This window comes from Xiphias gladius, chromosome 18, assembly GCF_016859285.1.
Source record: "Xiphias gladius isolate SHS-SW01 ecotype Sanya breed wild chromosome 18, ASM1685928v1, whole genome shotgun sequence".
NCBI classification, from domain to species: domain Eukaryota; kingdom Metazoa; phylum Chordata; class Actinopteri; order Istiophoriformes; family Xiphiidae; genus Xiphias; species Xiphias gladius.
The window spans coordinates 3,929,352-4,181,791 of record NC_053417.1 but is presented as its reverse complement, the minus strand read 5'-3'; the positions used below and the strand labels follow the sequence as shown (position 1 = coordinate 4,181,791).

The following is a 252,440-nucleotide window of genomic DNA, read 5'->3' as shown; positions in this document are numbered from 1 at the left end:
TCACCCAGATGTCACGACTCCCTCTCTATTCAAATGTTTTATTCATCCGGCTGTTGGTGTTTTCGAGCAGTGAAGCCATCTGCCTTTCAATCTCCTCTATTCGTTTCTCTGCCAACAGGTTATTTTGGTTACAGTTTTGACTTGAGTGTATTCCTGGGAAAAAAAGATGCTTGAAGAAGGTGTCACATAGCTTAATACTTATCCCACAAAAACCGTAAGTGGAGGAATTGAAAAAGAAAAAAACAAGGAGCAGGGAGATGGCACTGGATCAAAGACCAAGAGAGAGAGAGTTACAGAGCACTGACCTTCACTAGTGCCCTAATAATCCGAGAGAAAGCCTTTACGCCAGAGAATTTTATACCTTCAAACAAAAGGCAATTATTCAGGGCTTCCAGTCCCCCTCAGCTGCGGCTCCACAGTCCTATTTTCACCCTGTTGATAGAGCCCACAGTGAAAAAAATCATATAATAAATGAACCAAATTCTTTAAAGGAAAACTCTAAGGGAGTGTGCTAAATCCAAGACTTCTTTGCCTTTTAAGAAAGCTTTTCTTCCCTTAATTAAACAAGAACTCCAAATCCCAGAGTGTCGTTCTATGACTTGATGTCAGGCACGTCTTCTGAACTACGTGCTTAGCAGTTTTTTGGTAGCTTTGGAGAGGATGAGGCTCCCTTGGCAAGGCCCAACCTGTAAGAAAAGACAACACAGGATTAGATATGCCACTGGTGTATAAATTAAGAGCCTGAATGAAAAACTTAGATGCAAGGAAAGAAGAACATCCTGTTTATATGCTCAACAATTATATGTCATACTCTTTTCAGTGGATATATACTGACTAACCAGTAAGCAGGCGTTTAGACCAAAAACAGCACTGCGTTAAAACAATGCAAGGTGGGGGCATGCTGCTTCAGGTACTGCTGAGACAATGAAATACAATCCAGGAGGTCCAGTTTGAGTAACAGATCTGTGAATGTGAAGGCTTACCAGATGCCAAAACACTGCACAGCCGTTTATAATACTCTGAGAGGGGATTTCACTACGGTGGATTGGTATCATGGCAGCAGTTATTTTATCTTTTGTCACGGCATTCAGGAGGTAAACAGTTGAAATACGCCATTCACATAACAAAGTATTCCACCAGGTATGTGTGCTTGCATGCACAGTATGTGATTGGCCAAATCAGCGCTTTGCCGAATGACATCATGTGGCGGCAAAAGGTGAGCCCTCTGAGTTGACACCCCCTGCTGCACTGCCAGACTGGTCTCATTCTAAAAAACATAAATAAATAAATAAGATCAGTTACGGAAATAGAATAAGTACATTACAGTTCAGAAATCCAAAGGTCGGGATGGTAGGAGTGTTTCTATTGGAAAACAGTCATGAAGACCACAATAATAATTCATATGACCTCAAGACATCACAAGCTATGGCAAAATGTGAACCATTTTGTTAAACAGAGGTACAGCCATAATTTGTATTTTTGAGCCAAATTAGTTTATAACCGAGCGTGTGAGGCGGAGACACAGCAGGAGGCAAGCACGCTGTGACCTGAGGATTGACAGGAAAAGGACATTTAGCAGGTGGGATAAGAGAAAGAAAGCAGCACTGAATCTCTCTCTGTTGCTCGGTTTCTCCTCTGCTGTCCTCAACTTCCAGCTTACACTCACACACACTATACAGTGCAATATATTCATAATGAATGATGCCTTCTTCCTAGTCCCAATTAGTGGCCTGAGCCTTGTGGACATGCTAACCATTTACAAGTGAGAGGAAACAGCAGAGAGTGTGTATAGTGTGTGTCCATACCCTGTATGTATGGATGTATTTACATAGATGGGCATTTGAACATCTTTGTGTTTGAGTGCATGTGAGTGTGTCTACAGGAGGGAAATAAAAGACTGAAAAAATGCTCAGAAGCTCCAGATCTTTATACTCACTGACAGGTGTGGGTAGTATTGCCTTAAAATAATATAATATTCCAGGGTATTGTTGCAAGAACTATATTTATAATGATTAAAAAAAAATACTGACAAAAGCATGAGCAGTTTGTTTTGTTGTGGCCTTTTGTTGTTACCAGCTTCTTACACTGCTTAAATATCACTTTGGTTTGTCGTAGACCTGACCTTTAATATCCAAACCCCTTCTGCACCACCACAGTTGCTCCCTTTTTTTGGAACTTACTCCTACTGAGCAGAGACAGCAGCAACACTGCTTGTTTTCATCTAGCTGCTGCTAACTGTAGTCATGATGTTAACATTTCAACATGTCGTTAATATCAGGATTTGACAAATATTTATCACACTGAAAATCATACAACTATTCACACAAAGGATATGATATGGCACAGCCCTAATGCTTTATGACGTGGACGAACTTTGTGTATAACCACTGCATCACTGGATTGCATCACTTTACACTCCAGGTGTTGCATGGGTTCAATTCATCCTATTTTAGAGAACTGAAGCAGAAAAATATCTGCTTCAGTAAATAGGATTTTGCATCACCAGTCTATGAAAAATATATTGTACTGCTACTGTAAGTACACACTAAATTCACAAGTGGTCATAGACGGATAGTCTGGTTTCTCCACAGGGGGAAAACATGTTGGAATTATGAATTATAATGCCTTTATCTTAAGGGCATTATAATTCATTCAAATTTTACACATCAAAATGTGTTTCCAGGTTCTGGGGAGTACTGCTGCATATGTGAAAATAGTTGTATACATAAAGCATTTTTTAACTCCAGAGAGTACTGCTCAAAGTCTGATAAATGTCCTCAAGTGATGTCACTTGAGTCATCGCTGTTAGGGTTGAAGACTACAAGTTTGAAAATGAAAAAAATCTGGGGGCATGGAGTTAGAAAGAAGTGAGTCTACAAGACCCATGTAGCTGCTCCTCATCTCTGATAGAGGCTTGCAGCTCAAGGCAACATTATAGTTTAACACAGCTGAAACTCCGACTGAACGTTCAGCGGTCAAGGTGTATAACGGGTAATCTAGGCGCCAGGTTTTTACAAGAAAGTAGAATGCCTGGAATTTTAAAAAAAAATGATATCTCCGGTTCTGCTGCATAGATTTTCATACTTTTTTAAAAAAAACTGTCCATCATGAGTCTGACCATGTTTAAGGAGTGCTAAATTGGTGGAGTGTTCTTTTAAATATGTTCCTGATTGACTCAAAAAAATAACTATAGTAAAGTTAATGCTAAATGAATACTCTGTTCATTGCTTCATCATGATCATCATCATCGCCATCATTGTGGTAAATTGACCAATGATTTAGAGAAACGTTTGTAGCATCTAATTTCATGTCAAAACTTCATTATTTCACAGAATGGCACTTCTCTGGTGAAATTTTGCTGGCTGTATTAATATTTTTGGTTATTTTGATTTTTTCAGCCCCTGAATACAACTACTGACACTGCTTTTTTTCATGATTTCCATTAACAGGACATGAGAGGCTGCAGTGTAAAGTGTTTGATTGTTGGCTAACATTGTTGTGAATGAGACCACAAATGGAACCCAATAATGTAGCCTTACATACAGTCCAGATCGTAAGTATTTGGCCAGTTACACATCTTTTGTTCTTCAGGCTCTGAGCTTCAGAAAATTCAATTTGAAATATAATAATGGATGCTACATTAATGTGCCAAGTCACAGCTTTAATTCGAGTAGGTTTATGTCAATATAGAAAGAACTGTGAATGAGATATAGTTAGTTAGTTTAACACATAGTGCCCAAACTGCAAGGGTTCAGAAGCAATTGGATACTTGGCTACTACATGTTTCTAGGGCAGCTGTGTGTGGTTTCAACATTAGTTAATGCACAAAAGAACTAACATTAGGCTCAGAATTGACAGAGAGTTGAGAGTTGCCATTTAAATTGAGGTGGAGCTGTCAATATGAGGAGTAAAGAGGTGACCATGCAAGTGAAGAAGATGATAATGAGGTTCAAAAAAATGTATTTACTTTTTTATTTACAGAAGTAAATAAATCCTTATATAACATAAAAAAAATAGTAAAAGTATTTAGAAAAATTAGGGCCCAAACTCAAAGGAAGTCATCTAAGCAATAACTAAACAGACTTCCTCTTCCAAATGATACACAAGGAGGTTATATACACACGTCGACTAGCCCCAGACCAACACAATGGCAAACTTGACCAAAAACAAACAAACAAAAAAAGAAAAAGATTTTCTGCTTTAAATTGATCTTCATTTGAATGATCCAATGTCGAATAATAAAATCCTGACACCAGTCAACTAATATATGCCTTTTACGGTCTATGGCTTTTTCCCACAGATGCTTGAAGATTAAATCCGGTTAGTCTTGCATGGCCAGCCCTCTTGTGCAACAAGATCTAGCCACACGAGAGACAGAAAATGGAGTTGAAATACTGTCGAAATACCACAAATCTTTGAAAAAATTTAATGAAACATCACCGAAATACACAATCTGCAAAACTTCCAATCCAAAAAAAATTCCCTTGGAGAAGGCTCTACATTTAAGTTTCCATCCAATTCTCCGCACACAAAATTAGGTATGTCTTATTTACACGGGCTGCCTGGTGATTCGATTTAAAATCTAAAGTTGTTGTTTACTGTATAATACACTGATGATATGTATACATGGTAAATATATTGGATTTGTTTACCTATTCAAGGTTGTTGACTTGACTTGACACAGAGCGTACCGTCTCTGCACCACACCCTCGGCACTAAAGGAAGCACTTACTGGCACTTGTTGGTCTTGTTAAATTAAAAGTACATTAATGTAACTGCTTTGGGGTTAATTCTTAATGTAAGCATTAATATGTTTAATAATGCACCAGATTAGAGGGTTCCTTGTACAATTTGCAGCGTTAGTTCTCTGAGAATCGCTTTCATATCCAAGCAGAATTAGTATTGTAAAGGAAATATCCCTAACCAAATCGGGTAAAGTTGGAACAAAGTTCTTCTGGACAGATGAAATAAAAATCAACCTCTGTCACAATGATGGAAAAAGGAAAGTGTGGAGAAAAAAAAGCTCATGACCCCAAGCCACCACCTCATCTGTCAACCATGGTGTTGGTTCTGTTATGGCTTGTGCATGTATGGCTTCCAGTGGAACTGGCCCACTGGCATTTATTGATTTCACTTCTGACGGAAGCAACAGGGTGAATGCAGAGGTACAGGGGAGCATTCTGTGAGCTAAGATTCAGTCAAGTCCATCAAAACTCATTGGACTACATTTCATCATTCAGCAGGACAACGACCCTAAACATACAGCCAAAGCGACCACAGAGCTTTTCAGGGTGAAAGGGTGGAATGTCCTCCACAGGCCGAGTCAATCACCCGATCTGAATCCGACTGAGCAGCATTCCACTTGGTGAAAACAAGACTAAAGTCAGAGAGACGCAGCAACAAGCAAGAGCTGGAGGTGGCTGCAGAGAAGCTCTGGGAGAGCATCTGCTGATGTGTGTGGTTCCAAGACTTCAGGAAGTCATTGACTGCAAAGGATTTTCCACAAAGATTAAATATGATGATTTTGTTTGACGTCATGTGCATCTGTCCAATTACTTTTGAGCCCCTAAGCTTTATGTAAACCTACTCAAATTAAAGCTGAGACTCTACACTTTAATGTAGTATCCATTATTTTATTTCATACTGAATGTGCTGAAGCACAGAGCCTGAAGAACAAAAAATGTCCAACTGTCCAAATATGGTTTGGACTGTACTAAGGTAGGGAAGCTGACCATGGAAATGATCAAATCTCATGAATGTGCACCTTAACATGAGCAAGAAATTTCCAACAAGTTTGATAAGGTTTTTCATTTTATTTTGTTTTTTGTTTGCTTCTTCTTTGGTGGTTTTTGTCTTTATTTGACAGTCAGCAGTGGAGAGGCAGACAGTTAAACATGGGGGGAGAAAGAAGGGGGCGTGACATGCAACAAAGGTCCCCAGCCAGAACCAAACCACAAAAATTACAGTTATGTGACATTCGCTGTAACCATTCGGCTACCAGAGCGCTCCAGAGTTTTTGAAGTTAAGGGAGTTTGGTGAATGCCACTTGGAACACTCTTACAAGCAAACCTCTCAGAAAACATTAAGAGGGGTTTAAGATACAAAAATGTTCTTGCATGAGTGACAATGTGAGGAAAACATTTTTATAATTGGTTCTTGAATGTATACATTTGACTCACAACATAAGCTGTTAAGACACACAATGCATTTCCCTCTGTGTCTGTGTGTGTGTGTGTGTGTGTGTGTGTGTGTGTGTGTGTGTGTGTGTGTGTGTGTGTGTGTTTGTGTGTGTGTTTGTGTTTGTGTGTGTGTGTGTGTGTGTGTGTGTGTGTGTGTGTGTGTGTGTGTGTGTGTGTGTGTGTGTCAAATCAAAGACATGAGATTGTGATTGTGGATGACCAACCAGGATAATCCTTTTATGATGAGTCCCCATCTGTGTGGTGCACAAGAACAAACGAAGGCATGATGTGTTCTGATACAGACACAGGGAATACAAGGTAGTTGCACTGCAAATCTCATTGTGACCATATCTGGAAGCATCGTGGGTTCTATCTACATGGCATTACTAGACATTATTTGTTATTTGTGAACAGTCATAACTTGGCTGTGCACAGATAAATGCTTAATATCTAAAAACCAGGGAACCATTTGAGCCTTATGTAACAATTTATTTTCTCAAAATATACCAGGGAGATTTTCGGATAAACTATTGTGCAGTGGCGAGACTAATAGGCAAGCTACATTAAAAATATCATATCTGATTGAGTTTTTAGTTCTTCTTGTATTATTTATCAGTGTTCTATAATTTTGGGAGCTAAGCACAAGCCTATTGTTTTGTTATGATATAATGATTCTGCCTTCTGCCAAAAACATGCTTTTAAAACAGGGTAAAATACACATGGCAATGTGGTAACATTTGATGTGAAATGTGCAGGTTAAGTTTTGCTGCTAAATTTAACACCTGAAAATTATCATAACATAAACTGTGCACCCACATCCTCACACCTACGAGAACAAAGATGACACCAGTCCTTCCTGTAGATCTCTACAACTCCCAATGATTCAAGCAGGCAGATTAGCAGACACGGCAAAGTCAAAATCATGCAGATATATTTTATCTAGTCTACAGTTCATTACTAGAAAATTATCTCTCTCCTCTCACACTCATTCATTCTATCTCTCCTCCCAATGTTTTGCTTGATGATGCCAAAAATAGACAAAAGATATGAATTTGTAAACTGCCTGTGCTGAAAGTACTGCAGGTATTTCATTTTAAGATGTAATTGAGCCAATACTAGTAGGCTAAAGGATACACACCATTCTGCCACTGCTCAGCTGCTAGAGATTATTATACAATCTGGTTATCAGCCGTGAATGGGGCCGTGTTTGAGCGTGCATGGCCAATGTGACTATTACCAAGATTCCATGGGGTGCTCTGTCCCTACTAGCAACACATGCTGAAAGCCTAATGCCATGGGCCTACAATACAGTTATAGCTACTTGCACTGAATTGTGGAGTATATTTATAGCAGTATGTCACCTTAGGGATCCTGCAGTTCTGTTTTACTTGGAGAATAGGTAACTGTTCAAATCTATCTGTGTGGACCAGTTTTACAAAATGACCAACTTAATGCACGATTAACTCTCCCAGGTATAACTTCACTGGCAGTGGTGTAATTTTAGCATAATCTGTGCCATGACACTCTTGTGAAGAAAATGTGTCCCACTTCACCACTGGATATGGATTTATACTAACAACAAAATCTTACTTACAACAGACTTACCTATTATGGACACTTGAGAAAATAGCACATTAACCAAGAAGGCGTATAGAATCAAAAGCACCTGGGGATACAATACTGGGCTGTGGTAGAAAGGTTGATGGATGTATATAGTTACAATCCAAACCCTGTGGGGCCATCATCTGTCCTTGCTAGCAACAAGCAGTGACAGTTAAATATGAGTAAATTAGCCTGAGATACCAAAGAGCCCCTCCATTTGGATGATCAAGCAAATCAGTGTACCACCAATTAAATAAAGTAACCAGGGTATTTTGTTTTGTGCATGAAATGAGGGTCTAAGACAGGCTAATGGATTTTGTGATGCACAAATGATCAGAAAAAGAGATATAGAAAATTGATGATATGATAACAGTATATCAAGTGACCATGTGAAAACAATGTGATAATGTGAAAGGGGTTGCTCGTAGTGATGATTTACAAAGCATTATGACCTATTTTGGTTCACTCTCATAGCATCGTTTTCTCCCACTCCAGAAAACTGTTTTCCGTGAAAAAGCTCTAAGAACCAACTGTACAATGCCTGTGCACTAAACAACAGACAGACACAATTAACAACATGCTGAACTCAGTGGAGTAACTTTCAGCCAAGCCAGATTTTTCCCTCAGGATCTGGTAGAAACAAACAGCAGAGCTAAACAAGAGTGAATACTGGACTTCCATTCACCAGTTAGCCACAAACACGACTCCACATGAATGATAATGTTGCTCCAGAACTGCTGGATGTGTAAATAAATCAGCAAATGTTTGCCAACAGATTCGCCATATCAACTTTATAAGGTAATCACACGTCAATGTTCTATTCACATCTTGTTTACACTGTCCCCGAGAGGCCAAAGAAATCACTTATTGCAGGTTTAAGCATCTGCCAGGGACATTAAAGTAACAAGACTGAGAGTTTCCAGCCATGCTAGTGGCTCTGTGTGCTGAGCTCAGGCACAGCAGTGCTTTGAGCACTGAAGTTGGCCCAAGGGTCTCTACTAAAATATGAAATATAATCATCAGCTGGGAGTCCTCCCATGAGGCCGCAACATCGGTTGCATACTGCCAAAAACCTCCAGGGGATACTTTCAGTGTATGCCTACCAAAGTCATTAAGCTGATGCTGTCGCTGATGGTAAGGACAGCTGCAACTGCTAATTTATGAAGGTATAAATAAGACATATGCTAGCAATTATGCAAAGTTAAAATAACACACAAAGTCTCTGGGTGACTGGCATGTTGGTCAGCTTTACTGTATCAATTACGTGTTAAGACTGGACTCACCAAAATCCTCCATATGTAGAATGCCATAGTCATCCCTAATGTTTTAGCACTCGCTAGGATATGGACAATGTACAGTGGAGAGTGATTACTTACTGTAAAATAACTGCAGGCAAGCTATGAAGCAATTTTGCACAATTTTATCACCAGCTCCCGGTAGCCTGTGAAACCGATAACTTTGCATCAACATAACTCGGTACTCAATAATGCTTTAAAGGTACTTACAAGCTTCTGTTAGAAGGTAATTCATCAAGACAATAACCACAGAAACCCTAACTGACATTGACACTGTAGCAGAGCTTTAGCTTGTATACCTGACTACAGTACAACACTGAACCATTCAAACTGTACAGTAAATCACATCTGATTGCAGTTCAGCCTCTAGAGAGCAATGATGAGTTTATTAAATTGAAGATGTATGGTCAATGAAAAAATCTTTCTGCTGTGACCCAATGTCACATATGCACACCTCCGTCTTATCAATCTCACGGAGGTCTACAGATAGAATATTTAAAAAGTGGGATAATATGATTTCTGTGAATTTTTCCAGACCTCTGTAAGGCCGACAATACCAAGGTCTGGCTGTTAAAGATAAGCTTCAGACATATACCTAAGGTGGAAGCAGCTACATGACAGAAGTATTTTTGACCAGATTCTGCATTTGGCAGAAAATGCCATCACTATTTACTAGGATTAAGTTTCAATGAGTTTTATTGAACCTAATACAGTTTTGAACTCAAATCCGAATGCTTTTGAATTGCTAATTATATCTACTGTATTTCGGTTTCAATAATTTAAAAACCAAAAGTTAAAGCTGCACTAAACAATATTTTTATATTAACAGTGGATCAAATGACTGCATGTAATGTGAAAAGTGGGGTTTGTAATGACAAACCCACAAAGAATTATCACCTGACTTAGAACTTCCCCTCGGCTGTATGGAGTGTTTTAGCTTTTTTTAGGTTTTACAGCCCACAACTTTACTGTTTCATTTGCTCCTCTCATCCTGTTTAACCCTTTAAAAGCAGACAGTGTAACTGGCTGTAAAGAGGAGATTCCAAGCTGGCGTTTCAGTAAAACTGTTCTGGGGCGCGGGAGTATACAGAACGCCTAAGATTATATATAAAGCCAGATATTAACATTTTAAGAAAATCTAGAATATTACACTTCACTTCAATTATCAAAATGTTTCTTCATGATTATGTTTAAGATGTGCACAAAGTTGTTTTTAAAAAAACAATTACATCACACTACATTTGTGTCCTTACTACTGTTGTTGAGGATACAGGGTTTGGGACTTTGCTTCAAGGAAAAAAAGGTCAGCCACGCAATAATGATCTCACAATATAAACTCGGGTCAGTGTGGAAGAGCTCATACAAACGCACCAAAGGTCAGTTACCATCAGATCCCAGTGTTGACAGATTGAAATAATGAATGAAGGTACCCGCTGCGAGCCGCTTGTAAAATCATACGCTGTGCATCAAAAACTGGAGACTGCAGATACAAAGCACATAATCCTGCTGCTGATGGCTACAAGTCTTTAACTGAGAAATGACACTCTTGGTAAAAATCAGACATAGGCCTCTCAGGTTTTTTTTTCTTTTGCAAGTTTAGAGAAATGGCCAAGTTAATGCATAATTGTGAATGTTTGAAGAGAAAACTAAAATCCAAATCGCTATTTGGCTAAATGAATACCTGAGTGTTCTTTTAAAGTACATTTGCTATTAAGAAGGACAGAGAGAAATAAAACCAAGAGTAAACATTTGATGAGGGATCTATCTTGCAATGTGTAATTAATGAAGAACAAACTGGCACTTTTGGCCAATGTAGCCAACTTTAAAATGTTCTCGCTACATTTAGCTATTTTTTAAGACCCCTTTAGGGACAATAAATCTAGCTACTTTTTGGGCAGACTTTCCCTTGAGAAGAGTCGCTAATATATTTCAGTAAATGTGGTCTCATATGACTGTGGCTCCTTAGACTGACTGTGCTTTCTGTGAGTCGGGGGTGGGCCTCAGTGCCTTCAGTCGACCAATCAGCAGCCAGAAAGAAGTGTAAATGAGGTGTAAATGTGACTAAATGACCAATCACTGATTCCCACTGTTTGTATGGGTAAATTAAATCACTTTTGTTTTTGTAAAAGTTAAATTAGAGTTAAAATTAACTTGACTATTTAAGTTTTTTTGTTGTTTGTTTTTTTCTCAAACTACACAGAGACTACTAGTGAGTTCATTGCAATGTTTGGATCCTCTCTAGTCATGACACTTCCACAGTCAATGTTCAATGGTCAACATAAAAACCATTTGAAATTATTGGTAGATTTAGATGCATATTGATGTGGTGATACCATCTACAAAAAATAATAATAGCTAAGGATAAAGCTGTTTTTTTTTTTTTTTTTGGATGGTAGTTATTTTGTGATGCCACTTATAAATTAGTGTGTGACATCATCTAGAGAAATCTAGCAACTAATTGAGCGGACTTTTGCTACAGAATGATATTAGGTGTCCCGCAGCTAGCTTCGGTTGTTACTACAAAAAAATACACAAGGACAGGACAGTGGACTGGATACTAATTTTAAAATCAAATGATAGTTTATGATCTGGTAACAACAGAATGCCCTTAGGTCAAAGCCAGCTCCAGTTGTAACACACTCCCAAAAATATTAAAGCAAAGAGGAAATAATTTAGCTAACTACGAGTTAACTAGCTACACCATGAAGATTCATCAGAAAGTTACATGAATCACGAAAACAATTAAGCCATCAAAATAATCAATACTGTGTGCTCAACAAACTACAACAGATTACACATGTACAGTATAGGTGGATGAGCACCTGAATTGGCAATTAAAAGCACTTTTTAACATAAAAACACTTTCACCAACCAAAACAAACATTATTTAAATATTACAGATCCTCCTACCACATGGGCAGGATATAGCTGAGTGGTAACAAAGTTCGGGGCTCACACATCAAGTCTGCAGGGGCACAGAAAAGTGAATGCTCGCTAATGTCAAGTAACATCCTCAACTCTGCTACTGAAGCATGGCTTTAATAATGATATGCACTTTCCAAACATAAAAATATGAATCTTTGATTTATACACGACTTCAGGTTTAAAATTGAGTATTAAAAAAAGTAATTTAGTATGGTCGTCATTCAATAAAGTCACAGGGGACAAGTTAGCAGCCAAGGAGTAACACCTGTTTGCTGTGTTTTTGGCAGTTAATTTAAATACAAAAAAATAAATTAATTAAATAAAAAAATATTACACAACATGGATTTCATTTACTGAAGCAAAAATATCTGGTTGCTATTCAAACAAAACAGGCATCAGAATGTGTCTGGCTGACAAGGTGGACACACTAAGCACTGATGCAGACATGCCCACCTCGCTATAGGAAAACTCATGCCTTAGTTTGGCGAGCTTTGCAATTCATCCAAAAAGAACAAGAACTTTTTCTGTCCTGATGTCTCTTATAATTAAAACAATCATGACATTAATGTTTTCAAACTCTAGTGATGTCAATATTGTCTTAGATCTGTTAAGGGAAATCTTGGCAGCAAACATTTCTTTTCATTGCATATTGTCATTGTAGGAATGGCTCAGAGACAGAGAAATTTGCGTAGCTAATGTGTAAATATTAAAGAGGGAAATTTCTGACAGAACGCATGATTTGATGTGATCCCACCGCAACAACGCATTTCCCTCAACAGAATCTGTGGCAGTACCAATAAAAATCTGACTGGCTCAGGTGGAAGTGCTCATACTCATGTTGGTGTAAAAATGTGCCTTTACTGTCTGTAGCAAGCATTTAAATAACAAATGAAGGAGGGTGAAGGTGTGGAAGAGGTGATAGGGATGATGAGGAGAACAGGAGATGAGAAAGAGGCCCCAGGGAAAAGAATGACAGCGATTATGCTGGTGGTGAGATAATGACTGATTATGAGTGACTGCTGAAAATCAAAATGCTGGCGACGAATGCTCCCAGTGGTTTGATAGGTTTCTTTACCCTGCTCGTGACGTCAAATTTGATCTCCTCACATTCTAAAAAGAATCAATGTGAATCTTTAATTAATGCCTAGTGAATGATGTGAATTTCCATGACAGAGTAACTTGATTCAGACCGCTGAGCTTGTGAGCTGCTTACAGGCTTCGAGTGAAAATTGCAGCACATACAGTACATGTAGGTCCTTTTGCTGACAGTCAGTACAGAATGTCAGAATTAATTACAAAATATCATTTCAAATATATCAAAGGTTTATCAACTGGTATTTCAGGATGGGAGAGGTGGCCTGTCAGTTTTAATCAATAACAAATACAAAGGAAGAAGGTTTGTTTTTCAAAGATATGCAAATCCCTCTCATAACAACACAGATGACAGCTGCCTCTTTTGTTTGAGATACAGTAAGAGAGCATTGGAGCATGGCACCATATAATGAAATGTATTTACCTCAAGTCAGCAAGGCACCCTGGGGTGCCTTGAGGATGGGCCAAGGATGCCGCAAGATTTATCGTATCATCGTTCATTAATTGTGCTTTTTTTTTAATAGCGTTTCACCACATTGAAAAATTCAGCGGCAGTCAGATTAACAATATTTTATGTTAAGTATTCAAGCATATCAAATTAGAAGACAAAAGCAACAAATATCAAAGTTACCGTGTTAAAAACTCGGTTTAATATGCAGTTATGACGCAGCTACTGATGCAAAAACTCATGGTTGCTCGTTGTCAGGGTAACACAACACTCCTTCCGGCTTGTGAGTTTTTACAGAAGCTCAGTAGTCAGGAAAATAGTGACAAGCAATAGAAAGATTTGACGCAGTTAACAGAACTCGAAGAAAAGCAGATGCATCTCAGCCCTCAACACAGTCTGCGACACGTGAATCTGAGCTGACCAACAGAGCCAAAATCACACTCAACACTTCCTGTCTAAGGATTTAACTGACAGGTTTGGGCTGCTTGTGGAACACAGATATCATCATAGCTTGATAGCATATTCAGTGGGGTATTGCCTGCTCCCAGCATCATATATGTGTGATCTGACTCTCTCATCCCTGGTACGATGTACATGAAAAGGTGGCAAGAAAACACCTGTCAGTGGACTGTGGCCTGCAGAGTTGTCTCCCCTCTCGTAATTGTAAAACCTCTCCGATACAAACGCAACCAATATCACTTTACAGCCACATTATGTTAACTTCCCCGAAGGTGCATGACTCCGTGAAAAAGCCCATTCACAGCCTGTTGCAGGACGTATCGGCCTTCAGCTTCACCACTGATATTTATTTGTGAGTTACATGTTACTTTAGTTCAACTGTGGTGGCAGTGCCATATTTGTTTACACAGAAAGTTCTGATGTTAATTTTTGGATGTCAATAGCCTCCTGTTGTATACAATATTTTATTTCTCACAATCAGAAAGTGAACGACATCTGATGAAAATGAAAACTGTCTTCAACTGGCTGCACTTTTATTAATATAATGACCTCTTTTCCAAGCCCTGATGCCATCCCTTCTTGTTCTAAGTAAAAACTCACACCACCGGCTTAAGACGCTGTTCATGTTCAACATAGCCTACTTTGTACAACATAATTCAAGATGTGGGATTCTCTGATGAACATAAATAATAGAAGAAATCAAGCTGCTTGTATGTGCTTACTTTTGTAAGCCCTAAACCTCAGTGAAAGAAAGTCCACAAGCTGCTTTGGTTTTGTCTTTCATTCCTAGTTAAGATTTGTAGTGCAAAGAAAGCGGGAATATTCATGCATGAGTTAAAGGTATAAGGTTCGGCCTGTAGTGTATGTATAGGGGATAATGCTGTTCAGAATGTAAGCTGTACCAGTTGTTTGAACTATCAAAAGAAAGCAATGAAATCATTGAGTCGTGGTCGGCACCGGTGATGGACTCCCGCGGCTCTTTCATTACTGGTCTTCCTGTGAGCTTGGGGACTGTAGGGCCAAGTGATCGAACCTCCCTCCTTCCGTCTCTTCAGAATCTCCATTCCTCCTCCGCGAGCCTTTGGGCTGTTCACAGTGTTCCACTTCTCCAACTGCCAGCACATTTTGACAAGAAAGAGAACTTGGCAAACACAAAGCAAAACCCCATGAAAAGGCTGTGTAGTCTACACGCATCTTTAGATAGAACAAGAAGCTTAGAGGTTAGGGGAAGCGGTTTAAGCTATTTAAAGGAGTGCTCCTGAACTTTTTTGTTACTGTCATTAATATGCCCAAGCTTTGCAGCTGCACTGGGTAAGAAGTTTCTTAGATGTGGGTCATTGATTAACATTTATCTTATATTGTGTGAAATACAATATCGGCCATGAAAAGTTATTCATAAAAAACACTCACTACCTGGAAACCCTTAAGAAACAGAGTCAGTTGACTCGACAACTGACTCATGCCAGCTGATATCACCTCTAAAGAGGATGTGTGCCAACCTCTTGAAACATCTTGTGTAACAAAAAGGTCAATTATGTTTATGTTTCACTTCCCACAATCCAGGGCTGGAGAGTCTCTCCATGCAGAGCCTGTGAAGTGTATCGAGATAAGCGCATAATCACAGCAGCTACTCTGCTTGCTTCACGCTCCGCTATGAATACTTAAAACCATTTTAATTTCCTGTCAGCTATTTGCTCGTGAACGCTGTTTTCCAATGCACTGAACAAGTTGGAAGCCAATTCTACAACAAAAACCAAAATAGTCAAGACAGCTTTTCACTGTGGCCTAGCTCTTTTCCTCCAGCCCTGCTGCTTGTTGCATCCCTAATTCAGTCTGAAAGTTTGATGCTGCTTGTCAATCACAATTTAAACCTGATGCTCATTGTCCCGGGCGACTCATTTACCCTATAAAGCAGCAGCTTTTCACTTGAATTAGCTAAAAAGACATGTTATTATAATACAATAATATATGCAATAATGTAACAAACTTTTGTAAAGCAACCTGCAACCCCACAAACTGACATAGCTAGCCAATGTTATGCTCCGCGTCTCCAGAAGTAATGCTAACTCTACTAGTATTGGTAGTAAGGTAGTTGGATTGGCATGCTAACGCCTGCAACTTACATTAGAGCAGATAAACATACTGTTAAATAAATTATTTACAATATTTCTCTTTTATTTTTAGTTTTGGAAATACACTCTTACTGTATCACTCTCACTGGGGCCTCGTGGTCGCTGCTTCAACATGCTGAGAAACCTAAAGCTTGGTCTTCTGTGCCTGGTTATGGTTTACAATTTATCATTGGACAACTGCACTTCCGGGAAGGGGTTGAGTGAACAGTCAGTGGGTCACCTCATTGTTTTTGGAAAGAGGGTATTTAAAAATGTCATCTGAAGCTGAAACTGCAACAATTGTGGCAGGTCTCATCTGTGGCAGGTCTCTTTTTCAAGCACGTGATTAAGAGTTGCATGTGATTTTTTTTTTTTTTAAATTGAGTTACAGTTTCCTTTACTCGAAATACCCTAAGGGTTTATTTGTAGGATTGCAGGACTAACCGCAACCCTCAAAATTTAAAGTTGTAAAGGTGATTGCAAAAGCGAGCAAGCAGTTGTAGTATTTTGAAAGGCAATCTGTCATTTGAATAGGATTAATGCACTAATCCATCACTATCAACAAAATTTCACCACTTTCTTCTATTAGGCTGCCAAATTCATGACTGATAAGTGAATGAGAGGAAGTGCCAATGATTTGTAGCTGATCTTAGCTGGCAAGAAAGCCTTGGGCAGGTTTACATGGAAACACACATACAGCTTCATTCACATTTAGAGAGCAAAATATTGGTACGAGCATAACGGTACTAATGTGGTGTTGTATCCACAGTGCTTTTCAGCCCAACATATCCCAGGCAGATCAGGGCCAGTAAATGGTGTGCTTCATTCCAAATTTGGATTCCAGTCTTTTCTATAAAAATCAAACACTCAAAAATTCTGTCATGCTAAAATTTTTCATAAAAGCTGAATAGAACTTTTGACTTTTGATCAAGAGAATATTTGACAAAGTGAGATGATGAGCTGGAAAAAAAACTATCCCTTTGGCTCACACAGATCTTGTGCTGGTTACATAATCTGACCATGTCGAAGCATTATCACAGTGGCTGGCTTTTCAAGTCGGCTGCAGAGGCTCAGTCTGTGTCTATGAAAGTGTGTTTGTGTTTGTGTGTGTGTGTGTGTGTGTGTGTGTGTGTGTGTGTGTGTGTGTGTGTGTGTGTGTGTGTGTGTGTGTGTGTGTGTGTGTGTGTGTGTCTAGGAAAATAGAATGGGTATTGTTCAAGTCAAGTATATTCAGACCCTCAGAGAAAACCTCCTGTGGGATTAGGGAAACAATGTATTTTCTGGGAATTTGGTTACTTGTGTGCATGATACGGTCTGTGAAAGACTAATAACCGTGTCAACGAGCTGCTAAATATTTCCTCATACTAAAGGTACTTTCAGACTGCAATCTTGCCACCACTGCCTCCATTGTTCCCAATGTAATCACAACAGCATACATGCTGCCGAGGTGGGTGGCAGCAGTAACGTGAACGTATGTGGGTAATTGCTGATAATGAAGGAGCTTTTTCCAACTTGCTGCCGCAGCTCACTATTTCGCCATGGCAACCACAGAAACAACACCAATGATGCAGCAGTTAATTTTATAGGGATCTAAATTTCCTGAATCTGATCAATACCCAGATTGTCCCTCTACTCCCGACTTATTTAGGAAGCGTGGCTCACTGATTTTATCTGTAGAGTGACAGAGGACACTGCTTCCTGATATCTATTTTTGCCGTGTGTCTGTGTCGGAGCCAGAGAAGACTGAGAGCGCAGTGAGAACGAGACAGGCAGGCGGACAGACAGAGCACGGGTCCTTTTCACAGCGCAAACACAGCTCCATGTAATGATCTCTCTTTCCATCCAGCTACTCTGCACTGTTACTTTCCCTGTCTGCAGTCTTTTGTCATACATATGCAACGCTTGCAAAAAGCCAACGAGGCCCTGTTCATGCCTGGCATTAACAGGCGACTTGGGTGATCTGATCACCACTGGACAGCTCTAAGTACGGATGTGAATGCACCTGAGACACATTGAGGACACATTTAGATCCGATTACTAGGACCACATTATGAGGTGGTCTGGGCTACATAAGGCCACTTTCTTTTAGCAGTGTGTATGTGAATGAGCCCTGGACCACATTGAAGGACTACCTACTCAACTGACTTCCTATGTGTGTGTCAGTGCACGTACTCATTCGCAAACAAATACAAGTCATACAAATAAATTAAACTGGTTTTGTCTGAAAATTTCTTAAAGCCCATAGAGATATATTAAGAGTGGGTCAAACATCTTGGGCGATTTGGTTTGTCTGAAACACGCCAAGGAATAGACCCGGTCAATATTGTTTTCATTTCCTCTTTTAATTTCTGTAAGACTAGGCATGGGAGTGCATTGCTGCTTCACACCGGTTAAAAACAACAATGCATTTGGTCTTTACAAATGTAATTGATGCATGTGTTTAATTAATATAGAGCGGGGAGGTGAAAAAGATTGTAAGAATGGCATTTTTTAACGATTTAATAAAGTTGTTTATTCAATACAGAACTATTGAATAGTTTAAATAGCATTTATTCAATAGTTCTTTCTTTTAGCTGCCTTTAAGGAACACAATTTCCCATGAGCCATAGACATTTGTAGGCCAAACTTCAAGGCTCAACAGAAAAGACCATGAGCAAGTTGAGGGGGTAAATGAGAGATGGCATTGCGTTACAGTAGCTAGTAGAACAGAGGCTGGGCCAGATGTGACGTCATGACTTCAACTCTCTGTACGTGGCAGAGAAGTCGGCGTTCTCCAGGAGAAATCGACCTGGGGAATCAGTTTTCTCTCATCCCCTGCCCTGATCACGGAAACCAGTTTTCTCATTTGCATGACGGATAAGAAATCAGTTTACTTGAGAAAGCCAACTGTGACCTGATTACTTCAGTGCTTTTAAACACAGTTAGTGACTATACAGATATCAATGGAAATCCATCCCATAGTTGTCTACATGCTTCAGTCTCGTCCAAAGCCACCAACTGACCAGCAGTCCCATCCCTAAACACTGTTTCCTAGTATAACAATTTTGGAGTAACATTCACTTCAAAGTTTGATTATCCAGTCTGGGCTAATAAACAATGTTTATTATTTTAGTTAAAATTTTCAATATTAATAATGTCATATTGCTAACCCTTTCCTTTATTTTAAGCTACAATTTGCTCTATTCGGCTACGTTACAAGGTTACAGTTTGTGCATAGCAGCAACCTGTAGCACAAGGCACAGGTTGCTAAAGAGCCAGGTGAACTCTTTCCCCCCGTTGCCGATCTTTGTGCTAAGTTAGCCAGCTGCTGGCCTCATATGTAATCAATCTTCGGATACAGAATAGAGACTTGTGTGATGCACAATTTTGATTTAGGTGCTCTAACATGAGCTATAGAAACAGCCAGATTTGTGATTTAGGTGAGACAAAGTCAGTTTCCTTTTTTATTGCTTATCAAATGATGATTTAAGGGCTACACCTTTTAGTAAAATGTCTTTTGTTTCTGATGAGTTCTTCAGGTTGGATGATTATAAAAAACTTGAGTTGTGTTTTAGAAAGGGAACCTTAAGTGTTAACCTGGGTGCAGAAGACAAAATTCTTCATTTGAAATGTAATGTTAAATACAAGACATTACACAATTCAGCCACAACATTAAAAACGGTATCCCGTGTTAAAGTTGTGGCTGATTGGTGTCTGTTCTTGACTGACAAAAGTTTCACCACTGCAACAGTATTTTTGGTGTCTGCAATTCACAACATTACTAACTTAATCATGGTTTAGGATTTTTTTTTCTCCCACCATTTCAAGGCAATGTCGGTATGCAGGCATTATCATTAATAAGTGTCTTAGTTTATTGCCTTGTGACAAAACAACAACCCTGAATTGCATCAACTAAATTTTATGTGTCACAAAAATAAGTTCAATTATTATAATTACCCACAAGCCCGAGGCAATGGGCCTTTACTGTGGGATGACAAGCTTGACAGTCATTTTCATTTTCAAGGCTAGTCAGTGGGATTATGAAGACTAATTTTGTCCAGCTGCATTCTAATCAAACCATATGAATCTTCTTTTCATTGTTAAGAAGTAAAGACATAATATCCCTCATGTAAAGCTATGTTTAAACAGGTACTATATTTTGGTGTGTATCGGTCATCCGAGGACTATGTGCTGCCGGGTGCAAGAAGATAAATGCTGAACCTAGTGCAGAGCCAGCAGTCACTGCAGTCCAAGCGTGTACGGCTGAATTCCACATCTTCACTTGGAATCTTAAATCCAAACTATATAGACACGCAAACTGCAATAGAAGCCTCCAGAAAAGTTTGGGATTACATCCTCCGGAGCCATATTGAAAACATTTGTGTTGAGATGTTAATACTCTCTGAAGTGTTAAATTGGATCCCAAGGTTATACGGTGAATCGTCCCTACATATAACACCACCACAAGGGTTTTATAGAGGGCTGCCATTTTTAGGAATGTCATTCCTGCTATTTGCATTGCTCTAAGAGAACACAATCCATTCCAGTGCATTCCAATAGTGCATTAATATATTAATACCGTTATTCTGAGCTGGCTCAGACAGATTGGCAATAACGGCTTTGCTGAAGCAATACTGTGGATGCCAAGTGGCACAGAATTGAGATACCAAAATAGTCGCTGAGGTGCTCCTGCAACAGAGTCATGCAAATAACAGTACAAGGCATAATCAGTTCAATAAGAGTTATACCTTAAATGCCAAACAAACAATGTGAATATCTATAACAAATATATGTATCGAGCTGCCACTACCATGACAGAAAGAGGTACTGTTGAGGTCCAGTACCACTAATGGCTGCTAGCTACATGAATCCAAAAAAAAAATCTCTGCCTCCAATAAAGAATATGTGACAAAACTGGAAGAATATTTATTTCACCACCGCATTTCAGCACTTTTCAGCACAGCGCTTTACACCTGGCCACTTAGCACAATGAAGCAAGACATATCTATACCCAAAATGCTATAAGCCTGCAGACTTAGGCACTAAATAAAGAATACAGTCGCAGCCGGTCAATAGAAGGCGCACGTGAGGTGCCCCACCAGCCACAAAGCTTGACTCAGAGTCAGCAAACTTCTTAAAAATTAATGTTATTAATATTTAAATAAACAACTGAGTTAGTTTTTAGTTTTAAGCAATTTAATGTTAATTAAAATTAAGTTATACAGTATAAAATTAACCACAAAATGAGTTGTTTCTTATTTTCTTTCCTAAAGGGCGTCGCATCAGCCACGCAATACTCGTCATGATCCCACCTCCATCTAATACAAGTCAGTGGGTGTAAAAAAAGCCAATAAAACAATGGGATGAATCCCATGAGTGATTGACTGAGTAGCTCATCAAGACCTCACACAGGGGAGGCCGTCCCTCACGTTATCAATAACTGTAGCTTAGCGTTAGAGAAGACAGGCTTTTAGCCACTCTACTCCATTCTTTTAAGAAATAAAGAATTAAAATATATCTATATCTATGTTATCAATACGAGGGGGTCCCATCGTGCTAGTTTGAGCTCCAACTTTATTCAAATTCTTCTGGTTTACATCTAGCCATAGAACGGTAGCCTCGCTGGACATACTTATTCATGAACACAATGTTAGCCCTTGCTAGCTCAACAGTAAGATGACATGGTGGGCTAAACTAGGCCGATGCCACTTTTTCTATGCACTCTTGCATATTTGAATTGCTGTAACTATCACAGCGGCAGTATATCTGTGAGCATTAAGCAGAAAAAAAAGAATGTAGCTATTAATTCACTTAGCCACCTAGCCAGATAACAGCTAATTAACCATCTGGTCAGTACCATTTGGAAATAAATTAATATCACCAGAATGAAGTGATATCTCCTTTACATGTGATGATAAATAGCTTTATTTCATATATATGTAATTTTTATGTAACTATAAAATTGTAACAGTGGCATGAATGACAGGAAAAAGGTTGTCATCCTTTACCAGCCAATATGAGGCAGGGAACTTCAAACAAAACAGTCTGCCTTTGACAACTTCCTGAGGTACAGTGTTGTATAGTGAAATGTGAATGGGTTCTAGCTCAGTCATCCCATCCTCCATAAAGCCTGACTCACCACTATACAGGGATTCAATATTGTGTTTACAGTCAATACCGTTGACTGGAAACAGGGGGGGGTTGAATTTCAATTGTTATAATATATATAACGATATTATAAGTTTTATAGTCCGGGCAACAATTTTTAAAAAATTATTTAGTGCAACAGTACACAAGCGCTGAGACAGACACAAATGCACCCAGTCACACACATACAAAAGCAGATGGTACAAAGACACATGCACACGTACAACTCAATCATGACCAAAAATCAACAAGAGTGGAGAGGATGAGGATGTTCAAAGCAGGGACAGAGAGAGAAGATAAAGGGAGAGAGGTAAAGGGTTTATAGGCCGAAAGCAAAATGAAAAGGAGTTGCAATTTGCATAAAAAAAGATAAAGCAAGATGAAGAAACCAGGGAATATAAAAGAGTAGAGAGGCTACTAGAAGATGTGACAAGTAAAAGTAAGACAAGTAAAACAGACGAGAAATAGAAGAAAAAGGGATGTTTGTGTGAGAAGAAGAAAGCAGAGGGAGAGGACAGTCACTGTAAATGAGGCATGTAAGAGCAAAGAAAATTGTGTTTGCATGGGAATCATACCAAGGCACATTGTCGGCCAGGCAGAATTAATGAAAGCGTTTCTCTCAGCCGCACATTTCCTATCAGTCCCACTAAGGGGAACAGCGGGCCCAGTCGGCACCGAGGCCCCTGAGGTTAACTGTCCAATCAGTCGCTCCACTGCCCGTCTCCACGGAGACAGCCCCAGTGACATCATCGGGGGTGAGGGCTGGTAGAGTAATACGAACTGATAAGCAATCAGTTCACCAGTGTCGTGACCCCTTTGGTACATACAAGACTGTTAGTATTACATTGCTTGTTTCTCTTCAATCTGGACCCTTTAATCTCCTAGGTGTAATCCTCTTTGTCCAGCCTTCCCTTTCTTTTTCTCCCTCCCCAGACACACTGATGGATAAAAGCTGCTAGAAAAACTGGTAACTTTGTTACTTGTATCTATTATTACGACCACACTGACTGTCGGATGGATTGACTGGATAACATGTGCTGCATCATTTTTACATCTACGTGACAACTGGTGTATAATTTTTGATTTAAAAAAAAAAAAGAACTTTCAACGCTTGAGAAAAGTCAAAATTCTACATCCAAAACGAGCTAAAATGCACAAACTCAACTTTGGGTTCACTGGCTACAAGAAGTTATCATTGTCAATCCCCAGTCCTTGCTGCGCTAAGGTTGGTGCTTTCTTGTAGGGAGGCGGTTGACAAGATAAAACTCTAGCGTACCTCGTTGATGCCAGTGCTAGCTCGGCTACCTCTGGGGGACATTTGACCAGTAATGCTTGGTCAGGTCTTCCCTCAATTGTTAAGAAAGTTACAAATAGGCATCAACATTCGTAACGGCGATGTCAGATTTATTATTTAAGTTAATTCTACACTATTTGGGCTTCATGATTTCTGAAAACTATCTACCGACCACTATTGGATTTTTTAGGTCAATACAGATATTTTTTTTAAAAACCTGAAAATTACATACCAGATTTTAGACTGTATACCTTAATTTTTTATTTTTTTTATTTTTTTTAAAGACTTGTGACTGCAATCAACACTCACCAGGGCTCTATGGTGAACAAACTATGTAAGGGAGACATTTTAGCTAAATAATTTGCAACATATCTGTGGGATTTTTTCCCTGGAAATGTATGTTTCTTTTCAGGCAACATGTTCACTGATATTGATATACAGCATAAGCTTTTCTTTTTTTTTAAACAGTTTTTAACTGAAGAGCCTTATATTTCCCTCAGGAGGTGGTGAAACTCCACAGCAGAGCTAAAAGGAGATTGAATATTGGACTAACATTCGTCATGTGGCCAGAAACAAGTCTCCAAATGAATGTTAATGTTGCTTCGTATTTGCTCATTGTGTTAATGAACAATGCAACAAGTTAGCCATATCAATTTAAAAGCTGATAATACTGTATGTCACTGCTGTGTTTACAACTTGCTACTGTTGCCCCCAACAGGTCAAAAAATATGTTATTGCTGGTATAAATTATTTTTGTTGTAAGCATTTGTAATCAGTCCTGCTAGTGAAGTTTTGCAACCAGGAAATTACACCTGTTACACCAGCTGTTTGATAATCTTTCTAGAAAAACGGTCATTTTTAACAGGACAGTGGGCAGCTATACACACTCATCGACCCTCAGTCCCTGACTGTAAGACCTACGCCCAATGCCATTCTCATTAACCCAGTCTCGTTTCTATGTAAGCCATCAATTTTTCTGTCAGGACGTTGTCTCCACCATTGGTTTCATCCATCACCATCAGCTCTGAAAACAGCCCAGTAGAGATGTCTCTTACTAACCTGCACTAACAGCATATTTTAATTAATGCCCACGGGTACCAGTCTCAGGAGACCCTGCACCATGGCCCATCTCAGTCCAAAGTAGTACCATTGGCACTGGTCTACAACAGTAGAAATAAATAATTTAGTCAAAATGACCATTGAAAAAAGCTTCTCTCATCTCAGAGAGAAAATTGAGGTTTTAGTGAACAAATGCTATAATTAATTCTGAAAAACACCAAATATTTAAACAGAAAATTCCATCCTATACTATGTTACTATTTTAGCATATTGATATCCTACAAAATGAGGAAAATGTTTACAGCTCTGGTGTATTTTTCAGAAATGGCTTCATAATAAGGTCTAAAGAGATTTCTTAATTCATTATGCGTTTTAATTAGTCAGAACAAAGTAACAAAGTTAACTGCTTTTGGCAAATATATTGGGTAATTTGTAACCCACATCATGAATCAACATTCATATATTCAGTACCAAGAGACAAACTCTCTCAGACAAACTCTTTCTCTCTCTTTTTCACACACATCCAAACATACGTCACCACTCAAATTCAAGCAATATCCCATAATCATGTATTTGATTACATTTTTCGTTGAATTTATGGTCAGTATTTTTTCAGCAGTAGTCATTCAAAGTATTTAGTTTCATTACTTACTTCTCCAAATAAACTTTTTCATTGTTAGAGGCGGGGTCTGCCAGACTCCTTCTCTCCTACAGCCACATCAGAGATGTATTACGCTTAATGCTTATGAAAATCCAACATTTTCTTCTGTTGCCAGTTCACACTCAAAGAGTTCAACTGACAAAGTAGCTGTTTAAGGAGTTTGCCCCCAGAATTCTGGGACCTTTTTTATTAAAACTGCACCCGTAGATATCAACAGTATCCACAGTTACAATCAAGTAAGACTGCAGTCTTAAGGATTATAACTTTTACATAGCTGATGTACTACAACCTAGCTGAATACTGGGCTTCAGTGTAAAATAGAAGTATGGTGGCTTTAAGGTTTGCCGCTTTTTATTTGAAATATGGGTGAAACTTAAATATCCAGCATGTAATAATCTGAGCAGATTCAAATTTCTTACTATATATCATTACAGGCTGTGCCTTTTACTCCAGCTAGGGGTGAATGTATCATCTGACCCCCTGCATGCCCTGTTGCTTAATCGGTAAGCTATGGAGTCAAGTAGCAAGCCATGCTTAACGTTTAATGACACCAAATCATCTGGGAAGTAAAGAAGCACTTTGTATTTGACTTCATGGAAAACACTGGTAAACGTGAAACTGTTTACTGGCCTTAAAAAATGCAAGTGCCTCATAATAACGTTAGCTTGTCTCTCAAGTGAAGCAGTAGAGGGACCGCGAATGAACAGAAAAATTCGCCAATGAAGTTTAGGATGAGGCTCCATGGAGTTACCAGTGAATGAATTCGAATGAGTTACGTGTTTCTTTGAACTGATGTCATCTTGAATTTTTTTTTTTTAAGAGACAGCCATAGAGGCTCTTTGTGTTCAAGACCGATGTTTGATTGAGCACCATAAAAAAACGTGCGCATGCTACACCAGCCTGTCACGTACTGAGACCATCTGTTTATTTGGTAATGCCAGCTTTGAGTTTTAATCTAAAGCACGGCTGCGGTCACAGTTCACACACACACACACACACACACACACACACACACACACACACACACACACACACACACACACACACACACACACTCACACACTCACATTCACACACTTACACACACACACGAGACTGGAGTTAATACCAATGCTTGACTGGTTTCATTGGAACAGGAGGGATGCGGAGAAGGTTTGACTTTTTCTTCAGATCCCTAGAGTTGGAGGATACAGTGTCCTCACCCTGCAGCTATGCACCTGATGAATATCTGCAATACAGCATTTCTGTGTAGTGCTAAATAAAAATCTTCACTCGATTCAAGAGGTGTTTGATATTCACATCATTCATAACTCCCCTTTACCACCACTTATCAGCTGCTTCTGCATGAAACTGAAATGATCTCGCACTGATGGGCAGGCTTTTATTATTTATTTTAACAGTCTCACCCTGCAGTAATATTGAGTGATGCACCATCCTGCAGAGAGAAGAGAGAGTGAAGCCCACAGCTGATATTGCATCTGAAGTTTTCTGGGAACAAAGCAGTTTACTGGTCTATTCCATGGAGGCGTTGGACTTGACTTGAGAGACACAAGAACATCACTCTGAAATGAGAAATCAAGAGGGAAATAAAAGAGACAACTACCTCAACTAAGTATCCAAGGGGAATCATAAAAAAAAAAAAAAGAAGAGGTGTGGGGTGGTGTGGTGAGGAAATGGAAGAGGAGATATGTCTCCTCATAGAGAGCAGGCCTGTTGTAAACATAAACAGAGATATATCAGCAGATTTAGGAGATGCCACTGATGGCTGTGTTTCTTCCTCTGAGAAAGGCTGCCTCGATACAAGACTTCAGCCACTCAGAAATGTGTCAACGAGAGATTCAGAATAATAAAGAGGTGGACTGAAACTGGAATGTGGATGACTGAGAGCTAAACAAGACAAGTCCAGATTGCTGCTTCAAAAACATTTCTCTGCTTTATTAGATACGATGCTGTGAATAAAGGCAAGGCAGATGGCAGTGCGCCTGGTATGTACCTTCACACACTGACTCACTAGAACATCCGACCAAATTAATTGTCCCACACCTTTATGATATCACAGGCTGCACTCCACTCTGCTTTTCTGGCACCAAGGGTGCTACACAAAACCAATTCAATGTGAATGCCTGTCAGCTGATGATCAAACAATAGCAGGTAGTGTGCACTGCGGTATACTAAACAAAGGTAAAATGTAATTTGGGGGAAAATATTAAATATAAAACAAAACCTATTTCCTATCCTATAAATCAAACTAGAGGCTTGTGATTGTGGTCTAAATAATGTTAAACAGATACAAGGTTGTTTCAGGTACTATCACAAAGTTGACAGCTCTGCACTTTAGAAGCTTAAGCTAAATTACGTTAGCTTCACAGACTACACTGGACAGACTACTTCACAGCACTGAGACTCAATTCAGAGCTCTGCAGAAATTACGCTAACAATGATATGAAATGCTTAAAAGTTGATCAGAAGATTCCATCAGCTCTGTACACCAGCTTTTTGTCATGTACACTCCTCCAAAAAATCTGCCAAACTACCTGCAGAGCTACCCGTTTGAAATGAATGAGGGCCATTGGCCTGAGATTGACTCTGCAGGTTATTCACGAACAGCAAAAAAAGACAGAGACCCCTTTTATTTTTCAACAAAAATCACAAAAAATGTATTTATTTGGCCAAGTGAAAATGTACAGTCGACAGAGACCATCCTTAACTGAACCAGAGGCAGAGTTTCTGCCAATTAAGAGACTAACTCACAAAAATTAGTTACATTAGTAAATGTGCTGGTGACTGTTGACATTATAGCCAATGAAATCAGCAGTTACCAGCTATAACTGTGAATTGGTACAGCTTGTTCAAACCTTTCTATAAAAAGGTAATAAATTTGCTGCTTTTTTTGAAAATGGCACTCTTCATGATTTCAATTCCAAAGCCCAAATCTTTGATTCAGAGGTACAAGATGTTCCCACATCCCAAGCCACGTGAAATGTCTGTGTTATATCACTTTATTTAGTTTGTCATTCTGCTGGTACGCGTGGCACCTCTTCTTGCCACACTAGCTGTTGATTTATACAGGCATGAGCAATATGTGCCGTTTTGTGTATAGGATTAATGGTTTTTAAACCACACCCGCCTGAAAGGACCAGCGCTGCTCTAATCTGGTTTCTTTTTTTCAAGCACACCAGTTTATTTGGTGATTGCCTCCCTCTGCTATCTGATTTAGATTCCCCTCTCTGCGCCCGTTGCCTCTCATTTTTCTGACATTCATATACCGTAAAGGCACAAAACCAGCAATGAACCATAAAACACAATTTTACTTTATTACAACGTGGTTGTTGTTTTTGTACTTTTTGCCATCATTTCTACCGGGTCCGATAATGACTCAGGCATACTCACCAAAATGATTGCTAAGATCTGGGAACGGGGTGAGAATTCTTCAACACATTCAGATGAGGAAAGAAACCTTTGCGGTCTAATTATCAGACAGGTTATTAACAAGCTAACAGTTTGCCAAGATGATCTAAATCAATTAATTTGGAGGTAAAACTGAGAGGGAGTGCACTTGATATTTTGGTGATAATCCAATTTTGCACAGGAAAACTGTATGTAAAGGTTTATGGCAAGTACAGTGGGTCAAAGTTGAACAGAACGTGAACTGTGATAGATGTTAACAACAACAAACAGATCCTTGTAATAATTTTAATTTCAAAACAATATGCCTCCATATTCCCTTAAAAATTCTGTACATTTGGCCAACTTGAGTGTTTGTTTAGAACCAGTTTGATCGTGTGGCTGCTCATTTTCCTTTGCCCATTAGACCTCTTCTTATAAATGATACTGCATTCAGGGTCTCAGCAAGTAAATGCATGTTTTTGGAGATTTCATCTACACAAACAAAAGTATGTTAATATTCAACTCTTCTCACAAAAAAAGCCTTGTGTGTATCCTTGGGGCCTGACAAGCGTGGTGAATTTTCTCTCCTCATGAAGCCCTTTCAAAGCTTTTTTTTTCTTTTTTGTTTTAACCTGAGTTGTTTACATCCATGTTTGCTAATGCATGACTGCAACCTGTCAATCTGTGGTACGGTGTGAAATCATTGGCACGATGATGACAATCATGACACCTCCATCCTAATGTGCATGCAGAAGACATAAACAAAACTGGACCCTACTCATCAAAACACTGAGTGTTTACATGGTGTATCCAGGTTATGATCGTGTTTTAGAAGTATCCCCTTTTTGAGTGTGCACATTTAAACATCATATCAGAAACTTGTAGAAGCCCTTATCCCTTTTTTGAGAAATCTGAATGTACTAGCTGGAGTACTCCAAATGAAACCGGACCACAGACACAGACACGGCGAAGGCGTCGCACTTTTGGGGTGATGAGGAAACGTAGTGGTGTCTTTCGGTAATGACGGAGTTAAATATACTTGGTAATTCAGATGGGAGAAAGAACCAAAAGTCTGACCTTTTCAAGTCTGTGGCAGACAGGTTAGAGGATGCCGTTTCCCAACATACAGTGGAACGAGTCAGGTCAAGTCTATAGCCATGGTCAAATTCAATTCAGGTTAATGGTTACAGAAGCATCAGATTAATGATTTCAAATTTGGTGGTTTTTGTTTGGAAACATCACAGGTGCCAAACAAAAATAGCATGCGGTAGTCAGTTACCTGGATAATAGTATTTATCATATATATGGGTACAAGCATATCCAGATTTTTCTGTGTTCCATTTAAAAATCATATCCTGAATACAATCAAAACTGGTATAAGCCCCATAACCGGGATACTGAAGTCCACGTACAGTAAACATACTCATTGCTCCGTAGCGCTACTAGTGATCAACAACTCCTCAGAAGACCTTTAAGAGTACCTGGTACCTGATGAGCACAACTGAATAAATAACAACAACTTGACATTTAATTGAATTAATTTAATTTAATTCCTCCACACTAAATGATCAGTAGACCTCCAAGGAGAGTATAGATAAGGTACTATGTTGTATGTATATCTGAGCGTGTGTACAGGATGCCTGCACAGCTTGGCCAACAGCAGTCCTGAGTCATGGTGGAGCAGATTCGTTAAATAGGCTTTCACAGCAAGACAGGACACAGCAGAGGCGGAGCTCAGCATGCTGTGTCCTTTCTTAGTCCGCTACTTCCTTTGGAAATCTCCCTCCCTGTATAGTTATTTTCTCTTATTCATGCTGCTGCTCTGTCCATATCTCTCTATCTGCCACAGCGCATCGTGCTCCTTTTCTCTTTTCCTTTGCAGCATGAGCCACAACGGGGCATCTGGGGACTTGCTGTGCCATTTAGCTAAATCTCCCCCACCCAAACCAACAGTTTCCCAGCAGACGCTGCTTTCTTCCTTGTATAGATGGGATGTAAGGTCGATTTAAGAGAAGAAGCAACAGAAGGAGGAGGGAGGGAGAGTAGACGATGGAGGAGAGATAATAAACACAGAAAAAACCCAGTGAGGATGAGTGATAAGACTAAAAGGAGGAGGGCTGGGAAAAAAAAAAAAACAAGGAATGAGTGGGCTCAAAAGGGATAGATGGGAAAAATGCAAAAATATATTTGCCTGGCACAGTTATGTTGACTAATTTGCACTATGGCAGCAAAAGCACAATGCAATAAAGAAACTGACGCAAAGCGAGAAAAGGATAGCAGTGTTCAGAGAAGAGAGATGGTGAAAAAGAAGAAAAACAAGGACTCATGATGAAAAAGAGAACCAAAGGGGGGATGGAGTTGGTATTACACTCTTCCCTGTAGGCTTGTTATTTTAATATAGATTTACGATTGCATGAACGTCAATGTAAAACATCATTAATCTCTGCTTTGCTTAATTTGATCAAGCAACATGAAGAAAAGGAGAGAAGCATGAGAGTGATAGCTCAGGGCGTGTAAGGAGAGTTACATGATTCTTGTAATTCAAATCATTACCGCAACCCTGTAAACATTTACTGATTAAGTGTGACCTAGTTTTCTTACTTAACCAGGAAGAAATAGAGATTTAATCATCAGCTGGTGTGATTCCAATTGTTATCAAACTAACAATATATTAATTATTGAGTGAATGAGAGAGAGAAGTTTGCCCAGTTTTGGCCCACTCAGAGCACACAGGTTAACATATTTTCAGTCCTTACAGTCTGAAAGAAGCACATTTTGACTGGGCTCGACAGGTGGCAAGATCCGGCTGCATTACATCTTTAAAGTGGTCAGTAAGATCATTGCTCTCAATCTTCTGAGAAGACAGTAACTGTATTCCAAAAGCTCAACTCTTTTAGCGCCCTCTTCATCCTCTCCATGAAGAGTTTGAGCTTCTCCCCTTTGGGTGGAGATTCAGAGCAACAAAGGCTAGGTCTTACATGCCATCAAACTCTTAAATGCTCAGGATGAGTCAGCTTATGATAAGATTATATTGACGGGTGATGATGTCGATCTTCTTTGAACCATGAATGTTAAGGTGGGATGAATGATAGTGGCTAGATGCTCTCCAGGTTTTGTTTTATGCTATCACTGATGAACACTGATTTATATGAGCTTGTGTGAGGTTTCAGCAATAGTTTTACATATTATGTAATATGTTTCATGTATTTGTCATGTTTCATGTTCAAGCCTGTATTTTACATCGCTGTGAAACAAATTATGTGTTTATAACACGTTAATTAATATTAACAGACGATATGATCATGGTATAGACCTTCTTACAGCATGTAAAGAAAGCAATTAAGCACATTTCAAAGTTGAAAGTTAAAGCTAACTGACAAAATACAGCCAAACCATAGTTCTGCACCAAAACCTGGATGTACCAGATCATAAAAAATACTCATGGCATGGGGGATGGAGCAACATCTTAAAGAACTATAAGAAAATGTCACAGGAACTTAGAACAAAATTTGTGCAGTTTCAATCAATGAACAGGGTATACTGGTCCCCGTCAATGTTACACAGGGTGAAATTAAGGGACAGCCCGAGCATTGTCATATGATGTATCTGTTGTGTTATCTTGTCCTGTTTGAAAACACAAAACAATGAAAAATTAAAGCTGCAAGCAGCGCTGATCAAACCCTTGCACAATTGTGCACTTTGGGGTGGCAGGGTCAGAAATCTTGTGTGTTCTTGATAATCCCTGGTACCTCCACAACAGCTTCCTCTTTCATGGCAAAACAAGGCAACGTTCTTCGATGAAGTCACAATTTTCCCCATAAAGCATCATCAAAGTCTTAAGGATTTTCTGAACCATTTTGAGATGGATGTGGTCAACCTGCTAGGAGTATATCAAGGTATAAAACGTCATTTCCTGTTGCCAGTAGGTGGTGCTATGAGTATAACTGAATATTAGCATGTAGATGTCTTCAGGCCAAGACTCAAATCAAATATGTGCCGTTTGGGGCAGATTGTACAATGAATATTTGAGTTACATCAACTTCCTCTTTCATGGTGAAACATCGAGATTTGCCATGACACCACAGACACGCCATTTAATGAAAACTGAAAAGCCATGCAATTGAGCATTGTGAAGGTCTTTAGATTGCACTGACCAAATTTGAAATCGATCTGATCAATTCTGTTTGTTAAAGTACAACGCTTGTAAATGGCAAAAACTGCCCCAAAATTGCACAGTAAATTCAAAATGGGTGATTTCCTGTTGGTTTTAGGGTATGGCTCTAAGGGGAGCCATGCACACATGTACTTCTCCTCCTTTGGCCTTGACATTCTACCCCCCCAGATTTTTTCAAAGAGGTTTTAGGAGTCACTGCCCCACATCTTCTCTCTATTGTAAATGATTCTCTGACCTCTGGACCGTTCCCAGACTATTTCAAACAAGCCTATATTTAGACCCTTTTAAAAAAAAAACCTGTCCTGGATCTAGCACTCCCATATAATTATAGACCAATCTCTAAATTATCATTTGCCTCAAAAATCATTGAAAAAACTGATGCTAAACAAGTACTGGAAGCTAACGACATTCTCAATCCATTTCAATCTGGTTTTCACCAGCTGCATAGTACTGAATCTGCTCTGCTGAAAGTCAGTTTTTAAAGTTTTAAGCATATCTGCAATTTCACCACTTCAATTGGTTCAGAACGCAGCAGCCAGGCTTTTGACAAACACTAAACAAAGATAGTAAATTACCCCCATTTTAGCCCAATTACATTGGCTTCCTGTATGCTTCAGAATTCAGCTTAAGATCCTGATGGTCAGACTAGAACAGGCCAACTGTTGACAATCAAATCATAAGTCAGCCTAACAAGCGTAATGTCCACCCCATATGGTCAGTATCAGCTGCCCAGTCTCACACGTGTGAGTAAGATTTTTTTTTTCTGAAAAATAATTTTCCTTTATAAAGTCCATCTGTTAGATGCTACATTTAGTGGACTTGGATGTCAGTCATTACTGAATGAACTTCTAAACTGTTCCTCTGAGAGAGTGAGAATGCAGTTTGTTCCGACAGTTGCAGAATTGGTTCTGAACACTTGTAGATGGACCTGATGGCTAAAGCGGTTATGATTGTTATAAAGGTTTTATAAGATTATAAAATAATACAACTACAAGTCTATAATACTAGTGGCTCTGATGCTATATTTAGGCACAGCTGTGAATTGGAGCTAAATGCTAACATGCTGTTTTTTATCAGGTATAAGGTTTACCATGTTCCTAGCTTAGTGTGTTAGCATGCTATGTAACGAGACCATCTTTCTGTAAAAAATAATTCCATAGATCATCTGTGCAACAGTTTTTATGAGGTTGTGGTGGATGGATCGGTTGACAAAACTCATGACTTTCACACAGGAGCCCGCTGTTTGTTTCCCATGTAAACTCAATAGTCAGCGTTGTTTATTTTATACATGGCTGTTCCACAACCTTAACTGTGTGTTTATTATTGTAACCATGACGGCAAAGGTCCTTTAACTTAAGAAAGTACTTATTTTAAAACACAAACCACGATCTTTGCCTAATCCTTACCAAGTAGTTTTTGTCCCTAAACCACCAAACCTTGACCATTTTCACAACCTTAACCGTGTGTTTTTTATTGTTACCATGATGACAAAAGTTATGGTACCCCTGCCACTGGTATGCTCCTATGGGTCATATCCAAGGGTTGGGACAAACGGCCTATATGGTTGTCAAGGTTGAAAGATTCTTTGTATGTAACATTTGCTAACGGGCATTAAACAAAGTACAGCTGGGTTGACGGGATGATGATATGAATGCCATAGGTGTAGTGCTGTTAGAGTGCACCGGAACGACGCTCCGCCACTTTTTTTCTCTAAGTGAGAAAATGGAATATTTGCATCTCACATAATCCAGTTGAAAGTCATGCAAATTTTTTATAAAGCGCTTGAAGATACATTCATCACTAAAGTGTCAAGAAACATTACAAAGCCAGCCTCTTAAACCTGGACAGTTTGTGCTGCACCCACAATCCCTGCAGGAAGTGAAAGCTCGCTTAGCCACGTTTTCATGGCCTATTAGATGAGGCACGTAATATTCTCAACACGATTAAACTCTTCATAAAGTCGGTCTAACATTTGGTCGTGTGGTCAGTTATAGTTGACTAATGTAGGTAAACTTGCCACCGCAGGAACAGTGGTTATATAACCTTCAAACTGAGCCACAACTTAACTGTGCTTGTGCACATATGCATGCACATCATAGGTGCTCTCTGGTATTTAAACAAATAGCACTACACCTCTGGTAAATGCCGTTAGTTTTGCAGGTATTTGGTTGTAAATCAAAGAGCTGGGCAAAATTTTCTCCTGGCTCAAGAGGAAAATTACGGGGATCACCACAGTCATTAGGATTTGCCGTTAATGAACCATGACATGAAATTTCATGGTAATCCATCCAGCATTTGTTCGGTCTGGAGGAAAGTGGTGAATAGATCTACAGAGGGACTGACATCGCAATCCCTAAACCCATACCTCTACCGTGGCTAAAACTAAGAAGAGGATGAGGAGCTCCCTTTGAAATGGAGAAGGAACGAAAGTGTACTCATTAGGAAATGTCTTAAATTTTCTGCCTGGCTTTAACGTAGCACATGGCACAGCTGACAATTTTAAGCATTTTAATCTTGGAGTGTTTAGTGCAGCCCAAAACATGGATGTATTGTTTAGAGAAGACGAAAACCTGCTGTGACCACACCATTGCAAAGATGTGACAAAAGGGCACACCAGCTGTTGGACCTCGGCCCTCTTTCCCTGCCTCCCTTTCTTTGTGACCCTCCATATTAGACCTACAGGGTCCTGGTGGTCCTTAGAGGCTGCCAGTCAGCTCCAACATGGCAGAAAAGAACAGGACCTCAGGGGCCAGTATTGAAAGGAGGAGAGGGGCATTATGAGTAAGAGAGCAAAATAAGGAGGGAGAGAAAGGGAGAGGGAGAGAGAGGTGCAGTAAGATCTGGGAAACACAGATCCCACATAAGGGCTAACAAAACTGATGAAACCAGCACTTTGCTTGATGTATACAGAGTGGCTGTGAGGAAGAATGCCATGGAGATTTTCTCCTCACAATTCCTTTCAGACTATCGATTCATCTCAAGTGAATTATGCCATATGCATTACAATCATTACAGCAAGTTCTTCATAGAAAGATGTGACAGGTCAAATGGGCAAAGTCCTTCAGGCTGGGAACTATTTTCACTCATTTTATACACTAAACAATGAGTCCATTAATCAAAGTAATCATTTGCAGCCATAGTTGTGTGTCTAGTGTGCATAAGCCATAAAACACTCTCATGATAAATCCAATCTTTCTCCTTTATGGAAGGTTCAATCGTTTTCACACGACTCTCCAGCAAGAGCTAGTATCAAAGCCAGTGTTTCTGATGGCAGCAATCACATGAAGCAATCAAACAGCAATCAGTTTCCTTGAGCTGATGCATCTCTGAGCCTCTGGCAAACTTGAAATAATACCCACCAGTCCATGTGGCAGCATACATACAACGCAATCACACAGCTGCTAGTTTCCCTCCTATTTGAGTCTGTGTTTCTGGCAAAGACAACAGTGGAAGCAATCATAAAAAGTAATCAAATAACTATGTCTCCACTGAGCTGGATTCTCTCACTACTGGACTAATACTTTAAGCCATTACAGTAATTATTTAATTAAGCCTCCCCCCTTCCTCTAAATTACTCTAAGTACTGATGTGCCTGCAACAAACTGACAAAAAACATGTTTTTCGCTCTTTTCAGCCTGACAGTTATTTTCTGTGAAATATATAAGTCGTCATATGCAGCTTCACAACATATGACGAGCCTAGAACCAAAACTTCATGTTATAATCCCCCTAGTGTTCATTTAACTATGTTTTCTGCATCTTTGGTGCCTAGCGTCACTAGCTTTCGCTACAGTGCAAGCAGGAACTGCTGCCATGGCCACAAACTTGGCCGGCGTGTTCAGTTGAGTGAGAAAGATGGAGAGAAGCCACCATCTCAGCCTAGAGTCTGTGAGTGCAGATTTGTACACACTTGAAAATGAATATGATCAATTCACTTTCTCTTATTACGGATGATTAAGATCAAGCAAATTCCTTCTACTAGTCACAGATGTTCGATGTCACTGTATTTAGCTGTACAAGAGCCAGTATCCATCAAACCTCTATGAATTTCACTTTAGAATGCTCTAAAGAGCCAACATAGGCGCAGAAAAGTATTTGCTAAAAGTGAAGTATAAGATGCATTTATAAAGCATCTAATTCCAGCTTACAGTGAAGTGTAACAGTAACCTTTAAGGAAAACTCTTAAGTAATCATTTAATTAACCACATGTACACTCATCGTGACCAATGATACCATAGGTCAAAATGTGAATGGGATCGTTGCAATATAAGAAGAAAATAAAATTATTACAAATTCCGGCGAGGCTGATCTTCAGTGTAAAGTATTGGAGATGCCTAAAACCAACCTAAGACAGGTTTACAGTAACACCTGAAGACAAAATGCTGCTGCTGAGTGTGAGAAATTTGAAACAGATATATTCAAGTGCTGGAAAAAACAGTTAAAACATCCAGCTTCTGCCACTCAGAGTGATACTGTTATAAAGAAACTGACCAAACAACAGCCAAAGTATCAAAAATCCCACGATTACAAAGTCCCTTTTGTATAATTGTTTAAAAAAAAAAAAAAAAAACATCCAAATCAGTTCAAAAGATCAGATGTAGCTAAAAACATTAACAAACACACATTCTCTTTAAATGTTCCAGTAAGCCATGAAAGTGAGCCATCATGCACCAGACCCAGAACCCTTGAACCACCTGAGACAAATGGGATGCAGCCATCATTAAGGTCATTGATTACACCTGTGCTGTTCCTACGGTTACATGTCAAAATGTGTGCCGTGGAAAAAGCCTCTTCTGCCTTGTCAGCAGTTGTGGAAAACCTACATTTTTTTAAATTACGTTTTTATTTTATACCCGGTTTTGTGTAAAACATGATTAAAATGTTTAATATCATTTAATAAAAGAATGTGAGCTGGTCTGCACAAATCTTAAGCATTTATCAAAGACTAGTTTGTCAAAGTAATTGATCTAAATAGAAAAATAATTTTACAAAACAACTTCTAAGACAAGAGTAGGTCAAAACCTAGTAAATGGGTGGACCGCCATTTATCTGTTTGCTTTCCTCCTACTGTCTGTGCTCACATATACAGTAATTTAATACAGCTGAATTCCCAATAAAGCTGTTCTCACATGTTTTTCTGTTTCTGTTGTCAGACCTCGGAACAAGTATGAATTAGTGACTGAAACACAGCTCATTAATACTAAATGTTAACCATGTCATCTGACATAATCACCATACACATAGGTTAAAGACAATGGTAGTGGTATGATTTTGGCTCTATTTACATGTCAAATGATCTGTTAGAGAGAAAGTGAGAAACCCATTCACCTCTGTGTCAGCTGCCATGTGGTCAATTGAATGAGATGCATAGAGGTGTGCCTGCGGGGGGAAGTGCGACCTCGTGCTCACGGGGCAATACTGGCGACTCTCTTCTGCGGAAAGTAGCTAATGTTTGTCCAGAAAGTCACTAGATTTGTCGCTAGGTCCTTTTTTCAAGAAAAGTTGCTAAAGGGGTGTGAAAAGTCCATAAATCTAGCGACAAAGTCACTAAGTTGACAACACTGCCTGTAAACACTCCCCTAGGGACTTAATAGAAACTGATTGCACCTATTAATTTTGATAGAGCAACGGTCAATGGGGAAACTCCAACTATTCAGCCAACCAACCAATGGCATAACGTCAACTCACTCACGCAGCATGCGGCTGATCAATGGTGTAGCTTCATCACCCAGTCCGTCGGTTAGTCATGGACATTCGCGTTTATAGGGCTATATTGTACTGTATATACGGCATGTTGCAATATCAAGATATATCTTAGCCGGCCCAATCACACAGTTTGCTGCATTGAGCTGGGAATGAGCTATGATCTTAAATATACCCACATGCACAGGTTTCATGCTTCTTATTCTAAACGCACAGCTGCTCCTGCTGCTGCTGCTGGAAACAAAGCATTTGTTTAATCCCCAGAGGACCTACCTTTGTTCCAAATATATCAATAAAACAAGTACAGGCCAACATGTTCCCCAGAACTCTACTGTCTCTGTAATCATGATCCCACCACCCCCGCCTCACTTGTACTGGGTCAATGGGCCTAATGAGGGGTGTCATATCAACAATAAATTGTAATTAAATGATGCAGCAGCTGTCTCACACATAAACAAAACACACACACCTGTTTAGCCACTGTGAGTCCTTAAGAGAATCCTGACTCGACATACTATATGGAGGAGCCTAGAGGAGAAACAGGCTCACACAGTGGGTGAAATCTGCCTCTTCACAGTTGGAGGTAAGAACCATGGAAGTGAGCTGATCACTTTCTCTACTTCCTCACTGATCCTTTTTACTCTCCTCTCTACTTGATCTTAGTCTCAATATGAAAAAATAATTATAATAAAATATAAGGATTAAAGGAATAGTTCAACATTTTATTGATTGATACCACTTGCAAAGACAGCAAGCAGGGGGAAACAGCTCGCCAGGCTCTGTCAAAAGGTAATGAAATCCACCTATCAGGGCCTCTAAAGGTCACTACTAACATTATATCTCATCTCATTAATCGATCAAATGTCGTTTTCAATAATCATTCCTACTCTAATGTGTCCATTGTAACATTTTAATTAAATTAAAAAAACAAAAACAAAAACTGATAAAAACAACACTGTCACATCCAGCCTATTAGAAAACACTGCAATAACTCACTAAGCCAATAGTAGTCATCCAGCAGTGAAAACATGCTAGCAGATTAGCTGGGTAAACAGCTAGCTTGGCTCCATCCAAGCGAAACAAAATCAGCACCTCTAAAGCTCATTAACATGTTATATTTTGTTTGTTTAATCCCTAACAAAAGCAAAATGTAAAAATGACAAGTTGTTATTTTACTAGGGGTAATGTGCTAAACTATTTCTTGGCCCAGCACAGTGGGGAGAATCTTGACAGACTGCCACGACCCGCTAGGCCACGCTCACGTGACTAAGTGGCCCTACAGCTACTGAGCTGATTCTGCGGACATGTTTTCACTGCTGGCTTGGCGAGCTATTTACAGTGTTCTCTAATGTCGTCATTTTATGGGTTGTTACTTTAAAAAAGGTCAAAATGGACAAATTTGGATATGAACTGATTGATGAAGAGGATGTTTGACGGTTTTAACAAATGACATACAGTGTGTTAGGCAGCGAGCGTTAGACAGGCTGGTAGGCAGATTGTTTTTGGGTTTTTTTGTTTTGTTTTTTTTTAAACTTTGGACAGAGCCAGGCTAGCTGCTTCCCCTTCTCTGTGATCCATATGCTAAGCTAACTGGCTACTTGCAGCAGCTTCATATTTACTGTCGGACATGAGAGTGGTATTGAATGTCTCCTCCAGTTCTTGGCGGGAATACACATATTTTGCAAAATGTCAAACTACTTATTTTGAAAAACTAACTCAATTTTCTGCCTGCTTGAGCTGCTTAAGACTCATTTTCTCTACATGCACCATCCTGCTTTTTTTAGTTTCTCCATCTCTCTCTCTCTCTCTTTCCCTCCGACAATTCATCCAGGCCTAAAAGTCCCCAGCGTTAGCAGGCTGATCTGCAAACTGTCCACTGTAAGCATCGCACTTAATCCTCTGATGGAAATACTGGCTCAGTTCCACACTCATCTGTCCGGGTCAATGTGTGTAGCGGGCTGGTGTGTGTGTGTGTGTGTGTGTGTGTGTGTGTGTGGTAGTGGCCATATCTCTCCAACACAAATCACCTTAACCACAGCTAAGACATTTTATACTGCACACTCATTCCCTTCCTCTGTCCTGCAGAGTCCAACACATTCCTTTGAAAGACCCAGCAGCCTTAACGTTACACTCAAGAAAGATAAAATGTAAAACATCACACACAATGAGCTTAACATACTGCAGTGTCACAAGAGTAGGTGTGTGGGAAAGCTTCTCAGCGTGTAGCCGGTGAAAGAATTTACAGTGTTTGGAATATAACAGTTTTCCTCTATTATGACTGGTGTCACTGTATTTTAAATTGTGTTCTGCAACATTTTCCAACATTTCCACAATTCGTTTGTTGTCACACAAGTACTCATTATGCGTAGTTACATCACATTTGATGCAGTTGGCACAGTTCGTTAGGTTCTCCCTTACCGGGCACAAATTGTGGTTTGGGTGAAATGTTGCTAAGCCTGAGGCTACCCACCAAAATGCTGTATAATGTCAGGCAGTCTCTGTGTTCAAGTTTCACTACTGAGAACCCTAGCCCACCACAGTATCAAATGAAATTCAGCTAAACCAAACTGTTTTATTTGACACTTCCACAAATTACTTGTATAAAAATAAATATTATAGTGACACAGTAGCGGAAATAGAAGATGAAGTAGGGGCATGAATGGCATAATTTCATTCTGAAAGAAACGATTACTCTATTTTCCAAATAAAAACAGAGAAGCACATCTTCACCAACAATGGTTGAAAACCTATCAATTATGTTTACAAGGTTGACAGTAGAGTTGTTTATGTATCTACAGTTTAGGAATTTCTTCACCCACGATCACATCTGTGTATCACTTGGGGGTTTGTTGGTCATTATGGTCAGTAGGGTTTCTCAGTGTACGCACACTCTCAAGCACAAGCGGAAACTAAGAAATTAGGTTCTATGTGTAGAAATGAGCGTTCGCATGGACTAAGCAAAACACAGCTGATAAATGAGGACCCGAGTTACCAACAACTGTTCTCAGGTGATGCTGATATCCAGAACAAATTACAGCAAGTTCAACAGGAGGACAATAAGCCCGAGCTCCTAGAACGCAAGCATCACAAGCAACAAACAACAGGTGGTTCAGGGATAAAAGCCACAGTGCTTTCACTAAATCACCACAAAATGACCTGAAAATGAAGCTATGAGAGTTTTTAAGAGGGAAATGGAACAGGAACATTAAATAAGAAGCCAAGAAAAGAAGCTAAACAGGCAAAACAGGCAGAGCGGATGTGGCATGTTGTCATCCGCCATGGGAAACAGCTTCATCAAAAATAAATTTCTTTCTGTTTCTGTCACGTGGAGACCGACTAGCTTCAGGACTGTGTATCCTCTTGTGGGCTCTGACCCTTGGTTTGAACTTTAAAATAAATTTAGCTGTAAAGTGGGCGACTTAATTGTTTATGCAGCGCAAGTCAAATGCATGATTTAAATAAAAACAACAAACAGTAACAAGAAGAAATGTTTTTTTTCCTCCTCCAGACAGAACTGACGCTAATCAAAACCATTCATGGATTAGGCCATCAACTTGCAGTGCTTATATTGTGTGGAAAAAAATCGTCATGCATTTGAATTTATCCATTTATATCTAACAAGTCATTGTGCAATATACAACATCAGTAGCCAATTTCATACATGAATTATTTCATACTCGGACTGCCCCATCACTCCTTCTGCACTGATGGTGGCAGGGGCAGGGCTCGCTCTGTCGGAGCAGACCGCAGCCTTCCTGGCGAGTTCTGATCGAACGTGGCATTTTGCTGGCACAATGAGAGCTGCCACAGCACTATGCTCTCTGCTGGATCCAGCCAGACAGGCCCGGAACCTGCACGTCAGCTGTAATCCTCATTATGGAAATGAACCCACACTAAGTGAGGGGCTAACAGCAAGGATCAGGCGGGAAAAGCAGCGCCAACACAGAGAGAAGGGGAAAGAGAGAGGAGAGCGGCGCTGGAAGGTACAGCACAAGTTGGAATTTTGTTAGAGGAACAAACAGCCTCTTAAGCAGAACAGAGAGCGGGGGGGATGCTGCTCTTAAAAGGAAGTGAGGATGGTGGGAGAGTGTGAGAGCAGCAATCTCATCATTCCCAGGAGGAAGGCGGCTCTATACCTCAAGACACACACTCAACTCTGTAAAAAGAGAGAGGAAACTTGAGGGTGCTGGAAAAAACTGAAGACCCTGACATAATAGACCCTGCTAGAGTATGACGGGCACATCCAGATGTTTGGCAGTGCAGCAGATGGCAACGGCTCGACTAGTAATGACGCATCTCACTAAACAGCTGGATGGACTGGCCCAGCCACCCCTCACCTAAATCCCTGAATCTGCACCACAAGCGGCTCGGTGCTCCATCACATGACGCAACGCAGCGGCGTCGCTTTGCCACCGGGCAGGATTGAGCAAAGTCCACGGTGCAGATATTATTTTGCCCTCCAAACTCCCAAAAGCAGCGTTGACCCATTGAAGTCCGAGTCCTACATACTAATCTGTGATGGGAATAATTTTGGATACGGCGCCCAAACAGATTTCTGCCGGCAACTGCCTGATCCTCGTCCCCCATGTCAATCGCCACAACTGCACCGTTAAACGTGGACTTCTTTAAACTTGCACGCACACAGAGTGTCCTCACCTGTTCACACCCCAGTTGGTGCGCACGGCTCCTCGACGCCCGACAACATCTCGTCCAACAGAGCACATGTGCACAGGAGGTGAGGCGCGACACTGCATCGAGCTTCCACCCTGAAGTCCCTCCAGCGGCGCCGGGGCCAGGATGTAGCCGCTTTCAAAAAGTCCGCAGGCGTGCCCGTGCGTCAGTTGGCCGCAGGAAATAGACGCGGAGAGGCGGAAAGTTTGGTGACAACAGTCCGTGCCCGCCTGCGCGTCGGAGCAGGACAGAGCATGTTATCAGCAGAGGGCAAAGGCGGGAACGTCGCTCTTGCAGTGTACCTGTGACAGTTACCATCGTCCTCCTTCCACTGACTCAACACCCCCCCCCCCCCCTTTCCTGCCTCCTCTTTCCGACCCTCTCCTCCCGTCTCCTCCCCTCACCACTCACCGGCGCGCATTTACGCAATCCCGAAAACACCCACCAACTCCCGCGTTCGCCGTCTCGGCTGCCCCCTCCGCCACCCTGCGGTGACAGCACCCGACTCGTCGCCCCGTCGGCCTGGACCCGCGGTGCTGCTTGCGTGCCGCAGCGGGGCCGCCGGTTCCTGGCTTCCCGCAGCTCGCCGACAGCATCAGGTAACTCGAGGCTCACCTGAAGGCAAGGACGCTGCCTCTCGAAAGCTGCACTGCTGCCCCCATGTGGTCGAGGAAAAACTCTCGACCATCACGACAAACCGCACCGTCAGTTCAAATGGTGTTCCGGGCCAATTTGGTTCAACCTGAAAAACACTGTTTTTCATCCTGTTTTAAAAGGAGTAGAACAGACAACACAGCTCTTTACGCGTGGGACGACAGGAAATAGAAAACTGCAACACCCGGTATGCAGACACGTGGATTAGAAAGGTTTTCTGAGCGGAGTCCGGTTTCAGTGGGTTTACTAAGACACCTTGATATTTCACAGCAGGAAAAACACAGGCGCGTGGCGATTATTCAGCTCGGGGGGGGGTTTCGGTATGGTGGAGGCTGGCTCGGTGGGACGCGTGAAGGCAAGCGAGCCATTAAGCTTGGCAGATGAAACTAGATTTACACTTTTACTCTAACAGTTCCACATTAAGCAGTGCTACACTCCCGCTCCCTATCTCGGCTGGCTCTGCTGCACCAGCACACGGTCAACGGCCAGGAGCGTTGCCACCATCAGTCACAGTCCGCCTGGGACACTCTCCAGACATGCCTTGTCACACATTCTGCCGTAGCGAGGCAGTCAGTTGCACAGACACTTCATGGGGGGGATACGAGGAGCAGTATCCAGGTTGAGACCTCGCTTCAAAACATTTCTGTCACGCCCGGCTTTGTATTTTTAATCCCGTGCCAGGAAGTAAACCGCTCACAAGCATTTCCCTTATCATTTGGTCTTCTACCTCCACTGTTTACTTCCACTGGAACTAACTGTCGGTAGCTGCAGGGCTGCTGATAAATCTGCTCGTGTAGAAGATAAGAACATTTCCTTTGGTATGGCAGAAAGAGAAGTATTACAAAGGATTTTAATTTTCAAAGCGGGATTAATTCATTTAATTTATTACTTACCAGCCTTTGCCTTTAACACTTTGTCCCTTCTGTCGTTAATCCCCAGTGGACCTGACCTCTCTCTGTCTCTCTCTCTCTCACACACACACACACACACACCTATCAATCAATATCCTGTGGATGATCTATAAATGAGCTGTATCTGGAAATCTGCAATAAAGCCATGTGTCGGATCCCTAACTACTTTTCCCTTTAATCTTATTCTGACCTTTTTCCATGGTGTTAGGACAACAAGGGCCGAGACAATTTAGCCTGACTTCCTATATCTCTGATACACTGCAGGCATCTTAAGTTATGTGCTTGGGTTGTCGCTGTGCAAAACACCAAACAGTTTAACAAAAAAAAACTTTAAAAGGTTTATTTAACAGTGAATGGCAGCATTTAACATCAGAAGAATAAATAAATGAAACATTTCAAGCTTTGACGGGATGGGCATTCAAAGGCAGGGCGGCATCAGAATGAATGATAACCGTGTGGTCTGGATGTGACGTCAATGCACATTATTACAGTATTTTAGAACTGCTAAGTTTTCAGGGGAGAGCTTCAGAGTCCAAAAGAGCTAAACTGACTCTCTCAATTATAACCCTTCCCACAAAATGCTGTCCTTACATACACAGTGCAAATCCCTAAGACACAGGCTGTGTCTTTAGAATAAAACCTCCTGATATGAGCTTCGTTGTTTTTAGTTTCACTGCTCCTTACTAAGCACACAGATCGTTGCATCAATGAAGCGTGTGTTTGCTCCTCTCAGAAATACAGTATTACTGTAGCGTACTATATTTTAGATGATCAAACTTCTACAAGTTATCAAAATATCTAAGATTTGGTGTCTTGGATAATACGTTTGGGATGCAGATCAGAAAAAGTTAACTGATTCAGTAAAGGAATCATTTTGCATTGAATGAATGTAGGGTTTACTCTAGTAAAATCTTCAATATCTATATTTACAGTAACAGTATATTAAACTATAAGTTTTCAAAAGTCATGCTTACTATTCCCCATTTCAACTGACCTCTGCAAAACTGCACATTTCCCTCATCAGTATTGTAATCTTGAATGACTCCTGCAGACTCTGTTTTGATGAGAATTGATGGAGTTACTGTTCGACAACATTATTTGATAAATTACCATTCAATGCAACAATTATTACAATTCCGTCATAAACACACACAATGTTGTGATGCTCTGATAAACTCGCTGCACGATGCATTGCCTCATTTGGTACAGATATTTTAATTTTGCATCTTACGTCAGATTTTGAGGAACAATTAGTAGCAGAGCATTTTGCTTTTAGGAGTTTTGTGAACTGGAACTCAGTTGTGAAAACTGAGCCAAAGCAGTAGTAAAACACTGTAATGTTACCACCTCCAGCAAAGCTTTCCATCCCAGCTTTGGCTTTGTATTTTTCACATGCACTTAATCACTTAATCCGACACAGGTATCATCCCTCCGCCGTTTTCAGTGGTCCTCAAAAGCCCGCCTTTGATTATTGTTCTTCAGAATATTGGTAGTTTGCATTCAGCTGTCTCTCTAAAACTGACCTGAGGAAAACAAAGCAATTAAAAATCTCCCTGGAAGCTTAACAGTTAATATCTCCTAAAACCCTAAAAGCAACAATTACCACAACTTCCACACACATTTGGCTTATTAAATGTTTCACACAAGGGTGCTATCAAATAAGAAGAACTGCAGTAAATAATTCAGTGCAAAAACACATCCCAAACTCATCTTCCACCTAATTATGTTTCAGTGCCTTCCAGAAGATATTTCTTTGTACGATCAAACGGCTCTGAAAAATCCTCCGTCGATGTGGATTACTCTTTACTGACTACATCAAGAAATGGTAGGTATGGTTATAAACCTAACATGGTGCGTTTTGTCATTCCTTCTAACAATGCAGTCACACCAGACAGTAGCTCAAGCTCAGAGTTTGAGCCAAATGTCATGAAGAGTCATGTTCGGACTACTAAGCACTCATAATGTGCGTATGAAGTGTCACCCTGAAGTGGCACAGTTATATTCAGCAATCAGATGCTTTTTCTGTCAAGTTTTACCTTCCAGTTCTGAGTGGATGTAACCAGTGCTGACGCTGGCCGAGTTCAAGTCAAACTTCCTAGCAATCTAAGGGAGAGTGTCACGCCCTGAGTATAACAAATGAGGAGCAGAAGCAGAACGCTGGCGGATTCTACTGTCTAGACAACCAATGCAACATTTTTGACCATATCTGACCCCAATCATGCTGTCTGACACAAATTTCACAGAGTTAGGGCAATTATCCTTTGGCGTCTATAGTCAGAGCCAGAGCTGCAAACAAAGAGTCTGGTTTTGCCACAGTACAGTCGCTCTGTGAAGTTCTCTTTTTATAAGCTGACATCGTTTTTGTTGCCGTCCTGGAGTAGATGAAGTATGTGTGGTATTTAAGCCATTTGAGATGAATTCAAATCCCACTTATCTAGCTGCCACCCTTCTAAATCTCACCAAAGTGCATTTAGTTTGTCCTTCTGGAAATTTTTTGGCAGATCTGATCAGAAGATAGTAACAGTGATCCCTCGTTCAAGTAACCTTCCTCCAGATGTAATGTTCTTACATTTCTGTTTCGATGAACTCAAGTCCTTCGATAAATCTTCAACCTTTGTGTAAATAATCCTATTTACAGTCTACCGTGTCATCCGTCTGTGCTGGTATGGTGGTAATAGGGTTTATTGTAGCCAAAATCGGAGTTTGTCACTTAGACAAAGTGCGTTTTAGCCTGCCCCCTGCTGGAGATTCCTCTCATAGTTTTCCAAACAGATGTGGATACGCTGAGTGAAGTAGTTGGGGTCCGAGATGGCCCGGAGGAGGTCGGTCTGGACCAAGGTGATGTCATACAGCTCGGAGGTGCAGGCTATACGAGTCTCATCGCCATCTGGGTCCAAGAAAACCTGAGAAACACACACACACAGACAAACAAACACACGTTCACAACAAGTGACGAGAGAAACCAGAGGAAAGAGGGGGAAAAGTGTCGTTGCTTAGCTTCCTGGAATTTTGTACCGGCTGCAGCCTCACGTCCACATCTATCTGAGGCCACTTTAAAGTCACTGGTTAAACTGTCAGGAAGGGCTGCATTAACACCGTTTTCTGTTCCATTAAAGACACGGGGGGAAAATTCATAATAAACACAGTCGTTTCTGTAGAGACCACGGCATAAACAACTCACTGACAGAGACAGATAAACACACAATAGTCGAGAATGTAAGCAACACTAGAACACTTAGAAGTTTTGTATTACGAAGCTAAAAGTAACATTAAGTGTAATTCTTACTAACAGCAGTAAGTCCTACATGTTGTAAAATAAGAAGTCAGTCATTCATACTTAAAATGTGGCCTATCGAGCAACTATTTTTCTCTTTCATGGAAGACAATTTCTGACAATTCCACAAATACATAAAGTGTGTATTTGCTGCCTCTACTGAGTTAGGAAACCCCCGGACCTCTCGAACATTTAAGGCCGTTTATACATGTCAGTTCTTGTTCATTCCAAATATAAGAGCAGAATTCTCCAAATTTTACTGTTGGCAGGGTTACACATACTGGCCCTGATCTATAGTCAGAAAATAATCCCTAACATTTAAGACTGTATGACTGGACTCTGAAATGAAGTTGGGAACTCCTGAAAAACGTCTGCAAGTTACTGCCACTGACTGTGAGCTACTGGTTGCATGTAGGCCTTCAAGATCATTTAATATGAATACAGCTTCTTCAAACTACTACATTGTTGCACAGAGTAAAACGGACTTGATATAGGCTGTTTCATCTAAATATGTTTGCCCTGCTAGGAGGTGAGAGAAAACGTGGTCAGCTGGTTATGCGAGGAAGAGCCCTGCTGTGTTCAAGATGAAAATAAAAATTCAGATTGCAGAGGATGATGGATACAAAAACATTTGGCTCTTCCTGTTGTTTGCTCAGGTGTTCTTTAAGGACTGTAAAAAACTGCAAAGACAGAGAAGCTCAATGTATAAATAATGCAGCAAAGAGAGAGGGCGGGAGGTGAGGAACGCGTGCATGTACAAAAACCACTTATCACAGACAAACTTGCAATTCCAGCTCATTATACACAGATCTATCACAATGCCAAAATACTGAAATGATCTCTCCGTAACAAGTGGTCCTGACTTGATCTATGGGTGTTTGATGTGCCCGCGCCGCTAAAAAGGATGAATCGCCTGCCAAAATTCTTCTGAGTGGGAAACAGTGAGCTCTCATTGCCGACGAGCATCTAATAAGAGATGCGATTTCTCCAAAAACCGCTGAAAGAACAACTGCTGGCGAGAGAAACAATATCCGCATCAACCAGTCTAACAAATAAGACCGTACACTGTGTCTGCTTGCCAATGCCACTGACTCAGTGGTTATACAGAATAACAAAGTGCTGAGATCTTGTGGTCACGTCATGATAGAAAATGATGCAGCAGGGCTACTGAGGCATGTTTACCCACTTATCTCCTCAACACCTATATCTTAGATCCTGGCTCTAATTCAAAATCTGACTGATCTCCACAGTGGAAATGAAACCGTAACCATTAAGCATTTTTCTGAATTATAAGCCACTTTACAATGTGCCCAGGGCCTGTCAAGGTAGTTACGGTCCTTATAGTTGCCAATAGCAGCTGATGTATCCATGTTGACGTCCTTTTAAAAGAAGAGACGGTACCTTGGGATTAACAATGGTGTCCTCGTCGTTCTGTCGTATGTTGTCATCTATGAAGATGTGCTGAACGTGCTGGTCAAAGGGGTCGACCCACAACGGCTTCCCCCCACGGATGGAGAAGGTATTACTAGCCCACCTGAATGAGAATCAAGGGCAGCGAAAGTTTTGGAAAAGGGTGGATGGAGGGATAGAGGCTACAAAATGTAAATTACTGTTGGCCTGAGGAGTGTTATACATACCAGTCAAAGTGGTCCTGAAAGCCTCCCAAGCCCTGGACTGAGCTCAAGTAATGATACAGGCCTCTCTCTCCGTCCCGTGTCGACACGCGGTCCTCGGCTCGACTCAGGGCAGTTCCCCTCTTGCTACAGCGGATCTTGCCTGGAGTCATATTCACATTTAACTGAGACGAGAGAATGAAGAAGAGTCAGAAGAAGACAGAAAAAGAGAGAATGGCTCTGAGCTCTGTGGTAAGCAAAAAACCAAAAGAAAAAAAAAGCCCCTGGCAGACTTGACCTAAATTATTGTTGATATCAGCATTAAACTTTATCAGGCATAAAACCAAAAAAACTGTGTCAGCTACATAAGAAACAGCCCTGCCATTCTGTAGCTTTATGATAAATAGTGTGGATACTTTACAGATAATAAAGTTTTAAGTTAAATACTTTTTAAAAAACCTCTGGCACACAGCTTTAACTTAATAAGACGCCTACTTCGACTCAATGCACAATTTTAGAACAAGTGGTACAAATACTTCAATCAAGTATTTTAAACTTACAAAAATGTTTTCAGCCACACTAGCAGTGTAAATCGATCAGTCCACGGCTGGATTAGCACCTGGGCCCCTGAAAGCTCCAGGCTTACTCATTGTCATCTGGTTCTTGGTAACTGAATTGAAAAATGATGAATATGCAGCCCTAAATCACAACACTACTGACCTGATAAGTGCCTTAAATTAGGTCCGGCTTTAGTACCTGACCTCGAGGCCCTGTCTTGAAGAGGGACCCTGTGTCAGAATCTAGTTTTAGGATCTTCATTATTTCAATTTTGCACTTGCGTGTTTTATATTCCTAATTTAATGTGTTTAATATACATGCCGAATCAGGTGCCAATTGGTTCCACCAGAGAAAAACTGTATATGTGGGTTAATGGGAGCTCAGCAGCTCATTTCTTCCCAGGAACCCCCCTGGAAAGTTCATCCTGTCCTGGGTCAGTCAGTCATTTTGGTCCAGAATATCTCAACATCTAATGGATGTAATTTGGTACAGACAGTGTCCCCCTCAGGAGAAACTGTTTGGTGATCCCCGTGACTTTTCATCTAGTGTCATCATCAGATCAAAATTTTAATTTGTCCCGTGCTCTGGCTCATGACTTAAAACCTGCTAAACTAACGACACTCCCATCAGCCTCAGTTGTGCTTTGTGTTGGCGTGCGAACACAGTGAAACTAAGGTGGGGAACAAGGTAAACATTACGCCTGCTAAACATCAGCATGTTATCGTTATCCTTGTGAGCATGTTAGCATGCTGACAGTGTTTAGCTGAGAGCATAGCCTCACAGAACTGCTGGTGTTTTTTTTCCTTGAGGTTCACGGCATGTTTTGGGAATCTGTCCAGTAGGTTAAAACTCCCCAGATGATAGTAACATCTAGTTTGTCAAAGTGGACAAATGATACATTGCTCCATACTTAAGTTCTACTACATTACACTATGTTGAGTGCAAGCTAAAGAACGGCTACAGACAGCTCACCTGCTACGAGCCATTTAAACAATATTTCCAAAATGGCAAGAGGTTCATCCCAGCGGTGCACATTCACTGACTCACCCTGGGTCTGTGTTGTCACCGAACCACACACTGGGAATTTTAATTGACTCTGTTTTATAGTAACAGGATTTTTTAATTCAGGTGTCATGCATAGTGCTTTAAAAAGCTTAAACCATCATGTTGTGCATTTGCATAAAATCTAAACTGGCAAACTTTAGTGAAATGTCTCAATTCCGCTGGCGAATTATTATCGGTGGTGTAGTAACTATTGGCAGCACCAGAGAACCTTTACACTGAAGTAACTGTGGCACTAACCCCAAATTACACAGTTATTAGGATATTAGCATGAAGTGTTAGATGGTAAATTCCCCAAAATTTAGTGTACCGCTTTAGTTAAAGAAGCTGCTACCCTGTAGTTGCAGCCAAGAACTCACTGAGGCAGGAAAACAACTCAAGTTCAGAAATTTGAACAATCACATTATGTCTTGTGATCGATTTCCCACCTGCTCTGTATGTCTAAATGCATAGATGAATAGCATTTGACAGGAACCTGAAGATCTCTACTGTGTTTGCCTCCAGACAGCCTGCTGTGCCAGACAGGCTCACCCCCCCCCCCAATCCATCCATGCACTCTCCACTCTTCCCTCAAAATCAATGTGTTCCACTCCAGCGGACTAACAGGTACAAAAATCACAAAGCCCCACTGGGAGGAGAGTTAAGGAGATGCATATGCTCGTGTGTGGATGGGGAGGTCATGCTCTTCAAAAGAACATCTTCAGAGTTACCCACACTTAAGGAACATCAACACACACGCGCGCACACTCAAAAAAGTAAAGTGAACTGAACACAGTTTATAGTAGAATATAATTCTTATTACTGCAGTAATATGCTAAACACAGACAATGTAAGGTCACTTTAAGATAACTGCAGCACAGCTACAATTAAGATAGCAAAATGCTTAAATAGACTAATAATATTTGCGGGTACAAATTATGATCCCTCATTTAGTCAAAAAAAAGTGTTTGAAGCTGCCGTCTCTTCTTCTATTTTATAGTGATGTGAGGCTTGTCTCTAAAATCCAAAGAGACAGGCCCAGGCCAGGCCAAAAACAGGCCAAGTTCTGATGTAAGATGAAGTATCAGCTTGATATGCATGAGGATCTTTTGGAATACGCACTCAGATTGACTAAATATAAGAATTGTGTCATTAACCCACTCCTGGTCCAAGGGATGGAGGTGACAAATTATATCAGCCTCAACCAAGAAGAAATTATGAAAAAAAAGGGTAGCTCAAGCAAGTGTAGGGACCCTTTCAGGATGTATTAACAGAAAGCATTCTGGGTGATGCAGGAAAAAAAAGGATTAGAGAAGAGCCGTAAGTTAAGTTCCTGGTTCCTGGAACCTTATAACTATCAGTTCACCATTCACCTCCATCACACAGGGGTGGTGGCAAAAATTTTTCTTCCAGCTTCTCAGACTCATGTTTTGATTCATTTAATTGGATTCATTGTATTAATACTAGACTTAAGCCTGAGTGGGGACATGTTTCTGAAGAGGGGCCTGTAAAGCCCTCTGAGACAGGGTATGCAAATACTGGGCTACACAAGGAAACTAGACGTGACATTACCCTGTGAATACAACCCTAACTATCAGCACTGCTCGGTTCCGCTAAGGGTAAAATAACTTTTTTGTAATTTGGGCAAACTGACCCTCATGGCTTTGCAATGACTAAATGTGATTTTACTTCACCTTCAGATCAGGCAGATCAGGGAACAGTGGATGAGCCCCTTCATTTAGTGCTCTGTATACAGCTCTTAGCACACGAGGTAGGTCGGTTCCAAACGTACGAAACAGTATGGCAAATTCCCGTCCTTCCTGCACCAGGTCTTTGAGCAGGTAGAAGAAGGAAGGCAGGATCCAGTGGTACAGTCGTCCATCCTCTCCTTTTACAGAGAGCTCTCCGTCTCCCTGCAGGGAACAGAGTCAGCGAGCGGTCGGTAACATATAACTGCATCAAACTGTCAAACTGGTTTGCAGGAGGCGTAACAGACCGGATTGTAGCTGAATCTAACCATGAAAGCAGCGTTTTACCATTTAATCCCTCTACTAGTTGGTTACACACACAAAAAATATTTGATTGTTAAAAGAAGGCAGGGCTAAAAAAGTGTGAAAATCCAGAAAGTAAAACCCCCATTTGGCTGAAGGGGATACCAGGTCTTAGGCTTTATTTTTACTTAGTTGTCACCATTATTTTCAAGGAGACTACCTCATTTCTGGGATCTGTTCTTAGCATTTTAGTTTCAATTTTTCTACAATGTCAGACAGCTATGTTGGCATGTAGTTAGAGCAGCGATTTAGACTGGCTATTTAAAGGCCAAACATAAGGCCCCAGTCAGCCTGACAATGCAATGGTTTTTTTTCAACAGGCAGTTAGTTGTCTGGGAAGCGAGTATCACATTTTGTTTGAATGTAAAAACATAAGCATAATAAGTACTATGGGAAATTTCAAGTCAAGTACAGTTTAAACAGCTGATCACAATGTTTAAATTAATTTGTTATTACAGTCAGATAAGCCAAAAGTTCTAATGTATATAAATAGGTTTCGTTCTTGAGGAATGTCTTCTTCATTTCTGCCAGGTGACACCGTTTAGCCATTATTGTGTTGTGTATTTTGTTTGTATTCTATATCATGTAACCATAGCTTTAAGTCATCATTGGATCAAGATTTATCTGTCAGATCAGCCCTTTGCAGGTGGCCCCATTCTCTCCTGTGGGTTGCTTGCCTTGATGCCCTCGGGCCAGCGGAGCAGATCCAGATGTTCCTTCAGAACCCCGCGGAAACGCTGCCCTGCAGCAGAGGTGAAACCGGGTATCCGCCCAAACTGAGAGTAGTAACTAACAGCGTCCCCGCACGGTGGGAGCAGGGAAGGCGCGTCACTCAGCCATTCCCATTTTCCTGCATACAGGTGAAGAGACTTTGTAAATGGCTTGAAATGCAGACAAACTTAAGTACTGATTACAGAAAGCGCAAAGGGATTTCTTTCATTTATTTCCAGGGTGCTAGTGCAGTATGAAATTAGCCCTATGGAAGTAATAATTATATTATCTATTTTCCTGCCTCATGGTCAACTTCACCACTTATTCAGTATTTATTTTGATATATAATATTGATGATTCAGTGTCTACAGCATGGCCATGCAACCTGTATTGAATATGGACAGACGACTTCAAGCTGGTTATAGTAAAAGCAAGTTTTTGGACAACTTTGATAAAGTATTGTCACTTCAGTTACATAAAGTCGCTGTATCTCCAAAATGTCAACTTTCACATGAGCTGAGAAAAACAACCCCGTTTCCAGCTTTGTGAAAATGCACTTTAGATAAACTGATGTGTTTATTTATTTTAAGGATTAGGAGAAATGACTCAATCCATAAATTAACGCATAATCCTACAGTTTATCTGAAAAAAATGAAAATGACCTACACTGAAGATACAGTACATGGTTTTTATTGGGCAGGGACCATAGGAACTAAATACAGAACTATGTTGGAAGAAGAAACATTTCAGTATCCTCCAACAGGCAGACCAATGGCTCTAGATTACATTCTGCCCAACGCTACTTGACAAGTCGTTAATTTATTGTCCACTCTCTTATAATACGACTTTAGACATATGAACTAGTTATGTTATGAATGGCTTGCTATTTGGTATCTGTGTCAATTCCAGTCACGCGTTTAATTTCAGTAACGTTTCAACTTTTTGGGTCGGTTGCCAGCTTGTCGTTACTTACATGTTCGGGAGAAGTAAAGGAGGGAGGGGCTTTAAATGGACAGATTTTTAAATGGAATTCGTCGTATTCTTTTAACAGCACAGGAACAATAGCTTCGCTGTATCACCTAACTGAGCACACAAGCAAATTCCTAGCATTCTCGTGTGATACCGAATGAGTCCGTTTCCAATTCACCATGTTTGTTCATCTTTCCCCAGGTGACGGTTGTGAGGAAATAGTCCAGAGCCGATACAGTCCCCTGACCCGTCACGGCGTCCGACACCAGTATGGTGTTGTTGAGGTCGACATGCAGGACTAACTTTTTCTTCTGTGAGTGATTTGAGGACCAGCGATCTCGAGGGACCGTCACCGCGGGGTCACCTGCCGCGCACACGGGCTCGGGGACATTTCGGCTCTTTGTCCCGTCGTGTTCTTCAGTTTGGCGGCCGCTGCCTCCGCCAAATTCCGCCATGAGTGGGAGACAAGAGATGAGTTACTGGTATGAAAGTATTTTTAACTGAAGCTTGCTACCTATGGGTCTCCGCTGTCTGACTCATGGTGATTTACCGGTACTTCCTCCTTCGCCAGGCCGTCTTCTTCTTCCTCAGCGCGTTAGTAGTTGTACACTACCAAACAAAGCAAACAACGCCACCCTCAGGTTTAGCGATGTAATGGAGTTACAACTTAACTCGCTTTCTAAATGATATTCAGCTATATTGCAACTCACTAGTTAAGTTTTATAACAAAAAACAGCAGCAAAGACCAAACTTTTTAACATCTTTGACTTTTTGACTGTCTCTTTCAATTTATTCCTACTTCAAGTAAATAACAGTGCATTATCCTACACCTAATATTTATTAGTGTAATGTTATCGTTTCAGTTTCTGGCACTAAAGCCCATTTCGGAGCAAACATTTTGACCCGTCATGGCAGGAAAAGTACAAGTGTTACTAATAGCATTAACAATGGTTCTGTTCTGTTCAAGTGTCCCATGAAGCCGTGGCCGTGTGACAGCGAGTCAGCATGAATAACACCAGGACCCTGAGACTGAAGCGGCTAAATTTACATCTGTTCTTTTCTACTGTGACATGTCAAAATGTGTCCCATGCACAGACTGAATATGAATGTGGACAACATGAGGTGCGATGTCACCCAGTTCTTTGCTTTCGAGCTGCTTGCTCCCATGGCCAGGCCCATCTCCTCTTTTTGTTCTCATAATACGTGTACGAATATGTATTACTTTTGTCTGTACATGCCTGCACTGTCATGAGGCAGGATCAGATCTCTCTGCTTATGAGCCTGCAACTAATAATACATCTGTTTTATTGTGTAATCAGTTGATTATTTTTTCAATTACACGCTGATTCTATAAAATGTAACAGTGAAATACGGCCATCACAGCCCAAGGTGACATCTTCAAATTGATGGTTTTGTCAGACCTTGAGTCCAAATAGACTCAAGTTTACAATAATATAAAATGGAAAAAGCAGCATATCTTCAAAGCCGGTACCAGAGAATGTTTATCTTGATACATGACTTAATAATCAAAATTTCCTGTTGATGGACTGATCTTCAGCCCTAACAGCAGCTTCACACTACTTTTTTCCCCACAATACACAACACTAATGTCAGCAATACTCAAAATTGTTTTTATTTATATTAACCATTCATATGAATCCACAGCAGCATTCTTAATGATCCCCACTTTATATATGCAATCCATTACAAAGGAGGGGAGGGGTGAGACTGGACAACTCACACAAAACAGAAATAATGAAAATCTTGCAAAGGGAGGGGGAGGGTACTTAACAGGGGCTTGAGTCACAGCCTGAATGAACATGCAGTCATGCACATTTCAGTTTATACTGAAGCCTTTGACAATTGCATCCACAGGATCGAATATCCAAACAGTACAAAAAAAAAAAAAAAAAAAAAAACACACCAAAGCAAAAGAAGCCAAATGAAGTTAACAAAGCCCCCAAAAAACCAAAAAAAAAAAACCAAAACAAAACATAGAAACAGCATGGGCCATCTGTATTTAAAAAAAAAAAAAAGTAGCAGGTCAACACACGTCACATTTCTTTCCTTTACATCAGTTGCTACAATTCTACTCCAAGTTACTGAATACCCTGCCACAAACAAATCAAACCAGGCAATACCTCAAAAAAAAAAACCAAAAACGATTTACACACATTACAACAACCTTCACTCGAACTCCCCAAATTTACCCTAATAATTGACCATAGCTATAGCCAGGGATTAAAAGGTCTGGTAAAGGTTAGCAGTGAGGTTTTAGCTTGAAACCAGACCACAAGGTGCGTTGGTGCATGAAAGCCTGGCAGGCACTCCACTGACCCCCGTTAGGTGGTTGAGGATGAACTCCTTCAGCAGCAGCTTCACTAGGAGCGGCTAAGAGGAGCTCTGAGATCATAGAAGTGTGTTAGCTTCTCTGTCAGTGTGTGTGTGTGTGTGTGTGCGCCACTATACGCACTGAATGAATATAATTACATATATAGCTTGTTAAGTCTTTATCAATGGGTAAGTATATTAATGTGAGTACATCAATGATGTGTGTGTCTAGTTAGTACTGAGTACACATCTGTGTGTGCATCTAAAGGTTTTCAAAAGTGAGTGCTGTCATGTCCTCAAGGGCCCCCTCCAGATCTTCTAACACTGCACCGATATTTTAACAACCCCTTCAGATGGCTGTGTAAGAAATGAGCACTGATATGTCTGCAGCTGAGGAGTAGCTTCCACCTGGGGCCTTCCCTGGATCACCAGCTCAGATCTGCACTGTCTCCAGTCCTCATCATGACTAGTCCACCTCCTCCATGTTGCTGTAGGACGGCGCTGTGCACTCTCCGGAGTGGGCGAAGAGGTCAGAGGGCACCTCGGGGGTCAGCGTAGGTGGTTCTTCAGGATCCAGGTCTGTCCCAAATAGTGACTGGCTAGAGGCCTGTAAAATAAACCAGTGTTAACAATAGATCATGCCCGTTTAGTATTCTGGGGAAATTTCCTCTGTTTGGAGAAACTGGTGAGGATGGAACATGACTTAAATAATATACTTGACGACTATAAACAGATGGAGATTTTATTTCCAAAAGGAGTACAACGCTTTATGTATTAGAAAGCAGCATTTAGATGGAGGTATCTAGATACATTATTGCGGGGAAATTAGGTAGGCTAGAATTGTCTTTTAAATACAGTACTTGCAATCATTTTATCATCAATGCAGTGATTCAAAGCACATTATAGACAGACCTTACATTATTTCCTCATAAAATACAAGTCATGATTTTTCTTTCCAATCAACATTTTATACCGGACTACACATATAGATACATAGTTTTGCCCTTCAGTCAGGTCGATTTAAATCCAGTCAACTTCGCAAAAAAATCAGATCAGCAGCATTTAGATGTTGTAAAAACAGCACAGCTTGTCCTGAAACACCCCAAGAAATTTAACTGTCAGGATAGAGTGTTAGTACTGTTTATCTGTTGAACGCTCTTCACTGCCGTTTATATTGGGTACCGGGAGATTTCATACTTTCAAGTTCATCACCACTGTAGTGTAAGTTGAGCACAAGCTGTGCCTTATAAAGAGTTTTAAAACTAGATGGACTTCAGTCTTGCATATGTCTGAGTCAAGTACACACAGTCCCACGACGCTATGCCGAGCATTTAAGGCAAACATAGGTTGCTCTGCACTGCCTTGATACCAGAAGAGAACTGGGATTTCCCTGAGACCCAAATAGTCACTCACAACGAGTGCAGAGTGAAGATATCGCCTATGGACAGTCTGGAGTCTAACGAAGTTTAAAAACGTTAAAAAACACCTCAGATTTTTTAGGATGGTGTATGTAAGAAATAAGGAAAATCTTTTGGGGTTTTCAAATTAAAACAAAACCAGTAAACATCAATCAAAAATAGAGTATTTCAAGAAGACAATATTAACATACTTTGTGAGTTACAGGTGTAACTGTATTTTGTTACAGGTTAACTTCAAATTTATTATTTTAAAGCTCCAAAACTGTCCATAATCGAAACCACCGAAGCTTCCCTCTCAAGACAAACTGTGCTCTGCAAGCCCTTCTTGAAAAATGTTACATTCAGAAGTGGACGGAAACTTCTAGTTTCTTGGCTGTGAACGAACTGCATCATCAGTCAATTTCTCATCTTGTTTTGTAGGCTTTAAAAAAGACACATAGCAAGATGTCATCATTTACTACAACTCATCCTGAGAACTTAAAATCCTCACCTGGCTATGGCTTAAATTAGTTGAATAGAAAGCATCTAACAACAGGTTGTGACAGTCTTTTCAATAAAACCTAAAACACAAATATTATCAGAAGAAGAACAAATTACAGTTAAGTATAGTACATATTGCTGAAAGAAGCCATTAAAACAAAAAAAAAAAACAAAACAAAAAAAACCATTACAGTAACTGGACACAAATAGCAATTTTAAGGCCCAAAACTCAATGTGTGTTCTACGTAAGGACATGGAAAAGGCAACAGCACTTGGTCACACACTAAAAAAGGTACACTTTGCTTCATGATATAACATATTTATAATGAGTCACTGCTGAAGTGCTCCTTCTCAGACTTATTCCATTCATCTAGCTTGCATTTGTTCTGCAGGAAGCTGCAATCTTATCCTCTTAAAAGGCCAGTTTGTACTTCTGCGTGGGATTGATGCAGAGCCTATGCCGTAGTGAGCATTTATACTTGTTTGCTGGTGTCTGTGTTGCTCTGCAATTACACCACCAAAACACTAGTTGGCGATGGGGTTTCTATGCCGCTGTGTTGAGTTTCTTCGTGTGCTTCAATCGATGGTGACTGAAACTGAGCAGACCATGTTGCAACTGGATCTAATAAATGTTGAACAACAGTTACTTTTCTTAAAGAGGAGAAGAGGTTGGAGGAGATGGTGTGTATGGCTGCTGAACTGACTGAGGCAGAAGGAAGCTAAATTTTCTGTGCTTGTCCGGCCACTGAGAGACACGGGGGAGTGGACCAATCACAGTTGTTGCAACTGTTGTCATGCAACAGCGTCGGCTACGGTGTAAGTTGCACAGCTACGCCGTACATACAGCGTCGATTCTAAGCAGACGTATAAACCGGCCTTAAGAGTTTAGTGCAATAAAAACAAAAGAAGGCATTTAATAGTGGCTTCATGTGTTGCTCTAGAGCAAGTTTATTTTTGCACTGGAATCATTCTTTCATATTTCTCAGCTTATAAGCATTTTATACATTACTGTACAACTATATAGCTTCTTTCACTAAAAGAATCTTAACTAACATACTTATGCACTAGCGTTTTTGTGAGCTTTCAACCACGTCTCACAGTCTTCCAGGTCCTTGAGTGAAGATTTTCTTGTCAAGCTACTGTTTCCAAGTCAATAAGGAACACTGCAGCTTAACGGCATAGTTACATATATAGGTTTAGATGATTAAGGCTGTTACAGCTGATCATCTGAGAACTACTGTTAAAAATGTGATTCTAAAAACTGCAACCTTGTTGAAAAGTACACATGCACTGGAAGCAAGAGTCAAAACAATGCACAGAGGCAATGTTGTGAATAGTTCACACTCAATATACCGGTACCATGTGCTGTTATAATCACCCTACTGCAGCTTTAACTAAAAGGTATTATTATGACAGGGCCTCTTCTGCTGTCACATAAACACTCTACATGGGCCCTCGGTGTCTTCTGCTGTGTGAAGTGGTGCCAAAAGTATTAAAGGGTTGAGCCGCCATGTCAAGTGTTGCAGTATTGGATAGAATGGAGAACCATTTTACTTGCTGAAGATCGATGGATGAGTAGCTCAGTTCTTATTCAAGAGGAGGGTGTAAGTATTGACTCGTAATCTTCTTTCTCCCTAGTTTATATCTAACCTCTACTTGTTTGAACAATCTCACATTCATATTTCTGAATGCTCCAGCCAAAGCAATTCACCAACCAGTCACTGCTCAGGTCCAGTTGGTTTTGTAGAGAAGAGGGTAGACCAAATTGACAAACAGAGCCAACACTGCAGTCAGTGTTCCCAGAACAAAATATCGCACACAATCATCGTCGGGATAGTCCGACATCCTCTGCCCACCGTGCCGTCGCACCGACCCCTCAGTTCTGTCTTCGTCTTCCTCATCTCTGTTCCTCTGTGTTTGTCGCCTCCACAGTGCAGAGCGGAACAGTCCACGGGGGCCTTCGTCAAACCCCTCCTCTTCCTCCTCCAGTTCCCGCCAAATTAGAGAGGCCTGCGATTGGCGGAAACCGGTGTCAGCTTCTGGGAAAAGGCGTGGTCTAATACATACTATGATTATAGTAAACATTCAGCTGATCTATCTCACAGTTTCCAATCAAATGTGTTGATTTCAGGAATCTGACATGCGTTGTCTGTTGATAGTTTAGGGACAACATGGACAGTCTGAGAGGCTTGTCTTTCAGAAATCAGATGGACACGTTTGGAGGAAATTCACATTATTTAGAAGTAAAACACAGTCGACCTAATCAAGAGTTGAAGAGAATCTGAACTGTGCTCTCCATGCCCTTCTTTTCAAGTCCAATACACTAAGCAACATGGTATACTTGTTTTTCAACATAGTATACATGTGTATCAGAAGAAAAAGTTAAGGTATGGTTCAGTGCTGAATGGTGACTTAAACACAATCACTACAGCATGGATATAAGTTAATAAGCTTTTAAAGTAACAAAAATGAAGTTGTATGAACAACTTTGTTCATATGTATGAAGAACCATTCATCTCTCTTTTACCCCATAGGATCACACAGTCTCATTTCATCATCAGCATCACAAGGTTGCACTTAACAACCTATGTGATGAAAGCTAACTGTAAAAACACAACGCACCATTACTTTTGTCAGAGAGAGGAGGATCACACACCACTGAAGCTACTGAAAAACTAAATGTCAGAAGATGCTAATGCTGCCTGACAGCTGAGCTTTGTTGAGATTAACAGACCATCTCAGCGGTGGATCTATCCATTATGAACCCACTGGGCTGAGAGGGAGCTCTTGTCAGGACTAATTGAAAAGAGGCACCGGTTCTCAGAGGCATTTAACACACTGGCTTCTCTCTTATGACCTGCCAAATACTACTAATTCCTAAACAGTGGGGGACAGGATTGTCGCTTTGCTCCAGTTCCTGGAAAGGTGGATTTGAATGCGTTGGATTTGTATTCAAATTTATAATTTATATTCTTCATCTTGTTCCAACTCACAATGGCTGGTGAAGTATCTGGAATCATTTCTCAAGGTATCAGGCACATTCTACATTATCTAGAATAAACACTGCCGTCTTTGATATTGGATGAATCTGCCAACAGATTCTCCTGCTTAAGTTGAATTTTCAGTGGTTAGCAACACATTAATTGCATTAACTATTTTCCCAAAACACTTCAGCCCACACTAAATCCTTTCTACAAATTCCATTTAACCGCAGTCTACACAGTACCATTTTACACTAGCATTTTTAAAGAGTTAGTGTTGCTTTCATTAACCTGTTGAATTGGGTTGTGATCACCAGAAATGTTGTGACGAACAAGATGTACAGTAGGGTCCAAAAGTCTCAGACTGTCTGTCTGAGAAAATCACCATACACAAGTTAAAGACAACAGTTCAGCTCTATTTACTTGTAAAATGATCACTCAGAGAGAGAGTTAGATGCTCATTCACGTGTCAGCTGCCATGCGGTCAATTGAATGAGACGCAGAGAGGTGTGCCTGTGGAGGGAAAGCCTCAACTCGGGCTCAAAGAGCAATACTGGCGATTCTCTTGTATGGTAAGCACCTAAGGTTTGTCCAAGAAGTCGCTGATTTGTCGCTAAGTGCTTGTGAAGAAAAGTCACTAAAGGGGTGTGAAAAGTCTGTAAATCTAGCGACTAAGGTGCTAGGTTGGCAGCCTGTAACCCCCGGCCTCATTGTCGTGGTCCAGCCAAAAAGCTAGTGTAAAATATGAGTCAGCCAAGGGAAATTACAAGTTTGGATAAAATTCAAACCTTTGCTGCTGCATTTCAATGTGAAAAGCCCTTTTACAGACACAGGCCCTCAGTCCCTTGTTGTTGTGGCACCCTCACCTGGCTGGCTGTAGCTCCTGCAGCAGTGGGCGTCTCAGCTCCCACAGGCCTGATGAAGCGTGGCGGCCTCTCCACAGGGGAGTTTCGTCGTCGATAGAACAGGACATAGGCGTAGCGCGTCACCACCTGACTCTCCTCCACCATTGTCACGGTGCTGTCATCAAACAGACGCCAGCCTGCAGGAAAGGGAGGATGGGTAGAGGAGGAGGAAGAGAAGAGAGGTTGGTAACAGGATGGCAGAAAATAGCAAGTTAAAAAAAAAAGGGCAACGCGTATGAGAACTACCAACAGATATATAAATAAAGGGATAAACCTCATTGATTGCACACTCACCAACATCACTGCGCTGGCTGTTCTTGTCACTTGGCAGGCGAGCGTAGGCCGTGTAGTGGCCTCCTATCATCCCACCATAGTGATTGATGACCGCATATAAGTCATAGATAGGGGGTTGTTGCATCTCATCCTTCTGGCCAATACAGAACTTACTCAGATCCAGATTCCTTGAAGACAAGATCAAAAAGTTAACACAGTGATCAACGTACTGCATGAGGCTTTAATCACTAACAATATGCTATTTTTGTGAAAAAATACGTGTTTACACTTTGATAAAGAAAATAAGTGGTTTGGTGTAGAAAACCGCCGATGAGTAAGTGGTTGATATGTACAGTGACTTCTTAGTGTGTTTTTACCTGACAGGGAAGTCAACCATGTCATTGATCTTATCCCTCCAGATGAAGCTCCTGAAGGAGAAGCGTTTGAGCTGGATGATCAGAACGTTGGGCAGACGCCACAGCAGCAGTTGCTTGGAGGCCTCACGGTGCTGCTGGCACTTTGGACAGTACCTTAAAAACACAGTGAGTGGATACAGACCATTGTTCTAAATTGTTCTGCAGCCCAGTGAAAAAGAAAGACCAAAAACAATTAGGTAAAAAAAAAAAAAAAAATGTTGAAAGGCACACTGACTTGCAGCAAACAAGGCCAAGACCATCCCTGAATAGGGCATAAACAATCAATATGACTGTACGTCTTTGTTTGGATGCATGGGCAGGCTCTGGGGCCCTCCTGCATTACAAATTGCCATGACCTGCTTCAGCCTTGGACCATAAAGGCTCTAGGGTCTGTGTCTGCGCCAAAACTATTTTCAGTTAATCATTCTGCGCCTCAGTCACGTATTCAAGAGTCTCCTAGACTCTAAGTACCGTTTTTCTGCAATACACTTAAAACCTAGAAAACAAAAATAACTGTTTCAATTTTGACTAATTTGTTATATAGTCTGAAAACTCCTCAATCAATGAGAATATTTATCATCTACAAACTAGAACAACATGATAAAATGTGCAGAATGAGATTTGATTTTGAAATAATATAAACCAAAAGTACACACTCTCAAGTCATGAGTGTAGTGTAACCCTTAGTTTGCTTGTGATTTTCAAGCTTGTGAGTGAGCTTCACACTGGCCACCTGTAAGAGAAAAAAGGCCTTGGGAAGACTCACTAGCTTAATTAAAATTCTTTTAATTGTTTCCGTAATTTTAAAATCAAAATTCTAAATCAAAATGAAAATTATTTGGTATCATTTCTCCAATATAAGAATCTCCTGCCTCTCCCTGTTTTATGTAATTGAAAATAGAATATCTTTAGGCTTTGGACTGTTGCTATTGAACAACATAACCTTGTGTTTTGGCAAATTATAATGGGCATTTGTCACTATGTAGACTGAATGGTTAGATTTTAAAGAAAATAATCTGCAGATTAATTGATAAATATTCTGGGTTGGATCCCTTATATGAACATTCTTTCTATTATTCTCACTTTCCAATCATGAGTAACTGCCATCTATCAAATGTCAACACAGACTCTGTTTTGGGCTCATTTCTTATAGTTGGTTCATATAATTTCTCACATGTGAAGGACTGCACTGAAGTCATTTTGGAGGACATACATTTCTGTATTATTAATAATAACAACAACAACAACAACAATATTATTATTATTATTATTATTATTATTATTATTATTATTATTATTATTATTATTATTATTATTATTATTATTATTATTATTATTATTACTACTACTACAGAGTAGCCAAGTTCAAATGCTGTTGGTAGCTGGTCATTCAAACTTGAAAAAAAATGAAGAAACACTATCATACAACAACCTTGGACAGTGAGAAACAAAAAAGAAACCACAATGATAGAGATGGGACAGAGACAATGTTTTATTATTTTAGTTTATCTAATCACAAAAAACTATTCCTACCATGCCTCCTCTGGTGCCAGCACCTCTGGCTTGGTGAAGAGGTTGAGGCACTGCTCAAGAGTGAAGTGTCCTGCTCTGGCTGTCTCACTCAGCGAGCCGGGGTCCTCCTCATACTCCAGCTCTTTGGAGCTCACCAGGACGTACTCCTTCAGGCGCTCGTTGTTCTTCCACACCAGCTCCAGGGTCACATCTTCAGGAAGGTCCGCAAGCAAGTCCTCTACAGACAGGTGGGTGAGGAAGGAGAAAAATAATGCAGGTGTGTTGGATTTGACTTCTTTCTTTAATGGTATAGTCATTGATTTTAATCCAATACACTTTGTCAAATTCAGTGAATATCTCCTCACGGTCCATTCTGTGTACGTGTGCTGAGGAGAGGAAGAAAAGAAAAAAAAAAAAAAATCGGAGAGTTCCTACACAGCCCTGGTTATGTAGGAAACAAAGTGGCTAAGACTTAGCCACACGATACTATTCCATCCAATCAGCAACATGGGGCGTTCGTGCTTGTGCTTAGGCCAAGGGAAAGAAGAGGGGAAATGGGGAGAAAGGGGGCAGTGGGAGCGAAAGACGGTAAATCTGGCGCATGCTAAAATGCTGAACTCAACATGACAAACACATTGCCAAAAAGGAGAGATGGCTGAGAAACAGCCAAAGTGGAGAAGGTCAAAAGAACAAAACCTGAAAAAGAAATACTATGATCAGGCAAGGGGGAAGAAGCGTGTGGGGCTTTCCAAAGGTGGAGAGACCTCCGAGAGTTGAAAGGCATGAAGACGAATGCAGAGGTTGCTCTGTTTTCTGCTTGACAGGTGTGTAAAACATTAGTTTTGCTATGTTTCACAGAGCCAGTAGGTCAGTATTGTTTTGTCCCATTTGCTAATGTTTGTGAATTTTAATTCCAACTGTTTAGTTAGCAAACACATACTGTTGTCACATTTGTGTGTCCGATAACATTAAATTACTTGCCCATGAACATTCAGCTTACTTTCTAGTTTGCCAGGATATGTTGTTGGTGTGGTGTGAGCTATCGTAGCAGGAGAGTTGTGAGCATCGCTGTCTGCAGCTGGTGTGCTGGCTACAGGAAACCATCTTGTTCTCTCTGCATGTTAGCGTCGCAGCAGCAACTGTACCGACAGTTTGCTAACCCACAACGTAGCTAACGTTAGTTACATTACTTACGGTCTCCTTGTTTGTTCTATATCATGGTATTTGTTCGTACAACGTGTGAAGGGTTTTATAGCCACGAAGACCTAAAAGCACAAGTTTGCTAGCACAATGGGATTATCTGAATCGAAGGATAAATCAAAAATGCTAAGCCAGGTAACGTTACCCTTCTTGTTATCTTAGCTACAAACCTATTCTGTCACTGTAGTTTTGTAAATCTTAAGCTAACTCTCATTGGTTTATATTTTGTTGCGTTTTGGATTTTGTGTTTTTGTGCATGTCGTTAGTTTGATAAGGTTTTATATTATGATGTTTTAAATTATGATGTTTGTTTTGCTTCAGCTATGACAACGAGCATCCACTTCTACGCTGTGTAAGAAACTCTGGGTTCCATTATATTTCTCTTTTGGTCAGCTAGCCCAGTTGTTAGTGTCATTGGAAATGCCTGTACATGAATTTGGGGGAGGGAGCTTCTAAAAGAGCAGTGAAGGGAGGGTCGTATTTGCTTTGCTGTTGATTTCTCCAGAATCGCTCACTCCTTTAATAAACAGTAGACACAGCAAAAAATCTTATATCTTATCCAGAGAGGAGAAATTGAAAAAGTCACAACACCCTGCAATTTAATCCAATAGAAACACCAAAAACTATAGTTTTGAACATTAATATAGTAACAATAACAGTAGCAGAGTAACAGTAAATTATCACCTCTATGACAGTCTCAACAAAAGACTTGAATATTACAGATCAACATGCAATTTTGCTAAATTTGCCAAATATAGAAATAGGATGACAAGGAATCCATTAAATATCAGTGCTGTAGAGAACTCTGGTCATACCTTTCTCATCCAGCCTCTGTTCCTTGTTGTTAGAGTCCAGCAGAGAGATGTAGAACTGACTAGCATGACCTGATGCTGATTCACTTGGATGCTGGTACCCTGTTACTGCAGCTGCATAAAGTGGTAAGAATTAGAAATAAGGTGATGAAAGATGCAACAAATGACAATAACAAAAATACTGAAGCATCCATATGTTGTGTTATCACCTTCTGGCCGCACTGCCTTCTCACAGGACGTCTCTTTTTCAGCATGAGGGTCCAGAGAGGAGCAGGAAGTTGTAGAGACTGGCTCAGAGAATCCTGAATCTGTAGTCCGCGTGGTGGAGAGAGAGGTCTGGGAGGAGGAGAGGGAATCTGACTCCGCAGAGTGGAGGGCTGAGGCCTGAGCATACTCTCCCTGGGTTTCAGGCAGCAGAGACTGGCTCCCCAGATCACCTGCTCCCACAGCACTGCTACCACCCATGGCCTCATCCCCAGACCCAACGCCCTCAGGTGAGCCTGCTGGCATAGCGGGGAGGTCTACCCGGCACTGAGATGTTTCAGGGGATGTCCTGCCTGACTGAAACGGAGGCTGGAACACGTTGACAGAAAACCTGCACAGAGAGAGGGACAACAGCTCAATTCATTTTATAAATAATGCAAGTGATTCCTTGGAGAGATCTCAAACTGACCTAAAGTAATGCATACTTGAAGTCCTTTGAATATATACTAGTAGATATAACAGATGCAAAATGCAATATATTTTCTCTAAATATAGATCGCAAATATAGATTCCCTCTAATATGTGGCTATCAGATGGACATAACCTGTAACCAGTTCTGTCCATGTAGTGATACTGAGATGACAAAGTCAAACAAGGTATTTTGAGCGAAACTGGTTTTGTGCTTTTCCTTTCTTTTAAAACAGAGATGCAAGGACAAACACTCAAGTGTATGCTTTTGCATCATAAGCTGTGTTCAGACATGGCATACATTACGTTGCTGCCTTCATCTATCCGTTCAAGTGTTGGCCTTTTGTCATTCAGACAAAGGAGACTGTTAATTTAATGATCCTTTTGGCTTTAGACATTAAAGGGGATATACAGAAAGCGCCACAATGTTTGCTCGATATTTGCTGACTATTTCATAATGTCAGACAGTGCAAAAACATATAATGAAAACCCATTCAGCTGGGACTAGCACATTCTGTATGCAAAGCATTTTGCTGGATATTGGACCTGTAACCCAGGTTATTTTCTGTAGCTAGAATTTACAGATGTACTCTAAATGTCTCATATGCAGGCTATCGGTAGACTAGATAGGCAGCTGTGCACAGAGAGGCTTCCCCTCCCCACTCAGGTACTGCAGTGCACACAAGTCAGACAGGTCACTCAGACATTAGTTAGTTTGAAAAGAGTAAAATAAGGAGGACTGACCTAAACTGAAACCGAGTGATTTATCTGGGCAGATCTTAATCTACCTGTTTTGTAGGTATCTCTGAGAATGCTCCTTCAGTTGTTTTCAACAACAGTAGCAGACCGATTAAAATACCGTACAATTACAATTATCTTCCGCAGTGTGGACCAACGCCATCTCCCCCTCCATGTTGCAGGAGAACTCGTGAGTAATTGGAGCTGGGTTTGCTCACAAACACAGAGGGGGAGGGGTTGCACAGAGAGTGAGTGAGAGGAGAGATGCAAACACTGGCACAGCTTTACGGAAGAAATGGGTTATGTAGCCCAAAATCAAACTCTATTGATATAAAAGGTAATAGTTAATCCTATGTCTTGTTTGAAAATATGTAAAGTCAATACACAGCCTAGTCCTAAAATGAGTAATAGCAAACATCTTACTAAGCTGTCGTAACACATACATGTCTGTCCATGTGATATATATCTCTGTTTGAAGAATTCCACATTAATATCATGTCTGTATGTCCATTTTACATTTTATATGATGAGGAGCACCAAGGACTGTAAGTTAGACTGTGTACCTGGAGTAACCCTCTAGTAGCTGAGTGAGGCGGGCATAGGAGAGTCGCGTCTCTGGCACGCTGACCAGGAAGGGCAGGCCCACGTTCTCTGTGTTGGGCCGACACAGACCTTTGTGATTGGGCCAGTGGGTCCTTTGACATGCTCTGGGAAGAGGAGAACAAGAGTTAACATGTTCATAGACAAGTTAATGGACTTAATTTAAGAACAAAATGACATATGCCTTGGTGTACATTGGAAAACATTTTGCAAGGCTGAGACTATTTTCGAGGAGAACTCACTGATTGCAGTAACCCACACGATAGCAGCGAGTGCACCGCTTCAGCTTGTCTTCCTCAGACACCGGAGGCTTGAGGCAGGCGGCACACTTTGAGATGGGGATATTAGGGACCTGGAGTTTCTGAGGGGCAAACAGAGGGCAAAGATAGCCTTTTCAATGTCTGCAAGCATTAGTGTATTTTAACCTTCTGTAGAAATCTACAGTCAGGACTTGGTTTTTATTACCTGTTGCACTCTGAGCAATACCACCCTCTCTTTGGCCAGGTCTTTGGAGAGCACCTCAAAGCAGAACAACATGTCAGAGGAGGACACCGTGTCCAGGGAGTGGGGCGGCAGGAACATGCGCTGGAAGCGGTTCTTCCCCACCTGATAGGAGTGAAGCCCAATTTTTAGTCCAATCTTAGAAATTTCTTTCAGACTAGGAAATCCTGAATATTTTGAATATCTAACCTCTGCAAGTCTCAGATTCTCTGGTTTGACCCTCACACTCCTGGAAATGGATTCAAGGACTTCACCAGTGCTGGAGTTCTCCTTGCTCACACTGACCAAAAACTAGAGACAGATACAAAAAAGTAAATTAAAGACCGGATCACATGAAAGATATGTTTACATTTTCTTTAAACAAAGCAACAGTACTGAATTATATTGTTAACTGAAACTGTCAGTAGTGTGATTGTTTAAGCAAAGACTAGAAACCAGTTATTTTATCTTACCTTGATGGGTTTTTTATGGGGTTCCTTAGCAAAGTAGAAAACTGAGAGCACCTTTTGTTTCTGGGGCAATGGGACTGGCAGGTAGAGGAAAGGGTCAAAGGTAATAGACACCTGAAGAAGAGGACAGAGGTAAAAGGTGAAATGAGAGGGTGTAAAGACGTAGGTTAGTCATCAGTGCAACAAGGCAAAAAACTCAAAAGCATTTACTTTAAAGAGCCTTTTGTGGAAACTTAGTGTTTTACCTTGGAGCATGTGGGACAAACGAGCTTGGATTTGAACTGGCCCTGGAAGAGGTCCACTATAAAGGAGTCATTTCTCATCTTGTGCCTCTGCCATGCCTCCTCTGCCACCACCTGCACCAACAGACAAGACACATCATCAGGCCATGCCTTGACGAGAATGTAGGAAGAATGGTAGTTGTTAATTCAGTCAAAATCAGTCCCCAAAAGAAGTTCCTTATCCTGAGAAAACGATTATAAACTAATCTGACAAAAACACAGCACTAATTACAGACCCAACAAGAATGCACTTTTTTGCCAGAGTCATCCAAACCAGATCACCTCTAGATACTGAGAAGAACACCTACCTCATCCAGACGTCCGTCAGAGTCAACTGTCTCTGTATATGGTTTATTCTGGATGCGGTTCAAGTCCTCATGGAGTCCGTCCAGCAAGAAAGCCATGAACTCCTGGGCATCATGCTGGGCGTAACCTGTGAACTGACTGGCTTTACTGGCCACAATTGCCTGCAACATTACAAAACAAAAAACACAAAGTAAATCAAAGGGGAAATGAAAACACTGATCATAATGCCCTCGCTAAGTTCAGCATGAATCAGTTTCCCGTGACAGAAAAGTGGATGTTAAAAATTTGATCCATGCAATCAAAGACAGATGTAACTTTTCCAAGGTAAAACCCTTCTTAGCTGCTATGGAAAAGGAGAAATATTTTTTACATAATTCATATACAGAAAATCTCAGGGTGCTGCTTGCATACCTTGAGTTTTGAGGGTTGGAAGGCGTGGTGTGTTCCTTTCCAAAGGGCCCTGAGCAGGACTGCAAAGCCAATGGCGAGCCTGCCTCCTGTTCCCAGCGGATTATTGCAGTTGATTTCTGCCTCAAATGCTCGGTCTGCAGGGGCACAGCAAATACAGGTATGAGATAGTGGAACCAGACATCAACCACAGAGGTCACTGGGTAATTAGAGATACATGGACAGTGAGACATGGAAAATCATCACAGTAAAACATCAACTGACTTCATCTGGCTATACACCGATCAGCCACAACATTAAAACCAGTGACTGGTTTTAATGTTGTGGCTGGACAACGTATGTGGAATCCAGACAAAAGTCTTTTACCACTATTGAAACTAAGTGACTAAAAATACTTCAGGTACAACTTTAATCTTTTTTCAAACATTTGAAAGTCTTACTGAAATGGTTCATCCCTGAGTTTGCTGGTTATTGTTATAATGAATGTAAAAGAATCAACATATACTATAGCCCTTTATTTTTTATTTGATATATAGTTTTATTAGCTAATGTCTCATCCCCACTATAAAAACTTTCTTTCAACCATATTTGGCTAAATACATCAAGTCCAAGAATCAGGTGACCTGGATTTTGCAGCAATTATTTCTATGTTTGAAATGCTTAAATTGCAGGAACTGTATCTGGCTTCTGTGAGTAAAGTTACTTTGCCCTTATTTAATTTGCCCCTGTGGGCCATTTAGCACCATTTTTGTGTCAGTGTTTGCAAACCCTCGGAGTATCTACAAGCAGAGGCACATAATATGACTACAATGAATGTGGAAATAATTATCACAACAATATCTATCTATGTGTATCAGAGCACAAATACAACAGACCCTCTTGTATTTCTTGGTAATATAATTATAAAAAAGGTAATATAAGTAATAATATATAGGTATAAAAATAAAATAAATTATGTGTTTGGTCAACCGGAGCTAAACTTATTTTTTTAGAATGGCAATAAAATATACCAGTACTAGTTAAAATTTTTTTATTAGGGGTCAAAAAAAGTTGTCAAATACAAAATTTACCATGAAAGTAATCCCTGAGTTCTCTGGTGTTGGACAGGGATTGGATAACACTGTTCATGAAGCAGGTGTTGCCGAGGTTGACCAATCCTGTAAAACCAGGCAGACACACCTTCTTCTCCTCCTCTTCCTCGTGACACTCATTGCTGGCAGGAGGTGCATGGGTCATGGGCTGCACCATGCAGGTAGGCTTAGGCTGAGTCAGGAAATATATATACACACCCATTCTACTAATTAAGTTTATATTGGCAATATCTTTTAGACAGATGATAATAAGAACAACAACAATAATGATGATAAATAATAATAATTATAATAATTCCCTCAACTAATAAGACCAAATTAACCAGTATACAAATCAATAGCGTTTTCCTTTGCCTCATCTCATCATTGTCATTGCCTGTTCATAATTTATTAGTATTTATTTTGTGACTCACTGTAGTAACTGTGGGCTCTGGCTTGGTAATAGCAACATGCTCAGAGACCGTGCGAGGAGCCACGGTATCCAGACCACCATCCTCCACTCTGGATGAGGCCTTAGGGGCCTTGGGTTTCTCCTCCCCAACCCTCGGAGGCTCCTCCTTGGCTGGGAGGCTGTGTTGGCTGCTGCCTGGCTGGCTCTTCTCCATGCAGGCAGGGCTGGAGGGCACGGCAACCTTGGCGCCACCCACTGCACCTTAAACAAAGGAGAATGGAGCTTGTGGTCAGAAGATGAAGGTCAAAAAGGAGAGATTGGGCAGTACTAGACAGGAATAGGGATAACCTATCGTGTATCACATATAGCATTTTAAAGCCTTTTCATTTGGACATATGACTCTGAAATTATTGAAAATTAGGAATCATTAGGTCGGAGAAATCCAACTCATTATTTTTTAATTAATATTACTAGTGCTGACAAATCAAACAAACATGAAGTCTTGGTAATGCTAGAATTATGTCATTTGGTTCTAATTATAGAGAAAATAGGAATTTCCTTGAAAGACAAGCTCCCTTAAAACAAAAGTAAATATTCATCCTCTATTTATTTATTAATGGAAACTTTATTCTCCATGTATATTGAATTATACGTTTGCTTGTACACATTTTTTGCACGTTTAGCTCATCTGTGTGTATCAACTGAATACTGTTGCATTATGGATTAGTAAAATAAACTGTTACAGATATCTTCTCTTTTCACATTTTGTACCACTTCATGGCTCTCAAGCGCACCACATCTTGGGGTCACGCAGTCTTCAGCACACATAAGTCTGGCAGATCAGACTCGCACCCATATTTCCTTACTAAGTTACAGAGTTCAAATTCCTGTCATTGAGAGCCACCTGAAAAGAACACATACAATAAATACACACACACACACACACACGCACACGCACGCACGCACACACACACAAACATATCATGCCGGTAGTACGACTTCTCATACAAACACACAGGCATACAGGTCACCTCTCTGTTTGAAGAAGTCCACATTAATATCAAACTTGCTCTTTGAATCATAGAATATTTTACTCAAGCTTTAAGTACATTGTTTAAGTTTAAAAATATTGTTTTGACATTTTTTGCTGAGAGGTGTAAATAGTGTATGTTGATTTTCAGATTACATTCTTTGATAGCCATGTTTGTGACTGACTAAGAATGTTACAAGAGTATTATTTCACCACACATAAAACATTGGAAACTTTATCTTCATGTATATTGAATTATCGTTTGCTTGTACACATTTTTTGCACGCTTAGCTCATCTGTGTGTATCAACTGAATACTGTTTGCATTATGGATTAGTAAAATAAACTGTTACAGATATCTTCTCTTTTCACATTTTGTACCACTTCGCTGGCTCTCAAGCGCACCACATCTTGGGGTCACGCAGTCTTCCCAGCACACATAAGTCTGGCAGATCAGGCTAGGTTACCCATATTTCCTTACTAGAGACACAGAGTTCAAATTCCTGTCGTTGAGAGCCACCTGAAAAAGAACACATACAATAAATACACACACACACACACACACGCTTACGCCGCATACTTTATACGCGCACACACACAAGCATATCATACCGGTATACGACTTCTCATGACACACAGGCATGGGTGCACACTCTCTGTTTGAAGAAGTCCACATTAATATCAAACTTGGTCTTTGAATCATAGAATATTTTACTCAAGCTTTAAGTACATTGTTTAAGTTTAAAATATTGTTTGACATTTTTTTTGCTGAGAGAGGTGTAAATAAGTGTATGTTGATTTTCAGATTACATTCTTTGATAGCCATGTTTGTGACTGACTAAGAATGTTACAAGAGTATTATTTCACCACACATAAAACATTGGAAACTTTATCTTCATAGTGTTAACGGGTAGAAGCCTGGCAGCAGACCTTGTGTGGCAGGGGCCTCCAAACCCCCCCAGCGCTGACTGTGTCTCTTCTTCAGGGTGATGTCCAAGCGGGATGGGGTGAAGGAATAGCTGCACTGCTCAGGCTGGATCAGGTTCCTGAAGCACAGGAGGGAGAAAGGTAGACAGGTCAGATTAAAAGATAAATGGCAATTAGGTGATGCCACCTCTCACCACCACTCTGTGACCAGTGTTTCACCCACTAAAATGTGTGGTTTGTTATTTATTATTTTACCATAGTTAATGTTTTAAAGACATTTTAAGCATTTCAATTGTGACACACAGGACATCAACTACCTTGAATAACTCATACAATGGGAATGATCAGACATCTAGACATTGTGGTGTTTGGAATCTGAAAAGCAACCAATGCTTAATCGATGGCTTCCATGAGTATTTCATACTCTGATGAATGTCTCAAAACAATCTTTGCCTTACACACCATTCACATTTGAGCCAAGTAAGCAACAAATAAGTAATAAAAGTAAGCAATAAAAAGAAAAACATTTGTACATAGTGAACTGTGATCCCAGGTCAAATCCAGTTTTTGCCATTAGTACATGAAAGGTACCACTTTATTATATATGTTTGACCTGGTGCAGCACTAGAGTTATGACATTGCTTTTGTTTATTCATGGCTCATGAGGCCCATATAACTGCTCCAATTCGTTGGCGATATTGAAGACACTGGCTAGGTTTCCTGGAACAAATCAATTCAGCATACTTATACAGTTAGTCCACAGAACCACACAGGAAAACGCCCAGTCTCTGCTCTCTCTCCACTGCTCATTTAAATACTGAGATTTTTAAATTTGAAAATCAATTTGGAAAAACAGATGACTGGCTGCAGTTAATGTAACAGTTACCTGAGTTTAACTTGCCACTTGAAGACTGTGTTTGGTCCACAGTCTGTATGAAACACTTAAGAAAGTTTGCATCTTTAAAAGGAGGACACACGGAAGGACACACGGAAGGACACACGGAAGGACACACGGAAGGACACACGGAAGGACACACGGAAGGACACACGGAAGGACACACGGAAGGACACACGGAAGGACACACGGAAGGACACACGGAAGGACACACGGAAGGACACACGGAAGGACACACGGAAGGACACACGGAAGGACACACGGAAGGACACACGGAAGGACACACGGAAGGACACACGGAAGGACACACGGAAGGACACACGGAAGGACACACGGAAGGACACACGGAAGGACACACGGAAGGACACACGGAAGGACACACGGAAGGACACACGGAAGGACACACGGAAGGACACACGGAAGGACACACGGAAGGACACACGGAAGGACACACGGAAGGACACACGGAAGGACACACGGAAGGACACACGGAAGGACACACGGAAGGACACACGGAAGGACACACGGAAGGACACACGGAAGGACACACGGAAGGACACACGGAAGGACACACGGAAGGACACACGGAAGGACACACGGAAGGACACACGGAAGGACACACGGAAGGACACACGGAAGGACACACGGAAGGACACACGGAAGGACACACGGAAGGACACACGGAAGGACACACGGAAGGACACACGGAAGGACACACGGAAGGACACACGGAAGGACACACGGAAGGACACACGGAAGGACACACGGAAGGACACACGGAAGGACACACGGAAGGACACACGGAAGGACACACGGAAGGACACACGGAAGGACACACGGAAGGACACACGGAAGGACACACGGAAGGACACACGGAAGGACACACGGAAGGACACACGGAAGGACACACGGAAGGACACACGGAAGGACACACGGAAGGACACACGGAAGGACACACGGAAGGACACACGGAAGGACACACGGAAGGACACACGGAAGGACACACGGAAGGACACACGGAAGGACACACGGAAGGACACACGGAAGGACACACGGAAGGACACACGGAAGGACACACGGAAGGACACACGGAAGGACACACGGAAGGACACACGGAAGGACACACGGAAGGACACACGGAAGGACACACGGAAGGACACACGGAAGGACACACGGAAGGACACACGGAAGGACACACGGAAGGACACACGGAAGGACACACGGAAGGACACACGGAAGGACACACGGAAGGACACACGGAAGGACACACGGAAGGACACACGGAAGGACACACGGAAGGACACACGGAAGGACACACGGAAGGACACACGGAAGGACACACGGAAGGACACACGGAAGGACACACGGAAGGACACACGGAAGGACACACGGAAGGACACACGGAAGGACACACGGAAGGACACACGGAAGGACACACGGAAGGACACACGGAAGGACACACGGAAGGACACACGGAAGGACACACGGAAGGACACACGGAAGGACACACGGAAGGACACACGGAAGGACACACGGAAGGACACACGGAAGGACACACGGAAGGACACACGGAAGGACACACGGAAGGACACACGGAAGGACACACGGAAGGACACACGGAAGGACACACGGAAGGACACACGGAAGGACACACGGAAGGACACACGGAAGGACACACGGAAGGACACACGGAAGGACACACGGAAGGACACACGGAAGGACACACGGAAGGACACACGGAAGGACACACGGAAGGACACACGGAAGGACACACGGAAGGACACACGGAAGGACACACGGAAGGACACACGGAAGGACACACGGAAGGACACACGGAAGGACACACGGAAGGACACACGGAAGGACACACGGAAGGACACACGGAAGGACACACGGAAGGACACACGGAAGGACACACGGAAGGACACACGGAAGGACACACGGAAGGACACACGGAAGGACACACGGAAGGACACACGGAAGGACACACGGAAGGACACACGGAAGGACACACGGAAGGACACACGGAAGGACACACGGAAGGACACACGGAAGGACACACGGAAGGACACACGGAAGGACACACGGAAGGACACACGGAAGGACACACGGAAGGACACACGGAAGGACACACGGAAGGACACACGGAAGGACACACGGAAGGACACACGGAAGGACACACGGAAGGACACACGGAAGGACACACGGAAGGACACACGGAAGGACACACGGAAGGACACACGGAAGGACACACGGAAGGACACACGGAAGGACACACGGAAGGACACACGGAAGGACACACGGAAGGACACACGGAAGGACACACGGAAGGACACACGGAAGGACACACGGAAGGACACACGGAAGGACACACGGAAGGACACACGGAAGGACACACGGAAGGACACACGGAAGGACACACGGAAGGACACACGGAAGGACACACGGAAGGACACACGGAAGGACACACGGAAGGACACACGGAAGGACACACGGAAGGACACACGGACGGACACACGGAAGGACACACGGAAGGACACACGGAAGGACACACGGAAGGACACACGGAAACACAGCAGTTGGTTTAAAGATCGCACAACAATTTTAATACAAAGACTGCTGCATTCTCAAAACCTTCTCAACACACCTTCCTGTTGCTTAATATCCAGAGAAGGCTCCTCCTTCGACTGGTCCCGCTTCTCCTCACCATCACAGCTGCCCTGCCTCTGGGCGACACCGGATGACAGGCCTTGTTTGGCAGCCAGACCTACAGTCGGTACTGGTACGGTCTCTCTTGATCCAAGCTGCTGGTGGACCAAAGTATCCTGCTCTGATTCCTGCTCAACAGGCTTTTTCTCTGGCTCAGAGTCTGTTCTATCTCCCAGCCTTGCAGGAGAAGCAGAGTCCACTCCGTTGTTGAAGCCGACAGGTTTGAGGCAGTCACTGGTGCTGATGGGAGCTGCTAGTTGGCTTTCATTGCTATGCGTTATTGCTCCAGACCTGTCTGAAGACTGGTTTTGTTTCTCTGCCAGCTGAATCAAAAAAAAAAAAAAAAAAAAATTACTTAATACCTCCAGAGAAGAATTTCAAATCCCTAAGGCCTTAGAGGTATTGGAGATTAAGTGAATATCTAAGAGCAGTGGATTCAGAGGTAAACTTTGGCTTCAGTGTATGTGTGTGTGTGTGTGTGTGTGTGTGTGTGTGTGTGTGTGTGTGTGTGTGTGTGTGTGTGTGTGTGTGTGTCTCTCTATATTCTTTGGCTGGTTTCCACAACTCTCGTTCTCCCTTTCCTCACTGCAGTTATCAAGAAGAAAGCAGACAACTTGATTCCAGCTCAGACCCAAGCCATGTACAGTACCGCACCAGTTAATTCTTTTTTGAGAGCTGAGGCATCAGCAAAGTTGCCTTTTTCCGACATTAGATGTGTTGAAGACACCTGACTACGCTACACACAACAGCCAACGCAGAGTTATCTCATTTCTGGTTTACTCCTCTTTTATCAGGCAAGCTGTTGTATGAACAAACTGCAAGACTGGTGACAGATTCACAACCAACACAGGCACTGAGCTTGTTTGCAGAGGCAGTAATTAGGTAGGGTATTTGTTGTTTGACTTGTAATTTTATTAAACAATAGTGTTCAATAAAGTTACAAGTCTCTTCCAAGTTCTAGGGAAACTTGAAAAGGCAGGGCCCACCCAGGCCACATGGTGTTATTGGCTGTAACCTTATAAAATCATAGTGCTGAATGATTTGAAAGAATTATCCAATTGTGATTTCTTTCTATAAATTTAACTCCAGTCCCGTAATTGTAGACTATGTACAATTACATAGACTACGTCAATAAAACAATGCAGTTCCTTACTGCTGGGATTCAAACAGGGTTCAGTCAGTCTGAGAAAAGTTTACTTTCAAGTAAAACTGAAAAATTGACCACTTAGCCCACATTTATTATATATAATAAAATTACTCTAGAGGTTTAAATTATAAATTGTATTTATTGATAACAGTTAAAATATCAATTGATGATAGCTACATAGTAATGTAACAATGACAAACTAGTTATGAACAAATTTGTTCTCATTTACATTATTTTATGACTATGATGTGACTTGTTGAATAAAATTCAACATCTGACAGTTTTAGAGCTGACATGATTAAATGCTTAAAACCACCAGTCTGCAACCATTTTATTGAACAATTAATAATTAAGTAGTTTTTGTTACTCAAAAATGACAAAATTGCCCCGGCTCCATCTTCTCATACGTTTATATTTTATAGTTGACTTCTGTGATAGTAAACAAAAAAACAAAAAAAAAACAACAATATTTAATTTTACACTGAAAAACCCCTAATGTTACATGTGACAGCTCTGCGCTCCAGCTGTTCTGGTAATGTTAGTTTCACAAACTGACATTTAGTAGTTCTATGAGTTTTTGTTTTTGTTTTATAGAACAATATAATGTACTGTGTGACTGAAAATTCTAACGTGGCTAATAATCACAGACTAATATTAAGTGTTCACGTACGTTATTGAACAACAAATCAGCAAAATTGTAAATTTCTCACTGGAAAAAAAATTAAATACATTTTAAGAACCACAAGGTCACAACTTTTCTCACCTGAGTTTTGTTGGTATGGCTGGCAGCAGCAACAGCAACTCCAGGTTTCTGTTCCTGACCACTGCCTAGTCTCTCTGCTCTGTTGTCTCCATCCCTGCATTGTGTCTGTGGGCTCCGACCAGCGGGCAGATGTGTGTGTGGAGCTTTACCATTGGACTTGACAGAGTGTGTGTCCCTGTCAGCAGGTGATGTACTCTCCTTAGTGCTCTTGGGCAGCCGCATAATGGTGCGCTTGGCACTGGGTTCCTGAGGCTGCTGCTCGCCTCTTGTTACAGTAACAGGCTTGCTGGTGGGGGCTGAGCCTTCTCCAGCTCCACCTTTCACTCCTACAGAGTCCATAGTGGCCTTGTCGCATGCTGGTTTGTTTTTAAGACAGCGCTTGAGACCCCGTTCAGCTTTGCCACCGCTGCGTCTCGACTCGCCGTGTACAGGTGAGGATGGAGGCTGGGGATGAAGTTGTGGCTGTGGCGAGGAGAGTTTGGGTTTTTCTGATGACTCCAAGGCAACGGGCTTTATCTCCAGTTCTTTGTCTTTTTTGGTCTCTGTGGGTGCAGCCTCTTTCTCCTTCTCCTTCTTGTTTGACTGAAGCAACACAGACAGAAGCACAGCCATTTTATCATTTAACCAAAGGCAGACTGAGCTGAAGACCCTGATTAAAGTTTGAATGCCACTAGTTATGACACTTATTGTGCCATAACTAAAATGACACATTTTCATGAAATAATCAAATATTATGCAAAAATAGTACTTTCAAATTAAAAACAAGACACAAATGTACTCACGTAAGGACAGAAAGAAAAAAAAAATCATCTTATGTGACTCACCTTAAGCGATGGCCAGATGTGAAAGGGAATCTTCTTGTGCATGATCACATGTAGGAAACCTCCCTTTTCCTTGTACTGGACTCTGCTACACGAGGCCTCAATTTCCTCCTGCAACTGGCAGCTCCACTGCCGTCCATCTGAAAGATGAAAACATGCGTACAGATGTTATTAGAGCAGGACTGGACCTATACACTCAATATAAATAGTACAACTGCAGCAATGACAAGCTATTGGATTCAGATAAGATTTTAACACATATGTTTAAGTTAAAACATATGTGCTTAACATACAAAATCTTCAGATTGGTTCAAAGTTCAACAAGGCCTAAACCCAAAACCACAACTGTTCTTCTTTTGTGATTTTATGTTAATAAAATTCAACCTACTTTTTTTTAATTTATCCTCCACGGTTGTATGTTCTGTTTTTGTTAAATACTTTATTGTGACTTACCTGGGAAGAACACATGGCAGTGTGTATCGGTGAAGGTAGTGTTGATATCCTCTATCCTCTGCACCCCCTCCCCACAGCGCAGTCTGACAGTCACTTCGTTGACATTCTGCTTCCAGTCCACAAATACATCTGAAAAATGCAAAGGAACAGAAAGTCACATTGATGTGAAAAGGAACTTTGGGGGAGTAAGAAAAACACTTTCACTCTGCACCATGATCATTAGAATACATTCAAAAATATTTGTCACAAGCAACTGCATGCGCAGCAATGACACTGCAGCAACATTTTCAAGATCAAATAAGAGAATCCCATCTGGCAAATATGCAATTAGAGAATTTAAAAAAAAAAAAAACTGCGTTTAAGAACAATGGTGCACATACTGTCTCTTTGCTACCCTGAGCGAATACACGCGAACACACACACACACACACACACACACACACACACACACACACACACACACACACACACACACACACACACACACCTGTTCACAAATTTGCACAGGCCATATCATTGCACTCATATGCTCATGTGGGTCAGCTCAGAGCACTCGGGCAAAGACTGAAGCAGACAGTACAGTGAACTCAGTAATCACAGATGGAACATCTAAAATTATCTGTGCCGCACAAACTGTATGCCTAATAACAAATGCATGAAAGCAAATGATACAGGTACAATCAAGATCGGAAACTCAAAAAAACAAAACAAACATACCATTTTTCATGATGACCTCAAAGTCGTGGCAACAATTGAAAATAAAATTTCATCCCAAAAAGAAGTAGGAGCAATAGATGTCCTGCTGGCAAAGAAGTCATGTATGGATCATGCAGATGCCTGTATTACTATTTAGTCTTCAACAATGACAACGACTACAGAACCTCAACTTTCCCACCATCATGCCGTCACCCTCTCTCAAATCACTCGATCACTCTAGAAAGGTCACAAGCAACACCCAATACCTTCCAGCTGGTAACAGTTGTATTCCCAGTGGAGCCATGCCCCAGGGTACTCTCATGACTGGGTACAGCATCAGACTGACATTCATGATATGAACACGTTATTAACATAATGAAATACTTTGAGCTTCACGGCCACTTACGCAGATGAACATAATTTAACCCAGAAAGTTTATTACTGCCACAAGAAAAATGACACATTGGACTTGCCATTTCTATCCGCACCTCAGGGTAAAAATTAAATAAAATAATCTCAACACAAATTTTGTATTTCAAGTACAGTAGTATTGTTTAATTTGTATTACCATAATTATTATTGCAATAACAGACAAGGGACACCAAATATAACCTAACTATGTTTAAGTTAAATTATTAAACCAATAAATTAAAAAAAAAAAAAAAAATTTAAAAAAAGATATATTTAACAATTCAATATCTCTGTATTAAGAATATAACCTCGGTGTCAGAATTACTTTAATTATAAGTTTCCGATGATGTTTCATACAGTTTTAAATAATCTTTGTATGATATCTGTGTCTCAAATGTCGCTAAGCTAGCTAGTGTTTTCGAGTCAGTCTATAGTGAGTCTTTCAGGGTTAATCAGCTTTAAAAGTGTTTGGTAAGTCCAGTTTAACCTGCTGGAGTTTCTGAAGGCATGTAACATGTTCTGCTGCCACAGAGCAAATCAATTCATGATGAGTGAGGTTTCTTAGTTTCTCCCAAGGTCTTTACTGTAGAAATGATCCTGGGAGAAGATCCGTAAAGATCTGAACGAGTTAAGTGTGTCACAGATGAAGACTGAAGTCTGAGAAAATCATTATGCAAGCGCAACAACAGTCAGAGAAGAATCGTCTCGCTACATAAACTCAGTCAGCTGATTAGTGGCCACTGGGAAAGTGAGCTGTCTACAGACATCCAACTGAACAAAAATTTTGGCAAGCAGCCAAACTCTGTTACATTGTAATATGGCTATGCGAGGATGAAAAAAATTGTAGTTCAAATCCATTCACTGCTAGTCTAGTTTTACCAATGTTGTTTTGTATGGTGTACAGTGCAACCACTCAAAAATGTCAAAGATTACTTCAGGACATAGTGCTCACTTCATCAGCAGGCCAAGGGCTTATTGGAAATATGATATTCCTTGCATCAGCATTTCTGCCTCCAGGGGTGAACCAGTGTCAGGCATATCCAACACATGAAGCAACACAATTATAGGTTTGAGTAATTTAGTCATTTACATTGCTATCTCAATACTGTAATGATTTCTGTACAGGACAAATAATGGGTCAGGAAGTAAGGTTGTTTTCCATTTGAACACCTACAGAAATAAATAAGCAGATTTTTTCCTAATAGTGAACGGAAGGGGGAGTAAATCCAAGGATGGACACCTTAAGCAAAGGGAAAGCACATCTTAATGCACCCACAATAAATACTTCCAAAGTCATATAAGATAATATAATGAGTAGCTCCGTCTCTAAAAACTCCTACACAGAACAGGTTTTACTGAGTTCTAGAGGTAGATGTTGGAGCCAAGACATGACATAAAACATTATAAAGGAAAGCTGTACTCCACATCCACATATGCCCATGTGAAATTCAAAAAGAAAAAAAATTGATGAGAAACATATCCCACAATAAATGAAAAGTAAAGTACGTACAATGTAGTCAGCCCATACGAAGAAAAACTTTCAGGCAGCGGTATGATTTGCAAAAAAAGGGGTGAAATTAACAGCAAAGGAACAACTCTGGAACTAAATAACACAAGGCTGCATGTTAGTGTTAACAGAATGGTAATTACACAGCGTTATTTATTCTTTTGCTCACCCAAGGCGGGCGAAAACTCGTCCCTTCACTGCCGCTGATTGGTTCTGACCCTGGCATTTTCTCCTAACCCTACCCATCTCACCACTCATTTCACCACTCCTCATGCCTAAACCTAACCAACCAAGCCAGTGAGAGACATGGTAGAGCATGTCTTCGCCCACCTCGGGTGAGAAAAAAAACATTTATGATCACACATAACTGTAAAATGAAGACTTTTTGCTCTCTGCAGACTCTGAATAACTGAAGTGAAAGGTGTTAAATGTTTGAAAGCATTGTGTAAAACATTTTTACATAAACATGTAGCACAATTTATATCATAAATGTGTTGAATGACTGAATGAATGACAACAGAATTATGCTCATCACTTTAAAGCTGTAACACACCCATAACAGAGATCTCTATCTAGATGTGTTTTCCTGATAATGATGCCAAATTATAGGCCTAGCATTTATACCTGTAGCAAGTTTTTACTTTTCAACTTTGTCCACACATGACAAAGTAAAAGCAGAAAATCCCAACATTTGAGAAGCCGGACCAAGGTAATGAACTATTTTGTTGATCTGCTAATTGATCAATCAACTAATAATTTCAATTCCATCTCAATATATGGAAAATGTAAGTAAGCTGTAAGGGTAGATAACATCTAACATCTGATAGAGTTGACATCTACAGCAGCCACCATGTGTGTCATAAATGAGTCAGTTTTCCTATTCATGACTGACAAGTTGTTTTGCTTTGAGTACAACAGTGGTGAGAATAAATCAAGACTATGAGGGACAATTAAGAGAAAACAAAGAAAAACAACTCTGCACCCGTATAATGTATAAACAAATCTAATGTGGCATTGCTTTGTTTACTAGGCAAATATGGCATAGTATATATATATCAGTAAATCTTGTTATTATGCAAGTGGCTAATTAGTACTAGCAGTTGCTGTTTAACAACCAAATTATGTTGTTTAAAAAGCTTTGTTTAAAAAGGTGTCCCATCAAGTTTTCCTGTAAACAAACAACAGTTATGTTTATATTCACTATTTCTAACTGCTATACAAAAGGAAAGTGGACTTGCTTGAGGTTGCCTTCGTTTGGCACTTAGAAATACCATGACATAGACTGAAAATCATTCTTCACAGATGTTTATATTCAGTATATCTCACCAAAACACATTGTGTGTATTCTTGAGGTCTAATAAACATGTTTTACCCATTTCTTTTCCTTATAAACATTTACAAAGGCTGTTTTTTTTGTTTTTGTTTTTTTGTTTGTTGTTTTTTTAAAATGGTGCATTGTTTACATCTATCCTGCAGCCAGTTTCAATTGCATAACACTGACGACAGGATGTGAATCCCCTCACCTGCTTGCTTGTGCGTTTTACAAACAAAACAGGGACCCACTCTCAACAACATTGCGTTCCATTGCACTACAAGTGTGGAGATTTTGACCCTTTTTAATAAAGCACGTGTACAAGGACACATATGCACACAGGCAACGCAATACATTTTCCTGTCATCATTTTCACACTAAGCCACTGATATACAGTTAGTAGCAGTAACATACAAAGAAGCATAGCAATGGACTAACAAAGGCAACAAAGAAGAAAAAGCACATTGCAAACAAGTATACATGGATGTAAACAATGCAAAATTTTAAATATTCAAAAAATCAGCTTGTAAATACGCATGTTATGTGGAAGGGCCGGCATTCAATATTTTTTGTTTGACCTTAAGGATATGCACAATATATTTTCGTGAGAAACTGTGAATGTAAACATAACTTTGTTTACAAGAAAATTTCATGGAACACCTTTAATATAAGGATGGTTTTCTTTGTACATTTTAGGTACTTCTTAGATTTCTAGTGAACAACAAAATACACTCAGCTTCTCAGCTACACAGGTGTTCTACAATTGTCAAACCGGTCTATACACTGCAATGTAATGCAAGTGGAAATGATCTTCTATATTTGCATGATGCATAGTTTATAATATAGTAAAATGTTTATACTGCAGTGTAGTTATTACTAGGCCTGTCAGAAGTATTACATAATCGCCTGATTGTGATTATTTGAGCTGACTGCATTCATTTTGTATAATGGTTGGAATCATTTCAATTCATATGGAAAAAAAAAAAAAAAAACAGCTGGATGAAAATAACAGAAAGGTCTTATTTCCATCACTATTTCCACATTGTTTTCCACTGTTTGAGGTTTGACTGGCACTCTCTTAATGATGTCATTTCATTAAGCCCCCTTCTTCTGTTTTGGTTTAATGGCACATCAGTGGAGAATTAGCGTCACCAACTGTTTATCTGGAGGCCCTTAAGTTCTAATATTTTACCGACTGCATTTCGATGATCATCTATTGACATTAAAATCATGGGTTTAGTTGCAAAGCCAAACACCACAGCACTGCTGTGGGCGCATTTTGGTTTTAAGCCAAACGAAAAAGTAGAGCCCAATAACTTGGAGGAGGCACTTTGTTGGATTTGCAGCAAAAAGGTGGCGGTCAAAGTGCGCTAATATAATAAATCTAAAAAAAAACATCTACAGTCCACCACAGGCAAGTGTCTAAATATAAATGTGACAGTAACAGATGGCATACGTTAACAGATAGTGTAATGTGGTATATAGACAAAGAAATGCAGCTGTTCAATACGGTTGAAAAACCAGCATTTAAAGAAATCCTGCAAAAGTCTGACAAGCAATACGAATTACCAGGACAAACGTACATTTCCAAAACTGCAATCACCAACCTGTACATCGAGACAAGGATGACAGTCTCAAGAATTTAAAAGAAATTGACAAGTTTGACAAGCAAGTGAGAAAGAACGCACAGCTCATGCCTTGGGACTGTGTAGGACTCTGGTCAACACTTTCAACCTGAGCTGGATTAAGAAGAGAGACCTGAGAAAGGCACAGACTGAGGCCAATCTTCCCCAGCATAGTCTAATTCAGGTGAGTTATTCATTTCTTCATTTAAAATATTTATAAACATTTAAGATGCAATCCTAATTAAAAATGGAATATATAATATACAGTTATGTACATAGGTATTTGGACAGAGACAATTTTCATAATTTTGGCTCTGTGCACCACCATGAGGGATTTGAAACGAAGCAGTCAAGATGTGATTTAAGTAAAGACTTTCAGCTTTAATTCCAGGGGTTTAACAAAAATGTTGCATGAACTATTATTGGATATTGGTACCTTTCATTGTCAGTAACTACTTCTTATATATTTCAGTAATGCGCTTTGTATATTTAACTTGTTATTTATTGTAAATTTTATTTGTTGTGTGTTCCAGTGTTCAATGCCAATAAATGTCTCTTCCTCTGCATAAGGTGTATGTGTGTAATTAAAGTATTAGTAGCCTTATGCTGCAATTGTGGCATAAAATGAACAGAGAAATACGAATGAATCATTAATCACAACTATTTATATAAGAATTAATCATTAGCTAAAGTTTCACGATCATGACAGTCCTAGTTATGATGTGTTATTAAAATTAAATTTTTAATTAATCAATAACAGATGTTTTATTAGTTGTACAACATGTTTAGTCCTACTTACCTCTCTTGACTTCTGCAATGACCCCCTCTACTACTGCAGCAGCTGCTGCCCTCTTGGCCTCTCTGCTCTCCTGATTGGCCCTGTCCTTCTGCTTCTTCTTACTGGTACTGGAGGAGAAGTCTGAGCTGTTTTCCCTGCCGCTGCCTCCTCTCAGCTGAGCCCCACCACGACGGCCCACTGTCTCCCTGCCAGCCGTACCGCTACCACCACTGCTGGCCATCTTCAGGCACTTGGCACTAACAGGCCGCCCGTCGCCGGAATCACTACCGCTGCTGGCGTCTGGATCTGAGGTGTGCCTCTTCCTGCCTGGCCCGGCTATCTTGGCGATGATACTGGTCTGAACTCTCCCAGAACAGAATCAGGAAGGCTAGTAAGGGATGGGGACCTAAGGCAGAAGGCAGAGAGACACTTAATAATCGTTAGGAGAAACTGATGGTAATCTACACGATTACTCCGCATCAGTATGTGGGCTATGATCAAGGTTTATCATAGTGTAATGTGGAACAACCCAGGCGATCATGATAATCTGTCTTTAATGTTTGTATAAGACAAACACAAGCACGCACGCAGACGCACACACGCACAGGGAAGCAGAGGGGTTCACTGCTTAACACTAATTAGGAGCATGTTTTAAATAATAATGCTACACGAGATTTGGACATGATGTCCAAATGTATTACCGAAGGAAGCATATGGCTGCACATAACGGTAGCCGAACCAAACCGACGTTGAGCCCTGCCTCGTTTCCTTAGCATAGCAGCAACGAGTTGCTAGCATTAACAGTCAAATGACAAACAAAGGACAACAGCTAAATCTGCCATTTTATTTGGCGTTCACCACAGCACAATTACTAAAAACACTGGTGTTGTTCATTAAGTTAGCTAGCAAGCGTAACAATGCAGCTTTCCGTCCCCAGAGTTGTTAGCTTGGTAAAGGGTAAGTTAGCCAGCCGACTGCAGAGGTTCGTTTATTTTAAGACACACGTGTTGGCGGTTGTCATGTGCCTGTAAATATGCCCCATTGTGCCAAGATGACGTTATTTTCCCCAAGATTAAGTTCTTTATCCGATCTACTGGAATTAGCAAATACGCTTTGAGCAACAACATTAAATGTTATTGTAATGTACCCGGCCCACACTTGGGAGTTATGGAACAATGCAATTCGTGGACGGTGTATTAGGGTTTATTTTACATTATATATACTGTATCTAATTCAATCGTATTGGCTTTACTGACTGGAAATAACCAGCCAGATTATTGCTCCATATCTTCAATGGGCACTTTACGGATACAGTTTATCTGTACGATCACTACACCTCATCTCCTATCCGTGTTTTCCAGCAGAGCGCAGGACAGGTCGTACAATCAAACGCTCCTACAGTCTTCGAGTACATAATGTCATTAGCCATATACAGGCTAACGTTAGCTGACAAGAAACAGGCTGATATGGTTACCTATGGTAACCTATTTTACACAAACACCGCAAGATGACATCTCGTGACACCTGAAGCCTATCTGAGACTAAAAGGCTAAATTAATACTGACATTAAAACGGGAAACTTACAGGGCTTCAGTTTGGTGAGAATTCCGTTCCTGACACACAATGGCCGGCGACTCCTTCTGCTACTCCCGGCTACTAAGCTCCTTCACGGCCGTAGGCCGCTGCACTCCTTCCCGCACGCGAAACCCCGTAGTCCACGGTGTTTCTGGAATATTCTTTCCTTATCCGGGACCCATTTCTTGAAAGCTTAAACTACTTATTTCAGAAATTCAAACTAAGGACAACAACTGGAAAACTGTTCAGTCTGTTGCCGTCATTCGGCCTAAGCGTGGTGAGCCCTACTTTTAACAAAAATACTCCACTGTCCGGCCAAACCTGAAATGAGAGCGCGCATAGGCCACTTCCTGGCTGGCGCGTTCACGTGATCTGTACAGGGGAAGAGGGCAAATTCTCTGGGGCCCCTGACCCTCCAGGGCCCTGAAGGCCTCCAGGTTGTTTGTGCAGCAATTCATATGACGAATTTGATTAAATGCAAATTTGCTTGCCAATATGAACCACAAAAACACGACATGACAAGGGTTTTAAAGGGGACTTCTGTATTTTTACCTACTCTTGAAACCATGTTTTGTTGTGGGTGGCATCTGTCAAAATCAAATTTTAATACCTTTTAATGTTTAAGTTTATAATATACTTATATGCCGCATATTTATAAACAAATTTGTGTTTATTTTTAATTAGTACCAAGAGAAACATAGCACATCTGGGGCAGGAAAGTATTCAAGTGTAATAATACTGGTTGGTGTCTGAAGCTCTGGCCGAAATGGGCCAAGGGAACATCTGGTCCAGCTGAAGACCATCCCAGATCCTCCAGAGTGAACATTCAGCGGTGCTCATATGTCAATTCTTTATATGGGCCTATATTCCCATAGATATTTTTTTTTAATCATCTGAGGAAGGGGCTTGCAGGGCCATGGCCATAATAAAACCCCTACTATTTTTAGACAGGGGCCTTGTCCTAAATAGCACCCTAGGCCCTGTGTCGTCCCCTAACTAACATGATGTTGACAATGATGATGCAGACCTGTGGTAGAGAATGACTAAACTCAAAGAGCATCCTGAGAAATAGTCACAGCATTGATAACTGATTACTACAAAATAACTTGAAAAAAATTTAAATATTTGACTGTATATCATCTCATATTCATGTATGTTTGAACTTTATCCCTGGCCTCATTAGTGTTTATTTTACTACTTTACATCGGGAGTAAATATAAACCCACTTATTAGGAGGAGTAGTTGTTAGTGAATATGTAGAGGAGGGAAAGAGAAGAAAAGAAGAAAAATGAAGACTAGACTAGACTATAACAAGTAAAATGCCTCTCTTATCTGTGTAGGCCATGCTCTTTCCTGTAATTCTGCTGTTACTACTGCCATTCACAGTGATCAGACATTGCTGGAATATTTGCATAACAGACAGCTGCAAAATCTGCAGAGATTCAGACTTTGCCAAAGGGCACACAAGGGCTTATGACAGCACTGAATAGCACCCTTGCGGGACACAAAAATAGAACTGGGACATCTTATAGCCTTGTGGACCCTGGGGTGAACGCATACACATTCAGGCTACAAGACAGCAAGGTCAGAAAATGGGACAGTATCAAGCATGGAGGCTCTTCATCTGATCAGAATGTATAATCTCGGTTCTATCTGATAAAGATGCTCAAAGAATTAACACGAACATAAAGAAATGTTAAGTTATTTAAGCTTTATTCACAAAACTGTACACTGTAAAACATTACACAAGCCTCTTGGTATTTTTGCTTTGGCATTTAGTTTTCAAAATCATGTAGCTGCCAGCTGATAGGCGGGCTGGGGGAAATGTGTGGAAAGCTAGTTAGTTTTGGTTTGTTCTATTTCCTAAAACACATTGTATTGTATTTTATCAATTCAATAAAGACAGATGAATAAATAATGTCTGTCAGCTGTCATCAAGAATTAGATTACTGTAGATAGATTAATGTCAATCAATTTTACATGTACTTGTGTGTCTGGTGTTTACATTTTAACCTGTAAAGTGTGCAGAGACTCCTCGGGGGATGTGCACTCTAGATGTACTGCAGTTGAAGTTGACTGCAGTCAAAGTGTCATACAAACAGCACAGTGTTAAATGTCCAAGAAACTGGCGCAGTATAAGGCACAATTAAACACTGTAAATACTGTAGAATACTATGTCACTTCAGTGAGACAACAATAACTGCAGCTCGTACCTATGCCATCACAGTATAATTGATGAACGAACATTCACAATCTGTGCATCACTGTACGCATCACATCAACTGTACGCTGTTAGCTTACAGTGCTCTCCACATTATTGCTGTGTAGTATCAGCGTACAGCCATACTCCTACAGCAGGCAGAGGTGGTTCGTGGGAACATTTATTGGCTTACCGAGTTCATTTTATTTTCATATTAAATGGTCATATCATACCATTTGTTTTCTGCTATTTTTATAAAGGCATACATGTAAAAAAAAAATCCTAGCACAACAGTAGGTGTGGTTTTTATCTGAAAATACTAAATTTAAAATCCACATGAATGCAACAACCTTGTTCATCTCTTCATCCTTACTGAAAAAGTATGTGCTTAAAACTACACAGGGACTAGGGTCCAGTATCTCTTGTATCTGTATTGTGGCTTATATGAAAATAAAATAAACTGAAACAATTCACTTTTTACTAATTTTTGCCAAAAATGAATTTGAACAAATTTTCACTCTGATTTATCTCCTCATGCACCCAAAGATTGGGTTTCCTGCTGCAAGAAGATACTGTCTAATCCAATTCAAATGAAGTATTCTTGATGAGCACAGCTCAGAATATACATCCAGTAGTAACAGAGTTCATAGAAAAAGGTGGAGAAAATGATAATGACATGCTGATTATGCAGCTTTCACTCTAAGTAAGAAAAAAACAAATAATAAAAATTTAAACTATAGCTTGCAAATCATAATTTTCACCCAAATCTGACTTTTGTGAGATATAATTTTCATTTTTTATATTCAAAACACAAATTTAAACACAGATACATCTCCAGATTATTTTTAAGAATTAAAGGCAAAAATTATGCGCACATATTAAAATTTAAATAAAATATGTGATATCAGATGACAGGTACATGTTCAGTCATGGCTATGTTTATATATCACGATATGATAGCAACGGTTTTTAAATACTTCCAAGACAGTTTGGACACAAGATATGAAAATTCACTTGCAATGTGATGAAACTACCCCAGCCATCTTCTTTATTTTATTTATTCAAAGTCTGTTAGTTTACTGTATCTGAAGGAAATGGCAGAATAACACAATGAAGGACCCATTTCCATATAACATGGAGAAGTTACTGGCACGTGTTGTAGATCTGGATCTGTTTGTTGATGTCATTGAGGATGGCTTTCATCTTGTCCTCCAAGCCGTCCAGCTGACGAGCTTTCCCTTCCAACTTCCTCTGGTTCTCCTCATAGTTTTTTTCCAGCTCTGTGACAACAAGAAATTTCAGTAATGGTTACACAGCTATACATTAGCATATGGCGCTAGTTTAAGTCTTTCTTGAGTCATTATAGTCTTTTAAACAGACCAAAGGAAAACATAAGAGTAGATGATAATTTCTCCAAACAATAAATTAATTCTGTGGTTCCTAAAGGATCAATTTTAGGGCCTCTAGTCTTTAACCTATGGTGTCATGAGAAGGCATGACATCGCTTTGCATAGCTATTTAATTGGTTTTGTTATTTTCCTTTTATCATTTCTATTTTTTGTATGCATTAGTTTCCACAAGTTTATATGTATACTGTGTTATCATCAGCTAGCCAGTCACCTGTAAAGTGCTTTGAATTGCTCTACCCCATGTGAAAGGTGCCATATAAAAGTTTGAATGAGTGACTCAGTCTGGAGTTGAAACTATAGCTTGAGATCTTGCATGTGTCAGATAACTTTCATCTAAATAGTTATATGACAGTGTGAATAGTAAAATAGACGTTCATACATTTGTATCAGGATTCAGAGTCTTTGTATTATGCATGTGTCAACAACAGTTTTTTTCAAATGAAAAACCCATAGATTTCTTCCTACAAACACATCCTAACACCTGACCCCTCTGTATCTCTTCATCTACACACATAAACACACACACACACAGACACACACAGACGTTGTTACACACCTGCTAGTCTCTGCAGCTTGTTCTGGGCATCTCTCAGTAGTTCCTTCGCTTCATCTCTGAGGCTCTCAGCCCTTTTCTTGGCGTCCTGCACAGCCTTGGCCTTGGTGTCAGCACGCTGCTGCACCTCATGGTATTTATCTGTAAGCTGGCCATCTAGAATCTGGACATCAAGACAGGAGGAAGCTTTTTTTATAATAGCTGTTTATGCTTTTAATGAGGCAAAGTGTGCAAAGACTCACACAGAAACACACCTGCTTGGCTTCGTTTGCCTTGTCTCGTGCCATGGTGGCTGTTTCTTCGGCTCGGGCCGCTGCCATGCTGTTGTTGGCACGTTTGGTCTTCAGGGCATTGATCTCCCGTCCCAGTGTGCCCAGGCGGTCTATGGCATTGTTCAGGTCCTTCTCACTGTTGGACGTCTCTGACTCGATCTTAACAGAGCCACAAGCAAAGTGAATTCTGATCCTTCTGAAATAATATCATTACCATGTTTTTGTTTTCATTCTGAGCCAGGGTGTCAAAAAACTAAATGTTCATGTAATAACCCATCTGTGTGCATTCTGAATGCAGACTGAACATTATTTTAGAGGAATCATTGATTTTCTCACACTAGCCTGTCTATACATGGGTATCATTGTTACAATATAATGCTGTATAATACTTTAGAGCCATTTGGCTTATGCTGAAAACCTTTAACAGGATATGAGTTATCTAAGATTTTCATCAACCATTAAATGATAGTGGTCTGTATTTTAAAACCTGCATTATCTGATTTTTTTGGCCCCTTGGGGCAGTGGAAAAAAGCTGTAATGCAACACTGACATACTACGCTATAGTGAACTTGTTAGCAAACAATTACTTATTTACACATCCAGCAGGTGTGGAGCATTCATCTGGAATTGTATTTCTGGCCACAAAATTCCCTCTCCTTTAACATCTGTTTATCTCTATACCATCTTCTAAAGGAAATCTATCTAGGGATAACAGCTACAGTACATAATCACATAAAACTGATGAAGAAAATGTTTTGCAATAGTAATCCAAATTTAAAGCCAAAAGCCAAATCTTGACCACCCAGCCAGTATCCAGAAAAATCAGCAAAATGAAATGCAAAGTTATGTGTGTTCATTAATTAATGTGAATATTAGGAGTTGCGCACATCAAGATAAACAGTTGGTGGTCGGGTGCCATTAGACCACTGCAGAAAGAGAGGGCACGTCGAGATGATGGTGGTAATTAAAAGCGCTCCAGTCAAACTTGATGGACTGGATGGAGATGATGGACTGGATTGCATTTAGTTTTTATGACACTTTTACACCTCAGCCGAGCATAAATGCTTTTTTGCGACTTTTTTCCCCAAATTTCAGGTATTGCCACTCAGGTTTTTTAAAGCTCGAAGTGAGAATGTGAACAAAAATAGATGGATGGAATCACACTTACTGAGTGACTGCCATCAATCAACAACCATAAAAACCAGCATAGATATGGGTATTTGTACTATGGGGCAATAAAACTCTTTGCCAAGTTAATCTCATCAATGTGACTCACAACTGAGTGTTGTTTTTCATTTTCTTGGTGTTACCTGTGCCAGTCGGGTCTCAGTCATGTCAATGTCAGCTTTGGCTCTCGCTATGGCCTTCTCTGCTGATGTCTGGGCAGTCTTAGCATCAACCAAGGCCTGTTTGACTGTCTCTGCTGTGGTCTTTACCCCCTCAGCACGATGCCTTAACAACAACATAGTGATAGTGAAAGCGGGTGATTTTAGAGAGAATGAATAAACATGGAATGTTCTTTGCTAGTACAAATAATCCCACACCAATACATTTGTTTTAAGTCTGACTTTGTTTTAACCACCTTGCCCTCTTAGCGTCCAGCAGCAGTTGCTCTGCCTTGCGGACATCATTCTGCGTCTGCGCCAGGATGGCGTCCACATTCGAAAGGCTGCGAACCCGTTCCTTGATTTCATCAGCAAGATGTCTGATCTGGAGGGGTGAAGCGTGGATGGAGAGCTCCAAAACGCGGTTCGCCACAGCCTCAATGCTGTCTGGATCCGCACCCTCCTCTGAGAGAAAGATGGATATGAAGAATTGCAGGGTTGACGCAGGAGGCTAGATTAAGAGGCAACATGATTACTCTACGTGTTACTAGAAAACTTAAAAAATGGAATTTATTAAAGACTCACGAGTGAGGAAGTCTCTGATCTGTTTGATGAGATCTCTCAGGTCATTATTGGAGCGCTCCACTTTGTTTTTGGTGGCTGTGGCTCTGTCCAGAGCTGCTTGGGCTTTACCCTTGGCCTCCTCTGCCTTGGTCTTGGCCTCTGCCACCTGAATGAAAGGCAGAAATGCTTATAGAGGACACAAAAGGCTGACAGATACAACTTATTCACCATAGCCACTGCTACTTTCCCCCCTCAGTCACTTAACAGTGCAAATAATTAGTTATGTGATGAAGTGTTCCAGGGTAGATTTTTTAGTGTGCCCCTTTTCACTCAAATCTTTTTTTGTCTAAGTGTATGTATGCCCCAGAATGCAGATTCACTGCACACTCAAAACACAAAAGCTGAATGTCATTTTTAGGAGAGTAATGTAAAGTACACCCCCCAAAAGACAAAGTCTACGATATAGAGTAGATTTATGCTGGCACTCAGTGACAGAAATTCATTTTAAAAAAACCCTCAAAAACAAAAAGAATAGCAAAAGACACTTTTTCTGTCTCCCCTACAACTATTTTCTCCCCGTATGACTGTTTAATATAGGTGCAAAGAGGCAGCTCTAAAAATGTGTTGAAAACACAAAAAACAAAACTTCCATATTTGGTCTAGCCTAACAGATGTGATGCTATATATCTGAAACAAATGAAGTCTAGAAGTATACAAACTATAACTATTCTCATGTGTCTACAGTACATACCTTTGTAAAGAGTCCCTCCACCTCTCCCATAGCTTTGTTCAGCTCCTTCTCTGCGTGTTTGGCTCTCTCCAATGCATTGTTAGCTACTGCTACAGCGCCGTTACAGTTCAGGCCTCCACAGTGACGGTTGCCCTCATCGTCGCGGCAGCCTGCACCCCCACAAGGGCTTTCCCCACATGGAGCATTACCTGGGGCGCCACAGACCTGTTGGGATAGGTATACGTGTACTTGTATTTGTATGTGTATTATCAGCATTATTAGGTGTATGTGTAAGACTGACACACTTCGCTCCCCTGCTGTCCTACAAAGCCAAAACACGACTACACGTTTGGTTATTATTGACAAGAATGGGATTTTTTTTGCATCTCTTTTACCTTAGAAATAAATATTACCCCATGGAAATTTATAATTTCAGTGATTACGTCATGTAAAATTCTGACAGAGACAAGTAACTAGACAGCTAAAGCAAGAGCGCACTATCAAGTGAATGCTAACCAATGAGATAGGCAAGGCTAGCCTTAGCCAAAGCTCAAGCTAAATTTACTTTGTAATAGAGAAAAAACATAATATGCAGTGAACAGCATCGCTTCACTTTGCATGGTTGGATCAACCTCATCGCACCAGAAATGTAACCAGCGATATCCTTGCATCTGTCAATTGCGTTTCTGTTCCTGATGCACAAAAGCTATCGCCTCATCCAAGTCAGTGTGTTCTTTTCTTCTGAATAGGCCCAATTCACGGCAATGTCTCTTCAAAGTCTGGCTGCTGATGATAATATGGTGATTCTGGGCTAAAATCAAGAGTATTTCCTGATTGCTAAATCCAATTGATTAGGTCATCCACTGCAAGTATAATACGATCTCGGAAATTCAGATTTTTTTCTCGGAATAAAATCCAGTAATTTTTTACCTACAATGGTCCTAATACGCCATCATACAACTATGGATATTAGTTGTATATCAGAAATAAGCAAAAAAAAAAAAGGATTTTCAATCTGACCAGCCAGAAAACTTCAAACCACTTTCTCTCTTAATTTAACTGCTTCTGTAACTACTTCAGTGCACATTCTCAGTGGTGGCATCTAAAGTATATCTTGACCTTCATCTTATCTCCACTTTTTTATGGCTGTATACATGGATCAATTTTATGGGGCTAACAGTTGCTAAAAAGAAAAAAGAATAAGATCAAACCTTCTCATTGATCTTCTGCATGTCCAGGCCCTGTGCTCTGGTGTTGAGGTCTCCCAGCGCACGCTTGTTAGCTGCATTTTTACGGTTGAAGTCGTCCTTCTTGGCGGCAATAATGCGCTCAGCGCGGCGGCGGGTGTCTGCAGACTGGCTGACTGTGCTGGGCTTGGTGGTTGTTGATTCATTGGCACGCCGCTCAGCATCATGAGACTTGTTGTAGGAGCTACGAATGCTGTCGTACGCACCTAGAGGAGGGAGGAGACAAAAGTACATTTTCACTTACTAAACTGAATCAAAGATGTTGGATTAAGTTTGAGGAATGTTCGGGCTACGGAGTTTTGAAACGGGGGAGAGATTTAGGAATAATGATGCTGCGTGTGAGAAGAATTTGAGTAGGAAAATGTGAAGTTTAAATGAAATGAAACTAGAGTATGGAAGCAACTCCATACTCCCTCTTTTCTCACCTAGGAAGTTAGAGTTTTTGAGGATATTCAGTTGGCGGTGTAGCTGCTCTGAAGTGAGGTTTAGTTCCTTAGCCTCTCTCTCCAGAGCACTCAGCTCCTTGCTTGCCTCGGAGTTGCTGTCTTGTACGATGGTTAGGTCTCCCTCCAGACGGTTCAGAGTGTCGGTGGTCTCACCGATCTGCGCTCTATGGGACAAGACAACTAGTTGCAGTGGGATGTAAACCGTAATCCTGCTATGATTTAAAATTCACTTTCTTCGACAAATTGAATAAATCTGCTCTTGGGGTGAAAAGATTTTTCTTGACTACAAGGGCAAATAAGTGATTTTGAAAAAAATGCAAGTGTCATTATCTTAATGCTGCTGGAATATTCTGGCTTGAGTACCAGAAGAAATGACTGGAGATGAATATTTTTGCATAGAAAACTCTTCAAATGCAGCGGAATGTATTAGCCGTACCTAAGATCTTCAATAAGCTCCATTAGAGTAGTGACGGCTGCAGCAGTGGCATTGCGTGCATTAACAATTCCCTGAACTCGTGCCAGTTTCTCCTCCAGGTCTGTGAAGGCCTTCTCATAGGCCCCAGTAAGCCCACTGGTCTGAATCTCGTGGGCACGCTCTGCCAGAGCCTTGGTACGCACTGCCAGGTCCTGGTCATGAGACAAAATTGTGAAGATTATGGTTGACTCATTCAGTATTTAACATGTTCTGCTGACTGAGGATAAGACCCCCTCTTCTGCATGTAACCGCACCTGCACAATGCGATCCCAGTCCCCGAAGCACTGGTGACAGGGCTGACAGTTGGGGAACTGGCCAGAGAAGCCTCTGGCGCACTGATCACAGCGGACACCTGACACCCCCTGCTGGCAAACACAGTGGCCGGTCACACGGTTGCACTGAGAGGTCTCAATGCCACGCCAGTCACAGTCACAAGCTGGAGGGGGCAAAAAAAAAAGAAGGAGGGATTGTACAGTGAAAAAAGAACAAGACGACCTAGTTTATATTGAAAAAAACATCAAATTTGTTTACACTTATGGATCTATGTTAAATGCAAAAAAAAAGAGTGTCTTTTATTGAATTTAAGGGCATTTTAACCTCACAGATTCCACTGTGCAGTTGTGTTACTGTTCCGAACAACCTCTTAACATTTAAGCCTAAATTTTACATACATATAGTTTACACATACACACATATACCAACTGTTTTCATAAATCTTGAAAACAAATAATCAAATATTTCTTCAATTTCAAGAAGTCGTCAATATTCTGAGAAAATAACGTGCAACACATTCTATTTGAAGGAAATATGAGAATTTAAGAGGCTCATAAATGCACGTAGGACATAAATCTGGGAATAAAGAATTTGAATGCCAGCTGTAGATTATCTCCTATTCCCCCTGAATATAGTCATATTGTATATAATTATTAGGGCCTGCACTGGACTACAGATTTTGCCATGAATTCTGTTCTCTACCTGTTTCAGGGGCTTAGCTTTGATTTTTGTTTTGTTGCCTCCGGTTCCAAGGTCTTGACTTAATGCTGACTTAACACCACCCAAAAATCCCAGGAGCTCTACATTTTCTTATAAAGTATGCTGGATTTACTGGGATTTAGTGTTTGTGAAAACAAGCTCCTTTTGCATACAATGCTTTTTGCACTGTTCAGACATGAGCTGTCTGCAACCATCTCTCTGTTTGAGCAGCTAGAGCACTTCACTTTTGCATTGAATCCTTCTTTTTATTATGTTCATAACAACTACTACGCCATTTCCTAAAAGCACGCAAGTCTTGACGTTTCTAACCTCTGCACTGTGTCCTGGGGTCTCCCCAGTAGTTCTCCTGACAGTCTGTGCAGGTCTTCCCTCCAAAGCCGTCACGACATTGACACTGACCGGTAAACTGCAAGATAGAAAGTGAAAAAACAGAAGTATGCCACATCAGTTATGTTTATGTCAATGAGGATCTGAAGGTACTCACATTTTGAACATGAATGCATCCAAAATGTTCCATACCTCGTTACATGAGGAGGTGACGGAGTTGTTGGGGTCGCAGCCGCAGGGCTCACAGCCCCTCCCGCTGGCCAGGTTCCAGTGGTTGGGGGCACAGTGGTCACATGTCAGACCGATGACGTTCGGAAGACACTGGCACTGGCCTGTGGTGCGCTGGCACACACAGTCCTCACGCTCCATACACTGGCTGCGTTCAGTACCCAGGAAGTTACAAATGCACTCTGAAAGGCAAATAGGCAAAAAAAGGATGTCATTATCATGATGCTGCTTTTTGAAACAACATTAGCATGCAAGCCAATGCTTTATCTTTCTGTAGGCGTTTTTTAATGAACTTGTTGCTCACTCCTGCAGTTGCGTCGGGAAGCATCCCCGAAATAGCCACTCTTGCAAATGCCACAGTTGGGGCCTTCAGTGTTGTAGAGGCATTTCCTGCACCCTCCGGTCTGCCTGTCGCATGCATCCACGTCTGACATGTCTATGTTGTTGTTGCACTGGCACGGCCGGCAGCGCCCTCCAGGCTGAGAGGGGTTGCCATAATAACCTGGGGCACATTCCTCACATCGAGCACCTAAGATCAGAAACAAAACAAAAAACAAATAGAAAAGAGAGTAAAAGTTATAGCCAGAACAGAGTGGTGGAACCAGATATGATAAGAGCATTAATACTACTACAGGATTTCCCTAGCTGTTTTTAGGGTGTATGGAACAGCAAGAAGCAGGAGGCTTGTGAATTCACAGCAGTAGAATCAACAGGTAATTGAAAATAATGAGGACCCTCCTCATACAACTGGATTTTGCCAAGTCCTGGACTAGGACTAAAATGGCTTCAGTGGACGTGTCCACTGAAAAAAACACGTTTGTCTAAGACTTGGCTTAATCCATCTCTGCAAAGCACAAACATTAACAACTTACTACAGTATGTTGCTAAAATTAGTTTTGTTACTTATCGTCACTCAATGAGGTTTGGTTAACCAGCTCTCATTAGTTAACTGTGTTTTCCATCACACCTTCAACAGATTACATACAACATATTTTTTTATCTCTCTGATTAAATAACAGACTATTACATTAGTGAGCAGTCATTTAGACTCCGAGTTTATGACGTGATGTCTCAATCTGCTTCAAGAAACTCCACAGAGACCAATGTAATCATCATGGACACTTCCTGGTTTGCACAATATTATCCCACACTTTGCTGTGTTTTATGTTTGCCTGCATCGGTACAGTACCACTGCTACTGTACTATACAGCTACAACAATAGTCAGAGTACTGGACTATTAATTTAGTTAGGCTGTTTTCCCTCACTGTTGTATCTCATATGGTGTCTCTTTAATTTGGACCCAGAAGAAGAAATATTTGGCATATTTGACTCCAGCAGAATAGGAGCACAGAAGGAAGAGAAAAAAGAATGAGGAGGTGGGGGGAGGTAAAGAATAGAGCTGTGCTGGCAAAAAAAAAAAGCTGAAGTACAGGGAAGATTAGATGAGAGAGAAATAGAAAAAAGAGAAAGTTGAATGGAGGGCAGGAATGAAAGGGCGGTAAAGGGAAGTAGAAGCAGTGGTTGGCAGAAGGAGGGAAATTTGGCTAGAAAGTACGATAAATGTAGTGAGCTAGAGTTTCTTTTAGTTTTTCAGGTGAACTACCTCTCCAACCTGTACTTTTGAAAGTCGGTGCCTTGTCGTGTTATCTAACAGACGGGTCACAATGATACAGTGGAAATTTCAGAGTCAGTAGCCTTTAATTTTATAATTTGCGCTTTATCTGAAGGCTGGTTAAAAAAGTGATTGCCTCTCTTGGCTGTGCGGTTATATTGTTGTTTCAGTACAACTATTTTCTCTCCCTTCTCTGATTTGACCTCTCAACCACATCCCAACATTATTCATTCACATTATTCACTCAACTTACTCCAAACAGAGGAAACAAAAACAGATCGAGATTCAACCAACACCTCTATATAAACCTTTCTCATGTTTTTCTCCATCTTTTTATTTCGAATGAATATTTTGAATAAATGTGGACCTGGTTAAGATCTTGTTTTGAAATTATTTAACCCCTTGAAATATCATTTTAATATTTATTTTTAATAATTATTTGTCCCTTTAATGCCAAAGAGTCACAGAGAAGCATTTTGAAAGTGTTCAACATTATTCTTTGATCCAGGTCTCACACATGGGCAGGAGTGCACTGTGGCACAGCACCATTGATGGGAGCGGTGCTGAAGCCATGCATGGGTAGGATTGGTAAAGTGGAGGGTTGGTGGAGGAGGAGGAGGAAGGGAAGGGACGGGGTCAACCATGATTACTCACGCTTAAAAATGGTCACTCCGGAGCGTTTAACAATCCCTGTGTCAGTAATACAGGGGAGGGAGGAAATAACACAGGTTACCATTGACCAGGGCCCACTGAGAAACATCATCCTTAGCTCAAATGAGTTATATCCAAAAAAAGGTTGGAGTTTTACTACTAACATTTTTCAGAACTGCTCTGGAGGAGGAAATAACCTCAGTGGTTGACTCAGTTGGTCAACTTCAGGAACCACATTTCTTCAGAGTGTGATTTAGCTGACTAAAAACATGAATGCTGTGATAATAAAGATGTGCTAGAGTGGCCTGGATATTCCTGGTCCCCAGAGGATGACTCGTAATGATTTTGATCACCTCCTGGCCTTTCCTCTAGCACCACCATCAGGTCAAACATTTCCCTTTGACCATTTTGACCCTGTGACATTTTGTTCCATATGAAAAGTATCTAAGCACCTGTTCTGTGAGGCTGTATTAAAAACAGCAGTGCTTTGAGCTAAATGCGAATGTCAGCAAGTACAGCTGAGGCTGATGAGACTGTCAACAGTTTTTTCTAGGGTTGGCAGTGTTAGTCAGTCAGGCCAGACTGAAATATCTCAAAACTTATTGTATGGATTGCCATGAAGTTGTGTACAGACATTAATGGTCCCCAGAGGATGAAGCCTACTGACTTTGGTGATCCCCTGACTTTTCCTCTTGCGCCAACATGAGGTTGACATTTTTGGTTTCAGACACTCATGTCCCCCTGAGGATTCCTTTACTTCCTATCTGGTGCCATCATCAGGTGAAAATTTGGTTTATGACCAAATACCTGGAAAACTATCGAGATTCCCATCAGCTTCAGCTATACTTCGTATTTGGTCTTAAGTAGCACAAAACACAAAGTACAGCATGATAACGCACAAAAATAAGATTGTGGAGAACATTGGAAAAATGTGAGCATGTTGGCCTGCTGACATCTGGACTGAGCTCACAGCATTGCTGGGCTGAAGTAAGGTCTCAAAGAGCTGCCTACTGTGACTGTAGACTCTTAGTCTTGTTTGAAGTTCATATCAATCACAGAGGTTATTAATACTGTAACACCTGCTCTGTCTTTAGACAAAACTCCAGTCTGTTAAAAAACAAAACTACTAATGCACTGATACTAAGTGAGATGAAATGTCCCTATTTAGTTTCTCTTTTTTAAAATAAAAGGTATCAGCTTAAAGTGAGGCCCTGAGGTGCCACATCACAGACACAATTAATTTTTGTTTTTTTTGTGTGTTTTTGAAGTAATGTTTTAAAACTCAAACACGGACACAAAGTCCATCATCAAGAGAAGCACTATGATGCAGCATTATTATGCATCTGTTCAGGTGTGGAACAGGTTTGACAGGTATTTACAGTGTCAGGTTCTTCAGTCACAATGGATTTTCTATGTGGGGTGGCTGTGGCTCAGGAGGTAGAGCGGGCCGTCCACTAACCGGACGGTCGGTGTTTCGATCCCTGGCTCCTCCAGTCCGCATTTTGAAGTGTCCTCGGGAAAGATACTGAACCCCAAATTGCCCCAGATATATCATCGTTGTGTGAATGTGTGTGTGTGTTTGTGTGTGTGTGTGTGTGTGTGTGTGTAGAAAGTGCAGTATGTACAGAAAAGAGTGCTGTATCAATGTGTGTGTGAATGGGTGAATGCAGCAGTAGTGTAAAGCGCTTTGAGTGGTCGATAAGACTAGAAAAGCGCTATATAAGTGCAGTCCATTAACCATTTACCATTTATGTGGAACTCATTGTCACGACAGACACACACACATTTGGACATGCCAATAATTTCATCAGCATCTCTTGCTGACAATGAATAGGAGAAACATAGCAGAAAGCGAGCATTGGTGGAACAAGAAGGAAAGAAGGAGATAAATAGAGACAGAGTAACATTACATTAATAATAATAAAAAGTTCACCTGTGTAGCCCTGGTTACAATTGCAGATAATTTGTCTGTTACGGTTGTCTTGGTAACAAGATGCAGCAAAGTGGCGTCCACTGTTGGGCCCGTCTGGACAGGGGCACGGACGACACTGACCACTGGATGCTATGCCCAGAACTGGGTTACCATAGTAGCCATTTGCACACCTACAGAGATGACAAAGGATTTAACTCAGGTAAATGGCACAGTGAAAGGTGACACTAATTATACAAGCAGAGTACAGCTGTTCTATAACTAGAAAACAAAAATATACTATTTTTCAATTTAGAGTAATAATTTGAGTAATATTCAAGTGTCCATGTGAACTGTAACTGTAAATGTGATTGATAGCTAAGTATAAGTATGCATAGAATGTTGTATGATCAGAGGAGTGTTCACAGTGACTTTTAAAGTGACCAGGCCAATATCAACTGAGGACTGAGGAATTTTTTCCATCAATACAACAAACCTTTATTTAACTAACTTTAAATTCATGTCTTTATCCTCATATCCATATGACAGTTAAAAAATTAGGCCACTTAAGCCTGTCTGATTGAAATAGAATGTTTGTACAAAGGTTACATTTTTATCACAGGAAAAGAGTCAATTTAAGCAAAGAATATTTTCAATAATTAAAATCATTAAATAATGCTAATAGGGGTCAGAATGTAGCAGCAGGTCACATGTATAAATGCCTAAATGGCCAGGAACCAGACTATTAACAGGTGTTTGAGTGTACTGGAGACGAGTATAGGTTTAATACTAGTCAAAATTATGGACATGGTTCTTTAGGATGTGTAGAGGCCAAAATGTGGAACAACTTACCAGATGATGTGCGATACTAAGAATCTCTTAAAATTTTAAAAACAGGTGTACGTTTTATTAAAGGAACAGGAGAGATGTTCAATAGGTGAATGTACTTAGTATTTTAGTAAAAAGGTACTATTTGTATAATGAGTAACATCTACTTAAATTAACTCTGCATTTCACAACTTTCACTTAAGTCTGTAATGTAGCAGAAGGTTAGCAGAGTCTCTGCCGTTGTCATGATGGGGAGTTTTTAATGCTGTGTTATGCTCCACTTCTAGGCATAACACATTGTTTGTGTTACATGTTATGTATAGTTTGTTTTGTTTTATTTCATATTTTGCATTATGTATGTACACATAACACATGAACCAAACCAAACCAAACCACTATCTTATGTTTAAACTGAACCTGATCCCGTGCAGCTCGATCAGCCTCATACTGGAGCTTCACCTGTCACACTTGTCTCCCCCAGTGTTGTCCCTGCAGTTGATGCAGGCTCCGGTCCTCTGGTCGCACTGGTCTGCGTGTCCATTACACTGGCACGGTCGGCAGCTGGGAAAACCCCAGTGACCCGCCTGGCATCCGTCGCAGTGCTGACCAAATGCTCCCGGACGGCACTGGCATTGGCCAGTGAACTTGTCACAGAGTCGAGTCACGGAGCCTGCCAAGCTGCAAGCACAGGCTGGAGAGGAGGTATAGTAAGGAGCAGAGGATAATGGGAGGAAGTAAATTGAAGAGGAGAGGAGATGGAATCAAAGGGAGGAAGAGAAAAGAGGGATGAAAATAAATAATTTTAGGGGGCTTTGGATTTGCAGTTGTACACTGGAGACGGTAGAGGGCGCCAACAGCATAGACTCTCACTCATCAAAAGGACTGCACATGTACAGGTGTACAACTGAATATGTAAATTCAGCATAGTCCTCGGACTTATGCCATTTTCATTAAATAGAAAAAAAGATACAATGAAAGAATAAAATCTAAGAATAAAACTGAGCACCAATAATGTCCATAGTGTGCAAACTCAAAGAGATTTGATATAAGTTCTAGTGAAACTGCTTTATTAGCTGTTGTACTGTGTGTACTTTAGCACAGGACTTACTAAGCCCTTCCATGGAAAGTTTAAACATTAGTCGGGAAAATCCAACTAATTGAGTGGTGTTAAAAAATGGAAAATGTTGTTATGTTGCATCATACAGTATCCTACCTAAACAGGTCTGGATCTCAAGTGAAAATGAGAAGTCCCGGAGTTTTAAAAACTGGAGTTGTATATGGAGTTTCTCACCTGTGCAGCCTGAGGGTCCAAAGCCATAAGTTCCCGGAGCACACTGTCCACAGCGTCGACCAATCACATTGGGCCTGCAGCGACACTGCCCCCCGCGGACATCACACATGGAGCTGATGGACCCCTGAGGGTCGCAATTACATGCTGGAGGAGGACAGAGAAGCACAGGCATGAAGTCACTGAACCCTAACATATGGGAACATCCTCCACAACGACATTGAGCATAAAAGGAACTAATAAAGGCTGATGACTGAAAATATCCATATGATTAATTACTAGTTTTACAGGTCACTCACGTACAGTATGTTGCACAGCTTTACAGTTTTAAGTCAAACAACGATTGTTCCCCTTCCAAGCCTGTTGACTGGCAGGCTTGAAAGGCTGAGACCCATGCGATCAACATGCTATCAACTTCTGTGGTGTGCTACTGGCTGCACTACTGTATATCCCGGAACACTGAGACATTTTCAACAACATTCAACTGTTATTGACCATTAGTAACCATGTTGTATATGTCCGCCCCCTTTACAACACTCAACATTTGAGAGGACCCATCGTGCACACTTAGCATTCCGCTCATAAAGTAGGGGCTGATTAGCCTAGCTTGCTAATGGTAGCATTAACTCCCAAGAGACGTTCCTTCTCATCGGCAGCTCCTGCACCCTCAGTGCTGTGTTTTGTCCTGCATTATGCAAAGGAGGAAGTCCAGCTTGCATCAGCTGTTTCCCTTTCATGGGTCCAGTTGTGGTGATCGCAAATGACCAGACTGTCAGAACTCACAACTTGTGGTCCTGTAACCACAGCACTCCACACATTACTCCGTGATTCAAATCATGATGTGGACTAACCTACAGAGCGCTGAGGGCTGAACAACAGCTAACAGCTAAGCAACAGCCTATTTGGCTTATGGGAGTTGGAATTGATGTGATAGAGAAAACATCTTTTAGAGCCTCAGTTCGAACCTAAGAAGCTTCGTGCTTTATCCCTGTGAATCTTTCAACTTCTGGCTTGGTTATGGTTTCCATACTAAAAACATATCTATTGCCATAAATACCATATATTTCAATACCAAGTTGATGCCCAGTGAACAAATACATGATCTTGTAAACAGTAAATTGAAAAAAATCTGAAGAAATCTCTATGAATAAATAAATTCCATGTCAAAAATTTAATTAATAATGTTAATTTCACTGATCCTAATAATCTCCAAGGGGAGGTTAGACATCAGGGAAAGGGTCATGTCACCCTGCAGCCTCCTGCATTGTGAACAATATAAACATCACTCAAACAAGGCAGAAGCATTTAATAAGCCCTTTCTTTCACTCACGCAGAGCCCCATCATTTATGATGGCCGACATGCTGGTGATTAGCTTGGCACAGGTGTCACTCATCAGTGGGCGGGCCACACTCTTCGCCCCGTCGTGGCATCGGTACCGCTCATAGGTCTGCTTCCTGCTGTTCGAGGCTGGATCCCCTGCGTTGAACATCTCCATGTAGGAGTGGCGTGGCATCAAAGCGATCTGGAGCAGAAAAACAGGAATTTATGAAAAGGAGGGAGATGTTTGTGTGTGGAATGAAAACTACAATTTATTCATGAGTCAGATGCTTAGAAGCCTGGAAAAAGAATCTCACTGAGTCCACAAGGAGGACAGCGTTGGCTGCTCCGTTAAGGATACTGTTGGCATCCTGATAGCGTGTGAACTCAAAGCGGAGGCTGTAAGTCACACCCCTCTCCAGACACACAGGCTGAGGAATCACCACAAACCTGGAACAAACAGGGTTAGCACACAGTTTACATTCAGCGATTCTGTATGTTTGAGTGTGTGTGTGTGTGTGTGTGTGTGTGTGTGTGTGTGTGTGTGTGTGTGTGTGTGTGTGTGTGTGTGTGTGTGTGTGTGTGTGTGTGTGTGTGTGTGTGTGTGTGTGTGTGTGTGTGTGCGTGTGTGTGTCTGAGCTACAGACCTGGCTCCAGCCGGCAGGGAGAAAGTGAGTCTGTCATCATCTGGGATGGTGTTTCCACAGGGGCTGCTGGTAGGAATTGGCCCTGGACGGATCACGGTTATTCGCACCTCCTCCCAGTCCCGTGGCATCTAGACAAAATGCCGCCAAAAGCATAATGATCATGAAATATAAGTATGAAAAGGCGAAGAGGACAAAGTAAAAACTGTCTGGACTTAAAGATAGGAAATCAATCCAAATCTTTTGGAAAATGATTAATATGTGAAATATACATAATTTAGAGGTGGTATCGATAGAGTTGTATTGATCTTCCCATCGAACTTTCAGCGAAAGAGAGAATAAAAATATTTCACAAAAATTTTCAACTGTTCCTTTTAGTGTTTCATTTTGATCTGAGGAGTTTACTACCAGGGATGATAACAAATGCACATGCACAAAAACACAGACCTGTGACTCGTAGCGAATAAGCAAGTCATATTCCATGGAGTAAGGGATGTTACTGATGAGGAACTCCAGGGTGCCACCCTCAGGTACCCGGGATAACCCAATGCCCGTCCAGGTTGCAGGGCGACCCGACTGGTGCTCCCTGGTCTCCAGCACACAGCCCTGAGAATATTCAGATATATTTTTCATTGTGTTTCCATACTAAAGCCACAGAATCACTCCAATACAAATGTGTGCCGATAAAGAACACAGGTTGGCTCACCTGTCCCATTTTGGCCAACTCAGCTTCATAAAGATAGTGATCCAGAGCCATGAAGAAATATCCAGACTCCACCTGTGTACACTGGCGTCCTGTCATGTGACTGCGACAGCGACACTGACCACTTTCCATGGAGCAGCTACAGAGAAGACAAATAATTCCCGTCTGAATCTCAGATTGAAGTTACACTTCCCAAAAAGAGCATGTTAGCAGACATTGCAAACATCAACCTGCTAACATGCTCACAGTGACAATGCTAACATTCTAATGTTTGCAAGTATTTGTTTACCAAGTTCATCTTCTCAGTTTAGAATGTTAGCATGCTAACATTTGTCATTAGTTTTTCAGGTTACTCATAAGTAACCAATAAGTATTGGACAAATTAAGTTTTTGACCTGATGACGGTGCTGGATGAAAAGTGAAGGGATGACCAAAGTACAGTTCATCTTGGGGGGAACATGAATGTGTGTACCAAATTTCATGGCAATGCATCCAACAGTTTCAAGTATGAGTTTCAAGTATTCAGTATGAGTTATTTCGTTTGCCCCTGGGCCTGGAGGTAAAACTCCCATTCATTTTTCCCGCAGACAAAGTTACGTGAGTCACAGTTGGAGAACTTCTACAGCTTGGATTGACATGACTCCTTCCTGGTTGAATCATCAGTACAAGAGATTTAGAATTCCATTAGAAAATATCTGGTTCTTTAATGAAGAGTCAAAGTTACAAGCTTGTGTACATAAAGACGTGGAGGTAAATGTTATGACTCCCAGGGTGCCTTTTGGCAAGAAACATCCATCCACTGAGCTTAAAATTCTGTGACATGTGCTGCTAATATGACAGGTGAAAGCTAAAAATGACGGTGTTAAGAATACTGAAAACACAACTTGCAGTTTAAATCAGCTCACTTTTAAATTCTGGTGGCACTACAGGAAAAGTCAGGGGATCACCAAAGTCACTATGATTCACCCACTGGGGACCATCAATGTTTGTTTAAGATTAGGTGACTAATTAGGTGTTTTAATGTAGGATGTCGACTGCTATTGACACAGAAGATTAATTAACATTAACAATGCTCCCAGGGTAAAGCGGAGGCCAATAAATCTGAGTACACAAAGCTGCAGTTGTTACTTTGGGGATAGTAATCAGTTTCTGAATGTTGTGTCAAGACAAAAACATATGAAAGGAGCCTCCATGCTGTGTAATATAATTTGTAACAGCCTCAGACTTGATGTATGACTCAAAAAGTGAAGCTACAGCACCACTCACTGATTGTCCAGCGCTCCTCCGATATCACACTCGCAGCCTCTGCAACCATTCAGGTCGTGGCTCAGTGCCCAGTGTTCTGGCTAGAAACACAGGAGGACAGACAAAGGATAGGGTGATTGACAGACAGACACAGAAGAGGACAGTCCAACGGTTAGCTCCAGACAGACGTGATGCATGACTCTCCAGGCATTTATAGACTGAGGGGAACTTCCACAGCAGTTTGACTGTCATGGCTGTGTGTGAGTCACACATACTGTATCTAGCTCTCTAATCCAATAAAATAACAGTCATAGCTTTGGGGTATTTTTGTTCTCAGCCATTTCAATTTTTATCTTGTATATGTTTAGCTGATGTATTTGTACTTTGCGAAATTTTGTGGTTTCTCCCTTAGCTTTATATAAGATTCACGTCATTTTTATACTGTATTTGCATCCAGTTCAAATCTGTAGACAGAACCTTAACATCCATCCATCTTCAGTGATACTGGTCAGCACCTGATTATTTTCCTCACTAGTCTGTTAGACTTGATAGCTATTTGGAAAACTAACAAGAGAAACACTAAGGCAATGACGACATTAAATGTTAATCTTCGGTGAGGCACATCTTTTTATGTGTGAGAGTGTATTAAGAATGCTAATATTACTTCTATTTAAATACAGTTTGACCACCGTGATGGTGAGGTACGTTTTCTCTTCAGTAAATTTATTATAATATTTCCACTGTTGACGTTATTGTTTCTAAAATGAGGCTTCACTGGTTGTCGGACGACAGGAGCCGCTTTCCCACCAGGTCCAGGCCCTGACCATTTTAGGCCTGCTGTAAGCCACACCAACCGGACAAGCCTCAAATCCCTGGGCTAAATTTAGACACTGAGCCCAAGTAGGAGGTCAAATTCCTGCCTATACTATTCCTGGCTGAGTAGGTTTTGTTGACAAGAGGTTGAATTAGATGAATTAGGTGATCACCACTGATCATCACTAAACAGGCAGAAGTGGTAAAAAAAGAGACTACCAGACCAGAACATGGGAACAGTGTTGTCCATGATTAAGAACATCAGCAAAAAAGGTTAGCAAGGAAAACAGAAATATATGTGAGGGTATTTTGTTCACTGTCACATTACCACCAATAGCACTTTTGGGCAGGGGCAGAGAATGAGTAAGGGGGAAAGAGAGACAGAGAAACAGAAAATAGAATGAAAGAAAATGTGAGATTTTCCATTTGAGCCAGAAAACAAAAGTCAAGCCAAAAAAGACAAGTCTTTTTGCAATGTCTCACCAGACACTGGTCACAACTGCGTCCAGTGACCAGACGCTTGCAGAAGCAGTCTCCACTGACTGGGTCACACTGGGCGCTCCCTGACACGGTTCCTCTATGGTCGCACCAGCAGGCTGGAGGGTGGGGGCACAGGGTGGAGGGCAAAATTGATGAGGTTTCTCACAGAAAAATAACTAGTTACTACAGCACACTGAAAAGTAGCGATGAGTAAATAAATCATTTGAAAACATACTGTCTCCGCTGTCAGGCATAATTTGATATTTATTTCGATGTGATCAAGTATCAAAGCCTAGGAGGCAAGGGCCTGCTTTCAACTGCAGATGTGGGGGACATGTCCCCCTCACACCCCTTTTATATTTTTTAGTTTGAATATTTTACTGAAATCCCTTTAAACTGTCCATTAATCTGTTCAGGCAGAACATATCAGAGGACAAAGATGATCTGATCAATATGATAACATGCCAATACGCTTTATGAGCAGCAGTGGGGTATTTGCAGACTTTTTCTTGCCTTGCGTTTCACCTCTCAGGCCACACAACCTGCACTGTCCCCCTGGTGGAAGTTATTGGGGTCTTGTGCAGCCTGAGAGGAAGGCCTGCAGAAACTAGTCAGGGCTGAAAATATTTAAATTATTGTTTTTATTTCGAGATAATTCACCTAAAAGGCTGCTAAAACTGAACAGCAGTCCAGGATATGGCAGTAAAGGACAATACAGATGAAAATATGACATTATACAACATTAAAACATCATTAATAATAGAGCATCAGGTCTCTATGCAACATTTTTTATATATCACCATTATTATGGAGAGCATGATAACCAATTTCATCATAAACTATTATTTGCTGGGTTATATGAATGTATAAATGCAATATGAAAATATAAAACTATTTTTGGAATTGTTGAATAACCTCTGACTTGATCCCTAACATACCCCCTGCTTGTGGGCGACTAAACACTCATCTCAGAGTGGACAAACTGAGTCATTGCATTATTTCATGTTATAACAGAGAGCTATGACAGAGAATGTACTCACGTTGGCAGCCCTGAGGGTTGTCAGCACTCAGGCCAAAGAAGCCTGTTTTACACTTGTCGCAACGCGGCCCCTCGACATTGGCCTTGCAACGACACTGACCGCCCACCATGCCAAGGGAAGGGTCGGTGTGGCTGTCACACATCCCCCCATTCTGAGAACCATCCGGGTCGCAGTCACAAGCTGTGGGACAGATAGGTGGGGGGGCAAGTTTTATTGCATTAGAAGTTAGATGATGCATATCTATACTCAGTTCAGTTTACCTAGTTTTGTGTGTTGTGAGCTTGTGTTATGATGTGTTGGAATATTATTTTATGCTGTCTGTTAATTTTGTATGTGACTGGCCTTAGGAAGAATATCCGCTCTCTTAATAATTCTAACTGGGATCCTATTAAAGAAAGAAATAATTTGATATAAAAACACTTTTTTTGAATGGTGCTCTATGGGAGTGTGGATAGCGCACATGCTACACATGTGTGGCCAGTTTTTAAACATTTTACATTTTGACTATTAGCCTGTGAGCCATGAGGTGCAGAAGAAAATTCTGTTGATTCCTGGATCAGGATGGATCTATCAGTATAGGCCCACATTTCTGTCTTTTTTTCTGAATTTTTTGTAATGAACTTTTTTCACATCTTGCCAAAATCCGGTAGGTGTGGCCTCAGGGACAAAGACTGCTGCAACTCCTAAAATTCAACAGAAAACTGCAAACTGCAGCAAAATTTGGGTGATGTACATATGAACCCCTAATAATTTCATAAAATCTGACGGCATTTCAACTATAGTTGGTACTACGGTACAGATACAACAATTATGGAAATACAGTAGTTTGACATTTTAGGAAATACCCCTATTCACTTTCTGGTGGAAACTTAGATGAGAAGATGCTTCTGTTAAATGGTAAAAAAGTCCCTGGACCATCAAATCTAAATCTCACAAACATGTTATTTCTTGTTTGTTTAATCTGTAAAAAGTGTAAAAAAAAAAAAAAAGAACAATTTGTTGTTTCAGGAGGCGTTGTGGTCTACACTATTTCTTCAGAGCCAGGCCAGCTGTTTCCCCCTGCTTCCTGTCTTTATGCTAAGCTAAGCTAATCGGCTGCTGATTTTAGCATCACATTTAATGGACAGATATGAGAGTGTCATCGATCTCCTCTTCAATCTCTCTGCCAGAAAGCAAATAAGGGTATTTTCCAAAATGTCAGACTTTTGCTTTAAATGGCTGCAATGCCTGTAATAGTCTCTAAAATGATTTGTATATTCTACAAAAATCATGACTGTAATCAGCCTGTCAGCTCTCAGGATCCATTTGATGAGGTTAGAAATGCTCTATCAGCCCAAAATTTTGTAAGTATGTGCAAAAGTCAATCTTGACATACCTTTTCTTGGTCTATATTTGTTTACATTTTGGCAATTTGTCACCATTAAAAATATGCCATTAGGCTATTAGCAGTTCCTGTTTGCAATGTACCCATGAAGGCACAGACAACTGTCACTGGATTACTTTGATACTGAAGAAAACTTAAAAATGTGATGATTCTCATGAAATTTCTGGAGTTATGAGGAGCATCTTGTCTGTGATTTCTAAGCCAAATTATGGATGTTTATTCCCACTAGACATTAGGGATAACGATTCCTAAGAAAGTGTCGGTCACACTGAATCTAACTAGAATTACTGCCACATGGTTGTATGCCTCCACCAACTAGTGAAGTCCCAATTTACATCCATGCCTGTCCAGGTTCATACAGTGTGTTGTGGAAAGCTGATTCTGATAGAACACAAAGTTGTAGCCACGACAGTACACAATGCTTCAAATATGGATGTTGCTGCAAAGAAGCCACAAATTCCAATTCAATTCAAATTCTGTGATGCTTCACACACATCTTCAACCTGGCAGAACAGAAGATCTATATAATCAACACAGTTTTCAGGGGGCACCCAAGATTACTGCCACCAACTCGGTATCCGAGCAAATGTGAAATATGGTCACAATCTCCCCTTTTGTTCTTCAATTATGGTGGTGAATAACGGCCATAAAAGTGTTTTTGCAGAACATTATAATGTTATGGTGAAGTTGACCTTTGACCTTTTGGATAAAATTTCATTACTTCATTATTTTATCCTACTAGACATTTATGTAAAATGTTGTCATAGTTAGTGTATGAATTCTTGAGTTATGGCCAAAAAGTGTTTTGTGAGGTCACAGTGACCTTGACCTTTGACCATCAAAATCTAATTGGTTCTTCCTTGAGTCCAAATGAACATTTGTGCCAAATTTAAAGAAATTCCCTAAAGGCGTTCCTGAGTCTGTTTGTGTGTTCCGATTTTACTGATTATAAGTCTGAAATTGCACCATCAGGTTTTTGAAATGCCCTAATTGCCTTCATGAGCTATGTGTGACATGCACTGCTGCGGCTCCAGATACTGACCGTGATGACAGGTGCGGCTAAACTACAATAACTGACCTCCAGTTGTGGTCCCTTTCACCTCATGCGTTATCTTTGCCTCATGTCTATTCCTCTGCACCCCACCCTTCAATTTTCCAGCAATAAAAGCAGCTGACAGAAGTTGCACACATTTTCTTCTATTAGTACTTGTTCTTAGATATTCTCCAATAAGGAACATGAACACGCACTCACCTACGCAGACTCGTGGGTCCCTTATATCCTTGATGGGGTCTTTGTAGTAGAAAGGTTTACACATCTCACAGTTGCGTCCCATGGTGTTGTGCTGACAGTCATCACACACTCCTCCGCTGACGTTACCCATGGCCAAATACACCGCCATGTCAAAGTGGCATTGGTTTGAGTGGCCATTACAGTTACACTCTACAAAACAGATAATTATTTCAAACAGATTAGTCACTGCTGACATAAAGTTATTTTGTTTTTGCCACTCTGTCCAAGTGTTTACTGTCCACAGGCAGATGTGTAAGCAGCTTAGGGTTATATTTTTAGAGGTGTATATACCCCAAAATGTCAGCCCACTGTGTGTTGTAGTTACACTACCCTGCTGATAAATAATCAATTAAAAGGTAGCAATACATGTAACCTCTTTTTGCATTAATACTTTTTGGCTAACTATGTTTAGAGATAAAGCACTACACTACGCAGTCGCTTCTGTACTCACTCTTGCAGGCGTTGGTGTTGCGTCCTTCAGCTGGTCTCCAGGGCAGGTCGTTGTGGAAGTCATTGCATTGCTCACAGTTCAAACCCTTGGTGTTATGGTTACACACACACCTGCCATGAACCTTAAAAAGAGACGAGAGGGAAGGAGAGTTACGGCAATCTACTCCGATCAGCCACAACATTAAAACCAGTTACCGGTATATGGGCATCGAAGGCTTTAGAGATTACAGAAGGAAAACTGGAGGGCGGTACTTCTAGTTAAAGGTCTATACTGTAAGTGATTCTCATCACTCACCATTCCTTCTATATCATCCCTGATGCCCTTGATGGGGGCGCACTCCGAGGCGTGGCCATAGCAAAAGCAGTTTCCGCGTACGACAAGCTCATATATGGCGTAGTAATACTTTTCTTTTATCTCTGCTCTGGGGTCCAGCAGGTTGTCTCCCAGCGTATGAAGTTTGGTGAAGTTCACTCTCAAGTTGGTGATCTTTAGCTGGTCTGATGGGATGAAGACATGAACAGAATAAGTGGGGAAGGAACAGGATGCAGACACTCAGACTTAGGTATCTCTACACGTGGACGCTGGAGTTTAATTTAAGTCCACTGTTATACAAAGGCTGGTACCCTTTTGATGGACTGTCCCACAAGTCGGTGGGTTAAAGCGATTTAACTGATGGTAAACCCCAAACACAGAACTGCACAAAAGCACCTTTGCCCCAGCAATAGGAAGTCAGGGCCAGTGGAGCGTGACAAAGCTGTGGGGCAAAGCATTATGGGGGAACAACAGTCAATGATCTTTGATGGTTTGAGGATTAGTTAGTCCTACGAATTTTGAGGCACCTTGAGGTTACATGAAACAAACTGGGTTGGACAACAAGAGAAAGTGGAAGGCATAGTTTAGGAGGGGTAGTTTAAATCCTGATGACACGTTAATTGTTTTCATCTCGTAAGCAATTTCACCATTTCATAAGGTGTACTTACATAAAAGCGCAGAGAAATGTAAAATTTTTATTTTATCACTTTTAAAACAGCCTCTATTAATTATCTTTCATACATCAAAATCTTTGGAAAACCATATATCTTTGATAATTGTACATGCAGTACCAGATCAGTCGCCATATATAAACAAGATCAAAGAAAGAATAGCATTAGCAGTCTGAGTTACATAATTCAAGGGGGTCTCTTCCAAAGTGATGGTCATTTTAGAACCAACTTTGTGTTACTATCCCACCACTGTGACTGAATTTGATCCCACTTAATTCGACTATTACAGACTGCAGAAGTCTCATACTGTATTCATTTCCGCTGAACTTCAGAATATATTTCTTCACTGAATGAAGTCTTAAGAGTGAGAGTTTTGTACCCTATCTCTTAAGCTGGAATAGCTTTAGGAGGAGATCTCTTCACAGCGACCTATAACTCTTTTTATTACACATATGGGCATATCAGCATTTTAAGACAGACTAGGAAAAAAAGTTAACTTGATAGGTTCACTTTTTCACTGTGCTTCTGTGAAGCCGCATTTCAGCACAGTGGTGTTTTGAGCTAAAGTCTAAATGCTAATATACTCACAATGACAATGTTATAATCTGATGTTTAGTTCGTATAATATTTACCATGCTCACCATCCTAGTTAAGTGTGTATTCCGACCTTTGTAACAAATTGTACAGCTCAGGCTGTGGGGAATGTCATTATTGTTGGTTCAGGTGGAGCAGGTGTGCTTGCATTACCTGATTAGCATCGGCTGTTTCATTCATGCTCCACAATCACTGGCTCATTCATCAGTGATGTGGCTATCAGCTGAGGAGCAACATCCAATCATATTCATGCATATATTCATATGGGCTGTATGTTTTGTTATTGTTGATTTAACTAAAAATATTAAATGTTCATAGATGTGTTTATTTAAGGGGGCAGAATACTTATTCAGATTTTTTGGTAGCCGCTCAAAGAGCAGAGCCTTTTCCACTAAACTACCTGTGTAACCATTTGCTGTAAACGGTCAGGTCGTTGATTTCAGAGGTGCCTTTAACCATACTGAACAGTGTCTTCATATATTCAAATCAATTTCCTCTTGAAACTAACAGTAAGGGAATTATAAAAGCAAGACACCATCTAAATGACATTTGTGGCTTCCAAGTAAATTTGGAAAATCTCAAAATGATGGACAATAATGGGACTTGGTGTTGAAATGGTTCTTCCCACATCCTGCCTCTTTTTGCTCTCAAATAGTGTGAAGACAGTTTTTACTTGGGAGAACGATGGAATATATTTTTTCCAGAGGGAATTGCCTGTCTTATCACCATGTCAGTCTGCTGGAACAGTCCAGCAGTTACAGTCCAGCTGTTCACCAGCAGCAATCAATACACTCACACACCCACACACACACGCACGCGTGCGCACACACACACATGCACACACACACACACACACACACACACACACACACACACACACACACACACACACACACACACACACACACACACACACTTAGAAACTAATGCATGTGTACCTAACATACATGCATGTCGACACACTTAACACTTCTTCCCTTATGTGTGACATAAAATTACTAGAGCTGCTCTGCTTCCAGAGGGGCTACTTTCCCATGCCAACAGCACAAGACATTTGCCTATGACTTACAGTAACACTAACAGTAGACACAGAGTCTATACAAATTATAACCGATACTACAGACTTTAAAAACACTGGTTCTCATATGGGCCTAGTGGAATTCTAAAACAGGTCTACGCTTCTGATTAGTAGGTGAGGCAGAAAATTGTAATTTTTAGCATAAAGTCGTATCACCATCATTATGAACATGAAGATTATAATTATGATGATCATGAACATTCATAATTTAGCATCAGCGCAACTTCAGTTTGCATTGAGCGTGCTTTCCAAACTGCTCTTCCCCACAAAAAAGGAAATATCTCTGTCATGACCAGCATTTAAAAACTTTTAGCTTCCTGAGTTTCCAGTCATTTGAACTCCTGCTGGAGTTAAAGCAGCAGTGTTACACTAAAGCGGATGAAATGGTTCAAGGAAGGATTTTTCAAACTCTGACCTTACCCCGCCGGCTTTATCTACAGTAATAGAATCCCAGTCTGACAGACAAGAGCTAATCCCTCCAGCTCCACTACACTATGACAGTGTCTGTTTATCCTCATCTAGTAACAGCAGACTGGAGAACAGTCCTCTAGATCAGCTTGCAGCAACTGCAGAAGCCAAACAGCAGAGACTGGCATATACAGTATTACCAGCTCTGTCTAACCGAACATGCACAGAGAGCTGAGAAAGAGGTAGTGTTTTGAACACAGTATTTTTGACACTTTAAAACTGAATTTCGAAATCAGTGTTTTTCCCACATGATGACTATAGAGACTTCTGGAAGACCAAAAACAGGCACACACAAAAAACAACAGTCTGTGAGGCTGTGGGGCTTTGAGCTAAATGCTAACGTCACATGCTGATGTTAAGCAAGTATAATGTTCCCCATGTAAACTTCAAAAATCACAGCCAAAATTTGTATTACTTTATAATATACTTGTATATACTTTATATATAGAAGGAGAGTCTACAGCCATGTGAGGCACAGCACTGCTATTATCAGCAAGCTAACATGTTCATGACAATGCTAACATGCTGATGACTGGCGGGTAATATTTATTATTATTATTAGTTATTTATTCATTTATTTATGTTTGCCATGTTAGTTTGGCATTTTAGCATGCTAACATTTGCTAATTACCAATAAACACAATTTACAGCTGAAGCTGATGGGAAAGTAATTCGTTATGCAGGCATTCATAAACCATAGTACTGGACAAAATAAAAAGTCATTGGGATTCACCCTTCGGGGACCATGATTTTCTGACAGCCCACCATTGGCATCCCTTAACCCAAGTCGCTATCGCAGCTGAAATTGCATTTAAAAATTGAGAACTTTGATCACATTGTCACCTAATTTTGACCATATTCAACTCTATCATTAAAAAAGGGAAAATATTAATCATTAAATAAGTAGCAAATCGTATACAATTATGATGTATACTATTTGTAAATGTATGAGAGACAAGTCAACAGTACATTTCTTGGTGCTGTTGACAAAAACTGCAACTGAAAATGCCATCCTAGTTTTCCTTTTAACAAATGCATCAATTCCTTCAATACGAATAACCATGAACATTTCTGCACAAATACTTTTGGTAATATAACAAATAACAAACTTAAATGAAATTTCTTTTTCCATTTATGTTTTCCAATTCAAGGCTAATTCCTAACATGTTTATAAAATAATATTTGGAAGTATTGTTAATGAAGTGCTGCTGCAGGGCACAGTTGATCTGAAGTTAGTTGTATAAAATTTGTAATGCTACCACGTTTAGGAAATGCTAGACAGAAATAATTTAGCGCTTCCCTACTGAGCCTCCTTGACATGCCTCCTGTAAGGCTGTGTATAATCCACAAAAGGCTCTGCCAGTCAAATGCTTTAGGTTGTAGACGGTTAAGATTAGAGTCGGGGTCATGATTGGGGTTACAGCCTGCCAATCAAGGATGCAGAATTTGTAAAGAGAGGAAGTTTGCCTGGAAGGTTAAACTCAGGGCAAAAAGTTCCCTTTTTTCACTCAAGTTATGTAGAAACAAACAAAAAGCTACCCAAGCAAAACTACGCTGGATGGTGATTCATTGTCTTGACAACAGCAGACAGTAAATATGGATTGTTCAGCTGTGAAGGGGCCAGAGGACTACATGAGGGCCAGTTACATTGAGATATCTAACAACAGAACAAGTCAACCTCTGCGGATGCATTGGAAACTAAGCGCGAGTTTCTGGGAAAAGCTCTCATGTCCTGCCAGTCTAAACACGAGGGCTCGGACAGCGAGGCTGTGTGGGAGAGAAACAGCTGGTTTTCACATCTCGCCATGCCTTCCACACATGAGGGGCCATGTTTCACACCCCAGAGAGACAGGCTGTTGCAGTCCGTAATGTGTCACAGCTGGATAACAAGAGCTAAATGTGCCTGTTGGAGTTTGATTTATGCTGACAAATGTGAATATGACTCACAAAAGAACAGGACAGAATTTTCTGTAGAATAAGTTTTGCTTTGATATTTGTGTAGGATTTCCTGTATTATGGCTTCATTTATACCACTACAAGTATGATGTATTTCGTAATAAGTTATTTTTACAACAGGCACTGTTCTCAGGCAGAGCTCTTAATCTTAAATTAAGGAAACTTCTAGCTACACAGTAAATTCTTTATTAGCTGATATTATTTAATATCATATTATTTAAAGAAACGTGAACAGGGTATTACGTTTGTCCAACATGACCTTGACTTTTTCCATTACAACGCAGTGTACAATAAGGCTGCTGTTTTAAAATATGTGTGTGTGAGTGGGACCTACTCTGGATGTTCGGGCTGTATGGATCCTCAATCCTGATGGCTGGTTCCAACACTCTGTAGATGACCTAGGCCAGGGATTACATATAATGCACACACATTCCACATTTGAACTGAGACCTGAAATCTTAATAAGAAAACTAGCAACTTATGCAGCATGACTCTAAATTAGACTTGAGCCACATTCAGTGTTGTGCACGGTTGTGCTTTTTTTCTTGTTCACGGGTTATTCAAAAGCTGGGTTCTTTAATTTTCTGTTGGTATGTTGTAGCATAAAGCTAGAGCCAGCAGTGTTTAGCTTAGTTTAGTGTGAAGACTGGAAGCAGAGAGAAATACAGCTGGCCTGGCTCTGATCATAAAATCTGACCACCTCACTGTTAAATTTGACTAATTACATCATTTTATCTCTTACATTTATATACAAAAATACTGTAGAACAACTCAGACAACTTGGCAGATTTTTTTTAAACTTTCGACAGAGCCAGACTAGCCGTTTCCCCCAGCTTACAGTCTTTATGCCAAGCTAACAGACTGAGAGTGGTAAGACGTGAGAAAGGTATCGATCCTCTAATTTAACTATTGACAAGAAAGAAGATAAGCACATTTCCTGAAATATGGAACAATGCCTTGAAGTTAGGCTTTAAAGCATGCAGTATATGTATGGCAAGAAACCTTAGATGTAAAACTATAGATCCAAAAATTTTGGAACAAGGGGACGAAAAACCTTACCTCCATATCAAAAACCATTTATTATGAAATTAAATAATGCGTGGCAAATTTGTATTAACTACAACACAATACATTTTAGTGCTTATGTTGTGCAACTCATTTGACCTGTCATTTTGGGTTATTCCTTCAATCAATCACTCACCTCTCCCTCTGTTGATGGCTCAATATCAGAATAGCGTGACTCGCAGATGACGTCATTAATGTTAGTCAAAGGACCCTGGGAGACACCGGGAAAGGCGGCAGCGCAGTCGTGAGCAAAGTAGCGGTAGATCTGCCAGGTACGACCAAAATCTGCGGACCGTTCAATCAGCATGGCCGCTGGACGGAAAGTCTGCAAAAGACCGATGTTTTAAACTAAATTTTTTGCAACGTATTTTCTCGCAAAGTTGCAATTTTTTTAGCAGAATAATTGCAACAATGTGAACCACAGTTGGATCTGTAAGTAATTCTTTTCAGCTATTTGTAGATGGAGGTCAAGTTGATAGAACAGCAACAGCTTTTATTTTACCTTGAAGGTCATAATCAAGTGAGTGAAATGAAACTCTGCTTCCAAATCCAGTTGGATAAAGACATCCGATTTTCCTGGGAGAGAGAGAGAGACACGGAGAGAATGATACACGGAGACGTTAAGTTTACAACAAGCCAACATTTGTTTTGTTTTTTACAACTCATGACTGTCAGTTAGTTTAACGTTTCAAAAACCGCTTGTGCCCTTTTTCTACCTATATCAGTAATATCTGACAGATGGATGAAAGAGTATAATGGCTAATGGCAACACAGTAAGTAAAGCAGCAACCGTGCTTTTGGCTTGAGGAATGGCATCTTGACAGGAAAAAGACATTCAGTCTTGGCAGGAGAAATGTAGCGAGCATGTCGGCAGAGCCCACACACTTCCTGAGTTGTGGAGCACCAAATATTCTGAAAGGCCACTTTACTCTGAGGACCACTTTCACTCATGTTCTCTGTGTTTTGTATTACTTGTACAGTACAAAGCCAGGAGGATTTTCCCATTCCTGCATACTAATGCATAAAAGCCACACCACATGAATTTTATATCTTACATCTTAACACTTCATAACCCAGTAACTTTTAAACTAGTGATGTGAACACAAACCACAACACAGCTCTTTCATACACATATGCAAAAAAACGCTAATGGAAAAACAGTTGCCAGATGCCTACTCAGTTACCTGTTTTGCAAAAACACGTGCCTACCCTCATCTATGTATCCTGGGGAATCACCTTTTTTAACATTTATAACTTGCAGGTGATGAAAGTGTGAATGTGTGTGGCACAGAGTACTTTCCTGAGGCACACAGTAATTGCAAAAAAAGTTCTTGTGCACCATAAAGTCCGAGTGACAGGTGTGTAGGATCAAAACTCCAGACATGAATAGAAAACCCAAAAATTCTGAATCTCGCCTGGGGTAGGTCTGAGGACTGAAACATAGTGTTAATGTGGTGAGATCAAATGATCTCTTGTGGGATTCTTTGGTTTTCTATGAAGTCATATACTAAAAGCCCAAAGCGGAGTTGGAGAGCCTTAGGAAGCAAAGGAGAAATGCAGTGAGTGGATGACATTGTATCCTAGATACTGTATATGTTCAACCTACCTATTAGGGCTACTATGATAATTATTTCTTATATAAACTATTTGTCAAATAACTATGTGTGATATAAAATGTGTTGCTCCTACTACATAACCCCCAGGTTTTCACCTGACTCTGCTGCTCCCCACAGCTCTGTGGAGTCCAGCTCATTGTTGTGGTCTTACAGTCTGCAACTCAGCCATGTGCGTATCGGAAGCCATAACTAGCTCACAGCTAAGAAAGTGTACCTTACGTTAAAGGGTCAGCATGGAGTCCCAAGTGTCAAGGTCTACAGACTGATGTAGCTAGTTAATTCAACTGACCAATTAGTCAATCTTCCCAACTGGAACAACAAATGCATGCACACATAGGCAAAAACAATCAACCACAATTCAACAGTTGACAAGGCACAGGAAGGAAAGAGAAGGAAGGGTGTGACCCAGTTGGGAAGGGAAAACAGAGGGAGATGGAGAGAGAGAGAGAGCAGAAAGGGCATGAGAGGACATTCAAAGAGTACATTTTTAGTCTTTGTAATAGAACAGGTTTTGGACAAGTCATACAAATTCAATTATAAGAAAAAAGACAGACACACACACACATAATCAATACACAGAGGAACACACTTGCTTCACTATTTAGCTGACATCTGCTTACACTGCCTTATAATGCCTGCATGTATGCATGCAGTCCCAGGAAACAGCCACTCCAATTAGTGAGTGCACACAATCAAACCACTGTAATCCATATCAAATAGGCCTACTGTGCACACTGCCACTTTCACCGTGGAAATGCCACAAAGATGCCATGGAAAAGCAGTGGCAACCAGGAGTAAAAATAGTCACTGCACTTCCTGTCCCCCTTCTTCTTCTTGCGTTTCTCACTGCTCTATTCTGGGTCTGGTAGTGATGCACAGTGCTATCAACAACACCACTCCATTACAGTATAATGGCTCACAAACAGCTGAAATGAGCCTTGTGTCCAACTGGTTCCTCCAAAGCTTTACAGTCACTCATTGTGATGAAGATTTATGCGAACCTGAGAATACATCAGTTTAACTTTGTCCCGCTGTCCTTTCCATTGACCCTCACACTATCTTGATTATTCCATCAGAGCTTTAACTTTTCTCCTTCCCCTGTCATCCCCATTTCCTCTCTCTGTTGAGATGCCAGAGCAGGGCCTACTCTGTTATTAAGCCCATCTGTAGCTGCTCGGGCAACATTGGACACAGTGTGTGTGTGCAAATTTAATACTGCTTTTAAAGTTCTCTAAAGCTACTAGTTGCTTACTGCTTGTGGTTTAAATAACCTTTTAGGATCTTGTTCTTTTCCCCTTTTTCCAACTAAATTATTTCCAAATCAGGATATCCACTACCACGTTTTCTCCAATCTATCCTGCCTCTACTCCTCTCTCAAAGATTAATAGCTTTAAAAATACATACAGTACAAGTAGAGGCCATATTAATTTGATCATATTACCAACTTTAGCAGGCCTGAATTAAAACATCAACATGATCAGTTTCTTATTTGTTAATGCTTTTAGCTTCAGTTAAAAGAAATTACTTTGGTAGCTTTAATTAAAGGTTCAGTGCAGATTTGTAGCCATGAAAATGAAAGCTGCGCATTTACGATGCAGTGAAAAAATGTATATACAAGGATTCCCTAACTTGAATAAAGAGTACTGAGATGACATTACAGTATTTAAAGCTTCTTAATATTTCTCTGATGTCTGTGTTGTTGTCGTTGTCCATAGCAGATACAGTACAATGTTTATCATGTTTACCACATTAATTTAGGGTGTTAACACACTGACACACTGAACTAGCATCTAACATGGAGTACTGGGCTGCTAGTTTTGCAGGTATTTGGTCATAAATCTAAGTAGTGGACGGACTAAAAACTGCCACCCGATGATGGTACTGGATGAAAAGTTTAGAAATCACCAAAGTGATTACAGTTCATGCTGAGGGGAACATGAATGTGAGTACCAAATTTCTTGGCGATCCATCAAAATGACATTTCACAAAAAAAAAGGAGGAGTAAGAGGATCACCCAAGCCAGATACATTCTTTGGGAATCATGGATATCTACATTTTATGACATTCCATCTTGTTGAGATATTTCACTAAAAGCTAAAAATGTCAACCCGCTGGTGGTGCTGGCCTGATCTCAAGAATCAGAAGACTTTATCGTCAGGGGAACGTGTATGTACGTACATTCGTGGCAATACATCCAATACTGTTGTGGCTAAAAAGCAAAATGAGAAAATGTTATTTGCTTCATTCAGCATAGCTACATAGTTTTGCAACACATGAGTGCATACCTGAACACACCACCCACGGTGTTTATCCTCACACACTCCCATGTACCCATGCCTGCTAAGGAACACCTATATTTTTCACAGTTGTGTGCACTGCTCTGTTCCACTGCAACAACTGGAGTTATTTTGCAATTGTCTGTATTCTAAATGAGGACTGTGCACTCTTGTCATTGTGTGTCAGTGCAGAACACAGGTCACCACCCAGTCTTCTTACCATTCTCAGACTGCCACCAGGACTTCTTGCGGTGAGGTTTGAAGGTGGTGATTACGTTCTCTATCCGGTGATTGATTGTGTTGTAGACAGGGTCATATGGCCGTCTGGAGTCACAGTCGAAACACTTCTTCTCATCCTTCAGCAGGACAGGAGAAGGTCAGTGTAACAAGGTCAAAGGAGAGAGTTGAGGGGTCAATGAGAAACGCACAACCACAGACAGAACATAAAGAAAGAACACAGCTAGGCAGACACAAAATTAATTTTTTACTTAATATCACAGTCGCACACATGCACTGACCTGAAGATGACTGACAATACAGTAAGGCTCTTTTCTCCTCATCCCGCATGTGGAAGAGGCCTTCAGGTTCTTCTCTCGTCCCACCAGCAAGTCCCCAGTTGCTGGGTAGCAGCTGCCATGAGCACAGCCATGGATGTGGTCAGGCTCCTGGCCAGAGGCAGTAGCCAGAACTGGGGGGGGTCAGGAAAGGAAATGAAATCAGTACCCTTTTTTCTGTCCTAAAAAAAGAAACATCAAAACATCAAAAGCTCTTATCACTTCCTGAGGAAGAAACACTCCAGGACAGTAAGGACTGCAGGAAACTCAGGAACTACATTTGTGGGTTTGTCTTACAAAACCAGTGAATCTGAGTCGGTTCTTCAAAGTGCTTTGTCCCACAAAGCTATCATAGACATAAACTGGTGAATAAAGAGGCAAATGCAGACAATCTGTAGGAGAAATTCACCAGTAGCAAAGCCGGATTGTTTACATAGGGGTGGCCAGGACGAGGCCAGTACTCTCTTTGGGCTGGCACAGAAATGAGTATCTTCAGTTTTGTCTGCATTGTTTTGTTCAGAGATTAGATTATTATGTTTACCTATTATCAAAGAATGTGTATCTAAATTTTCCCCCTAAACCATTTTGTACTGCCCGTATTCACATAACAATTTCTGATGATTATAAAGTTAACTATTCATACCATGAAGCCAAGAAACACACTGCACACAACAACCCAACACACCCAGCTCTCAACACCTGCAGCTTCATGAAATTCCTGCACTTTGTCAGCAAAATTAACTGGCACATAATTCACTGCGATGTCAAGCCTACGAGCCAGCTGGTTCATTCCCTGTCGGGCTTTTGTGCCGACACACCTGGGGCCCTGGTCCAACCTCCTCCCGGTCACAGAGAAGAGTTTGACGCAACTCAAAGCACAGAGACCCAATCCTGCTGCCGACAGCGGCAGCTCACTAGAGGGTACAATCACACTGATCTTCAGTGACAGTAACGTTAGGTCTCTGGAAATGGCCTGAAGTAAAAAGTCCCGTCACTTTTGTTTATGATGGGTCTGACTGTTTACAGGGATCACTATTCTAGTGGAGATATTAATGCTGGAGAATTAACCGCTGATGCAAACTGAACATTTCCTGTTGCTGCTCCTTCACATTAAAAGCATCCCATTATCAAAACACAGGGTGGCTATTATTATGAAGCAACCCGAAGCTATTTAGGGCAGGTGTATCAGTTTTAATGGTAAATGGACTACCTACTTATATAGCGCTACTCTAGTCTTACCGACCACTCAAAGTGCTTAACACTATAAGCCACATTCGCACCCACATTCATACACTGCATTCAAACACACTCACATATATTGCCCTGATGGCTGTGCCGTGTGTGCATCAGGAGATCAGAACTCATGCCACACCGGTATCCCACCCATGTGAAAAGCCAACAGGTATTTTATGCCTTGCAAAGAATTTTTATACTCATAAGTCAAAAATTAGGAACACTCTTAAGACAGCTTCTCTGAACTTTGGTACATACCAGCCCAGGTAGAGTATGTATCCCAAGACTAACAGTAACTCCTGACTTGCTGAGTCAGGAGAAACTCCTAAAACTAAGTGGTGTGTCACTCTTTGCTTTGCTTTTGCTTTGCTTTGCTTTCCTAAGTGTTTGGTCTTCAGCAGTTTAGTCTTTGTAATTCACAAAGATTAAAAGAGCTCTTAGGTCTGTAAGAAGTTAGAGGTAGTCTGGCTAGGACGCCTTCATCATTGACCTATTACCAGTCGGTCAGTTGCTGCTGGTAATGTGTCTTGTTGTGTCAGTGTTTTGGAAAAATATGAAAATAATGAGCTTTTATGGACATATTAGGTGCTGAAGGAGACAGTCTATGGAAGAAATGGAAAATCATAACTACATATCAACATGTAGACACAAACATTGGACAGTTTATATCAACTGTTTGTCTGCTTAAACTCTCCTTGAATCCTCTCTCTCAAATTTATTTTCAATTTCAAATCCAGATTTGCTGTATTGTCATAAGTATTGCTGAAACAGGTTGTATAAACAACAGCAAATTTATTATAATGAATTAAAAAAATAGTTGCAAACACAAGTATAAACAGAATTTTAAAATATATTCAAAGTTATGAGATTAAAAATATAATACATGATGTGTGTCTCTCTCTGTCCACGTACACGCACGTGCGTGCCTCACTACGAGAAACGTAATGGGGACCTAACCGAGGGTGTATAAGGGCTGCATGTCATTTGGATTTGTCCCTTTGCACGTGGACTTGGACAAGAGTTGAGCTTCAGCAAAGCAAAGCCGTGGAAAGCTTACTCTTGGCGAACCGAATTCCTGAAAAGAAACCACTGGGAAACGGATCCTGCTGAAAAACAAAACTACTGGACCACTGAACTATTGTGGAAAACCGACGAGCCTTAATATGGCCTTCAGTAGACCTACCATCCTGGAGGAACACCTGCTGGGGGGAGTCGCCCATGAGTTGGACAATAACCATGCAGGTAAGAGCACTTTTAATTTTACTCTATGTTATTAAAATCATTTCATTTGTGACTGATTCATTGAATCCTCGCATTAATTCACAGCGACACTTTATATTTTATGCTTTACACTCTAGTCTACTCTACACTCTCATGTATATGAGCTCTACATTCATTATTTAGTTAAATTAGAAATTTAATTCATGGTCTGTGAAAAATATTAGTAGGAGTTGTAATTCTTTTCTTTGGAATGGAAAATGACCGAAACTGCAATTGGAAATGGATGTTTCCACTACAAAGAGCAAGTTCCTGGTATATATAAGAAGGGAGCCTCATTTCCCCTCTACCCCTGATTAAATCATTCTCAGAGCTTATCATTTCTACAAGATGTCTGGAATCAAGGTTTCCCGGGCATTTAAGATTAATGTACCGTATTAATGAACCCTCAAAGTGAGAACAGCCAGAATGCAATGTCTTGAGAAAGACTGGGTTCGGATTTTTTGTGTACAATTTTTAAATAGTGACATGAAAACCCTGGAAATCTTGATTTTGCTGACCTCCAGTGGTTTAACTTCTCATCTTGCGGTAGTGATGTCCAGGTGTACTCCAGGAAACTGAGACATCACTGTTGGTGGTTACAGGTTCAACAGGGCCCACTTTTGAGCACACCCAACCGCACCCCTCGGTGATGCTGGGTGTGTTCAGAGGTGAAACAGGCTTGGAACTTTCAAGGAGAGAGGACTGCAAAACACTGCTTTTCAACCTGGTGTTAAGTTACTCTTTAAAGACAGATCAAACACTGCACCAGGGATCAGATCTGCTCTCTAGAATTTCAAGTGTATTTGGCAAGGGACACAAGGCTTTATGAGGCTTATTCCATTATACAGTATATCCTTGTTTTGATGAGAATTCTGATGGTCTCAAGATAACATTACAAAGGGATTTAGGTTACTCATTTGCAGACGGGGGATCCTATTTGTACAAATACCAAGGATTTCTCTAGATTTAAAAATTAAGATTGTTTCAGTGTAAGATAATAAATTGTTTCAACTGAGACCCAACCAAATGTTTAGTCTTAAGTCCAGAGATAATTCCCTTTAAGTAAATGTATTTGTGATTTTTTCAAGTTACATTTTTCTATTTCAGTCCCAGACTGTATGTATGTGGTCACCCATTAATTTCAGTGAACTGCAGAGCGTCAGATATGATCCAGACCACCATAATGGTGGAGAGGCAGGTTTTTTTAAAAGGCTGGAAGACTACCAGGGAACCATCTTTTCAGAGGAAAAATGCCATACTATTGCAACATGGTGCTTATTTGTGTTGTTGATTTTGTCAGCTCACCAATTTCCTATCATGACTGGATTTTTAAGTAAAAAAAAGAAAAAAGAAAGCCGGGTCATGTTTAAGCCACTTCATTTTAAACTCCTAGAAATTAGAACTAATATGAGGCACTGAAGCCAATAATAGCCAAATTTGTATATTATCATCTTTGTGGTCATCAAAAGGCAAACTTTGGTCAGTTCTTATATCTGTCATGGTTTTATAGCTCCTGGGGGAAAAAAACGTTTTCTACATGCTTATTGCATAGAAGCCTCATAAACGTCAAGAACCACAGGGTACGAAGGCCTTATTGAGCTGGACACTGGCCCCTCACATCTACACAGCTACTGCTTGATCAAGAGCCGAGTCAATGTTGAGACAACATGCAGTGGGAGGGGGATTATCTCAGGGAAGCCCTGCAGGTTAACAGGCTCTGCTGTCTGCATGGGGTCCCAAAGAACTGACCTGACAAGAGGCCCCAGCGACAGGCTAAATCTGGAAACTAACCAATGCAGGTCACACAGAAGTCAACGTAGACGTAGATCAAAGTATAGGATTTCGAAAATGAATGAATGATTATTTACTCATAGCTAAAACTTCCAGATGACATGACATAAAATAAGAGAAAAGCTTATTTGTATCAAAGATAGTGTGTCTGTCTTTGATACAGCACTGGAGCCCTGGTGTGACTGAGTAGCTGAGCTATGTGTAGGAGTTAAAATAAACCCTATAAACTTTCATGACAACCTGCAGCAGCCGTACTACATTCCACTGGACATCCTGATGAGGATTTCTCCTCCTACACACCTCGGGGACCTGTAGTCTGTGTGTGTTTGTGTGTGTGTGTGTGTGTGTGTGTGTGTGTGTGTGCGTGCGTGTGTGCTTGTGTGTGTGTGCGTGTGTGTGTGTATGTGGACCTGCAGTCTGTGTGTGTGTGTGTGTGTGTGTGTGTGTGTGTGTGTGTGTGTGTGTGTGTGTGTGTGTGTGTGTGTGTGTGTGTGTGTGTGTGTGTGAGTGCTACTAATTTGGTATGAGGAGAGTGGAGACCCGTGGGTCCTGCTGTCAATCTATGGTCTGTCCACAACAGGTGTTTCTAATGCTCCCTCCATACTGTATGTATACTTTCTACACGGCAACATGTAACATGTAAAAACCCCCTACACTCCGCATCAAAGTCACAGGGTCTATATTCACGTTGCCCAAAAGATAAAAAGGTGAGGGCTTAGTCTTTTCCTGCATCCGCCTGCTTCTATCATCACAGTGTTAAACATTCAGACCTGGCAGCTGTGTAGCTCAAAACACACAAAACAAACAGACTAACCTGCAAATGGAACTTGAGTGAGACAGGTATATATGCATATATGTGGATAATAGCATGCACACAAATACGTTTACACAGCACAGAATAGATTTCTGTTTTCTCGATTTTTGCGGGATCATTTATTTATAATTTCTGCAGGAAAACTTTGTCTGTGCTCAAAATGTCTCATTGTGCGCCCAGGATTGAGACACAAGGAGACATTTTCAACCTTGTCCATGCACGTTTTCCAAGACAGTTCGCGAGCAGCAAACTTTTCCATCATTCAACTCTCAAATGATTATTCAAATGCCTAAATCACATATCTCGGTAATGTTTCTTATATTGTCAATAACCTTTATCATCTGAAAAGCCTCTTCCGATATCTAGATTAGCACTCTTCAGACTCTTGAATAAGTTACGTCTGTTCTTGAGTCAGAAATAGACACAGCACATAATGGAAAAGAGGCACTAGTCTCTCCTTTGTACAATAATAACAATATTAATAATATAATAATATAAATAGAATGTTACTGAACAAACGCCAACAGCAGCGAGCCTGCCATGATGTCAGCCTCCTCTATAACTGACTGCCTCTGCTGCCTACACACCGCCCAGTAGTGAGATTTCGTAGCTGTTTAATGCTGACTGGCACACGAAGAGAGACCGGGCGCTGTACCTGCCAGTGCCTGGAGGCTTCTTCGCAGGGCTACACTCACTGATCAAGGTAGACAGAGACACTGCATTACCGCAGCCTGACACTGCTACGAGGTCACGATAGGAAGCCTGCTGGGAACAGTGCGGAGGAGGAGTTCACATGGACACTCACACACACACACACACACACACACACACACACAGGCTTGACACACACTCTAGAGGAAACCCACGTTTGCCTGGCATCTGGACAAGTCTCAGGTTGGAGCCAGCCAAGTAAGCAACAAGCAGATATGAGGTTAACATACTGTGGGTCTCCAACACACGCCTACAGTACAGAGGCCCTTGTGTGCACCTGCGCCCCCAGACCCCCCCACCCTCCATTACAGGATTATAACTCACGATTCATCTGGCACTTAACTGACACTAAAACCCAAAAAGTGCATAACCTTGTACACATGCCCCATTTTTCAAGTGAACGTCACCATCATGGACATGCTTGTTGACCGCACAAAAGACACATATTAGAGGATTTGTTCAAGTGCAAGGTAACAACCTAAGCTGCTTAACGTTCATCATTATCATCAGAGACAACAACCGACATCATGGCCTGTGATAAAATAGGAGGTCATTCCCTTATCCTTTATCTAGCTGTGAGGGAGAGAGGAAGAGAGTGTGAGGAAACACAAACAGAGCAGGTCAGATAGCTGATTTGATGGGTGAGAGAAAAAGAAGAGCGTGAAAGAGAGACATAGTACAGAGCCTTTGCACAGGCAGTGGGTAAAACCACGCAGACAGAACTTGATATCTATTCTGGAAACTGTTGGCACACACTCAAAGGCCCCTCTCTGGTTGTGCGAAAGAGACCAGGGAGGGTGGAGGAACAAAGCAGACGTCTGATGTGTATGCGTGTAATCATTGGGTTACTTGTTGTCTTTAATCTCTGTGTGTTTCTGTCTGTGTTTGTTTGTCTGTGAAAAACTACACAGGGTTCACACCTCTACTCACAGCAACACAAGCTGAGCTGACATAACTGCAGTGTCATGAAAACAAGAATTCAGAATAGTGAACTCATTATTACACAGTGGACAAATGGGGACATTTTAAATCACTTCATTTTAGTTTTCACACATTTATGATGCATGGATTTCTACCTTTGGAAACATTATTCTTTTCCTATTCTATGCTTACTATGGGGAGTACTACAATCTAGAACAACTTCATCATCCAAATGCCAAATGATTAATAATGTAAACAGTGCAGGTGATGATGCATTTCTTGTTCTTATCACGCTGAAGCTGTGACAAACGGGCCTGACAGGGTAGACGTCAGAGTATTCGTGGATCGTATGGCTGACAGTGATCAGACCACTGTTGCCTTGATGCAAACCAGGGAAGGAACCAGAGGCCAGTGGAGGGATGAAGGGATGAAGGAGAGATAAATGGAAGGTGGTATCGATCACTCGTTAGCCACTTGTATTCATAGAACTTTATTGTATAATGAGTTAATATATAGTGTCAGAGTAGAGGCTGCAACTGTGCAAGTGCAACATTTGTGAACTGCAGGAGCTGCGGGCAGAGAATATGAAAAAAGGTGAAGGATAAAAGGGTGAAAAGGGATGATGGCGTGGACAGAAAAGGGTAGAGAAGAGCTAAATGTACAAGCTCAAAGCCCCTGAAAACATGGCTTCATTATTTCTCCATAACATTAATATTCATGGCTGAATAAGCAACAATCACAGTTTAAATAAGTATAAATAAAACATAAGTATTATTTAGGAATAGTCTGACATATCGGGAAAGGCCCTTTTATGCCTTTTTGTGAATACAAAGTGGGTCTAAGTACTTGCACTGTGGCCTTGTGGCAAAAGTGCCCTGAGGGTCGCTGCCACCCAAGCCAGTTGCCAAGACTCCCTGTAGCCTCCACTTCTCACACTGCACAACATTTTAATAATGGATGAATCGTTTCAGTCATTTTTTTAAGCAAAAATGGCAAGAATTTGATGGCTGCGACTTCTCCAGAGGTGAGAATTTACTACCTTTCTGTTTAATGTATGATAATTTAATGTCTTTGACTTCTGGACTGTTGGCTGGACAACACAAGACATTTGAAGACGTGATTTTGTGCTCTAGGAAAATATAAAGGGTATTTAGTTGCAGGCCTAAGTCAATTAACTGTTTGATGTAACTGTGGAAAGAAGCAAATCCTCACATCTGAAAAGCTGGAACCAGCACATGTTTGGTAGTTGTGCATGAAAAGTGACTCACTGTACATTGAATATCCTCTTTTTTTGGACTTTTGGTCAGACTAATCAAGCAACGTGAGGATTTCACATCGGGCTCCAGGAAATTGTACTTTCTAACATTTTATAGACAGATGTAAATCCATTTAATGGGGAAATAACTAACAAATACTATTTTTTAGTTATTTGCAGCCATAGAGTTCAAAAATATGATTGAAGGCAGATTTTTTTTTTTTTTGGCTTTTCTTTTTCAAGGCCTGTGGTGGTTTTCCAGATTCCCTGACTCAGTGTGAGTGAAAAGTGGGCAGGCAGCTGACCAGCTGAGTGGAAGTTTTGGGCAAGGCTTATGTTACTCTCCCTCCATCTAAGTGAAAAGTTAATATTGTAGCTTCAAGGAAAAAATGTGATATAGTGGTTGGTTAGACATGTGAGTCTCTTTCCTTTTTCTTTCGCTTTCTTTCCTCTATATCCATAAATGGAGAGGCAGGGAGGAATGCAGGCTGACAGCTGAGAGAAAGGAAAGGGGGCGGCGGTGGTGCTGTTGGTGTGTGTGTGTGTGCGGGGGGTCTCAGCTCACAAAATACTGCTGTTCAACCGGCTATTAGCCTGTAACAGCAGGCTATGCACGGTCACCCTGCATCGTATTGTGCACTATTCAGTTCTCCTGGCCTCTCGTAGCCACGCATCACATTCAGGTATATTATTGAGCTGCTTTGAGTATCACATGGCTGACAATCTTCATATTACGCCACAAAGACAGGTTGTTCCTCAGATGTCATATACAGTGTTACCGTGGCAGCAGTCATGCTGTTTCAGTCATCAAGCAGGGGACAGACTGTCGACTGTTGTTAACCTATTCTGGGCTAACAGTTATAAAAGGCGTGAGATCATTATGCTCATGCCAAAGGACAGTGAAAACTGATGGTTAGTGCTAAATTCTTCCACGAGGTCCTGCTTTTTTGTCAGAGGCAGCCTTACAGAATGCACCGTGCAGCTTGCAGGGCATCCGAGTTTTCGTTTCCAACAATGAATTCCACCCCTGCTCCCTTCCCCCCCAGGTGTGTTCTGCTTGTATTCCTGGCTTCCACCCCTGCCCCTGATTCCCTCTCTGTTTTTGACCAGCCTAAGTAAACGGAAGGTACAGTACACAAGAACTTTTTAAAACGTTCCTCCGTTGCTATGGGACAGAATTCATCTCCTGCAAAGAGGAGTCTGTTGCATGTGATGCAGTCTCACTACCAGACAATCAGGGATACAGACCAGGCCTAGTCAGCTTGTTTGAGATGGAGATTCCTACCGGCAGCTAGATGACTTTTCAGTTTTCATTCCAAAAAGTAGCATGTATAGTTTCCCCTTTGATATGTACTGTCATTACATCTCTACTACAGGAAATGTTTGAATGAATGACCGAAACCTCACGAATGCACAAGCCAACATGTAGGTCAAGAGGAGTCACTAGATGGTTTAATGAGTGTGAAAATTATGTGACTGTAATGGCATGTGAATCGTGAGCTATGGCTTTCTCAGTCCCCAGATCCCAAGCCCACTGACCGCTGGCTAAACCCTCTGTCCCAAACAGTGATTCCCGTCTTAGCAGCTGTTAATAAGCACAGCAGGTCAGTCGAGCTTTGATTTTCTCCATGTGCTGAGGCGATGGCCGTGGGGCTATCGTAAGAGAAATGCTTACTCTATACTGAGTCTAGTATACAGTAAGTTAGTTTGAAGGGGTGGTGTCATTTTTTTACCACTTTTCCAAACCCAAAAAGACAACAGAGAGAGTGTGACTACTAGCTCCAACAGGGTGTTTGACTGCTCCATGGACTTCTGCTTAAAAGGCCAAGAGTTAGTGTATCATTATCTAACTATCATAGTACCGAACAGTATAAACATACTGCTTGAAAACACAGTAAAATCGGCCACTTCAGCGGACAAAATCATTGGCTGCTGACCAAAAATGAGAGGGTGCTTGATGCATCACCATTAATACTGTAAATTGAATATGTACTGTGTGACAATGAAAAGCTTAAGGTCTCTTCCTCACTGAAAGTTAGATGAGAGGATCAATAGCTTTTTCCCCCTTTCCAGTCTTTATGCTGCATTATGATGATAGCTTCATAACTGGCGTACCGATATCTGAGAGTGGCATCAATCTTCTCTTCTAACTCTTGGCAAGAAATGCCAAACTATTCCTTTAAGGGGGATAAGGTTTAGCAAAGGGTTAATTAAATAGCTATGGGAGATTTTGGACTGACATGTTAGACAGCAACACCACCATCAAAACATCTGATGAGGGAATGTCTTCTGGCAGACCGGTGCTCTAGCCTGCAGAGTTCGGAGAATTAGGGTGTTTTCATATTAAGTACGACCCCCCCCCCAATTAATTTGTCATCCATCTGTAGCCACCTAATCCCACAGACTAACTCCAGCTCCATGCGTGTGTGGTGGGGTGAGCGGGAGTACGGATGTGGCATCAACATGACACATTCCACTGGAGCCAGCTGGCAAGACACAGTTTGCTGTCAAACGTACCAGCGTAAACAATGTAGGACACCGAGATGAACAGACAAACAGATGCACAAGAAAGCACACACTGACGCCAGGGACACATATGTGGTCAGACAGGAGGCAATGCCGGGAGAGCATGAACAAAACACATTGCCAATAATACTAAAATGACAGCATGGACAGATCCGGTATCAGCTCGCCCGGGGCAGTGAGCAGACAAGAATAGAATCGTTTTAAGACAGGCAATGAGCAATGAGGCAATGCATACCCGACCGGAGTGAGTGTGGGACTAGGTGGCACAGATATGTTTAGCACTAACCATCAGACAGCTACTTTAAAACCCGGACAGAGAAAAGTCAACAGCCCTTTATTTTTAACTCCTCTTAGCTAATTAGTTTACATTCTCCCTCACTGTCTCTGTTCTCTCTTTGCTCTGCACTTAGCTGATGGATGGTCAACTCCCACAGCCAAACATCCAGCTGTTCTCCTCCCTCCTCGCCTCTTTATTAGTCTCAGCTCTCGCTTCCCATCTCTCTTCTCTTCTAACGTCCACCGCACCTCCCTCGGCAGCTCCGACTCCCCTCTCTGCCCTGCTGTTCACCTTCTTCACTGCTTTCATCCTCCCTTCCTTAATCAGAACCCAGGGCCTCACTTGTAAAAATGACTGCTGACCTTAACGTCTTGTATCATTTTAGAAAATGAGGAGAAGATGGTTTCCAAAGCGGCGCTGTCATTAGTGATATGAAAGGTGGAAGCATAGCGAGAGGCCCAGAGCTGGAGAGTTGTCACAAAAATTCCCGCAGGATTATTTTAGTTATTTAAAAAAAATGGAAAAAAAGAAGCTATATTAATACATTATAAATATCTCTTACTACGCCGAGGCCTGGTCCACATGACATTTTAAATCTGGAAAATAAGAAAAGTAACTTTAACATTTGATATATCACAGAATGTAGCTATTGCCCAAGTCTGTAGCAATATTGGCCCTTTAATACATCTGTTGGTTTGGCAGTAAGCCCAAAATTTATACATAAACCACTAAGGTTCTCCAGTGAGTTCTGTAAGTACTGCTTGTGGTGTGCCCCACAGTTAAGTCCTGGGCCCCATTGTTTCTTATGTGTACATGCTGCCAAGCTCTATCAGCTGAAAACCAGGCACCTGGTTCCATCCCTACACAGATGACACACAGCTCTATATCCCAGCTTCACCTGATGATAGAACTCTTTACCATATTTTACCTCACCAACAGTATTATTTGCTATTTGTTATATCAGTTTTTAAATATTTCCTTTTACTTGTCTCTCTCTGCTTTTTTTTAAATATTCCTAATCCTTTTACATGTATTATTTTTCTTTTTTGAGATAAACACTGTGTTTGGTATTTTTGAATATGATCAACATGAGGAAATAGGAGTCCTCTGGCTTCAGGTGATTTCTGTTAAGTATTAAATTCATATCAAAGAATATGATAAACAAGACCTGTTTAAATTTGTATTTGAAAATCATTTATATTTCGAAACCCAAAACGTACTTGTCATTTTCCACATACAGTATTTGGACTACATTCATTATATATTTTTTTCTTGGCTTGACATGGCCTTTGACTCTTCCTCAGCTGTTTCTGAGTTTGTCACTGACCGCCTGGCTGTCTGTCTAACAGACAGAGAGTTTCAGTGAGTGAGGCCAGACGCTGGCCATTACACAGGCTGTTGCATTGACAAGGCATGGCACTGGGAGGCAGCTGGTCCTGCCCGGAAGAGACATCCACATTCCTTTCCCATCCTGGAGATGTCTGAATCACTCCATGTTTGATTGGAAATATGAAACAAGGCATCATGAAGGACAGGTGGAGAGTGGAGAGTGGAGCTGAATGGAAGTCCTGCCCTTCCTGCCTCTGCCCAGCCTTCATTCAAACATTCTTACAGAGACAAAACAGCCTTTTAAATAGTCTCTCTGACCTCTATATTGACCCTGGGAAAACCCACACTTATGATCAGATGGTTGTGAGTTTGTATCTTCTGATCATCTTTGAAAACTGAAAATTTCCAAGATACAATTTTTAAAAAATACGTCAACGTCAAATTCTTAGGGTAAACCTCAGTTCTTAGTCCTTAGCACTGATGAGAAAACTCTCCTTGTATGCTTCTGATGCTGGGACCGCTACGAACAATGCCGCAATAGTAGCAACCACAGAACCTAAAGGTTACAAAGTGCACTGGGATTTTGATGATTACGATGATCGTGTCTGTAAAATTCTCCTCTAAAGCCAGCTACCGGCTACAAAGTCTCAGCCATGCTCCCTGAGGCTCAATAAATCTACCAAATAAGAGGCACACATGGCCAGCAGATGTTGGGTGCAGCCTGTCGGTCAACCAGCTTACCCATCGGTTACTCAGCCGTAGAAAGTGAGCCGCTGTGGGTTTCGTTAGTGATTACGGACTTGTGTGCTCAGCAGCTGGACATAGAGCACTGAGCGGAGTGCAGATGTGTTCGCTGTAGGTGCTAATCAGAGCCTCTGATGAAGAAAATCTGGCCTCACTTAGGGGGAAAGCTCAGAGAAAACTACAGCACACGTGGGACTTGTCATTAGTCGAGGCACGCATTTGATGTGTTTGTACTTTTAGTGACCTGCATGGCTTCTGCATTTTTTTAAACCTTAAGATAATCCGACTAGTTATTGTGTGTACATCTGCCAAAGTACAAATACGTAGTAAACTGTAAAAACTGAGTATTTGTGTTCTTATGCCTGTGTGCATATGTTGGACTATCAGTGGGCTTAATGATGCAATTATATTGTGTCTGACTATTAAATGGTGAAATTGCTTTCCTGTGTTACAGAGTAGAGGGTAATCTCTGTGTGGCCAAAGGCACAGGTCAGACGCTCTGAGTATAATTTAGAATACCCAAAGGAGTGCTGCGTGTGTGCTTGTGTGTGAGGTCATTCTTTAACCCTAGACTGGAAGTGACATTGATGACCTTTACGTTTCCCCTGGGAGAGGTGACAGGGAGAGAGAGCGTGAGAAAACAAATCAGACAAACAATGCTTGATACAATGCTACACTTCCAGGAAAGGATTACTGCGCATTATGACAATGAATTAGCTGACTCTTAAAATATGCCAGTGCTGCATATTCCATCACATCTGCATATACTTTTGTCAATGTTACATTGTCATTGCATGGTATTATCCTAAATTACAGATGGTACCTTTGATAAAAAGTAAAGGGGAACTCCAATTTTAGATGTCATTTTGAAAGTTGATTTACTAATTACAGTGAGAACTACTCAGCCTATGCAAACAGTTGTATAATGCAGTCTGTGGCTCTGAAGAAGCTCTGACATGTACTTACTGTAAGACATCAGGTTTGGTCTTGAAGACTACAAAGTTTTAAGAGAAAGTCTGTTACTAACTGGGGTGCGGTGTTGGAAAGATGTGGGAGTTTACAAGCCAAGGAGCGTCTAATAAAAGTAAATAAAAACGCTATCATGTTGCATAATGGGAAATGCTGGCCTGATATTTCGACCTCTGCCGCTGCTATTTTGCATATTCTTTTTTAAGTCTGTCACTCCAAAGACCCCCAACTTTATGGCAACGCAATACTAAATTGCTTGAGCGCCTCATTAATGCTGACTTGTTCCCTCTGATGGGTTACATAACTGCGTCAACAAGTATCTACCGCCTGCTAGTTGAATTTCCCCATCATACAGAAATACATGGAAGTCAATGGCTGCCTGCAATGGTAGAAAAAATTAATCTCTTAATTTCTAAAACACTGACGCATTGGGTGCAAAATGGTTAGTTGCGATACTAGGTGTAGATGATTTTTAGGAAACGGCCTCAAACATGAATAACCACTAACTTCTTCCTTTAACAAAGTTCTAATCCATGTAGTAATATTTTATCTTATTGAAGGAACATTTCAGTATTTTTCAGCCTGACTCAGGCAAAAAAAAGTAATTCAGGGTAAGCGGCAAGAACCTCCCAAATCTTTCCAAATAAACTTTAGTTTTACCATTTCAATCGCTTGTCTCTGGGTCCAACCATATTAAAGAGAGATATTACAGTAGCCTCCTGGATTAGCTAATGTAGCTAAAAGGGAATCTTTTGGGGCAACTTGCTGACTAACCAAGCTGGTTGTTTGGTTAGATAACTGGATCTGGGGCGGATAATTTTATGCCCAGGAAATGTTGGCAGATTGGGCGATTTTCGGCTAAAAAGGTTGGGTAGGCTGACAAAATTTTGGGCTCCTTTTTCATAGTTTATCATGTTTTATTATTTTTCTCAATATTGAAATTCTGTTCTAGCTAATAATGAAATTTTTTGAGCCAACCTGGCAACACTGCAAATGCAAGCGGGCGCTTCTGGTTGGTTGAAAAGCTTGGTCAATCAGACTCGCCCGCCAGTATCTAGCTGTCAGACCAGGTAGTAGCAACAATGGCCAATACAGATTACCAATTTGATGCAAATAGTATTGATTCGTGGCTCAAAAATCCATTCAGCTGGAGGACGTTATCAGAAAAGCTCACAGTGAAAAATCTGGGACCAGACCAGACTTGAACATGAAGCAGCCTTCTGGACGTGATCAAGGAAGTGCTATATTCGGAGTTTTGCTAGCAAGTAGTATCAACACAGCCAAAAGGTCAACTGTTACACACACACAGTCCAGGCCGTCACTTTAATGTCCTTAGTAAGCAGCTGCATCGCGTTGCGGTTCTGTCGGGGTGCTGGAGACAGTTCTGACGGGTCCATGAGCTGCGCGTCTGGCGCCCGGTTCTTTGCACTGCTATGCAGGACTATGCACTACAGTGTTTGTTTGTGTTCTACATTCAACCAATTAAATGTTCTTTAACAAGGAGGCATTATTATTCTTAAACAAAATAAGAACAATTATTATTACTATTGTTATTATTAATGCTGCGTCCTTATTGGATAACATTTAGCCCCTGAAGGCAGTTAAAACATACACGGAACATTGTGGCACTGTGGTGAAATTGTGAAGTGAAAGAAGTTGCTAAGTGCGGACCAAAGGATACTTTTTTCAACTTTTTAAATGAATTCACGGAGCTACCTACCTGAGCCGTAGCCCCACATACTGGAAAAATCACGCCACGCCACATGGCTCCCCGATACACTAACCAGTGCTCTTTTGCACTACATGATGCTGTATCAGACAAAACTTACATTATACAGCAAGATGCCCCCTTTGGGTAATTCTCATGTCAGGGTCAAAAACACTGACCTCGAACGTAGACATGAGACAGCTGGCCTGGGTTTACAAGCCACAGGGTTTTATTAGACTTTGTGTGTGTATGTGTGTGTGTATGTGTGTGTGTGTGTGTGTGTGTGTGTGTGTAATTACAGGGCTAGAGGTTGAAACCAATACACATTGTGGTTAGAGGTCAGCAACAAAATCTGAATCTGATATAGCTCAAGAAAATAATGATCACATTAACTGCATCATTCCCTCTTTTTGTCCTTCCTCCCTTTGTCTCTGACTTTATCCTCTTTCCTTACCTTCCTTATCCCTTCTTCCGACCTGACATGCAGCAGTATCACACTGTAATTGTTGCTTGTCTGCTATTAGATAAAAAGAGGTGGGGGGGGGGTCTGAGAGCGCTTTTTAACGAAGCTGCACAACAAAATCTGTTACTAGCTTGGTATTAGACTTGGCCTGTGGCCTGCAGCCGTAAAAGAATCAAAAAATAAAAAGCCCGAGGTGAAGACGGTTTGACATGACAGAGGGACCTTTCTCTCCAGCGCCTTTGAAACTGCGGCAGAGCACACTGTGTGTTCACATTTAATGTTTGTTACTCATATCATGACCACATTTCTTTGTGTAAAAACAATAAAAAACTGTGGCATATTCTTTCCCTCCTCTACGCTCTCTTCTCTTTATGTGGGTTTTCACTAGAGTGCTCTGTGGGTACACAAAGCCCTCTGACAAAATGGAATCTACTGATTATACACAGCTGCCATTCATTTGGCATATATTGATATAAGGTCATTTAACTATACTATACTATACAGCAGCGGGGAACCCAAATCTCCAAGTCGTTTACCACAAAATCTGCGGTGTTTCCACTGCGGTTTCTTTATTTGCAGGTTGAAAATGCAAAAAAAAAAAAAAAAAACACACTCATTGTTACAGTGAGCGTGCACAACACCAGGACCCTGAAACTGAAGCAGACTAATGGAATTCAGCCATCATTCATTTTATTACTCACACCTGAGTTTTTCCTACCGTGACATGGGAAAATGTCTCCCATGAGAACGGCCTGTTGTTGCGACTGTTACAGGGTGTGTTCCATCAGTGGGTACTGAGGTTTTGTCTCTGTGATGTTGGCTCATTAAAGCCGGGTGAGAACTTCATTGTTTGTCTTGATATTTGCAGTCAGTTCACTGGTCACTAGTACCTGTTCACCTCCACGCTGTAAGCACATGGCAGCTCCCTTCAGGTTCACACACTGTGCCAGCCAACCCATTGTTTTCAATGTGACCTGCTCCATTTCCTATTCCTCCCCCCTGCCCCTTCATCCTGCCCCTCAAGTCCTCCTCCTCCTCCTCCTTTATCTCCACCTCCTCTTTTCATCCAGAAAAGTCCCTGCCAACAGGACGGGGAAACCTAGCTCACCGTCCTTTCATATAAACAAACCTGTTCCCTCTCTCTCCACACCCCTTCTCCCTATGCCTAAAGTCTTTCGCTCCCTCTTTTCTCTTTGTCCTGATTCTATCCAACCCTTTCTCCCCCCTCTAATTTTTCGCCCCCCCTCCCTCGCTCTCTGTCTCTAGTGCTGGTGGTTAGTAGGCTTTACCACATCATTGTTCTGGTATCCGCACATTTCCGGGGGCTGTCGCTTACAAAGGCTTCGGGAACACACTGTCTCACTCCCATTGCCTAATACCGGCTCTCACCTGCCCACACACACACAGACAGACAGACACACACACACACACACAAACAAACATCTGAGGAGGATTTCAGTAGTTCAACAAAACTCCATTCCTACACGCACACATATTCGCACACCTGCAAGAAAGGTGAATTACAGAGGATTTACTTTGCATCATGAGGCAAACCCCTCTCTTCCCTTCCCTTCCTTTCTTCCTTCCCAGTTCCTTCCTTCCTCCAGAAGAATAATGCGTTGGTTCCTCCCTCAGCTGAGCGTAATCACACCACTTCATGAAAAGTCATTACTGAGATGAAGAAAGCAATGTCTTCCTGCTAAACCGCTAAAAAGGCTCAACAGGTATTACGCCTGCTTGTCTGATACATTTTTTGCTTGAAATCACATTTGTTCAAGAGAATTTCTGCAGATGCACATGTGGACACACACTCACACACACTCACACACACGGCCAGTTTCCTACAGGTCCTCCTTCCGCCCCCACCCCCACGGGAGAAGAAAAGACACAGAAAGTGAAAAGAAAAAGAGAAAAGTGGAGGCACTGCTGATTCCTTTGTCGCTGTGATCAGCTTGGGTCCTTTCACGCTCTCTCTCTCTCTCTTTCTCTCTCTCTCTCTCTCTCACACACACACACACACATTCACACGCACCAATTAACCCCGTCTCTGACCCGGGGGTTTGGACACGTCCCTTTGACCACGCAGCTCGTCCTCAGAGGCGTCGGGAGTCTGAACAGACAGCTCATCTCTATAATGACAGTGTGTGAGGTTTATGGACACGCACTTCACATCGGACACACTTGTTCACCTTTCCACTCTGAAACCCATCCATGTCTCCTATTTCCTCCTCTGCTTTTCCTCTAATACGCTCTCAGCTGCATCTCCCTCTGGGGCTCCTCTGTGCTCATTTCTTTCAAATCCTCCCTGAATACTCGGACGTCTCGAGGACGTTCTTCTGCTCCTCTGACCTTTACCCTTTCACTCTGAGAGGCTTAACTTCTACGGCAAATACTCGTCATCTTAGAGATGAATGAGCTTCTGGGTTCCATGCCGAGGTCCCAGATCACGTAAATCCAGATCAGTTCCTGGCAGCCTGTGATTCCCGTGAAGGAGTTTTTTTATGCAACCACCAACAACGGCTGACACGGGACATGGTTGCAACCAAAAACAAACAAACGAGATTAAATCCATGACCATGACCCACAATGTCCCTGGTTTGCCTCCAGCCAGAGACTCTGTTGCATTTCACTCCCATCTCTCTCTACTCTCATTTCATCCTCTCATGTCATCTATCCACTGTTCACTGTCAAATAAATGTGTACAATGCCCCAGAAAGAAAAAGTTAAGAAAAACAAAGTATGTGACACCCATTTTCCAACCGAGCCCTAATAACGGAGATCTCGCTTATGAAACACCCAAAAACTGTTCTAACTTTGGCAGAAAAACAGCTCATGTAGAATCCCATCAGTCACAGTAAAAAGCGGAGTCAGAAAATACATTTTCCAGATCTCTAAGAGTGTGCATGTTCTTTTTGCTACTGTAGAATGTCCTTCCTCTTGATTTCGGAATAAAACAAGTCTCTGACCCTGTATCTCCTCACTACTACCTTCTTACGATGTCGGCTCTCCACGTATTGAAGCTTGTTCTTGATGTTCTCCGGATTTTAATCTACCGGCAGCGACAGGAAAAAGTGCTGAAAATGTAAAAAAAAAAAAAAACTACAAAAGAAAAAGTTACGAAAACCTGCCAAGGGTGCTGTGTGTCGTGAAAAGTACCACCCAGCTTTGTCAGGCGTCACAAAGAGCTGCAGTTGGGGTCAGAGATAAAGTCTGAGGGGACAGTCTGGGTGGTAACAGCAGGCACTAATAGACTTTAACTGGAGCAAAGAGCCATTGTCTTCCAGCTCCAGGGAACAAAGTGTCAGGATGCTTTTCATTGAGGGGCCATTTCTCAGATAAACCTTTAGCTCACTGACGGCACTGAGTTCACCTCCACCACGAGTGGCACCGGTGTCAGGCAGTAATACTGATGAAAAACCCTTTCTGAACTCGTCAGGGTTGTTTTTTTTCTGGCTCTAAAATCTGTACATTTCCCAGATTTCATTTTTTTCTTTCACCAACACACACACACACACACACATACATCCATATACATGCAGCACTGGACACACGCGCGCAGCCAGCGGGGCCTTGAGCAGTGCTGTAGGTAGGTATGGAGTGGGTGTCTCTATTTGCGGATTCAGCTGGGCTGTTTTAGGAGGGCCGTAAACAGAGAGACGCCACCCGCAGAGAGAGAGAGAGAGGGAGAGACAGATAGACAGGGAGAGACAGGGCTGACCCCAGAGACCAGGAGGGCACCAGGGGCCCTAAAAAAGAAACGCCAGCTATCTCGTCTCTGCGCAGGGAGATGCAGGGGCCGGCCCTCCCATCGGCCTCTCATCCCGCACCTTCAGGCTACTGCTTCTACCTGAGCTGCCGCCTGTTTTCCTGCACTGCGTTAAACTGAGGGCAGGTTCTGAGTATTCACAGAGAGACGTCACGGGACAGTCTGCTGTGGAAGTGACCGTGACCAACAAAGACACAAAGTAGCCGAGTGTACGGGAATCCATCTCTTTTTCTTTTTTACATTCTTCGTTTGGCCTTGACTCTTGAAGTTTTGCTCAGGTTTTCTTTTTCCTCACTATGGATGAGTTAAATGCAGGAGACTGTAAAATGGGAATAAACACAGTGCATTTTGTAAAGGAAAGCAATATAGCTGATATAGATTTTGCTTTTACCCAGCTGAATCTTATAGGATAAAATAGCCCACTTCCCTGTGTTAAAAGCCTCTTTATCTCCCAAACAAGTGGAACTTCCGCCAGTGGGCTGAGATAATACCTCTTTTCACAGCATTCTCCCTGGCCGGGATCCCCTGGGTTCAAGTGTGGGGATCTTGAGATCATTAATCAGAGCAGAAGTCTGCAGTGGATCCATGTGGGATCACCCCAGTGGCCCTTTTTAGGCATTTTAAGAAAAGCAAGACTTCGCACGAATGTATAAGCCCCATAGGCTGTGTTCCGGAGACTAATCAGAGAAAAGCCCAGTGACCTGCAGTCCTTCCATACGCGTCCACTGACCGACCTCTGGGGATTTGTCATGGAGCAGAGAACAGGGGCCGACTTCAAAGCCCGCGGCGCACAGTCGACTTACCACAGACGAGCGTTACCAGTGAGGCTCGCATCCCTCTGCGCACGTCCCGCCGTCGGGTCTGCGGGCAACCTGCGGCATCAAACAGTGTGTGTTGAAGTCAGTGCAACAGCGGGGGGTCGACCTACACAACATATTCCAGAGCAGTCAAGGAAGCAACGACACTCTGTGATTTTTTGTTTAGTTCTTGTAAACTGATGAAAGTGAAGTAGTGATGAAAAGCACAGGGCTGTGGTCCACGCAGAGGAGCGCAAAGTCGGGCTGAACTTTGCCTTTCCTGTTCCTCAAACTGGAGGTCCCCATTGAAGGGGCCAGGGACACCCATGGGTGCTTGAGAGAATTACCTGTCTGGTTTTGGTTTGGTTTGGTTTGGGTTTTTTTCAAATTCACATTCAGTTTCCTCGATGTAAACCACCGCGACTGTTCTGGTGAGATCCCCCGTGCTGCTCAAAAGCGAGTCACTAAAAAGCATCAGTCCTTGGCAAAACGTTACCAACCGTCCGGTGTGTTGCTGTGTGCGGCAGAGAGTTTACTTACTTCGGTCCCGTTTCAGATATCCGCTCCCGTGTTGTGCACGAACCCGTCTCGCTCCTGGTCCACTTGCCGCGGGGCTGCCGGACTGGAGCGGAGCCGAGCCGAGCAGCGCTACTGAGACGAGGAGTTCTCCGCTCCTGCGCCCTCCGCTGGAAACCCCGAGCTGGACTCCCGGAGCGGAGCGGAGCGGAGCGGCGGGGAGGAGGGCCTGCCGACTAGACGGCCGCCGGTTCGAATCCCCGGGTGGGCGGATGAGGCAGCAAGAATATCAGCCTGCCCCTTTAACAGCCCCCCAAAAAATGCAATACTCGTTTTTTTTTTCTTTCATACAAAAATGTTTTCATTATCCAGATGAGTAAGTTTAATAAAAACCACCAATAGGGTCCAATAAAAACAACAGGAGATAATACAATAGACAGTCTCTGTCGAACCGGACCGGACTTAACCTTCTGGGTTTAGCGGAGCAGGTTTTTTCCAGTTTTCCAGCTCACTGCCCTCAGTGATCAGAGTCAGGGTCCACGGCTGTCTCCGTGCTTGCATCCGTCGAACCTGGCACCGTGGACCTGGCTTTGCCTCATAGGCCACTGTCTTGTCCAGGGAGACACCTGAGAGCCCACCGACAGGGCAGCCCCGACACACACGTGACTAGCGTCAGCTTCAGCACACCGAAAACCGCCTCATCTGATTGGTCGGCCGTGATTTTCCTCGTCCGAAGTTTCGCGCTCCGTTGTGGGACTTCAACACCGACACCTTGGCCTTTTCCTCCGCGAACCCGGCGCGCGTTTTCCGGCGAGCCCCGGTCTGCGGTACTGTGCAGGTCTGACCTGGAGCAGGAATGCGCGCTCCCTGCTGGATGGATTAGATTCCCTTTGATTGCACCCAGAGCAGCCCGCGCCCGCGCGCAAGGCCCCCGCCCGGCCTCGACACATCAGCACCGTCCGGAAGGTGGTAGGGACGGTTCAGGACGAGTCGTACGGTGGGGGTGGGGGGTGGGCATCACCTGGCTTATGTTTGATCCTGTAAATCCATCTTCTCTGTGCCTCCGTCACAGGAGTTGGACCCGTGTGCAGGTGCAGACTCTCTGTCCACTCCCTGACGCAGCGTCTGATTGGCTCAGGTGCTCGAGCTTCACTGCGGGGCTGGACTCTGTCCTCCAGGACAAGGCCCGCGGTGAGTCTCCGTCACATCTACGCATTCCCCGTGCGGCTGGAGGACAGCCTCTCTTTGTTAGAGGCCAGGATCCGGTGCCAGAACCCTAGAGAGAAGCAGCACAGCCCCTGGAGAACAGGGGGGGCAACGAGCAGAAGTAGACACGGACCAGCACCAGGAGACTGAACAGAGGTCAGGGTCAACATGTAAGGAAGGACCCCCCCCCCTCCGCAGATGTTAGATCTGATGAGATCTCTGCTCAGGTTAAGGTGTGGAGGAGAAATGGGAGGTCACCAACCTGCACAGAATGATAAACATGGAAGCAGGTCGTTTCTATTTTTATCTGCTTACTAGGTTTACTTTGACTCCTCTACATTTAGAGGCCAGTATTGTACTGTTCCTTCACTACATTTATTTGACAACGACAGCTACTTTCCAGATTAGGATTGAACACAAAAAGCCATGATAAGTCTATAAAATATGATGCTCTGTTTAAGACGAAACTGGTGCTTGCAGACCTTTTTGACTCGTGACCCCTTACAAAAGAGCAGCGTCCACTTTGGGCCCCCTGGTCACATTTCAGATGTCTGCGAGCTGTTGGCGGTTCCACCGAAGGGTGATTTCCCTCCTAAACTCCTCAGGTGGGTTTTGTTGAGGTAACTACTTGAGCCACCAACGACACTTCCCAGCCTTCCGAACTTTTGGCCTTTGTCCTCCTCCCCTGTTCACCAGCTCACGCCCCCTCAGAAACTCCCCAACTATATGAAGAGGTTTAAATGAGCTCTATCTGGAGCAGCCACAACGGTGGCTGGTTTATTGATACATCAGTATGAAATTTGAAATGATGCAACTTAAAGTACATTTGGCTGATAAGAACTTAGTAAGATTCGGAATTCAGGACTTTTACTGTTTAACTTGTAATGGATCTTTACATTGTGGTACTAGTACTATAACACTGCTGCACCCTTGGGGGCTGCGGAAACATGCCGCAAACACAACCCTGACATTCCAACCTCATACAGGTAATAATTGCTAAACTCGCTGCGTTCACTGGCTGGTTGCTAACTTTGATGTGAGTGGGATTTTAGAGCTTTTCCACACCTGTGTGGGCTTGTTACAGACAGACACACTTGGTAACTAATAACATTAACAACGGCTCTTTTCTACTAAATGTCCCAGCGGGCTGTTTTAGTGAGTCAGCATCAGCAACACCAGGGCCCTGGAACTGGCTCAACCACATGGAGAGCAGTTACCATTATCATTACGAATGACACACGTGCTTTTCCCTGCCAGTGCATGTCAGAACGTCCCCCGTGAGTAGCTGACACGAGGGAGTCTCCCTCCATGAGCCGGAACAGAGGCAGAGAGATGAGAGGCTGAGCAAAGATGGAACATGCTGCCTTTGCCATGCGTAAGGCGGCCCCTGGTGACAATGAGCTGAAACGACGGCACTGAAATATCGACTGCAGCAGACGTGTTCAATATGCCATCCAAACCTTGGTTCTGTAAATACTGCGCACACATTATCACACAAACAGGACACGTAACGTCATGAATTTACATAAATTGTATCGAATTTATTTGTCTCCATCATCACACCTCAGAATTCATTTTGCTTATAAGAATACTTGTGTATGAATTTAAATGTATTTAATCACGAGTTTCTTTTGTAATAAAAATAAACACAAAATTTAATTTCAAAAATCAATCTTTTCCATGTATTTCTTAATAGGTATGTCCTTTTGTAAATACCATACTTATGTGGTCAAATTGCAGCAAAAACACACAAAATCTTAAAAGCACTTTTGGTCAAAACAGTAACTTTCTGATAACATAATCTGATATATTTCTTCTGTTTATTATTCATGAAACCATGGCCTTTACAATTAAACAAATACTCTCCCCTCATCCAATTGCAATAGTTTAAAGACATAAACTCCACACAGGGTAGCATTGATATCAAAGAGTCAGAAAGTGGTACAGTACATTGACAGATGAAGGCGTTTCTGTGATATAACACTTGACAGGTAATGTGTAAAGATAGAAATACCAGTGAAAAAATGGAGGTACCAGAGCAGCATTTTATTTTCATGGGTGATGTAGTTTTCTGTCCCACGCACAGCACCAGTCATACTCTGCTCCGGACTACAGCAGCAAACGGTAAACGGGGAACTGCAACATCCTCACACACAGTTACTGTACTTCTGCACTTGCTCCCGGATCTCGTCCCGCACCACAGTAGCATTTTCCTTGAGCGCGTCCAGCTCCATGCGCTGCCTCTGCATCCGCCGCTCATTACTCTTGAACTTTTTCTCCAGTTCTGCAACCAGAGAGAGTGAGACAGAGCTCAAAATGGGCAACACCAGGAGGGAAATCTACAGCTGAAGACCTTAGAGGTTAAGGGATTTATCCACAGGAATCATAAGGTACCAAGACAGTATTACAGATGTTAGTATGACACGATGTCTACCTAAGAACTCACACACTGCGAAGTGCAGACCAGAGTGAGCCTCACCACAAGTCCATCAAAATTAAAACACAACTCTGCACACCTCTTTTCCAGTACACCATGATTTATTCACTAATCACTTTGGGGTAGCTCGCCTTCATCAGGGTGGTGTCTGACATTGTTCCCGGTTTCCTATATCAACAATATAACGTGACCCGAAACAGTCTCAGACAAAACCCTGCTGAAGGAAATCTTGCCCCTCGTCTGATATAATGATCACAATGTGCTAGTGGTGCTAAAAACGGTATTGAATCAGAGTTCATTTTCTGATGTTTGAATTAAGAGTAAAATGTAATAAAATCGTTTTTTAACCTACTAGCAACATCACAAAACACTTCCGATAGGTTTGTCCAGATATAACAGATATAGCTGACATAGAACAATGTAGTATTGTTATTTGGCATTTACTGTAAGCTACAGGAAGCGACCCGGCAGAGACCCTGTTTGTGCCCTGGGCGAACCATCCACTGAGGGGACTGATTTTTTTATCGGAATATTTTATGACAATCACAATACTTTTATGATACTTTATTATTTTAAATGAAACTTTATTCAACATCTCTCAACTTCTATGTCACGTTGTCAATATCGTCTCTCAATAAGTATATTTACCTCCACACTGTAGTCTCTGTAATGTCTGGATATGTTCAGGGTATGGTAGGAGGCATAACCTGGTTATTAATCCCTGTATGGTTCTGACAATACCCAGGCTCTGGTCATCTGTACAGCATTATCTTTGCTTCTACATTAAACACTCTCCGTCATTTCCGTAGTGAGCTGCAGGAATGATGAGTATCCGACCTTTCCTAACGGACGTCTGGACCATGTTTTAATGACCCGTTAAATTTGCAGTGCAAATAATAAATGAAGTAGACATAAATTGACCGCTTGCTTGCATCGTTCACTGCTGCTCGCTGTCACATTTTAACAGAAGCTGACGGCTTTTGTTACATTTATAGCCCATCACTTGAATGAAAAAGTCTGGATTTGCCTGCCTCAGGGCATTTATGACTTTACTTCCGTTTCAGGGCTTCAACCATTTTTTATCGTTACAGGTTTTCTTCTGTTAAGCCTGCTGACTCATTGACTACTACATGACTGGAGGGCACACCTGTGCACTTAAAATAGGATCCATATTCCGGTTACCAATTATCCTGTGTGGGTCGTATTATCATGTTTGGTTTTTTCAGAACATAAGTAACCTTCACAGCGGTCTGAGGAAACAAATTGCAGTGGCACAACATAAGCAGCAGCCAGCAGATACAGTTGCTGATACTGCACGAAGGTGAGTATCAGCCCCCATAGTCTGTCTCTAGTCTTCTTGAAAGTCTTTTAAAAATCATCTGAAATCAATTACAAAATACTTCTTCCTCCTTTATGCCAAACACTGATTCTTCCTGATGAACACTCTTGCCACTGCAGATTATCCTCTTCACCATGACAGCTATTACGAAGTTACAGCAAATCTGTAGGACATCTTGTTGATGATAATGTGAGTTATTATCGGATCAAAATAAGAAATTACCTGGAGTTAAATATGGGTGATACTACAAAGATGGTGGTTGCTCTTCGTAAAAAATAAACCTTAGTGTGGTCATGTGTTGATCAAGGACGGATGACACAGCTACATGTGGACGGTTTGAATTGTCTTAATGAACACAGCAGCAAGTTAAGGTCACACATACAAACTGGTGTTTTCTCTCTTTAATCTGATAGTAAAAAGAAATCTGTAAGGAGGATGTAGACTCTAATTTTAACTTCATCTTCGTCTGCGTGTTAGATTTGACCTCATTCAGTATCTCTGCCTCACGTCTCTCCGTCCACACATCCCTTTCAACTCTCCCTCACATTCAAGTCTGGAAGCCTGCCACTTAGCCTAACGGAGGTAACAAAAGAGTAGTAACTGTGTCATTACACTATCTTATATGCAAGCGATTGCCTCACAGGCAAATCATGCAAAAATGTGCAGAATGGCCAAAGTGTACTGTACCGTAGTCCACCTGATGAAAATATTTTTAACACTGAGAGCAGCTTGGTGTACTCACTCTCGAGTTGTTTTATCCCATTCGTGGCTTTATTTAAGAGGTCGTCTGCCTCCTTCTTGATATCCATTGCCCTCTGGTTGATGCTGTTCAGACCTCCAGACTCCTCACCAAGAGAGTCCACCTTCGTCTGCAGCTCACGGTAGCGTTTCTCTGTGTTGTTAAGGCTCTAGGAGACAACACATTATTGTTGGTTATGATTTCACTTTATTTACTGTAAAAAAAAAAATCCCGGTACAGTCCACAATGTTTGTTTCCTTCAATACATTTTGGGACCAAAACAAAAGCACAAACACGGCTCGGCACCCACTCACATACCTGCTCCAGTGAGGATGCTAGGTGAGTTGCGTTGTTAGCCAGTGCTTTGGCGTCCTTTGCCATCTGTCTGTTCTGCTCCGTCTTGTTCCTCAGAGCTTCCACCCCGATGGAGAGATTGTTTAAACGCATCATGACATCCATCTGCTTATCCTCCAACTGCCTCAACCTCTCCTCAAGCTAGGAGGAAATGACACGTAAAACATTTAAAAATGAAGGGGCCAAAGGGAGAGATTTGGGAGAATATAGTATTCTCTGTTGAAAATAAAAAAAACAGCACATAAAATAAAGAACTCTACAGGCTGGTGGTCCACTTGCCTGTCACTCAACAATGGAAGTAGTGCAGTCAAACCTGCACTTTCACACACTGCAGCTAACAAGTTAACACGCACAAACACAGTCAATTTTCAGACATGCTGTACCTCAGCAGTAGCATTCCTCGTGCTGTTCAGGTTATTGTGGGCCTCCTTCAGGGCTGTTCTGGCTTTCTCTATGGCCTTCTCAGACATGTCCAACACCTGCTTGGTATTACTGGCTTTATCCTTCACTCCCTCTGCTCGCCTCCTGCACAATGCCACCACCAGAAATTAGACAAATAGTTTTGCTGCATTCTTGCGTAATGAGTATGTGTTGTAATCGGTGTAGTAAATTAAGTACCCCAGCATTGTATCACTAGCACAAAGCCACTGCCACTTTAAAATTACGGAGACAAAACAAGTAAAGTTAAAGTACCAACAAACTCCAAAATTCAAATCTAAAGAAACAGAACAAGGTGGTACTGCAATCCTGCTGTGTGTTAAGGATATTCTGGTGACAGTGTTCCAAGTTTGACAAACACCTCCTTTGACAGCTAACAGGCACCAACTCTGCATTTATTTGGAGACACTGAGTGTTTGATTAAATCAACTGCAATAAACATCTGGAGGATTCATTAGTATACTGATCAAACAATCCCTGCAATCCTTAAATACAATACTGAGTCAGAGGGAAATAGCATGAGTTAATGTAGGGATGTTTTAAAGTATTATAGTGGTGTTAGAAATTACTTACAAAAATTTAAACTATATTAAACCTTCATTGACTGATTTTGGCCATTTGGGGGCAGTGGAAACAAGCTTTAATCCCACTGACATATCATCACCCTTTGGGAAATATGCTTTTTCACTTTTTGGCAGAGAATTAGATGAGAAGATTGTAGCACTACCATATCAGTCTGTTAAGTATGACACTGCTGTCAGCAGCCGGTTAGCTCTGAGCAGTTGTTGCCAGTGGAGCTGCTGCCCAGGAAGGTACTGTGCCTGGCCAAGAAATAGTCCGGCCCCTAAAGCCTTGTAAAACAGACAAATATCAGAGTGGTATCAATCCTTTCACCTAATTCTCTGCCAAAAAGCAAATAGGCGTGTTTCCCAGAATGTCAAACCCCTACAAACACTTTAAACTGATCTACGCATCAAGCAGACTAATATATTACAGTATTCTCTCTCCTTTTAATTGCGTTTTGGTTCACCAGCTAGTCACTAAGTCTGGCTGTCTGCTGTATGCTGGGAAGATAGCGTACAGTGGTTTTTGAGAACTTTCTTGCAGTTGGCTGCCATGCCTGGAAAAAACATCTGAAAATGTAACTGGGAAATGAAACAGATGAGAGCAGTGAGAGTGAAACAAAGCAGTAAAGTTGTGGGACATAAAACCAAAACAATGAGGTGCTAAAACAGTCTGTAGAGCTGAGGGAAATGTCAGAGTCTGGGGGTAATTCTCTGTGGGTTCCTTACTCTCACATACTGAACACAGCAATATACAGGATTTACTGAAAAAAATAGCCACCTTAAAATGAGCAACTATGAGTATGTTGTTTTAAAGGTGTAGGAGACATGTTTCCTTTTGTTTAAGATAAAAAAAGAGTGCTGTGCAGGAGCTGTGTGCTCAGGAAAATGTGATTGAGGGTCCATGACATGAGCAGACTACAGACAACCCACGCCGGCCTGCCTTCATGAAGCATTTTGTAGTCCCAAAACCAGAATAACACATCAGTAGCCCTATTTTGTTATTTACTCTACTGATAAGAGAGTTAGCGTTCAGTATAGGGATTAATGCCATGCGTGCAATAATTCCACTACTGCAATTATCAAGACATTGCATATAAACAGAAAAACTGAAAACTCTCTGTGATAATGAAGTTGACTGAGGAAACAGAGTTTGAACTTTTACTTAAAATAAAAAGGTCTTGACAGCTCTGGTGGAGCTCAGTACTCAGCCTGAGGATGTTGGAACCTGTCTGTAAAAGCTAACCAGTCTTACCAGTAGAAAAGCACTGAAAGTCGATTACTGACCAATCCTGCCACCATGTGGAATTATTTAATTAATTTATGAAGTGACTGCTGCTGTGCCATGTGCATAAATGCACATCGCACCTCTCTCAGTTTGGAGATGCATACATATGGTTCCTTCTGCTGTGTGACGGCAAAATGTATTAAATAAACTCAAAGGACAGAATCTTTCTTACAAACAGTTGTGGGCATGAAGCAGAGCATCAGTACTGGCATTTATCAAAGATCCTGGACTACATTCAGTAATATGAACAACATAGAGTAGAGGTATGAACACCAAGTCAGGAGGCAGTCTGTGGCAATGTTGCTATGTTAATGATATTTCTGTAGTAAATAGTATAGTAGATTTTTGTTTAAGCAATTGAACCCTTAGAACCCTTATCTCTATCATGTAACAGGTCTTGTTATGGAAACATATTGGATAGGCTGAGATAGCAGTCTATCTTTATTGCATTTGAAAGGGACCTTTCAATCTGTAGTAGAAAAAGTTGTAGAGCAAGGGAAAGAGACTAAACTGGACATCCATGAAAGGTGATTTTTGGTGAGGTCTGTGTATGCATCCACCGACTACAGCCGTGCAAATTGTTTCTTTTGTGTAACGTTTATGGACCAATGTCGGTGCTGAAAGGTGGAGAAAAATGTGACATTCAGACTTTGTTTTATGGTAAATGTGGTCTTTATTTAGAGAAATAGTAGCATTACTTACTTGGCGTCTTTAGCTTCGTCAAGCAGCTCCTTTGCTTTGCTGATGTGCTGTGAGGTTTGGTTGACGATTCCCGCAATATTGGTGAGGTTGGACAGGCTGGCCTTTATCTGCATGATCATTTTGTCCAGAGTGGTCCTGTTGACCGGCAGCGTAATCGACAAGACCTGCAGAGCCACCTTCTCTATGCTCTCTGGATCTGCTCCCTCCTCTGGACAGCACAGAGGAAGTAGAGACAACAAATGCAAAACACAGAAAAATTAAACACCAGAACATACTTTCTCCTACTCCAAATGAACTCAATTTAGCTGAATTATGATTGAACTTTTAGAATTCAGGAGTTCACTTCATTAAGGGCAGAGATTACCAGTTAAAATATCATCAACATACCAATGAGAAAGTCTTTGATCTTCTTGATGAAATCTTTGAGCTTCTTGTTGTTGTTTTCAAAGTGCTCCTTCTTCTTCTGGGCTTTCTCCAGCGTGTTCATCGCCTTGTTCTTCACATCCTGTGTCATTGAGGCTATATCCTGGAGCTGGATACAGGAAAACAATTGTGTCATGTCAACGGAGAAACGTTATATTTTATAGTCTCCAGTCATGGTGGATCTATATTCGGGGAAAATATAGTGTGTTTGACCATTTTCAGCACCTTTTTTACGACGTCCTGCAGCTCCTCATTGGCAGCGTTCAGACTATCTGTGACATTCTTGGCATGATTCAGTGCTGCTATAGAAGTGCTCACTGTCCCGTTGCATCCTTCTCCACCACACACACGATTACCCTGATCATCGCGGCAACCGGCACCACCACATTGGCTGCCTGGGCAACTGCCATTTACACTGGCATTGCTATTGCCACCGCATACCTGAAGGGAGTAACAATGCATTATCATTAACATGGAAATGACTGGGTCAGTGGAATAAGAAAATAAATAAAAGTACATCTAGAAACAATTTGTAGTGCAAACATCTCAAAGTGGAAAAAACATTGTTTGCAAAGACAAAAAACAACATTCTAGTCGATATTCTTTCTCAAGCTGCCAATATCAAAGAATCTGTGTCAGCTACTGAAAGTAACCTACATGTTATGAAGCTAGAATATATAAAACATTAAGATAAAAGAATATCTACTATATATTCTTCTTTTTCCATTACAGTAATGTTTCATATATAGTTCTATGAAGTTAAACTTAATCACTCAAGATTAGGTTTAAAGGGCTTCACATAACCAGGGAGTACAGTACCGCTGTATTATTTATGATATTAAAACATTACACCATATAGGTTATACAATAGGTGATACATAGAAAAACCGTATGGTTTCTTTATTATTATCATTATTTAATTATTAAATTTGAATTGGAAAACCAGATTTAACTCATTCTTTTTTTCAAAAATGGAAAATGACAATGAGTGTTCCTTGTCATCTTGAAGTGGGGAATGTAATGAATGAGACAAAAAGACAAAAACAAATAAGTACTACTACTACTGACAGATATTAACATAGGTGTTGGGCTCACCAGTGATAACAGACAGCCTCTAACCTATGTTGTGAACACGTAGGCATTACTAAACTCACCAGAAATATCCTGACTTGCCAGTTACCAGGAGGTAAGCATTGTAATGACACTTATTCAGCAACAGATAGACCAAAGAAGTATTAGCTTTGTTGTAATTATTGTTATTTATTCATATATTATTTATTATGATATGTTATTTATTGTATGCAGCCTATGTGTGACAAAGTGACATTTCAGCTCTTTCCTTTCATGTCCGACTGTCCACTCGTGTGGATCTGTGTGTTATTGAGGGCTGCTTTTTTATGTCACAAATAGGAAACTCAATTCAGTCTTGGTCACACACCCCTCTCACCTTACCTTAAATTAATGAATTACTAATGAAGCCGCTTTAATGAGTTGTGGCCACTAGATGTAATTTTAGGCCTCAAGCATGTCAAATTAATTAACAATTATTAGGAAAAACAAGAGCGTTGTCTTGTTATAAACCTATATTCACTGCATTCACAACAAATTGGGAAAATCCGTATTGTAGTGCATTACTGGATAACTGCAAACTACCATTCTTAAAAACACATCCAAAGATATCACATGGGTTTTTCTTAAGGAAACATTTCTATTGCTAGAGATACTATTACTTGGGGAAACACAGTACGAAAAAAAACAACAGAAAGATTTTTTTTTTTTTGAGAGAAAAATGGAAAAAAAATTTGTATTTTGTTTTTCCATGGTCCAGATTGAATTAATATTTGCATGAACAGATGCTAAATGCAGCCAATAAAACACTAGATGAATACTTTAAACAATTAGCCAGACAATCACATGAATAAATGAATGAACCTTCCAGTTCTGCCGACCTTGTGACTGAGGTGATGAACCTTCTTATCCAGGTCGTGGGCCTTCTGCTGCAGCTCATTTAGTGATTTGTTCTGAGCAGCCAGAGCACGGAAGAACTTGTCTTTACTGGCATCCAGCAGGTCTTTAGTAAGAGCGCGGGTTTTTTTGGACTGTTCCACCGGACTCAAAGGGCCGGCCACTGAAGCGTTGCATTTCTCCTCAGCCCCCACTGACTCCTGATGGTACTTCTTCACTTTTTCAAACTGATCTGTGAGGAGACAGGAACCAGTGTTTGTGTTTGACAGCTATGAATAATACCAAATTATTCATGGTATATTAGTGTTCATATTAGTGTTTCTTCACTGCCATAAGACTTTGTATCACACATTTTAAGGTCTGCTGACACTGTGTTGGTTATATTGTATTTTTGTAAGCTTTACTGACTTGATTGAGTGTGCTACCTGCAAATCCTGAGGTGAGGTGGGCATCCAACAGGCGTTTTTTGTGAGCCATAGTGGTGTTGATGTCCCTCAATTTGCTCTCCAGATCATTCAGTGTGTGTCTCAGTGCCCCTTCTTCTGCTGCTGTTGTATTTAGCTCTCGGGTAACGCCCATCAGGCGCCCGTCAGTCAGGGCTATCTCAGCCCTGGAACACATAGAGCAGGGTATTTCATATATTACCTAGTTAGTTGGTGTCAGGTAAAAAAAACATACACATTGAACATCCAAACACAGTGTGCCAACCTCACCTGAGATCATCGATGCTCTGTCCAATCAGCTGGTGGATCCTGTTTCTGTCCTCCGCACTGATGAGATCCTGCACCTGCTTCAGCTTCTTCTCCAGCTCTTTGATGGGTGTGTCCCCAACTCCCGGTGTGACCCCGCTCTCCAGGATTTTCTGCACGGTGTACTGGATGTGTTCCAGGTCCCTTTTGATCTGGCACAGCGCATCGTCCCAAAGCTGGAAGCACGGGTGACACTGGACACATTTGGGGAAGACGCCGGTGAAGCCGCGAGCGCATTCATCGCACTGCTTCCCTGCTGCTCCCTCCCGGCACTCACATGCCCCCGTTGTTCGGTCACACTGGGCCATCTCTGAGCCCAGCCGGTGACAGTTACACTCTGTCACCGGATGGAAGAAGTGAGGAAGGGAAGTGAGGAAAGACAGGAGGGAGGACACAGGAGGGGACGACAGAGAGACAAAACAAAAATAGTTGTCTGCCGGTGAAACATGAAAGAATCTACTCATGCCTTACAGAAGCAGTTAGAAAGAGTTTTACTGCCTCAAAATGCAACATTGGGAGCCAGATTTATTAACATTATTTAAATAGCACACGATAATATTAAAATCTTTAGGTTTAATTTTACAATTAATACAAAATAAGTTTAATGAACTTCATGGAAATAATAAGGAGATTTAATAACACAAAAAAGGAACAAAATAACACCAATGTAAAGAGACAGAGTGATGGTCAGAGCAGTTGGTCCAGAAGCTCAGTGCAGCAGGTGGAGAATGAGATGGCACTAATTCTGCCTCACACTTCAAATGTCTTATCCACAGAAAGTAGAGCACAATTGCAGCACAATCCTCCCTTAAATGGATCTTGCACCATGTAAGCCTTCACTATAATGACAGGCAAACTGCTTGATAAATATAGTACACCGCATGTGTTTGGGGCCTGACCAAAATATACAAAAGCCTTAGTAAATCTGTCTCTGAGTCTTGCTCAGAGTTCTGTCATGTTGTATTGATTGTGTGAGGTGAACGAGACTGGATCAGTTCACAGCAGGAAGCAAATTTATCTTTTTTAAATGAAAGGAATGGATTTTGGTATCGTTTCGGGCATGACACACTGATGGACTGTTTTGTAGCCTCGCTAAATGTTACTGCATTGTTACTTCTCTAAATAGAGAACTCACTTGTTAATGTCATTAAAATGTGATCTATGACATAACATTTTAAATAATACCCAACCCTTTTCACAAGTGCTATCTATTCTATTGTATTTGTCACAAGATGAGTTACCTTGACACTGCACCCGTGGGTCTCCCCAGTGGAGCTGTTCACACTCAGTGCACTGTTTACCTCCAAACCCTGGACGACAGTGGCACTGGCCTGTAAACTGTAGAGGACGGAGAGAGACAGATTGACAAAGACTGAAAGACTGACAGATAATGATATATAATAAATAACAATGCAAACTTCAACTTTAGGTTCAAGTTCACTTTTGCATTAATTATTTTCAGGCCTTCATGGGTTTTCACACTTCCTCACCATGTTGCAGTGAGCTCCCAGGGCGTGTTGTGGGTCGCAGCGACAGGGCTCACAGCCTCGGTCCTGGCCGTAGTTCCAGTGGTTAGGAGCACACTGGTCACAGTTATGGCCAGCCACGTTCTCTCTGCAAGGGCAGGCTCCAGTCTGCCGGTCACAGTGACAATGTCCATCACTGCAAGCAGAATGGACGGTGCCAGCAGCCACACAAGTGCAACCTGACAAGAAAACATATATATTAGATGAACAGACAGAGAGAAGACACTAAGTTTCTACTCTGTCTATATGTTCCACTGGTATACATACAGACAAAAAAAAAGCTTTTAAAAAAAAACTTTTTTTGCTGAAGACACACTGTGTTATTTTTTCTTATTTTTCTCTTTAAACTAAGCTGAGAAAAATGTCGGTGGTACATCACCTGCTCACATTTTAGGCATGCAGTTGATGCTCATCAGGAATTTAAAAACAGAAGTAGCTTTAGCTCCAACGCCATTGAAAATTACAAGAAACCCAATACTGGGGGCAATATGATGGAATTTGACTACATTTTTTTTAGAAGTACTTTAATATCTGCCATCATCACTCACGTCTGCAGTCGTGGCCCAAAGCATTGCCAAAGTAACCATGTTGACAGTGGGCACAGGACGGGCCATCGGTGTGGTATAGGCACTTGAGGCACTGGCCGGTCCTGGGATTACAGGACTCAGGGTCCTGGGTGTCGATGTTGCCGTTGCACTCGCACGGTAGGCACTGCCCACCAGGTTGCTCTGGGTTTCCATAGTAACCAGGGGCGCACTGGTCACAGCGGGGCCCTGGGAGAGAAAACAGAGAATATGCTAAAACTGCTTTTCACTGATGGGAGACTTTAGTAGAGTGTTAGATATTGAATACCTTACTGCTGACACATTTTCTTCGATCTTATAAACTATCCATTATTAATGACACACGTCAGTACAAACACCTGACCTATAGAAGAGTAAAAAGTGATCAACAAATATAAGAAAAATTGAACTGTAACTGCAGTGTAATAGCTTACCAGTGTAGCCTTGTCTGCAATTACAGATGATCTGGTTAGAGCTCTGGTCAGCTTGACAAGAGTGTCCGTTAAAGTGATCTGAGCCAGGGTTACCAGGGCAGGGGCAGGGCCGGCAGTGCTCCCCAGAGCCAAGCACCGGGTTTCCAAAGAACCCATCCACACAACTAGGACAGCGAGGGAGAAATTTACCATCAGTCTGGCACCAGGGACAAAGGAACTGAGTAAAATTTGACAATAAGTATTATAGCCTCACCATATCCTTACCAATATGGTAGTATCCTTACCGTTCACAGAAGTGTCCTGCTGTGTAGTCCCTGCAGTCTCTACACTCCCCAGTGCGGGGGTCACAGATATCTGCATGGCTGTTACACTGACAGGGGCTGCAGCTGGGGAAGCCCCACTGGCCTGGTTGGCAGTCTGAGCACCTACGTCCAGTGGCTCCCTGCCTGCACTGGCACTGGCCTGTAACTGGGTCACACTGGTGGCTCAACGAACCCTCGGAGTGGCAGTCGCAGGCTGAACAGGAGGAGGTATATAAAGGGTTATTCACTGTTTCCCAGAAAATATACTGAACTAGACGGGCACTCAGTAGAGTGCACACCTCTGCCAAGGTGAAAAATGCCCTATCTCCCAATGTTAAAGAAAGTGATAAAAAAGTCCTGGATCCGCCCCTTTAACCAGATCTGCACCAAAATTTAATAGGTTCTTCCCTGGCCCATGCCCCATCCCTCCACCAAGTTCGGTGCAAATTGGTTCAGTACTTTTTGTGTAATCCTGCTGAAAAACAAACAAACCAACAAACAGACATGGGTGAAAATATGAAAGCTCCTTGGTGGAGGTAATTATTTAATTGATTCTTTTTTGCTTGGAGAAGGGTCATGTGTTCAAGGTTTTTTCCACATGAAAGACATATTAGCACAAACAACTATATGGTAGTGTGTTTTTTCCACTTGAAGCAAATACTTCCACTTTACAATTAAAGTCAGTGCTTAACGCAAAAAACATGCGATTAATGTGCTGTAATGTTGAAAGCCATTTTTATTGTATGCCAAACCGATTAGCTCCTCTTCCCTGAAATTATATGGGGCAATTGGACTTTTCTTTTAAGATATTAATTTAACACAAGATATTGATTTAAAAAGGCAAGAGAAGTTTTTTTTTTTGTTTTTTTTTTACAGAGGACCATTAGACATTTGCCAAAGTATCAGGGTCAGAGAACATGCGGATATTGTATTACTTGTGTGCTCTGCCACAGAATACATTAGGTTCTACATAAAACATTTTATTGCAGAATAAGAATGTGTGAGAGGCACCTTATGTCATTGGGGTTCATTTTAAATAAACCTGTTTTACCAACTTACAGTAACGTACTAACTAATGAAAATTCATTCTCTAAACAAACACAAAAACCAAAGAAATAGCCTAGTTAATGGGGAAGCACAAATTACATCTGTAGGTTTTCACAGGATACAAGCTTGGACAAGTGTATTGAAGTCAGGTGTCATTTTTTGGTATTCCTTTGTGCAGCACAGCAGACACATGTTCATCTGCTCAGTGCAGAAGGCTTGCACTGTAGTGGTCTATTCGGTTTGAGTGCTTGATTGTCAGATTTAATTGATGCTTTAAGCTATGTTTTGGGACAGCACGATCAAATGTTGCGTGCACTTACACTTCCTAAGACTACAAGACTACTCAGAGTCACGTAATTAACCTAATTAAATTCAGGGGGAACCCAGTTTAAAGATTTTTTTAAGTGTTTTTTGACACAACAGTGATGGTTTCTAACATAAAATTTTCTTTTAGATTTAGTTTGGCTCTGGAACTGCATTATAAATCTTTTTTTTTTTTTACACTTATATTACAGATTTTTATACATCTCTGCACAACTTGCATATAATTAATCATGATCACGGAGGAAGGTAAAGAAGGATTTTTAGTTGTGAGGATGTCCAGGCAAACCACCAACCACTTCCTTTATTCCAACAAATATATTTTCCTCTATTTACATCTTTAAATACGTAAATCCTTTATTAGTCTTAGTAAGAAAGTCAGTCTTTCCCTCTCCTGAATGTCTTTAATGATTTCAAGCCAGTTATCTACTGTACTTGTATCCATGTACAAGTAATTGCTTTTTTTTGCTGTTGCAGTTAATATTTTGAGAAATTATCTGTCATTTACTCTTATTCCTTCTGGCAGATCCCCCATATAGAGTGACATGCATGTCAATGGGATCTGCAGCCCAAGAATATTCTGTGTGATTCTCCAGATATTTTCCCAAAATACAGAAATCTTTGGCCGAGAACCTACGGCCAAAGATTTGGTAGTGATTTGTTTCAACATCCCCACAGTTCCTCCAGCATGTATGGCTTTTTGATGCTTGATATGTTTTCAATTTCAGGGTAATGAAAAAAACAACAGAATTCATGCCAATGAGCAGAACAAGAAGTAGAAAAAATAGTTTTACACGTTTTCCAACTGTCGACTGGTTATTTTATTATTTAATTCTTTTTCCCATCTTTCCTTAATATAGCTTGTGGAAGTTCCTCTACCCTTTGCAATTCCCTGGTTGTCATGATCTGTCCCTCTCAGTGACTCTTTGCCCAGACTCTGTGCTTCTGTGTGTGTGTGTGTGTGTGTGTGTGTGTGTGTGTGTGTGTGTGTGTGTGTGTGTGTGTGTGTGTGTGTGTGTGTGTGTTTTTTCCCGCCTTTTGTGATTGCTTGCCCAAACCTAATTAGTTTCACCTGTGTCCCATTGTCTTTCTCTCACTATTGTATTTATGTCTCTGTGTTCCACACGCTCCTTGGTGGTTTGTCTGTGTTTGTTCCCTCATGTTCTATGTAGAGTTTCTACCTTTGTTGAATATTCTGTTTTGTTCCTGATTATGTTTCTTGGTTTTCCTGGTGTGCGTTTTCCTGATGCCTGTATTCCTGCCTGCCATTGTGTTCACCCTACTTACTGTAAGCCTGTTTCAGTTATTTAAAAACTTACCTCACTCACCCAGTTTGTCTCCATTTGTGTCGGCATTTGAGTCCAGAAATCATTGAACATTACACTGCTAAAATTGAAATGATTGATTTAGAACCACCAGTATACTGTATGCTTGTGGTGATAACAGTATTATGAAATACGAGTGTAAGTGTAAATATGTCATGTTAAATGTACTGTAAACTTCCAGTATTTAGAGGCTTTTTAATGGGGTCCCGCATTATTAAACTTTTAACTGAGAACTATTTGATTCTGCTGTGTGTGCGTTTACATCTAACTATATACATTGTATGTGTTTGTTTTTGTCTTTGTTGTATTCAGGTCTCTTGCAAAAGGTTAGATTACCTGATTAATTAAAGCTTTTACAGTATTATGCTCAGCTCTGTAAAAAGGTGTTACCATGTGACAGACTCTACTGATCATACAGCAGACTCACCAATGCAGCCAGACACTCCAAATCCGTAGGTTCCTGGGGCACACTGGTCACAGTGTCGGCCCATGACGTTTGGTTTACATCGACACTGACCTCCAACCTTGTCACACTCACCACTGAGGGAACCCTGAGGGTCACACTGACAGGCTGTATACAACAGATACACATAAAAGACAAGAGAGGAAAATATCAAATTATTATTTTAAAAAGCATCTAAGTGCTTGAACTGTCAATGGATTTGAACCTACATCCTCTAAATCTGTTTTTGTGCATTTCTGTATCTACTTACGCAGAGCACCATCATGAATGATGGATGAAATACTACAGATGAGTTTGGAGCACATCTCAGCCAGGGCAGGCATCGGCGTGATCATAAAGGAATCCAGACACATGTAGCGAATCATCTCGTCCCGCCGCTGCTCTGCATCTTGCTCATTATCCTGGAAACCAGGAAGCTCGGTGTATTTGGGGATCAGAACCAACTATTGGGGCAGAGCAAAAAAAAAAAAAAAAAGGAAAGGATTATAGTTACAGCTATGCATATAAATAAAGGGATTATGAGCCATGGAAGCAATCTTAATCACAAGAAGTTGATAAGTTGTGTCTACCATAGCTTATCAATATTTATAACAACACTGCTGTTTGACGAGGTCTCGCAGAAAGAAAATAACTCTAAAAGCTGGGGATTTGTCAGTTTATTCTGTTCTTGATGGTAGTGTATGCACATCCCAACACGATTACCACCTGGCACCTGAGCATAAACAAGCTCAAGAATAAAGAATGCCCCACACACTGAATAAATGCTCCCAAAACAGGCAAGTTATCGAGTACAAAAATCTCTGCCATCAAAACATGGTAACCATACTCAATAGATGGTCTTTTATGGTAGCATTTTTTTTTCAGTGTGGGAGTATTGTTCCTCTCAAGGTTTATTCTATCAATTGGGCTTTATATTGACGAGAAAAGAGCAACCACAAAGGACAGTGAAATAATGCACTGCCGAAATCTGATCATGATTAAAGAAAAAAGGCTGTCTTTTAAAGGTGCTTTAAAGGAATGTTTACATACTTATTTAAAAGTTAATCCCAAGCCCAGGTAAATTCAACATTTACTTTGTTTGTCCAATCACTATGAGAAAATGTCATGTGAAGGCCCAAGCAACATGCATACAGTCCGTGGCTACTTGTCCTGAAATCAGTTTAACCTTGGTCATTATTTAATGTTAGACTCCTTGTTGAGCTCTTTTAATCACAGCCATAGCCAGAGTAGAGTACTTATCAAACCCATGTTTGTCAGTTTCCAAGACTTTTGCAACCTTTCAAACAGACTAAGAGGTGGATAATGAGAGTGGTGGGCTGACAATTTAAGCTCACCGAGTCAATAAGAATAAAGGCAGTTAGATGTCTGTGTGAGACGCCATGGCGCTGGAACCTGATTGCAACCACGTAACGGTTACTGGGCTCGAAACAGAATGGTCTAGGCATCTGGATATATCTGTAAAAATACAACAACAAAAAAAACACTTAGCTCAATGCTTACAATATATAATATACAATATACAATAGAATAGATACAATACAGTATATTGTATATATTCATACATGCCATAGTTTGGCTGACTTTTTGTCTTAATTTTCTCTTTCTATTTCCCCTCTCGCTGCCTTTTTTTTTTTCTTCCTCTAATGGGCTTAACACAAGTTCCAAAAACACAAGAAGAAATGGGAAAAGTTCCACAAACGCAAAAAGAAATGGAAGCCATTTCACAAACATGAGAAGAAATGGAAAAAGTTCCACAAAAAAGATGTGCAAAGAGCTTTACAAACACAAGAGAAAATAGTGATTCTAAGCCTAACTTGGCCTACATCTTGTAATGATGGCATAAAAAGGTTTAGTAACCCGAGCAAGGAAAATCTGTAATATTTCAATTTTCACCATTTTAGTTAAATATGGTATATGTGATCAATATCTTTTAGTTTTTACTTTATTAGATTTTTTTCAACACTTTTATGTTGAACCTGATCCACCCTCTACCTGCGTTTGGTTTCCACCCGTGCCCGTGTTTTGGCCTCACTTTTGTAATTGTTTTTTTTTTTTTTTTCCCCCTAATGAACCCACCACAGAAGAGAACGGAAGCCAAGCCACGGTCTGCTGAGACAGCCAGATCCGGGCAGGGTCTGACCTCTTAGTTCCAGATGAGTTCAGACTGTGAAAAGCTTCTCAGCAGGTTGAAACTAAACAGTCCTAGTGTTAGGCTTTCCCTGTTTTTATCCTATATCCTATTCTTTACTGCTTAGATCTTGCTACAGGAATAATTAACATTTAATCTTGTCTGATCTGCAATAATCTGTCTAATGTGTTGACTCTGCAATAGTGTAAGCTTTTTTTTTAAAATCATACGTCAATATGAGGTAAATAGCGCACTGTAATCATTTCATTTGGGGAAACTTGGTACAATAGGCGCTTGATCACAGAGCTAATCTGATTGCAGTCTACAGCCATGCTAGTAGCTCTGCGAGGCTGTACTTTGGAACAGTGGTGCGTTGAGCTAAATGCTACTGACAGCATGCTAACATGTTCATAATGACAATGTGAACATGCTGATGTTTAGCAGATATGTTTACCATGTTTGCCGTATTAGCTTAGCAGGGTAGAATGCAAACTTTAGCCAATTAGCACTACAGACAACTGATGGAAGATAAAAATAGTAAGAATCACCAAAGTGATTACAAGTCACTTTGTTTGGAATAGGACAAATTACACCTACCATATTTTTGTATATTTCCCATAATGTCAGTAAGTCTGGCTTCTTTTTGGCTTACATACATTCAGCAAGACCAACTGAAAAGGCTCCACTGTAAAATCTCTGTCATATTGATGCTATACTGTTGTCTCAATTATCTATGATCTGTTAATGAATTTAGGAAAAGAACTAGAGCCAGGAAAACCTCAATAAACCAGGACCAGGTGTGTGGGGGTTGGATATACTGTACAACAATTGTGCCATACCTTTCTCTGCTCGTCTCCAAAAGGTAGTCGTTTTTTCACAAACTAAACATCAGTAAACAAAGCTGCTGCCTTCTTTTCATATCACTGTAGCTGAGTCTTACACAGGCTTTCTAGTATGTTTGCCCTCCTTACAGAGAATCAATAGTGAAAAATACCACAGGGTACAGTGTAATGAGTCTATAAATACAAGCCTGACTCACACAGTGCATACAAGCCCGGGCAGGTTTAAGTGACAACAATGTAATGATGCAATCTTTCCTAAGCTGTTAAACAATACAAACCAGATGAAGACCTGGTATACACGAACAAATCCTTCAGTGACTTCAACAAACACACAGGCTATAATGGCTCTTCTCTCAGACTTTTCCGATACGCAAAAACACACGTACTCATGCGTTTTGGTACCTGTTGCGGTGTGGCAGGGTTACAGTGTAGAGCTGTTCAGTTGGTAGCAGGTTTCCACACCGGAGACTGGAGGGCAGCAGTACTGAGGTAATACTAACTATGGCCTCCCAGTCCTCTGTGGACTATAAACACACACAGAGACACGAGGCATAGTTCAAAAGATCTTCATTAATTAGAAAATTAGTTTTATATGAGTCTTGTAGGTCATGGTCCACAAACCTCGGGTTCATAACGGATTATGATGTCGTACTCCATGGCGTAGGGGATGTTGTCAATAGTGAACACCAGACCTGCTCCATCTTTGACACGGGCAAAACCTGGTCCTGTCCACGTCACCATGTGGCTGGGAGTGTGCTCTCTCTGAACGGTCCTTACATCCGGCTGAGAGAGACAGACAGATTACCAGCGATTTTTTTTATTTATTATTTTTTTCTTTCCTCGCTATTACCACTTCTACTTTTCAATTTCTGTTTCACCTCACTGACCTGACTCTCCTCAGGATGACAGGGTAGTGCTCTGTATTATTTGAATTCTGAAATTGCAGGTGATTAAATCTGATGAGGTGACAGTGTCCCTTCCAGTGTCTACTTTAGTTTAAAAACTTTACATTTGAAGATTAATTGAAGATTTCTGTGAGATAAAACATTCAGTGTGAGATTGAAGTTTTTTGTTGATTCAAGTACAGTTTTTGTTACAATGAATACTTATTAGCAAAAAATACCCTTGATGGGTATTTTTTTTTTTTATTAATCTTCTAAGCCACCTGTCCTTCCTTCGGTACATTTAGTGCTGTTATACAAGTTATGAGATTTCACTTCTCCAAGAGAGAGACAGTGCGCACATTAAAACAGCTACAATATCTCCCCAATGTTATCGAGCTACTTAAGAACCTGAGCAATAATTAATCATTATTTTTTAGTAAAATTTCAGCACACACACGAACAATCTTTTTCCCACCCGTGTTTTCTTTCTCTAGCTTGATGGACACTGTGTGACGTATTCTTGACTTGGTCTTAGTGGAAACTAACAAAGTAAATTTCCCCAGAACTGTTTACATACTTACAATGTTCAAGTACTTGTACTTTAATGGAGTATTCTCATTATATGTTACTCTGTACTTCCACTCCACTACATTTCAGAGGCAAATATTGAACTTTAACTCAACTACATTTATCTGACAGCTACTGTATAGTTACCATTGATAGATTAGGATTTTACATAAGATAAAATATGACAATGATTATGTTATTTCGTACCTTTTTGATACGTGACCCCTTACGGAAACTTGGGGCTCCTAGTCACATGTTTCAGATTTCTATGAATTTTTGGCACTTCCCTCAAAGAAATTTTCAATTTCAATTTCAAATTTCAAAAAAAAAGCTAAGATTAGAGAAAAGCACAAAAAATTGATTCAAATTTTTGTAGCAGAACTTTGTTTTTCCTCTTTTCATCCCCATTAATCTTCTCAGGACCCCTCAGGTTTGTCTGGTGACCCACTGGAGGAGCCTTTACGCTGTGAACTACTGGACTAAACTAGCTAACTGTATATATAGTAGTTAAAACTAGCTCCATCTGGAGCAGCTAGAGCAGTAAAATGCTGCTAATGCAAAAGTATTAACAATCTAATAATGTCATATGTAATACTGTCAGTTGCAGGGGACATTGGTTTGCACAGTATTTTTACTTTAATACTTTTTGCTGATTTCAATTCTAAACTTCTACTTAAGTGAATGCAGGTCTTTTACTTGTAATGGAGTATTTTTACATTGCTATATTAGTACCTTTACTTAATCAAAACATCTTAATACTTTTTCCACCATTGCTGTGGTTTTTGAATGCTATTTTGTCAATACCAGTCAATTCTGTAACTGTAGTGCTATCATTTGACTAAGTTCACTTTGTTAAAAAAAAAAAAAAAAACACTGTCTGTGGTCTGTGTCAGTTTTAGACAAAACCCTCGTAAGGCTGGACTGAAGCTGATCCGTTTCTTTAAAATGGTAAAAACATACTGCATCTAAGGTAACATAAGGCTGTATATCTTTGTTAGGAATTTTCATAAATTAGAGAATTTCCTCATTGAGTAATGAGGAACCATTAATTGCTGGCAAAAAATGTGTCCAAAAATGTTCCGTAGTAATGATTTGCAGCCTGAAGTTTGTGACTGGGACAAACTGCACGTGTTGTTATTAAGTTAAAGGCTGTCTCTGGGTTATCAGAACAGTTTCCTCACCAGGGGTAGTTATCAAAACTATTTCCAAAGTCAGGAAATTACAATTGTGAATAATTCCACGCTTCCTTTTTAAAATCTGTTTAGATATTTTGATAATTGGGTTATGACGTCATACCGGGGCGATTACAGTCATGATCTACATTCAAATTGGGTCTCAGTCTTTACCTTGTTTCAGTTTTTGATCTTGACTACACCACTCGGCTCCAAATATCCCTACACTCCTACATATTCACATCTCTGTTTCAGCTTGACTAGTTTGGGTTGACATAATTAACTTGACAACCAAGCATTTAATTAGGCTAAGTAATCTCAAATTGCCTAGCGGTGCATACAGCACATGACCACAAACCTTTTAAAAATGTAAGATTTGGAAATTTTGTACTGTATAAGTACTGTATGTAGGCTATTACTGCTGTTATAAATCATTTGATGCCTGAAATGATCATCATGCAGAGCCTAACCCTAAACTTTGTTTCACTTTATTACTACCATTAAGTTTTGTGGAGTAAATCATGGATACCTCATTAAACTCAGTTGTTATAGGTTTTAATAGGAACCTTTTAAAACCTTTAACACACCTCTAAATGTCCTTAAAATGAGACAAAATCAAAGAGGGATTTTACCCATGACCCCATTAAGGCTATAACCTGTGATGACTTGTCAAAAGCCAAAACGTTTTTGAACTACTAATCTCCATTGTTTTTTGTCCACCTACTACCTGCAACCTTCATGACTGTTTTTGGAAACAAGTGTTCTCACTTTTAACATGCTATCTCTTAAATTGTGTGTTGTCAAATCATAAATAAAATCAATGAATTAATTAAAGTAAATATCACACTGTTTGTTGAAGCTGGCGAATACGTCTCAGTGCTGCCCGATGCTGCCGCGAGTTGGTAATGCGCCGGTGACGCCGGTGACGCCTTAGCTGGTTGCTGAGGTGCTGAACACAGTCAGTCTCTGCCTGAGGACGAACTTTGCCCTGAGAGGAGACGAGAGGAGACGAGTTCATGACTGTGTAGAACTTTTTAAAGAAACACTTTTTACAACCTACAGGGCGTCATCTTTCATAGCTTCCTCATTCAAAGGTGAAAATGAACACAGAGCAGAGAGAGCCGTGCTGTGCTGAAATTGCCAGAGTGTGACAAGCAAAAATGTGAGGCTGAGAGTGTGTTTTTCTGTGTGTGTGTTGTATGTGTTAGGGTGTTGTGTGCCGTGCAAGAATAATTAGTTTTGACAGGTTGGCATCTGTGCTTCTGTCTGGTTTTTTATGGATCATTTTAGCTGTAGAGTTTGAATTCTGCAAAGAAATGCGGGACTTTGACTGTATCCTGAATACTCTGAACCTTTTTTTTATCTTTTGGCATGTAAAGTAAATTTCCATCCAGTGTCAGTTAAACAAGCCAAGTTCACCCCCCCCCCCGAGGACAACACCCTTGTCAAAGACACATCTCCTCTTGCTCAGTGTCTTGCATTGTTTTCTCTGAAGTCAATACTTGCCTTCTTGTCCACATTCCTGTGGCAGTGATGTTGTAAGTGCAAACTGTCTGAGCTTGCCCGGAGGGCTGAATGAGGAAGTGGAGGGGCCAGGGGGTCTCTTAAGATCGAGGACACAGGCGGGAGGAGGGTAGTGAAAAAGACTGACAGAATGAGGAAAGAATGTCAGAAAGTGGGTAGACAGAGATGGAAGAGGATAGAGCCAGGGATGCAGGGTAGAGGGGAGAGTTATAGTCAGGTAGAATTATTCAGTGACACCAGAAAAAGGCCTTGTCACAGTGGCTGTCTCACTGTTGGAACAGTTTGGATCAGGAGAGGAGGAAGCTTAAAGGTTGTGTCTCTTTACTGGTTTATGAGGGTCACAATGAGGATTATTTTGCACTACCTGACTCTGCAAACTACATGGAAATCTAATACAAAGCTGCATGATATGATTCAAAATAAGTGCAAAATAAGTGTGAGAATCTAATTTCTCTAATGTACCTGAATTGACTCAAATACAGGCAAATACAATTTGTATTAGTCTTGTGGTGATGATGAGACAGGTCCTTAAGGAATGAGAGAGTCCAAAATGTACCACAGTTTAAAAACCGGTTAAATTTGTTTATTAGAACAACACCATATAAGATAATGTTATAAAAAAACATGCAAGAGAAATGAGAATTGTGAAAAAATACAGAATAAATTTAAGTTACATATGAAGAGAACAAATTCAATTAAACTAATTTACACTGTTAACTAACTTATGTTTGTGTTGGCCTTTGGATTGAATATATAAAATGATAGATGTTGACCAAAGAATTGTAGTGTGGGTTGTTGAATTATAATCCGGATACACAACGGCAAAACGTGTGTGTGTGTGTGTGTGTGTGTGTGTGTGTGTGTGTGTGTGTGATGGTTTGTTTGACTAATTTTATGTAGGTATAATGTCATGTCATTGTAATTTGTGACCTTGGTTTTATTATTATAAATTATTGTTCAGGAAATTTGGTTTTGCAATAGTTTTAGCAGTATTTGTAGGTACAGTATAAGGATGAGGGATAATAATGACACTTTAAGATTCATCACCTCTGCATCTGAATTTACCACCTAAACAAGCACACCCTGCCAAATCCCCTCACAAACACAACCTTGGTGGAGTCAGAGCAGTCATAACATAACATCATCCAACATTATCAAAGACTTGATGTTTGATCTGAAACTGTACAGTCTGTCTGAGATACAGAAGAAAGACAGAGGAGGATTAGATCTCCTGTGAATGGTGTTGAGGTGTGTCTTTTATACAGAGCTTTGTGGTTTGTGACCTTTTTGGTTACTTCCTGAGAAATATTATGATTTTCATTATTATTATTATATTTAGTCTTATTGTTATTATTAGAGTAATTATTATGATTATTAGTTGTATTATTATTCTCATTATTATTATTCATCTTTATGTGGTACCTCTATTGTGCTATGTTCTCTTTCCTCCCTCATCCACCTTGAATTGAACTGAATTGAATTGAAAAAGGTTGGATCATACAGTTTATTATCCAAGGACACAGTACAGGAACACGTTTCTGCAAATATGCTTTTAAATCAAGGGTGTTACTAGCTGATTAGAGATACAGTCCACTTCATGAATGACTTTATAGGAATGGTTCTACAGTTTGGGAGAACCATTGCCTGGAGTTACATGACAAGATGCACTATGTCCATTAAATACAAAGCTAGAGACTGAAAGATGGGAGCCTTGCTCAATCAAAAGCTAAAAAAGTCTACCTACCAGCAACTCTTAAGCTCACTAATTAACACACCTGTACACAAACAGAACAAGGTGTGGTTTTACAGAGAGTTGTGGTTTTGGATACAGTCCATAAACAGACACATGCACCCGGTTCTGTTTATACTACTTTGTGCATCTGTAAACATGACGTGTTCACACGTCTGTCAGTGCATAAGATCTGTGGGGCTGCAAGTTCAGTCCACCCTTGCAGCTACATGGACACAGGACATTCAAATTCAGCTTAACCAGCAGACATGTCCCGAGAGAGGCCAATCCTGCATGTTTTAGTTGATCTGTATCAGCTAATATCGACCACATCAAACGCAGATCCTTTCGTTACTATGCTCCTCTGTGTTTTGTGCACCTCAGTCACTAAGGTTGCAGCGCTGCTCTCGTCAACCTTACCCAGATCTACAACGTCAGCATATTATGGCACATGAGCGTGAAAATTAGAGTGTGTGAATGTGAAGAATTATTTTACACACTAGTGTAACTGAATCTGGGGTTTGACACCCAGGTTTACACTTGGCATTCATGCTTTCTATACCTTTTTTATACCTAAATGAAAAATAATGTGGCCCAACTTTGATAGGAACTAACAAGTATCAGATCAGGCTTCAATATCAGCATATACCTAATATCAAAGGTATCGGATCAGGGACAGGGCCAAAAAAAACTTGCTATTCCGAGTTACAGCACGTAACTCCCTGTAAAACCAAAACTTAGCAGACACTCATTAGAGTGGACGTGGTCTTTTGTTTATCAAATTCTGTTCAGGAGACAATGAATGAATAAAAGAAGAGATGAAAGTGACTGTTGTGCAGTAAAGGGTGCGTGTGAAAATGTGTTTTTTGATGTATTTGCATCTGATTCTGATAAGCCTTCAAACTGATCTTGCTGGTTTATATTTCTCCCTCTCGACAGTACCTTGCGGCAACACACACACACCAAAACGGCTGCTTACCCTTCTTTTGCTGGACGTCTTTTACAGTGACCTGACATGTGAATTGATCTTTGATCTACATTGAATCGTAGTTCTGTGCTCACCGGCAGTGCAGGGTCACCGGGGGAGTGTCCACTGGCATCTTCGGCCTCATATTTGTAGTAGTCCAGTGGAGCACAGAAATACCCAGGCTGCACTTCTGAACACTGTCGACCAATCAGATGTCTCCTGCAGTCACACTGGCCATTTTCCATCATGCACCTTAAGTAACAGATAAAAAGGTTAAATGAAAACTATAAATGTCTGTTACAATTGATCTTGACCTTTTCTTCTTTCTCTCTCCCATTCTTTGTTGTCTCCACTCAGGAACAGACATTTTAAAGTTCATTTAAATTTGACAGTTCATGCTTTTTGTAATTAAATGAACCAGTCTTAGAAAAGACTTGCAAAGTAGAAGACATCTCTTTCTCAAAAGCATATGTTCAAGAATTCATAAAATCACTACCTGTTGTTGAAGGCTCCACCAAAGTCACAGTCACATGGTCTGCAGCCGGCCAGGTCATTACTGAGCCCCCAGTATTCAGGCTACAGAGATGGAAATAGTCATCAAAACCAGGATGCACAGTGACATGAATAGTATGTAGTTCAGAGTGTAACACTCTGGACTGTGTCTGAAGCTTTGTTGACCCTGTATGTAGCTTGCGCAGTGGCTGCTATGAAATATTGTCTGTTCCTTTATCAGACCCACCAAAATATTTATTTGCTATTCTTGGCTGATGAAAAGAAAAACTCCACTTCAAAACTGAGGTAACTAATTTGTCCATTCTCTGGTTTTCTTCTTCAAACGTGATATATAGCAACAAATGCTAATCAACAACCACGTGCAGGATTTTTTGATATAACATCCACAATTAGCTACAGATTTTGAAAGGAGAACAGTTGTTACTAACCAGACATTGGTTGCAGTAGCGGCCAGTGACGTATCTTTTGCAGGAGCAGTCCCCACTGATCTGATCACAAGGAGCTCCCATCATAATGATACCACGAGGGTCACAGTTGCAAGCTGATGGAGAAACACACACACACACACACACACACACACACACACACACACACACACACACACACACACACACACACACACACAAACAGGAAGATAAATGCTGATGTGCTATTGATAGATTTTAAATGCAGATTATGTGCTATTATATTCCAAAATTTCAGAAATCCATTTTCATCTCTGTTGAAACACCAAGCGTTTCAGTGGCAGACAAACCGAAGCATATACATACGCTGGCAACCCAGGGGGTCGTTCTGGCTTAGTCCGTAGTAACCCTCCTTGCAGTCGTCACAGCGCGTGCCTTTCACGTTGGGTTTGCAGCGACACTGTCCTGAGATCATCCCCATGTCTGGGTCGGTGTGACTGTCACACACTCCCCCCTCCAATGAGCCCACCGGGTCACAATCACAAGCTAGAGGTCAGATGGAGATCGTAAGTAAGGGGGAAACAAATGAGCAGCAAAACCATAAGGACAGCACTTACAAATGGCTGTGAAATATGTGATGTCATGTCATTCTCATACATAATATTCAGAATCAGATTCTGTCAAAAGGTCAGATAACCTCATTTGTTTTGAAGGCAGTCTCAAGAATTTCTAACATTTCCTTAACTTGAAACAAGGATGCAAGGAGCAGATCATTGCTTTAGTGTTCAGTCAGTGACACAAAATAAGAACATCCTTTAGACAAGTGCATTTGCACAGGAAACAAATGACATTTTCTCAACCCACTAGTAGATTTTTTCCAAATGTTTCAGGGAAATTAACATTTTATGCTCAATACTGGGCTTAATTTAGAAGCCACTTGTTGTAGTACTAAAAGGGACAGTCCTACAAATTGTATCATAAAGAACAAATGACTCACCAACACAAACCCGTGGGTCCCTGATATCCCTAATATGGTCTTGGTAGTAGAAAGGTTTACACATCTCACAGTTGCGTCCCATGGTGTTGTGCTGACAGTCATCACACACTCCTCCGCTGACGTTACCCGTGGCCAAATACACCGCCATGTCAAAGTGGCATTGGTTTGAGTGGCCATTACAGTTACACTCTGGAGAAACATGCAAAAAGAAGTAGATGAACATTAGCTTGACTATAAGAGGTAACCACAACTTACTCACTAGTAGCTGGAGAGCTGGGGCGACCTCCTGTAATAGCCTAATCACATCACGTCCTCTTCAACACTTTTAAAACAGCAGACAGTTCAGTGAGCAGAGGAGAGAGTTCAAGACAGCCTTTCAAGAGGGAGCTGCTCTTCTACAGGAGGCAAAAATTTACAGTGACCCAAAGATTAATCTATAGCAGTACAATAGTATTATATCAATATCTGGAAGATTAATATCCTGAACTTCAAATTTTAATACACATTGTCCCAAATTTATTTTCACAGTATCTAAAATGAGCTTTCCAAGCCGATGATGTTGATTTTACATTTCAGGAGAGACTGAAATTCCTGTCAGTGTGTTTATGATGTGCAAAATATTATTGTAGAAAACAATTAGGGCTACATCTAAAAAACGCATTTCTATCTGTTGAATTTGTATTTAATTAGTTGATTAAAAAGTTGCAGTCACTTAGTCAAATCAGGATACACTGACTGCGCATGTAAAAGTACAGTACAAGGGGTTTGTAAAATTACATGTTTCGCATCAAAAAACTGGTTACTGCAATTGCAACACACACACACAAATAATGATACATGCAACTTGGGGTAAGAATGTACAAAGGTCTTTATATATATATGTATAGATGTATCAACTAACTTCATTTTAGATATAGCCCTATATATATATATATATATATATATATATCCTTTAAGAAAATTTTTCAACTAGAAACAGGCAGTGGTTCAAAAATGAATAAAAATAATTCCTCATCTGCATCTTAGTACAAGCTCTCATCAGAATTTCGTGAGACAGTGCTTGTGTGTGTGTGTGTGTGTGTGTGTGTGTGTGTGTGTGTGTGTGTGTGTGTGTGTGTGTGTGTGTGTGTGTGTGTGTGTGTGTGTGTGTGTTCCACCTCTACAGGTGTGTGGATTTTCGGCCTCTGCTGGTCTCCAGGGAAGGTCGTTGTGGAAATCTCGGCAGCGCTCGCAGTTCAGGCCCTCTGTGTTATGTTTGCATACACAGCGTCCATGGATCTGGCCAATCAGAATGCAGCAATGATATAATTGTCAATAATAACAGCATGATAATGTGTATTGAATAAATTTGACAAGCTTAAGTTCTTATTATTTTGTACTGCTGTTTCTGTCTTTTATGCAACAAGCTCAGTTTCTGTTTAGTCCGGGAGCATATGTGGTGACGATTACAGATTATAGGATTGTTATAAAAATAATGTTCTTTTGATATAGTAACTAACTCACCATGCCGTTCTCCCGGGTGTCAACCCCTGGCACTGGGGCGCACTCTGAGGCATGACCGTAACAGAAGCAGCTCCCTCTGACCACCAGCTCATAGATGGCATAGTAATATTTCTGCAAGACATCAAAGCGTCGGTCCAGCAGGTCGTCTCCCAGAGTGTTAAGCTTGGTAAAGTTGATACGCAGGTTGGTTATACGCAAAAGTTCTGAAAAGAAGAAAAAAAGATTAATTAAATTTGATTTGTGTATTATCTCATTTCATGGAACATGAAATTTTATTGTATGCAATTTTTGAAAACTTCAAACACTGTTAAGAGAGAAAACATTATAAACATAAAGGCTGTTGAAGATTTCTGAAGAAAAGTAAGTAAGAGGAAGGTGTGCACTAGTGGGCTGTACTTCAGTAGATGGGAAGGAGAGAAGGATCAGTCTTAAACTTCAATCTGTATCAGAAGTTTGTCAGAATACAAAATAAATTTCAGTGTCTGAAATAGAGGTCTGACATCTACTGTACAAAACCTTTGATGTACACAGTCTTTGTGTATGGAAAAAATATAAGTTTTTGTCTAGAAACAATATCACAGTGAAATTTGTAAGAGGCACAGTATGCCGTGCTGCTAGTTAGTGGTCCATATTCAGAGTTAAAAGTTTTCACTGACCTTGAATGTCCAAGCTGTAGGGGTCTTTCACATGAATGGCAGGATCCAAAACTTTATAAATGACCTTGAATACAGAAGAGAATTTTTCAGATTGAGAAATTGAGAGAAAAATCCCATTACATTTTGGGATTAAAGAAGATTATATTAAAGATGTTAAAGGGCATATCTGGCTCAGTTATTAAATTGATGAATACAACAGCTGTTATGAGCAAATCCAAGTCACAAATAATGGAACAAGAAGGACAAAATGAGCTGTTAGATGAAGAGCTGCACGCAACATAACCGACTCCTTCACTATGCCCTGGTGAGGAAAAGTATTTGCACCATGTGCAAATTGAAGTCAGACCAGTGTTGCTCGTGGCAGGATGAGAAAAGGCTGATTATTAACTGACTTCTTTACTAAAACAATGTGAGTCAACTACTTCTCAAACTGTAACGATAATATCTTTAAAACCCAACTCAAAACAACAGTTTATAGCAAAAGTCAATCAAGTCAAAGTCTCATTCCCTCGTTACGTTTCAAACTGCTCTTCCCCTTTATCTAATCAGCGACTTTAAATCTATTCTGTATTAATACACCAGTTTGTTTCTTGATAAACTAACCCATTCTTGCCAACCATAGTTATCTAAATACAAGGTATCCATTAAGAATCCTCAACAGCACCTTAAAGGAAAGTCTGGTGATATTCTTTATTTGATTTCTTGTCAAAAAATCTGATGAAAAGACCAAAACCAACAATGAAACTAACGGTATAAGATACTGTCTCTTATACATTGTAAGATTTATGCGTACAGTAGGAACCAGTGGGCTTGGAGGTGAGATCCACAGAAAGGGTAGGAAAGTATTTGACCTTATCCTTCAACATGTCTCTACCATTGCTACTGCTTGTTCATTTTCAACTTCTTACCTCTCCATTAGTGGAGGGTTCAATGTCGGAGTAGCGTTCCTCGCAAATGATGTCGTTGATGTGGTGCAGTCCGTTGGAGGGGATGCCAGGGTAGGTTCTGGTACAGTTTGAGGCAAAGTAGCGGTAGGGGCGCCATGTGCGGCCAAAATCAGCTGAACGCTCGATGATCATTGCTGCAGGTCGGAAAGTCTGAAGAGGTTAAGAGAGAAAGAGAAATTAATATGGATATGGATATAATACAGGTCACACCAGTCACTAAGCTGTGGACAACAGGAGAGAATACGGTCACATTTGTGATAAGATGACGGCACCTTGTCAGACTGACTTATCTGAACCTTTTGTTTCATGTTTGCTTTACTAACAGTAGGATGTTGGATTCACGCCTGACGGAATGCAGCTGAGTGTACACAACAAACACACACCTAGCCAACTGTGCACCCTAACATGCTTAAGCACATACAGTATTTTAAACAGAAGTCTACAAATACACACATAAACACTGACACCGACATACACATGCAAAGAAAATGTGTATACCTTGAACTTCATGATAAGATGGGTGAAGTGGAATTCGGCCTCCAGGTCCAGTCTGATGCTCACATTTTCCTGTCCTGTGGAGGAAATAACTGTCAATGTCATAACATCACACATTATTGTACAAATCTCAGCTCCTAAAGTACTCAGCACAATTAACAGACTGATCATGTTCTTTTGTAAAGTTATTGGGTAACTACATGCACACACCGTTGACAGACTGCCACCAGGTGTTGTCTCCATTGCTGTCCATGAGGTAGATCACGTTTTCAATGCGATGGCTGTTTCTGTGGCGGTACGGGTCGTAGCGATGCAGGGAGTTACACTCAAAACACTTGTCTGACTCCTGTCGAGGCAGAAAACACATTTGTTTTAGACATGATGATGATGGAATAATTACAAATTTTGACTGGTGAAAAAAGTAAAGTTCATATATTACAATAATTAGCAGGCATGCTGTTGGTTTTTTTTTTTATTTCAGCACTTTCATAATTGTACCAAAAAAAAAAAGAAAAAGAAAAAGAAAGGACAAACGAATGAACCAACTGTAATAAGCTACCTATGGATGTTGCATTACATGATGTACTTGCTGTAATTCCTCACATCTACAGTGCTTGTTGTGAAATGGATCAATCAATAGGATCCTGCTTAATTTCATTTTGGCTACAAAGGTTGTGTCTTCTACAAATTGTATAGTTTCAGTCAAGCCTCTGTAACGAAGCTGTTTTCTCAGATTAGGGCTTTTATCTGTCAGGCTGATGTGCCGCTGTGTGCCAATATTACTGTGATTAGGACTAAAGCCATTGTGTCTCCTCTGGGTAAAGATTGTAAAGGAAGAACAGTCGGGGGAGAGGAAAGAAAGCAATGAGTAAAAGAGTGGAAGGAAGAGAAGAGAAGCATATGAGAGTAAGAAAGACAGTGTGGAGATGAGGGCAAGAGTGACAATAAGGTTAAAGGGAAAAAAAGAGGACTAAGGTCTCTACTCTTGAACCCCCTGGTGCAGTGCAGATCACAGTCAACTGCAGCCTGCCTTGTACCCCAGAGGCATGCCAAGTGCACTTTTGGTTTTTTCATGGCCAGGTGTGCCTGCCACACCCTTGTTGAACTTAGAAACGGAGTAGGATCATAAAGAGTACATTATCTTCTATTATAAGTGGGTGTGTTAGAGGTCTTTGACAATCACGACCAACCACACTCACTTCTTTTATCCCCTTAAAACACAGGACTCTCCCCATCATAATACACTGACAGTTTGGGAATCCAAAACTAAATAGTTTCGTGCTTAACATTCACATTGCTACATAAACATGATCCTGGTAGAGATACACAAATAAAATTATGATTTTCAAATCACAGTCTTTGGTATCTTCTATAAAATGTAACCCAAATGATCTCTATCAGATCATGTTGGTAATTGCAGTGACACATCTACCTGTATTGTAATTACAAAATGTGGAGTTTCAGGTGTTACTTTGGCCAGATTCATTAAAAAGAAGACAATGCGTGCAGTCGTTGCCCTGGTTACCCAGTGTGTTGGATGCACACACTAGAGGACGACTGGCAGGAACAGATGGTCCTGCACAGAGCCCAAAGGATACTAAAAGTTAATACCCATGTTAGTGGAGAGGGAAGGGTTGTTTGATCTAAAAATCTTAATGAAGATGTGTGACATGTTTTCAATGTGTCAGTCTCCAACACGCCTGTGGATTTATAGTAGAAACTACAATAATAGATTAAAACGCCAAGTTTGAGGTGCACATAAGTGTGGCGGTTATTTTGCAACAGTCCTGGTGCTTGCACAAAAATTAACCAGCCAATCTGCCTTGCATAATTGTTGCTTGACAGTGCGCAACACTGTCAACACTCCTGTAAGAGACGATGGAACAGATACCTGCTGTCTTCAGAGAGCTGTAAAGAGACTCGTCAGAGTAAAGGCAAGGCCAAACTTTTGTGTCTGCATGATCATGTCAGCTGGTAAAAGTGGAAAGATGGGCAAAACATGAATAAATGTGCTTGTGTGATTTTAAGGAGGTATATACAGCTGTGCTTTCACCAAATAAAGATCAAAAACTTATGGAACAAATATCGCTGCTCTTTAGCCTCTAGAGGCACGCTAGCGGCTCTGTGAGGCTGAATTTAGGCACAGCAGTTCTCTGAGCTAAATGCTAATGTCAGCATGCTAACAGGCTCACAGGGACAATATTAACACAATGTTTACCATGTTCACCATCTTAGTTTAGTGTGTTAGCATGCTAACAACTACTAATTAGCACTAAACATAAAGTTAAGCCCATGGCTATCAATCTCTAATCTAAAACAGGATTTCAGTCCACCACAGCAATACGTAAACCAGTTAAGAAATATGCAATAGAGAAAGGGTGAACAGGTGACATTTACGAGGCAGAGGGCGAAGAACAAGTGAAAGAGCGTAAAGGCAAAGAGCATGGGAAAGATACAACAATGTGGAGACCAAGACCAAGAGCAAGAGCTTGGATAATGGGGTATACTAGAAAAGTTATACAGGGTGGTTATGGAAAGGAAAAGCCCAGTTGAGATAAGTGGTGAGGGGTCTCACACAGCACAGCAGGGCTCAAGGACAAAGAAGGGGGTCGACAGAGAGCGAGGGAGATGCTGAGTGTAAAAAGAGGGGTGTATTTGACAGGGGGCCATGAAGAGGGGAGCAGGGGGAGAGAAAGAGGGCTGCACAGGGAGATGAGGGTAAGTTGGCACAGAAAAACAGTGGATTCCGGGGCAGCGTTGCTTAATTAGGTTGTTGTCAGGGGTGATTAAGCTGCTAACAACAACATGGCTGTTAAAGAGACTCGTCTGAGAACTGAAAAGAAATGCCTAAAGCGTGCTAGAAGTGGTGGATGTATGTAGATGTGTGTGACCACATGTGCACACACACACGCCCACTTTTACATCTATACATGTAAGTGGGTGTGTGTTTTATATATGCTCACTTGCCTTCTTCACCTACCCTCCCCGATCCCAGCATAAATCTCTCCACCCTCATCGCAGAGACCAGCTGCTGAAAAGGGCATTTCTCTCTGCACAGTATCCCATCCATGCTAACACCCTGTGCCATCATTAGAGAGCCTTTCTGCAGCACGGAGTGTTAACTGTATTTTCTTTACAGGAATTAAGGCCCAAGAGCAAGATTTCAGGTCTTCCTGAAGGAGTGGATATAGAAAAAAACAAAACAAAAAACAAAAAATTACTTAACCTAAATGCATTTTACTTTTCAGAAAGTTTAAGTTCATGGTTTGGGTGTTCATATGAATAAAATAACTCTAAAATAAATAAATAAAAATAACTGATTCCTATTCATCTTCTCTTTTAAGGACACTGTAAAGCTTCAGTTGATTCTTTGTGTTAACTTGTGTGGCTTTAAGACCCTCCCTCCCTCCTTTGAGCTCTTATTTATCTCACATTAGTCAGGCCTGCTCAGCTCCACTATAAGGCTTTCTGCTCCAACAATTCGCTGATGTAAGTAAGACTTCTTTGACACACTACAATGGTCGCTTTACTAAAAAAATGTACACCCCACCTTCCTCATTCGATTTCTTTTCCACCTCCGGGCGAACTCTGAAACTGATATTTCCCTGCTGTTCATATCTCATTTCTCCTTTTCCTGCCATCCTCTTTGCTGTGTTCACTATTTTTTCCATGTCTTTGACGTCATCATTTGCCATTTCCCGTTTTCCCATCACTGTCTCCTGCTTCACCATTCTTCTCACTTTCTTTTGATATTTAACATTGTCTAGAGTTAAAGTTGTAGCTCCACACTACCAGGTGGGTCTAAGGACCAAACCAGGGACCGTTAACGGTCTTCAACACAACTGGCTTGACACAACTGATTGATGAACTTCTTGACATTTAAAAGCTGAGAGACAAATGTTTGGTGTGGGCCTCTAAAGTAGCTTCTCACAGACTACCAATGGTCCGCACCTGGATTTATGGTATGACAGTTTGTCACCAAACCCAACCCCTTACGATAGTAGAGGGCCTCTCACCAATCAGAGGATGTCAATCGTGTTCACCTGAAAGTTGACACTGTTGGATATTCCTGCCCTGAGGCAATCGAAGTGCAGGCACCTACATGTAGATGTACGGAAATATATGTAGTTTACAGACGCAAGAGAGGTGAATGTCAACATGTCAGGAGTCATGTCATGTAGGGGCAGATAGAGTTACAAGAGCTGTAACAGCGTTTGGTCTTGCATCACATAATTGTGATGTGACAACAAACACAAAGCTACTAAATAAAGCTCTAAAGCTACTAGCTGTATCTGTGTCTATTTATTTCGTGGAAATATCTGTAGCCAGATTAATTAATTAAGCTGCTAACAAAATATACAAAATAACTAATTATAAAAATGTTCTTTAATTAACCAAATAATAAAGCACAATCTGTATTTAAGCCCCACCCTCAGGTCAGTTTGGAAGTGTAGAGGAAATAGAACAAGAGGTTTTAAATAGTTGCATTGGACCTTTTTGCACATTTTTTCTTTCAAAACTCAAGGTTGAGTGAGGAGGCCCAGATGTAAAGAATGTAAACTTTTTTTAAAGCTGTCATGGCCATTCTTCATGTACTTTTAAGATGGAGCCTAACTTCAGATTGTCATTTTCTCATCGAGAAAGTTAGGTAAGATTTTCAATTAACACTGAATCATGAGGTAAAAAAACACCCATGGAACATAGGTCAGTTTTACACTGCACTGCACAAAAAATCTGGTGAAATAAAAAGTTATTAAGGATGAGTCTTACTGACAGTCTGAACAGCAAACTTAAAACTATCTACAGTCCTGTGTCTTTAAGCCTGAAGCCTAATTGCTTACATTTTGGCAAATCTGCATCATGAGAAGTTTTACTAGAGTTACTAGCCGTTCCTGTTCACACTGTAGAGACAACAATAAGAGAAATTACGTTACATACTAAAGAAAACGTCTGAATCTGATGACTGTGAAGAAGAGCAGAAGTTATGAGGAGCATATTGTCATTATTCTTGTAGTCAACTTTCATTGGCTATTATTGGTCTCCACTGACACTTGACTCACTGAGAAATTCACTTTACAGTGAACAATCCTACTCAAAACAAAAGAAAAAAAAAAAAATCTTGACTGCATCTAAAGTTGAGAGATTAAACTTCTGAACACACATAGAAAAGTATCATCAAGTGTCCATTGAAACTTTGTCAAACTAGTGGATTTGTTGTGGTGCATCACCAGCTTGAGTATGATGTCATGAAAGAAGGAAGACAGTAATCATGCAAAGGTCAAAAACAGAGATGGAAGGCTCCCAAAGTGTAGAGTCACTTTCTCCTTCACTACTAGTGAGAGAGAAAGAGATGCAGGGGGAGAAAAAGAGAGACGGAGGAAGTGAAAGTGTGACGAGGGTGTGGCTGACTTGCGTGTCTACACCTGGGGCCTGATATTGAAAGGCTGTGTAGCGTTGAATGGCCTTGCTCATGGAAACCAGGCTACAAAAAAACGGACAGATGAACAAATGAAGATGGAAGAATGGAGACTGAAAGATGAAGATGGATGAATGCATGAAGGAGAGAACAAACAAACTGTCCTATTTTTCTTTTGCATTTACTACCATGTATTGTGCCGGGAGGGGGGGGGTGCTGAGAGATGGTACAGGCTGGTGTGAGAGTGATGTCAAGTGTACATGGAAAACTTTGAAAAAATGGGAGTTTTATTCTAGCAGCAATTGAAAATCCCAGTTAGGAAAAATCAATGTGAATCACAGCACATTGTGTGATACAGGAAAACTGTGAGAGGGACGTCTTAGATCATTACCAGTTGCTCCCATTTTAATGGTCAGAGCACAAATTTTGATGCTTTCATCGAATCTGAGGCTGAAAATTTTACTGTTTATATTTCACTTTGTCTTTGTGTTCATGTGAGTCCTGACCTGCAGGTGGCTGACAATGCAGTAGTGCTCTGGCCCGCCCAGGCCGCATGTGGAGGTGGCAGTTAAGTTGACTGCCCGTCCTATCAGAAGGTTTCCTGTCGCAGGGTAACAGCTTCCCTCCGTGCATCCTTGAGGGCCTGATGGCAGCTCTTGTCCAAACACACTGAGAGCTGGAGGAGGAGGGGTGGAGGGTAAAAATAAAGGAGAGAATAATTATTCTAATCATCGTGGTCCCAACATTACATGTTCTTAATAGTGTTGAAGTGCACACTGTGAGAGCATCACCTCTTAAGAAGTAATTTAATTTAGAAATGAGTAATAATACTTTGAGGGGTTTCAGATTTCATAAGAATCAAAAGTTTTATGGACATTAAAGTCACATAAAAGTTGAACCGGACGTACCCAATGAAGCATTTGAATTATGGGGAGGCCTAAAGAGCTCCTAGGGGAATAAAAAAACATTCCTATATCTAATGCTACCATAAATGATAAACGAAAGTCATAAAGTCTCATTAAAATCTAATGCCCTGTCATCAGTTATTTTAAATGTAGGTGGACAGCTCTGCTATGGTCAGTGCACCTGAATATATCTGCTGGAACTTGGTTCATCAGGACATGTGCAGTGTGCTTCTTATTTGTCATGGCTCATTTGCTCTCTTCATGTGTTATTTTGCGCACTTACAGTATGTAATTATTGTACATGGAGTTGGCGTCACATGAAAAATTCTCAACGACTGGCTTCTGGATTGCAGCTCCTGACGGTGTATTCAGTTCAGCAGCCTCTCTCTCCTCTCATCAGCACCCACCCATAGGGGTTTTTTCCACACAATTATAAAACAAAATTACTTAAGAAACTACAAAAAGGCCTAAATTTCTTAGTAGTCTGCTTTTTTTTTGCTTGCAATATTTGTTATTAGAGGCAGCAATATCTATATAAAGTCTCTCTCTCTCTCCCCTCCTGAAGTAATCCATGGTTCTGATAGGTTTTTTTGAGAGATGTATCACCTCTTAAACAGAAGGTCTGATCTGATCATGAAATAAGCTTCAGTACAAGTGCTGCTTTCAGCCATTAGTCGTTTCCTGTAGAGTTATACAGTTTCCTAAAACAATCTATATTGCCTGTAGGACATTAATACGATGATATAAATATTAATTAATGCAACTTGAGGTTAGCCAGTGGTTTTTTCACAGCATAGCAGACAAATTCTCAACATTATAAGATGAAGTAAAAGAAAAAAAAAAACTGGTGTAGATACTGCCTGACATCCCAGAAGGAAATTGCCTTAATAAACTTCAGTGTATAAGAGGCAAATTAAGCATAACTAAAATTTTCTGGTCCTGTTCCCTCAAACTGTCTCCCTCACCCATATAAACATTCTCTCTGCATCACTGATTCTGAATAACAGGCCTCACAAGGGATATGCGAGAGAGAGACAGCAAGCGTAATGGGAGGAGGACAGAACAATGAAATAAAAAATGGTAAAGCAAAACTGAAAGTTAGACAGAAAAACTTTGTGGGTGGAACGATTTTATACAAACAAACAAGAGGCTAACAAAGGGATACAGTAGTCATGAAGACAGGTTAGAGACAGTTCAGTCAGGATATTTAGGTCAAGGTTTAACCATTTATTTGACATGGACCATCCCTGACATCACAAACCAACCATCAGAATCTGTGACATACAGCATTTGAATGAACATGAATCCATACTGAGAGAAACGAGACACTAACAGTGTAACAATAAAATGACTTTCTTGTCTGCCTGAAAAAACCTGAGGCTCCATAATCAGCAGTACACAGAGTGATAGGGGATGAGAGATGTTGAGAGAGATTTATGTGGGCCTTTCATCGCGTTGATCTACAGAAAACAGAGCAGTAACATGTTGAGGCATGATGGGAAAGAAACGGACGGTTTGAGATGGAATCAAAAACATCTTCTTAAAAAAAGTGCATCTCTGCACTGAACAGACAACTAGCTAATGGTGGAGTGGCTCACTCATTTATATACCACTTAGAGGTGTGACTATAACAGGAAAACATTGCTGGTGTAATTGTTCCTTCATGGAGGAAATGATCCAGTAGTTATTGCGGAAGTTAATTTAAATTTAATCTTAATCTGTATATCAAGTGAAATCCACTTGAGCATGTGTGTGTGCTCAGTTGATGCTACCCAGTGCAGCGCCACTTGAATTATTAGCATCTAAATGTCCTTTTCAGAGGCACATGGATTTTTTTATTGATGATTTTACAAAATCAAATACACAGAGATACTAAAGGGATACATTGACAAACAAACTAGAATCTACACACTCTAATTATATGCACAAGACCAATTCCGTTTAAATATGGGATAATGGCACACATTTTCTTCAGGCAGCATCTCCTGGATGACAATCATTGTGTTACACTTGGTTGTTAACGTTAAAAGTGCCAAAAGTAGTTGTGCGATGATTGAAAAAACACAGCTATAAAGAGAGGTTCAAACCTGTCTACTTTGTCATATCCGCACAGCTGACTAAGCACAGCGTGAAGTGGGTGTGAATGTCACTTTTGGAATGATAGATAAATGGTTGGACACAGCCTACTCCCAATTCCAGTTTTGGAAAGGGGAGCGAATTGGGGTTTCCGAAGCTTTTTCGACCATCCAACATGCAGTTCTGATTAAGTATACTGGCAGCTGAAGGTCCCATTCACACTTTTCATTTACATTTCAAGCCTCTCATATCCAGATAAAAGCCAGAAGAGATTTTATACACTTTCATTTACACGCACAAATATGTGTTTCCGTCAGTCAGAACACAAATCTCTAAATAAGTGGGTATTATTTAGCCTTTTAAAAACTCCTTCAGTCATCCTGGTCTAGGTTTAGAGAGAGCTAACTTGTGGGCCTCCTAAATACAAAAAGGAAAATAACCCGTGGCCAAAAGATGTTCTCTTGTGGTTCTTGTCTTGGCCATGAGATCCTCAGTGTAGTGACAAAGTCTATAGAATTGGCTCTCGCTAAAACCATATTTCAGTGGAGAAGAAATGGTTTATGGTCAGTTTTCATCTGGTATAGAATATTGCTGAGGCTACCATTGTCCAGCACTGTCCATATATCCAAGAATGGTACCTTTTTAAAAATCATATTAAACAGTAAAATGTAGATCAGGTTAAGTAAAGCAACAAAGTAATTAATTAATTACTTGATTACTCAGTTGAAACAGATAAAATCATCCCTCTGTCTGTGGGATGATTTATTTATTTATTTAAAACTGATTTTATTTTTTTGGCTGGACCACAACAGTGGGGCCAGCTCTATAAATGTGAACGTACATTACTGATTGACTTACAGTCTGAGCGCTGCATTGGTCATTGCTCTTTCAAAATGAATAGGTGTAAACAGTTTCTATCACGTCATTAGGGATGCGTTTACATGCAGTGTTGCCAACTTAGTGCCTTTGTTGCTAGATTTAAGGACTTTTCACACCCCTTTACGGATTTTTCTTCACAAAAGCACCTAGCAACAAATGTAGTGACTTTCTGGACAAACCTTTGGTACTTCCCACAGAAGAAGGTTTCAAGTATTGCCCTGCGAGCACGAGGTCCCGCTTTCCCTCAGCAGGCACACGTCTATGCATCTCATTCAATTGTCGGCAGCTTTCTCTCTAAGTGATCATTTTAAAAGTAAATACCGCTGAAATCACAGCACAGCCATTGTCTGTAAAATGTAATAAAATCAGGATTTTAGCGGTGCAGATCAGCAGCTTGGAAATGGCTTGGAAGTTATGTTAGTTAACATGTAGTCTTAATGGGCCATGTGTCAGTCACTATTTCATACTTGTTCCGTTGTCCGACAACAGAAACAGAAAAACATGTAAATGAAAACAGCTTTATTGAGAATTCTGATTAATTAAATTACTGTATATGTGAGCACAGAGAGTAAGAGAGAAGCAAACAGATAAGGGGCGATCCAGCCATATAGTAGGTTTTGACTTAGACTTGTTTATGATTATGTACAAAACTGCACTCAGAAACAAAAACTTAAAACTTGTACACATATGTTTACTTAGTATTATAGTACTATTGCATTATTCTACTGCAGATTATACTTAGTGTGAAGTAGTGTGTGAGAGTTGTATTTTGTACCACAAAATTAAATACTGAATATAATATTATGTAAAATCTTATTTATAAAGGCCAAAAGTTTCCTGAAACTAGAAAAGACTAGAGCTTCTCCCGCCTTTTTGCAAACAAACACACACATGCACACGCACACACACACACACACACGTACACACGCAACCACACACACATACACAAATATCTTGGCTCCAGTTCAAGTAAGAGATTTAACAGAGGCTGATTTTCTGAATTCCTGTGAAGCATTAACAATGCCTGGCTGGCATTGTTAGCAATTCTACTACCCTGCCAAGAAATACAGTATATACAACACAATCAGCCTCTAATTTCTTTCCCCTGCATGAATATGTTGTTTAGCAAATGTAAATAATGCTAACACAAATAAAAAAGTAAAATGACACAAATTCCCACATACTCTATAAGCAGGTGTGCACATTTGTTTGCACTTACAGAACTGCGCATAAATGGGTTAGAAGGTAAACCTATGTACCGTAGATAAAGATCAAACACACCCTGACCAAACATAAAACACAAGGTAGTTCCGCAACACTGAAACGCAAGGATGTAATACAGATACAAGACTGTGCATGAAAGAGAATAGCATGAAAGAATATGGTGTATCTTAATATGGTAAATTAAGGAGTGCATTTCCCTAGTAAAAAGATTGTAGGATAAATAAAAAAAGTATAAACCTACCCACATTTGTCATTATTAAAGCTGAAAAGAACACCAGTGTACCCATCCCCTTCTTAAACAGCCCCTTCAAAAATACAGAAACACAGAAATTGATTGAGAGGTGTAAATGGGTTTCACTTGAACTCAGTCATACTCTTTACAGTATGACATTGCACAATGAGTTCACTCACTGGTCAAATAACCTGGCCCTGATGAGGCACCATTAAATACATACACAGAAATCTTACTGCCACGAACATAAAACAACAGTGTTTGTACTTTGTCTGGTTTTAGATTGTAACACACAATGAGAAACTCAATAAAGACAATAAAGTCCCTCCTGGAGGGAAAATTAAATGTAGCTGTGGTTCAATTTGATTTGAAATCCACTATAGGATTCCTGTCTCACAGGTTTAGTAAGGTCTTCTAGTTACAGATTTAAATCACTGCATTTCAACTTACTGGTATTCTGCAAACATGTCTATGTCCTATAATAATGTGTTACGTACAAAGTAGTATTAGGGCGCCTTGTTATAAAAAATAATCTAAAAACATACAAACTTTTATTTTTAATATAACATTTCCTTGTAAATTTATTTATTAAATATGATTTTTTTTTCAAAACCTTTCATTGTTCAATCAAATATTTTCAACTTTTTTCCAAACAGTGTCCCTGCTAATCCATCATTGTTCTCATGTTTGCTGTGTGCTTTTATTTTTGCCACCACACAAGGAAAATACAGAAGATTTAATAAATAGCAAGTAGAATAACAGTGTATACCTTGATAATTATCAGACCCAACAGATGTTTCTGATTTCATAGTATTTTCTTCAAAACAAAGAAACTGCCAGGGTGAAAACTATTTTAAGGGAAAAATCTAGCACAACACCAAGTTTATTCCAAAAATGAGAGCATCACAGTATGAAATCCATTCAAAAAGGATGTCATCAAAATGAAAGAAACCAGCATAAAACAGGTTACCACTTTAATGATTTCATTTTAATTTGATTTGTGATTCCAAATTTGTTTTTGTTGTTAAGCAGCAATAAATTTCAGTTTTTAATTTTTGAGCTGCCCTGATTGAGTATCCTCACACTAGTATGCACTAGAGTTAGAGATTCACTGAGAATGATAGAAGTTACATCCAGATGTGTTGTTACATACTCTCCCCACATGCTGTCTAGACAAATACCCCTCAGCAGTCATAATTTACCCTCAGTTTTAATTAATGACTGAAGTTGTGTTTTGAAACAGACCACACATGCATGGAATGTCACTGCTTCTGTAAGATGTATGCCATTCGCAAAAGCTCTCTGTCTAATGGCTTTCTCAGAATCTGTCAGACTGTGCTGACACAGAAAAGAATGGTGTTTGTGTTGATAATTACAAGGCAAAGACATCATCTGGGCTCACACTCACATGTAAAATAGACTTATTTTTTCAAAAGATGCTCCTGACATCTGAGACGTGACAGTAGTGTTCACCTCCCTCTCTGTGTGGGCTGTAGGACTCATATCTTTTACTTGGTTTTCACCTGCCCCGACTAGCAAGGAGAACACCAGAATGTGCACTGATGTCATTATTTTCAGGGTTTTGTTTTTTACTGTATTTGTATTTGTAAATGCCTTTGTTCCTTTGTCCGTTGCACTCAAGAGTGTGCTTATGGGATATTTGGGATTTTATTGCAGAAATGACAATACAGCACAACAATAGCACCGGACGCACCGGACGGGGGAGGAACCTTAAGTGACCAGTTCCAAACTGGGAATACATGAGAATGTGTACATTCCTTGCAATCTTGTGAGTTATTCAAGACATTTTATAGGGTAACAAGAGCAAGCAAGAGAAAAAAACACATTTCACAGAAAGCAAGAACATTTGAAATAATGTGTCTTTCTTGCAGTGAAATGCAGGCAAAGACACTTTGAACAGAAACACTGGTTCGCACAAAAATGGCTGAGGTACTGGGGTAAAGCCAAAGGGGAACATACTGTAACAGCAGCCACCTGCTAAGTATTGGTAAACCATTTTTGAAAGGCATACAGCCTTAACTTAATGGCACTTTTCTATACTAATTCTATACTAATCTAGCTGTCTAGAAAAATGGGTGAACCTGGTACGAGCCCTTTGAGACAAATGTGCCTGATGGACACAAGAGGAGTTACAGTTCTTCACATAAGAATCCTGGACGACAATAAGAAAGCAAGGCTGAGATGCATAAGTGTGCCTTGACGTGAAGCCATTTGTACAGATGTCGTTTGATCCCAGCTGGTTTACCAGTGTGCGATTAGAGTGTAGTATGGGGCAATGAAACATACACACATGCACACAAATGAAGAGTTGCAGGTAAACACACCCTGAGGCATCTCCCCCCTATATACAGTTCTACGGCAGGAATGCAGGGACAGAGAGGAAAATGTTAATTATTAGAGAAAACATTCCAGGTGTCAGTGCAGTGGTTGCAAATGATGCAAACACACCCTCTAGTCCTGCTTATACACAGACTTTATACTTTATTAGGAACACCCTACTAATACTGGGTAGGGCCTCCCTTTGCTTTCAAAACATCCTCAGTTCTTCATGGCATGAATTCCACAAGATGTTGCAAATATTCCTTTGATATACTGCTCCATGTTCACTTGATTGCATCACATCATCCCAAAGGTTTTCTACTGGATTCAGATCTGGTGACTGGGGAGGCCACTATACTACATTCAACTCATTGTCATGTTCATGAAACCAGTTTGAGATGACTTTTGCTTTGTGACGTGGTGCATATCATGCTGGAAGTAGCCATTAGAAGATGGTAAATTGTGGCATGGTCAACACCATGCCACAACACCAATACTCATATAGGCTGTGACATTCAAACCATGATTGTCTGGTATTAAGGTGCCCAAAGTGTGCCAAGAAAACATTCCCCACACCATTAAACCACCACGAGCAGCCTTGACTGCTAACACAAGGCAGGTTGGGTCCATGGATTTATGCTTTTGATGCCAAATTCTGACCCTACCATCTGCGCGCCTCAGCAGACCAGGCTACGTTTTTCCAGTCTTCAACTGTCCAGTTTTGGCGGCCCTTTCGCCCACTACAGCCTCAGATTCCTGTTCTTGGCTGACAGGAGTGGAACCAGTCTGGCCATTCTCCTCTGACCTCTCTCATCAACAAGGCATTTCTGACCACAGAACTACTGCTCACTGGATGTTTTTTATTTCTGGCAGCATTCTGATTAACTCTAGAAACTGTTGTTTGTGAAAATCCCAGTAGATCAGCAGTTTCAGAAATACTTAAACCAGCTGTCTGGCACCAACAATCATGCTACAGTCAAAGTCACGGACATCACATTTTTTCCCCATTCTGATGTTTGATGTGAACATTTAACTGAAGCTCCTGACCTGTATCTGCATGTTTTTATACATTGCCATGCTGCTACATGATTGGCTGATTGGAGTGCTCTGTGAGCGTATGAAGGCCAGTTGCTAATAAAGGTGGAGCAAAAAAAAAACACGCTGAAGTGGATGGAATTACCTGTAGCCTACAAAAGCTCACGTGCTAAATTTAGTATAATATACATTTCCACATTACTAATAGCATGGGACCTACTGATTGCTATAGGGTACTTCACACAGAGGTCAGAGAACCACCTTAGGGGGGTTAAGAAATTTAAAAGATCATGATCTAGCCTTTGCAACTTAGATATTCATTCTTTCATTCATTCACTAATACATACTGCAGGACAAAGGCCAACTTATCCTCGCCGTTACTGAAGTTGCAAGTTTCCACTGTCACACATGCATGAATATAGTCTTTTTCCAGTTAATAATTAATATAGAGACTGACCCAGTTACCTCTGAGCTGGCAAGTTGGGAAAAGCAATATAATATACAGTACTTAATAAACCTTCATTTCATTGTGTGTGGTTTTGCAAAAAGTAAATAACTGTGAAACCCAAACATAGATACATAGGGGAACAAGGGGAAAATCCTACCAGTTAAACGAAGACGTTTAACATTGGCTGTGCCTTCTACATGTGTGTGGCCCTTTTCAAAAATGCCCTTCAGTCACCAATTAACCCCTGCGAGGGCCCATTCCACCTCAGATCTGCTGTCAGTAGCCTGTCATTTACTACACATTCCACAAATACCCCAGATTCTCAGTTTCTAAATCCTACAAGCTGACCTGATAAACCTGGGTTTATATGACCACGGGAGATTTAACATCATGAGTTGGATGGAGCTGTTCTGCCGCTACAAAGATAATTCAAAGTGCAGCAAATGTCCACACTGGAAAGCAGGTGTGGATGCAAGCATTTGTATCGACGGCAAATGTTTAAATGTTTAAATTTGAAATAAGTTTTCTAAGTAATTTAAGGTGACGCAAAATAGATCACCTTGTTTTATAAGCAGATCCTCAGCCACATATAAATAAGTAGAAGATTTAGATGAGAATGTCTTCATTAAGCACTAAGTCTGGTGATACATTTTTACTAGTGTCAACAAATCCCATGAAAAGACCAAAACCAACCAAATATTTTGTGCGTATCCAAAGCCTGATATATCTTATTCCTCTGCGCCTTAGAGCTTCATTTTTGTTCAAAAACTATTAAACATATCAGTGAGTCAACCTGTTGTACTTCTTCATTACCATGAAAATCACACACTGCAGTTTATTTTGAGTTTGATGCCATTAACACCAGAAACTACTACTGGAAATACTCACTAGTGTATCACTGTATCCCCAACAAATGGACTTTTTCCTCCTGTTAGAGTAGTTTTTGTTAAAAAATTACAGTGACCAGCTGCTTTAGGAAATGATTTAGCTTGGTCATGACTGCCACAGACATGGTAGGAAATCAGAAGGTAATGCGAGAAAGACTAACACATTGTTAGTTTTAGTCTTTTCATGGGACTTGATGACAATAATAAAAAATAAAACCTATAATATAACCAGCCTTATCCTTAAAGATAAAGATATAATAATAAAAATGTCTAAATTTGTTTGGACCAAAACCAACATATCAGTTCGCCATGAACCCCAATCTCTAAATTTATTGTTCAGTTATATCTAATAACAGAGCAATATTAGAGGTGTTACCAACAAAGTCAATGGAAAGATGTGACCAGAGTGGATTTGTTCGAGGCGCTATGAACGGCAGCAAAGACAAATCCACCTGAATTGAAAATGTTTCAAATTGAGTGACAATTTGCAATTTTCTTGAGTTGTATGAATTGTACAGAGACAGAAGCAGACAGGAGTATGTCTGCAGTACAATACATATGTATCGTACTTTTGAAATGGGGCCATCTAACAGACAGATAGTCGTTTGACTGTCAGTCAGGGACTTATCCATTGGCTGTTTGTGGCCAAAAAATACAAAATATACGCACTACAAAGCTACTGCAGTGGTCAAACCTGGCTGAAAATTCACATAACTTTGTATTTAAATGCAGCTTGCTTGTTATCTTGTGAGAGAGCGAAAAACATGGACCGTCAGACATTCAAAAAGAGAGGTACTTCAGGGTGCTTCTCACACCCAGGTTGAAAGCCAATTAATATTTACTTGATATTGTCCTATACTGTACTTTTTAGTTCCACAGTGCATACTTTCATTTTATATTCACATCTATGTCAGCTGCTGTGTGGTTAGTTGAATGAGATGAATAGATGTGTGCCTGCGGAGGTAAAGCCCGAGCCTTGCATGTGCTGGGCGATACTGACAACTCTCTTCTATGTTAAGTAGCTAAGGTTTGTTCAAAAAGTTGCTAGATTTGTCGCTAAATGCTTTTTTTGAAGAAAAGTTGCTGAAGGCGCAGAAAAGTCGGTAAATTAAACGAAGAAAAAACTGAACTATGATTTTGACTCACCCAGCATGAGGAGGCTCAGATGCACAGTCATGATGGGCATCAGGATGCCTGGATGCATGGACACCAGGCTGTCTCTTGCTGTAACAAACACAAAAAATAATTTGAGTGTGAAAAATAAATCTATAAAATATCTAAAGACCCCTCATTAGACACCCTAGTATAGCTACTAAAAGAAAAAAAGAGTCCACAGTCATCACAGTAGGCACTCTATTTAACACCAGTGGTATTGTTTGCGGAATCGTTTCTTAATATTAACAGCAATTTCCTGAAAAGAGTCCTTCCACTGAACTTACTACAATCACCATTATTTTTCACACTCAGCTTAGCAATAACAGGTCCACGCGGCCTCACACCACCTCTGTCAAAGGCAGTGGCACTGAGGGGAGACCCCACAACCCCTCGACACTCGATAGGTTTACACATGTATTAAGCTTCTGATTGCATTCATAACAATATGGTATTTCTTTTCTCCATATTTAGATGCATATAACAGCCAAATCAACAGCCTGAATAAACTTGTATCCCGGACGCTGCTTTACACGGGTCTTTACCTTCAGCCTTGAGGGATGACAAAACCTTTTGCTTCATCACGATTCAAATTAAATTTGTTTTACTTTGTGGTTCTTCGTTAAGATTACATTGGTCATTTATGCTCACACTACAGTGACATAGCACATGAGTAGGATTTGAAAATATATATCAATGTCCAAGGTAAAATGGCATTAATGATTTTAAATTCTTAAGAAATTAGTTCTTTTATGGTAGTGGTTTAAAATCGGGGGAATGAAACCCCCCCGAGAGGGTCAGGAGATGGTCACACGGGGTCATTGGAAGGGATTTAAAATGGATTATTATGAAATAAAAGCACACAAAAATATATTTTTTTTTTTGATTGAGTGCACAAAATACTTGCACAATGGCACCACCTGTAGGCTACACTCATAAAAAACACAAAGGTTACTGAGACTTAAATGCACGTTACTTCACCAGTCTGAAAACTGAAACTAAAAAACGGCCCATGGAGAAATATGACAAAAAGTAACTAGTGTATGGTTTAAATCAGACCTCTGACATTGAACGAAACCTGCTGCTTTACCACAACAAAGTCTAGTGGCTTTCCAAAGCAAAAGTTCTCAGTTCTCAGCTCAGAGAGGAGGTGAGGGTCTTTCCTCTTTGTTAGCTGCAAAATGTTCTGATAAAAAATGACTTGCCTTCCTAGCCCACATACATTTTGAACTGAATTAATGATCTGTGCGCAGGTCTTCAGGGTAAAAATACGTCACTCTTCAGCCTCTCAGGCAACATTGAAGCATGGATTAGAGAACTGTCGTTGTGGTTCACTCATCTGGACAATGATCATTTTCAGATAACGGTCAGGGCTCATCTCATTGGAATGAACATGTAGTTTTGTATTTCCCTTAAAATCAGACAATGTATGGTACAGTAGAGTTGATTAGAAATCCTTTTGCACTGAAAAAGTTGATAGGACCGGAATATTTTCATCCTCAAGAGGCGGTCGGACTGGTAAAAAGATTAAGAACCACTGCTTTATGGGTTCCGAAAATTCTCCTGCTTTTTACGCTAAATAAACCATCAAGTTTTTGCTATCACTACATAGCCAACATTAAGCTGTTAATGCTAATGTTTGCTTTGTAGTGATAGCAAAAACTTGCATATAGCACCTTTAAGAAAAGTTGAGAAGTTGGAGTTAAATGGTTTTCATAAACAACATTATGCAAAATTTGACCTTCGCTGAAATACTAATTATGTGGATGCGAAAAAACACTTAATTTCTGTACATTGAATTGCCTATTTCAGTGAAGCACTGCTTCATGCACAGTCAGATTTTTAAAACAGAGCCATTTCATATTTTTCCAGAGAGGGATGTATAGAAGGGAAAGACAAACGAGGAAAAAACGCGAGATGCGAAAGTATAAACAGAGAAACATGAAGAAAGAAAAGAGGGTGTAACTGATTCAAGATTTTTTTAAAAAGATCAAGGAGGACGGTCAGAAAAGGATTCAAAAGTTTCCCATGAGTCACCTGATGAAAAAACAAAAAGACAGAACTGTTCAGGTGTAACTTATTTTTAAGGAATATTCTTATTCCAAATTCAAAACACAAGACTGGAACCTGCTATAAAATGATTGATAAAATCTTTTAATACAGGAACTGACAGTACCCAATAACTATATTTGATTAAGTATATGTTGGTAGTTTGCTAAACATAGCAGTAGAATTAGCAGGATAGTTTCACTTCTGATCAGCAGAGAAACACAAAATACTGTTTTTTCATCTGTAAGACAAAGTGTTCACTTATGTACATTCAACTCGTTAGTTTTGTCTAAAATATAGATTTTGTTTGAATCAAGATTGGTTCTTCGGGTAGAGGGTATAGGTCCATCCTCCTATCCATCATCGCCCTCGAGGGCTGGCAATAGAGGACTTGTGATAAGGTAGGGTAGTAAATACTCTTTTTTACCACCACAGCCCTGGTACAGAGGGGCCCCTCATTGCACAGTCTCTAATCTGTGTCTGAGTGGGGACATCTGCAAAGAATTGCGAAGCCTCTTCGTCACTGAAGAGCTCTAGAGATGAAGTGACTGGCAAATAATTTAATACAAGAATATTACAATATAGCCACCTTCCTTCATTACACTTATTGAAAATCTAAAGCTGCTAAGAGACATGAAGATATTACTTTTTAAAATTAACGGTATATTATTCTACAAGCCATTGCTAAGGATTTGAAAAACCACTTGCTGCACTGTTAAACAACTGCACTATTGTTACATTTTAACAGCTACATAGTTAAAGGAGTTTACAGTTTAGCCACAGGCGACCTACAGTGGTGGTGACGGCACAAGGTCGCATTTGAATCTAAAATCTTCCCCGCTAGAATTATCCACAGAAAACACATGAATGTAGAAAGAGTTTCAGTTCCTGTTTTACAAATAAATAAAAGACTAAGAAAACAGTATAACAGTAACAGTCACAGTGCAATATTCATTATCAATCCATTGTTCGCAATAACTGATTCATCCCTCATACTCACACAGCCACAGGCCACTTCACTCTCCTCTGCACTGCGTGGTCAGAATTGCCCACTCTGTCTCTCTGCAGGCCAATTTTGCTTGACAGTGGGTATGTGTGTGTAGATTCGCGTATTCCAGCGTGCACATGTACAAACCCTGGACCCCAATGTGTATATTTACGCATGCATGCACATGTGTGGTGTGTATCTGCGCCAGAATGTGTAAAACAAACTTGAAAGCACAACTGACGGCAGCGATGTAAAAACAGAGGGAACGCAACCGGCCAATGGTAACACAGTATATGCGGGACCCCCTTCATTCCTCTCCTCCCTCTGGCTCCCTCTGTTTCGCCTACCCTTGCTCCCTCCAGCTCGTCACTGGGGCACTGGGGTGAATGGGCAGCTATTCTTATTCTAATTCCTCTGTCACTCTGTGGGTCACTGGCTGAAAGAGGGGAATGGTCTCCAGGCTTTTGGAATGCACCACCCCTCTCTTTTGGACATGAAGGGAGAGTGAAGGGCGAGAGAGGCAGAGGAAGTCAAAGAAAAAGAGAAAGGGAGATAAAAGAGGAAGAGACAGAAGAAGAGGACGATGCTAAAAGGAGGAAAGCTAATGGAAAAAAGGAATGAGGAAAGAGATGTGACACTGTCAGTGACAGAGAGACATTTTGGGGTAAATTAGGCCACAGAGCTTCAGTACAGCACCACAAACGCATAACACTGCTTTCATGGCACTTAGCAAGAGGACCCGACCAACAGATAAAAGCCTCACCTCTGGTCTGACCAACCCCAATTAGTTCTCTGCACTAAAAGATAAAACTGCACTCTCCTCAAAGGTGGGCTTATCACAAAGTCAAAGACATACCAGCACGTACACACACACACACACAAACACACACACACACACACACACACACACACACACACACACACACACACACACACACACACACACACATATTGAATTGCTAAAACAATCGTTCTGCTTTTTTATGGGGGGTTGTGCGCCAAACAATTTCTTGGCTCTGAGCAGTTGCCAGGCAACCAGGAGAGACGCCAGGAAGTTACTGGTCCCAGCCAAGAAATAGTCGACACATAGCCCCCCTGTAAAAGGAATTGTCATTTTTTTATACTTTGATTTTTGTATGAATTAAACATACTAGATATATTGTATTAAATACCGTGATTCAGCAGCACTGGTAGGATAATTTTGTTATGGATAAAGACAGCAGACTTACGGATTCCCACTACCTAACTAGCTGCTGGCTGCAGCTTTATATTTAGCATACAGGTCAGAGAGTGGTATCAATCTTCTCATCTGATTCATTGAGAGAAATGCAATAATTATATATCCAAAACTATTAACTATTTCTTTAAACGTGGAGTTTTACACTGTTGTAATGTTTGAACAAAGAAGATAAATGGCAAACACAGTGCAAACTGCTGAAGAATTATACAGTATGTGCTGTAATATAGTGGAATTTCACTTTAACAGTTTATTCAAGTTAAGCACTTGCATTTGGTGTTGATTCGTCCCTGTCACCTCCAGTTAGACCGAAAAACAAGGGATGTGACAAATCAGCTGGGTTGAGGTATCAGACTGGAGCCATGGAGGTTAACTCCATTCACAAGGCTGAAGCAACTCTGGTGCCATGACTAGATTAGAAAAGAGAAAGGAGTGGGAAAATGCGTGTTTGTGCGTGTAAGATATCTGCATGTACGGGTAATGTACATAAATGTGTGGGATTCAGGATAGACAACTGAAGAACTGCAGGAGAGAATGACTCTCACATTTGTAATGCTCTTGTGATGTGACCTTTGACCTCTGCTCTAGCGGGAGAAGGAGAGGCTGACTTAATATGTCACACAGCAACCACAGAGGAGGCAAGCAGAGCTACTGGTGCACACTGTAGGCTAAATAAATGTTTAGATGTGACTGTGTTTTGCCTTTTTGTATACTTTTTAAACATCACAGGCTAAGGTTTGGATTTATCGTATGTGTCTGCTTGTTTACATGGATATACATATATATATATATATATATATATATATATACACACATATGGATATATATATATATATATATATATATACAAACATATATATATATATATATATATATATATATTAATTACATGGTTCTGAATGTCTAAAGAACCTTGACAGCCAGTCAAATCATATACAGTATAAGTGAAGGACAATGGGCAAATAAGACAATGATCAATATCATTAGAGGGGGGCTAAGTTGCAGTGCAGTCAATCAAAGACCTTGAACAAAGACACTGACATAAACTCACACACACTATCACTACAATAGGATAAGAGGAAACCTGTACAGAGTGTAGTTCCACCTCTATAACGTCTATGCAGCAGTCAGACCAAGCCAAGAAATCTTGAGACAGTAGTCCAAACAATCCCAGGCTCCCATATCTTTGAACTCAATAGCACGATAAGCCTGACTCTGTGTGTGTGTCTGTGAATTTGTGTACACATCAAATGAAGAGCTTCAGTCTGATCCACTGAACACACTGCCAATGCGCTGCAGCTTGAGACACTGTTGTTAAGGTATTGTAAAACAAGGCTGGGCTGGAAATGGTACCGGATCATTCAGATGAGATCATGCAGGAAGTTTGCTTTCCTTATACGGGCAGGTGACTCAATATCTAGAGCAGCTGCTACCTGCACAACTGTCATCTAGACCAGAGGTTCCTAACCTTATTTGTCTGATGTATCCCCACAGCCCTGCCAAATGAATTCAAATACGCCCACATCTATAACCCGTCATGTTCCAAATGTGGTCATTTGAACTGATTTGAAACTGGATGTTATTTACCACCATTAACTATATAAAAGTGGATCTAGTCATAATATTTTCTTCATACTATTTAACGAGGTTTAGGCCAGACTCACCTTTTACATTGGTTGTACTGGTAAGCCTATTTTTTTCATTTAGTTGCACCAGCACATAATCTAGGTGTATCAAAAATTTTTAAACTCGCCTTGAGGCGGCACAATAATACACTTTAAGCGTTACCTTTTGTGGCCATTTTATCATATTTGGTCCACGGAAATTGGACAAGCCATTCTTTGCGAAAGGCATATACAGCATTTTGTCCTTTTTGTATGTTGTAGGCTCTGCCTATGGCTCAGAGTAAGATGAGGCCATCTCTACCGAATATGTTTGGTCAGAATTAGGCATCTTACCAAGTAACTAATTTACTCAAGTACTATACTTAAGTGCCATTTTGAGGTACTGGTTCTCTACTTGAGTATTTACATTTTCTGCTACTTTATACCTCCACTCCACTACATTTATTTGACAGCTTTAGTTACTGTTTACTTTTAAAATGAAGATTTTACACAATGGATAATATAACAAGCTCTTAAAATACAGCACATTGTTTAAGATTAAACCAGTGGTTTTACAACCTTTTGCACTGACGTCTTACAAAAAGCACTGTGTAGTTGTCAAATTGTTATGAATTGTTAACAGCACCACCAAATAGGGATTTTTCCTTCTAATTCCTCACATGGTTTCATTTCGATAAATGTTCAAATCTAAACTATCTAGTCTAGCAAATCTAATGATGTCAGAGAGATGAAACCAGTTCTTTTACTTTAATATTTTAATGACATTTTGCTGCTAATACTTATGCACTTTTACTTAAGTAAGGATTTTTCATGCAGGACCTTTACTTGTAATGGGTATTTTTAGGGATGTGAATCAAAAACCGGTTCCAGTTGAAGAACCAGTTCCAAATTGTCCAAACCAACAGAATTGTATGCCTCCGAGCTTATCAATTCAAAAATGCAACTGTACGTCACAAATACTTGGTACTGTTTTGGGGTAAATTTCTCTGCAATGCCTGCAAGGTTTGTCTGCAGGTTGTGCAGCTCTTCACCAAATCACCCCTAAAGCTCACTTATTAAAATGTTATATCTTGTTTGTTTAATCAGTAAAAAAGAAACGAAATGTAAAAATGACAGGTTGTGATTTTACTGAGGGGTGTATGTGCTGTATCATTTCTTAGCTTGGAGCAGTGACTTTTGCCCCGTGTCACCATGAGGTTGCCAGACAACCAGGAACATGCAGAACAGAAAATGTATATAGAAGTTGAAAATGTTGAAGAGTCAGACTTTAATGCCATATTATCTATATACCCGATGAATAAAATGAGAATATTACAAGATCTCATTACACAAAATTACACCAAATAATTTTGTGTAGGTTGCAAATATTCTTCTCTTTTACTTTCTACTGTCTGTGTCAACAATATGAAATCCTCTAAGTCAAATGGATTCATTTCTTGATGTCCATATTCATTAGAATGACTCAGTTCTTCTGAGTCATTTTAAAAATTCTTAAGTGCACTTTTGCACCGCATTTAAAAAAATGAGTCAAAGTAGTGGCAAATTACTGAAAAACACCTTGAAGCCACAATGGGTGCTTCTCCCCAAAGTAGGCTGAGTGAAAATTGCACAGTCTTTATGAAGTCTTTATGAAATTATATCGAGCAAAACACCTCGTGGTGTCATACAACCACCATCTTTAACATTAAGTGCTTTAAGTGGTTTGTCTCCTCTCTTATAACGTCTCTGGCCCAGTGCCTACTCCATTAGATTTAAGCAACCCTAAGATAACATCTATGAACTGAAATCTACAATGAAAGCACTCAAAGAAATGATACCATAAGAACCTAAAGTAAGACGTTAACTCTCTACCACTCAACAATGCAAACAACTGCTTGATTTGACAGAAACAGACCACCCAAACACAACACCTTCACATAAAGGGATTCAGTTTAACCATAGTGTCAAACAAGGAGGGAAACGTCTTCCCTTGAAACAACTTCCTAATCCGCTCACACATCATCAGATCATCACTTGTGGAGCCATAGGAAATCTCGTAATACTGTCTGGATATTTGCTTCATGTCTGCTGGCATCTTACAAATGGCAAAAGAAGGATTACCATCAAAGATAATTCTGCATTTCAGGATTGCAGAGAAAGAGTTAATCTTCCAGTGTGAGATGCACTGCAGATTTTCACTGCTACTGACCCAGACCTCAAATAAAGCACACCTAATACTTGCTACTGCTTGGCTTACTTGGCTTTTGTTCCACAACACATATGTACACAAAGACACACAATGGAAAGTGTGTATGTGCATTCCTGTTCATACACAAGCAGTACAGTTTGTTTTTGCCTATGTTATGCTCTCTTATTCAACGCGACAGCAACGCTCAGATCTCCTCTGAAATCAGTAATGTTTTTCAATCCTTTTTTTTTATCAAAAAAATTAATCTTTAACTATAAACACACTAAAGACACACCTGCAAAGCCGACAAAACCTCATGCAAGGGCATGACCAGACAGTAGCCAGTGAGGAGGTCTCAAGGTGATAAAATTGCAGACACACACCAACGAACACAATCACCACATTCATGTTTGGACTAGAAAGCTAGAGAATCAGTAGGTGAGAGGTGGAGGTGAACAAGGCAACGCTGAGTTTGGCCCAGCACTAAGTCCTTTGGAGAAGGTCAGTAAAGTGGAGATAAGCTAGGCAGCGCTTTAGCTGAGATCACAGTCCGGGGAAATAAGTGCAGTGTGGTACACTGCTTAATGACATCATACCTTACAGGTATATATGAGTATTTTCAGTATTTAGAAAGGCAGGAACTTGCTGGAAACAAGTATAATTACTGTTTATTTCCAAAACCACACACACATGTTCATAGGCATCTGTCAGCAACCATAATGCATGGATTTCCAGTGAGAAATGGCTGCTAGATACCAGATCACTAGATGCTTAATCTCTTTCTTCACTCTGAGCTAACAAGGAGGTTTCCTTCTTGAGCCATTGAACATTTTCCACCCATTACTTTGGAGATTCCTGCAGTCCCAGTGATCCTGGCTTATTTTTTATCCCATGTGCATGCAAATCTCACAGTGACATCACTTGCAAACCCGTCTATAACTTATATCAGTTTGCTAATGGTTACTATTCTGCACTGTATGCAACAAATTCCCCTCAAGACATTTGCATAAACTGAAATTTCTGAAAATAAAACTGCAGTTTTAGGGGTCAGTTTCCTTCACTACATTTGGTAATTAACATCCAGCTGAGCTAAACTGAGCTGAGTGTATTTTATTTCCGTAAGCTGAATATGAAGGTACATGCTTAGTGAATTAGCTACTTGGACTTGTTATTGACACTAACATATCAATAACAATCTGCACTTGAAACTACTAAAGATGTTTCATGACCTAATCTAAAAAGCAAAGGGGCAATCAGAGCTTCCTGCCTTTTCAGAAGATTTGCAGGATGTTTGTCCTGCTTTTTCACTAACAAGTAAGGAAATTGTATTTCCTGTTATTGATGAGACCATAGGTGATGATTTGATTCACATCGCCATCAGGCATTTCCAGTGTAAACTGCCCATCTGTGTGTGTATGTGTGTGCAGGAGAGGGAAAAATAAACACCATTATAGAAGCAGAGATGCCTTACACCCTAAGAAGTAAGTAGCAATGATTGCAGCGCATCAGACTAGCTGAGAGCCATAAAAAAAAGATTATCACATTGTGTTGTGAAACAGTTAATGCACTGCATTTTTTTCTTGACACCACAAAAGCTTCACAAAAGCTAAGATGTTGTAAAATTGATACTTCTTTATCTGGTGATTAGTTTAATTAAACAATATGAAGGCATAACTTTTAGACAGGAAGACAACAGACATGAAGAGACAGACATGAAAAAGAGGCAATAATAAGAGATAATAAGAGTGGTAATAAGTCATTCTTGTCAGTGTGCTGCAAAGAAGGGGATGATTTGTATCAGGGGACATGATTATGAGTGTCTCAGCCTGCAGAGGCCCTGACAGAGGCTCAGATATCAAAGACTCAATGACAGAGTGAAAGGCGGCCGATGGCAGCAAGAAGTTTCCTGATCTATAGATTATCCAAGCACAGAGGGAGTGTTGGATGATAGGGCCAGAAAATTTTATCTTAATTTTTTTCAATCTCATGGACAATTCACAATTTCAATGCATTTTTTTATCACTACATAAACTCCAGACAAAAAGTGATTCAAAAACAGTTTTCTTCATTAAAACTGTACACCTTTCCCAAGGTACTAGGGCTATATTTGAAAGGCCAACAAAAGAAAACAGTGTAAAAAAAAAAAACACTAGGAGCAGGTATGATAGCCGCAGTTGCCAGGGTATCACTGTGCATTATTTGTTAGCAATGCCCATACGAAAATATTAATAATAATAACATTACAACAAATGAACAAGTTGTATTTTGCTTTTTTGTTGAGTAAGAAATGTCTCCAGAATGTTATCTCACAAAAAAATGTTTAACTAACTGAAGTTGAATTCAGCTGCTTTCTGTGGTTTTGGAATTGGGATGGGAGCTAGCATCTGAGTCTAGAAGAGACACACATTCCACTGCAAGCTTCTGTCTGAGGTGCTGCTCCCTGTGGTTTGTTCGACATCCGACTTTGCAAAACCAAACTATTTATATTCCACTTAAGTAATATGACTACCTTTCTTCTGTCTTATTTTGTCAGTGACAGCATTATTCAAGAGTGTTTGACTGGCAAAGCTCACAAGCATGGGTGTCTCCAAGGAAATAGCAAGAGCTTACGATACTTTCATGACTCCAGAGAACTACTTCTCCTTGCTAACGCTGGTATTGTGTTAGAAAGAGCAGAGGGAGCACAGACTGTATCTCAGTTTTGTGAATTAGGCATTTTTCAAGTTGTGCAAAGACAAAAATTCAATTTAATCAAATGAATTCGATATGTCACCCAGCCCTTCACAGGGGAACATTCAATTCAATTCAATTCAATTTATTTATATAGCGCCAAATCATAGCAGAGGTTATCTCAGGGCACTTATCATGTAGAACAGGTCTAGACCGGACTCTCTATAGTTATATTTACAGAAACCCAACATTCCACCATGAGCAAGCACTTGGCGACAACGTCAAGTAAAAACTCTCTTTTAACAGGTAGAAACCTCGGACAGAACCCGGCTCATGGTGGGGGGGTGTCTGCCCCGACTGGCTGGGTTGAGAGAGAAAGAGAGAGAGAGAGAGAGAGAGAGAGAGAGGGAGAAAAGAAATACAGGGGGGCATAGCACTTGTAGATGTATAACAAAAGGATGTGTAACAACAATGAGACTAATAATAAAACTAATAATTATAATAATAGGGTGAATAATAATACTAATAAAGCTAAATATAATAATAGTTGATAATCATAATATTTGAAGCAGTGGGTGTTCATTGGGGCAGTAGGTGGTTTGCAGTCACAGATCCAGACTCTATAGCACCAGGGGCAGACTGGGCACCACACTAAATCCTCTTTGTCTCTCTCAAACATACACACACACTTGTCATATGTCAATTGTAAGGACATCTATTGGCATAATACATTGCCCTGCCCCTTACCCTAACCTTAACCATCAAAAAATAAATGCCTAACCCCAACCATTACCTTAACCCTAACGTAAACCTAAGTCTGAACCTTAAAACCAAGTCTTAACCCTCAAACAGCCCCTTGAAGGCATGCGGACACCCAAAATGTCCTTACTTTCCTGAGCACTCATAGCTGATATATTTAAAAAAACATATTTTGGTCTATCGATGATCAATTAATAGAGAGGCAACGCAGCCCCCAACCAGTGCTTCCCTTTCCCACATGGCCTGTTCCACCATATCGGGTTTGAAAGACTCGTGGATCCTCTTAACCCTTCAGGTTAGAGTTGATCTCAGCAGTAGGGCGAGAGGCCAGGTCCTTGAGCTGATTAAAGCTAGACTAAGCCTCCAAGGGCCATGAGAACATTTACTTCCAAACACACACGACTAAACACCCTGACAACCTGGTGAAAAGAAATAAATGGCATTATGGGATTCTTGAATTCCAAAGAGAAGAGCAAACTTCTCCTCATTGAACAGGAAAGTTAAAAAAATGAAAAAGTTCACTTTTCTAGAAATCCCCCTCACCTGAAAAGCACCTATTAGGAGAACACACTTTTTAACGTTACACTGCGAAATTTATTGTTACCTAGTGTGAGCTCAGGAGCTCAACTGTTTTAGAAACAACACAACATGGTGTCAGTGAAGCTGTTTGCTGTTCACCTGCAGCTCGCGCACACACACACACACACACACACACACACACACACACACACACACACTGAAAGTTTTCAAATAATCCACCACACAAAATATTAAAATCCAATATTCAAATATGTTTCATTTCAAAAATATTTAACAACTGGTCCCCTATTTCACTGAAAAGTCCATAGTCAGAGTATGTGCATCACTCCTTTGTAAGATATATACTGAACACTGGATGACGACCAGCTACCAAACTAATCCTGCTCTTCTGCACACACCTTAAACCTTGACTACCCTTAAGGCAAGCACCGAGAAACTTTTTTTCCCTCAGCAGATAAATGGACAACAGCCCCCTGGTGACTACACATAATCACTTTGAACAGTGAAAGTCACACATCACACTAGCAATGAACTAACAATGAGAAAAAACACATTTTTAAGTGGAAGGGGACTTTAGGCTGCACTTGTCACGTTGCATCTGCTGCTTCAGACTTCCCATTAAAAAACACAAATATTCCAAGTGGCTCATCCAGTGGCACTCAGTCACGTAAAACGTTCATAAGGACGATACAGAGTTGTAGCAGTTTTTCAGGGCTTTAGCAGTCTAGAATTAATCCCCTGCTGCATGGCTAGATCCAAATCCGACTGCTACTGGTTTTTTTTGTGTGTGTTTTTTTTTTTTAAATTAAATAACCAGGTCATTATTACTAGTTTGTGGCTATATTTATTGGGGCAAAAGTCTTGCAAAGAAGCAAAACCGTGGTGTTTATCCACCAATACTTTCTTTTTAAAACGTGGTCCATTACATAAACATGACAGCAAGCTAAAAGCTCAAACGATTAATTAGCCTAGCATAAAAACACCACAAAGTACGCTCCCTTAAAATTCACATTTTCAGTCCCAGTAGGATTATTACAGCATGCACCATGGTGCAACAGGCCACAGTAATAACACAAAGTTCATATAAACTCGCTATTCAGCAAAGACAGCAGCGGACATTCACGGCCCCTGTAGAAATATTACGGTTAATATCCTGTACAATGGAGTTTTTCCGTTATTGGGTTTCACTGAGGAGTGGTGTGGAGAGAAATGTTAGCAAAGACGTTTGAAAAGATGGAGCGCTCACCTGCTCGGTAGTTTTATACGACTTTCTCTCTTTCTTTCTCTCTCTCTTTCTCTCTTTCTCTCTCTCTCTGTCTCACACACACACACACACACACACAGACACACACAAACCCTCTCTCTCTCTATCGCTTTCTTTCTCTCCCTCGCACACACTCCCACACACACACCGCTCGGCTGCGCCGCCCGTATGAGCTCGGTCTCCGGTCTGCAGCGGTAGCCTACAGTAGAGGGCTCTGCCGCCCGGCGAGAGGTGGAGCCCCGAGTGCCACCGGTAGTTTACACCACTGCCCCGGGGAAACAGGAGCAGGTAAGGCCCCATCCACAGCGCTGGTCCCCACCCAGTCCTGTCAGGCCAAGCACACTGTTGAAAGTGGAGATTACTCACAAATTCCTCAGTGCTGAAAAGTCTTGAATTTTCTCAGAGCTATTTTCTGTCCGAACGCTAATTAAAAGATGTGAACTTTAGCCTGACTGTCACTTGCAGTCAAGCAAGCAACCATACAAAAGGAAAATCGATATAAACTGGGTGGGTTGTTAGTTAGTTTTTTTGATTTGTCTTTTTTTTTTTGTTTGTTTGTTTTACAGGATGAAATACATTTAAGCGACCCAGTAAGCTGAGACAGTGGGACAGTATGTACACCAGGACCCTGAAACTGAAGCAGCTAAATAGAACTCAGCCCTCGTTCATTGTATTACTTACACCTGAGTTTCTCCTGCTGTGTCATGACAAAATGTCTTCTGTGAAAATGGCCTGTGTATAACATGCTCCGCGATTCTTAAATTGCTGTCTGCAGACATTCGTTCACTGGCCTTTCCACGTTTTTTTGTGCCCCACTGTATTATGGGCCCCTACCACACACACCCCTTCCCCTGACAGCATTGACCACTCTGTAGACATACATTGTGTCAGAATTGAAGTTTCAAAGTATTCCAAATCGGAAAATCAACAGACCTAATTTAAATCGGTTTGAAAAACTTGATACCACTGGTAGTGCTTTATGTGTATGTGGAATATTTTACATCATCTCTCAGAGTCCCTTATAGGAAATTGGCCCCAACAGCTGATGGCTGAGATCAATTCATAGCTTATACAGTTTACTGCTGTAACCTTTCATGGTTCTGTCACGGGTCTCGTGTGTTCCTTCTCGGTGAGGCTCCGGCTTGTTTTAAGGCCTGAGGCCTCATTTTAGTTTTTGATTTCACCTGTAAATGGGCATATATTTAATTGCAAATGGAAAGTAGCTCCTTTGTCTAAATGTGGATTAGTGGATTTATATTTTTCATGTCCATAATGAGATGTGATTATTATGCACAAATATTACTGACTTTTTAACCCGTGCGATTTCTTCCCTTACCAAGGTGGCAGTACAGAATTTAGCACGCTATGAGAAGCCAAAATAATTTCCCGCTCACAGCATAGCGTGCAGCCCTGTCATACTTCACGGGGGGGAGATAATGGCATAGCTCATCACTGACAGGATTTGAACCATGGGAATTATCAAGAGACGACAGTCTCCATCGCCAAGCTCATTATGTGGTGCCAGCCAAGTCAACTGATACACATCACATATCCCCAACCTGCAGCCGCCTAACACAAGGACAGTCTCCTTTGCAAGAGGTCAGTGCGTGTTCCTGTGTGTGTTAAGGTCTGATGTGATCTTTGATCAGTATAATAAGCTGCTAATGAAATGGATTTTTCACAGGGTACAAGTTGTATTGAGATGGAAATGGGATGGTAAAAAGGGACACTGGTGGAAGTAATGTGTTTACACTGATACTCGGTTGAACAAAACTGAACAGAGACAGAGTGAGAGGGAGAAAAAGAGAGACAGGAAGACAGAGTAGAAGCTGTAAATTCCACTGTCAGGAGTCAGTGCAGGTTGCGTAAGGCAAAGCCTGTAATACAAACAAGTAAACAGCAAGTACAGAAACAACAAATCCATTATATTGTAGGTTGTAATCAAAAGCAGGTCTGTTATACCAGGACTGTACTGTATACACAAGCATTAAGGACAGGGATCAACAAAAACAAAGAGATAAGCAGTGTTTCAGCAAAAGAAAGAATCCGTTACAAAGACAGCAATTGAGAGATGAACTGAGAAACTGATGGAGAGAAGTAGAAGTGAAGAGACAGAAAAGAGACGAAAAGATAAAGACACGAGAGAAGAGAGAATGCCGGTCGGAGGGGAAGGCTGTTATTTGTCCAGAGCTATACTCTTTGCGTGGGGAAACATCTGTAGGAGGTATTTTACCTGATTGCTACACACACTCAGAAAGCGAAAATGAACAGTTGAAAACCAGGGTCTTCCTCTTCTTTTCATTCTACACATGCTTTCGTGTAATTTGTGGGTATGGACATTTTTTGATGTAAAGGTCCAGTCAGTTTTAGTGGCTCTATGCACGTATCACCCAGTATTATATGCGAGGAGAGTGAAGCATCAGGAATACACCATAGTTTTAAGCTGTTGTAGAAAGTTGAAGCTTTTTTTGGTGCTGTATTGTTTTTTTTTTTTTTGTTTTTTTTAACTGGCCTCATTTGTTTCAGCTGATTTCAGTTTGACAAGCTGCCAACTGGCTAAAATCTTTTGCCTGAGCAAATGGGTGTGCATCAGTATTAGCAGCAGTGAGTAATTCCTACCATCTTTTGAATCTGCATAGTGTTGGAATAACAATGGTTAGCCAAGCAAAAAGTAATTCAGCTCGGAGGCTATTCAGATTGACCTTTCATGGGTCTTTCTGTTAATCCAGTGGTACAGTCAATAATGCAAATGTGCACACGGTAAAACAGACGGACTAAAACGTTAGAAAAACACTAAAGCATTCCCAGTGGGCTGTCTAGAGACACAAAGCAGGGGGGATCCTCTTTCCCCTCGTCTGCTTACATTATTTATTGCACGATAGTTTTTTTTTTTATTAGCAATAGCAATTAGAGGTAAGCATTAAGGGAGTACAGGCCAGTGGAGGAGAAAACATAACATTTTCTATATGCTAATGACATTCTTTGCCTGGTTTCAGATCTAGCATCCTCTGCCCAGGCTCTCCTTGATACAACTCCAACATTTTCTCATATATCTGGCCAGACGGCAGTTGGCACCAATCGGGGGTTATGCCTGTATCCATCCAGCTACGGTTAGGGCTGGCCAATCTAAGTGTGGATCTCACCTGGTAGGTGTAGTATCTAGGCGTCAAAATGTGCTAACCCAGTCTAACCCTTTGGGTAAAGATTAACACCATTAAAATGGTGATTGCCCCACAGTTTAACCACCCGTCAATGATGATACCAATATCAATACCTGGAGAAATTTCCAATCATACAACCAAATTATAAAGAATTATTTATTGAATGGGAACAAGCCAAGGATTCATTTACAAAAAACGTATACAACAAGAAGTAATGGCGGGCTTTCCCTGCCCAAGGCAGAGCTGTACAGTATTACCTTTGAGCTAGCAAAATTGGCAACACACTGGATTAGTGAGAGTAATCGCCTAAAGCAAGAACTTACTGCCCCCTTCAGTCCAATTGAGGTTTTATCACAAAATACCCCATAACTGCTAAGATAACTGCTAATACAGTGTATGGCAACTGCGAGAAGCTCAGGCTTATCTGGCAGAAGGATTTGAATTTAAGGAGCCTTGGGCAAAGATCATTTCCAGGGCAGACTGGTTTACAAGAGAAGCTCAGGGAAAGTTTACACACTATGAGATACTTCATCAATATTATTTTATAAATATAATATAATAACTATATGTATGAAATAGTAAATATAATAATATTTTGTAAAATGGCTTTACCAGAAAATAATTTGTGCTGGAAATGTCAAAGTCACCTTTGTCCATGCAATGTGGAGAGAGATAATCAAAACAAGTGGCTAGGCATACCTGCGTCTGAATCAATTCAACTTTGCCTCTTGGGGGACAGGTCCTTTTTACCCAAGATCCCCGAGCCAGCTTTCGCTCTAGCCCTGACAGGCTTTATTTCAGCTGCTAGGGCTATTCTCCACAGGAAAAGCCAAGTTAGACCTGAATATAGAGAGTAGGTTAACGTGTCATTTGAGTTAATGATAGCCAACATGCATAACCATGAATTGCTTGTCTGGATTCAGTTTTTGTCTCTTATGGAAAGAGAAAACGTGATAGGAGCCAGACAGCAGACACTATACTTTTGAGGAATTTATTTGCCTTTTGGATGTACGTCTCATGTTTAATTAATATTATGAATTTTTTTTTTTTTCAGTGAATTAACATACAGGTGGGTGGGAGTGTTCTCTTTGTTTTTGGCTTTGGTAGTGCCACAGGGACGTCTCTGCAGCATGGGTCACTTGATGAGTCCTTTAAGGCCTGGTGCTACGCTGACAGACTTTTGAATCATCAGTGTTATGAACACTGCAGAGACGATGCTGTGCTGTTGTGTAGTCTGTGCTGTTTTGGTTCTTGTTTATGTGGGGGTTTTTTTTTTCATTTTTACTTGTTCATTTGTGTTAATGTTCCTTAAGAAAACACTCCCGGTAATGTTTCTAATTCAGCATTTACATTTGATGCCCGATGTAAAGGCTATGGTTGCTGAAGTTGATTCGAGCTGTGCTTGCAGAGTGCTGAACGACTGACACACTCACATTATGAAATTGAAGGCCTTTATAACCTTTTCTTCACTCACCTTAAATGTTCTATTTGTATTTACAAATGATGATTGAGGTCTGCCCTCTAGTGGGAAAACAGATCTACATCCCGATGACTCGGTATGGAGCCTGCAGCTAAATTTCACAACCAGGTAATGTTGCTTCAGCTATGCAATGGCCACCTGAGAGTTTTTGGAGGAAACTTATGAGGTTGTATTCTAAAATCAATAAATAAAACTGTGCAAAAAGGGAAAGGAACATATTTCATCACCACCAGAAGATTACATGAAGGCATTAGATGAAATGCTGAAATTTCACAGTGGAACAATGAGACTGTTGTGGTTGGGGTGTAAACATTTCATTGGTCTCAAGCAGACAGGCTTTAATCTCCAACTCAGATCAAGAAGAATACCTGTGTGAGAAAAGTTCAAAAGCATTTTCGACTGAGGTTTTTACCGACAAATCCTTTGGCTGCGTTTTAATTAGCATTGGCTGCATCAAAGTGCTATTTGTTACATTTAAATAATGTAGTGTTTTATTTTGCATTTCCAAATTTTTACTTGCCTGAACTTAGTTCCCCATAGGCAGAGTGCATGGGTGCCAGACCTCTCTTAAATACATAATGAAATAAAAAAACAATTTTCCAAGTTCTAATCCAGTGTCCCTTTGTTAATGTTCATTTATCTCTTTTTACATGACAAATACATGTCAAAAATATTCTTAGGGTATGTTATTTAGCAAAATGCCTTTGTTTTTTCTTCCTGGAAACTTAAATTTTTTTGATGACTCAGTTTTAACTAAATGCATAAATGTATCTGATCAAATGTAAATGGGTGACTAGTAACAATGTCATTGGGTCAGAGATGGCTGCCTGGATCTCTCAGCGAAAACTTTGTATACATTTCCATAGAATCTGATGAATGTGACATCATTTATTCCTTTTCCTTGTCCTCCTCTAATAATGAGGGTGAGGGAGGTGTGGGTGGAGGCAAACAATCCTCTTCAGCTCCATGTCTCTTCAGATTTGTATGGTGCTGTATTTGCGAAACCGCGTCCACTTGTGAACGAATCTATCACATTTTAAGGGTTTGAATAAAAATGCAAAATCAATGCATGATCAAAAATACATCATTAAACTAGATTATATTGAATTTACCTCTGAAATTTGATGTTATACAGCCCAAATTAAAAATTGATTGTATATTCTGTCCCCAAACTAAGCTCTCACTGCCACTGTATTTTTGCACCTGTCAGTCAGATAGTATGTCCTGTACTCTGAGTTATTTCTTCTTGGATTTTTTTTGTTGTTGATGAGGTGCCAGGTTTTGACAGGGAACAAGAATGCATGGAATAAAAAAAATAAAATATATTTGGTCTGCCACTGATTTTTATCCCCTTTTTTTTTAAACTGTCCATCATTGTGAAGGAATCTTCCCTTCTTATGGTGTTTTTCCAGTATTATTAGGTCTTTCGGTTTCTACGTAGTATCAGGCCATGCTTTCTCCACAGGTCACACACAGGTCCCTTACTGTAAGAAATGGTTCATTGTTTATTTCCAGCATAGCTGATAGTGTCCAGCTGGCCCACGCCCCATTGGAAGCTACCATAGCAACCAAGGTCGAGCACAGACCCTCAGAGATAAGACAAGACAGAGCCTCCGGTGAATAGCCATAACACCCCTCAGGGTCATGATTTACACTTTTTCTCTGAGAAGGATGTGTTTCGTAGTTACATTCAATGTGACTTGGGTAAATGTGATTTCTTTGTTTTGGACTAGGTACCCAAAAGAATCCTCACACGTATGGATCTGATGTGGTTTCATGATGAATAACCTTATTTGAACATGTAGTAAATATGACGTAGGAAATCGTTAGACACGGTTTACCAGGAAGGAATCCTTCAGAATTTGTTTGCATTACACTTGTTAACTTGTTAACTCGCACTGCTCGTCTCTTTTCTCCTTGATCGATCAAACGTCAATAAATACTTCTGCCTAAGACATCTGGTTCTCCTCCTGAAACTTCTTCCATCAGCTCACATGACTTCCGTCACAGCTGTGAGTCAAATATTCGATGGATTCGCTCACAAGGGGCTGCTGTCTGTCTTGACGGTGCGGTCCTTTGAGGGAATGGAGTACTGGAGAGTACATAATGGAGGAGGCTACTGAAGCTTATTAGCTGATGCACCAGCCACCGTTATTTATCCCTCCTTGTGTAAATTGCTCCTCAGAAGAGGCAACTTTTGAGACCACGGCTGTGGTCTCTATTTACTATATCGTGCACTACATCTACCCTCCGCCACTTCATTTGAGAGTCCGAATTCTGTGAGTAAAGTTTAGCCACTATATATTGCCCTCCAAATTTTCCACAATAGAACCAAACACATGGTATTCACTGCTTTCCACTAAAAATCCCACAGTGCAAAGTGTTGCGTTTAATAGATGTGGAAACAACTGTGCATCTCTACCCCTGTCAGCGATGACGCAAAACGACAAGTCATAAGTGTTCACAATTTTCGATTTACTGCTCCCCGTAGAGTAAACTATTTAGAGGGATTAGACCTCTTATGTTGGCTGTGTGGGCATGTACAAACTGCACTTGATTGACATCTCTATCACTCTCCTTTAAAATTAAGCCAAGAGGAATGTCTTGGAGGAAATAATGAACGAAGAAGAGAGTGAAGTGGAGTATTATTGCTGATTGATTCACTAGTTTCCGATGCTTAGGGTAGCTTGAAAGTCACTTTCTAATGTTCAATTTCTGCACTTTATTTTTACTCTGTGTAGAGTAGAACCATTTTGCTGCGTGGGACTGGTATTGTTGTATTTCTTCCTGTTACAAAGTCAGCATTTGGATATATAGCATTTGATCAAGTGGGGTTTTTCCTTAAACTGTGACTGAAGACTGAAGATAGTCAGCTTTTCAAATCTAATTTGAAAACCACGTGAGTTTGGGATCCTGTTATGTTCTCTTTAAGTTCCCACTCTTTGGCGCATGTCCCTCAGAAACTGATGGTTACTTGAAAGCAAGGGGGGGGGGTCAAGTTGTGTAGTTGAAAACCCCTTGCAGCACAACCGATTTCAAATGGTGCTAGAAAAGCCCAATCCACTCTGAACACCAAAGGAAATCAGTGACACTGTGAGGGAGGTATTTTCACAGGAGCCCAGGAGTGTCAAGCTCTTCGGTTTGAAACTGCTCAATTGTTGGAGGGAGGCAGGTTGGAGGCCATATAATAATGACAATAATGATGGTGGGCAGAACTAGGTCATTGTGATATAACAAGGCCATGGATCATGTAACATTAGAAAACGTCAATATTTTAGCTGTTCAATAGTTCATTAACATCTACATGAATTCTTCCAACACCTGGCTGGACACATGCAACACCTGCTTAGTTGTCATTGGTCTTTACTTCAAGGATTCAAGTTGGATAAAAACAGCAGTCGGCGTGGAAACTTACAAATTCCTGTTTAATGACCAAAATCCACAAAGACAAGTTTCTGAACAGGACACGCAGCTGTTTCATTTAAAGGGGATTCTGTATTTGTTGTTCTTATATTCTAGTCCCTTATGACTACTGGTCATGATAAAATATAGCTGTTGTAGAGCAACTAACCACAACTGGAGTCCCTCTTTATTAAATAGCGACAGTAAATGAAAACAACACAGGGTGTATCTTGCCATTTTATTTTTGAAGTTCAGAAACTTGCAAGTGTTTGGGATGCTTTCTGATAAACTGAAGGCGCCTAGAAAGACAAAAGTTTGGGTCTAGTATTGCAGTCAGCAATCGATTCTCACATGGTGTTTTCAGACTGAACTCACATAATGCAAACTGAATTTACAGAACAAGGAGGGGCACAGGGTTCCTCGTTAATCTGTCTTTCATAGTATAATAGTTAGATTTTTCTCATGGTTGTCGCTGACATGTGCCTCACACTCTGAGACAACATTCCTTCTTTCCACTTGTTGACCTACAAGTGTAATGCACACACCCTTTTCTTTCCTGCCCTTTCTCATCTCATCTCATGCCCCTCCTTTAGAGTTCAATTGTCAGGGGACTGCAAACAAGGTCACGTGAGCCAAGATAGAGGACACTATCTGGGGGGCCAGTGACGCCATGCAGTGTCATGACTACTTAGCCATGGGCCACTGCAGCTCCAAGCATGTTTAGTGTGCTATAGTATGGAGACATGGACATGCCAAATGACTGAAATTAGAAAGGGAGCATGTGAACGTCCGAGACAAAGACATAGAATGTAAAAGTGTACTTAAATGAAGACATCAGTTGTAAATCGGTTATTACCTCTTCTATATTACCCCTGTTGCAGCACACAAATATGATCTCTCTCTTTAGTTCTGAAAAGTAAAGAGATGAAAGAAAATACAGAAAAGAAAAAAACAAGACTAAGAGCCTAAAGCTATGCTGGTTGCTTTGTGTGACTGTAATTTGACACGGTGGTGTTTGACCTAAACGCTAACATGAGCAAGCTAACAGCTTACACTGACAATGTCAGCATGCTGCAGCTACATGCAGCTATAATGTTTACCATCCTACTTTAGCCTGTTAGCATGCTAACATTTGCAAATGAGCACTAAATACATATATAGATATAAACAACCCAAAAGTTCACGAGTTCAGAGCCATGCTAAATATAAACAAATATAAATGTCATTAGTTTTGCAGGTATTTGTTTTTTAACTAAAATACTGGAAAAATTAAAATTTTTGAGAGATTTCATTTTTAATCACAAATATCAGTCAAATTTCAGTCTGACATCACACTTGTAATGTCACTTGTAATATGTCTGTGATTTAGTGAGACTACAATATGATCAAACAATGTGTCCAAAATTGGTCAATATTTGTATTCAAGTTATGACTTCACAATCAAGTCCACCTGGATAGTGACCTCCCAGTAACTTCTTTGCTCACTGATCCTCCCTGCACTCCACCATGCATGCTGCACTTGTGAAAAACAACCAGTCTTGATGGACTGCTGTTTATCCTTTTAAAATATAAAAATAATGGTTTCGTGTTCTCAACAACCTGCTTACAGTTTGAATGGAATGGCTTCTTGGAGTAGGAATAAACATTTAAAATAGCTGCTTTTAACTGCTTTGATGAATGACTGTCCTCCTGTTAAAACCATGCCCAAAGGTCAGCTGTGCAAGCAGCTTCTAATAAGATTTACTTGCCATTGAAAAAAGGCATATTCTGTTTTTGGATCATGTCCTCAGCTCCGTTTAAAAGCAGTGCCAATCCAAACAAGACAACAGATACTTGAAATGTTGGAGCCCTTCGGTAACCAAAAGATACAGATATTATTTCCTATATTATTTCATGATGTTACATTATGTCAAGCTCTTTCGTTTCTAATGAGCATTTTTAGCTTCTTTCGGCATATTGTTTCCGTTTTGTGGCCTGCAACTTCACTGTTTTGGTTCACTCTCCCCACTCTCAGCACCCTCATTTCCAGCTGCCTGCTGCAGCTGGTTTCAGTGAAGAATCTCTGATAAACCCACAGCAAACTCCCTGTCCAACAGCAAATACAGCAAAGACAGACAATGTGAGCAGCTGGCTAGAATATGTGGTGGAGCATTTAGCAGCTAAAGAGACCAAAAAATAACTAAAAGGATAGTGAATACTGGACTTGTCAGGTGATTGGGAACATGATTCCAAATAAATAAATAAATAAAATACATAAATGCTAACATTTCCCCACATCTGCACATGTAAATGGCAATCATTTGCTAACGCATTTGCAATATCAGCTTTAGGTGATTATACTATGTGTCAATGTTGTGTTTACAGATAGAGATAGAATATAACAGGCTGATGCAGAAAGATTTTTTTTAATCTGACAATCCATTAAAAGAAATCCTGATGAGCTGCCAGACTAAGCATGGCAGTCAACCTGGAACATATTCACCCTCTCTGTTATGGATAAGGTCTTAGCTACAGCAGACAGGTAAAAGAAACCCGATATAAAACTACAATGTGACACAGGCTGTAGCCTAGATGGAGTGGACAAAAGAAGGGGCTTTGAGGGACATGAGTTCAAAATACTTTAAGAAAAACAAAAAACAGATATCTTTGGCTCAGAAGCAATTTTCAGTAAAAGAGTCGGGGTCAATCTCGGGTTAGGACAGCAAAGTATTTTTTTTTTTAAATCACAAAACTTTTCCAGCTCTTGTGAATTTGCTTGGGTATTTTGCTGGAAGTACGGTAAGTCTCACCTGCTGCCTAATTACATATAGCTGTTGCCGAATGCAAAATTTCCAGAGCTGACACACACAACTAAACAAACTTTCTTCTTCTTGAGTTCCAGTCGGTTTCAATTCTGATCTTGTCAGTTGCCCTTAAAATAATATTTCAGAGAGATGGTCCTTTTGCATTTGTAACCGAGCAAAAAAGGTCTAGTGGAATAGCAAACTGTTTATTTTTTAATGGACATTGATCAACACACTTGAAACACACAAGAGGGTCTGAAAGTTATCTTTAGACACAGAGACAGACTTACCATATGCAGCAAGTTGTAATGAATCAAAGAACTTTCATGTCCGTGTTGATCACTGTGACAAATACCATGTCTTTATCTCTTATCAGCTACACAAATTGCTAACCTGAGACAAAGTAAAGGGCACAGACAAAGAGAGGGTGAAACAAAAGGATATGGAAAGTGAAAGGGTTTTTAAGAGGAAAAATTATAATCAGGCAATGAAATACAGAACAAGGGTACAGGTAGAAGAAAAACTGGGTGGCAGAATGAGCGCAATGGTGAAAATGATGAAAAAAAATTACTGTAGTTAAAGCAGTCCATGTGGTCCCAGGCCATGTGGTGATAACGCTGTCTGTATGTCTGGTAGTCTCAGAGACAGTGTAGGGCGCTGTCTCCTGTATCCCCTCCTCTGCTCTGAAGCCCATCCCAACAACCCCTCCCTTACACACCCCCATACTCACCCTAAAAATGCTGCCCTCCCCATACTAACCCCCCAACCCCACCCCACCCCTCACCCGGCCTTAACTGGATCACAATGAGAGTTGTTCTGTGACCACAAGGCCTGTAGTTGCAGGATCAGCAAGACAAATAGGTTTTTATTTAATGCAAAAACAGCTTTTGAGGATATTGACACTAATAACGTCAAACTGTTTCATATTATCTTGTAATTTGTGTCTTGCACACTCTGCAAAAAACATCTGCAAAGGGACACCCCAGCGATTTTGTGTTGTACTTCCATAGTTGGGGTAATACTGAGGAACAGTTTACAAAAAAAGAATGTTAAAAATCATATCCTGACTTTTAGTCCCTTGTATCAGACAAGCTCCAAAAACCCTGGAACCTACATTTCCCATAATCCAACTCAATAGCATGTTTTAATTCGACACTTGCCCACATCTTTCTATCTTTCCAGTTTCTAACAAGCCCTCGGTAATCTCCAAGACCAGATAACCCAGATGATCTCACTATGACATCATCAGGGTTACATACTCAGACTTGGAAAAAGCTCATCTAAACCCACAAGGTGACAATACAGTTGTTTTCACGGGCTGAGCAGCTAAGCACTTTTCACAATGAGTAAAACGATGTGAAATATAAAATTGGTGGAGTGCCCGTTTAAACTTGCAAACCACTTCATGCATTATACATTTCGGGTGAACATGTATGTTTTATGTCAACAAATTGGGTTCTACATCGAAACATGAAAAAAACAACACAGTGCTCCGGTCGTGAGGCAAAGTTGCGTCATTTTGTGTGACATCTGCCATGACAACCACTGCGGTATATATATGTACACACACACAAGCTGCTTTAAAAAAATAAGGCCATGAATAGTTTTTATTTATCAATTCAAGTCACAATTTGTTGTGACCAGCCTTTGCCTTTAAAACAGCACCAATTCTTCTCTGTAGGCTTGTGCAATTTTCAAGGTACTCGGCAGGTAGGTTGTTCCCAGCATCTTGGAGAACTTGCCACAGTTCTTCGGTGGATTTAAGCTGCCTCAGTTGCTTCTGTTTCATATACTGTAGCTCCCTCAACTGTCTTGAACCTGCTGCTATAAACATGGAAATACAGCACTGGTCAAATTTCTAACCTGGGAAGCGAGAAGATATCATAAACTCACACTCTGCCGGAAAACCGAGGCATTCAGCTGCTGTGGCCACGGCTGGAGAAGAGGAAAGAGGTAGCATGACTTCCAAAAGCTGATAGACGCTCTAAAAGTCTTTGGTTTGTCACATCCATATTGCTATGACCACAAGCAGGTGACTGTGATTAGTGATTACTGTGCTGACTAATCTGAGTTCTGTAGGTATCAGTCTAAGAGAAGCTAAAGCTGGCTGTTTGGATGATTAGAGAGTATAAACATGAAATATAAAAGGCTACATGAAGAAATATTAAGGGATTTAAAAAAAAACATCCTATGACAACTATAAATGATTGTAAAAATGTCATAAGAAATATGTAAGAAATATGTATTTTTCTGTTTGTTATAATTAATAGTACGTGTACATACAAACATATAGAATAGTAGGCTTGTTTGAGGTGAGCCAGGCTTGTGTATATTCAGTCAACACTGCAGAGCTGATCGCCTCGGATGTGTGACCAACACCATTATGTTTTATATAAACTCTTTATTTCCTGTTTGATTATAAAATTTGGATTTTATTTGTTTGATTTTGTACCATCAGAGATTTATTCTGTCAACAAAGAACTGTTAATACAGTCTAAATATTACAATACCTGAACTTTACTATTGTTTGATTATTGTGAAGCGACACAAAACATTTTGGTGGACAGTGATGACTCTTAAAATAAGATTTGTACACCCCGATTGTCTAATTAAGTCAATGAAGCAAACTTGTGTCTTGTCGGCTGTTGATAACTTACTTTTCCTCCCACTGTGTTTTTACTGTATGATACTATGAGGATATTTTGACTGTTGCTTTTATTTCAGGGTGTGAATCTGGTGGGCATACACCTAAGATGAAATTTCTATGTAAATTTGTTTTAGAAATAGCAGGATTAAGTGATAAATGCTATTGTGATCATCACATTATCACAATATACAAGATTTTAGTAACCTATGATTAAACTGACTGTTGTTGCTGTTTGGATTTACCATGCAGATCATTGCAGGAGTTGCATCTGATTGGAGCATTATTTTGGGGATAAAGTAAGCTGCACATACATTTACAACGTGTATAATGTCAAATGTGACTGGTTACTGTGGCACTATTTTCCACCCCCATCCAGGTCACCGTTGATTTATTTGAACTTGCCAATTTTCTTTGCTACCAAATTCCTATAAAAACAGCCTGTGCTCACTACTGAGGACAGGGACGCAACACAATACATAAAAAAATCATTGTTACGTGTAGACATTTGAAGATCCACCATTTCACCTCCTCCAGAGCTGAAGCACAATAAAATAAAACACTCTACTTGATGCCTGCCACCATGTGGATCCACCAGTTGGCCTGCACAGTCCAGCCCAGCTGCTCACACACAGAGATTTGCTGGAGGAAATGCTCCTTGGCCTCTGCCTCACCCTGCTCCTCCTGGAGTGCCTCCCGCAGGTAACGCATGTCCTCTGCAGCACTCAGCTCTGGGATGCCGGTCAGCAGCATGAGGGAGAAAAGGGTGACCAGCAGACGCGAGTGGGAGCGCAAGGAGAGGTACGCTTGGGTGCACGTGTCCTAATAGGGGTAGGTGGGGCGGGCAAGGGGAGGCAGGGAGACAAGGACAATAGGGAAGGAAATAAGGACAAAAAATAAGAGGATGTAAGACATATCCTACAAATATTTTTGCTATTTTCATTTTAAAATATTTTACACATAAATGCCCGTACACATGCAAAATGGACTCACTTGTCTGTTCACTTATGTAAACACATTCAATCACATCCCAATTCATCTATTCCATACACAGTAAGTTTTGAACATTTGATACCAAAAATGGAAAATGAAAATTTTTGCTCATTCCTTGAATAAATGCAAAATAAATAATAAACTCGTGTTTTCAAGTACAACTAGTTAAAAAAAGTGGGTTTGAGTTTTCTGACAAACTGTCTCGTCTTTATCTCATTATCACATGTTCACAAATAGAAAAATTCCATCCTCAAACAGCAAGACGCATGGCTGCCATTAGCTGACACCAAAGACTGTAGACTTCCCCATTTAAGCATAGGACTTCAGGCATTTACTGACATTCAAAAACAGTTAATGGAGACACATTTTGTACTTCTTTTTTCCCTTATTTCAAAAACAGTCCCCGACAACTACAGTATTTCCTCCGGGGTGAGTAATGTTTGTTAAAAGCTACAGTGCCTCGCTGTTTTAGGGAAATTACTGAGCCTCTTTTTAAAAACATTAAAATGACATCATTGTAACCCATTTAAGATTTTCATCATCAGTAGGAACTAGTGAACTTGGGGCTCAGAACCACAGACAAGCTATAGTTATCAATTACACAGAAACTAACACAATCACACCTGCACACAAATAATCAGGTCCTCTTACCCTGAACCGTTGAAAATAGAGGCTGTTGCGACCTTTGACCCTGCCCATGACATACAGGAAGTCAGGTGTGAGGACAAATGGTACACGCTCCCTGTTCACTCCAAGGAAGTGCTTCCTGTTACCCAGGATGTGACCAAAGTCGATGTGAAACAAGTTCCCTAAGAGGCCCAGGAAATACGACAGCATTAAGGTTTATTCTGTTCATCAAATCGTCAGTTTTCTTAATTCAGTGTTTTGCTCATTCATTCAGCTTTTCCATCATTCAGTCATTGCCTTGGAAACATAACGTTATCTGTCATATTACTCAATGAACGACCGAAGGATCGGAGTTTTACATTTGCACAAATGCAGATAGTTTTACTCCGCTACTAAGTTAAATGAATGGCCAGTGTGATGTGAACAAGGATTTGTGATGCATACCTTGGTCTGTGATCATGATGTTGTCATTGTGTCGGTCTCCTATACCCAATACGTAAGTGGCAACACAGTAACCGGCACAGGACTTCACGAACCTCTCCACGTTCTTGTAGTGCTGTAGTCAATTGAGATTACAGCTGTCTAATAACGTATTTGGTAGCATGGCAGAACACAAACTGCTCTAATGCAGCTGATGCCTACACTACAATTATATACATACATAATATTCTATATGATGAATACATTTTAAATAGAGGAGTAAATATAAACTGGTCTACAACCTTTTTTCAGACAAGCTGTCAAAGCTTTCTCATGGCAAGGTAAAAGTAAAAAAAAAAAATAGTTTCACTCTATGAGTACAGTCAAAAATAAGAATGATTCCAGTGTTTTTTAGGCATTACCACCTGTGCTGACCTGAGGGCAGTTGCACAGGCTGATGTTACCCAGCATGTTATTTAGCCAGCACCCCCTAAATAAGAAGGCCTGAATGTAGCATGCTTTTTTATTTACAGTCTGATATTACCAGTTAATCTTTTATGAAACCTGGTTTTCAATCTTGTCCATGTTTTCCATACTACTTACAATTTCCTGGAGTGGACACTTAGACTTGAGCCACTCAAACAGAGCATCGTTTCTGAAGGCTGCAGTTGTTCCTCTGTGGTTCCTCTGGACTGCAGCGATGGTGGCTGCATTTCTCACAATCTCGATCATACCTGTTGAGGAGAAACTTGATAAATTCACTAGGAGTTTATTTTTTCATGCCACACTTCATATAAGGCATCATGGTTGATCCATGGTAAAAGAACTCGTCATTTGTGAAGCACCAGATTATTCACAAAATATTTTACACAGCTTGCACATTAAGTGTATTTGCTTCTGGCCACTCAGGTCCTCTTTAATCTCTCACTTATATTACAGCATACTTTGCCATCAAGTAATGAGACTAATACAAGAAACACACTCCACCAATTTTACACATGAAACTCAGTTTACTCATCACAAGGACTACTTCACAGCCTGTGAGAACAGTTGTATAATGTCTTCTGTGGTTCTCGGGGACCTTTCTAAAGTCTTCCTGAGTTTTGGGGGGCATGCAGTTTGAAAGATGTAAACATTTAATAGTGACGGAGGGTCTAATCAACCAACCAACAAACCAACCAACCAACCAACAAGACTGAAAACATGACCTTCTAGTTAGAGGTAATGAGTGCACAGCCAACAATATGATATGGGAATGTAACCTAGCTTAAGTAAAACCAACTGACCACATGGTCCACAGAGCCTGGTTATGAAATGCTGGGTCCCAAAAGTGAACCAGGGCCATAGCTTCCACTGAGATCTGGATCTAACTATGGGGAAAACTGAGACAAAGTCCTGACTCATTTAGGTAGGGTTCAGAGGAAACTTGCTGAAAGTATCATTAAACAGCATGAATGAAAAATCCAAACTGAAGAATTGTACAGAATTTTAGAGTTGTGATTTCTGAACTCCTGGCTACAGTACTGGTTTGAACCACACTGATGTTGATACCTATGTTGTGTCCCGTGGAGATGCAGCCATATGGAACAAGGTTAAGGTCCAGAGATTTCTCCTGCCAGATAGAGTCCATCACCACCAATGTCTAAACAGGAAGATACACAAAATCAGGTGTCACTTTACCCAAAGGTAAAATGTATTTACCACCACAAAACACCAACATAAGTAAGATTACTCATACATAAGATGAGTAATTGAGGCAACAAAAAAAAAAAATCTCCCTGACCTGAATGACCAGCATGTCCTGTCTGAGGTCGTCGCCTTGTTTGAAGATTATTCCGACAGGTGTAGCAGAGGTGGGCGATGGCATGGGAGAGAACTCCAGCCACAGGGGCTTCTTCTTAGAGGCCATCACCTTGCATTTGTCCAGCTGGACAAGAGGGATACAAAGACAACTGATTGTTCTTTGTGACTTCTTTTTAAAGGCCCTGAAATCAGCATCTTACCACTAGCAATGAGGTCCACAACCTTTCTGCCAACGCTGGAACAGTTTCAGTTATCCCACAGCCTGAGGAAGCAGATTAGCTGAGTTTCTGAGTGTTGAACTCTTAAAAAGTACTGCTACTGTACTGCTGAAAGGATGTCTTTTCCTGAAATTTATCTGTGATTGTTGCTTATTTAGTCATGAGTATTAAGTATAACAGAGAAAATATCTAAAACTTTTCAGGGGCTTTAACACCTGAGATCCTTTTTTTTTTGTTTTGGGTCCGACTAATACTTATACTAAGAGCTTGAAATGCACTTTCATGTAATAAGATATAACTGGAGCATTTGACAGTGTTTTTGAGTCTTTACAGAGAAATTGTTTTTTGGACATTTTTGGACTCAGGTAGACATTTTCCTTCACTTTGTTTCCAGAGACGACTTGTCAAGCAACGTGTATAGCACCGTGACATCTTTGTTCTTCTTTTCTATCGAGGACCTCAGATGGTTTATATGCAGCCACAGTGTCTTTCCCCGCTCCTGTTCTCAGCATATTTACGAACACATACTGCTTGCTGGAAAATGTAAAACCTTTGTAAAAATAGTGTTGTATTTTAATGTTAAAATGTGTCGCTCCTTTTTATTAAACAGCTTTTTTCATAATGAGGTATTAGATGGACTGAATCTTGCACTACATGCCACATTCACCCGTTCACACACACATTCATACAGCACTTCCTATACACACCAATGTTACAGTGTTATCTATCGTCAGTATCTTGCCTAAAGAAACGTCGACATGCAGACTTGTTAATTATATGACAGTATCAATATTGTAACATCATGTTGCTGTACATAGTCATGGTTACAAGGTTTTGTGATTCATGCTGCTATATACAATAGATATACTACTGTATGTCTATGAAACTGAACTTGATTGTATCCAATAGTTGTTATTTATTTTGAAAATAGGTAAGCAATCTTTGTTTTGGAGCAGTGATGTAGAGCAAGCAACATGTAGAAATTTTTGTGCTCTTGACACCAAGGTAAACTCAGACGTGAGCTTCATGAAGGTATCGTGTATCCACTTGTAAAAATGACAAAATGTAGTAAAATTTTCTTAATTAATTAAAATTAATTAATCTTTAATTAATTCTTAATTAAAATTTCTTAACTGTGTGGTGTATTGATGTACGAATCTACTTTAAAGAGTAGAGAAGCTGCTTTCAGTAATTGTAAAATTTCCATGTGCACAGTAATGTCACTGCAGCAAATATTGGGGGGCATTTTAGCAGCAAAAATAAAAACTTAATTATAAAGTTGACAGGACAGAGGAAACTCTCAAGGGGACACAAGATTGAACTTTTAGCTTCTCAAATAAATTTGTTCAGACAGCTCTGATGGCGCTCAGGATTTATCAGGATGATGGCTGCTTTGCTCCAAACAATTTCACCGTAGGAACCTGGACTTTGTGTATGTGACAGCTAACTTTTTGAATGAGTGAAAGAGCACAGAACATTAATCAACATTAGATCCTGACTGATCCTCTCGGCGTGTCTGGAGATTTTACTGATCAATGAAATTCCGCTGCTGCGCTTTTTTTTGTAGAGAGGTGGTTGCGTCTGCAGGAGACATGACGCTCCTCTATGGAAGGTTAAATATTCAGCCTGTGTGCGTAAACACACGGAATGTAATCAGCAGTTAAACAGCCAGCTGCTGAGGAAAGAAGTGAGAAGTCCCAGATGAAGGAAATGGAGTATGCACATCTTTGAGTTGACTGGAGTCTGGTTAACAGTACATTAGGCCTGAGGAGTGCTATATGTTGGAGACTAGACTATTTTGGAGACTTTTGCTAAATATAAACATGAGCTAAATTAAATGTAACAGCTACAATAAAGTTCAGTTTCATAGACATACAGTAGTATATCTATAGTATATAGCAGCATGAATCACAAAACCTTGTAACCATGACTATGAACAGAAACATGACGTTGCAATATTGATACGGTCATATAATGAAATAATCGATTACAATTAAACACATAATACAGTAAAGTAACCGAAAGGCCCATATTATCACTGTAACAATTATAAACATAGAAAATCACAATATTGATCCAAGTCTGATTACCTTATAACTACATAACATGCAGTCATTAGTCTTTATTTTGAGATACTAACTCATTCTTTTGAGAAAGTTCCTCAAAAGAAGTCTCACAGGATATTTTTTTTATCACAGTGGCAGAAATGGTCTTCATAGTAAGGGTTGTTTTGGGGATCGTATTTGTTTCTTTTCACTTCAAAAATCAACAACATATGTGATTTGCAAACCATGGATTTTAGCCAAGAGATCATTTCATATTTTGAGTAGCTGGATCAGCCTGACAGATAAATGATAATGAAGTGCAAATATTTCCAGCTTTAGCAGAAAAGAGAGATGGAAAGGAGAGCAAAATGTGGCAGGAGAGACATGAAGGAGAGACAGTGGACAACAAACTCACAGAGAGATTGGGAAACGAGAGAAAGAGGACTGAGATAGAAAGGAAATAAACGTAAGGAATAAGGAACTGAGTGAGAAAGAAAAGAAAGAGATAGACAGAAACGGACACTGAGGAGGAGAGAGATGACCAAGTGACTGCTACAAGTCTACCTGGGTTTTATGTTCATATACTGTGAATTACAGTGCAGTAACTTTCACTCTTTAAACTCATTAGTACCTATTTTCTAAGATAAGTATATATTTTTTATGTGGGGACATGACACTACCTGCACCACACAGCAGACAGAAAAAATTAACGACTAGCTGGTGAACACAGTGGAGAACTTAGCAGCTAAAGAGCCAAATATGTCCCTCAGGAGCTGGTGAAGATCAAACAAGAGCTAAAAACAGAAAGAACGTTGGACTTGCATTCGCCAGGTGGCCAGAAACAAAACTTCAAATTAATTCTAATGCTGTTCTTTGTCTGCTGGATGTGTAAATTGGCAACTGCTTGCTAACACATTACCCATATCAACTTTATAATGTGATTATATGTAAATGTGTGTACAGCTTGTTGTGCTGTCCCATTTGGCCAAAGAATCAACCAATGCAGCTATAAGAATAACAAGAATTCTCACATTGGATCTAGAGATCAATCTCTTATACTGCATATGAATACTGCATATCGTCAAAAAATGACTAAAGGGCAATTCAAGTTAATTGGGAAATCAGTGTGAACCATACACAGAAGACTAAATATACTAGGATATGATAAAAAAACAAGAATAAAATTTTTTATTCGACACACCATTCAACTCTAACGCACTCACAATGCGCACAAACAGACCACTGGAAAAGCTTACCAGGATCGTTCCAACTTTGACGCGGGGGTCAAAGGGCAGCAGGAATTCATTCGGCAGATTACAGTTTCTAAGAAGTTCTTGAAGCCTGAGGGGAGCTAAAACAACAGAAAAACATGAAACAAAAAGACACAATTCAGTGAATTTGTTTACTGATGAAACAAACAGCTTCTTCTGGGATAGGGGTGCCTGGCACAGAAAAGATTTTGTTTGAAAGACTATTAATTATTGAGATGGACCAGGACTAGTGTGCAAGCTGCTAGTAAGTGGGGTACTGTGACTACCAGTGTTGAAACACAAGCAGAAAAACGGGTTGTTAAATTCCCTGTTAGAGCACATGCTGATAAATTGGACAGTTTTCAAAATGGTAGAAAAGCCAAGTTAAACAAGGCAAACAATGTAATAAAATCAATGCAAGATTAAATGCAAAAGGTTGAAAAAACTCCGGTACAAAATCCTCTTGAAGAACTGACTGATGTATGTGATGAAGTGAAATGCATGCATGAATCTCTGTTGGGAGATAAAGCATTGTGATGAACGGGGAAATATGAAACATGGTTTGCCTGTAAATATGAAAGCCATTATTTAAAAGTTGCCATTCAAACTGAGGGAGTGATGGAGGACCATAGCTCTTGATATAATGGAAACCTCCAATTACAAAGCATGCTCCATCAATCTGGTTGCGTAATTGAGGGTCACGTCAGAATTCTCTCTGACCCTCTCTTTGGTGACATACATGATTCTCACCAGGTTTAAGTCACAACCAAAGAGCAGATTAACTGATTGGCTTTCTGCTCGGTAAAGCCAGAGTGACACCACTGAAGGCTGTAACAATTACCCAGCCGGGTAATTGTAGCTGGAGCTGACAGCAGCCAACCTTTCTGTCAGAGTCAACTCAATGCTAAAGGAAAAGCTGAATCTCCAGTTGGAGGATTGAGTCTTTTGGACTGACAATAGTTTCGTATGTACAACAAGGACAGGCACTTCCATATATCTGTGGCAAACGGGATCTCAACCATCAGAGAAACATCTGAACCCTCACAGTAGAGACATATTTGTTCCAAGGATAATCCATCTGACGATGCATCAAGAGGAACAAAAGTCTCTAACTTTTTGAAGAACAGCAGGTGGCCTGAAGGCCCTGCATTTCTCTAGAAGCATGAGGAGGAGAAGCCTACAAGCGCAACAGAAGTCTCAGTGGACTCTGATGATCAAGATGTCAGAAAGGAGGCAACAGTAAACGTCATCAGTGTGAATGATGTGTCTAGTCCAGCTCATCATCTACGTTTCTGATTGTAGGAGGCTCAAAACATCAGTTACCTGGTTCTTCTGGTTGAAAGAGATTTTGTTAGAGCAGAGTTGCCTGAGGAAGCAGGACAAAGGGTCACAGTGGCACCCAGGAGTCGGATCTTGATGCTCGAAGATCTATTGAGAGCAGAGGTTTCCATCATTCCCTATTGCCTGTAACAGGGATTCAATGAAGAGATTTCTACTATGTCATCTAGAAAAACGACAGTGAGCCGTCAGGGTCCCATATACAGGCTGGATCTATTTTTGGAAGATAAACTCTTGAGAATTGGAGGAAGATTGACCAAAGTAGCAATGCCCAAGGAAACATCCAATCATCCTCTCCAAGGATCAGCCTGTGTCTATGCTCATTGTTAAGCATGTCCACCAAAATCTGGGCCATGGAAGACAAACTCGAAAGCTGTTCACAGTGAGAGAGAAGATATAGATTACCATCATCAGTTAAGCCATCAGGAAGATCATTGCTTAATGTGGGTTTTGTAGACGCAACAATGGAAGTGTAGTGGAACAGAAGATGGAAGATCTCCCAAAGGTGAGAATCCTTCTTAATCTACCTCCATTACCAACACGGGAGTAGATTACTTTGGACCAGTGGAAGTAAGGAAGGGAAGATCAACCTGTACACATACGGGGTAATATTTACCTTTATGGCGAGCATGGCAGTCCATCTCGAAGTACCAAGTTCATTGGAGACAGACGCATTCGTTAATGCTTTGTGGCGTTTTATCAGAGGAGTGGAAAAGTGGTCAACCTAAGATCAGACAATGATACCAACTTCATTCTGGGCATACAGAGAACTGCAGGAGGCTCTTCATGCTTTGAATCATGATATAATTGAAAGAGTTCTGTTGCAAGCTGGAATTCTTTGGGGTTTTCTGCAGGTTCACACCATGGTATGTGGAAATGGATGATCCACCTGGTGAGTAAGGGTTCTCAGCTCTGTTCTACATTGCCGAAGTTGGACGATAGATTTCATAGGCTTCAGTGAAATGGAAGCCATTTTGAATGATCGACTGATTACCAAGCTGTCGGATGATCCCATTGCCCTGGAACCTCTCACACCTAACCATCTTTGCCACCTGGAGTGTTTGAGCCTAATGACCAGTATGTGAGAAGACAATGGAGACATGTGTAATACCTATCTGGTCATTTCCAGAAGAGATGGGTATGGGAGTAACTACCCTTACGCCAAGACGAGCAAAAGTGGAACCAGAAGAAAAGGAGTTTGGTTGCTGGAGACATCATTATCATGGAATCATGGATTCAGCTCTTCCTGTTCCTGGCCAATTGGCAAGTTCTGGAGGTTTTTCCAGATAAGAACGGGCTTGTGCGTTCTATGAGGCTACAGACCAAACCAACATCATTGAAAGGCCAGTGACAAAACTCTGTCTACTACATAGAGTGTAGATTTGTTTGTTTGTATTGTACTTACCTGTAACTTGGTTTATGGTGACATTCGGGCCCCTTTCATGTTATATGTGTTTAAAGTGTTATGTCTGCCTGCCATTAAAAATTAGAGGACAGTGTGTAGGAGCCAAATTTCCTGATTTAAAGATTTTCAAAATGTGTTATCACTAAATTATTTTAGATGTAGCCTGGTAAGTCCTGCTGAGGTCAGAAATCTCTTTTGCAAGGGAGACTTAACCAAGATGGCACCATAATAAGTTGCAGATGAAAAAATACTTTAAAAAAAATTACCTAACAGTACTCATTTGACTTTATGCTATCATTCAGTACAAGTATAGTTATGGTAAACTAATTCATAAGAATGTCTTTCTTAGTCATGTCCCACCTGTAGGAGTGAGGTCGGTCTTGTCAGGGAAGAGCTTCTTAATCATTAGAGCAACCTCCTGTAGGGCCTCAACAGCCTGGACCTGCTGGGTGAAGCTGTCGAGCATGGCCTGGCCGCAGCCCAGCAGGTAGGCCTCCAGAATCACAGCCATGCGTTTGCAGAAGTACGGACACCCTGCCACTTCACTGCGGACGTACCAGAAGAAGAAGTGCCCGATTCTCTTGCTCTGCAGTGAAAGATGCGAGTGAGTTCACATTTTACTGCAATCAGACTTTCCCACTCTGCTCACCATTGTGTGAACCTTAGAAAGTAAACAAAAACAGTCAGTGACAAAGAGACCCTGAATTTCACAGGACAGGAGAAGCACTGGGCAGGAACAAAAAAATATGAAATATTCATTGTTAAAATTAGATCCTGTCTGTCACAGACATCCATGGAATCCATTCCTGACATGCAATTCTGACATAAAGTTCCACCTGCTCCTCTATCTGCTGATACCATGTTGGTGAGCATGGCTGTAGTGCAAGTGCAGGTTATTTACTTTTTAAGAGTAAACTAAAAGGTTGCACATGCAAACTTATATAAAATCCCTCCTGAAAAAAATACATACGTATACTGTATATAATATCCAGAGTTGGTCTGTTTTGTTCATGACTTGTATTATCCAGACAAGGAGTGCAGAGAAAAGCTGTAAACGGACACATATCCAGTAAAAATGACCAAACAAACCCAAATGTGTGCCAACTAGTAAGAAAAATAATCGTGCTTATAGAGTATATTAAAAACCTGATTTGACAAACACTTCTGAAGAAAAGTGGAGCTTTTGTAGTCCCACACACTCTTTATACACTATTTGATATGGCTGCAGAGCAATATGGTGCACTATGAAGTGCCAGAGTCCACCAATAAGAACACACAGGGTGAAAAAAAATGAAGTTATGACAGGAATGTGAGTATTTCTCCGCAGTGTTCTGTTTTTCATAGTCCAATGTTTAAGGAAAATAAATGGTAGTTCAGGGCCCCTTGAATTAGCAAATTTCTATACCTCTGCTAAGTTTCTGTGTTTTAACTGATTTTTGCACGGTTTATTTTTCTCTCTTCCGAAAAAAAAAAAACAACAACAAGAACATATAGTCCATTACTGGTTTTACCATGTATTTTTTTCTTTATTATTTGTAGTTACTGTAATTGTTCTGCACACTTGCACACTGCAACTTGGCTCAAAAGTATTGTGTGCTGATACACCTGCAAAACCTACAGAGCTGTTTCTCATGTCACTGATGAATAAATGTTTCCCCCATTTCTTATGCGGTGCTCAATCTTTGAAATACCCAGCTGCATGAAACAAGCAGTACCATCTTTAAACACTACATGCTAGGATTCCCCACAGTCCTTTGGGGGACAGTAGAGGTAGCTTCATTTTGTTTGTGGTGAAGGATAGGCACCATGTTTACCATGTTTCTGTCTGCAGCTGGTACAATTTTGAATACAGCATGAAGAAGAAAGTAGTAAACTAATATAAATTTAAATACATAGACCAAAATGTTGTTGTCATCATTTAGGTTTAAAAGGTAAAAACTAGATGACCATGCAACCAAATATGTTTTTTTACTAAAATGTGTAAATGACCAGCCACAGACATGACAGTGATTAGTTTATGCATTTGTATTCAAATGAGCAGCTTTTCAGACAGACAATGCATTATATTATTATTGTTAAAGAAGTTAATAAAGCCCTCCACCAAAAATTTAGAGACCTGCAGTGGACAAGTAATTAGAAATATTCTTGAAAGGAGGGAAAATGGCAACAAAAATGGCAGAATGATGAACCACCGACATCCTTGTATACTAATCCTAATATAGTATGATACTGTATGTACTGTGTACACTGAATATCGGGATGCTGCGTAACTCACCCGCAGAGCTCTCTGGATGAGGTATCGAGCAAGGAAACTGTCATGGTAAGGTTCAACTTTAAGGGTCTGTATGAATAAACAGGACAGAGGAAAACTGTAAGTAATGATACCAATCTACAGGTTCAACCTCACAGTATCTCCACAGACACCTGAGTTCTTTAGTAAATACAAGCTTTGTAAAAAAAAAAAAAATTATAATAATAATTAAAAAAAAACTGTAATCAGCTACTATTGAATGTTTTTGCACTGAAATAGAAAAGGCCACTGCCCAAGCAGCGTACAGCAGTATAATCAAACTCAGAACTGAAAAAACATAACTTCATATGAATGTTTTTTGTGATGATTCACAATTTCTATTATTTGATTTGTATTCAGGTCTTAACAGACTATGAGAATAATGCACAGGTGACATAAAACCTCCACAATATAATACAGTGCAATACAACCCACACTGTCCTCCTGCTCTCTGACTGTGGATTTGTGTACACAAGTATCTATGAAGTGCAATGTATACAGTAGAATTCACGACATCTTAACTGTATTTTGTTTTGTCCCAGAGGCCCAGTACTCCTGTCCTGAAATACTACCAGGCACTAGGTTTTCCATGTATCAGTTGTTTTGTAGAAATTTGATTAAATGCAGATTTACTTTGGAAAGTGCACTCTGAACACAATATAACGGTCTTAAAACCTTGTTTTTACATATATATTAGCAATTCTAAAAGAAAATTCCCCCAACAATGCAGGAGCCCTTTGCACAACCAAAAACACAAGCCCAAAAATGTTAAAAGGTGTTCATCTGCTTTAATGTTAGCTGCAATCGTTAACATATCTGGCTAGCTTACTACTTAACCTTTCTGAGTGTTATCTCCAAGGCCAAGGGTTAGCATCTCAAAGGTTGTTTTTTTTTTTTTTTTTCAGCCCACAAATTAAATGGTCGCCAACTAGAAATGATAAGCCCACTTTTGCCTACCTCTGTCTGAAATTAATGATGATTTTTTCAAAATCACCAGTGCATGCTTTTGATGTGTCTGTTTTGACTAAAACACATACCTGCACCAGCTGCAGCAAATACTTCATTACATCATCATTGGACAGGCTTTCCAATCTCTGGACTGCAAGTCTCCTGACCATCTCGTCAGCAAAGTCCATGCTTAACAGCTCCAGGGCCACTGTTACATCCAGATCCACAGGATCCCAGTTTCCCAGTAGCCAGTGGACATCCTCCACCACCTTGCGGTTCATCCAATCAACACTGCGCAGGTAGTGGGGTAGGTTGGAGGCATAGTGAATGCTCTCTTCCCGGAACCTTTTGAGGCAAGCCCTGTTGGTGCTGAATAATGGGGAGTGGGATCTGAGAGTTTCAGTGTCAGTTGATGGGTCCAAAAGAGGTTTCACATGCAGAGAGGAAGAATCTGTGCTAGGTAAGGTGGAAGAGGGTGAGGATGAGGAGGAGGAAGGAGCATGAGAGGAGGCAATAGATATGGTTGGGGAGAGGCTGGAGGTGGGACCATCAGAACATTCAGAGTGACTAAAGCTATTTGGGAGAACTACAGGGAAACTGTAGCGATCTAGAAGGAAGCTGATAGCCATGGCGTTAGCTATGTCTGGGTTGGTAGCAGAGGACAGCTTGTCTGCCTGGTAGGTGATGGCCTCTTCCTCCATGTCAGGGTAGGACCACATGTGCAGGGTGTAGGGGCCCTGGCTAAGGACAGACCTGCAAGGATGAACAAGTACCATAATGACAAAAATGCACATTTTGAAAACATATGTAATGAATTAGTTATTGTAACAATAATTAACCACAACTTAACTGTATTCAAGAAATGTACTTAAAGAGCAACTCTTTTGTTGCTCTCCCTTGTCAATTAATGAGGGAATGTTTATATACACAGACACATACACATGCCCACCTTTTTCTGAATGTCTGACTTTATGTCTCATAAAACATATAAAATAATACAATGATAGTTTCAAAGCACAATTTCTATAAATTCTAAAGTACTTATACTAAAAACTGACCTGTGATCTATGAGGAGAAGATTAACAAAGTACAGCACCTTCCCCTCCCCTGAGTCTTTGGTACTTAGGGAGATGTCATCACCACTCGCATTAATAGTGAAACCCAGCTTGGCTCCACGTGGCAGATCCCTGAGGAGAACATCAAAATCCAGCCATTCATTCCACAGTACTTCATCTGCGAAGGCCTTGGGAACGGAGGACACTGAAGAGAGAACCTTGCTACCATAAAGTATAGAGGCTTCAACATAAACAGACTGAGGGCATTTGCTTGGAAATGTTGGTATGTCAAAGCCAAGTAATTTGACTCTGAGTTTTCTGTTGCAATCCCACAAGGATATCATGAAGATGTCATCCAAATCCTTCCCCTCGAGGCGGAGATCATCATGGCAGCTGAACTGGCCACTGAAACCATCAACGAGTGGCCAATCCACAAACTTGACAGTCTCCTCGACAAGCTGCGACACAGGTACCACAGAGACGTGGAAGTCTTGATTGCTTTTCAAGCACTGTCGAACCCAGAGGAAATCGCTGAGGGGGTAGTCTCCGGATAGAAACTCCTCCCTCCCTGAGACTTTTAACACCAAACCGTCACAAGTGTCATAATCAAGCCCCTGGTCTTCCATCACCCTTCTAAAAACTTTAAGAAGAACGTTTGGCGTTGCATTAAGATCAACCTCTATGCTGAAGCTGATCTTGTTCATGTAATGGATGGTGACAGGAAGTTTTTTGTTTAGCCAGTCCTGTAGGTCAGCTGGAACGGGGGCACATGTTATCCAAGGCTCTGTGGCATACAACTTGTCATCCCGATTTTTTAGCTCTTGTCTTCTAGGAGATGCCAGTTTCCTGCGGGTGAATGTGAGCTCATCAAGTCTGTTGGATGCTTCTTTCTCCAGGTTATGCCCAATCAGGTAAGACAGACACTGCTGCTGTTTCTTCTTCTCCTCTGAATCAACTGCCACCAGAGGTTTCACCACTATGTGTGCCAATAGACGCCCAGTGTCATCACATGACCATGGAATGTCTAACGTTCTGACAACCTGACAGTCATCGTAGGCCTCATACCAGTCATCCCCCCTGGTATAAAGCAGAGTGTATTTCTCTGGGTCAAGTATTGCAAGTGGATCGGGATGGCAGTTTTTTTCCTGGGCCTGAAGGCATAGAGATGAATATTTGATAAATGTTGATGGTTGGAGAACAAGATCAAAAGTTAACAGTCATGTTAGCAGCTCTATGAGGTTGTAACATAAACTGTAAATAGCACACAGATAGCATAGCATAGCATAGCATAGTGGTGCTTTAAGCTTTGGTTTTGCAGGAATTTGGTGAGAAACCAAAATATTGGACGAAATAAAATTTTGACCAGATGATACTGTTAAATGACAAGTCATTACAAAACATCCTGAAGGGGTCATACAAAATCTGTGTCAAATTTCATAGAAATCCATTCAGTAGTTGTCAAAACATTTCACAAAAATGACAATTGTGAACCTTATGTTAGTGCTAGATAAAAAGTAAGGGGATCAACAAAGTCATTGAGATTCACCCTCTGGGCACCACGATATCTATACCCAATTTCAAGGCAACCCATCTGATTGCTGTTACGACATTTAAGTATGGCCCAAAGTGGTGGAATAACCAACATTGCTGTCCCTCCACTAGCGTTACTAGGACTCTTTCTGACCCTGTTGATTCTCCGTTCCTAACCCCCAACCACCACTACTACCGACCACCTGAACAAAATGTCAATAAAGGTGCCTTAGTAAATATTCAGGTAGCAAAGTTTCATCTACAAAGATCTGTAGAATGTACTCAGTTGCAAGGACTAGCTTTGAATGTGTATATATTGAAAAAAGATGCAAAAAACCCTCAGAAAGTACACAAAAGAAAACAAGTTTTAAACACTTTTTAAAATTATTTTGAACAATAGACCATCCAATATGGGTTTCCCCACCTGCATACAGATGCGTAGCCGCAGCTGGTAGATGATACACTGTGCAGGGAGGACGACTGACACTGATTTGCAATCTACAGTGGCACTGCAATCCTCATCACAACCTGGTGGTGGACCAGGCTCAGGCTTAAACTCACAGATAAACTTCAAGTTGTTCTCAGAGCAGCCTTGAGTCGACATCCCTATTAGAGAGACCACGGCACGTGGACTGTCAGGCTGATTCAGGAACAACCCAGGATCCATTGATACTGCAAGAGAGCAAAACCTGAATTCAAATAAGTATTTTTAAAAAATCAGTGCATATGTATCTCATTGGGTATTAATCTATTTTTTTATTTTTAATATGGCATTGCAGATGTAGTGTGCTAAAGCAAATCATTTAGAAAATTCTTAACAAACCTTACAACGACAGTTGCTGCTTTCTTAAAATCTTAAAGTGGAGTCCGTGTGAGAACACAGTCTACCTGTTTGACTGTATGTCAGACTGTTGGTTCTCTTTTTGTGATTGCTTGGGACTTCCTCATATTTCTATACCTGTTCTCAAAAGCCAACATAGATTAAATACTAACAAAGCATTTACTGGAACAGTAAAGGGGATGACTTCCTTGTTCCCTTTTTGTACTTAGGGGTTATAAATTACAGCAGGCCTAACCTTTTCGAGATTTTCACAGTTTAAGTTTCACAACAGTCCTGGGTAAATGGGTACTTTGATCCTGTTCTACTTTAAAACAAATACAGTACTCAGTGAAGTGTGTTTCCCTTTGGTTTACCAGTCAGCACTTATTCTGAAGTCAAAAATGGTGGTCATATAAGAAAGAGGAAAATGAGAACCTCTGCATATTTTAATTCAAACAGTTCAAAGGGTGCAGTAGTCTGTGCTTTCTAGTAATGCACTAAACCTGTTGGGATTGTTGGGCTAGCTATTCTACTCTGAACTCTGAACTAGCCCCTAAGCTCTTTGCTCTTATGCTACACTTTTAAACAATATTCAGTATTCATATAGCACTTTTTCATGACAGGGACTGTCATGGTCTCAGCTGTGCCTCCCCCATTTCTAATGTTCCCATTGTTTTTTCCCTTCCATTGTGTCTCTTCTTTGTCCCTAGTTTGTCTCTCTGTCTGTGTGTGTGTTTGTCTGGACATGGCAGTCACCACTGTGACCCCCCCACTACTCAGCTCCTGCATGTGTCTATATATATATATAAAGTTTGTGTATTCCGTTCTTGAGGGTGAAAAAGAGTTATTTTCTCCTGAGAGTTCATTCATAGCATCATCCACAGCCAGATTACATTTTTTATGAACATAATGATCTGCCATGTCACAAAACATTGATACTGAATGTTTCTCCTAAATTTTCACTCACAACATATTTCCCTTGTTTGACTTTGACACTTGCAATGCAGTATTAACTCGTAACACCCAAAGCATGATTAAACCTCTTTATGACTCTGACTTAAGTGTTACACAAAGGAATTCCAGGCGCTATGTGACAGCCTGGAGTTCAGTCAAAGAAAAAACAAGACACTTCAATTCTCCGTCAACAACCTCACCACTCAGAACCCCTCCATCATGTCCAAAAGAAAAGCGATAAAAGGAGTGGCATGGCGTGACTTTTCCGCCATGTGGGACTACGGGTAGGTAGCTCTGTGTATTTTGGTTGTGAGCATGTAACGTACAAGGTATCAGAGAGCCAGCTGCTGGTGGCTAGAGTTTTAAAAAAGTTGAAAAAAGTATCTTTTGGTCCACACTTAGCAACTTCTTTCACTTCACAATTTCACCACAGTGCCACAATGTTCCGTGTATGTTTTAACTGCCTTCAGGGGCTAAATGTTATCCAATAAGGACGCAGCATTAATAATAACAATAGTAATAATAATTGTTCTTATTTTGTTTAAGAATAATAATGCCTCCTTGTTAAAGAACATTTAATTGGTTGAATGTAGAACACAAACAAACACTGTAGTGCATAGTCCTGCATAGCAGTGCAAAGAACCGGGCGCCAGACGCGCAGCTCATGGACCCGTCAGAACTGTCTCCAGCACCCCGACAGAACCGCAACGCGATGCAGCTGCTTACTAAGGACATTAAAGTGACGGCCTGGACTGTGTGTGTGTAACAGTTGACCTTTTGGCTGTGTTGATACTACTTGCTAGCAAAACTCCGAATATAGCACTTCCTTGATCACGTCCAGAAGGCTGCTTCATGTTCAAGTCTGGTCTGGTCCCATATTTTTCACTGTGAGCTTTTCTGATAACGTCCTCCAGCTGAATGGATTTTTGAGCTGCGATTCAATACTATTTACATCAAATTGGTAATCCGTATTGGCCATTGTTGCTACTAGCTGGTCTGACAGTTAGAAACTGGCGGCCCAAGCTCATTTTTACCAACATAACTAACTAAAGCCGTCCAATTGAGTGGAAAATTGCCCGATCTGGTAACATTTGTTGGGTGTAAATTTTCCACCCCAGATCCACTTATTTTTGGCTTGCAGTGTCATCCAATCAGGAGCCACCAGGAGAAGCCGAACAGATGACACACATTCCACAGTCAGGTGGAGAAAAAAACGCCCTCTGGCACATATAAAAATTGTAGGAAGCGCTTTTTCAATAGTCATCGCACTTTTCTGTATTTATATATGATTCCTGTTAAAGTAACAACTCTTGCAATTATCCTTATGACTCTGCATTATTTGACCTTCTCTCTGCTGTGGATTATAACCAATCAGGTCCTTTTAACCAGTTCAAATATTGTTAAAGCGGCGATACAACCAATAAAAGTGATTGCAGCTCCTACCTTGTCATTGAAAGGTTACTTATGCCTCAAAATGACTTGGATTAATTCGTGAGGGATATATTTTAAAGATTATAGCTCATCCAGCCCTCTTTACCTGTCGAAATACCTTCAAAGGACCAATACAACTAGTGACATGCAGTTTTCCACTTGTCAAAAAGTGATTGTAGCTCCGACCTTGTGACTGAAGGGCTGTTTCTGCCTGAAAATGACTTGATCTAAGTTTGAAAAACAAGACCTTGTTAATGAATATTTTCAGCCATCAAACTAACTTACGTACCTGATAGCCACAAAGATAATATCTCTCTGTGTCTGTGTCTTCTTTAGGTGTCCTCTACTGTACCTTGTTTCAGTGCACATACACCATGCACAGTATACCTAAGCTATCGCTGAGTTCTCTTCGATCAGGATATGTCCTTTAACTCCCACACAAAACAAACTTCAAGGACTGCCTTATTTCACCTACGCAACATTGCGAAAATCCGGCACATCCTGTCTCAAAAAGATGCAGAACAACTAGTCCATGTTTTTGTTACTTCTTGGCTGGAATATTGCAACTCCTTATTATCAGGCTGTCTCAACAAGTCTCTAAAGACTCTCCAGCTGATCCAGAACGCTGCAGTGCCAGCACTGACAGGAAAGAGATTATATTTCTCGCATGTCTGCTTCACTGCATTGGCTACCTGAGAAATTCAGAAGAGAATTTATTACCCCACTAGAACACCAGCGCTTTCAAAAATGCACCCTGAAAATAAAAGCATAAAAAAATGGTAAAAAAGTCTGGCCGCAAAAGTTGCCAAACACGTACCATAACATGACTAAACAAACCTTTGGTTATTCTACGGAGATTTTTTTAAAATACAGATATTTACTGTACACATTCTGTGTATATACAGTCTAAGTGTAAGGAGTAGACAAGCATGTCTCAAGTCTTAACTTTCAAGTCTCAACCAAGTCCCAAGTGACTGTGTTTAGCCTCAAGCAAATCGAGTCGAGTCACTGCTAAACGTCAAGCAAGTCACAAGTCAAGTCACCATGAAAGAAACGCTTAAAACAAGAGAGAAAAGGGTACAATGGCAAGCCATGTCATGAGAAAACTGCACCTGTTAGTTGCTTAGTTACTCTCTACAATTAGAGATGGGTATGGTTAGGATTTTATACAAATAACTGTCAGGATCTGTATTAATTTTCTTGCCATTTCCTGTTTTATTTTGAAGTCTTGGTTCTGTTGTTTTACTGTTTGTTTTACTACCTGGTTTTTCCCGCCTGTTTTGATTACTGTCTCCACCTTAATGTCTTTCACCTGTGTCTTGTTTCCTGTGTATTTAAACCCCGCCTCATTTCTCATGCCTTGCCAGATTGTCTTTGTTACCCTTGTGTTCAAGCTCTCTCGCATTTAGTCCTGATTGATTCCCTGTGTATGATCTGTTTTTTCGGTATTTTTGTGACCCTCGATTCTGCCTGTTCCTGATCTGCCTTGTTGCCTGGTTTAACTGACTCCTGGTATTTTGACCTCTGCTACGTCTCTTGGATTAAAGATTTGGAGATTGGGTCGTGTTTTCGGTCAACCTGTCTCGGGCCGTGAGGCAGCCCGTGCACTTGGTAATCTCAAGCAAGGCAGAAGCCGTGTATTTGATCATGCCATCGGATTTCGCACTCTGGCTGCGGAGAGTCAGTGGAACGACGAAGCACGTGCAGACACTTTTTTTTTTTTCCTGAGTCTCTCTGAAGATATAAAGGACAGACTTACCATGGTTGATCTTCCTACAAGTTTTGAGGGTCTTGTGGAACTTGCTATTAAGATTGACAACCGGATGCAGGAACGAGCAGCTCGGAGGAGCTACAGGCCCTGGATCTGCGCCTTTTAGTCCCAAGGAGGAACCTATGCAGCTTGGTCGTACCCGTCTGAGCCAACAGGAATGCCAGCGCCGCCAACGTGAAGGACTGTGCCTCTACTGTGGGGAAATGGGGCACTTCCTGGCTCAGTGCCCTGTAAAAGGCCTGGCTCACTAGTAACCGGAGGCCTACTGGTGAGCCACACCGTGACTGCCTCTACACCAGCACGCTCCTTGACCCCTGTTCAGCTCATCACTTCTCCCAAGAATTCCCTAGCCCTTACAGCCTTCATTGACTCCGGGGCAGACGAGAACTTCATGGATCTGAACCTGGCCCACCAGCTGAATCTACAACTCCACCCTTTGTCCAAGCCACGCCGGGCCAGCGCTCTCGATGGTCACCTGCTCAACTGGGTCACAGACCAGACCCCTCCTCTGTCTCTGTTGATGTCAGGTAATCACAAAGAGACCATATCATTTTTTATTATTGAGTCTCCTCAATACCCCCTTATCCTGGGTTATCCCTGGCTGTGTAAACACAACCCTCGTGAATTGGTCTACTGGGAGAGTTACAGTGGAGTCCTACTTGTCAGTCTTCCTGTTTGTCTTCTGTCGGTTTCCCCGCCTGCTGATTCCTCTCGAGTTTCCAGACCTGTCCAGGGTGCCTGAAGTCTACCTAGACCTGAAGGAGGTTTTTAATAAGGTTCGTGCCACGTCCTTGCCGCCACATCGCCCATACAACTGTGCCATAGAGCTCCTCCCTGGTGCAGCTCCACCCAAGGGTCGTCTGTACTCCCTCTCCCATCCTGAGAGAGAGGCCATGGATGACTACATCCAGGGGGCGCTGTCTGCGGGGATCATCCGTCCTTCCTCTTCCCCTGCAGGAGCTGGGTTTTTCTTTGTGGAAAAGGATGAGACCCTTTGCCCTTGTATTGATTTATCGTGGCCTGAACGACATCACAGTGAAGAACCGTTACCCACTTCCTCTCCTGTCATCTGCCTTTGAGCTTCTTCAAGGGGCCCACATCTTCACTAAGCTGGACCTCCGCAACGCTTACCGCCTCGTCCGTATTCGTGAAGGGGAAATGTGGAAAACCGCGTTCAACACACCCAGTGGTCATTGAGTATTTGGTGATGCCATTTGGACTTACAAACGCCCCAGATGTTTTTCAGTCAAAGGTGAACGATGTCCTCAGAGATGCTGAATGTCTGCGTGTTTGTTTACCTTGATGATATTCTGATCTTTTCCCAGTCCGAAGAGGAACATGTGGGTCGTGTCCGTCGGGTGTTGCAGCGGCTGCTCCAGCATCAGTTATTTGTGAAGGCGGAGAAGTGTGATTTTCACCAGACCACAGTGTCATTCCTTGGGCTCGTGATTTCACCAGGACTGATCCAGATGGACCCGGAAAAGGTCAAGGCTGTTTTAAACTGGCCTGTCCCCACCAACCGGAAACAGCTCCAATGCTTTCTGGGTTTTGCCAACTTTTATCGCCGTTTCATCCGGAACTTCAGTCAGGTCGCAGTGCCTCTGCATGCCCTCACTTCCTCAAAATCTAAGTTCTCCTGGCCTCCTGAGGCTGAGGCAGCCTTCCATGCCCTCCTGTCCCGGTTCTCCTCGTCACCGATTTTGCAGATGCCCGACTCAAAGCTCCAGTTCATCGTGGAGGTGGACGCCTCTGATGTGGGGGTCGGGGCCGTTCTCTCGCAACGCTCTGCCAAGGACAATAAGGCTCACCCCTGTGCCCTTCTCTCCAGGAAACTCTCCGCCGCCGAGCGCAACTACGACGTGGGGAATCGGGAGCTGCTGGCTGTGAAGTTGGCATTGGAGGAGTGGAGGCATTGGTTGGAGGGGGCAGAGCAACCATTCCTAGTCTGGACTGACCACAAAAACCTGGAGTACATCCGTGGAGCTAAGAGGCTCAACTCGAGGCAGGCCAGGTGGGCGTTGTTTTTTACCAGATTTAACTTCACCCTGTCTTATCGCCCTGGAACTCGTAATGTCAAACCAGATGCCCTTTCAAGGCAGTTTGAGGCGGGAGACCGCCCTCAGATGCAGCTCCCATTTTGCCCCCTGACTGTGTGGTTGCAGCGGTGACATGGGACATTGAGCAGGAGGTCCAGCACGCCCTTTCGGAGGCCCAGGTTCCTGATGGCTGTCCTCCTGGTCGCCTTTTTGTTCCAGACCCGCTCCGTTCCCGAGTCCTGCAATGGGGGCACTCCTCTCCTCTTAGCTGTCATCCTGGGGTGAGTAGAACATTGAGTTTTATAACAACGCTTCTGGTGGCCCTCCCTCAGGGAGGATACCCGGGATTTTGTCTCTGCCTGTTCTGTTTGTGCCCGCAGCATGGTCTCCCGACGCCCCCCTACTGGTCTACTCAGGCCTTTGCCGGTTCCACACCGCCCCTGGTCTCATGTGTCCATGGACTTTGTCACTGGGTTTCCTCCCTCAGAGGGCAAGATTGTCATCCTCACTGTCGTTGACCGGTTCTCCAAGATGGCTCACTTTATTTCCCTGCCTAGGCTGCCCTCCGCCAAGGAGACAGCGGAGGCAGTCCTGTTTCATGTGTTTCGGCTCCATGGTCTTCCTCAGGATGTTGTGTCTGACCGGGGTCCCCAGTTCACCTCACGTTTCTGGAAGGAGTTCTGCAGGCTGCTTGGGGCATCTGTCGGCCTCTCCTCCAGCTTCCATCCCCAAACCAATGCCCAGACGGAGAGGTACAATCAGGAGATGGAGACGGCCCTCCAGTGCATCGCCTCCCAAAGTCCATCCAGTTGGTCGCAGCAGCTCCTTTGGGTGGAGTATGCCCATAACTCCCTTCCCGTGGCTTCTACTGGTCTATCTCCATTCCAGTGTGTCTACGGGTACCAGCCTCTGCTTTTCCAGGACCTTGAGGGGGAGGTCTCTGTTCCTTCAGCTCACGCCCTGGTGCGCCGATGTCATCTCACCTGGAGGAAGGCTCGGGCAGCCCTCCTACGCACCAATATTGGATACGAGAGGTCCGCTAATCGTCATCGCACAAGGGCTCCCCGCTACCACGTGAGCCAGAAAGTATGGCTCTCCAATCGAGACCTGCCAGTTCGGGGGGTCATAAGCTGGGTCCCAGGTTTGTGGGCCCTTTCCCGATCTCGGCGATCATCAACCCTGCTGCTGTCCGCCTTCGTCTTCCTCGGACCATGAGGGTCCATCCCACCTTCCATGTTTCCCGAATCAAGCCTGTCAAGACCAGTCGTTTGGTTCCTCCCTCCGCCCAGGTTCATTGATGGTGGTCCTGTCTATTCGGTAAACTATTGGCTGTTCGTCGTAGGGGCCGGGGCCGTCAGTGCCTCGTTGATTGGGAAGGGTACGGTCCAGAGGAAAGGTCCGGGGTTCCTGCTCGGGACATTCTTGATAAAACACTGATATGGGACTTAGACTGAACCCGGGCATTCCTGGGACGTCTGGGGACTGGGGGGGGGTACTGTCAGGATCTGTATTCATTTTCTTGGCATTTCCTGTTTTATTTTGAAGTCTTGGTTCTGTTGTTTTACTGTTTGTTTTACTACCTGGTTTTTCCCGCCTGTTTTGATTACTGTCTCCACCTTAATGTCTTTCACATGTGTCTTGTTTCCTGTGTATTTAAACCCCGCCTCATTTCTCATGCCTCGCCAAATTGTCTTTGTTACCCTTGTGTTCAAGCTCTCTCTCATTTAGTCCTGATTGATTCCCTGTGTATGATGTTTTTTTTTCGGTATTTTTGTGACCCTCGATTCTGCCTTGTTGCCTGGTTTAACTGACTCCTGGTATTTTGACCTCTGCTACGTCTCTTGGATTTTAGACATTGCACTTCTGCCTGACTCTCTTGCACTTGGATCCACACACACCTGCCCTTACAATAACACTATTGATACTGCTTATTGATACCAATACTAATCAATACTCTTGTGCAAAATACATGTTAAAAAAAAAAATCTAATTATCAGAACTATTTTTGTGTTAGTTTGGGTAAAAAAAAAATTGACAATTTGAAATGTGTTTTCTCAAACAAAACATGATGATGGGACCAATTGATTGAAATACTGTAAATGTCTGGTACTTGTTGATACTTAAGACATTTGTTTCTGTTGGTCCTTACTAACTTAATGGGAATATGACTGCGTCCACCAATCACTATTTATTTAGTTATTGCTACCTTTGTGAGCTGGAGGTATATTTTTCTTTTCCTCCTTACTGAAAACGTAGGCTGCTCTGGTTACATTACTGACATTTTAAAATAATTTATTACATTAAAAACATCTAAGCGTTGTCATTTTTCCTTGATGCCTTTCATTAGCAGTTTTCAACAGGGAAGTGAGTGAGTGTTAAAATAGAGAGTTGAGTGACATTAGGTGTGATAGCATGTGTGAAGGGTGACTAGCATGTCTGGATGATCGTGGCGGTTTTTAAATCTTTACCCAATCCCCTTTTAATGTCAAAATAGATTATACTGCAACAGTTTCCCACTTTGTATTTCTTATGCGGCACAAACGAGTACCTATTGTTTAGGCAATTCTAAAAAAAAGAAACATAGTATCCCATCTGATGCCTGTTTTCTGTTGTGGATTGCGTAGACTAATACATCCATTAATTTAGAACAGTGAAATTTGAATCCCCATGATGAAAAATCCCATCTTGTTTGCCTGATCTCGCAGGATTGAATTTGTCACGCAGAAAGAGGGAGAGACCATTCAACCATTCTGTGGCTGAGTTACACTGACTTTGAACTAGTGAGGGACTGCGAACAGAATGTCTTGAAAGGCTGTCAGTTCGTAAGCTGTCTTGTTTGAATCAGAAATGGTCTGGTAATATAAGCGGGGCTTGACGCTTACTTTTTACCCAAGGAGCAAATGTGCTCCTAAGTTGAAAAATAGCACAAAGTACTTTGTATTTATCTTAGATCCAGTCCAACCCAGCTAGAAATGTTTTGTTCTAAAGTTGTTGTTTTTTTTTGGGGGGGGGGGGGTTGTTCCCAGAATGTTCTCTTTACAACAACGTTGTCTAAAAAATTATAAAAATGTTTGGTGATAACTTTAAAATGTTTAGTGATGACATTGTTAGAACTGTGTGCCCTAACATTTTTAGAACGTTTTCAGTTTCAAGTTTTTTTTCTTTTTAATGTTCCCAGGATGTTATTTTTACAGTAGGATAAAATTCTTTAAAAACTTTTTAAAAATGTTTTGTGATAACATTCTGAAAATGTTTTTGTTAACATGGTTAAATTATTATGTCATAACATTCTTAAAAACCTTTTCAGTGGCAGGTTAGTTTGAGGTTTATGAAAAAAGGGAAAATGTTTTGTACCAACATAAGAACTTTATAGCAAAACATTTTTGATACTTGATGTCAGGATTAAGTTCTAAACAAACATTCTTAAAATGTATTGCGGTAGTATTCTAAATAGAACCTGCCCTCTGTTGGTGCATGTATGGTGGGAATGGAAGTAGTGGGAGACTGGGGTTTGCACATATTTGGCCTGGGGGCGACACTACAGGAAAGTTATTGAGGTCACAGTTGACAGGGATCAACCTCTGGGTAGAATGATTGTGCTTCCCAAATTTGCCAAGGATTGGAAATATCAAATTTGACAATTTGGCCTGAGGGTGGCACTAGAGGAAAGGTGATGGTGACACCTATATTGACAATAAACCTTGAAATAAAGTGATCACACTAAAAGTTCTGCAGAGAAACACTTTTATTTTCTGGATTTATGTCTTTTAATTCAGAATCCCTAACTATACAGTGTATTAATAAGTAAAATCAAAACATACCACAAAAGGTCAATGAATCTATACCAGAAGTGTCAGTGCAACGTAGCAGAGGAAGAACAATCCTCCTCCAAACTGCCAGTAACCAGCTGGATCCTTAGTGCATCCGGGCAAAAGAAATAAAAGGACACACAAAGTTTCCCTGACAAGTCCTTAAAAGAAGGATTTCATTTGTTAACCAGTTCTTTAAAAAAGCTTAAACAAACTTTATTGAAATTGTCTGTACCGACATTTGCCATTATGAGAAATTCTGACAATGTGAACACAGAGTACTGTCAGCTTTGGGAGTGCTAGCTATGAAATATTTACCAACCTAAACATGCAACTGATGCATGTTACCGCGCCTGATGCATGTTACCACTCCCGTCAGAAACATGGGAGTCAGCAAAAGGAGGAGGACGTGGATTCACAACAACGGACACTTATCACACACGTAGCAGGGTACACACAGTTGTCGCTGAAAAAACACCAAATCCAAATCAAGCCAACAGTTTCATTATTGTACTAAAATGCAGCTGCGTTTGCCCTTTTATAACCATAATATATTATACAGTATAAGTTACTCAGTTTTTCTATCGCCAGTACGGGGAGTGTGTCACAAATGTACAATGATGAGATCATTGGAGAAATTAATAAAATCCTTCTTAGTACTACATAGATTAATCACAATGTTAGGTTTAGAAATAGTGGTTAATGGACTAATATCTAGTCTTATATACTGCAGTTGCTACTTAGTAGTGATGGACTTGTCTATCTGTTGGGTGCCTGTTCTCCCCGTAAGCCTTGTTCCAGTGCTTGATCTAAGAAAAATCTAGGCAAGTTTCTTATCATTAGCAGTTATCAGTGTTGGCAGATGGAGTGTTAAAATTACTCAGAAAGAAACAGGCAGCATACATACGTAACAGGGTCGGGTCAAATATAACATCTCTCCGAGACAAGCACAAACTGTATCATATATTTCTGTGTAGTCAAAGGAAAAATTTGTTTTTTATAGCCTGGGTGTTATTCGCGCTGATGGACATGAAAATGACTTGTCCAGATCATATATCTGTCTGCTGACCTGTCCCTGGGTTGAATTCATCATCTAGCACCCACAGGTGGTGCATTGCCGTGGGTCCCGTGCTGTGTGAGCACAGCTGGACACAGTGAGAAATATTGTCAGTTATACCTCAGAGCTGTTGCCTTGGAATATTGGGCAATGCTTTTAATTAATTGATCATTTCCATACTGTTGAGAGATGAGTAACTGCACACCGCTGCAGTCTTCATGCCACATCAAAACATGAAAATCAGTTAGACTCATTCTGTACTGCAGTACCTCTACTATCTTTGACTCA

The 252,440-nt window shown here is 40.8% G+C and overlaps 5 protein-coding genes across 9 annotated transcripts; all 5 read right to left on the bottom strand.

The window, feature by feature from the left end:
* Positions 1 to 45,103: 45,103 nt before the first annotated feature.
* si:dkey-32e6.3 lies at positions 45,104 to 55,548 on the bottom strand. Its single transcript, XM_040153897.1, has 6 exons — positions 55,146 to 55,548; positions 53,965 to 54,137; positions 52,931 to 53,149; positions 49,662 to 49,822; positions 49,426 to 49,558; positions 45,104 to 47,653 (listed from the first exon to the last, which is right to left on the bottom strand). Exons 1-6 carry the CDS (start codon positions 55,420 to 55,422, stop codon positions 47,477 to 47,479), a joined length of 1,140 nt encoding a protein of 379 aa, XP_040009831.1. The 5' UTR covers positions 55,423 to 55,548; the 3' UTR covers positions 45,104 to 47,476.
* A 2,478-nt stretch (positions 55,549 to 58,026) lies between these two features.
* usp19 (ubiquitin specific peptidase 19) lies at positions 58,027 to 89,726 on the bottom strand. The gene is given in 25 exon segments (XM_040152211.1): positions 58,027 to 61,206; positions 63,044 to 63,219; positions 63,377 to 63,543; positions 63,733 to 63,885; positions 65,305 to 65,521; positions 67,299 to 67,409; positions 67,505 to 67,890; positions 69,269 to 69,412; positions 69,548 to 69,666; positions 69,771 to 69,911; positions 69,996 to 70,097; positions 70,259 to 70,369; positions 70,501 to 70,611; positions 70,845 to 71,003; positions 71,254 to 71,387; positions 72,321 to 72,513; positions 72,755 to 72,993; positions 74,692 to 74,807; positions 75,575 to 75,629; positions 78,078 to 78,615; positions 80,203 to 80,784; positions 81,027 to 81,163; positions 81,477 to 81,605; positions 87,827 to 88,211; positions 89,390 to 89,726. Coding segments are annotated over 24 exon segments (4,725 nt in total). The 5' UTR covers positions 88,047 to 88,211; positions 89,390 to 89,726; the 3' UTR covers positions 58,027 to 60,921.
* Positions 89,727 to 91,085: 1,359 nt separating this feature from the next.
* lamb2 (laminin, beta 2 (laminin S)) lies at positions 91,086 to 147,682 on the bottom strand. 2 transcript variants are annotated; one of them, XM_040152544.1, is made up of 36 exons: positions 147,502 to 147,682; positions 146,968 to 147,036; positions 126,362 to 126,531; positions 126,064 to 126,199; positions 122,454 to 122,527; positions 122,088 to 122,276; positions 121,221 to 121,284; positions 116,102 to 116,304; positions 115,808 to 115,928; positions 115,318 to 115,506; positions 112,682 to 112,861; positions 111,645 to 111,757; positions 110,370 to 110,449; positions 109,107 to 109,242; positions 108,848 to 109,006; positions 108,404 to 108,531; positions 108,074 to 108,206; positions 107,769 to 107,961; positions 106,442 to 106,585; positions 105,610 to 105,841; positions 104,347 to 104,516; positions 102,417 to 102,452; positions 100,454 to 100,678; positions 100,114 to 100,331; positions 99,904 to 100,000; positions 98,856 to 99,037; positions 98,563 to 98,753; positions 98,106 to 98,290; positions 97,645 to 97,886; positions 96,455 to 96,658; positions 95,725 to 95,869; positions 95,397 to 95,604; positions 95,125 to 95,266; positions 93,797 to 93,973; positions 93,546 to 93,705; positions 91,086 to 92,860 (listed from the first exon to the last, which is right to left on the bottom strand). In XM_040152544.1, exons 2-36 carry the CDS (start codon positions 146,996 to 146,998, stop codon positions 92,724 to 92,726), a joined length of 5,394 nt encoding a protein of 1,797 aa, XP_040008478.1. In that variant the 5' UTR covers positions 146,999 to 147,036; positions 147,502 to 147,682; the 3' UTR covers positions 91,086 to 92,723. The 2 variants fall into 2 exon arrangements, with proteins under 2 accessions (XP_040008478.1, XP_040008479.1); XM_040152545.1 differs by lacking the exon at positions 102,417 to 102,452.
* Positions 147,683 to 150,223: 2,541 nt separating this feature from the next.
* lamb2l (laminin, beta 2-like) lies at positions 150,224 to 211,372 on the bottom strand. 4 transcript variants are annotated; one of them, XM_040153051.1, is made up of 35 exons: positions 211,249 to 211,372; positions 197,578 to 197,655; positions 186,912 to 187,081; positions 181,200 to 181,335; positions 180,993 to 181,066; positions 180,456 to 180,644; positions 179,548 to 179,611; positions 178,892 to 179,094; positions 178,546 to 178,666; positions 177,389 to 177,577; positions 176,758 to 176,937; positions 176,416 to 176,528; positions 175,971 to 176,050; positions 175,570 to 175,726; positions 172,102 to 172,242; positions 169,253 to 169,414; positions 169,034 to 169,155; positions 166,996 to 167,116; positions 165,912 to 166,104; positions 165,626 to 165,769; positions 162,488 to 162,719; positions 162,204 to 162,367; positions 161,755 to 161,979; positions 161,171 to 161,385; positions 160,922 to 161,018; positions 159,645 to 160,017; positions 159,357 to 159,541; positions 158,916 to 159,163; positions 157,192 to 157,407; positions 156,931 to 157,075; positions 156,544 to 156,751; positions 153,936 to 154,077; positions 153,517 to 153,693; positions 153,202 to 153,367; positions 150,224 to 150,967 (listed from the first exon to the last, which is right to left on the bottom strand). In XM_040153051.1, exons 2-35 carry the CDS (start codon positions 197,633 to 197,635, stop codon positions 150,831 to 150,833), a joined length of 5,547 nt encoding a protein of 1,848 aa, XP_040008985.1. In that variant the 5' UTR covers positions 197,636 to 197,655; positions 211,249 to 211,372; the 3' UTR covers positions 150,224 to 150,830. The 4 variants fall into 4 exon arrangements, with proteins under 4 accessions (XP_040008985.1, XP_040008986.1, XP_040008984.1 ...); XM_040153052.1 differs by lacking the exon at positions 211,249 to 211,372 and adding an exon at positions 211,031 to 211,190; XM_040153050.1 differs by lacking the exon at positions 211,249 to 211,372 and adding an exon at positions 210,865 to 210,986.
* Positions 211,373 to 224,884: 13,512 nt separating this feature from the next.
* On the bottom strand, positions 224,885 to 240,941 carry si:rp71-17i16.5 (phosphatidylinositol 4,5-bisphosphate 3-kinase catalytic subunit gamma isoform). Its single transcript, XM_040153218.1, has 12 exons — positions 240,699 to 240,941; positions 238,748 to 239,895; positions 237,779 to 238,442; positions 236,727 to 236,792; positions 234,812 to 235,037; positions 231,715 to 231,809; positions 228,176 to 228,319; positions 227,944 to 228,034; positions 226,996 to 227,126; positions 226,417 to 226,528; positions 225,997 to 226,154; positions 224,885 to 225,174 (listed from the first exon to the last, which is right to left on the bottom strand). Exons 1-12 carry the CDS (start codon positions 240,939 to 240,941, stop codon positions 224,917 to 224,919), a joined length of 3,336 nt encoding a protein of 1,111 aa, XP_040009152.1. The 3' UTR covers positions 224,885 to 224,916.
* Between the last annotated feature and the right edge of the window lie 11,499 nt (positions 240,942 to 252,440).

What these genes read in the sequence shown, in the direction of transcription:
- si:dkey-32e6.3 (XM_040153897.1), bottom strand. Translation starts at nt 55,422, where the DNA reads ATGGCGGAATTTGGCGGAGGCAGCGGCCGCCAAACTGAAGAACACGAC. An exon ending in CTGATCTGCCTGATCTGAAG is followed by an intron (nt 49,823 to 52,930) that starts GTGAAGTAAAAT and finishes CTCTCGTCTCAG; the next exon opens with TTAAATGTGAATATGACTCC. An exon ending in TTTCAGGACCACTTTGACTG is followed by an intron (nt 49,559 to 49,661) that starts GTATGTATAACA and finishes ATTCTCATTCAG; the next exon opens with GTGGGCTAGTAATACCTTCT.
- lamb2 (XM_040152544.1), bottom strand. Translation starts at nt 146,998, where the DNA reads ATGCGAGCCTCACTGGTAACGCTCGTCTGTG. An exon ending in GGACCCACGAGTCTGCGTAG is followed by an intron (nt 112,862 to 115,317) that starts GTGAGTGCGTGT and finishes TCTGTCCCACAG; the next exon opens with CTTGTGACTGCGACCCGGAT. An exon ending in ACTGGGATCGCATTGTGCAG is followed by an intron (nt 98,754 to 98,855) that starts GTGCGGTTACAT and finishes TCTCATGACCAG; the next exon opens with GACCTGGCAGTGCGTACCAA.
- lamb2l (XM_040153051.1), bottom strand. Translation starts at nt 197,635, where the DNA reads ATGCATCCAGGCATCCTGATGCCCATCATGACTGTGCATCTGAGCCTC. An exon ending in AACCCTCCACTAATGGAGAG is followed by an intron (nt 179,612 to 180,455) that starts GTAAGAAGTTGA and finishes TCTGTATTCAAG; the next exon opens with GTCATTTATAAAGTTTTGGA. An exon ending in GCAGGACACTTCTGTGAACG is followed by an intron (nt 162,368 to 162,487) that starts GTAAGGATACTA and finishes TCGCTGTCCTAG; the next exon opens with TTGTGTGGATGGGTTCTTTG.
- si:rp71-17i16.5 (XM_040153218.1), bottom strand. Translation starts at nt 240,941, where the DNA reads ATGGATCCTGGGTTGTTCCTGAATCAGCCTGACAGTCCACGTGCCGTG. An exon ending in GGCTACGCATCTGTATGCAG is followed by an intron (nt 239,896 to 240,698) that starts GTGGGGAAACCC and finishes CTATGCCTTCAG; the next exon opens with GCCCAGGAAAAAAACTGCCA. An exon ending in CTTCTCCTCATAGATCACAG is followed by an intron (nt 238,443 to 238,747) that starts GTCAGTTTTTAG and finishes TCATCCTTGCAG; the next exon opens with GTCTGTCCTTAGCCAGGGCC.